Source organism: Pecten maximus, chromosome 10 (genome assembly GCF_902652985.1).
Source record: "Pecten maximus chromosome 10, xPecMax1.1, whole genome shotgun sequence".
Taxonomy (NCBI): Eukaryota; Metazoa; Mollusca; class Bivalvia; order Pectinida; family Pectinidae; genus Pecten; species Pecten maximus.
Genome location: NC_047024.1, coordinates 8,531,487 through 8,819,844, shown reverse-complemented (window position 1 = coordinate 8,819,844; position 288,358 = coordinate 8,531,487). Strand labels below are relative to the sequence as shown.

Sequence of the window (288,358 nt, the reverse complement as noted above, 5' to 3'; positions counted from 1 at the left end):
GGGGGGGGGGTTGAGGATAAACGGTATGTATTACTAAGGGGGGGTTGAGGATAAACGGTATGTTTTACTAAGGGGGGGGGGGAGGAAAAACGGTATGTATTACTACGGTGAGGATAAACGGTATGTATTACTAAGGGGGGGTTGAGGATAAACGGTATGTTTTACTAAGGGGGGGGTTGAGGATTATAAAACGGGGGGGTTTTAATAAGGGGGGGGGGGGGGGGGGGGAAAAGGTTTTAAACGGGAAAGGTATGTTTTACAAGGGGGGGGGTTTTGAGGTAAACAGTTTGTTTTCTAGGGGGGGGGGTTTGGGATAAAACGGTTTTTTCCTAAGGGGGGGGTTGGGGGAAAAAAAGGGTATTTTTTATTTAAGGGGGGGGGGAAAAAGGGGGGTTTGGGGTTTAAACGGTTTATTTTTTTACAAAGGGGGAAAAAGGGGGAAAAACGGTATGTTTAATAAGGGGGGGGGGGGATTGGGAGGAAAACGGTAGGGTTTTAAAAAGGGGGGGGTTTGGGGGAAAACAGTGTTTTACTAAGGGAGAAGGGGGGGATAAACGGTATGTATTACTTTTGTTTTACTGGGTTTGGGGAAAAAAACGGTATATTTTACAAAGGGGGGGGGGGGTGGGGATAAAGGGGATGTTTTACTAAGGGGGGGGGGGGGGAAAAAAGGGGTATGTTTTACTAAGGGGGGGTTGAGGAATAACCGGTATGTTTTACTAAGGGGGGGGTTGAGGATAAACGGTATGTTTTACTAAGGGGGGGGGGGGGTTGAGGATAAACGGTATGTTTTACTAAGGGGGGGGGGGGGTTGAGGATAAACGGTATGTTTTACTAAGGGAGAAGGGGGGGATAAACGGTATGTATTACTATGTATTACTACGGTGAGGATAAACGGTATGTTTTACTTAGGAGGGGGGGTTGAGGATAAACGGTATGTTTTACTAAGGGGGTGAGGATAAACGGTATGTTTTACTAAGGGGGGGGGGGGTTGAGGATAAACGGTATGTTTTACTAAGGGGGGGTTGAGGATAAACGGTATGTTTTACTAAGGGAGGAGGGGGGGATAAACGGTGTGTATTACTAAGAGGGGGGGTTGAGGATAAACGGTATGTTTTACTAAGGGGGGGGGGGGGTTGAGGATAACGGTATGTTTTACTAAGGGGGGGAGTTGAGGATAAACGGTATGTTTTACTAAGGGGGGGGGGTTGAGGATAAACGGTATGTATTACTAAATTACTAAGGGGGGGGGGTTGAGGATAAACGGTATGTTTTACTAAGGGGGGGGTGAGGATAAACGGTATGTTTTACTAAGGGGGGGGGGGGGTTGAGGATAAACGGTATGTTTTACTAAGGGGGGGGGGGGGGGTTGAGGATAAACGGTATGTTTTACTAAGGGGGGGTTGAGGATAAACGGTATGTTTTACTAAGGGAGGAAGGGGGGGATAAACGGTATGTATTACTATGTATTACTACGGTGAGGATAAACGGTATGTTTTACTTAGGAAGGGGGGTTGAGGATAAACGGTATGTTTTACTAAGGGGGGGGGTTGAGGATAAACGGTATGTATTACTAAGGGGGGGGGTGAGGATAAACGGTATGTTTTACTAAGGGGGGGGGGGGTTGAGGATAAACGGTATGTTTTACTAAGGGGGGGGGGTGAGGATAAACGGTATGTTTTACTAAGGGGGGGGGGGGAGGAAAAACGGTATGTATTACTACGGTGAGGATAAACGGTATGTATTACTATGTATTACTACGGTGAGGATAAACGGGTGAGGATAAACGGTATGTATTACTAAGGGTGGGGAGGAATAACGGTATGTATTACTACGGTGAGGATAAACGGTATGTTTTACTATGTATTACTACGGTGAGGATGAACGGTATGTTTTACTAAGGGGGGTGAGGATAAACAGTAGTATTACTAAGGGAGGAAGGGGGGGGGCAAGGTCACAAAGAAATAGCTCCATTGTACACTAAGTATTCTGTAGTTTCAGCACCTTGTTTATTATACGTCGGGGGAATTCTAAAATCCGGTGTCCAATTTTTATGCAACTGTGGCCTTTGCTGTTACATGAACCATACAAATAAATTAGGATGGAAATGTTATAACCATACAGTAATATAGAACGAGGGACTATTGACTTCATGTCCTTGTTTTATATTGGCTGCATTTTACTACAGGCGTCTGCTTCTGGTTAGTATTAATAGAAAAAAGCATTAGCTCTAATTCTTTTATAGATTATATAACAGCTCTCATTTTTCCGTAACATTTAGACTTTATTTTTTATGAGTTCTCACTTTTCCGTAATTTGATATCTTTATATAAGCTATTCCGCCTCGTTTTTGGGAGTTTTTACTTTTCCGTAAGTTTCAATTTGCAAGTAACCTGATAACATCTTTATATGTTTACATCCACTTTTTCGTAAGTCTCCTTTCCCTCATGGTTAAGGTCAAAGCTATTATAAATAGTTATTATAAAGTTAAATATAGACACTATCTTACTAGAGGTTTCAGTTATATTACATGGCTCAGAAACATCAATGTTTGTGAAATCTCTGCTAACAGTATTACCTGTCGTGTAGGACTAGCACACATCATCGGTAAGAAAACCAAAGGTGTGGTGAAAGCTTGTTTAGTGGAAGACGGGGAAAGTTTACAAATAACTGGTTTGCTTCAATCGGATAGCCTACAGTTTATGTTCTAGGTGATGTTGGTCCATCTACCAAGAACGAGTGTACTTATATAGAGCGCCTCTTTATTTTTGCGGATGGGTGAATAAATTTCCAATTCAAACAACATTTTGAAGTTGTCACCAGTTATTTGTAAACGTGTTCCACCTTAACACACATGAAACTCTCAAAAAAGTGAGAACTCACAAAAAATAAGGCTGAATAGCTTATATAAAGATATAAGGTTACACAACTCATGGAAAATGGAGAACTCACAAAAAATGAGATCAAATAGCGGCATGTTACATCTACTCAGAGGCCACAATGTAAATGTCTTAAGTAATATGTACGGACACCTCTAAGTAAGGATTTATGGGAACAAACTACGAGTTTTAGAGGAAAAACTATTAGCAAATAAATATCGTTTTAACTTAACATAGATCAATTTTCCACCTGCTGAATCTCTTTTCCCTGTTACAGATGAAAACGATTTCGTACATGTCCGCAGTAAGCATGGCTGTCGTGCTTCTAATGGCGTTCATGGTTGGATATAAAATGCTACCCTCATCAACATGGCTGCCATCTAGCACATCCCAATACCAGGAAAACAATGAAATAAGTACGACTTTGTTCCTCGAGTCACCTGTAACAACAGAAATACCTCCGTTAAAAGGTTACATTATCTATGACTGTGATGACCAACATACGGGACCTTGTGGTGGCTGGTCAGAGCGCATGGCTGGCATTTTCAGTTCCTACGTCATATCCGTTTTACTTCGTAAACATTTTCTCATTAGGTACACGCGATCCTTTAATTTGACAGATTATCTAATACCAAGTACATTTGACTGGAAATATAACTCATCTATTCTTCCAGGCAGGTCTTGGGACTATCAAGATTTTTTTTCCAAGACTCCAAATGCTCTCAAGAAAAATAGCATAAAGAGTCTCGGAGACCTGTTCCCTTATGATGTCAATTTCGTTCGTATGAGCTGGGATTATACGGAGTACTTCAGACATTTTCAAATTTTACCAAATGTAATTCCGTGGGTATTGGAGTTACATTTTGCTGATATTTATCTCAAATTTTTCAACACACTTTTTCAACCTACAAAATTTATTTCTCAAACTGTAAATAGGGTTGTTAGAAATGTAACAAAACTCGCATGTGCGCACATCAGTTTGGGAGGAAGAAGAACGATCTCTGAAGACGATGCCTTCATATATAAGGAGCAACTCGACCCTATCTGGAATCTACTAAGAGCGATGGAGAAGAGGAATTACAGCCTGTTTATAGCCACAGATTCTCAGTTCGTGCGGAATACGGCAAAGACTCGATTCAAACACCTCCTTGAAGTCGAAGGACGGATTCTACAGATGGACAGGCCTATTGGTGGAGATGGCGTTGCTGGTGGTTATAAAAAAGTAGTTGCAGATTTTTTAGTTCTGACGAAGTGTGATGTTTTGATATTAACGAAGAGTGGGTTTGGAATTCTGGCAGCCTATATGAACAACAAGACAAAAGAAATGTACTGCCTTAATTCAGATGAGGTCTTGCCCTGCTCTCGGTACACCATCCACAGTTTCTACCCCGAAAAAATATTCTACCCGTTACAGTGAAACTGGTATAGATTGTGAATCTGTGTCTTAAGATAGACAGATGATTGAACCTCCCAAACTGTTTACAATAAATACAAATGCACTGAACAATCGTCGAAAGCAATGAACAACTGTCAGAAGACTGTAGAACTCCTAAATACCTTGTGGTCCTCATGCTGTTGAACGTCCGTGTTGTGAACACGTGAACGTCTGAAGGATGTACAGAGCAGTTTAACTTCCGGTTTGCCTATCGCTTTATATTTCTCAAAAATAGGACCATCATTAAATCAAACACGTACATGTATTTAGTTAATTCTTTTAAAACATAATTGTCTGCTGTATTCAATTAATTATAATTATGGCTGACATGCTATTCCGTGGAAGTCATTATATAACTTAACATATCACCATCCTCTTGTATTCATTCTGATCAACGTATTAGTTTTAACAAGAGGAAACCATTTTGAGTTTATCCCGACTATGTAGATATATTTTTATCTCGAATGCCCGTATCAACATAACATTGTTCATAGCGTTAAGATAGCTACGTCGTGTATCAGCAGACATACTATGGTATTACTGAAGATATGCGTTCCCCTTCACAGAAAGCTTAAAATCTCCGGTTTCGATAATCGCGTGTGTGTATTTCAAAGTTTAGGAGGAAAAATTGTCTGTTTTATCATTTTTCTGAGTAGGATTATATAAAACACAAGATATAATCCCTAAGATCATGAAATTATATTTCTTTTTCTCTGCATTGTTAATATATAACCTTACCAAACAAAATAGTTATCAGATCATTCTCACAATGGTGTAGTGGTATGGTGTATGTGGCGTCATCACTAAATAACGTCATTTTATTTGACGTCAATATAGTGTATGTTTGACGTCACGAAAATTCGTGTTATCGGATTAAAATACCCGATGGATCAATGTAACTCGCAACAATATAATAGTTACGTTGTATAAAAGATTCTTCATGATGTAATATACTTATGAAAGTGCTGAAATAAGAATTATGATTTTTACTTTGGAATCCAATAACACTGTTACATGTTGAATATAAAACAAGAGATCCCAGAGGGATCTTGGCGCCCACCATTGAATGATCTTTATAGGTTCCATGTCAGATTGATCTTTTCTCTACTTTTCCCTTCCTCTAAGTCTTACTAATCTGTGTAAATTCAGAAACAGCCCTCTAGTACTTTTCAAACAAGGGGAACCTGTATATAAAATTCAAGATTTAGCGATAATGGCTGTCTGTCGGCCATGTTGTTTTCGGATTGGTCCAAAAATGCAACACCAGGGACCAAGGGGACCTACATATGAAATTTGAGAAAGATCCCTTCAGCACTTTCTTAGAAATAGCGACAACAAGTTTCAATTGTCAAAATCCGGTTTTCCGATTAGTCTCAAAATGCAATATGCATAACTAGGCACTAAGGGGAACCTACATATGAAATTTGAGAAAGATCCCTTCTTTACTTTCCGAGAAATAGCGATAACAAACTTCATTGTCAAAATCCAAGATGGCTGCCTGTCGGCAATGTTGTTTTCCGATTGGTCTCAAAATGCAATATGCATAACTAGGCACCAAGGGGAACCTATATATGAAATTTGAGAAAGATCCCTTCAGTACTTTCTGAGAAATAGCGATAACAAACTTCAATTGTCAAAATCCAAGATGGCTTCCTGTCAGCCATCTTGTTTTGCGATTGGTCTCAAAATGCACTATGCATAACTAGACACCAAGGGAAACATACATATGAAATTTGAAAAAGATCTCTTCAGTACCTTCCGAGAAATAGCAATAACAAACTTCAATTGTCAAAATCCAAGATGGCTGCCTGTCGGCCATGTTGTTTTCCGATTGGTCTAAAAATGCAATGTTCATAACTAGGCACCAAGGGGAATCTACATATGAAATTTGAAAAAGATCTCTTTAGTACCTTCCGAGAAATAGCAATAACAAACTTCAATTGTCAAAATCCAAGATGGCTGCCTGTCGGCCATGTTGTTTTCCAATTGGTCTCCAAATACAATGTTCATAACTAGGCACCAAGGGAAACCTACATATGAAATTTGAGAAAGATCTCTTCGGTACCTTCTGAGAAATAGCAATAACAAACTTCAATTGTCAAAATCCAAGATGGCTGCCTGTTGGCCATGTTGTTTTGCGATTGGTCTAAAAATGCGATAGGCATAACTAGGCACCAAGGGAAACCTACATATGAAATTTGAGAAAGATTTCTTCAGTACATTCTGAGAAATAGCGATAACAAACTTCAATTCTCAAAATCCAAGATAGCTGCCTGTCGGCCATGTTGTTTTCCGACTGGTCTAAAAATGCAATGTTCATAACTAGGCACCAAGGGGAACCTACATATGAAATTTGAGAAAGATCTCTTCAGTACCTTCTGAGAAATAGCAATAAAAAACTTCAATTGTCAAAATCTAAGATGGCTGCCTGTCGGCCATGTTCTTCAGTAATTTCTGAGAAATAGCGATAACAAACTTCTATTGTCAGAATCCAAGATGGCTGCCTGTCGGCCATGTTGTTTTGCGATTTGTCTAAAAATGCGATAGGCATAACTAGGCACCAAGGGGAACCTACATCTGAAATTTAAGAAAGATCCCTTCAGTACTTTCTGAGAAATAGGGATAACAAGAATTGTTTACGGACGGACGGACGGACCACGGATCACGGACGCAGGGCGATTTGAATAGCCCACCATCTGATGATGGTGGGCTAATAAAATATTACAAGTTTAATGTTTAAATATGAAGACCAACAAAAAACTGATTGATGCGAGTATTTATTCTGTATTTATCTAAAAATGGAAACAATGTTTAAAGTAAATACTGCACTACTGTTGTGAAGGTCAGCGGCTTCTTTTACTTCAATACAAATATATCAATGTATCTAAAATAATTAAGAACAGACTGGCAGTCATTCATATATGTATAAAATGTACATAAAATCGAGTGATAAAAAGCTCTACGTTTAGTCTATTGGTGCAATTCTGTTTCCAACAAGTCTTCCAGGACCTCTTCCACCAATGACTTGATCTCCGCCTGGTTACCTAGGTAACAGAAATATTTTGTTAACCGTTATAACTATTATCACTTCTATCACCGCTATCACAACAAACAACTACTAATACCAACAATGTCCTGACCACCATAAAACAAAAACACCGATTTTTACCAGTTTTAATACAATATGTATAACGATAACGTGGTTTTCGGTATTAAATAATAAATATTCTACTTATCTTAATCTTTATTTTGATATCTATTATCTTTTTAATATCGCACGATATATTTCTGACTAAGGGGTTTGACATGAAAAAACCACCTCTAACCAAAACCTTGTTTATCCGACCAAAACCTTGTTTATCTGATCAAAACCTTTTTTATATGTCCTCTTTTAAAACTGATCACATTTTTTATCTGAGCCGAGTTGTAAGAATATGAAATTAATATATGGTTGGTATTCAAACCCTACAAATTCCTACAGACGGTTGTTTCTTCCAAGTTTGTCAGTAAAATAGCTTTGCTGGTATTAGTTAAACGTACTCGACATACTTAATGGGTTTTTTGTTCAAAATAATAATTGTGCGATTTATGACAAAAATAACTCAATACTATGGTACGTTTATCCTGTACTTAACCAAAATATATATCAGATATGTATTTATAAGTAGCGTATATGTTTATAAGTATCTTATCTAAAGTTTGAGAAATATCTTAACAAGACAAGCATGCTGGGCATTGCTTATTGCTATGTTCCCTGACCGAGGGAAGTGAGTGGGGACAGGACAGAAACTTACGGCTGCATGTCTTACAACACTCTTTGTCGTAATGTTGACAGAAGGAGGCGCGGTCATTGTAGAGGGTCACCCAATCTTTACATGTCTGAAATCCCAAGTAAATATCCTTACACTCGCCAGCATTGCCTGTAACACGTGATCAGAAAAACAAAGTATCAATTAACATCAATTTATCCTTACACTCGCCTTCTCTATCCTTACACCCGCCTTCTCTCTCAGTAATAGATTATCATTAATATATCCTTACACCCGCCTTCTCTATCCTTACACCCGCCTTCTCTATCCTTACACTCGCCTTCTCTATCCTTACACCCGCCTTCTCTACCATTACACTCGCCTTCTCTATCATTACACTCGCCTTCTCTATCCTTACACTCGCCTTCTCTATCATTACACTCGCCTTCTCTATCCTTACACCCGCCTTCTCTATCATTACACTCGCCTTCTCTATCCTTACACTCGCCTTCTCTATCCTTACACTCGCCTTCTCTATCCTTACACTCGCCTTCTCTATCCTTACACTCGCCTTCTCTATCCTTACACTCGCCTTTTCTATCCTCACACTCGCCTTCTCTATCCTTACACCCGCCTTCTCTATCCTTACACTCGCCTTCTCTATCCTTACACTAATACACTCGCCTTCTCTATCCTACACCCGCCTTCTCTCTCTGTAACAGATGGTCATCAATATATCCTTACACCCGCCTTCTCTCTCAGTAACAGATGATCATCAATATATCCTTACACTCGCCTTCTCTATCCTTACACTCGCCTTCTCTATCCTTACACCCGCCTTCTCTCTCAGTAACAGATGATCATCAATATATCCTTACACTCGCCTTCTCTTTCCTTACACCTGCCTTCTCCCTCAGTAACAGTTGATCATTAATATATCCTTACACTCGCCTTATCTCCCTGTAACAGTTTACCATCAATCTATCATTACACTCGCCTTCTCTATCATTACACTCGCCTTCTCTATCCTTACACCCGCCTTCTCTATCCTTACACCCGCCGTCTCTATCCTTACACCCGCCTTCTCTATCCTTACACCCGCCTTCTCTACCATTACACTCGCCTTCTCTACCATTACACTCGCCTTCTCTACCATTACACTCGCCTTCTCTATCATTACACCCGCCATCTCTATCCTTACACCCGCCTTCTCTATCCTTACACTCGCCTTCTCTATCCTTACACTCGCCTTCTCTATCATTACACTCGCCTTCTCTATCCTTACACTCGCCTTCTCTATCCTTACACTCGCCTTCTCTATCCTTACACTCGCCTTCTCTCCCTGTAACAGATGATCATCAATATATCCTTACACCCGACTTCTCTATCCTTACACTCGCCTTCTCTATCATTACACCCGCCTTCTCTATCATTACACTCGCCTTCTCTACCATTACACTCGCCTTCTCTATCCTTACACTCGCCATCTCTATCATTACACTCGCCTTCTCTCTCTGTAACAGTTGATCACCAATATATCCTCACACCCGCCTTCTCTATCCTTACACCCGCCTTCTCTCTCTGTAACAGATGATCATCAATATATCCTTACACCCGCCTTCTCTATCCTTACACCCGCCTTCTCTATCCTTACACCCGCCTTCTCTATCATTACACCCGCCTTCTCTATCCTTACACCCGCCATCTCTATCCTTACACCCGCCTTCTCTCTCTGTAACAGATGATCATCAATATATCCTTACACCCGCCTTCTCTATCCTTACACTCGCCTTCTCTATCAATACACCCGCCTTCTCTCTCTGTAACAGATGATCATCAATATATCCTTACACCCGCCTTCTTTATCCTTACACCCTCCTTCTCTCCCTGTAACAGATGATCATCAATATATCCTTACACCCGTCTTCTCTATCCTTACACTCGCCTTCTCTATCCTTACACCCGCCTTCTCTATCATTACACTCGCCTTCTCTACCATTACAACTGCCTTCTCTATCATTACAACCGCCTTCTCTATCATTACACTCGCCTTCTCTATCCTAACACTCGCCATCTCTATCATTACACTCGCCTTCTCTACCATTACAACTGCCTTCTCTATCATTACACTCGCCTTCTCTACCATTACACTCGCCTTCTCTATCCTTACACTCGCCATCTCTATCATTACACTCGCCTTCTCTACCATTACAACTGCCTTCTCTATCATTACACTCGCCTTCTCTACCATTACACTCGCCTTCTCTATCCTTACACTCGCCATCTCTATCATTACACTCGCCTTCTCTCTCTGTAACAGATGATCATCAATATATCCTTACACACACCTTCTCTATCCTTACACTCGCCTTCTCTATCCTTACACCCGCCTTCTCTATCATTACACTCGCCTTCTCTACCATTACAACTGCCTTCTCTATCATTACAACCGCCTTCTCTATCATTACAACTGCCTTCTCTATCATTACACCCGCCTTCTCTCCCTGTAACAGATGATCATCAATATATCCTTACACACGCCTTCTCTACCATTACAACTGCCTTCTCTATCATTACAACCGCCTTCTCTATCATTACAACTGCCTTCTCTATCATTACACACGCCTTCTCTACCATTACAACTGCCTTCTCTATCATTACAACTGCCTTCTCTATCCTTACACCCGCCTTCTCTATCCCTACACCCGCCTTCTCTCTTTGTAACAGATGATCATCAATATATCCTTACACCCGCCTTTTCTATCATTACACCCGCCTTCTCTATTATTACACTCGCCTTCTCTATCATTACACTCGCCTTCTCTATCCTTACACTCGCCTTCTCTCCCTGTAACATATGATCATCAATATATCATTACAACCGCCTTCTCTCTCTATAACAGTTGATCACCAATATATCCTTACACTCGCCTTCTGTATCCTTACACCCGCCTTCTCTTTTAGTAACAGTTGATCACCAATATATCCTTACACTCGCCTTCTCTATCATTACACCCGCCTTCTCTATCCTTACACTCGCCTTCTCTATCCTTACACCCGCCTTCTCTCTCTGTAAAAGTTGATCACCAATATATCCTTACAACCGCCTTCTCTCTCTGTAACAGTTGATCACCAATATATCCTTACACCCGCCTTCTCTATCCTTACACCCGCCTTCTCTATCCTTACACCCGCCATCTCTATCCTTACACTCACCTTCTCTATCCTTACACCCGCCTTCTCTATCCTTACAACCGCCTTCTCTATCCTTACACCCGCCTTCTCTATCCTTACACCCGCCTTCTCTATCCTTACACCCGTCATCTCTATCCTTACACTCGCCTTCTCTATCATTACACCCGCCTTCTCTATCCTTACACCCGCCATCTCTATCCTTACACCCGCCTTCTCTATCCTTACACCCGCCTTCTCTATCCTTACAACCGCCTTCTCTATCCTTAAACCCGCCTTCTCTATCCTTACACTCGCCTTCTCTATCCTACACCCGCCTTCTCTATCCTTACACTCGCCTTCTCTACCATTACACTCGCCTTCTCTATCCTTACAACCGCCTTCTCTATCCTTACACCCGCCTTCTCTATCCTTACACTCACCATCTCTATTCCTACACCCGCCTTCTCTCTCTGTAACAGATGATCACCAATATATCCTTACATCCGCCTTCTCTATCCTTACACTCGCCTTCTCTATCATTACACTCGCCTTCTCTCTCTGTAACAGTTGATCACCAATATATCCTTACAACCGCCTTCTCTCTCTGTAACAGTTGATCACCAATATATCCTTACACCCGCCTTCTCTATCCTTACACCCGCAATCTCTATCCTTACACTCGCCTTCTCTATCCTTACACCCGCCTTCTCTATCTTTACACCCGCCTTCTCTCTCTGTAACAGTTGATCACCAATATATCCTTACAACCGCCTTCTCTATCATTACACCCGCCTTCTCTATCCTTACACCCGCCTTCTCTATCCTTACACTCGCCTTCTCTATCCTTACACTCGCCTTCTCTCTCTGTAACAGATGATCATTAATATATCCTTACACCCGCCATCTCTATCCTTACACCCGCCATCTCTATCCTTACACCCGCCTTCTCTATCATTACACCCGCCTTCTCTATCCTTACACTCGCCTTCTCTCTCTGTAACAGTTGATCACCAATATATCCTTACACCCGCCTTCTCTATCCTTACACCCGCCTTCTCTATCATTACACCCGCCTTCTCTATCCTTACACCCGCCTTCTCTATCCTTACACTCGCCTTCTCTATCCTTACACTCGCCTTCTCTCTCTGTAACAGATGATCATTAATATATCCTTACACCCGCCATCTCTATCCTTACACCCGCCATCTCTATCCTTACACTCGCCTTCTCTATCCTTACACCCGCCATCTCTATCCTTACACCCGCCATCTCTATCCTTACACTCGCCTTCTCTCTCTGTAACAGATGATCATTAATATATCCTTACACCCGCCTTCTCGATCCTTACACCCGCAATCTCTATCCTTACAACCGCCTTCTCTATTCTTACACCCGCCTTCTCTCTCTGTAACAGTTGATCACCAATATATCCTTACACCCGCCTTCTCTATCATTACACCCGCCTTCTCTATCCTTACACCCGCCTTCACTATCCTTACACTCGTCTTCTCTATCCTTACACCCGCCTTCTCTCTCAGTAACAGTTGATCACCAATATATCCTTACACTCGCCTTCTCTCTCTGTAACAGTTGATCACCAATATATCCTTACACCCGCCTTCTCTATCATTACACCCGCCTTCTCTATCATTACACCCGCCTTCTCTATCCTTACACCCGCCTTCTCTATCATTACACCCGCCTTCTCTATCCTTACACCCGCCTTCTCTATCCTTACACTCGCCTTCTCTCTCTGTAACAGTTGATCACCAATATATCCTTACAACCGCCTTCTCTCTCTGTATTAGATGATCATTGATATATCCTTACACTAGCCTTCTCTATCCTTACACTCGCCATCTCTATCATTACACTCGCCTTCTCTCTCTGTAACAGTTGATCACCAATATATCCTTACACCCGCCTTCTCTATCCTTACACTCGCCTTCTCTATCCTTACACCCGCCTTCTCTCTCTGTAACAGATGATCATTAATATATCCTTACACCCGCCATCTCTATCCTTACACCCGCCATCTCTATCCTTACACTCGCCTTCTCTCTCTGTAACAGATGATCATCAATATATCATTACAACCGCCTTCTCTCTTTATAACAGTTGATCACCAATATATCCTTACACCCGCCTTCTCTATCCTTACACTCGCCTTCTCTATCCTTACACTCGCCTTCTCTATCCTTACACTAATACACTCGCCTTCTCTCTCTATAACAGTTGATCACCAATATATCCTTACACTCGCCTTCTCTATCCTTACACTCGTCTTCTCTCTCTATAACAGTTGATCACCAATATATCCTTACACCCGCCTTCTCTATCCTTACACTCGCCTTCTCTATCATTACACCCGCCTTCTCTCTCTGTAACAGATGATCATCAATATATCCTTACACCCGCCTTCTCTATCCTTACACCCGCCATCTCTATCCTTACACCCGCCATCTCTATCCTTACACTCGCCTTCTCTCTCTGTAACAGATGATCATCAATATATCCTTACATCCGCCTTCTCTATCATTACACCCGCCTTCTCTATCATTACACTCGCCATCTCTATCCTTACACTCGCCTTCTCTATCCTACACCCGCCTTCTCTATCCTTACACTCGCCTTCTCTCCCTGTAACAGATTATCATCAATATATCCTTACACCCGCCTTCTCTATCCTTACACTCGCCTTCTCTATCATTACACGCGCCTTCTCTATCATTACACTCGCCTTCTCTACCATTACACTCGCCTTCTCTATCCTTACACCCGCCTTCTCTATCATTACACTCGCCTTCTCTACCATTACACCCGCCTTCTCTCTCTGTAACAGATGATCATCAATCTCTTTCATATCTCGCCATGTTGGATAGAGTTTGCCAATGTAAGAGAGCTATGTAAGATAAATCTTTCTCTCATATCTCGCCATGTTGGATAGAGTTTGCCCATGTTAGCTTACATATCATTTCACGCGCGCGGAGTAATCTGCGTTCAAGGGGGAGAACTCTTACAACGTCGTCTGCTGGTGTTTACATCCGACAGTCCTTATCGTCGATGTCGGTTTTGAAACGTTGGACTTTACTATAAAAATACATACTTTCTGAGATAAGTTAACTATATATCATATCAGCAATAAACCAATAGGGCTACACGGTTAAACGATTATTCATCTGAGCGAACATATAACTCCGATACTGTAGACTATGCCTACAGGCCTGTTATAACAGTTACAGCACAGTGCAGACTGGCCCACCCGACAGGTTTGTCATTTGTCATTAAAAAAGTGTAAACACACACAATCACCTGGCAATGACAGGAAGTAAAATAAAAGCCACACATAAATCAAAGTACTGAAAGTACTGCAGGAGGCGTTAGTTATATGTAAAAGGTGATATTTGAAATAAAGCAAGAATAGAAATTAAACTTATATCAACATGAAACATTTCCACTTAAGTGTGTCAAACCAACTGGACAAAATGGTTTTCACAGTCCTGATGAATGTAATGGTTTAGACTGTTTTGATGTACATAATGGTTTTAACCATCTTCAAGTTTCAAACCAACTTCTACTTAAGTAGTTAAACATTTCTAATTTCAAACAAACCTTTACTTAAGAAGTTAAACATTTTAATATTTTTCAAACCAACTTCTACTTAGGTACATATCGTTAACATTCATACTTTAAACCAACTTTTATACTTAAGTAGATCAAAATTTGCATTTGTGTGTTTAAAACGGACATACCTAATAGGCCTGGGTATTAGAAAGGTTGAAACGATATGATAAACATTTAGATACGCTATAACAATACACGAAATGTATTGAAAATACAGGAGTGTCTGCTACTTTTTTGTTGAAAGTGTGCAATGTCTTTCAATATCTTGTAAAAAAATTGCTTATTCCTTTCTGTTTTGATCTTAGAATAATATCAAAATTTAGATTACGACTTTAAAAAATTATTACTTTCTTATTCAACAAAGACATCATTTTTTTAAGGACAACTATTTCAAAATTGGGTATTAATTCCGTCTATTTCAATAGATCCAATATTAATATTAACAATAAACTGTAATTTGTAATTTGTTGTTTTTCAATTTACCACCAAGATGTAGACACTAGCCTATTAGGTACTGTATAAACATAGTGTTTTACGTGTGAAATATTGGTCAGACCCACCATTTGTATATTTTCTAGTCCCAACCCCATAATGATCCTACAAGTCAAATTTTCTTCAATTCCCATCAGCAGTTCCTTTGGACCTTGTGTGTTAACAATTGAATTGCAATTTATGGATACTTTTGAATTTTGGCAGGAAAACATTTTTCAAAGGGCCATATCTGCATCATTTTTGATAACTTGCCCTTGAAACTTTGCACACACCTTCATAAGAGCAGGTTCTTCAAAATATGAATGAAGGTTAAGGTCAAAGATAAACATACTATTTGTAGTCAGTCACACATGCCACATGTATCTGTATGCCAAAAACCCAGCCTTCATGTGTATGTGCAGTTTTGGACGATTTCTGAATTTTGGTCATTTAACCTTGATACATTGCACACACTTTTAAAAAAAGCAGGTTCTTTAAAATGAGACCCAAATTAATCATTTTGAAAAAATTTCGATTTCCCCCCCATCATTTGACCCCTGTGTCCTTGAATGAAGGTCAAGGTCAAACATAAGCATAACATTTGTAGCCAGCTATACATGTTACGATGTGCCAAACATTAAGCCTTCATGTATATATAGTTAAAAGAGCATAAATCTTTTATCTGCAATTTTGGATTATTTTTTTAATTTTGGCTGGAAAAAATAGCTTTATATTTTTCCTTTCCAAGTGCCATATCTCTGTCATTTTTCATCTGATGACAATAAAATATGCACATTCTGTTTCAGTGGACTATGTTCTTTCATATGAAATGAAAAAAAATACTCAATTTGATATTTTTATTTTTGACCTTCTTTCGACCCCATCACAAGTCATTGACCTTGACATTCTCTGATAATATATCATTGAGAAAAGTTAGCCCTGAGCACATGCTAACCAATTTCCAATGAAAATGAAACAAATTATGCTAAAATATCTGGGGTGAGTTTCCAATATAAACTATAGTAAAAACACACAGGGGCCATGAAATTAACAATTTTGATAAAACAGCTTAAGAACCTTTTGTACACCATTTTGCGATATCTGGGTCTTGAAAAGAAGACCGACGCACGACGACAGATCAAATTATAATGATGATGTGTATATTATGAGCTGAATGTCAAAGGATAGTAAATTCTGTACATACTGTATTATAATTATATTATCAGGCAGTCAGCATAAATGTATGTTTCATATCTATAATTTTAGAAGTTTGACGTTTTTGTACGATATATATTTATACTTTATTTTGACACAAACATTAAAGGAGTTAGTTACTTTCATAAATTCAGATGTTTTTTCTAGAGTTGACTAAAATATATTTGTCAATTATTAACAACGCTATATCTTTTCAGTCTAGGTGCCGATGACATTGTTAATATCAGTTGATATCTCCAAGACAATGAAACACAATGTTCATACGAACCATCATTTTTTATCACCAGGCCGGGACAATGAAATATGATAATGAGCAATCTGAATAGTCAATATGAGATTTGATAGGATGCCTCTCGTCGGTCAACCACTCGCTTAGCTTCTTTTAGTAGGAGTCAATAATATATGTATGTGAATTAAACTCTCGCGATGTCTGTTGCACATAAGTGCAAAGAAATACATTGTCACTTAAGCCGAAAAAAATCACACTTAAGGTAGACCGACCCTTCGAGTTTCCTCTGATAGATCTCCTTAATTTTATTTTTATTTCAATGTGAATTATGCTCTTATCACAAAAAGCACATAAAAAACATATGTCACCACGTTCGTTTTACTACCAGGGCCACATAAAGATACGTATTAATTAATAGCTGAACCATATTTTTAAGGATTTTGGTAGATTTTATCTTTCCCCGATAATATTCACCTCAAGCATAAAAAGTAGTTTATATCCTATTTATATCATCAGTATGAGCAATATCATTCATAATTATGGAAAAAAAAGAGAAGATTCTGTGGGTGGTTAACAAAATATGGCTATTTTTATACGAAAAACCTGTTATTTTTAGTGAAAAATTGATTTTAAAAAATACACGTTTATTTTTTTCCTGAAAAAATGACCCCCTTTTTGTTGCTTAATCAAAAATTTCACATGTATGCTTTAAGAAAAAAAAAGAAAAAAAACACCTCACCATATTACTTTTCACACTATGGCCGTTTACTTTGCTGGTACCCCAACACTTTTGCTTAAAGTATGGCTCAAATTACCAAATTAGAGCAGTTATTTTGGAATCTGAGATTGATGATTTTTTTTGTTAAATCTTTACCATTTTCTTTCATATATTATATTGTAATCTATGTTACTGGTGCTTTCTTTTTTTCTAAAAGAATTTTATTTGTTTGATTTCCCAAACGCAATTAACATTTTCCGGATATTTTCCTCTTTTCCGGATGAAAATTAGAACATTACACTAACGGTCCTTCAGACGCTTGCTTCTAATACGCCATGACAAACGAAGCGTATCGGTGATACAGAATGCCAGAACATGTACTGAACAATGTTGCTCGAGTGTCGAGCGTTCCAACCTATGCGATAATGTAATATAAATGAAGGCAAAGCCTTAGAAGAGCGCAGCTATGACAGTAATCACTCACCGTAACATGTATATACTAGAACATCTACCACATTTTCAGATTTAAGACTTATTTTTTGGGGGGGGGGGGGGGGGGGGGGGGTTAATTTAAAAGAATGACACACAAAAAATGCTACAAACTAGGCCAAAATATAATAGGTGATTATACCACAGGCGTCTGAAGTTCTGACTGTAAACTGAGATATAATACCATATAAAAAACAAGAGGCCCAATGGGCCTGTATCGCTCACCTGGCTCTACAGCAACTTTGAAGTTGATTGAGGTCATTTCTACAGATGCTATGTTGATTACCTCTTTATTCAAATATCATAGTAAGCTAGTTTTATTCGTATTAATAAATTTTCTAGTCCTTTATTCCAGCATTCTATTGGCCTAATAGCAGGTCTTGCAGGCTCGTGTCTATTGCAAATTTATTGTTAACAGATTATAGCCGATTTCACCCTTGTGACCTTGAATGTAGGTCAAGGTCATTTATTTGAACAAAATTGGTAGCCCTTCACCAAAGCATGCTAAAAGCCTAATATCAAGTCCCTGGGCCTCTTGGTTATTGAGAAGAAGTCGTTTGAAGATTATAGCCTATTTGACCCATGTGACCTTAAATGAAGGTCAAGGTCATTTATTTGAACAAACTTTGTAGCCCTTCATCCGAGCATGCTACATGCCCAATATCAAGTCCCTGGGCCTCTTGGTTATTGAGAAGAAGTTGTTTGAAGTTTATAGCCTATTTGACCCATGTGACCTTGAATGAAGGTCAAGGTCATTTATTTGAACAAACTTTGTAGCCGTTCAATCCAGCATGCTACAGCCCCAATATCAAGTCCCTGGGCCTCTTGGTTATTGAGAAGAAGTCGTTTGAAGATTATAACCTATTTGACCCATGTGACCTTGAATGAATGTCAAGGTCATTTATTTGAACAAACTTTGTAGCCGTTCAACCCAGCATGCTACAGGCCCAATTTCAAGTCCCTGGGCCTCTTGGTTATTGAGAAGAAGTCATTTGAAGATTATAGCCTATTTGACCCATGTGACATTAAATGAAGGTCAAGGTCATTTATTTAAACAAACTTTGTAGCCCTTCACCAAAGCATGCTACAGGCCCAATACCTAGTCCCTGGGCGTCTTGGTTATTGAGAAGAAGTCGTTTGAAGATTATAGCCTATTTGACCCATGTGACATTAAATGAAGGTCAAGGTCATTTATTTAAACAAACTTTGTAGCCCTTCACCCCAGCATGCTACAGGCCCAATATCAAGTCCCTGGGCCTCTTGGTTATTGAGAAGTCGTTGAAGATTATAGCCTATTTGACCCATGTGACCTTGAATGAAGGTCAAGGTCATTTATTTGAACAAACTTTGTAGCCCTTCACCCCAGCATGCTACAGGCCCAATATCAAGTCCCTGGGCCTCTTGGTTATTGAGAAGAAGTCGTTTGAATGAAAAAGTTGACGCCGGACGGCCGGACGGACGGACGGACGGACGACGGACGCCGCACAACGGCATAAGCTCACTTGCCCTTCGGGCAGGTGAGCTAATTAGAGTATCTACTATAAAAAAAAAAGAACAGGTATGCAACGCCTCCGATGACAACAATCACTTAAATCTCTGCAAACGGGAAAAATATACGATTTACAATATAATTATTGGTATACACAGATGCCGCTAACAATATTCTATTTCAGCTAAAAACTTTCTGAGATGGTCTGTCACGTCAACCATGTCGTGAAAATGGCGGTCATTGTTATGCAGGTCCGCAGTGAATATCGAGGTAATACTTTTTAATTCATGAAAAATTAAGAGTTATCTGTCCTTTATTTTCAATCGTTTTAAAAACAGCGAAACATGTTACACCAGCAGTATTAAAAATGTTTCAACGACACAGAATATAAATATAAATTGAAAGAATCCATGTGCTTCTAGAGTTCTTTTTTTATTGTCAATATCATGAATTAAAAAGTATTACCTCGATATTCACTGCGGACCTGCATAACAATGGCCGCCATTTTCACGACATGGTTGACGTGACAGACCATCTCAGAAAGTTTTTAGCTGAAATAGAACTTGTTAAACGCAGTGAGTAATGGTTTATGTTTGTCGAGTGTTAAATAATGTTAGCGGCATCTGTGTATACCAATAATCATATTGTAAATCGTATATTTTTCCCGTTTGCAGAGATTTAAGTGATTGTTGTCATCGGAGGCGTTGCATACCTGTTCTTTTTTTATAGTAGATACTCTTATTTTTTATATGGTATTATATCTCAGTTTACTGTCAAAACTTCAGACGCCTGTGATTATATCCCCCTTTTTAAATAATCTAAATCTAAACATGTAAACACATTGTAACATAAACTATGTATTGCATCTAAACATCTATACATGAAAGTATATATGAAAATTCCTTAGACAATATGTCTACAGAAAATTGAAATCCCATAGCCCAAGTCATTTTACCATAGACCCATTTTGTAAACATGTTGCTGAAAAGTAGCATTACTGTCACGCAAACGCTTGCATCATCCAGTAATAACACGCTATTATGGGTTAAAAAAAACAATATTTTAAGCTCTGATTTCATATCATCATTTGTCAGAAAATATTGGAATGTTGTTTACATCAATTGTAATGTATGTCAGGACTCAAACTTTTCATAGCCATTGGGGCCAACACTAAAAAATTTTACATAGACCGACCAGGTTTTCTATAGCCTCTGGCCATCGGACGACCTTTACTTTCGAACACCTTCTTTATTGTTAGTCCTGATGTGAATTTCATTGTCTTTACTTTGCATTGTTGGATTCCAAATGATCGTGCACTTAATAATGGCATCAGTATTCTACTGCCGTATTTCTTTGCTACTAACAACGTAAAAGGGAAGACGATACAACAATATTTTCATGATATATATAACAGGAAAGCGAATTTAGTGCCTCCACAAGGGGTTAAACCCGCGACCCTCTGCTTACTGCTCCGTCGCTCTACCGACTGACTTAATGGAAATTCACCCACCTGAAATCACTATGTACACTATTTACAATTTAAACCTGCCTCACTATTCCTCACTTTTCAAACGTGTTCGCCCCGAACACACATAAACCCAGGTTTTATCCCCAACGAAGCCTCTCATTTTCAAATTCATATAGCTTGCACTTGGAATGGTCAACCGATGTAACAGAAAAGCAAGTAGTGTGCTTCCACCGTCATCGAACCGCGTTCAATCATACTGACCGGGCGCCGGTGCTTACACCTGGGCATCGATGAATTTTACACCCGGGCAACGATAATTTCTATAGAAAATGAACGCCGAAGACGGGATCGGAAAAACGGTTGGGAGTAGTACAAAAGTGAGGATACGAGCGCAGGGTCACCCGGTGCATTCCCTATATAATCCTTACCACCTCCCTGGCACCTCCCTAGTGGCACCCCCCTTGACAGGGGGGTACCGATGACGTCACAAATGGAGGGTTATCCAGTGCATAAAAATGACCCTCAGGGGGTACCGATGATGTAACGGAGGGTCACGCCTCCTCCCCGTCAGGGGGGTACCGCGACCACCGATGTTGTCATGTAATGACGTGTTTGGATTTTCCAATCTATTTCGACCGATTGCATCACGGTATGAAATAGACAAAACATGAATGGACATGTCATACAATTGTCGTAACCAGGTCACATAATCCGTGTAATACGGCGAGACATTTTAGTACATAACATTGTCTTGTTGTTATTCATCACCCTACATATATATTCAATTGTAAGTGTTATATATATAACTTTTTTATTTTATATATATTATATAGTATTAGTACTCGAGCTTCGATGGGAACACCCGTTTATATATCAACATGATTTAGGGCACATTGTGTTTAAACGTCGGTCACACCACAATAAATACGATATCTTTAAGTCAAAATCATTACAAAAATCTGAGTTTCAAATCTTCACGACAAATGGTTATAACGAGATTTAAAATTTACCCAATGCTTTAAACCAGATCACAGTCGAATATTTGCCGAGTACAAAGTTATCTATTACAGCTGTGTGAATGTTTACATACAAACGTTGTGTATACGATTCAATGACGCGTACAATCGGGAAACAGTGTTCACTAGTATACTTGTAAACTATATATGTACGATTCGAGACAAACATTCGGAAAGTAATCAAGAAACACATTATCAATGTCTTTATTTAGTATTACAAACCTGTAAAACCCTATACGTATTCCTTTTAACACTGATAAATCCGTGGAAGCATAGGATATGTCGGTTACAAATGGCGAACAGGTTAACTATTTAAAGCGCCCCCTACAGTATACTGCGTACGTGTGTATACATTTAATACACCTATCTACTACATGGGCCTATACAGTCGAGCGGTCTAGGTCAAGATTTCCAACCAAAACATCCCGAGTTCGACTCTCGCACAAAACAGTCAGAAATTTAATGCTAAAAGTTAACAATTTTTCAGTGTCTAACATACTCGAGAGACGTTAAAAATACGTCCGGTCGCTTCAAAAACAAATGAAAAATGAAATAAAATGAAAAAATTAATCTGCAAAAATTCGATTAACCAATCAAATTACCCGATTACAATTGAAGGTGTCAGAGGGTATAAATACAAGTGCGAAAGAACCAAAAAGTCATTCTTAGGCTGCCACTTGGAGGAGTAAGTCAGAAGAAAGTAATAGACACTTGAAACAGTACGGACGGAACGAAAAGGTAAGTTTCAGTCCAATTATACAATTTGTAAGTTTATGAACGTCTGAGGTGTTTGTCACACATGAATTGAGTGTACTGGATTAGGGCGGTGTCACAAGTCCACAACGGAAAGAGGGCGTTTTAAAGTGACATGTCCCCGCGATTTCCAGGAATATCTTTCCGGCCAATAATTCATGTGGACCCATCGGGTGATGCTCCGTTTCTGGTGACAGAATCGTTGATGTTCTTCGTACGAACGCCATAGGAGCTCGGTCCTTTAATCAGACACACTAACAAAACAACAACTTATAGCTAATAAAATATCTTATTAACTTCTATTTATATCTTTAAAAAGTGTGCAACATTTAAAAATTAAATTGCAAGGCTGAGGTGTTTGTCACACATGAATTGAGTGTACTGGATTAGGGCGATGTCACAAGTCCACAACGGAAAGAGGGCGTTTTAAAGTGACATGTCCCCGCGATATCCAGGAACATCTTTCCGACCAATAATTCATGTGGGCCCATAGGGTGATGCTCCGTTTCTGGTGACAGAAGCGTTGATGTTCTTCGTACGAACACCATAGGACTTCGGTCCTTTAGTCAGTTCATAGCTACTTAAAAACGTCTGCTCGCTTCAAAATCTATGATACATCTGATGCAAAAATTGCAAAACATATCTCAAAAAAAAAAAAAAAAAATTGTATCAACCAATCATAAGAAGGGAATTACGTCATTGAAAGAAAGGTTATAAATATAGACGTGAAACCGATCAAACTTCATTCTGCAGTAAAAACTAGAGGAGAACAAATCGGTAAATTTTACTCTGTTATTTTGTAGAAACCATGGAAAAACGACAAGCTATCGATCAAAGTGCTACTCCGGCTAAGAAGGGAAAGTTTTCTTGTCCAAAGTGTGATAAATCTTTTGAACACAAGAAGACTCTCACGAGACATGTTACACAACATGGAGATATCAAATGGAAATGTGGAGTTTGTAACAAAGAGTTTGCGAGAAAAGATCGGATGACGAGACATGAGAAGGTTCACGGAAAACCACTACATTTATGTTGCGGAAAATCGTTCTGGAGGGCTGATAAATACCATGAACATTTAAAAGCGCATAACAAAAGCCAACACGGAGGAGCATTGGAAATAGCCGAACACGAAAACAAAGAAAATGCCCAGCCTTCAAAAGATCAACCAATTAACACTGACAGATTAATTACAGAGATGGAAAACAACTCGGCAAACCCGACTATACAAGTTAATCAGCCAACGGAGAATGACGAATGCCCTGAGGAAGCACTCGGTGGATCCTTTAAAGTGGTCACTATTCCGGCAGAGGGTAAAGCCAAATTAGACGTCACAACATCCCTTCACCAACACTACGACACCATAAAGAAGAAAATAGAGAGCGCAGTTATTCAGGGGGGTGTCAAATGGTACCTATCGATCCAAGTCCAATTTTCGAAGCCAAAAGGAGAAACAGTGGAACGCGTTACACCTCATTTTCGCGGGAAGTGCCAAATTGCTCTGAAATCTAATGACATTGACGAAAACATGCGTGAATCGATACGAAAAATTCAGAATTCATTCACAGAGTATCAGCGCAAGGGTAGTAATTGGACATTAGACAAAGTGATCCAAATACAGATACATTTTGCCCGATACAAACCTCTCAAAGGGTCCAGTTACATACCACTACCAATCAAACTGAGATCTAAGCAGGCTGTCATTAACATTCAAAACAAGGACAACAAATGCTTCATGTGGTCGGTTCTAGCTGCTTTGTATCCAGTCAAGAGAGATTCTCAGCGTGTTACAAAATACACAGATCATCAAGGTGAACTCGATTTTTCAGGTATTTCCTTCCCCGTCAAAGTAGCAGACGTCAGCAAGTTCGAGGCAGGGAACAAGATCAGCATCAACGTCTTAGGATATGAAAAAGGTTCACTATTCCCAATCCACGTGACAAAGCAAAGGTTTAATCAACACGTAGATTTACTACTCATATCTGATGGACGGAGGTCTCACTACTGTTGGATCAAGAACGTGGACCGGCTTCTGAGTGATCAACACACACATAAAAACCGCTATTTCCACTGCATGTACTGCCTGCAAGGGTTTACCAAGGAACGAATTCTCAATGACCATATCTCGTACTGTCGTGAGCACGGGACCCAGAAAGTGAAGCTACCTTCAGAAGAGGATAAATGGTTGTTCTACAAGGAATTCAGAAAACAATTAAAGGTGCCATACATAATATATGCAGACTTCGAGTCATTTCAAGTGCCTATACATAGATGTGAGGTTGACCCGAAAAAATCACATACTGAGAAGACGACATACCATGTTCCTTCTAGTTTCGCTTACAAAGTTGTAGGTCTCACAAAAGAGACTTCTAATGATCCAGTGATTTATAGAGGACCAGATGTGGCGGAAACGTTTGTAAAATGTATGCTGAGAGAGCAGGAAGAAATAGAACAAAAATTTAAAACCGTGAAGCAGATGGTTATGACGGGTAGTGATTGGCAAGCTTTCAACCATGCAGTAAACTGTCACATTTGTGGAAAAGAGATGGGCGATGATAGAGTGCGGGATCATTGCCACGTGACGGGAGCATTCAGGGGAGCAGCTCACAACGAATGTAACATAAACTACAAGTTTACAGGACGCATTCCGGTCGTCTTCCACAATCTGAGGGGTTATGATTCCCATCTCATCATGCAAGCAATAGGAAAGATGTCTGAAAAAGAAATCAAATGTATACCAAATAACATGGAGAAGTACATTTCTTTTTCCATGGGCTGTATGGAATTTATCGACAGTTTCCAGTTTATGGGAACGTCACTGGAGAAACTAATAGCAAATTTATCTGTGGAAGGTAAGGACAAGTTCTCACACATGACGCAACATTTTGGTGACGAGAAAATTGAACTCCTGCTTAAAAAGCAAGTGTACCCCTACGACTACTTCGATGGCCCCCATAAATTTCAGGAGACTTGTCTCCCTCCAAAGGAAGCGTTCCGCAGCAGTTTGACGGGAGAGGATGTATCGGAAGAAAAGTACCAACACGCTTGCAAAGTGTGGAACGAATTAGGTATACACAATCTTGGTGAATATTCGGACATATACGTCTTGACAGATGTTCTAGGTCTCGCCGATGTTTTCGAAAACTTCCGAAATCTATGTCTGGATTCCTATGGCCTCGACGCAGCTCATTTTTACACCGCCCCTGGATTGGCATGGCAAGCAGCATTAAAAATGACAAATGTCAGACTCGAACTGCTTACCGACATCGACCAGCACTTATTCATTGAGGAAGGCTTAAGAGGAGGCATATCTATGATAAGTCACCGATTTGCTGAAGCTAACAATCCATACGTCCCAGGTTATGACCAAATGAAACCAAGAGAATATATCACTTACTTGGACGCAAACAATTTGTATGGCTGGGCCATGTCACAATACCTGCCGACTCATGACTTTGCTTGGCTTACCGAAACAGCAAAAGACATGCTTGATATCACATCAGTCCCTGATGATGCAACAGAGGGATACATATTGGAAGTGGATCTAGAGTACCCACCCGACCTCCACGACCTACACAACGAATACCCATTAGCTCCCGAACGGGTGACTGTGGGTAAAGACGAACTGTCCGACTACAGCAAAGTCTTATTTCGGAAGCTGGCAGACTGTGGAAATCCACATGATTGTTTGGACCATTACACCTCAGCACAGAAACTCGTTCCAAACCTTAGAAACAAGGAAAAATATGTGGTACACTATAGGAACTTAAAACAATATCTTTCTCTTGGAATGAAACTAACAAAAGTCCATAGAGTGTTGACCTTCGAGCAGACGCCATGGTTGAAAATTTATATAGATTACAACACGGAGAAAAGGAAACAATCCCGAAATACTTTCGAAAAAGATTTCTACAAGTTAATGAACAACAGCGTGTTTGGCAAGACCATGGAGAACTTACGAAAGAGAATGGACGTCAAACTTGTAAACAGTGAGAAGAAAGCAATTAAATTAACATGCAAGCCGACATTCCACGAGTTCAGAATATTCTCTGACGATTTAGTCGGTGTTCACATGCTCAAGTCGAAGTTGTATCTAAATCGACCAATCTACGTTGGATTCAGCATTCTGGACATCTCAAAAACCTTGATGTATGATTTTCATTACAATTACATCAAGCGGAAATTTGGATCTCATGCCCGCCTTCTCTTTACCGATACCGACAGTCTGGCATATACCATTCAGACGGATGACTTCTACCAACATATGTTAGAGGATAGTGATTTATTCGATACATCAGAGTTTAGAAAAGACAATCCCCTGTACAGTACAAAAAATAAGAAAGTTTTGGGCAAAATGAAGGATGAAACACACGGTGACGCGATACATGCATTTGTTGGACTTAAATCTAAGATGTATGCGTATACATACAATACCATGGAAGATATTGATGGTACAGAAGTGATGACACACGTTGAATCGAAGAAGGCGAAAGGTATCAAGAAATATGTTATCGAAAACCACACTCGTTTCGAGCAATACAAGGAATGTCTTCTTCAAAACAGAATTATTTTGTCTCAAATGAATCAAATCAGAAGTTTCAAGCACCAACTCTATAACATATCGATGACTAAAATAGGTCTGTCACCTTTTGACGACAAACGATATCTGCTAGACGATGGGATCACTAGCTATGCATACGGCCACTGGAGGCTACAAAGTAAGGAGAGTGAACTATCCTAGAAAGGTCTTATTTCAGGACCCCGTTGCATGGGAACAGGTGTACAATCGACACAGATCACCCAAGTACCATGGATCGGGTGGTAGACGGCTCTCAGTAGCGTAAATATATCATTGTCCATTATAGAGTAGGGATTTGTATGTACAGACGGGCACGAGATGGGTCTCTGACTTGTGTTCTGTCTCATTGACAGAGACGATAAAATATTGAATGTTACAAATTGTCTATTTATCTTTACCCATAATGCATTGCAACATAGAGTATAAATAGACCTGAAATCTAAAACTTTGTCATTTCATACCTGGACACCGACGAGAACACATCAACATGAAGCACCAGTGCCGTATTTGCTTTAGTGAATATATCTGGCCACATGATTTAAAACGTCACCTAAGACATAAGCATTCGGACGGAGAGGGATTTGTTAATACCAATCAGCAGCAGCAGCAGCAGCACGAACTATCCAATAAAGATGGTTTTGTACAGTTAGCACACCATACATTTATCCAGCAGCAGCAGCAGCAGCAGCAGCAGCACGAACTGTCCAATAAAGATGGTTTTGTACAGTTAGCACACCATACATTTATCCAGCAGCAGCAGCAGCAGCAGCAGCAGCACGAACTGTCCAATAAAGATGGTTTTGTACAGTTAGCACACCATACACGTACCCAGCAGCAGCAGCAGCAGCAGCAAGAGTTGGTATTTAAACATCCATTTACTGCAACTGTTTCGGGACCGACCTCGTGTGGAAAGACTTATTTTGTCAAAACACTGCTTCAAAATTGTATGGTAAAAGTATCACCACCGCCACAACGTATTTTATGGCTGTACAAACGATGGCAACCACTTTATGACGTCATCAAAGCAACAGTCTACCCTTCAGTAGAATTCATCCAAGGGATTCCTATGGATTTAGATCAAGATTCTTTCATAAATCCCAGTGTTAAAAACTTGGTAATATTGGATGATCTCATGTCGTCAGCGAGTAAGGACCCTCGCATAAACGAATTATTTACGGAAGGGAGCCACCACAGAAATTTGTCAGTCATAGCCATCAATCAAAACCTTTACTACAACAAAGATCCAACACAGAGGAGGAATTGCCACTATTTGGTATTGTTCAACAATCCTATCGATAAACAGCAGGTCATGACTCTTGCAAGACAGATGTATCCCGAAAATGTACAACATCTGATGACGCATTTCAAACAGGCTACCAGTAAACCGTACGGATATCTTCTCGTCGATTTGAAGCCATCCACTCCAGAATCGATACGCATGCGCAGTGACATATTTTCTGTACAGCCTATAAAAGGACAGAAAGATCAAGCTAATGCTCATTTTGAGGCTGATACTCCAACCGAGCAGACGTATTCCAAGCAGCAGCAGCAGCAGCAGCAGCAGCAGCAGCAGCAACAACAGCAAACTGTAGACGAAACACATCTACTACAAGAAGAGATGTCCGCCTGTGATGATTGTGGTATCATGTTCCAAGACATACACGATTTACAGAGACACTTGAAAACCTGGTGTCCAGAAAACGATTCCCGTAAAAGGAAACGAGAATCAATAGACGAAGAGGAACCAGAACAAAAAAGGTGGATCTCATACAAGTCTGACGAGGAAAGTGATGAAAGTGAAGAAAATGAGGTTTTCAAATCCTTGATGAATGAAGCAGAGTCTTCGAACGAGGTTAAATGGAATAAAAAGTATGAGAAATACGTAAACGAGGGCATGTCTGATGACGAAGCACAGACGAAAGCGAACGAGAAAATGGAATCTGAAGATATGAAGCAATTTTACCAAAATTATAAAGCCATTATCCAGTACATTCTTCAGCTAAGAAATGGCAAGATTCACAAAAAGATTATGGATGATGTAACAGACTTCATAGAAGATGGTTATGGAGATAATAAAGCGATCAAGATGGCACTTAAAAAGAATCGTCATGTTTTAGAAGAGTTGTGGGACGATGACTCCGAAGATGATGGATCAGACGACGACTCCGAAGTTGATAAATCGGATGATGACTCCGATATAGATGAAAACTGATATAAATATAGTGTATCATGTCTAAAAGTTTCATTTCAACGTCTAGCACTCGACGAGGAAAGATGCCTTCCTGGGAGGGTTATTTAAGAGATATTTATTATAACCCTGCAAAGGCGGGGAGTTTCTCCGGACCCGACAAATTGTTTAGATATGTACGAAAAGAGGGAAAATACGTCATCAGCAAATATAAAATAAGAAAATGGTTGCAACGTCAAGAGCCGTACAGCCTTCAGAGATCCATCCGACGTCCATTCAAGCGAAACAAAATCATTGTGACGGGTATCGACGACCAATGGTCGGCTGATCTCATGGACATGGTCAAGTTCAAGAGTGAAAACGATGGTTATGCTTATGTACTTGTTGTCATTGACGTGTTCTCAAAGTATCTGTGGATGAGAGCCGTCAAAGACAAGAAAGGTGTATCTGTTGTGAAAGCACTACAAGACATTTTATCCAAAGGGAGACAGCCTGGTCGGATACGTACCGATAAAGGTCAGGAATTTAGATCGAAAGAGGTGAATGCACTCCTGAATAGATACGACATACAACATCTCTATGCGCAAAACGAATCCAAAGCAGCAGTATCTGAGCGTGTCATCAAGACCATAAAATCCAGATTGTACAGGTATTTCACACACAGAAGAAACTATGAATATGTTAAGCAATTACAAACGTTTGCTGACAGCTATAATCAAACATATCACCGGACGATTGGTATGTCCCCAGTGAATGTGTCTAAAGATAATGAGACGTCTATCTGGTGGAGAATGTATTGGCCGAGAAAACAACCAGTCTTACCGAAAACGAAGAAGGTTCGTAAACCTTTTAAGTTTAAAGTTGGAGATAAAGTAAGGCTGTCCCATTTGAGAAACCTTTTCTCCCGAGAATATGACCAAAAATGGACGGGGGAGATATTCACCATTTCTCAAAAGATACTTCGCGGAGGCTTAGCAGTGTATAGAGTCAAAGACTATGATGGAGACGAGATCAAAGGAACATTCTACCAGTCCGAGCTACAGAAAATAGATGTCAGGGACGATGATATGTGGAAAGTGGAGACCACTCTGAAAACCAGAGGAAAGGGTCGAAACAAACAATACTATGTGAAATGGCTTCACTGGCCGAAGAAATTTAACTCCTGGATCAATGCGTCCGATATAACCGATTTGTAGGAGAGTGAACTATCCTAGAAAGGTCCAATGTCAGGACCCCGTAATATGGGAAAGGACGTTCACAGATCGCTCAAGTACTATAGCATGGGTGATAGATGGCTCTCGTGTAGTTGTAAATATTAATTTGTCCATGATAGATTAGGTATTCTTTGTAAGGATGGATGTAGGATGGCTCTCCGACCTACATTCATTCAATCGCGACGGGGAAAATAAAATATTGTACATAAGAAATGCTTTGTTATTTTATATAATGTTGTAGAAATTTGACCGCGATGCAATCGGTCGAAATAGATTGGAAAATCCAAACACGTCATTACATGACAACATCGGTGGTCGCGGTACCCCCCTGACGGGGAGGAGGCGTGACCCTCCGTTACATCATCGGTACCCCCTGAGGGTCATTTTTATGCACTGGATAACCCTCCATTTGTGACGTCATCGGTACCCCCCTGTCAAGGGGGGTGCCACTAGGGAGGTGCCAGGGAGGTGGTAAGGATTATATAGGGAATGCACCGGGTGACCCTGCGCTCGTATCCTCACTTTTGTACTACTGTTGGGATATTTTTTTCTCTTTTTTGATGTGATAATGATGTCCTTCAAGGAAATTAACCCGACCACGGAACAAAATGATAAATTGGCTATAACTTGCAAGGATAACTGACAGGAAAAACACCTCTCATTTTTTGCTAATTCGCCCACATTGTAGGCAGGTATGACCAAATTATGCCGCAATCCACGAATTATGCAACATATACAGCAAACTCCGCGATCGAAATGACTGTAAATCTCGCAGTTTATCGGAATTATATATTTTGACATTGTCAAGTCTTATTGGATTGATTGGTAATAGTTAAATAGGAAAATTAAACATTTTCGTATTTTACACCTGTGACAACGAAGACGCTCTTGAGCTTTACACCCGGGCCCCGCAATTTGCTGACATAGTAGTGATGTAGAAATTACCAGAGTTGGCCTTTTGATGGTTTTTGTTTATGTATTTTTTGCATTTATGCAACTCGTTACAATTCATTCACGGACATGCCTCTTTAAAAGGTCCGAATTTGTGCTTGTCAATCCGTCATCCGTTTTTGTTATGATCTATTTATAAAACTGCTCGAACCTGGTAGAGAGCTCCCCATGGAGTGAAATCTGCAGCCTAGACCGATCACAAGAAACGTGTTTTATAGGCCTACAGTTAATTAAATACAATATTTATAATATATCCAGAATATGAGTAAAAAGGCTCTTAACATCTACATCAATTTCACGGGTTTTAGGTTTTTGAAAAATTGTTGGATGTCAACGTAAATTTCGTGAGAGTTTATATAGATCTTTTATACCATCAATGCATGTTGCAAGTTTTGTGTTTACGTCCCATGCGTTTCCTCCTTTTTCTGATCTGTGTCTACCCGCGGTTGGAATATGGTTGACTACCTCGCTTTCTGAATAACAATATATCACATGTAAAGTGCGCAAGGCCGAACTTACATTCCCCTAACAATATACAATCTGACAGATGGAGTACATACTGAAGTAATTGTTGGTTGTCGCAAAGTGCACACGTATGCTTTTTAGAGCATCGGCCAAAGTCCCTAACTCCACTATGCGTCGGCCCGTGCGCCATGAAGTGTCCTCTTGTTCTACATTGCCATAAATTGGAGATGTGCTAACCTCTTCCTGACTTGATATAAATTGTCTCCGCCGAGACTGTAACTAACGTTATATGGTCGTCATTTACTGCACACATTGGCACATTATGTGATACATCGGCGCTGTCCTTGTTTTCAATGGACCATCTTTAATTTATGTTCTCACTTCATTGAAAGCATCAGCCTTAGGCCTACCTAGTCTTTTAGTTTTACAAAACTGACCCCCTTTACCTCTTGACCGCATCCTGTTGTAGGCCTAAACATTTGTCTCCCAGCTGACTTGAAAATTAAACCAGATGTACAATGTAACTATTCGTGAATATAATCAAGGGCCCGGATTGCCGGACGCCGGATCGCCGGATCGCCGGACTCATGTCTGTGACGTCACAGAAGGGTCGGTCTACCTTAAGTAGCAATAACACATTATAGTCAAAAACCCTATTATATGTGATCAGTGATAAGAAACAGTACTTATAAGCATTTGTGGTAATTTATCCTGAAACTGTCTTCCATATTTGGCATCCCGCAGATTTTTGCTTGTATATATAGTTTTAACAGATTTGAAGGTCAATATTTGAAAATACACAAATGGTTATACATTTATTCATAACAAATGAAATTATTGACAAAAAGAATTTCATTTTTAAGGGATTTGTAATGTTCGCGACATAAAAATCCAACATGAGTATTGATATTTGAAAAAGTCTTATATTATATGGATTTGATATTGATTGCCAACAGATATATTAATCATATAACATGAAAACAACAAAAAGTTGTATTACTATGGTAAATCTACAATTACTTTGTATTGTTTAAATAGCCTATGTAATACAAACATTTAACAGCTTTGTGCATATTACATGAAAACATTTGAAAAGGTTGAATAGCTGAATATTATATAAATAAAACAAGCTGGTTTGTATTTTCATATTTATTCCGAGTGCGAATGTAGCTACTGCAGTAAATCTTACAGTATTACAAAAATCCAGATTCTATCAGAGACATATATAGGTCTCCGATTCTATATTGTCTCTTTTGGGGAAGGTACAGTACAAATGACCACCACGACAGTTGTCTTAGTTTTAAAAACTAAACGATCGAATTCCATCACGCCATCACGTACTGATTCATGGATTTGAAACACATGAACTTCGATCAGTTATCGCAGTAGATATTGTGATTTTGTGGTCTGGCCTATGGCAAGCCGTTTGGGTTTTTACCTATTAAATACAGATATCTGTATTAAAAATAAAGATATCATTATTAATATAAAAATTAAAGATATCTTTAATTCAAATAGAGATATCTTTAATTTAAATAGAGATATCTTTAATTGAATTAGAGATATCTGTATTTGAAATAGAGATATCTCTATTTGAAATACAGATATCTCTAATTAAACACGAAATAGAGATATCTCTTATTCAAATAAAGATATCTCTAATTCAAATAAAGATATATCTAATTCAATTAAAGATATCTTTATTTCAATTAGAGATATCTGCATTTCATGGTAAATAAAGATATCTGTATTTAAAATAAAGATATCTTTAATTAAAATACAGATATATCTAATTCAAATACAGATATCTCTAATTCAATTAAAGATATCTCTATTTCAAATACAGATATCTCTAATTGTTGTAGAAATACAGATATGTTTATTTTAAATACAGATATCTCTATTTGAATTAAAGATATCTTTATTTGACATGAAATAGAGATATCTGTATTTAACCATCAAATAGGAAAAACGACTGCTCCCTTGATTCTCCCTTTTGCGCATGACTGAAGTAAAGCAGTAGTGACGCAAAATGGCGGGAAATGCAGACAGTGTGCTGCTTTCAATGGTACTGCGTATAGCCGCAACAGTTCGCTCTATTTCCCGTAGAACAGTTGCCATGTTCTGTTCTTTAGAAATCCCCTCCAGGTAGCAACTTTATCGGTTTAGACCTACATCTCTCATGCATGCATATGGGATCCGGATAGTCCAATTTAATTACAAGCGTTTCGTTAACACTGATCAGGATTAGGGAGTAATCATTATGTTCTTTGTGTTTCAATATTAATCTTCGCGCTGAGCAACCACGTGTAAATACAGATATCTTTAATTCAAATAGAGATATCTGTATTTGAAATAGAGATATCTGTATTGCAAAGTAATTGCAGATATCTCTAATTCAATTAAAGATATCTTTATTTAAAATAGAGATATCTTTAATTGAATTAGAGATATCTGTATTTGAATTAGAGATATCTGTCTTTAAAATGAAGACATCTCTATTTAAACAAAATTAAAGATATCTATTTAAAATAGGGATATCTTTAATTCAAATAGAGATATCTCTATTTTAAATAAAGATATCTTAAATTGGACAAGAATTAAAGATATCTCTATTTAAAATAAAAATCTCAATTACAATTAAAGATATTTGTAATTCAAATAGAGATATCTGAATTTGAAATAGAGATATCTGTTATTTAAAAGAGGATATCTCTATTTTCAGTAGAAATAGAGATATCTGTATTTAAATTAGACATATCTTTATTTAAATAGAGATATCTTTATTTAAATTACAGATATCTCTAATTAAATAGAGATATCTTCATTTTAAATAGAGATATCTTTAATTAAATAGAGATATCTTCATTTCAATAGGTAAAAACCCAAACGGCTTGCCATACTGGCCAGGCTTGACTAACTTATCGTAAACAGTTTCGTCCTAAACAGAGACTTGTATATCAGGGTATATATACGTCTCTGTCCTAAATAAAAAAAAAACACTTATTTCAGTGGGTCAACAAACAGATTTAAACTTTGTAAGTAACTTGCCTTTAATTCATGTTGATAGATATCAATTTTGAGCGACAAACATCACACTTTGATGCTTCGTGTGAAGCCCGTATCCAAAAGGTGCCATTTTGACCGAGTGCTCGCTCACTAAATAGAAATCAGGCAACTATAGTCGATAAATGCAGGTTTGGAGTGGATAACACTTCGGTCCATAGCACTCCAACAGTTGCCATTTTGACAGAGTGCTCGCTCACTACATAGAAATCAGGCCACTATAGTCGATAAATGCAGGTTTGGAGTGGATAACACTTCGGTCCATAGACAGACGGAGCAGGTGATCGCTAAATGTCGGACCAAATCTCATAAAATCTCGTGGAAAACTACCAAGTTGTAAACAAAGAAAATGTTTCTAGCCGAAACCCTGGAGTGGATTCTGAAAACGGGAATTTGTTTGCGCTTGGTTGTTGTGCCATCTTTACTTCTAGTAGTTAAACTAGTGTCCCCTGTAAGGTAACGCCAGAATCTCGCAGTTATCTCCCTTCCAACAGTATTTTCAATATAAATTTGCAAAAATCGATGCAGGTGTAGATATTTACATGACATTATTCTTATTGTTTATTCAAAATAGTTCCTGAAATGTTCACAATATTATCAGCATAGTTAATACATTTCTGTGACATCTACTTTGAATGACGGACTACAATGACGTGCCTCATACTTGGAACTAAGCGAATCATTACCCCTAGTTACAGAAGTTACCACCAGAGGTCTCAAATTCCGTACTTCCGCCGAAGAGAAATGTATACTGAATATACCTTTTTTCATGTAGTAGAACTTTATTTGTAGTCTTGATAGTTTTCATAATTGCATATATAGTTCAACTACATAATATATGAACCGAAAGAAACTGCAAAATGAACGGTGAAAGGAAATATAACGAAACTGAAAGTGAGAGATTGTGACGTCACAACTCGTAGGTGATCTTAATATGGCAGGCGTAAACGCCTCCATAAAAAATTCTAAAAAAGAAAATGTCAAACATCACAACCGATGAAATGGTTCCGTTTGCGTCAGCACGGGGGCCTGGAATTTGTTTACTCTACTGTACTGTCAGTAACTGTTAGGCCTACTCAGTAACCTGTGTATTTGGAAGTTGGGAATTGGCTCTTAAATGAACGAACATTCGGTAAAAATGATACCCCTCGATGTTCATTTAAAAATATTTATTTTAATTGTATCTCAGAGTCTATATTTTTATAGAGTAACCAGGAAAACTGTCATCCTAGCCTTTCAATATGATCATCGTTATCGACTGACCTACCTTCGTCATTCCATCAAGAAAACCGGTTAAACCAGAGACATATATAGAGAGATACATGTAAGTAACATCGCTATTTCCCCGTACAAGTGATGGCTCCCTTTATTCGTGACCACTCAAGCATATCCTTTATCGAGAGCGCCATGTCCCCTATCAAACACACGCGAGCACAGGTAAATCGGGCTTTGCGCATGTGTGTATCGATGTACTGGAACTTATTCGACATGTTCTGGTTAATCCGCCATTACGTCAGACCAAAACATCGTCATTTTAAACACACATAAAAAAGCACATCGTTTTATTTTGGCCACTACAAATGTTACCACATTAACCAAACACTATCATACTTATGGAATGTGGTCTTGTTTATCATGCACATTGTTGTCATTTATCAGTATTCTCGAAAACCCCATAGGGACTTTTCGAAAATTGGAGATTCCCGCCGATCTTTCCTGCGGTGTGCTTGACTTTCATACTCAAAATACAAACACTTGGACAGCAAATTGTGATATATTTCATATTGATGACACTTCTGCACTTTGGTATTAATAAAATTAAAGCACATAATTGAATCTTGGTGATGATTTCAAATAGAAATTATCGATAATTATGTGTCTGGTTTTCAAGTTTTCTCCAATATGGCGTCTAGTGAAGACTGAACCGAGCGACCGCAAAGGATTGTGGGAAGGTCAGGGGCCACCACGTTGATATAAGGGCAAATAGAGAGCTGCGAATCTCTCTATATATGTCTCTAGTTAAACACATAATCCTTTGTCACAGAAAAGATCGAATACTCGTATCGAGTCACTATTCGCTGGTTCACACATGAAGTTGCCAAAATCACAATGAATTTAAAATTACCAGCCACGAAACATCGCCGCGTCATGGCCATCGAGATCGACATCACTCTCAATAGCCTTGAACTATGAATGGAATTCCAATGACAGTCGTGACGTCATGCAGTGACGTAGTATTTTATGGGAAAAAAATGTGAATTGGCATTAAAAGAACAGTGTGTTCTGTGAAATGATTAAATATGTCGAGATGCAAATCAAATTATATGTAAAATTAGAAAACTCATTTCAGCGTTGGATTTGAGTATTGTTGATAGAATTCCTTTTTCTCGGATGTTGACAATTTGATCACGGCCACGTAAAAGTCGGTCACGTTACGGCAATTTTTATCGGCGAATTGTTCATTCGTTCATCACTTAACCACAAAATGAATGACATTTGTGTGCAAACTTAGTTAGCCTTAATCGGGTATGATCTTTCAGAATATCACAAGTATTTTTAGTAAAAACGTCAAATAAAGAAATTAAAAAATTGAAGAAAATGAATAGCTGAGGGACACTTTCGCCAGAAATTTGGTCATGATATGAGAGAAAAAGACTCTTTCATTATGGGTGTATATAGGATAGGGATATTCCACCATCGGGATCACAGAATGTGGTAAAACCCTCGGCAAGCCTCGAGTTTCACCACATTGTGTGACCCCTCGGGTGGAATATCCCTATCCTACATACACACATATGAAAGAGTCTTATAATATCCTTACACCCGCCTTCTCTATCCTTACACTCGCCTTCTCTACCATTACACTCGCCTTCTCTACCATTACACTCGCCTTCTCTACCATTACACTCGCCTTCTCTACCATTACACTCGCCTTCTCTACCATTACACTCGCCTTCTCTATCCTTACACCCGCCTCCTCTATCATTACACCCGCCTTCTCTATCATTACACCCGCCTTCTCTACCATTACACCCGCCTTCTCTATCCTTACACTCGCCTTCTCTACCATAACACTCGCCTTCTCTATCATTACACCCGCCATCTCTATCCTTACACTCGCCTTCTCTACCATTACACTCGCCTTCTCTATCATTACACCCGCCATCTCTATCCTTACACTCGCCTTCTCTATCCTACACCCGCCTTCTCTATCCTTACACCCGCCATCTCTATCCTTATACACCCGCCTTCTCTACCATTATACTCGCCTTCTCTATCATTACACTCGCCTTCTCTATCCTTACACTCGCCTTCTCTATCATTACACCCGCCTTCTCTCTCTATAACAGTTGATCACCAATATATCCTTACACCCGCCTTCTCTATCCTTACACCCGCCTTCTCCCTCAGTAACAAATGGTCATCAATATATCCTTACACCCGCCTTCTCTATCATTACACCCGCCTTCTCTATCCTACACCCGCCATCTCTATCCTTACACCCGCCTTCTCTCTCTGTAACAGATGGTCATCAATATATCCTTACACCCGCCTTCTCTATCATTACACTCGCCTTCTCTATCCTTACACCCGCCTTCTCTATCCTTACACCCGCCATCTCTATCCTTACAACCGCCTTCTCTATCCTTACACCCGCCATCTCTATCCTTACACCCGCCATCTCTATCCTTACACTCGCCTTCTCTATCCTTACACCCGCCATCTCTATCCTTACACCCGCCATCTCTATCATTACACCCGCCATCTCTATCCTTACACCCGCCATCTCTATCCTTACACTCGCCTTCTCTATCATTACACCCGCCTTCTCTATCATTACACTCGCCTTCTCTATCATTACACTCGCCTTCTCTATCATTACACCCGCCTTCTCTATCATTACATCCGCCTTCTCTATCATTACACCCGCCTTCTCTATCATTACACCCGCCTTCTCTATCATTACACCCGCCATCTCTATCCTTACACCCGCCTTCTCTCTCTGTAACAGATGGTCATCAATATATCATTACACCCGCCATCTCTATCCTTACACCCGCCATCTCTATCCTTACACTCGCCTTCTCTATCATTACACCCGCCTTCTCTATCATTACACCCGCCTTCTCTATCATTACACCCGCCTTCTCTATCATTACACCCGCCTTCTCTATCATTACACCCGCCTTCTCTCTCCTTACACTCGCCTTCTCTATCCTTACACTCGCCTTCTCTATCCTTACACCCGCCATCTCTATCATTACACCCGCCTTCTCTATCCTTACATCCGCCTTCTCTATCATTACACCCGCCTTCTCTATCATTACACCCGCCTTCTCTATCATTACACCCGCCTTCTCTATCATTACACCCGCCTTCTCTATCATTACACCCGCCTTCTCTATCATTACACTCGCCTTCTCTATCCTTACACTCGCTTTCTCTCTCTGTAACAGATGAGCATCAATCTATCGCTCCTCTCTCTGTAACACGTTAACAATCACTCTATATCTCATAACACGTATTTATCCTTACGTCCGTCTGTATCACGTGATGATGTACATTCTATCGAATACCGTGTATATGTCCTTATACTTTTGCGGGGAAAATATACAAATATCATGCGAAATAGACATTTCCTATTTTTCCCCCGACACGGACCACTGTTAAATAACACTATTACTGACTTCGAAGTAAGGGTTGTCTCGAAACGAAATGCATCACTTAAAAGAAGAAGAAAAAAGTTACTGAAGCAAACAACAAACATCGTTCCATTCTCTCATTTGTATTATCATATTCGAAAAGATGTACTCAAACCATCCGACACGGAAGGAGAAAGAAAAACGAACAAACTTTGAGTATAAGGTTATCGTTTGTTTATGTACGTACATAGAGTTTGTGTATTGATATTTTACGTGTTACACGTATAACTTGGTACGAGATACACGGTACTTGGTACGGGATACACGGTACTTGGTACGGGATACACGGTACTTGGTACGGGATGCACGGTACTTGGTACGGGATACACGGTACTTGGTACGGGATGCACGGTACTTGGTACGGGATACACGGTACTCGGTACGGGATACACGGTACTGGGTACGGGATACACGGTACTGGGTACGGGATACACGGTACTTGGTACGGGATACACGGTACTCGGTACGGGATACACGGTACTCGGCACGGGATACACGGTACTCGGTACGGGATACACGGTACTGGGTACGGGATACACGGTACTTGGTACGGGATATACGATACAGTAAACACGATACACCATACGAGATATACGATACATAGTAGATGATATCCGGTACGGGGTACACGATACGCGGTACAGTATACAACTTGGTACGTGATACGAGGTACATGGTTATGGTATGAGATACATGATACACGGTACAGGATACACGATAGATGGAACGGAATACACAATACACGGTATGGGATACACGGTACTTGGTACGGGATAGACGATACACGGTACGTGATACACGATACACCGTATGGGATACACGATACACGGTATGAGATACACGATACACGATATGAATTAAAACGATACACGATATGAGATACACGATACACGGTATGAGATACACGGTACTTGGTACGGGATACACGATACACGGTACGTGATACACGATACACGGTACAGGATACACGATAGATGGTATGAGATAAGATACGTCAAATGGGTTACACGATACATGACACGGGATAACATCCTATTTTTCACCTTTTTAGAACACTTTTACGTGAAAGTTACAGAATACAAATCGGTTTTTAATTCCTTCTTAAGACATACTAAGTATTTTTGTGATCATTGTACACTATATAAATTCAAATTAAACTTAGTTGTAATCAACCCAAGGGTTAAAAAGGAGAAGTTTTAAAACAAAATTTCAGCAAAGTTCCCCTTTTTGGAGCACCGCCCCCTCTGACCCCTGGGGTCGTAGCAGCCTCATTTATATCAAGCATAATCGCTCTCTCCCAATGATGTTTCACACCAAATTTGGTAGTAATCCGCTTTGGGGTTAAGGAGGAGATGCGTTTTGAAAGAAAAAGTTTAACGGCAGACGACGACGGACGGATAGGTCATCCTGACCAGTCAGAGGAACTAAAAATAGTAATTGGTTTCTTTGGTATTTTCGTAAAACTGCATTCATATGGACGTCGATTCCGAATCTCTTCAGAACCATGAGATATTATCTGTACTCCAGAACAAAGTGTATTCTGGTCCTACAGACAATCTGACAGTAGAGGCAGAGGCTAATGTATAGGAAATTATATATAAAATATTGTGTATTCCCTTCAAACAAATAGCCTAAAATTGACATGGATTTGTTTTACATATTTTGAGTAATTGTAGTTAATTGTGTTTGTGAGGTTGCATATTGGTACGAGGTATATTTAATGAAAAAACATCCCACTCATGTCCAATAGTGCATGCGGATCGCACGCGTAATGCATGTGCTACTCCGTGTATACACGTGTTTAGGACGACAAGTCAGAAGACACAGTCTACTCAGGTATCTAAATGATGTTTGATTATATACAGATGTCACATGGATGCGATTACATTTACACCTTGTAAGTTTATTCTATTATAATAGTACATGTACATATATTTCGATGAACTCGTTTTCTATAATGTATATCTGTAGCGAAGGGCAGCATGCGAAAATCGTGTAAAGCACACAGCACACGTATGACGGTGTTTACCTGATCAGCACACCCTTGAGGCTCGAGTTATATATTTATTATATACACACCGTATATATGGATTGTGTACCAAGTCCCTGTGCTATCATACATGCACACCACATTTACGAACATCAAAACATGTATATGAAAATAATTTATTTATAATAGAAATTTGTTTAGTTTATATCTCGAGATATCCTCCAAACTTCGCAGTCCCGAGTCCGTGTCGGGCAAAATGGGAAATGTCTAATAAAAGATAAAAGTCGTGCAGGTGCGAGATCTATTCATAGCACAATACTAGCACTGTATACTAACTATTGTTGGAAATAATCAGCCGAAAATACATTTTAAATGATGTTTTCAAACACATTTTTCTCTTGCCCATTGTAAGCGTTCCTCAAACTTCCTGTACGCTAAAATTTACGGAAAATATTTCTCTAGAAACACTTATACTTTGACGAGGAGAAACCTGAACCGAAGCAGTCCACGTGTTGCCTTATCGAACGTGACGTAATAATAATAATTAATAAAAGACAAATTGGAGATACAGTGATATACAAACTTAAACACTGTATGTGTTAGTACAAATTGTAGAGCCATACCTTTTTTTTCACGGAGCACGCCGCCCTGGACCAATTCACAAGCTATAAAAGCTACACACACTGTGACGAGAAAGAGATTCATGTTGCTGTGTATTCACTCACTGTCTGTTGGGTAGACCAGCTTACACGACCTTAAATAGGACTGAGACCACAATTAAGTACTTCCGGGTTGAGGCCCCACGAATGAAGTCCCCTCAAAAATGTATGTATTTCAGGAAAACAAATCAAATGCCTCTTTGAACTTGATTTCTGTTGATGAATTTAATGTGGATTTATAGTAGAGATGTCAATCTAGGTTTTGTGATGTAAAATAGTTATATTGATCATTTATTATGTGCTCCAGGACACTGTGTGATGAGTCCTGATTTGACCTCTACCCCTGACCCGGACGTATATAATCCACGTTGGCGACACATTTTGACAGCTATCTCCAGAAAATGCCCAACATGCTGGGTTGAAACTTTTATATTTTGCTTCTCAGATGTTGGTCTTGGGCAGGTGAGATGGAAAGTTGCATATGAGATTTTGGGAATTTATTATGAATTTTAATGTTACAATGAAACATATAGCGAAGCTAATTGTGGTCTCGGTCCTAAATAGGCACCGAACACTACACGCTGATCCGGAGGCGGATCCGGACAATAGACTCAGACACAGTTAACACAGCGATACATTATATAAACCAGCTGGACATGTGGTCTCGGATTATTATAAATGTTCAAGCATATATCTAGTTAAAAGTGAAAGACGTAATTACATTTTCAGCTATTATCTTCATTTTATCGAGACCTTGATAGTTGATAAATGTCATTTTATTTACAGATTTTAATGAAAGGATGGCCAATAAATCGGTGGCCTTATTACTGACGAAACTCGATGTTGAACTTTGATATATTATCGGCTTATGTCACATCGGCAATTCCCCAGGGAACTGTTCTCGGACCTTTGCTGTTCGTTATATTTGTAAGTGATCTCCCAAACTCGGTCCAGTCAGAGATGTATCTATTTGCAGATGACACCCAAGTTTAAAAAAAAAAAAAGTCAGATGCTGCTGAGCTCCAGAAATATTTAGATACATTGTGTAAGTTGAACTTGAAATGCATCCCGACAAGTGCAAACACATGATATTGGGTAATGAGACAACCCAAGGTCAGAATACCCCCGCCCATCTCCTCCATGGGGAAAACATTGTAGACAATCACACAGGAAAACGATATCGGGGTTATAATGGACTCCAATCTAACCTCTGATAACCACGTAAGTGAAAACTCCATGTTTGGACTCCTCAGGATAACAATCCAATTTATGGACCAAAGATCCGTTATACAAATGTTTAATGCGCTCATAATTAGAATATGCGAACCCTTTTCGGGCACCATACCTGAAAAAGCACCTCGATAAGAGAGAGGGAGTACAAAAAAGGGTTGCCTAATGTCTTCCACGCGTGAAAACCTCAGCTACAGCGACACCCTTTTATTCCGAATGCCTTTTAGTCCGAAGGTCTTATAGTCCAAAGGCCCAATAGTCCGAAGGTCCAATAGTCCGAAGGCCCAATAGTCCGAAGGCCCGATAATCCGAAGGCCCGATAGTCCGAAGGTCCGATAGTCCAAAGGCCCAATAGTCCGAAGGTCCGATAGTCCGAAGGTCCAATAGTCCGAAGGCCCGATAGTCCGAAGGCCTGGCAGTCCGAAGGTCCAATAGTCTAGAGGCCCAATAGTACGAAGGCCCGATAGTCTGAAAATAGGTAAATATCAATACATGTCGTATATTGAAAAACAGTCTTGTGTCAGCATTACTCGAAATTATCACCTTAATTATTTCAAAAACAAAGTGTTATTTTCAAAAATCAGTATTTACATGTAGTTTATTACAGATTCAATGTCAAATGCTTTAAAGGAAACTTGTATAGATAAAGACTTGGCACGAAAAAGTCAACAGAAATGGTGCGAACAAAAAGAGCAAAGTCATGCGTGGTATCTTATACAATGCTCACTTAAAGGCATTTTTTTTTGAAACCGCCAAAATTGCATTGCTAACACGCGTGCGAACATCAGGTTACACACTTGTATGTTACGAAGCATTTGTACAGATTTGAAACGAATCTGACAGAAATGTATTTAAATACATACTGAAATTAAAGTGTACGAAATGATGTACCCCCACTCTAACGTTGCAAGGACACGACATCAAAGATTATACTTCTATTTTTTTTTCTTTCGGTTTTTGATTTCATTATATATATTTACATTCCTAATGTGGTTTGCTGATATGAACATACCAAGTGAAAACAACAAACATATGACCATGAATACACTATGAAAACCGTATGAAAACATTGTCTCTCGTGCAAATCACCTGATTAATCGGGTCATATTTAATACGCCATCGACAGTAAGACAGGAAGAGTAGCTTCCCTTGGATCGATAACGTTGGTACGAGATAAGTGTTAAAAATATTGAATGATTGTATTTAATATTATTTTTACTTTAATACTTCTTTCTTTTTGTTTTATACAAAATTAAACAAAAAAGACCGGAAAATGCGGAACAACATTAAAACCATGGCGTGGTGCATAGGCGGGATCTCCCGGCTGTTCTAATAATTTAGCGTTTCGTCGTATACATGACAAATTTTTCTTTTTAATAAAATTTCTCGTTTTCTCGATATAAATTTTTTAAATCAAGGTAATGTAAATATATGAATTGAATAGATTTTTAAATTTTCATTGCGGCTATGAATACCAGTAGCTAGCTACATATCCTCCGAGGGGCGCTACCGCGCGCCACGGGATATGTAGCTAGCTACTGGTATTCATAGCCGCAATGCAAATTTAAAAAATCTATTCAATACATATATATATATATATTCTGTCATACCCGTGAAACACATGGGAAATAATTCATACAAATATTTAAACATTTATCACCGTTAAAATATTATCTGTTTTCGGACTATCGGGCCTTCGGGCTATCGGGCCTTCGAACTATTGGGCCTTAGGACCAATGGTCATTCGGAATATAAGGCGGTAACCTCTCAGCTAGAGACTGGAGAAACTACATCTATCAACACAAGTCTTCAGAAGAGTAAGTGGAGACATTATATAATCATATCAAATTATTAATGAAATATATGACTAGAAATGCTGCAATGCAGAAGGGTAATGGTAAGACGCCACTCAACGATACAGTCGTCGAGTAAACTCAAAAACGATATACCAAAAACGTCTCTTTAAAGTGGCGGACATGCTGTTCTTGTTCATCTATTACAACGTATACTATGGGCTGTAAGGCCCTTGGAATAAAATTGAATTGAATTATATTGAATCGATTTGAATTATCTCGTTTTACCTGTGCGGAAAGTTGTTGGTCCTTTGAACGTATACTACTTTGATATCACCGTGCGAGTCTGAAACAGCGTATACCTATTGTTTTCAGCTTGGGAAATTCCCAGGATGTCATGTCCTTGCCATAATAATCATTTGTTGTTAGTTTTGTGTATTAGAGCAGACCCTATGGCCGTCATTATTACTACCACTGCTCAGTCTGTGGTGACATCTGCTGAACAATTTCGGACGAGGTCAGCCATCACAAAGATCGACTACAATGGTTAGATAGTGTATCCAATTATTGATAAAATCGCCCGTGGGAGAGTTATAATAGAGGTCGTGGAATGCCACCTGGTACGTACTCGTAACAAAAGGGTACCCTCAATAGCCCTGGTAGTTACCTGCTAAGTACGTACCTTATAAACCAGTATTACCATTGTAGATCATGTTTACAAATTAGTATATAGTTGTGGGTATGGTGGATTGAGGTAACGTAAGGGTAAAAAGGGCCACCTCTCGGCCATTTTGTTTTTTATCAGTCTCAAAATGGGATATGCACACCTAGCCAAGGACCAAAGGAACCCTACATGTGGAATTTGAGAAAGATCCAGCAAAACCTTTCTGAGTAATAGCTATAACAAACCTCAAATGTCAAAGTTGAAATTGGTCGAGAAAGATCCATCTACACCTGAGTTGATGACAACAGTGATAACATTTGAAACAAGGGCCCAATGGGCCCAAATCGCTCACCTGCAATGCAGTGATCTTTTCATATATGGATCCTGCAGTTATTTGAAAGCATGCTTCAAGATTTTAGCCTTTTTGACTCCTGTGACCTTGAATGAAGGTCAAGGTCATTCATTTCAACAAAATTGGTAGCCCTTTCCCCCAGCATGCTACAGACTTAATATCAACTCCCTGGGACTCTTGGTTATTGAGAAGAAGTCGTTTAAAGATTTTAGCCTTTTTGACTCCTGTGACCTTGAATGAAGATCAAGGTCATTCATTTGAACAAACTTGGTAGCCCTTTACCCCAGCATGCTACAGGCCAAATATTAGGTCTCTGGGACTGTTGGTTATTGAGAAGAAGTCGTTTAAAGATTTTAGCCTTTTTGACTCCTGTGACCTTGAATGAAGGTCAAGGTCATTCATTTCAACAAATTTGGTAGCCCTTTACCGCAGCATGCTACAAACCCAATATCAACTCCCTGGGACTCTTGGTTATTGAGAAGAAGTCGTTTAAAGATTTTAGCCTGTTTGGTCCCTGTGACATTGAATGAAGGTCAAGGTCATTCATTTGAACAAACTAGGTAGACCTTCACCCCAGCATGCTACAGACCCAATATCAACTCCCTGGGACTGTTGGTTAGTGAAAAGAAGTCGTTTAAAGATTTTAGCCTTTTTGACTCCTGTGACCTTGAATAAAGATCAAGGTCAATCATTTGAACAAACTTGGTAGCCCTTTACCGCAGCATGCTACAGACCCAATATCAACTCCCTGGGACTCTTGGTTATTGAGAAGAAGTCGTTTAAAGATTTCAGCCTTTTTGACTCCTGTGACCTTGAATGAAGATCAAGGTCATTCATTTGAACAAACTTGGGAGCCCTTCACCCCAGCATGCTACAGGCCAAATATTAGGTCTCTGGGACTCTTGGTTATTGAGAAGCAGTTGTTTAAAGATTTTAGCCTTTTTGACTCCTGTGACCTTGAATGAAGGTCAAGGTCATTCATTTCAACAAACCTGGTAGCCCTTTACCCCAGCATGCTACAGACCCAATATCAACTCCCTGGGCCTCTTGGTTATTGAGAAGAAGTCATTTAAAGATTTTAGCCTTTTTGACTCCTGTGACCTTGAATGAAGGTCAAGGTCATTCATTTGAACAAACTTGGTAGCCCTTCACCCCAGCATGCTACAGGCCAAATATCAACTCCCTGGGCCTCTTGGTTATTGAGAAGAAGTCGTTCAAAGATTTTAGCCTTTTTGACTCCTGTGACCTTGAATGAAGGTCAAGGTCATTCATTTGAACAAACTTGGGAGCCCTTCACCCTAGCATGCTGCAGGCCAAATATTAGGTCTCTGGATCTGTTGGTTATTGAGAAGAAGTCGTTTAAAGATTTTAGCCTTTTTGACTCCTGTGACCTTGAATGAAGGTCAAGGTCATTCATTTGAACAAACTTGGTAGCCCTTCACCCCAGCATGCTACAGACCCAATATCAAGTCCCTGGGTCTTTTGGCTATTTAGAAGAAGTCGTTTAATTTTTTTTAGCATATTTGACCCCTGTGACCTTGAATGAAAGTCAAGGTCATTCATTTGAACAAACTTGGTAGCCCTTTACCCCAGCATGCTACAGACCTAATATCAACTCCCTGGAACTCTTGGTTATTGAGAAGAAGTTGTTTAAAGATTTTAGCCTTTTTGACCCCTGTGACCTTGAATGAAGGTCAACGTTATTCATTTGAACAAACTTGGTAGCCCTTCACCCCAGCATGCTACAGGCCCAATATTAGGTCTCTGGGCCTTTTGGTTATTGAGAAGAAGTTGCTTGAATGGAAAAGTTGACGCCGGACGGACGGACGGACGACGGACGGACGACGGACGCCGCGCCACGGCATAAGCTCACTTGCCCTTCGGGCAGGTGAGCTAACAATTTAAGTTATATACAACAAGTGATATACACAGGCAAAATCCCTTCACCTGAAATGCACGTGACATTTTTTCACATGAAATTCACGTGAAAAGTTCCATATGAATTTCCCTTTTTTGCCCTTTTCACGTGAAATTGACGTGAAAATGTTCATGTGAATTTCACGTGAAGGAGTATAGCGATAACATATTCAAATGTCAAAATTAAAAGTGGTCGTCCTGTTGGTCATTTGATTTTCAAATAAGTCGCAAAATGACCAATGTACATATCAGACATGGGGATCCTTTCATATGAAATATACGAAGATCCATCAAGAGGGTTTATTTAAGAAATAGCGGTAACAAGGATTGTGACGATGGTAGACTAAACATACACCTGTAAAAATGTAAACATGTCTACATGGTGAATAATGGCCTCAAAAAAGTGTCCAGTTTTAGTCCCTATCATAGGTTCGGTAAGAAAACGACCTCAGTGGAGGTAAACGGTGTCCATCCAGGTATGAAATATTCCCAGAGAAAGTTCAACAGCGCGCTAAACACAAAACTTTGTACAATTAATGAACGGATGCTCATATACATAGAGGATATATGGTCAGTGTCTTAAGTTATAAGTAGTATGTTAGCGAGGGTTAAGAAAGACAAAAGTGGCGAGCTTTAATAATTGTTTGATAGTCAACAAGTCCAATTAACCGTCAAGTGAAGACAAACACAATATGCTCTTCCTTATATTGTAATCAATTGTTGTCGACGTCGTCAGTGGGTTCCTTCTCACGCGAGACAGTGAGCCACAAACAAGGTCAAGTAATGTGACCTAGTAACTATTGTATTGTATTGTAATTGTATTGTATTGTATTGTATTGTATTGTATTGTATTGTATTTGTATTGTATTGTATTGTATTGTTATTGTTATTGTATTGTATTGTATTGTATTGTATTGTATTGTATTGTAATTGTATTGTATTGTATTTGTATTGTATTGTATTGTATTGCTATTGTATAGTATTGTATTGTATTGTATTGTAATTGTATTGTATTGTATTTGTATTCGTATTGTATTGTATTGTATTGTATTGTATTGTCCAAATGAAAACGGCAACAAACCAAAGAGAACTTGTCTGCCTCTATGGCCAGTTAATTATCAATATATATTTTTGAATCATAAAGGACTGGTACGTGTTTCATAACATAGTTGTGCCATTCTTTACCTAACCAAGAGCATACATATCTAACCAGTTAAATACACATGTAAATATGTTAATACGGTTCTTTAACCTGGAAATATACATATATGGTCTCGGCATTAACATCGTACGGTATTCTTGTAGACAAAAGAAAATCTTTGATGCATCATGATAAACGTTTACCTCTCTCAATGGTAAAATAATTCTACTGAACAGGCCATCGTGTTCACGTGTTCACAAACTAGTGGATATATTATAAGAAGAAAAACATACCAGTTTGTAGGCATATTGATACAATAATAAAAAGCCAGAAAGGTCATCATTCAAATCATGCAATTGTATTCATAATGTGTAATGAACGTATCGATCCAATGTTATCGAGTACGTGTGTGCCTTTATATTCCAGTGGTGTGTCCTAATTACAGGTACATAAGTACACCTGAGGTAGTTAATTCACAGGTACTGTGTGTGTATACACGTGTACCTTTAAATAACATTCGGCCTTTATCCTCGATAATTTATCATAGTCGGTTTATTGAATCGTAGACCTGAATATCTAATAAACATCGAGGTTACCATTGACGTGTCTGTGGTTCATCTACACTTATATTGAAATATCTGATAACCTGAATGGGGTACGAGTGTTGTATACCCTATCACGAACTTCCGACAGGCCTCGGACGGCGTACACCTAACATATACCAATGGGCTGATTTTCGTGCAGAAGAACTATGGCTTGTTTGTACATCGTCATCAATAAGAAACGCAAACAACATTCATTTTACTTTATGACATGATAAGTGCAGTCTGTATTTGCTTTGGCAACACGTTATACAGTTAAGTCATCTCCAATAGGGATATGCCTTAAAGCTATATGTTTGAATCAGTACGTGTAATACTTTGCTTGTCGTGACGAGAGGATGGTACTAGAGGAAATGTGGTTCCATCTGTTGTAATACCAGTGCTAATCAATAGAATCAATACTCATTTTCAACAGAACTTTTATTGGCGCAATACTCCGTTAACCATTTTGACAGGAGTGGAGTTGTCTGACAGCGGTACAGCACTACACAGACAGGAAATGGAGACATATTGAGGGCTTGTCTGACAGCGGTACAGCACTACACAGACAGAACATGGAGACAGATTGAGGGCTTGTCTGACAGCGGTACAGCACTACACAGACAGAACATGGAGACATATTGAGGGCTTGTCTGACAGCGGTACAGCACTACACAGACAGAGCATGGAGACAGATTGAGGGTGGAACAGACTATACTGGACGACGGACGGAGGCTCAGCACTACACAGAGTATGGAGGAAGAATTACAGGAAGTGCGTCTATTTTACCACAACACGTGGGACAAGTCTGCGATAGAAACTTCCGGTGTACTAGAAAGGAGTAAACAGAACACCAAAGGATGGTATACCATCGCGGACACGGGTGAAGCCACGCCGCCCGGGGTATGGCTATCCTTGACGCTATTGGACGGACAGCTACCGTCATTTTCACCGGCGGAATATGGACCCGATCGTGTTATCATCAACAGTCTTCGTGTGTTTGATCTGGTACAAGGTCCTGTTTTATACATTGGGAAGGAGAGGTACTCTAAACAGGGATTTAAACTGATACGACTATTCCTAGCGAGGTCTAGTGATCTACAGTCTATGCAGTGGTGTTCTAGGAACCATCTGGAGAAGATACCCGCTACAGACAACTCGCACTTATGTTGGAACCCCGTGTTAAACAAATGGTACACTCAGCCACAACCCAACACCATGGTGGAGGTGTTCGTGCCTTACGATATAGACCTGACCAACTGTCGCTGGCAGAAAGTCGACTGTGTGTAATGGTTTATCTATCAGCAAATTAAAATTGATACACAAGTTTGGGACGTCGAGAGGCTAAGTCTTTGCTCCCGTTTCGACGTCGTTACAGCGTTTATCGGGAAGAATGTCGCCATATCATATCCATATGGTGTTCGACATGCGATTGAAGAAGACTGCCTTCAGACGACCCAGCCCGCCTTAGATGCCGCGCCCGTGTCCGTCCGCGGAGCTGGCCGACCTTGTGAACGGACAGAATGGACGGGGTACCAGACCTATCTGAGGGGATACAGGTCCTCACGTCGCCTGCACGCAGCCCACGGCAGCAATTATAGGAGACGAAAAGCTGTCTTATCACCCAAGGACGTATATAGATTTATTTATAACCATGAACCGCCATATTATTTTATATATTATTTATTAAGATATCACATGAGCTTCCATTAGATACAAATTCCATAAAAACGCGTCGGTGATTAATAAATCTCAAATGAACGTCAAAGCCGACCATTAATACTTTTCACTACATGTTTTATCAAATATTGCCAAAAACAAGCTTGATGTTGTCAAAATGTAAGCAGATGACATTGCGATTCTTTAAAGGAACAGGTACTTCATAACAAACGACAGAGTTTGGACGGGATGTCTTTTATCCAACGCTTGTTATACATTTAAACTGTTTAAATGTATGTCAATTGATAAACAGGAAAACCAAGAGCATATTGCATTTCAACTTGCAAAATAACACGTGTGTTTGAAATGGAGAATTGTACTTATTGTATGTCATATACATGTTCACTGCATTCATCAAACTGATATAAACAAGTGTTATCAAATACCGATATGTTTGTAATATTTTTTGCTTGAAATGATTAAACAAGTGCAGCCAAGTAAACTTGTATGAAGATCGTAACAGAATAAGGTCAGACGTTCAAGAAGTGCGAGCGTCTTCTGATGAATTGACAAACCCACCATGTAAAGCATTGTCCGATCTTAGTTATCCTGGTTATGTCATGTCCTCAAAGTGAGATTTAGGATGGGTTTTTATCCTTCAATGAAATAGTCTCGCTGCTTCATATCACTTTTGGCGACTTTTTAGGTAAAAGCACGATCGATTTCAAATTCAGAAAGTATACATAGGATCAAGTGTAGAATTGTGGGTAGCACGATTGATTTTAAGTTCACGGAGTATACTTAAGATCAAGTCTATAATTGTAAGTAGCACGATCGATTCCAAATACATAAGTATACTTAAGATCAAATCTGTAATTGTTTGTAGCACGATAGATTTCAAGTTCAGGGGGTCTACACATAGGACCAAGTTTAGAATTGTACGTAGCACGATTGATTTTAAGTTGACGGAGTATACTAAGGAGCAAGTCTATAATTAAAACTGTAAGTAGCACAATTGTTTATAAATTCAGAAAGTATTCTAAGGATCAAGTCTATATAATTGTAGGTAGTATGATTGATTTCAAGTTCAGAGAATATACATAGGGTCAAGTGTAGAATTGTAAGTAGCACGATTGATTTCAAGTTCAGGGAGTATAGATAGGATCAAGAGTCATTAATATCCATAGTTCAATAATAATAATCTTCTTAGTCAAAAAGACACGCACATGGATGAAAAAGAAAATTGAAGGAATTCGTCTTTGATTTTCATTACATCAATTATTGTATGAAAACAAAAAACAGGTCGGCTATAAGACATCAATTATTGTATGAAAACAAAAACAGGTCGGCCATAAGACATCAATTATTGTATGAAAACAAAAACAGGTCGGCCATAAGACATCAATTGTTGTATGAAAACAGGTCGGCTATAAGACATCAATTATTGTATGAAAACAAAACAACAGGTCGGCCATAAGACCAAGTATGCTCCTATAGTGTACCCGACTCCCAGTCTTCCTCTCTTTGTACTGTTGAAGGTTTGCCGTGTAGGTATTTCGTTCGCATTCGTTCCACCAGCTCTCGGTAATAATTCCAAGTTTTTGATTTGTAAATAGCTTTTCATCAAACATATCAACATGCAATCATATCTGGTATTATATTTTAATGTTAAGCTGCTATGACAATTTATATTTTATATTCACTAGCAACGACATAACTGATAAATCTGTTACACCCATTCACCACCACTTACCACTGTCGTGTTAATTCTACCAATGTAATGTCATTATGGTTGGTATTCATACAACTAAATATAGCTTGGTCCATATGATTAATTTTTTAATATTTTCCCAATTTTTTTTATTTAAATACCCTGACCTCCCTGGTAGATTTCAATATTTTGAGTTTCTAGCATCACTAACAAAATGCAGCTTTTACGGCCCGTCATCGTCATCATCAAATAGTGGGCTAATCAAATCGCTCTACATCCGCTTTCGATATTTCTTTAGAATACCAGGATATTTCTGAAACTTGATATTTTTGCAGGTTCCTTTGGTCGCTAGTTGTGCCCATTTGATATCGAGTCTGATCTTGGATTTAGATTTTTACAGTTGAAGTTTGTTATCGCTACCCCTTAAGAAGTACTGGAAGGATATTTCTGAATTTTGAGCCTACTAGCTAGACATCATGATTAAAGGCCTTTTGGTTTGTTAGAAGAAGTCATTAGAGTGGTTTAACAAATTTGACCCCATGACCTTGAATATGGGTCAAGTTAATTTCTTTTCACAAACTTAGTGAGACTCTATTCCAGGAAAACTACCAGGCAGATATCTGGCTTCTTAGCCTTCTGGAAAGATGAGCTCAAAATAATGTATATTCCTGATAAAATATACATTTATATATGTCGTTGGAAATACAGTAGGGCTTTAGTATCACTATAAATAAGCTAATCCTCCAAAGCCAATTGTTATACATTAATGTTTTAATACATAAACGTTTCTTAAATAAACATGACAATGTTTCAGATCAAAGCAACACAATTTATTTCATACAACAAATCTCTTAACTGTTTTTCAAAACATTCAGACATCCATTTTCGAATCTCAATTAGCAGTCGTTCACATTCTAGGGACAATAAATATACACTTATATCAATTTCAGCGAAACATTTGACACAGAACATTTGTATATAGACATTGTCAACATTGTTCATGGTGTATTTACTCCCGCAAAAAATGGTTTGCCTGTCAGAACAGAGGCATGTCACTCGAAATCTAATTTGGGAAATGAAGTGATCGGAGTTTGGTTGCTTCATTGAGGCAGAGCAATGTTGAAATATAAATATGTTAGTTTGTAGTTACGAAATCTTCCCCAGTTCTCATTATGAGATTATGACATAACGGGGATATTACATAGAGTTATCTTACAAGTGTCATGGAGGAAGTTGAAAATACTCTCCTGGAACAACCGATCCAATACTCTTCGCACTTTCTCAATGTATTCTGCATCTTTCTTTCTTTTATTTATATTTTAGCTTGAAGTTTCATTGATTTTGATGTGCATTGATTTTTCTTTGAAATTAAATGAAATTTTACTAACTTTGCTGTTTACTTTTTTATTTATCTGATCACAATATCATACAGAATCAAATATGTGTGAACCTCACCAACAAACTACATACGAAATGGGGTGTTTTAAAGCATCTGAAAAAAATATAGTATTGGTAGGCTGGGTTCAACAACTTCTGTCAAAATAGCACTGGGTCTTCATTTGAATCACCAGACTGAATACAGATGACCCTTGGCTAAATAAAGCATTACATTTCCTCACATATCTATGACATAAATAATAATTATACAAAAAGTCTAAAAAAAACCTTAATGTAAAATTTCTTTAAAAACTATTCTGTATACTAAAGCCTCTACATAGCATTATTTTTCTGAGCTAATGTGTGATGCTACCCCCACACTTTGACCATACTTCCAGTAAACAATCATACAAAAAATGCATCTTTCTCAGTACACAAGGGTATCAATTTGTCAGTATGACATCTTTAGATTGACAGACATCTATAACACCCATCTGTTGAAATGTTTTGTTCATGATTGGTGGCCAATCATAATTTACTCCTAAAATGGCAGTATATAATATAATAACAATGTTATCATGATGTATCCAAAACGTCCAGATCTAAAACAGTACCAGGGTACACCCAAGTTGAAAAAATCCTCTTTACAAAATAGAGAGATTGCTTCATTCTTAAAGAATTTGCATGTTTCTCATAATTACATGCAAATAAAAGATAGCCATCAATTCTGTTGATCATATTTATCCAGACCTGCCAACCTTTCAAATTCAAAAATAGTAATTTGGCCCATTTTTTAGCAAAAAAAGAGTAATTCTTAACAATTCTTGCCAAATCTATTGCATCAAAAAGAGTAATTTGCTACTATTTCGAGAGAAAAAAGAGTAACGACCACCACAAAATAGTAAAGATTCCTATAAAATAGTAGGAGTTGGCAGGTCTGTTTATCTTTTAAGTTTCAATCACTGCAAAGTCATATTTCCCTCCAGACATCATACTTTTCTCATACACAACCTCCACATCATTAAATTGAACTAAAACAATAAACTGATTATCTAGGAACTTGCTGAATACTTCTGCTAATGTCATTGTACTTAACATTTTACAGTATGTCAGAAGTGTAAAATCCATGACTTTTACAGTATGTCAGAAGTGTCAAATCCATGACTGCCTTGTATGTGTCTAAATTATGACTGATGTAATGTAGAAGGATTATCACAACATGAATGCAAATTTAGCAGACACGCTATTTTGGAATATTGTTATTTTTCATGAATAGCTTTTGATACCAGAAAGAAATCCTCTGGGGGTATATGTACAGATATCCTCTGTGGGTATATGTACAGATATCCCCTGTTGGTATATGTACAGATATCCTCTGTGGGTATATGTACAGATATCCCCTGTTGTTATATGTACAGTACAGATATCCCCTGTTGGTATATGTACAGATATCCCCTGTGGGTATATGTACAGATATCCCCTGTTGGTATATGTACAGATATCCTCCGTGGGTATATGTACAGATATCCTCTGTAGGGTATATGTACAGATATCCCCTGTTGTTATATGTACAGATATCCTCTGTGGGTATATGTACAGATATCCCCTGTTGGTATATGTACAGATATCCTCTGTGGGTATATGTACAGATATCCCCTGTTGTTATATGTACAGATATCCTCTGTGGGTATATGTATAGATATCCCCTGTTGTTATATGTACAGATATCCCCTGTTGTTATATGTACAGATATCCCTTGTAGGTATATGTACAGATATTCCCTGTGGGTATATGTACAGATGTCCTCTGTGGGTATATGTACAGATATCCCCTGTTGGTATATGTACAGATATCCTCTGTGGGTATATGTACAGATATCCTCTGTGTGTATATGTATAGATATCCTCCGTGGGAATATGTACAGATATCCTCTGTGGGTATATGTACAGATATACCATGGTGTTATATGTATAGATATCCTCCGTAGTGATATGTACAGATATCCTCTGTGGGTATATGTACAGATATCCTCTGTGGGTAGTGTACAGGTATCCCCTGTGGGTATATGCACAGATATCCTCTGTGGGTATTTGTACAGATATCATCTGTTGTTATATGTACAGATATCCCTTGTGGGTATATGTACAGATATCCTCTGTCGGTATATGTACAGATATCCCCGTGGGTATATGTACAGACATCCCCTGGGGGTATATGTACAGATATCCCCTGTGGGTATATGTACAGATATCCCCTGTGGGTACATGTACAGATATCCCCTGTGGTTATTGTACAGATATCCCCTGTGGGTATATGTACAGATATCCCCTGAGGGTATATGTATAGATATCCTCTGTGGGTACATGTTCAGACATCCCCTGTGGGTATATGTACAGATATCCCCTGTGGTTATTGTACAGATATCCCCTGTTGTAACTGTACAGACATCCCCTGTGGTAACTGTACAGATGTATGTACATAATATCCCTGGCACTTTCTGTATATGTTAGGCTAACACTTGCTCACAAAACTCTCCATCACTTTAATCTTTGTACTATCACAGCGTTTAACAGTTTCCCCTGCTCCAGTGTCTGAGTTTCATCTGTTAATTCCTTATTTGGGAAGGTTGTCATAAGAATAAAATTTGCACCAGCATACCGTGGATTATTTCTGACAGTTGTTAAGGAATAAGAGATATTGTATCTGTAATAAAAGTTATTAAATTATTTCTAAAATCTTTTGCAATTAATTTAGATATCCTTAATGAAATACCAGTTGAAAGAAACAAAGCAGAAGCATGTTTTTTTTCACATCCTCAGTAATGTAATGAACTATTTCTATATGTGTTTCGTCATACAACAGGAAGGTCACAAGCAGTTTAAATGAAAAACTATTAAATTACCTCCCCTTATCAAATTACTATTCTTTCTGAATCGGTATTAAAATATATCATTTCATTGTGGAGATTTAACAAGGGAAGGAACTGATAAGTAAATTCCTAATCAGGACCTGGAATATTTCCAAAGATGTATATTCATTACTAGGCATGTTTGCCTCAAAGCAGTAAAACTTCAAATTTCAAGATTTAAAATCCTTTTTTCCAATGAAAGATTAATATTTCTTATACACATTTTGAAGTTGAAAAATAGAAAATGCATTCCAACACTTTAATCAAAGCATTGCCAACAATTACCATGAGCCAACAAGACCAGAGGATTGAGAGTAAAAAGGATACGCTACAATATGCTGTCTTATGTCACTGATTTTGTGCGTGTGGTTGAATTTAGCAACCATTCTGAAAAAGTAAAAAACAAAAAATTCTGACATTATATAGATGATTGGGTCTCAATATTTCCCATAAATCATTTCTCAGACTTTCCTTTTATCAAATTTCGAATTCAAATTTCAAAAAACAGACATCATATTCTAAATTCAAACTGATCAATTGTCTATCATATTTTTCACATTGCAAGTTCCTACGAAGTATTATCAGAATGTTTAATTTTCAACATAAAAATCTATTTTACATTTTATTTTACATTTTTAGGCCAATGATTCAACAGGAAACAATCATCTGGTAATACCCCTATAAAACAACATTCATATTCCATCATAATGTAATTTAGATTTATCATCACAGTTTTCCTATCTATGAATGTTCTCTCACCTTGACCCATCTGCTAGTCTGATCTGGAGACTTGTGGTAGGGCGAGACTGATCTACATTTACACTATGTGAGGCTGCGGTGGCTGACCCTGCTGCAGCCGGGGTTACAGCTACATTTGGTGCGGGGCTGTAAAGGACAACAGATCAATACATATCAATAATTAACAAACATATAATCAAATATTTGTCTCATGTTGTACAAAGTGACTTTTTGCTAAGAAAGCCTAACGGCCTCCCTTACATTAGATCCACAATGACTCTTACCATCTTAAGCCTGATATGGGCTGACCTACCTGCTGGGCATATTTCCCTGTCCAAACAAGCTTTGATTCCCTCCCTTAGAACTGGCCCATGCTCACATACCTGCCCAGCATGTTACCCGGTCCAGAGAAAGCTCTGATTACCTCCCTTAGACCTGACACAGACTGACTTCCTGACACAGACTGACTTACCTACCCAGCATGTTACACGGTTAAGAGAAAACTTGAATTATCTCCCTTAGACCTGACCCAGGCTGACTTACCTACCCAGCATGTTACCTGAGCCCCGTTCGAATTGCACTCTTCTCATTCTAGAAAATATCTTCCGGTCACTCGATTTGAAGCTCTTCTGCTTCTGGAAGATCTTCTACCTCTTCCGTCTCGAAGCTGGAAGATTTATCTTCCAAGATGGCGGCGACCATGTTTTAAGTGTGCGAGTGATGAGTTTCACTAGAGAAGGATTTATAACACATACATGCACATGTTTGTGTCATCGTGTTTGAGAAAACTTAAAAACTTATTTTTTGTTTTATTCTCCCGGTTTACTCGATTTACATATAACGGAATACGATCTTCTTAGAAGGCTTCTCTTCTTTGAAGAGTGCAAATCGAACGGGGCTCGGGTTTACCCGGTCCAGAGAAAGCTTTGATTACCTCCCCTAGACCTGACCCAGGCTGACATGTTACCCTGCCCAGAGAAAGCTGTGATTATCTCCCCTAGACCTGACACAGACTGACTTACCTGCCCAGCATATTACCCTGTCCAGAGAAAGCTCTGATAACTTCCTTTGGTTTGACATAATTTTCTTGTCGATGGTCTTCCATGTTGAGGTTGACTTCCCCTCCCCTGGCCAGCCTTATCAACTCCTGGGGAACTTCTCTACCAAAACAATATCAGGGTGTTTTTAATTCATTACCAATCATACATACATATACTATATATCTTTTATAATAAAGATTCCATTAATGTCTATTTTTAGAGTGGATTAAACACATTTCCTGTGACAGGAGTATAGCCACTATTTTGCAATTGCTAATTACAGCTTGATCTTCTAAAAATCATTAGATCATATAACAGAAATTTTAGAAATTTACATTTAACATATAATGATAACTGTAACATGAATTAGACAGAAATCCATAGACGGATTGGACATCAGTTTTTACCCTTTTGCAACGGAGTCTAGGAATTCTTTGTTAGCAGCATTTTGGAAGTCTCTCAATTCTCCATTGTCCACACTAAATCCGTCCTTCCATAACTTAAGTACCATGTCAACCTAGTAATGATAAACAAATCAACACATCAGCTTGTGATTAGCCTTCATAGGCGATCACCAAAACATAAATAGATATAGATCAAGTTTAAGTGTAAATTTAATGGCCTATTGAACTTGCCTAGTTTCTCATTATAATTTCAAACACTATTGTTTAATTGTATATAAGAGTTTACTATAAACTTAATAGATGTCTAATTTGAACCCTGGAATGTTTGATAGTAAAACATAGCTCCATTTTAAACTTATAAACACAAGTGTTTGTCACCTGTCTGGGACCTGACCGTAAAGGTGTGCCCTTTAAACTTATAAACACAAGTGTTTGTCACCTGTCTGGGACCTGACCGTAAAGGTACTTTATTATAAACTTATAAACACAAGTGTTTTGTCACCTGTCTGGGACCTGACTGTAAAGGTGTGCCCTTTAAACTTATAAACACAAGTGTTTTGTCACCTGTCTGGGACCTGACTGTAAAGGTGTGCCCTTTAAACTTATAAACACAAGTGATTTGTCACCTGTCTGGGACCTGACTGTTAAGGTGTGCCCTTTAAACTTATAAACACAAGTGTTTTGTCACCTGTCTGGGACCTGACTGTAAAGGTGTGCCCTTTTAAACTTATAAACACAAGTGTTTGTCACCTGTCTGGGACCTGACTGTAAAGGTGTGCCCTTTTAAACTTAAACACAAGTGTTTGTCACCTGTCTGGGTCCTGACTGTAAAGGTGTGCCCTTTAAACTTATAAACACAAGTGATTTGTCACCTGTCTGGGTCCTGACCGTAAAGGTACTTTATTTTAAACTTAAACACAAGTGTTTGTCACCTGTCTGGGACCTGACTGTAAAGGTGTGCCCTTTTAAACTTAAACACAAGTGTTTGTCACCTGTCTGGGACCTGACTGTAAAGGTGTGCCCTTTTAAACTTACACACAAGTGTTTGTCACCTGTCTGGGACCTGACTGTAAAGGTGTGCCCTTTAAACTTATAAACACAAGTGTTTGTCACCTGTCTGGGACCTGACCGTAAAGGTACTTTATTATAAACTTATAAACACAAGTGTTTTGTCACCTGTCTGGGACCTGACTGTAAAGGTGTGCCCTTTTAAACTTATAAACACAAGTGTTTTGTCACCTGTCTGGGACCTGACCGTAAAGGTGCTCCCTGTACTATATCCGCTGGTCCATCCTCTGTTTCACCGAGTCTGTAACCTGATCCTTTAAATGCCATACTCTTTGTTGGTTTCTTTTCTGATCGATCCACCTCTTCTGCACCATGTCTATCAAACAAAACACGGATAAAGTCAGCCAAGATTTCTGTCTGTATCATATCTTATCAGGGCTGCAGCAAGACACCTTTTATTAAAACACTTTTTGCTCTTTCCAACTGCCAATATTATCTACTTTGGGTGGTATGGTTTGTGTAACAGTGACACTAGTAGTAAGATGTTGGAAATATTATGTAATGTAGATATACTTATTCTGGTGGACTAAACTTGAAGTGCATAACCAAAATTAAAATGATTAGCATAATGATGAATCGGACCACCCAAAATGTTTTCTGTAGAAACTGCCATTACTGTAATAATTACCAGAATAATTTCAGTACAAAACCACTACAATAAGAAAACCACAAAAATATGTTTTTATAGTGTAACATGCAGACTGGGTACATGTTACACGTGCTAGACACTTATTTCCTGATTGTAGATAGAAGACTGTAGGTTAGTAGTCCTAAGAAGTACTTGTAGATTGTGATCTACACAAATGTTTAAAAATATAAATACCACATTTATCACATAACAGACTCGTTCTGCCATGTCATACGAATTGTAACACACATGTGTAATAACACTATTGTGACATCATAATAAATATGTTACGTCATATGATTAACTGGGTAGACGGAAACATATTATCTAAGCCCAATTTTGCCTGTATTATATAGAAATGAAAATCAAAGTTTTTTGCTTAAATATATTTTCATAGATAGCAGTTTTGTGATAAATAGAATGTTACACTAGTGGCTATGTCATATGAAGTTTATCAAACTTGGTTAATAAATTCCATACGACATAGCCACTCATGTAAGATCCTTTACTTGGTTAATAAATTCCATATGACATAGCCACTCATGTAAGATATCCTTTACTTGGTTAATAAATTCCATACGACATAGCCACTCATGTAAGATATCCTTTACTTGGTTAATAAATTCCATACGACATAGCCACTCATGTAAGATATCCTTTACTTGGTTAATAAATTCCATACGACATAGCCACTCATGTAAGATATCCTTTACTTGGTTAATAAATTCCATACGACATAGCCACTCATGTAAGATATCCTTTACTTGGTTAATAAATTCCATACGACATAGCCACTCATGTAAGATATCCTTTACTTGGTTAATAAATTCCATACGACATAGCCACTCATGTAAGATATCCTTTACTTGGTTAATAAATTCCATACGACATAGCCACTCATGTAAGATATCCTTTACTTGGTTAATAAATTCCATACGACATAGCCACTCATGTAAGATATCCTTTACTTGGTTAATAAATTTCATATGACATAGCCACTCTTGTAAGATCCTTTACTTGTTGTGCTGCCAATACTTACTCCCTGGCCGATTGAAACAGATTATCCACCACTTTTTTCCCGTCACGTTTCTTTGGACCAATAATCTGTTGACCACTGAAATACAAATTGTCATAATTTAACTTCATGTCAAAACAAAGATTGTGTAAAGTGATATTAATGAAATCAACAAAAGATACATACACATGTAATATACAAATTGTTTGTGTGCAATACCAAATAAAAATAATCATGTACCTCCTACATATAAACATGTATAAAATGGCATGGTATTGAAAACCCATCACAAGAGCACAAAATCAAAATTGTATTCCTGAGAACTGATCTACAACATTTCACCTGGTTTCAGAGCCTCCAGCATAAAATGCTTGTCCTTCATCTTCTGATGATGATGAACTATCTTGAGTCTGGTAATTTCCTATTGTGGCAAACCTGAAAGCAAATTTACATATGAATTTTATTACTACGATATTATATATGTCTAAAATCAAATTATAATTCTATCTGATGTTGATCCCTGATTCCCTATCATCTATAACCATCAATCTTAACAACTACAAAGTTTAAGTTTCTATGAACTATGACATCAGATTTCACGACAAGCATGGCCAACTACCAATTAGCAAGTTTTATTGTTTTGGGTTGTATTTCTTTTTGTCGTTATAAACATAAAATAATTCAACTGGCCAACAACTTTTCTCTTTTGTGTGATGCTAAATCCAAGCTAAAAAAAAACACAAAAAAACAAGAAAAGATACTGCAAGGGACCCAACTCCTCCATCTTTATCTTTACATGTATAGACTACTGAATGAAGGGACATAACACTGTATACATTGTGGTTTATAAGATTTGATTTAAATTTGTACACCACATTACCAACTCTTACAACTTGTTAATTATAGTATGACTTAGTGATTGTATTGTATTCTTTTATGGCCATGCATCAACACTTGGAGTCATTTAAGGCAACACAAATGTAGTAATACTAACATCATGTTTATTGTGATAATACCCGAAAAGAAATAACAATTACACCAGGAGATATCCATTGTTTACCTTGATGGCCGTGAACTTGGAGGTGGAAATGCTGCTGATGATGATTGCCCTGTGGGCTGTGAAGGCTTAGGAGGCAGTGATTCAGGCTGTGCTGAAGGAGCTTCATACAGACCTTCATCTCCATCATCATTGTCGAAAAAACTGGCTACAGCAACCTATCAATAAAAAATAAAGTCCAAATTGTAATTCTTCATATGACAGTACATTATATAAAGTTCAGTCAAGAAATATTATCTCTTAGTTTAATAAAAGTGACTTAAAGGGAAATAGTACCCATTTAGTAGAAATTCATTGATGGGCGCATTAACTGTAGTCATCAGTTAACATATGAATTTAGAGAGGAAGTGGATTTTATACCAATACAGTATACCAAGTGAATATTGTTTGTAATATGAGTATCCTATGTCTCTAAAACGGAGTGGCAAAAACAATAATACTGTAGTCGGTTACTTAAAAACACCTCCACCGTTATATTTGCCAATATTTGTTTGTTCTGTTATAAATATTATATTATGTTCTGAATTAAGTGGTTCGTTTCACTGTGTGTCACAAAATGGTGGGTTAAGTGTACACATTTGGACAGGTCAACATGGGAGACTATACAGATAGAATAAAACATCAATACTGGACAAAAATGAGAGTCCGCATATGTAAGAGAGACATCCTGTCATGCCAGATTAATTTTTCTCTGTGCTAAAATGTTAGCAACATCAAACAGTGTCAGAGAGTGTTGTTCTGATTGATCAATCTTACGGATTAGACATTTTACCTCTGACCATTACCAATCAACAAGACTTTTTATGTTAAAACATTGTTAATGGAAATTTTCAGGAGTCAATGAGATTTACAGCAGGCTTGAAATGTGAATCAATGAAGAAAATCCCTGATCAAATGCATTAAAAAAATATTTTCTCTCATTTTCATGAACAATTTACATTATGTACAATTGTACATGCTTCTTTTCCGGTTCATGATCAATCAATAATAGATCTATGATCATTTAAGAAAAAGTGACGATAGGTCATGAATTTTGAAGTGATTCCAGAACCCTAGTGTCCGACATTACTTGTTTTCATAAAGTCTGTCTGTCAGAATCTCCAAGTCTGGTGTTAAGGCATAAACATGGTTTAACTAAACAACCCTTGAATTTTAATACATGAATATCATAACATACAATGTAGAGCATGATAAAGGCAAACAGATTCAGCCTATTTAAATGTATATACAGTATACCATTTTTGGCTCCACTGTGGGGGTTAACGTTGTTCGATGCTTGTATAGGCATTTGGGAGGATATATTATCAGTCTTCAGACAAAGTGTGTAATTCTTGTTTGATTTGTAAGGATGTATATAGGCAAGAATGAATGAATTACAGAATGACTGAAAAGTGGATGAATGAATTATGAAATTAATGAATTACAAATTTACAGAATGAATGAATTACAGAATGAATGAAGAGTGGGTGAATGAATTATGAAATTAATGAATTACAGATTTACAGAATGAATGAAGAGTGGATAAATGAATTATTAAATTAATGAATGTATTTCATGTACAGAATGAATGAATTACAGAATAAATGAAGAGTGGATGAATGAATATGAAATTAATGAATTACAGAATGAATGAAGTGTGGTGAATGAGAGCCCTCTTGCAAGAGACACTTATTTGTACGGATACTGAATCCAGGGCCCCCAACCTTGGCAGTAGACTATACATGTATGATAATGTTCTGGGAAATAAAATTATTTGTACCTGGAAAAAAAAAATTAGCCTATTTAATCTATTTGACTTTTAGAGTCTTGTGTTTTTTTCTGTATACCCTTGTTAAAAGTAAGTGAGTCTACTTCCAATGAGTGACCATCTGACTAATAGGCAAAGAATCAAATGTGTCTGGCATAGGGTATGTTTCAACTTGCCAAATTTTACATAAAACATTGTTAGGTATTTTAAACTGAGTGATAAATGCAATGTCTTTCGAATGTCTCTGGCTTTTTGACCAGATTGACAGATATTTTGGATAGAATGGTTTGGCCTACACCCAGCAACTACCTACGTGTATCTGAAATCTGTGGGAGGTGTATACAGTGATGATAATACATGTAATTGCAGTCATTTTGAACTTGCATTGGCATCCATGGAAATGGTAGTCCTTAACACTTGTGTACCTATAAATGCAGGTCTAATGTTCAGAACACTCTACTGATCGACATATGTTATGATATATACACTGTCCACACATGCGCCCAGGAAAGATCTACTTTGTTATTACATTCTTTCCTAAGAGTTTATTACCTTAACGGAGGAAGAAGAAGAAGAGTGTGAATGTACATACATTTACAACTGCTATGCTGACCTAACCCAACATATTCTTTACCTGCATTTCATATGAGATTTTCAAAAGTTGTATTTCAATGTAACCCTGCTAAATACTAGTCGCAATATAACGCCTAGAAAGAGAGATCTTCCAATGTGGGGCCTCAGGAATTATACTCATCAACCCTGCAAAAGTTGAGGACTAGTTCTTTCCTGGAAAGGGGGAGTATGTAACCCTGGTAAATACTAGCCGCAATATACTGATCGGCTAGAGAGATCTTCTCTTTAGCTTAATCGGTTGAGCATAACACTATATACCCAAACATTCAATTACATTATGGTAGAAGTAAATGAATAAATATGAATTATATTACTTTTATTTACACGTACATAAGCTTTTTATAAGCTGCTCTAGTTAAAATTTAAATTCGTGTTATAAATATAATATGAACAATTTTCAGCAACTTTTCTTACTTTGTTATATCTTTTTAATTTAGAATTATTATCAAAATCTTCAGAAAAATATAACATCTCAGTCTTATGAACCTATAATAATATTGGAAGGATTGTTCATAAAAATGTCTTTTTTCGTTTGGTATTTTTCAAATATCTTGAGAGTTGGTTTTTCTCAAAATCGTCAGAAAAATAACATTGAATGTTTTTTCGTTACAACAGTAAAATAACTGGTTATATATGCACGAGTTGCACGTTATCATACAGTACTACGCTGCAAAACAAAGATTGCAGGAACTGTATGCTTATGCCAAGTGACTGTACACGAGTATAGCTTTCATTTACCTCATAGTTCCAGTTTGAAGACTCTAAATAAAACTTAGCTCTACCGCTGTCGGTGCCCGTTAGCTGTATAAATTTACTTATTTGTTCTTTTTGAACGTTGTCGGCCATGATGAAGCACTAATGAATTTTATCATTTCTTTGTGTGAAGAGTTCCATTTCCGCCAAGTCTACTTTCATTTTCGATTTTAAGGCTTCTTGTTCACCAGTCAGTTGATTTTGGTTAAAGCAATCTTTCCTGCAAAGAACTGGATCCAGCTTTCTCTAAATAATGATAAATAGATATTAAATATGCAAATGAAGTACAGACGTCACACCTCAATGTTTTACTCATTAATCAACATTGTTACATACCTGTGACTTGAGATTGAAATGAGCCTCTTTACCGCGAAAATCTAAAATGCGGCCATGATGTGTTTTATAAACCACAAAACCATTGCACCATAGAAAATGCCTCTTGCTATTTGATTTCGCATCTTTCTCTAATTTTGAAATTAAATCACAATGACTGAAGGAGATTGATACAATTTTATTTACAACTATACCACTAAAATTATTAATAATATTTATGTTAACGGAAGTATGAAAAGGACCTGTATAGGCTAAGCCTGTTGTCCAATCCAATTTGTATATATATCTCTATTATGAAATATTGTATTTAAATTAATTCAAATGATTTATTGAATAAAATATTTTGAAATGAAATGCAATCTTTGGCGGGTCTGTTTCGTGGACAGGTATTTTCTCCCATTCTCAGATTTGTCTCCCATTTTACATTGTCCAAGATTCCTTTCACCTCTTATGGTGTGATCGCACGTTCTTGCAAATATTCAATATGACTTCACGGCAACAATGTGTTGCATTGCAATATCTTTTTCAAATATTAGAACAGCTAGCTGGGCCTGTGTAATATTAAAATAGTCTGCTCAGAGACAAGTACTGGAGAAACAATGAAGTTTTTTATATCAATTTATCAAAATCTAAGGTTTTTAACACAGAAATACAGCAAATAACTTAAAATTCATGTAGCATTTAAGATGTGTTTAGATTCCCATACTACAATGCAACTATATTCCCGGTTTGGTTGAATAACATTGATATCTTTTTTTTTTTCTTCTTGTTTATTGAATGAAAAACTGTGCTTTAACAAACAACTTTTAAGTCCAGATTCCCAGGATCAAATGCACAACATAACATAGATAAATATCTATATATATATATATATCCGCAAAACTTCGCCACCGGAAAAGTTAACCAATACTTTGGCAAGCCAAGTTGTCATTTATTCGCGGAGCAATGTTGACCCAGTATTTTACCAAATGATATAAGATATCACATAAAGTATATGATATATCTCATGTATGATATCTCTTTTAAAGTTTTAAAGATATCCTAATCTTATAAGATATCTTAAATAATTTGGTAAAATCCTGGATCAACGTTGCTCCGTGAATAAATGGCAATTTGGCTTGCCATACAATAGACCCGCTTTGCGACTTCACAAGACAAAAAAAGTTAATGATAGAATTAGATTCGCACCATGGGTTGGTTGTATATAGGTCATAAGTTTTGCAATATAAATCACAAGATTTGGAATGTAATTCAGCACAGGTTTTACACTTGAATGTCAAATCCAGAATACAATGTATTAATTGGAATGTATACAATAAGTAATAATTTATTCACGAACTTGAACATGAACAATATTCAAATGATTGACACGGCCCATATTTATCAGATAAGCCTATGGCAGCACTACTATAAACTTTCAGATTAATTTTCCCGAGGGATTTTGTGTGAAAATCAATTCATTACTCTATTAATTGATTAAATCATATTAGAGGCTTAGTCAATTAATGCATATCACAGACATCTATGGATTCATGATTTATTCAGGCGGTCCAGACTTCATGTGTACGTCAACATGTTTCAATAATACGGAATTGATTGAAAACGTTTCAATATTTAATCCGCTTATTTGTTATTGTACACGTATATGTCAATAGATTGCTTGTTCTGACGATGGCCGAAGAACTCATCATTTCTACAAAACCGTTTGCAACACATTCTCCGTAAAAAAAAACCATATACCACGTCCAAATGTCCGGTCCTTTCTTTCCTAAACGTCACAATTCCAGCAAGAACAATTGTGACGCGAACTATTCCCTCCTTAAGAAATCCATATATACCTTATTGCTGCGGAAGGTGCCTTCGGTATTCTCATGAAAGTAAATTCAACGACTATTACAAAAGGCCATTTAAAACTATTTGCCACGTCCATTTGCTTCGCGTTCAGATGTAACGGTATTGCTTTATAACTGAAAGTACAGTCTTCTGAAAACTATTTAGTCTCGAAACCTCGAAACGAAAGCTACCAGAGAACACCTTTCCAAAGCTTGTTATTTAGATACGCTGCACTATAACACAACAAAACATTTTAGAGGGCTAGAGTGACATTAGGTTAATTTTTTCCGTGTATTTTGGACGAAATTTGACGTTGTATTTAACGACTCTTTTCTGTTTTTTGAACGGTATTAAATACATACCTTCATATATTATTTATAAGTCATAATCATCAATTGTATTTCATTTTGGTTCTGGGTTCAAATTTCTAGTAATTTTCCTTTAGCATCTTTGATAGCGCTAGAAATAGAAGCTTTTAATGCGTGAACGATGGTATGGATATGTTTGTAACCGAGGCTGGTAAACGGAAGGATGAGGTCAGTGATATAGACCCAACTTTATAACAGTTATTAAGTTTCATTGCAGTGCGTCACTGTAGAATAACAAGCCCGAGGAAATCAAATCGATGAGATCATTCTGATTAACACGGACATATCGATTTCAAATTGAGTGGGAAGCCGTGTTTATACTCTATTAGATGTTCATGACCTTCGTCTACATTCGCTGTCTACCATTCCACAGAGAAACAAGCAAATGTGAGTATTGAAACTTTTTAATGTTGTAAATTAAACGATTGATTCATCTCGACAGACTTTAATCTTTTACAAGTACAAGGTAAATAGGTAATGTGAATAAGATAATGAAAAAAAAAAGTTTCATTTTCCATAATCACTTTAAATAATATTCAAAGGTAACATATTATCTATTAAACGTGTATATATTTCGGGTGGGGTCATGGTTCCAAATCTATTTAGCCCGGTAAGATTAGGGCCTATATACATAATGTATCTGGAACCAAATTTCTAATATGTTTATGTATGTTATGATGTCAAATGGAAATGATAAACTGTTGTTTTTTCTATCAATAAAAACGACCATTTTCAATCTAATGAATGTGTTTGTTCACTTTGGCGCTTTTTTAACTATCATTGATCTTACTGGCTCATTCCCCGAACACCAACTCTGGTAAAGACAAAGGAAGATGTTATTGTAGGAAGTTCTTTGAAGTTTAGTTATAGTCTGTTTCAATATGAAATACTCAGGTAAAAAAAAATAGGGTCAGCTCAGGTATATGAATCAGATAAAGTTGTCTAAATTCAAAGCACTCTCATCTAGATTATTTTACTCGTAAAAATGAAATGACAATATTATCTCAATATATCTATATAAAATATATATAAAAAAAAAATTCAAAGCACTATGCCTAACTATATATTTTACTATTGATAATGACAATATCATATTAAGATATATAAATAGAAAATAAATAAAATTGTTTTCTAAATTCAAAGCTCTAATTATAGATGCTACTATTAATAATGGCAATATCTGTTAATGATGAAATTAACGTTGACTTGTGCGTTCGCTATTCTGTGTATGATGAACAAAAAATATTTCTACTAACTAAACCTGAAACAGATACACACATGAATATTGCTCTACAAGAGCTGATCTATAATGTAATTACATGTATATGGTAATCTTATCAAATCTGGAAAAAGGCATTATAGCGAGTTGAAGAAAACTTTTGTACTGATCAAACCTGGAACAGATACAACTTTACAAAAATATTACAATAGTTTTGCAGTAGGCCTAACTGATCTATATTGTGTTATATAATAGTTAGGGTTAATATTGCTTTCCAGTAAAAAGTATGAATTTAAGATTCCGTAATTATGCCAATTTAAATGCTAATTTAAATGTTGATAATCAGATATATATAATATTTGCATCATAAATGAAAAATGATACAAGGTTGAATTTGCTGAAATAATATAAAAGAATGTAAATTAAACAATCACATTAAAGTACTTTTTTTCTAAATATTTACATTAAATCTGAAAACAAGCACAAATTAAATCAATAAGACGCTAAATTTAATAAAATTAAAATCCAACGATACAATTGATTTACAATTCAAGATTCAGTAAATACATGTGTATGCCAAGATGTTGATAATTCAAATATCGAAGCACAATATGATGATTTTCCAAAGCGTGCTTCAGTTTTATACACTATTTTTTGAAACAGTTTGGCAATCATTAACAGTGAATGCTTTTCTGATCAGCTAAGTTGATTTACCTGTGCTCTGATTTACATGTGTTCTGATTTACCTGTGTTCTTACATTGAGGATATTTCTGTAACAGACTATAACTCCCTATCAATACACCTTAACCCCTATGTAAACACCCCACCCTCACCAGAGTTGGTGTTCGGGGAAGACCCCATCTTACTAGCTCGCTCTTGCCAAGATCATGTATAAATGAAAATTAAGATATCATCTTGATTAATTTTATGCAGGTGAATGCAAAGTTATATATTTTGTTGTAAAAAATTATGGACTATGTTTTTAATTAATAAGAGTTTGTTTACAAACATTGCGCGGAAGGGTCAGCTGGGAGCTGGAGGTGATCAGGCTTCGCGGAATGATACACCGAGAAAATTTTATCAAACAAAAACAAAAGGTTATTTGACTGGAAAATTTTGGATCTTAAGTCGCCAACCTCCATCCCTTTGCTCCAACCTGTATTGAGATGATTACATACACACCTCTAAATTATTTCAAATTATATCTTATCCTGTCTCGGGAAGAGTCCAAAGTCTTCATTGTAATGGTTGTATATGTAGTAATATCTGTTAATCATGTATATATCTATGTATGTATAATTTCCAGTTATACACTGAACATATCCTGCCATTTCGCCTATATTTTTGAGTAAATCGATTTACATTTTATGATTTTATCTTAACGTTCGTTTGATATTAGTATCCGTTTTTCATATGTAATATGAGGTATGATGATTATATGGTGTTTTTCAATAGGTAAGGATGCAAGTTCTGTTTTTCTCACGGTTTAACATTAATCAATATACTTATGTATGAACGTGTTATATGTGAAAGCGACGAATTATCCATGTTTATTGAAGCTTGCATTATTTAATTTGCTTATATTTAAACAATACTTTTGTCATCTTTTTATTAGTACTGAAATTATATCTCTTTTCAGGAACATTACTGCTATGTCAGACATATCCATCCAATGTCTTCCTTGTGTTTACAGTATTCTGTATATGATAATAAATAACAATAGGATGAATTTATCAGATTATGATATTCACTGATTGCCCATCATTGATTTGCGTCTGTTTATAGATTTGACCAAGATGACCAGTCCCCTTGTGTACGCCACGTGCCTGTCCGTTCTGCTGGGTTTGTCGCTGGCCATATGTCGGACAGAGTAAGTGTGTAATTATATAAATTACGCAGGATTGTTTGTTGTTGAGTAGTTTCCTCCTACGCATTTGTTTTGTTGAATAAGAAAATAATTACTGACATTTATAGCCATTTTAGGATAATAGGAATAGGACGTAATTATGTCTCGTCTGTTTCGTTTTGTCATTATAAGTTTAAGCAAACTAGAAAAATATAATCTTTGGACTTCTTTCTTTTCATCCAACAACAAAATTTCAAAGTAAATCAATCAACAACAAGTAGTGTTAATGTAGAGGTTTATATTGTCTTTTCATATTTGTGAAGCTTTATAAGAATGAATTACTTGTTCTAGAGAAACACAACTGAACGTCAAACCTTAATGCTTAATAATACTGACTGATCATCGTTTTCCCAGCAGTAACGCAATTGAACAGTTTGTTTTACGTTTCAAAATTGACGGAGCAACTTGCTTTCAACACTAATGAACACAATTTCTTTCCGTTTATGAGTAATTGTGAATTTTCAGAGTAACACCAACAACGAACAGCTAAATTTATCTGTAACATTGATAGAGTATTTTGCCCAACAACAGCCTTAATGTGCAGCGTATCTTTATATATACACTTGTTATGTATTATATAAAATTGTATTAGAAGTAAAGGTGTACTGCTAGATATATTTTGAAGTAGCTAATCACATGTACACTGTATATCATATTTGACTGTATTTTCTCTCATATCTCGCCAAGTTGGATAGAGTTTGCCCATGTAAGATAGCTACATTTGTATGTAAGATTAATATAGAGTCCATCATAGGTAGGTATGCGGGATAGGGAAATTCTACCCGAGGTACCTTCATATGATGGACTCTATCAATCTTTCATTACATTTCGCGCGCGCGGAGTAATCTCTGTTCAAGTGGGACAACTCTCACAACGTCGACCTCTGCTTGTGTTTATACATATATAAAAGTGTCTTATAGTAATATATATCATCATATTGTTAGTAATTATATCATGCCATGGTAATATCTACTGTCCGATGTGTGTTTTAACACAAGGCAAAAGTACACGGAGAACAAAACCAGGTGCTCCGGCAAGTGTATAAGGAACTATAATAATTCCAAATGTGATCATGATGTCTACCATACATTTCCACCATTGTCTTCATCAACCGGCATCTCTCCAAACCTTGTCTTGTTAATTTCTCCATCAGTAGTCGACAATAAACCCTTTCTATGGCCTCCAACATCTCTCCAAACCTTGTCTTGTTAATTTCTCCATCAGTAGCCGACAATAAACCCTTTCTGTGGCCTCCAACATCTCTCCAAACATTGTCTTGTTAATTTCTCCATCAGTAGCCGACAATAAACCCTTTCTATGGCCTCCAACATCTCTCCAAACCTTGTCTTGTTAATTTCTCCATCAGTAGTCGACAATAAACCTTTTCTATGGCCTCCAACATGTCTCCAAACCTTGTCTTGTTAATTTCTCCATCAGTAGTCGACAATAAACCCTTTCTGTGGCCTCCAACATCTCTCCAAACTTTGTCTTGTTAATTTCTCCATCAGTAGTCGACAATAAACCCTTTCTGTGGCCTCCAACATCTCTCCAAACCTTGTCTTGTTAATTTCTCCATCAGTAGCCGACAATAAACCCTTTCTATGGTCTCCAACATCTCTCCAAACCTTGTCTTGTTAATTTCTCCATCAGTAGCCGACAATAAACCCTTTCTATGGCCTCCAACATCTCTCCAAACCTTGTCTTGTTAATTTCTCCATCAGTAGTCGACAATAAACCCTTTCTATGGCCTCCAACATCTCTCCAAACCTTGTCTTGTTAATTTCTCCATCAGTAGTCGACAATAAACCCTTTCTATGGCCTCCAACATCTCTCCAAACCTTGTCTTGTTAATTTCTCCATCAGTAGCCGACAATAAACCCTTTCTGTGGCCTCCAACATCTCTCCAAACATTGTCTTGTTAATTTCTCCATCAGTAGCCGACAATAAACCCTTTCTATGGCCTCCAACATCTCTCCAAACCTTGTCTTGTTAATTTCTCCATCAGTAGTCGACAATAAACCTTTTCTATGGCCTCCAACATGTCTCCAAACCTTGTCTTGTTAATTTCTCCATCAGTAGTCGACAATAAACCCTTTCTGTGGCCTCCAACATCTCTCCAAACCTTGTCTTGTTAATTTCTCCATCAGTAGTCGACAATAAACCCTTTCTGTGGCCTCCAACATCTCTCCAAACCTTGTCTTGTTAATTTCTCCATCAGTAGCCGACAATAAACCCTTTCTATGGTCTCCAACATCTCTCCAAACCTTGTCTTGTTAATTTCTCCATCAGTAGCCGACAATAAACCCTTTCTATGGCCTCCAACATCTCTCCAAACCTTGTCTTGTTAATTTCTCCATCAGTAGTCGACAATAAACCCTTTCTATGGCCTCCAACATCTCTCCAAACCTTGTCTTGTTAATTTCTCCATCAGTAGCCGACAATATACCCTTTCTATGGCCTCCAACATCTCTCCAAACCTTGTCTTGTTAATTTCTCCATCAGTAGTCGACAATAAACCCTTTCTATGGCCTCCAACATCTCTCCAAACCTTGTCTTGTTAATTTCTCCATCAGTAGCCGACAATAAACCCTTTCTATGGCCTCCAACATCTCTCCAAACCTTGTCTTGTTAATTTCTCCATCAGTAGTCGACAATAAACCTTTTCTATGGTCTCCAACATCTCTCCAAACCTTGTCTTGTTAATTTCTCCATCAGTAGTCGACAATAAACCCTTTCTGTGGTCTCCAACATCTCTCCAAACCTTGTCTTGTTAATTTCTCCATCAGTAGTCGACAATAAACCTTTTCTGTGGCCTCCAACATCTCTCCAAACTTTGTCTTGTTAATTTCTCCATCAGTAGCCGACAATAAACCCTTTCTGTGGCCTCCAACATCTCTCCAAACCTTGTCTTGTTAATTTCTCCATCAGTAGCCGACAATAAACCCTTTCTATGGCCTCCAACATCTCTCCAAACCTTGTCTTGTTAATTTCTCCATCAGTAGCCGACAATAAACCCTTTCTGTGGCCTCCAACATCTCTCCAAACCTTGTCTTGTTAATTTCTCCATCAGTAGCCGACAATAAACCCTTTCTGTGGCCTCCAACATCTCTCCAAACCTTGTCTTGTTAATTTCTCCATCAATAGCCGACAATAACCCTTTCTATGGCCTCCAACATCTCTCCAAACCTTGTCTTGTTAATTTCTCCATCAGTAGTCGACAATAAACCTTTTCTATGGCCTCCAACATCTCTCCAAACCTTGTCTTGTTAATTTCTCCATCAGTAGCCGACACTTAACCTTTTCTATGGCCTCCAACATCTCTCCAAACCTTGTCTTGTTAATTTCTCCATCAGTAGTCGACAATAAACCCTTTCTGTGGCCTCCAACATCTCTCCACCAAACCTTGTCTTGGTTAATTTCTCCATCAGTAGTCGACAATAACCCTTTCTGTGGCCTCCAACATCTCTCCAAACCTTGTCTTGTTAATTTCTCCATCAGTAGCCGACAATAAACCCTTTCTGTGGCCTCCAACATCTCTCCAAACCTTGTCTTGTTAATTTCTCCATCAGTAGCCGACAATAAACCCTTTCTGTGGCCTCCAACATCTCTCCAAACCTTGTCTTGTTAATTTCTCCATCAGTAGTCGACAATAAACCCTTTCTGTGGCCTCCAACATCTCTCCAAACCTTGTCTTGTTAATTTCTCCATCAGTAGCCGACAATAAACCCTTTCTGTGGCCTCCAACATCTCTCCAAAACCTTGTCTTGTTATTTCTCCATCAGTAGCCGACAATAAACCCTTTCTGTGGCCTCCAACATCTCTCCAAACCTTGTCTTGTTAATTTCTCCATCAGTAGCCGACAATAAACCCTTTCTGTGGCCTCCAACATCTCTCCAAACCTTGTCTTGTTAATTTCTCCATCAGTAGCCGACAATAAACCCTTTCTGTGGCCTCCAACATCTCTCCAAACCTTGTCTTGTTAATTTCTCCATCAGTAGCCGACAATAAACCCTTTCTGTGGCCTCCAACATCTCTCCAAACCTTGTCTTGTTAATTTCTCCATCAGTAGTCCGACAATAAACCCTTTCTGTGGCCTCCAACATCTCTCCAAACCTTGTCTTGTTAATTTCTCCATCAGTAGCCGACAATAAACCCTTTCTGTGGCCTCCAACATCTCTCCAAACCTTGTCTTGTTAATTTCTCCATCAGTAGTCGACAATAAACCCTTTCTATGGCCTCCAACATCTCTCCAAACCTTGTCTTGTTAATTTCTCCATCAGTAGTCGACAATAAACCCTTTCTGTGGCCTCCAACATCTCTCCAAACCTTGTCTTGTTAATTTCTCCATCAGTAGCCGACAATAAACCCTTTCTGTGGCCTCCAACATCTCTCCAAACCTTGTCTTGTTAATTTCTCCATCAGTAGTCCACAATAAACCCTTTCTGTGGCCTCCAACATCTCTCCAAACCTTGTCTTGTTAATTTCTCCATCAGTAGTCGACAATAAACCCTTTCTGTGGCCTCCAACATCTCTCCAAACCTTGTCTTGTTAATTTCTCCATCAGTAGCCGACAATAAACCCTTTCTGTGGCCTCCAACATCTCTCCAAACCTTGTCTTGTTAATTTCTCCATCAGTAGCCGACAATAAACCCTTTCTATGGCCTCCAACATCTCTCCAAACCTTGTCTTGTTAATTTCTCCATCAGTAGTCGACAATAAACCCTTTCTGTGGCCTCCAACATCTCTCCAAACCTTGTCTTGTTAATTTCTCCATCAGTAGTCGACAATAAACCCTTTCTGTGGCCTCCAACATCTCTCCAAACCTTGTCTTGTTAATTTCTCCATCAGTAGCCGACAATAAACCCTTTCTGTGGCCTCCAACATCTCTCCAAACCTTGTCTTGTTAATTTCTCCATCAGTAGTCGACAATAAACCCTTTCTGTGGCCTCCAACATCTCTCCAAACCTTGTCTTGTTAATTTCTCCATCAGTAGCCGACAATAAACCCTTTCTGTGGCCTCCAACATCTCTCCAAACCTTGTCTTGTTAATTTCTCCATCAGTAGCCGACAATAAACCCTTTCTGTGGCCTCCAACATCTCTCCAAACCTTGTCTTGTTAATTTCTCCATCAGTAGTCGACAATAAACCCTTTCTGTGGCCTCCAACATCTCTCCAAACCTTGTCTTGTTAATTTCTCCATCAGTAGTCCGACAATAAACCCTTTCTGTGGCCTCCAACATCTCTCCAAACCTTGTCTTGTTTAATTTCTCCATCAGTAGCCGACAATAAACCCTTTCTGTGGCCTCCAACATCTCTCCAAACCTTGTCTTGTTAATTTCTCCATCAGTAGTCGACAATAAACCCTTTCTGTGGCCTCCAACATCTCTCCAAACCTTGTCTTGTTAATTTCTCCATCAGTAGTCGACAATAAACCCTTTCTGTGGCCTCCAACATCTCTCCAAACCTTGTCTTGTTAATTTCTCCATCAGTAGCCGACAATAAACCCTTTCTGTGGCCTCCAACATCTCTCCAAACCTTGTCTTGTTAATTTCTCCATCAGTAGCCGACAATAAACCCTTTCTATGGCCTCCAACATCTCTCCAAACCTTGTCTTGTTAATTTCTCCATCAGTAGTCGACAATAAACCCTTTCTGTGGCCTCCAACATCTCTCCAAACCTTGTCTTGTTAATTTCTCCATCAGTAGCCGACAATAAACCCTTTCTGTGGCCTCCAACATCTCTCCAAACCTTGTCTTGTTTATTTCTCCATCAGTAGCCGACAATAAACCCTTTCTGTGGCCTCCAACATCTCTCCAAACCTTGTCTTGTTAATTTCTCCATCAGTAGTCGACATCTGTCACTGAACCCGTGATAATGGAAACAAGTCATCGAATACCGGATAAACTGGGACATGTAACATCGTAGGTGGGGGAAGCAGGGATGTTACCACAGGGGCTTGGCACGATTTTCCAAATGATGGTCCATATATATATGGACCATCATTTGGAAATTCGTGCCAAGCCCCTGTGGATGTTACTATCGGAACATGGAATATGAAAAAATCATCACGTTTTTCATACAGCTTAGCTGTAAGCTGTCCCTGTTGGGTAGGTTGTAAGTAGAGATCGAGGTTAGCGGTTGATGTTGAAGAGTCTGTAATGCCCCTTATTTCAAATTCTACAGGGTATATTGACATGATCAATAAAGTTATTGTAATTTAAAGATAATGTTTCGTCAAAATAACTATAAGTGAAATTGAAGGACTCTGTAAGTTCTCCGTTACATATTCTGATAGGCTCGTGAACATAATCAGTTTCGTGTGAAAACAAAAACATTTCAGCCATTAGAGTGGCATAGTCTGTTCCCACGGGCGTACTAATAGTCTGTTTGAAGATCTGGTAACCAAGTTCTGCGAAGATGTTGTCAGTCAGTTATACAATCATTCTCAAGGCTTCTTCGAAGAGCCCTAGTCGTATGTTTTACGAAATATACTATCGTATAGTTCACGTATATGTACTTTATCAATTTTCTTAATTGGAAAAGAAACATTTTACTACAAGAGAACAAAAGTGTTCCTTTATATTGAAATGGCAAATGGTGGTGATATATATTTTAAATACCATTTATATGTATCATGCTATGTTCACAGGAAGATTTCTTCACTTTTCCCCTTCTTTCCTTACTGCTATGTCTATGTCTGTTTTGTTTTCTTACTTTAGGTGTCTCCTTGACACCCGTCTTCATATGGCCATGACTGCTGCGAGAACGTTGAACACCTAAAATAAAAACTAATATGTAATATTAATTTATAAACTGGTATCTTTGGTTAAAGATAGAGGATATGAATATTGGATATGTAGTCATGGATCGACACATTTTGTGTAAATGTCTCGGTTGGTCATACTTACATGTAAACAAGAAATATCTTTTAAAAAGATAAACGGCATAGTTTTAATGATGGTGGTTATAATGTAAAACTGCAGGTGAAATAAATTAACGAACTAACTAATAAATTCGTCGCAGCACGAAAAACAAAATTACATGTACATGTATATCAGTTTGAATAATTTTTGGTGATTATAACACTGCATTTGAATCAGGAATATATATTTTTTTAATGTGTCATTTGAAAAGATACATCCACTTATTCAGCTTGCATCCAATCTTAATTTTGTTTCGTCTTTAACTGCATATCTGCATTTTGCATTTAGCGCTACATTGACCAATCACATACTTCATCTTGACCAGTAACGCCACCTTTCGCGTCATATCCGGAGCCAAAAGAAAATTATACGGCTATGCCGAAAAAGAGTGTGAACTTGTTACTGGTCATGATCGATTGAATACTACATATTGCTACAGTTAAGACATCTATAATGTAAATATGACTTATATACACAGTGATGACGAAGGTTATCAAGGTGTTTAAATTCATTTGCGTATGATTAACCGGCAGTATATACCACTATTAATACTGCATAGATTGATTTACGTGTGATTTACCGGCGGTATATACCACTATTTCTGTTTCAGTAATGACTGCTGGGACAATGAGCTTAACAATGGTCAGAAGTGTGTCCACTACAACGTACTCCAAAATAATTGGAAGCATTGTAACGCAGGACAGTTGTGCTTCTGTGAGACAGGTAAGGGGAACAGTTGTGCTTCTGTGAGACAGGTAAGGGGAACAGTTGTGCTTCTGTGAGACAGGTAAGGGAACAGTTGTGTTTCTGTGAGACAGGTAAGGGGAACAGTTGTGTTTCTGCGAGACAGGTAAGGGGAACAGTTGTGCTTCTGTGAGACAGGTAAGGGGAACAGTTGTGTTTCTGTGAGACAGGTAAGGGGAACAGTTGTGTTTCTGTGAGACAGGTAAGGGGAACAGTTGTGTTTCTGTGAGACAGGTAAGGGGAACAGTTGTGTTTCTGTGAGACAGGTAGGGGAACAGTTGTGTTTCTGTGAGACAGGTAAGGGGAACAGTTGTGTTTCTGTGAGACGGGTAAGGGGAACAGTTGTGCTTCTGTGAGACAGGTAAGGGGAACAGTTGCGCTTCTGTGAGACAGGTAAGGGGAACAGTTGTGCTTCTGTGAGACAGGTAATGGGAACAGTTGTGCTTCTGTGAGACTGGAGGGGGGAACAGTCGTACTTTTGTATGGCAGGTAAGGGGAACAGTTGCGCTTCTGTGAGACAGGTAAGGGGAACAGTTGTGTTTCTGTGAGACAGGTAAGGGGAACAGTTGTGCTTCTGTGAGACAGGTAAGGGGAACAGTTGCGCTTCTGTGAGACAGGTAATGGGAACAGTTGTGCTTCTGTGAGACTGGAGGGGGGAACAGTCGTACTTTTGTATGGCAGGTAAGGGGAACAGTTGCGCTTCTGTGAGACAGGTAAGGGGAACAGTTGTGTTTCTGTGAGACAGGTAAGGGGAACAGTTGTGTTTCTGTGAGACAGGTAAGGGGAACAGTTGTGTTTCTGTGAGACAGGTAAGGGGAACAGTTGTGCTTCTGTGAGACAGGTAAGGGGAACAGTTGTGTTTCTGTGAGACAGGTAAGGGGAACAGTTGTATTTCTGTGAGACAGGTAAGGGGAACAGTTGTGCTTCTGTGAGACAGGTAAGGGGAACAGTTGTGCTTCTGTGAGACAGGTAAGGGGGACAGTTGTGTTTCTGTGAGACAGGTAAGGGGAACAGTTGTGTTTCTGTGAGACAGGTAAGGGGAACAGTTGTGCTTCTGTGAGACAGGTAAGGGGAACAGTTGTGTTTCTGTGAGACTGGAGGGGGGAACAGTCGTACGTTTGTATGGCAGGTAAGGGGAACAGTTGTGTTTCTGTGAGACAGGTAAGGGCCGGGAACAGTTGTGTTTCTGTGAGACTGGAGGGGGAAACAGTCGTACTTTTGTATGGCAGGTAAGGGGAACAGTTGCGCTTCTGTGAGACCGGTAAAGGAAACAGTTGTGCTTCTGTGAGACAGGAAAGGGGACAGATGTGTTTATGTAAGACAGGTGAGGGGGGACAGCTATGCTGCTGTGAGACAGGTAAGGAAGAACAGATGTGTTTCTGTGAGACATGTTCAGCAGAACAGACGTACGTCCGTAAAACAGTGCCGGTAGAAAAGGCCCGCTTCTGTCAGACAATTGAAATTGCTTGTTCATCCTCAATTATGACACTACTCATTGGTAAAGCTAAACAAAAGTACCTCCTTAATCAAACTTTAATATGGCCAAGGTAGAGGTTACCATTCTACAGAGGACACTGGAAAGTCACGATTCACTTTAATATGGCCAAGGTAGAGGTTAACATTCTACAGGGGACACTGGAAAGTCACAATTCACTTTAATATGGCCAAGGTAGAGGTTAACATTCTACAGAGGACACTGGAAAGTCACAATTCACTTTAATATGGCCAAGGTAGAGGTTAACATTCTACAGAGGACACTGGAAAGTCACAATTCACTTTAATATGGCAAAGGTAGAGGTTAACATTCTACAGAGGACACTGGAAAGTCACGATTCACTTTAATATGGCAAAGGTAGAGGTTAACATTCTACAGAGGACACTGGAAAGTCGTGATAAACTTTAATATGGCCAAGGTAGAGGTTAACATTCTACAGGGGACGCTGGAAAGTCACGATTCACTTTAATATGGCCAAGGTAGAGGTTAACATTCTACAGAGGACACTGGAAAGTCACGATTCACTTTAATATGGCCAAGGTAGAGGTTAACATTCTACAGAGGACACTGGAAAGTCACAATTCACTTTAATATGGCAAAGGTAGAGGTTAACATTCTACAGAGGACACTGGAAAGTCACGATTCACTTTAATATGGCAAAGGTAGAGGTTAACATTCTACAGAGGACACTGGAAAGTCGTGATAAACTTTAATATGGCCAAGGTAGAGGTTAACATTCTACAGGGGACGCTGGAAAGTCACGATTCACTTTAATATGGCCAAGGTAGAGGTTACCATTCTACAGAGGACACTGGAAAGTCACAATTCACTTTAATATGGCCAAGGTAGAGGTTAACATTCTACAGGGGACACTGGGAAGTCGTGATTCACTTTAATATGGCAAAGGTAGAGGTTAACATTCTACAGGGGACACCGGAAAGTCGTGATTCACTTTAATATGGCAAAGGTAGAGGTTAACATTCTACAGGGGACACCGGAAAGTCACAATTCACTTTAATATGGCCAAGGTAGAGGTTACCATTCTACAGAGGACACTGAAAAGTCATGATTCACCATCAAAATACCACTAAAGTACTCCAGAAATGGCTCAATTAAATATACATGTAGATCTATATTTCATTTAATACCTTTCACATGATATGATTTTTCGTTGTGACACACGTGAAAATACAGATTGCTGTGAGATTTTAGTTGACGCAATCATGAAGAAATATGTAGAATCTAACAAATAAAAAAAATCACAGTCACTACTAGTTCTTGGAATCTATAGCAACAATGTCAGTTGAAGTATGTCTGTGAGTAGATGTTCTGGACCATATCAAGGTCAACAGTATAATAAAAAAAACTACTATATGTTATAATCACTGTGTAACAGATAATTAATATATCTAACAATATAATGGTCTCTATGATACCTTATACCTCATACCCAACAATACCTACATTATATCTAACAATATAATGGTCTCTATGATACCAGAAATATACCTCATACCTCATACCCAACAATACCTACATTATATCTAACAATATAATGGTCTCTACGATACCAGAAATATACCTCGTACCCAACAATACCTTCATTATATCTAACAATAAAATGATCACTACGATACAACAAAATATATCTTATTCCTCATGGTCAATAATACCTACGTTATATGTATCTAACAATATAATATACCTCATACCTCATACCCAACAATACCTTCATTATATCTAACAATAAAATGGTCACTACGATACAACAAAATATATCTTATTCCTCATGGTCAATAATACCTGCATTATATCTATCTAACGATATAATGGTCTCTATAATACCACAAATCCAATGGTAAGGCGAGGAAAACATCCTGTGTTAGGTGGTAATATAATTGACTCTCTTACATAGACTTCTGTTTTTCTATTTCAGGGTGTAAGGCAGGTGATGACGTTTGGATGGACCTACGCGGACCTGATTCAATATGTGCCTGTAATAACCCCATCACAAATGAGGCATGTATACAAATTTATTTCTATCGTCCAGAAAATGAGTTTATCCGTATCTGTGTTTATATCTTTATTACCATCAGTAAAAAATATATCGCTCAGAAAAAATGTGATAAATCTAAATAAAAAAAATATATTACTGATTAGAAACTTTGCGAATGTTGTCAGTGGAATCCTGTTTGTTGATACTAGATGATAAATCTATCCAGGTATTGATAGTGGTTTTGTTTACTATTACAGATGATTTGTATTGATATTTAGAACAATACAAATGGAGATGCGGGCCGATATTTAAAGAAGGTTAATGGAGAAAGATATCTGGATGATCTGTACTGTTCCTGTTAATCAAGTCGTTTTTACTTTTTATGTATATGTATTAATTTACAAACAAAAAATAAACGTGTTGTCATATATTGCATTGTTATTTCTAAAACATTTGTGAAAAGCTAAATCAAGTAAGTGTCAGCAGAATTTATATTGGGTGAAACAACAATTCCATCAATCATGTTAACAGATTTTGTCACAATCAGATGCACCATGGTAGAGGAAATAGTATCGTTAACTGGGGGAAATAATCTAGATTTAGCATATATATTCATATATATATTGACTTTTGAAAATGACTGATATTAACTTCGTATAACCTGCGATATTTCAAATTCATGACGTTATTTCCGGCGATGGTTGAAATGATATCCAAGACTTGTATTTACAAGTTTAATTACAACTTACATACTGTGTCTGGTCATTAGCACTGTCCACAATCTGTTTAAGATACAGATCATCAATAAACTACGTTATGACATGTTGAAGATTGTAAAAAAGACAAAAGATATTAGCACCATTCGATGTTATTGGGGTCAGATATAGTAGAATAAAAATTAATCGAACAGCATCATACAACTGTTTCGTCCTCCTAGGTGTCGTCAGTGATAGTAGGGACATCATAAACATGTTTCGTCCTTCTAGGTGTCGTCGGTGATACTAGGGACATCATACAACTGTTTCGTCCTTCTAAGTGTCGTCAGTGATACTAGAGACATCACACAACTGTTTCGTCCGTCTAGGTGTCGTCAGTGATGGTAGGGATATCATACAACTGTTTCGTCCTTCTAAGTGTCGTCAGTGATAGTAGGGACATCATACAACTATTTCGTCCTTCTAAGTGTCGTCAGTGATACTAGGGACATCTTACAACTGTTTCGTCCTTCTAGGTGTCTTCACTGATAGTAGGGACATCATACACATGTTTCGTCCTTCTAATTGTCGTCAGTGATAGTAGGGACATCATACAACTGTTTTGTCCTTCTAAGTGTCGTCAGTGATACTAGGGTAGCACACTACAGTAGGACAGCCTGGCCATGGGCAATTTTTTTGTTAAGCAAATAACTCCTGTATTATGATATGCATAAAAAAATAAAAAAAAATAAATGTACACTATAATTGGTATATTCAGTATGAAGAAGTACATACAGGCTTCACATTTGTTAAAACAAAAATTAATAAATTGGTTCCGGATTTTAAATTTCCGGATTTTCCGCAAGTGTGTTTACACAGGAAATTTAGTTTTGCCTACAGCGAAAAATGGATGGCCACAGTACAATCTCTAAAGGTGAGATAGCGGAAAAACTTAATTTACAACATATGTCAAAACAAGATTAATCCTGTCTTTGGGATAGAGATATTTAATTTTAAATAGGTTTCAGAAAAAAAATTGTGTAGAGAATTGTGGTATTTTGGGTCAAATATCATAATATTTTGCAATTTTTGAGCATTTTTTAAGCTGTTACCATGGTATTCACAGCTCTAAAAATCACAGAAAATATCAGTTAACTTATCCTTCAGAGCTGTATTAAAATTGCAAATGTTGTACAGATTACAAATATATATACTTTATTAGAGTTTATATGTAGGGTTAACTGGCAATGTTTACATATCTAAGACATGTGTCATATTTTTCAAAATTGGGCATTTTTACTGTACACTGCTACCTAGGGACATCACACAACTGTTTCGTCCTTCTAAGTGTCGTCAGTGATTTTAGGGACATCATACACATGTTTCGTCCTTCTAGGTGTCGTCAGTGATAGTAGGGACATCATACACATGTTTCGTCCTTCTAAGTGTCGCCAGTGATAGTAGGGACATCATACACCTGTCTCGTCCTTCTAGGTGTCGCCAGTGATAGTAGGGACATCATACACATGTTGCGTCCTTCTAGGTTTCGTCAGTGATAGTAGGGACATCATACAACTGTTTCGTCCTTCTAGGTGTCGTCAGTGATAGTAGGGACATCATACAACTGTTTCGTCCTTCTAGGACTCATCAGTGATATTAGGGACATCATACAACTGTTTGGTCCTTCTAGGACTCATCAGTGATATTAGGGACATCATACACATGTTTCGTCCTTCTAGGTGTCGGGTCGTCACTGATAGTAGGGAAAAAAGCTTAATTACGATTGTGTCAGGAGCGTAATCTCTCGGTTTACGATTAGGCCTATATGTAGGGCTGGTAACTAAGAGCCGTACGCCAACAGGAAAACAAAGAAAGCGACGTCATCAACGCCTAAAGGATTGGCTATCGTGACCAAAAACAGCTGACGGTTGGAAACACGATATAAAGAAAACATATTAAAACTGGTATAAGGAATATAGCTTCCAATCATCGGATTTCATTACTGAGGACGAGATCACTACAAACCAGTATAACAACATACATGTACACATTTGTATCAATAAAATAGAATTTTATGTACATACGAACGATAATAAAATATCATATTGGATCAAATATCTCCAGTTTCCATTCATTGTTTTATTTATAGTAGAAACCGGGAATGAAAGAAATACACCATCCGGTAAAATTAGTTAATAACGCCCACCTTTATCTATTGTCAATGTTAGAGGAGACCTTCCAAACAATAGTTGTAATACATTTTACTTGGAATGAAAGTCGGAGGAATAGCAATCAGTGCTATACTGCCATCTTAACTGAACTGAATTTGGAGAGCTAATGAAAGTAGTTATAAACGTATTTCATTGAATACATGTAACAAAGCGCATTATGTTAAACCCACACCAGATTATATATATATTTTAGTCTGTAGATATCCGTGATTAGAATTTAAAGGTCATCTTTATATTAAGAGAATAATATTGAATTTCAAACACGAATAAAAATACGTTGCACAAAAATAGTCATATAATATACCAAAATGTTTGTTCGGATATGTACTTTCCTAAAATCACCACTAATTTCTTGTAAATGTTTTTCTATAGAGTTACTTTGTGGTAAGATGTAGCATGGAATAATTCTAGTCACACAAATAACCAAACCTGGAAAATAGCCAAGCTGTTATGCTAACAAGTGTCTATAGCACAGGGTAGGAGCATTTGTTTGACCAAATTTTACTTTATGTACGTATAAATGCTTATTTTGTTTTGACCTTTAAATGCAAATGGCGGGTGTAAATGTATTGCACAAATATGACATAAAGGGAGGCATTGTAAACAATAAAACTTCTCCTATACTACATAGGATATATACATTATAAGATCATAGTAAGAAGACAAATTATTAAACTGGTGAGTTTGGGTTTTTTCAGAGATGTGCATATTTTACCCCAAACTCAACGGTTGAACTTCCCCCCCACCCCCCTAAAAGCATTCTTCTTGCCTTGTATAGTGTCAAATAAGAGATTTCTGATGTTTAAAATACCTCCTTTTATGCCATATTTGAGTGATATCACTCACAACTGCCATTTGCATTTCAAATATTATAAAGTAAAATCTGGCCAAACCAATGCTCCTATTTTGTGCTTTAGACTTTTGTGATCAAAACGACATGGCTACTTTGTGCAATATGCATGTTTTGTTGAAACTTACAAACAGCTTAACAAATACATAACATGTCAAAGGCAAGTCCCATGGGTTTGTCCATGATATAAACTAAAAATTCATCATGTTACTTCTGTTAAATTGCACTATAGTAGGAATTAATAGGCTTGTAAAATATCACTGTTTGGACTGGATTTGCTCTTTAGATGCCCTTTAATTGTTAAGGGACATTATTTTTAAAAAAATTATTTATTATCATTATATTAAAATTTGATTACATATGTACATAAAATGGTCTGACAAATGTCACCAGAAGCGATAGCCCCTTACATCCATTTTTTGAGGAAATATTCCAATAAGACAGCTTTCTGATTACAACGTATTCCCCATGTTTCCTAGATATCGACAAAAGACATATAGGGTTTATAATTAAGTAAAATCAAACATATCATATCGAACTGAAAACCAAAAAAAAGATAATAAAATATGAAATACTAATGTGTTTATCGTGTCGTAGATAAAGGTATGGACTTTACTGGATTTGACGGGAACCTGGACGCCTACATGATCTGTAGGAAGCACGTGTCCGACACACCTGGTATTTGTTTACAGTTTAATTGACTAGTTTCCTATGCTCGATCTTATTATCGACTTGCCATTCCATCCCCGATTTCTCATTTGGTTTAGTTATCACCTTCTCGTTCTATCTTATTATCGACTGAGCTACCCATCCTAGATTTTGCTGTCTTTCCGTTTGTTTTGATTATTACCCCGATTCCTGTGCTTCTACCGTATTTTCGACTTCGAAAAAACTGCCATCGATTTTGTTGTTGTTCCGTTTGGTTTTGATTACTCCTCGATTCCTATCATCAGATGGTGGGCTATTCAAATCGCCCTTCATCCTTGGTGCGTCGTCTGTCCATAAACAAACAATTATGGATGGTCGAGTGGCACAGTGGTAACAAGCCTGTTTTTCACCTAGGCGTCCTCGGTTCCATTCCCCGATTGGACGTGAAGAGGTATTGGGTCACCTGCCCAACAACGTGAGTTTTCTCCGGGTATTCCGACGATTTCTTCCAACACTAAGACCCCTTGCGTGCTTTCATCCTGTCGAGCAATAGTTGTAAAAAATAAAATTCACATTACATTTATATAACAATCCTTGTTACCGCTATTTCTCACAAAAGTACTAAATGGATATGTCTCAAATTTCATATGTAGCTTTTTTATGCTTTAAAGAGATTCCTATCGCTATTTTTTGAGGACTCCTTTCAGGATGTTTCTCAAACTTCGTATGTAGGTTCCCTTTGGTCCCCAGCTTTGCACGTCCCATGTTGAGACTGCATGTTCGGTATACAAAATGGCCGACAGGTGGCCATTTTGAATTTCCATAGTTGAAGTGTGTTACCGCTGTTTTTCCAGAAAACTACTGAAGGCATATTTTCCATGTGTAGGTTTATCTTGGTCCTTAGTTGTGCATGTTAAATATCGAGACAGGTCGTAAAACAAAATGGCCGATATCGAGTTAACGTCCATTTGCTACCCCCGGATCCGATAAAAACGTGATCATATCACTACTATTTATAGAAAGTTGTGTAGTTTTTCGTATTGTCGGTATCTTTCTAAGTCTATCGATCCATTTGTTATGTCGTTCTAATGAGGGGACGTGTAGCGGATAATTGGCGATAGACATAAATCATGCTCAAATTGATCTGAGACGTAGGAGGAAGACTACACAAATTTGATATTTTCAGTTCGGTATGCGGTAATAGTGAAAACATTTTTACATCGTTCATCAGGATATGGTGATCAAATATGTCGCCTTTTACTCTCGCTGTCCTCAGTTTACCCCATTTGATCCCTAAGACTACTGGCGGTTTGTGCTTCTTATAGAAGCTGAATTTATATAGAACTTCCTGTGCTGGTGTTGTTATGTTCTTGGATATGACACTTTACCCTAATATGCTCTGGGTGGCAAACAAATAATAATTCTGTCAATGTAAATAGTATTTTAAATGTGCATGTCAATATATTTATAGAGAAAGATCGTCGATAAGTTTGTTTTGTAAACACTTGGCCAAACCCTTTGCTATTTATGGCAATAAGATGTTCTAACAAAATACTGATCGATGTCGTTTAGTGGGCGTTCGGAAGAAGGTGTCCTATAACTCCACGCTGACCAGTCTTATCTCGACAATGACAAATGCCATGCTGGCCTCGGATATGTCGGTGCACTAATTATTACCTTAACGTATTGTTTACGACTCTGTCCTCTCCTGGTGACTCGGGTTTTGGAGTTATGTATCATGGTTTACTATCCTTGAATCCGCTGGAAGTCTACTGGAAATATCACAACTACAGTGTAATTATGACGATAACGACAGAATCACAAGAATGAAAACCGAACCAGGTCTGTCCTGTAAAGCCTATATAGTAACACTGTCGCTGTGTTGTTTTGCTCCTTCCACTGACGCTAAAACTTTACTTCATAATGTAACTTTTTGCAATTTTGTTTCAAGATAGGGGTATTTCTTCAATTAGTAAAGCTCTGGTAGAGCAATATTTTAACGCTTCGATAATTAATTATAATCAGATAAGAAATGCACCCTGATTAAAGTTGGTATAATTTCAATGTGTTATTTATACAATGCAATAAAAAGCCAAAAAGGCATCAAATTTGTAAACTACATTTCAAATAAAAAGAAAAAATACATTTTTCATAATATGAATTTATCAGTTATAATTATACTGGACGGTTAATATAGATAGATCGTTGTACATGTTATCATTAAACATTCCCCTTTAATAACGTACCACATACCACATTTAGATATAAATACATGTATGTAAATGTTTCGGACCTTTTATGATCTACCTGAGAAAAACACACTGCTTAGAGTTTGAAACGAGTTCTTTCATGAATACGCATCACCTACGATTATCAATTCATTGTGAAATTGTTTCTTTACCATCTTTTCTAAAATTCCCCAGATATGATATTAATGAGAAAGGAAGTAATAAACGTTGTCAAAGTACATATATTTAAAAGAACTTTACCCTTTCTAGATCAGGCGAATTATCAGTTACAATTATACTGGTGGTAATATAGATAGATCGTTGTACATGTCATTAATTATTCCCCTTTAGAAACGTACAACTTACGTTATATAAATATGTAAATGTTTCGGACCTTTTATGATCTACCTGTCAGAACAATCCTATATAATGCGGGCTGTAACACTCTCTAGTTGTACTCACGTACACATATTAAAATTGGAACGATACAGAGAAGATTAGCAAGCCCCTGCGTAAGGATGACGTGCTTAATCGTGAAGCGTTCCATATTTTTTTCTTTCTAAAACTTATGGAATCTAATTGTAATAACAAGACAAACTGGTATCCAATCAATTTTCATGTACAAAATTAACTTGCCCGTTTATCAAAATAATGCATTGGATATTTAAAACCTAACAATGTCGCGGGAGCCTGAAGTTGGTTCCGAGTTCCTCTTAAGAAAAACTGAACTACTATGAATAAAATTTACGGGCCTTGGTCCAAGTTCCGAGTTCCGTTTAAGAAAAAATGAACTACTATGTATAAACTTTACGGGACTTGGTCCCAGTCCCGAGTTCCGTTTAAGATAAACGAAACTAGGAACCAGTTCCGTTTTCCTTAAACGGAACTCGGAACTGGTTCCTTGTTCCGTTTTTCTGAAACGGAACTGAGACCAAGTACAGTAAAGCTTATACATGACTGATAACTGCCTTTGCACCTATGGACACACACACATATATATACACACACATATATATAGTTTTTCTTTTTCAAATTCGGGTCTGATATTGAGATAAAATACATAGAATATTTTCTTTAACGGAACTCGGAACTAGTTCCTTGTTCCGTTTTACCAAAACGGAGCTGGTTTCTAGTTCCGGTTATCTTAAACAGAACTGGGAACTAGGACCAAGTCTCGTAAAATGTATACGTGACTGATAACTACCTTTGCACACACTGACATATAGTTTGTCTCCTTCAGATTAAGGCCTCATTGAGATATACTACACAGAATATTTTCTTAAACGGAACTCGGAACTGGGACCAAGTCCCGTAAAACTTATACATAGTACATGTAGTTCTGTTTTCCTTAAACGGAACTCGGAACTGGGACCAAACCCGTAAAGCTTATGCATAGTAGTTCCGTTTTTCTTACGGAACTCGGAACTGGTTCCTAGTTTTGTTTTTTGTTTTGTTTTTTTTGCTGTGGTTGTTAACTCTCAACACTGACCCTCAAAGTTTATTTCATAATCTAAATTTTTACATTTTGTTTCATGGTTAAAGCGATTTCATATTTTTTTTAACACTGGTAATTTAACCCTTCAACCAATATTAAAACGATTCGACAATTAACTATAATCAACTGAGAACAAATGCATACTGCTTAAGAATTTGGAATAGTTCTTTCATAAATACGTATCACCTACGATTATCAATTCATTGTGTAATTGTTTCTTTACTGTTTTCTTTTTTAATTGAAAAGCTATGATTAACAACGAAAGGAAGTAATAAACGTTTTCAAGTACATAAATTAAAAAGATAATTACGCTTTCTAGATCAGGCGAATTACCAGTTATAATTATACTGGACGGGTAATATAGACAGATCGTTGTACGTGTTATCATTTATTATTCCCCTTTAGAAACGTACAACTTACGTTATATAAATATGTAAATGTTTCAGACCTTTTATGATCTACCTGTCAGAACAATCCTATATAATGTGGGCTGTAACACTCTCTAGTTGTACTCACGTACACACATTGAAATTGGAACGATACAGAGAAGATTAGCAAGCCCCTGCGTAAGGATGACGTGCTTAATCGTGAAGCGTTCCATATTTTTTCCTTAACCTTACGGAATCTAATTTTGATAACAAGACAAAGTACTAACAGATGTGTCCAATCAATTTTCATGTCCAGTTAATATATAACGCAATGCTATTTAAAACCCAACATTGTCGTTTTAGCTGTTTACTCCCAACACTGGCCTTTAAAGTTTATTTCATAATCTAAATTTTTACATTCTGTTTCATGGTTAAAGCGATTTCATACTTTTTAACACTCTGATAGTTTATCCCGTTCAACAAATATTACAAAGATTCGACAATTTATTAAAATCAACTGAGAAGAAATACACATACTGCTTAAGAGTTGGGGACAATTCTTTCATAAATACGTATCACCTACGATTATCAATTCATTGTTTCTTTGCTGTCTTTTCTTAAATTCACCAGCTATGATAAACATAAGAAAGGAAGTAATAAACGTTTTCAAGTACATATATTTTAAAGACAATTACACTTTCTAGATCAGGCGGATTACAAGTTACAATTATACTTGACGGTAATACAGATAGATCATTGTACAAGTTATCATTAATTATTCCCCTTTAGAAACGTACAACTTACGTTATATAAATATGTAAATGTTTCGGACCTTTTATGATCTACCTGTCAGAACAATCCTATATAATGTGGGCTGTAACACTCTCTAGTTGTACTCACGTACACACATTAAAATTGGAACGATACAGAGAAGATTAGCAAGCCCCTGCGTAAGGATGACGTGCTTAATCGTGAAGCGTTCCATATTTTTTTCTTAACCTTACGGAATCTAATTTTGATAACAAGACAAAGTACTAACAGATGTTGTGTCCAATCAATTTTCATGTCCAGTTATTATATAACGCAATGCTATTTAAAACCCACAATTGTCGTTTTAGCTGTTTACTCCCAACACTGGCCTTTAAAGTTTATTTCATAATCTAAATTTTTACATTCTGTTTCATGGTTAAAGCGATTTCATACTTTTTAACACTCTGATAGTTTAACCCGTTCAACCAATGCTATATAATAACGATTCGACAATTAATTATGACAACCCGAAAAGAAAAACACACTGCTTAAAGTTTGAAACGAATTCTGTCATAAATACGTATAACTTACGAATAACAATTCATTGTGTAATTGTTTCCTTACTTTCTTTTCTTAAATTCACCAGCTATGATAAACATGAGAAAGGTAGTAATAAACGTTTTCAAGTACATATATTTAAAAGATAATTACACTTTCTAGATTAGGCGAATTACCAGTTACAATTAGACTGGACGGGTAGTATAATGCAGATAGATCGATGTACTTGTTATCATTAATTATTCCCCTTAACAAACGTACAACATACGTTATATAAATATGTAAATGTTTCAGACCTTTTATGATCTACCCGTCAGAACAATCCTATATAATGTGGGCTGTAACACTCTCTAGTTGTACTCACGTACACACATTAAAATTGGAACGATACAGAGAAGATTAGCAAGCCCCTGCGTAAGGATGACGTGCTTAATCGTGAAGCGTTCCATATTTTTTCTTCTTCTAAACCTTACGCAATCTAATTTTGATAACAAGACAAATTAGTATCCAATCCATTTTCATGTCCTATTATTATTACCAACACTGGCCCTAAAAGTTTATTTCATTATATAATGTTTCATGGTTAAAGCGACTTCATACTTTTTAAACACTCTGGTAGTTTAACCCGTTCAACTTATATTACAAATATTCGACAATTTATTAAAATCAACTGAGAAGAAATACACACTGCTTAAGAGTTGGGAACAATTCTTTCACAAATACGCATCACCTACGATTATCAATTCAATGTATTATTTTATCGTTAGTGTCTTTCTTAAAGTAATAAACGTTTTCAAGTACATATAATTAAAAGATAATTACACTTTCTAGATCAGGCAATTACCAGTTACAATTATACTGGACAGTAATACAGATAGATCGTTGTACAGATCATTAATTATTCCCCTTTAGAAACGTACAACTTACGTTATATAAATATGTAAATGTTTCGGACCTTTTATGATCTACCTGTCAGAACAATCCTATATAATGCGGGCTGTAACACTCTCTAGTTGTACTCACGTACACATATTAAAATTGGAACGATACAGAGAAGATTAGCAAGCCCCTGCGTAAGGATGACGTGCTTAATCGTGAAGCGTTCCATATTTTTTCCTAAAACTTACGGAATCTAATTTTGATAAAAAGACAAACTAGTATCCAATTAATTTTCATGTCCAGTTAGTATGTAACGCATTGGTTATTTAAAACCTAATATTGTCGTTGAAGTTGTTTACTCCCAACAATAGCAATAAAAGTTTATTTCATAATCCAACTTTTTACATTCTATGTTTCATGGTTAAAGCGATTTCATACTTTTTAACACGTTGGTAGTTAACCCGTTCAACAAATATAAAGATTCGACAATTAATTATAATCAACCGAGAAGAAATACACACTGCTTAAGAGTTGGGAATAATTCTTTCATAAATAGGTATCACCTACGATTATCAATTCAATATATTATTGTTTCGTGTGTGTCTTTTTTAAAGCAATAAGCGTTGTCAAGTACATATATATAAAAGACAATTACACTTTCTAGATCAGACGGATTACCAGTTACAATTATACTGGACGGTAATATAGATAGATCGATGTACTTGTTATCATTAATTATTCCCCTTAACAAACGTACAACATACGTTATATCAATATGTAAATGTTTCGGACCTTTTATGATCTACCTGTCAGAACAATCCTATATAATGTGGGCTGTAACACTCTCTAGTTGTACTCACGTACACATATTAAAATTGGAACGATACAGAGAAGATTAGCAAGCCCCTGCGTAAGGATGACGTGCTTAATCGTGAAGCGTTCCATATTTTTTTCTTAACCTTACGGAATCTATTTTTGATAACAAGACAAAGTACTAACAGATGTTGTGTCCAATCAATTTTCATGTCCAGTTATTATATAACGCAATGCTATTTAAAACCCACCATTGTCGTTTTAGCTGTTTACTCCCAACACTGGCCTTTAAAGTTTATTTCATAATATAAATTTTTACATTCTGTTTCATGGTTAAAGCGATTTCATACTTTTTAACACTCTGATAGTTTAACCCGTTCAACCAATGCTATATAATAACGATTCGACAATTAATTATCACAACCCGAGAAGAAAAACACACTGCTTAAAGTTTGAAACGAATTCTGTCATAAATACGTATCACTTACGAATTAACAATTCATTGTGCAATTGTTTCTTTACTTTCTTTTCTTAAATTCACCAGCTATGATAAACATGAGAAAGGTAGTAATAAACGTTTTCAAGTACATATATTTAAAAGATAATTACACTTTCTAGATTAGGCGAATTACCAGTTACAATTAGACTGGACGGGTAGTATAATGCAGATAGATCGATGTACTTGTTATCATTAATTATTCCCCTTAACAAACGTACAACATACGTTATATAAATATGTAAATGTTTCAGACCTTTTATGATCTACCTGTCAGAACAATCCTATATAATGTGGGCTGTAACACTCTCTAGTTGTACTCATGTACACACATTAAAATTCGAACGATACAGAGAAGATTAGCAAGCCCCTGCGTAAGGATGACGTGCTTAATCGTGAAGCGTTCCATATTTTTTCCTAAACCTTACGGAATCTAATTTTGATAAAAAGACAAACTAGTATCCAATTAATTTTCATGTCCAGTTAGTATGTAACGCATTGGTTATTTAAAACCTAATATTGTCGTTGAAGTTGTTTACTCCCAACAATAGCAATAAAAGTTTATTTCATAATCCAACTTTTTACATTCTATGTTTCATGGTTAAAGCGATTTCATACTTTTTAACACTTTGGTAGTTAACCCGTTCAACAAATATAAAGATTCGACAATTAATTATAATCAACCGAGAAGAAATACACACTGCTTAAGAGTTGGGAATAATTCTTTCATAAATAGGTATCACCTACGATTAACAATTCAATATATTATTGTTTCGTGTGTGTCTTTTTTAAAGCAATAAGCGTTGTCAAGTACATATATATAAAAGACAATTACACTTTCTAGATCAGACGGATTACCAGTTACAATTATACTGGACGGTAATATAGATAGATCGATGTACTTGTTATCATTAATTATTCCCCTTAACAAACGTACAACATACGTTATATAAATATGTAAATGTTTCGGACCTTTTATGATCTACCTGTCAGAACAATCCTATATAATGTGGGCTGTAACACTCTCTAGTTGTACTCACGTACACATATTAAAATTGGAACGATACAGAGAAGATTAGCAAGCCCCTGCGTAAGGATGACGTGCTTAATCGTGAAGCGTTCCATATTTTTTTCTTAACCTTACGGAATCCAATTTTGATAACAAGACAAAGTACTAACAGATGTTGTGTCCAATCAATTTTCATGTCCAGTTATTATATAACGCAATGCTATTTAAAACCCACAATTGTCGTTTTAGCTGTTTACTCCCAACACTGGCCTTTAAAGTTTATTTCATAATCTAAATTTTTACATTCTGTTTCATGGTTAAAGCGATTTCATACTTTTTAACACTCTGATAGTTTAACCCGTTCAACCAATGCTATATAATAACGATTCGACAATTAATTATGACAACCCGAAAAGAAAAACACACTGCTTAAAGTTTGAAACGAATTCTGTCATAAATACGTATAACTTACGAATAACAATTCATTGTGTAATTGTTTCCTTACTTTCTTTTCTTAAATTCACCAGCTATGATAAACATGAGAAAGGTAGTAATAAACGTTTTCAAGTACATATATTTAAAAGATAATTACACTTTCTAGATTAGGCGAATTACCAGTTACAATTAGACTGGACGGGTAGTATAATGCAGATAGATCGATGTACTTGTTATCATTAATTATTCCCCTTAACAAACGTACAACATACGTTATATAAATATGTAAATGTTTCAGACCTTTTATGATCTACCCGTCAGAACAATCCTATATAATGTGGGCTGTAACACTCTCTAGTTGTACTCACGTACACACATTAAAATTGGAACGATACAGAGAAGATTAGCAAGCCCCTGCGTAAGGATGACGTGCTTAATCGTGAAGCGTTCCATATTTTTTCTTCTTCTAAACCTTACGCAATCTAATTTTGATAACAAGACAAATTAGTATCCAATCCATTTTCATGTCCTATTATTATTACCAACACTGGCCCTAAAAGTTTATTTCATTATATAATGTTTCATGGTTAAAGCGACTTCATACTTTTTAAACACTCTGGTAGTTTAACCCGTTCAACTTATATTACAAATATTCGACAATTTATTAAAATCAACTGAGAAGAAATACACACTGCTTAAGAGTTGGGAACAATTCTTTCACAAATACGCATCACCTACGATTATCAATTCAATGTATTATTTTATCGTTAGTGTCTTTCTTAAAGTAATAAACGTTTTCAAGTACATATAATTAAAAGATAATTACACTTTCTAGATCAGGCAATTACCAGTTACAATTATACTGGACAGTAATACAGATAGATCGTTGTACAGATCATTAATTATTCCCCTTTAGAAACGTACAACTTACGTTATATAAATATGTAAATGTTTCGGACCTTTTATGATCTACCTGTCAGAACAATCCTATATAATGCGGGCTGTAACACTCTCTAGTTGTACTCACGTACACATATTAAAATTGGAACGATACAGAGAAGATTAGCAAGCCCCTGCGTAAGGATGACGTGCTTAATCGTGAAGCGTTCCATATTTTTTCCTAAAACTTACGGAATCTAATTTTGATAAAAAGACAAACTAGTATCCAATTAATTTTCATGTCCAGTTAGTATGTAACGCATTGGTTATTTAAAACCTAATATTGTCGTTGAAGTTGTTTACTCCCAACAATAGCAATAAAAGTTTATTTCATAATCCAACTTTTTACATTCTATGTTTCATGGTTAAAGCGATTTCATACTTTTTAACACGTTGGTAGTTAACCCGTTCAACAAATATAAAGATTCGACAATTAATTATAATCAACCGAGAAGAAATACACACTGCTTAAGAGTTGGGAATAATTCTTTCATAAATAGGTATCACCTACGATTATCAATTCAATATATTATTGTTTCGTGTGTGTCTTTTTTAAAGCAATAAGCGTTGTCAAGTACATATATATAAAAGACAATTACACTTTCTAGATCAGACGGATTACCAGTTACAATTATACTGGACGGTAATATAGATAGATCGATGTACTTGTTATCATTAATTATTCCCCTTAACAAACGTACAACATACGTTATATCAATATGTAAATGTTTCGGACCTTTTATGATCTACCTGTCAGAACAATCCTATATAATGTGGGCTGTAACACTCTCTAGTTGTACTCACGTACACATATTAAAATTGGAACGATACAGAGAAGATTAGCAAGCCCCTGCGTAAGGATGACGTGCTTAATCGTGAAGCGTTCCATATTTTTTTCTTAACCTTACGGAATCTATTTTTGATAACAAGACAAAGTACTAACAGATGTTGTGTCCAATCAATTTTCATGTCCAGTTATTATATAACGCAATGCTATTTAAAACCCACCATTGTCGTTTTAGCTGTTTACTCCCAACACTGGCCTTTAAAGTTTATTTCATAATATAAATTTTTACATTCTGTTTCATGGTTAAAGCGATTTCATACTTTTTAACACTCTGATAGTTTAACCCGTTCAACCAATGCTATATAATAACGATTCGACAATTAATTATCACAACCCGAGAAGAAAAACACACTGCTTAAAGTTTGAAACGAATTCTGTCATAAATACGTATCACTTACGAATAACAATTCATTGTGCAATTGTTTCTTTACTTTCTTTTCTTAAATTCACCAGCTATGATAAACATGAGAAAGGTAGTAATAAACGTTTTCAAGTACATATATTTAAAAGATAATTACACTTTCTAGATTAGGCGAATTACCAGTTACAATTAGACTGGACGGGTAGTATAATGCAGATAGATCGATGTACTTGTTATCATTAATTATTCCCCTTAACAAACGTACAACATACGTTATATAAATATGTAAATGTTTCAGACCTTTTATGATCTACCTGTCAGAACAATCCTATATAATGTGGGCTGTAACACTCTCTAGTTGTACTCATGTACACACATTAAAATTCGAACGATACAGAGAAGATTAGCAAGCCCCTGCGTAAGGATGACGTGCTTAATCGTGAAGCGTTCCATATTTTTTCCTAAACCTTACGGAATCTAATTTTGATAAAAAGACAAACTAGTATCCAATTAATTTTCATGTCCAGTTAGTATGTAACGCATTGGTTATTTAAAACCTAATATTGTCGTTGAAGTTGTTTACTCCCAACAATAGCAATAAAAGTTTATTTCATAATCCAACTTTTTACATTCTATGTTTCATGGTTAAAGCGATTTCATACTTTTTAACACTTTGGTAGTTAACCCGTTCAACAAATATAAAGATTCGACAATTAATTATAATCAACCGAGAAGAAATACACACTGCTTAAGAGTTGGGAATAATTCTTTCATAAATAGGTATCACCTACGATTAACAATTCAATATATTATTGTTTCGTGTGTGTCTTTTTTAAAGCAATAAGCGTTGTCAAGTACATATATATAAAAGACAATTACACTTTCTAGATCAGACGGATTACCAGTTACAATTATACTGGACGGTAATATAGATAGATCGATGTACTTGTTATCATTAATTATTCCCCTTAACAAACGTACAACATACGTTATATAAATATGTAAATGTTTCGGACCTTTTATGATCTACCTGTCAGAACAATCCTATATAATGTGGGCTGTAACACTCTCTAGTTGTACTCACGTACACATATTAAAATTGGAACGATACAGAGAAGATTAGCAAGCCCCTGCGTAAGGATGACGTGCTTAATCGTGAAGCGTTCCATATTTTTTTCTTAACCTTACGGAATCTAATTTTGATAACAAGACAAAGTACTAACAGATGTTGTGTCCAATCAATTTTCATGTCCAGTTATTATATAACGCAATGCTATTTAAAACCCACCATTGTCGTTTTAGCTGTTTACTCCCAACACTGGCCTTTAAAGTTTATTTCATAATATAAATTTTTACATTCTGTTTCATGGTTAAAGCGATTTCATACTTTTTAACACTCTGATAGTTTAACCCGTTCAACCAATGCTATATAATAACGATTCGACAATTAATTATGACAACCCGAAAAGAAAAACACACTGCTTAAAGTTTGAAACGAATTCTGTCATAAATACGTATAACTTACGAATAACAATTCATTGTGTAATTGTTTCCTTACTTTCTTTTCTTAAATTCACCAGCTATGATAAACATGAGAAAGGTAGTAATAAACGTTTTCAAGTACATATATTTAAAAGATAATTACACTTTCTAGATTAGGCGAATTACCAGTTACAATTAGACTGGACGGGTAGTATAATGCAGATAGATCGATGTACTTGTTATCATTAATTATTCCCCTTAACAAACGTACAACATACGTTATATAAATATGTAAATGTTTCAGACCTTTTATGATCTACCCGTCAGAACAATCCTATATAATGTGGGCTGTAACACTCTCTAGTTGTACTCACGTACACACATTAAAATTGGAACGATACAGAGAAGATTAGCAAGCCCCTGCGTAAGGATGACGTGCTTAATCGTGAAGCGTTCCATATTTTTTCTTCTTCTAAACCTTACGCAATCTAATTTTGATAACAAGACAAATTAGTATCCAATCCATTTTCATGTCCTATTATTATTACCAACACTGGCCCTAAAAGTTTATTTCATTATATAATGTTTCATGGTTAAAGCGACTTCATACTTTTTAAACACTCTGGTAGTTTAACCCGTTCAACTTATATTACAAATATTCGACAATTTATTAAAATCAACTGAGAAGAAATACACACTGCTTAAGAGTTGGGAACAATTCTTTCACAAATACGCATCACCTACGATTATCAATTCAATGTATTATTTTATCGTTAGTGTTTTCTTAAAGTAATAAACGTTTTCAAGTACATATAATTAAAAGATAATTACACTTTCTAGATCAGGCAATTACCAGTTACAATTATACTGGACAGTAATACAGATAGATCGATGTACTTGTTATCATTAATTATTCCCCTTTAGAAACGTACAACTTACGTTATATAAATATGTAAATGTTTCAGACCTTTTATGATCTACCTGTCAGAACAATCCTATATAATGCGGGCTGTAACACTCTCTAGTTGTACTCACGTACACACATTAAAATTGGAACGATACAGAGAAGATTAGCAAGCCCCTGCGTAAGGATGACGTGCTTAATCGTGAAGCGTTCCATATTTTTTCCGAAACCTTACGGAATCTAATTTTGATAACAAGACAAACTAGCATCCAATCAATTTTCATGTCCAGATATTATATAACGCATTGGTTATTTAAAACCTAATATTGTCGTTTACTCCTAACACTGGCCTTAAAAAGTTTATTTCATAATTTAACTTTTTACATTCTATATTTCATGGTTGAAGCGATTTCATACTTTTTAAACACTCTGGTAGTTAACCCGTTAACTGCTTAAGTGCTTAATCGTGAAGCGTTCCATACTTTTAAAAAATAATTCAGAGCGTTTCCAAAGTATTTGGATATTGAATATAGTATCTAGGAATATATTTATTTATTTCAATACGGAAAAAATCACATTAAAAAACATCAGTGGTACTCATCAATGATTGATAAAACAAGAAACCAGGTAATTTCCTCCTCCTTCCATGGTTCTTGTTCAGAAAGAAATAAAAACGTCTCGCAACATTTAAAGATAACGTTTATTTTAATTTCAACAGTAATGAAAATAATTTTAAAAAAACAAGGGACCAGCTTGCTTGTCTGCAGCAAGTCAAATAACTTATCTGATATTTGTATGTGAAATTAAATAAATTCAAGACAAAATCACAAATACCACTAAAGTCAATAGCTTTTATAAAGGAAAAAACAAAACAAAAAAACTAAAGGATCTAGGACTACACTATATATTCCCAATTCTTTAATTTGACAGGATTACCACCCATGTGGAATATGCAACAGAAAGACATGTTGTTTTAATTAAGACGTCACTTTGCATCAAATGTCTCACCAAGGTACCAAGAAAAATCTAGCACTCGTTAGCGCAGAAGATTTCTCGGTAATGTACCAGAAACCCAAGTACAGGATGAGACATAAGTATTAAAATACATAAATACTGTGTCATATCCTCGATACCAACATGTCTTTCAAACTCTGGCATATCAATTTTAAGTATTCTACTAGCATTTTTGTCACACAGAAAGTAGACATATCAAGTTTGAGTAATCTACTAGCAATCTTAGGAAAAGAGAAAAGTAAACATAGTGCAGATGACAATAATGCCACAATACAAATATGGAAAATTATAAACAAATTATCGTAATCTAAACATTTCAAAAAATTTGGCACTTCAATTTACAATGTGTACATGTGTTCAATATTTGATACAATAGCATTTGTAACATCTTTAACATAAAAAAGTCATTTTTTAATCAGAAAGTGGGAAAGTATTGACCTGTCACTGATATTCTGTTGAAGCCTCCTTCAATTTCAGCTGTCCATAATCTTTGGCTATTCACTAATTTTCTGTAGAAACTTGTCCATCAATATTCAGTTATTTTGCTGAAGCCTCCGTCAATAGTCAGATGTCTGTAGCTGGTAAACTTTGGCTCCTTTCTTCAATAGATATCCTTGATTGTTTAGTGAGCTTATAAAACCTTCGAAATCCATAATGTTGAGGCCAATATCCTAAGGAAAAATAATATGCAAAAGTAGGATTCCGACACCACCTTTTACATAGGTTATATACAGTGCAACTTCTGAAAACCGAACCTTCTAAAAACCGAACACCTCTGAATACCGAACGAATTGTCATTGTACGGAATTGGTCCTTCTTTATTATAGTATTAAAAAACTTCCAAATACCGATCCCTCTGAATTCCGAACACCGGACTGATTTTGTGTCCGGTTCCTGTTAAAATATACCAAAAATTACTTCTGAAAACCGGCCTTACCTGGGCGATTATGACACGAGGTCAGGCCAGTCAACCGTGAAACAACAACTGTGACGGGTATTGTGTGAAGCCTTATTGTCTCGGGACCTACGTAGGTGATTTGTACAGGTATCCAATATATACCCCAAGGGGGCATTATGACGGAAGGCCTAGTGTATAATCAACACGACAATTATGAAACAATGCCACACTTCATTGAAGCGCGTCGGTTCGTTTATCTTCTCAATGCAAGTAGAGCTAGAAGCCTGAGTTTCGCATTTAATTTAAATGAGGCCCAAAAGGGGTTGTTTTCGTAAAGAAGCCCGTGATGTTTTTTTTAAACAAAGCGATGTCGGAAATACGACCAGAATCATCTGATCAATTGTAATTGATATTGAAACAAAACATCTTCACACCCTTTAATATTATTTGATGTGTAAAATAATCTGTATCGGACTATTGGCCCCATCCACATGACGATTCACCGGATGTAACAAAATGTAGGCCGATCGTAAAGTGTAGTTGTACATGTGAAAATACTGTTTAAAACTATTGTTATAGTCATTTGCCTTTCTTATATATTCTGCAATATATACATTGATTAACTTTCATAATATGCATATTATTCAGACAATCCAAATTGTCTAAGTATGTACGTGGCGTTTTGTAATCGGGTGCATTCTAATAAAACATCGTCCAACCAATTATATCCGGAATTTGACCGGTCATTTTTCGATCAACTTCTCCAAACCGAACCCTCTATAAACCGAACAAATAGTCATGTCCCATGCATGTTCGGTTTATAGAGGTTCCACTGTATATGGCTTTTTCCTGATGACAAACTCTATTTCTGTAAGCCCAGACTATTATCATAAACTTATACTTCCTCAGTGGGTCAACAAAACAAGATATCCCGGGATCTTGGTGCACACAATTGAATAATCTACATTGGTTCTTAAAACAGATATTTTCTCTACCTTCCATTCTTTCCCTTTTTCCTTTTAATCATTTGAAATACATATGAAATGTTAGATTCTGTGAGTAAGAAATATCGATAACAATCCTTAACTGTCAAAATCCAAGATGGCCACCTGTTAGCCATTTTATTTTCCCAATTCAGACCCAAAACTGAATGTGAACAACTAAGGACCAAGAGGAACCTACATATTAAGTTGGAGAAATATCTTTAAAGTATTTTTTACGAAATAGTGATGATGGTGAACTAAAAAGTCATAAAAACTGAGTAATCCGAGAATGTTTACATATTCCTCAAAAGTCTAAACAAAACTAAGGTTACAAACGTCCACAAAACTTTACTTCTCCAGTATCGTCTTTAGAGGATTTGTTAATGTTACCCAATAGAGAATAAAATATACCTTAATATTCCAAACATCTTGGGTAAATACAAGTGTTTTCAAACAGTTGCAACTCTGTGGCCACATAAATTAGAAGGGAAGCCAGTCAAGCTTATCATAGTCTGTACTATACTGATTTAAGTCACCTAGGAATTTATTTCATGTAAATATATTTTAAAGTATACTCTGCCATATGAATACCTTTGAAATTTGTCTTAGTTGTGGTATTGTAAAAATCGAGTTGTAGGTCTGTTCAGCAATTTTCTGCAAAGCTGCCACAAACTTCTTTGGCTGAAAACAGGATTTTTAATCAATTATGATATAGGTTACTGTATTTAAAGCTGTATTTATAGCATATTCATGATTAAAAGGTTAGGAACCCTTCAAGAAAGTATGTGGATGCTTTTTCCTGCTTACTGTCAAATATATATTGCTCTGGTTCATGTTATGAGCAGTCCTTTTACTGAAACAACATTGAGTCTAAAAGCAACATCAAGGAAATAGATTCAAATTCAATCTCAATGGAAAAGAGGGGGAAATAGGATTTAGGACCAAATACAGATTTATATGGAGATCCTTGAAAAAGTTAAACAATATATATGTATTCAGGAGTGACCAGACCTTTAAAGTATAAAATAATGCATGATGCAAAACACCTGATGCTGGAAATTGGATGCTATTCCATGACATAACCCCATTCACAAATCTTAACTTTTGCCCTTTAAAGTACAGTCTGATATATACCTGTGAACGTCCACTCATACCCGAACCATGCTGTGACCGGCGGAAATCCAGCCCCCCATACTGGTCAGAGTAAGTGTCCACCATACTATATTTCATAATCTCTATCACATCATTGGCATCCTCCTTTGTCGCCTCCTCACGCAGTTCCAGACGTGCCCGGGCCTCCGTCAGGCGTATCAGTGACTCGAGTTGTCGGGTGGTAATGGGTGTGCTGTCTTGAGTTTGGTGCTGTTTACGAAGCTCCAGGTAAAATTCCTGTAGTGTAAGCAATAGTTAACAGTAATATAACATAGGCCGAGTTACTTTATATTACATTTACACATTTATGTACAACAGAGAGCATGAGTTCTTTTGTGACATATCCAGATAAATGATACTACACCACCAGGTAGCCTAAAGACGGAAAACATGTGAACAAACTATTTTATCTACTTTTGTCACTTTTTAGGAAGCTTCTTCACATAATCTCACCTGTAGAACAGTTGCAGCTTCTTTCCCTATCTTTGGGTGGACATACTTTCTGGCATACCCCACATACTACAAACACAAGGACACGATTGTCATACATGAGTGGCCATACATAATTTATAGTTAAGAGTGCAAAATTGTCACATTTTTTTTACTGAACATGTGAAGACAATATTCTAATGAACTGAATTTTGTCAATTGGTGACCGAATTATATTTCATATTGCCTAAGTAAATCTCTGATGTCAACCTTCCAATGTACTGTAACTCCAGTATAGAGTTGTGTTCTCAGTATTCCATGCATTACCCTATATAAAGACATTACTAATAATTACTATATCAGTTAATTTAAACATACAGTACCAACAAGCTTACTCACAATAAAGGTCTATCATTAATACATTGCAATTGACATAGTTCTTTAATGTGTCATTTTGTTTAACAGATAGAATATTTGTGATGCCATGCTAATTTTCAAAATTATCATTCATCACGAAAATTACTGGCTATACACAACACTTCAGTACAGACTGGAAATGAATTCACATGAAGATATCAATGTTATAAATTCAGAAAGATGATTTTGAAAATTTGACATCAGTAGAGATTGTTTTTGTAAATGAAAACATGTCTTCCCTTCTCCCTAACCTGGCATTTTTCTTACACTCAATTAACTTTTGACATTAAAGTCTGGACAAGAAATTAATTTGCAATTATTTGACCTGACCTTGAGGTCAAGATAATGGGTTACAGCACATCTATTGTACAGGTAGAATATCTCAAGATAACAAAGTGGATTTAACATTGGTATGGTTGAAATTATACAGCTACTAATTGCAGGTATAAATGTATTACATTGTAGACCTACCTTTCTGAGGAGTTGGGCTGGAATAGGGTCAAAGGCCTCTCCTCGGGGAACCTTTAGTCTGTCACTCAGAGGTTTGTCTGTCTCCATCAGCAGAATAGAGTCATCTGCCTTTTAAAAAAAGTTAGGAGATAACTAACATATTTACTGATAATTTGATTTCATTACATTCCCACAGCAATCCATCGTTTTAAACTCCACCATGCCAGTAAAATTACTTTCTTTTAACCTCAAACTTATACCACATCAGAAGTGGAAGATCTTTGGTGGCCATTGCTCCATATAAAACTTCTGGTGTTAAATTATCTTAACCATATTTCAATATATCACTCACACATTACCAAATGAAAACATGTGCTAAACAACATCCAGTGGAAATGTTAAACTTTGCCAATACAAAGAAAATAAACAAAATTTCTTATTACAGTTTTGCACACATTGGGTTATTCAGAAACCATTTCTTTAAATATACCATCATTTAAATTCATAAAAGTAATATTCACCCCGGATCTTCTTGCTGTAACTCTTGTCATAGATCTGAAAATATGTAATGTTAGAATATTGTCAATATTGCATCATCTAAACAGACATCGCAAAATATTTAATTTGCTTAAAGAGGAAAATATTATATCTCCTTGACTTCAATAACACAGCCATCATAAAGACCTACAATAATTACTATATGGCTTTCAGTAAGACTAATCAAAAAGACAAAACATTACATGTGATATCAACAGCAGAAATTTGTACGTCTAGTCAAATCATTATTATCTTCATTTCTTCAAGTTTTCTAGTGTGTAAACTTTAAGCCTCTAAATTTGTGAGTTCAAACTTTGATTACTGAATAATGAAATCACAACATAAAGAAGGATTGGTATTTTACCTATTTTTACCCGCATGAAGGGCCATGACATGTTCAGATAACATGCTGTCCATTTCCTGTAAAATATTAAAAACAATCCTGCAGTCACTTCTCAGCTTACAGCATCACAGGGTTTCATACAAACAAATTTAATGAACTGTAATGGGGATTTATAGCTACTCATAACTAACACATTATTAATTACATTTTCAATCAACAATGCAACATTCACATGTCGACAATTTCAAAGAATTAATAGATCATATCATCTCCTTAAAAAGGCACCAACTTCTACAATCATATACAGATTCCAATATCGTGTGACATTACTATTGCTGTTTGACATCAGACTAGAAATTTGCTCTGCCAACTTACCTCGTCAGGTTTGTCAAGGAGGATAAAAACAAGATCGAATCTGGACAACAGGGCACTTCCCATCCTTATAAACATAAAATCAAAAGTAGCTGTGTTAAGTCAAACAAGAAGGCCACATGATTTTGTAACACTACAGCCTCCTATAGTACTGGTCTAAATTTGTAAAAGCTTTCCAAACACTCATTGTACTTAAATGTTTTATACATGTATAGTGACTTCTTTTTACACTGAAATTTTTTTCATCTTAGGATAAATATATAAGAATATATATTTTTGATGGTTGAAATACATGTATACTCTTTTATGGAGATAAGAAATTGATTTCAATTAGAGTATTAATGCCAACTCATAGAAACATCTAATCACAAAACATAGACTCCAACAAGAAACTATCTTGGTAGTACAGAAAGATAACAGTAAAACCACTTTAAATCGTTTCAAAAATTCCATGAGCTAGATCTCAAAATTATAATAGAATACAAATCATTACATTTATTTCAACAGGAAATATATAAAAAGCAAATATATAAATGGCTGTAGATGTAAAAGGTTACATCAATCACAAAAAAAAAAAAACCAAGACTTTGCATCTAAAGTTATGAAGTTGGTTTTATAAATGCCAACTGTAATCCACAAAGAGCCAAACTGAATATAATTATCTGATATTGGGACTTGCTACTTACTTGAGATTTTCTGACACAGTTTTCGATTTATTGTAGTGACCTCCTACAGGGTTAGCAGCAGCTATGATTGACGTCCGTGCAGGCAAACTACAACAACAAATAAAAAGAAATGCTGGCATTGTCAAGATTTTGAATTTGGGTCTATAATCTTTATATATTAACTTTTATTGCAAGATCCTTTATAAAATCTTTCCAAATAAATTAAATATAAACATACATCATTATATGTCAGATATTTTAAAAATTCATGCAGTTATTGATTGGAAAGCAAATTAGTTAAACCTTAAATGAAATGGCAGATAAGAGATACGTACCTGCAGACAATTCCTGCTTTGGCTATACTGATACTCTGTTGCTCCTGTTGATATTAATTTATCACTGTGATTTAACTTTAGTAGGCAGTAAACGTTACAAGTAGATACAGATATTATTGAATATTTGATTTGGTTAAGACTATATCAAATCACGTTCTTTGCAAATTGATGGCCAGTATTATCTTTTTCTGTTTTAACTGCGAAGACATATAACACTGAGCTGTTATGTGAAGCCTACTAGTAATGATACAGAGGGAACTGAATGAGGATCGGCTAAATTCCTACACAGAAGGTCTGGTTGAGGAGAGGAGTTTGAACAGGTGGTCTGGTTGAGGAGAGGAATTCAAACGGCTGGTTGAGGAGAGGAATTCGAACAGGTGGTCTGGTTGAGGAGAGGAGTTTGAACAGGTGGTCTGGTTGAGGAGAGGAATTCGAACAGGTGGTCTGGTTCAGGAGAGGAATTCGAACAGGTGGTCTGGTTCAGGAGAGGAATTTAAACAAGTGGTCTGGTTCAGGATGTGCAGACATAGTGAAACAGGAGGTCTAACTTAAAAGCATCAGTTTCCTGTCCATAAATCTACTCAAGTGCAAAATTTGGCTATTGAAAATGACGGAGCAGAAGTTTAATTCTGAAAACTTTAACACAGTGAATGAAGGGACATAACTCCAAATATAGTGCCGACAAGACCCAATTTCAATGTGACACTCAATGCAAATATTGGCAGTTGTAAATGACCGTAGTATATAAGATATGCCCCTAAATAAGCAATTTACAGAGAGAGATTAATCGGTGGTGTATAAACCTATAGTACTCTCCAGTAGTACAGGTGTCAAAGAGACTATCACAAATTCAAAATGACCATAGAAATATCACAGGTATTACATCAATATGCTCCACTTTAAACTGACCATAGCTTCCAACAATGCCTGGTGTTGGTTTCCCATCTTGTCAAATTCATCAATACAGCAGCATCCTTGGTCAGCAAGTACAAGGGCACCTGCCTCCAGAGCAAAATCTCCAGACCCACCGTCCCTCGACAAAGTCACCTGTTAACAAGAAGAATTCCGAAACATGTACATGTATATTCATATGAAAAGTATATTTAGTCAAGTTAAATGAACAAAGAACAATTCAAATGAAAGCAGGGACTGAATTGAAGAAAATATTGTTGATTAACTTCTATAACTATGTAAGCAAAATCTTTAACTGGATCCTAAATGGTATGTTATTAATGGAGAGAGAACATCTGACAATGGTAAGACAATTGTGAGGACTTATAGCTGAAATATTGTCAAATGTTACTTAATGGTAAAGTAATGACTCAAACCTCGCCAATTTAAAAATTCTATCAATCTGAGCTCTAAATATGGGAGAAAAAATAGCATGAAAATAATCTATATTCATTGGAAAGGCTTATTCATTAACAGTAAATACCATTATTCATATGTGGAAGAAGCTATTGAAGAAAGTAGAATATACCTTACAAAACCTGGCTTCAACAGTTGCTCTTCCTTTCTATTTATTTGTTAACTATGTTTAAGAGAGCTTTGTGTCCACTAGAGAACCTCCTGGACGCTAGTAGATAAATTACAACACACATATAAAAACTTAGCAGGTCGTTGGTACTTCGGAGAATTTCTCCAACTTCAAAATTTTCCCATATGTTAATTTATGTGTCCGTTTTTTCTGTGAATTGAGATTACTATATGAGTAAATACTACTGTTTGTGTAAAACCATCATCATACCGTTAAACCTGAGGTAGTGGTCGTGTTTCCACACACATAAACACTTCTTGGAGCTATGTTGGAAGTTGACTGTAACATCTGAGAAAAAGCAAACATTAATATTTCAATGCTAGTATTTATAGTTTACTTCAGGCAGGCATAAGTATTGGTACATTTGTATAATGAAAGATTTTTTCTTTAATGTTTTTTTTTCCACAAAGTGTAACAAATAATTTTCTAATCTAGCAGAAGTATTCATTTTAAATGCTATAGATTATAAGGGATTCCTGACGAGTTAAACTAAACATTGAGTGTGATTTACTTGTAATTTTCTAATCTAGCAGAATAATTTTAACTGCTATAGATTATATAGTATAAGGGATTCCTGAGTAGTTAAACTAAACATCGAGTGTGATTTATTTGTATATAATACTGACCTGACTCTTGCCCAGACCTGGATCACCTACCACTAAGATGTGTGGGTCTCCACGAACGGGGATACGGTTCTAAACAAACAAATGTAAAGTTAATTAAACACAGGTAGTGCTTCAGACATATCTTTATTGTCATCAATGAAATGTTCTATATTAGCAGCAGGATAGAATCAATCGACCATGTTTATATAAATGTTTGAATGAAAACAAAATCAAAGACTACGCATCAAGATTCAAAATTTTCCTTAGATTAGTATGCCTTCCAAAAGTAATGTATCTGCATTGCGTTTTTTTGGGGGGTCTAATGAATGTTAAAATGGGAGCACTTTCACTTTGCCAGTCCCCTGATAAATGGTACTAAATGAATGCAAAAATTTCAGGGGTCAAAGGTCAGAAAAATGAAACTTGCATTTTACACCCTTTGACTTTTGACTCCTGAAATTTCTATGAGCCCAGAAAAAATCTGATGTTTTGAATAGCATACCATATCAGCCGACCTTAAAGTATCTTCCTGCAAAACATTAGCCTTATCACTGATTGGCCGCAGAAAGGCCATAATTGACACCCATCCTTTCCTTCTGTTGACAAGTAACCATGTGCAGCAAATGTACAGATATTATGTTTATATTTGAGTCGGTTTATATAAACACTTTTGTTTACAATTTCATTTTGATTAAGATATGTAAGTACAAAATGTATGTAGTTTGGAGCTGCCCACTTTTAAAAACACATGTACTACTAGAGGAAAATATCATGAATCTCTATCTGTGCTAAGACCAAAGTTGTTAAGATTCCTGCCATTGATAAACTCATTGCCACTGTTTGAAAAGAAACCTAGGCTTCCCTTCACAGAATATCATCAATTAAGAATTATCTTAGTAACTTATTAAGTGGATGACTTGTTTCAATGGGTAAGGTGTTTGTTTTTTAGGGCTGCCACCCCAAAAAACCTGCTTTAAAATGTCTTCTCTATCACATCTGCTCTTTAGTGAGGATCAAAAGGGCAGATAGTCTGCTTACTCTGCTTAATAACCAACCTTTGGGTCACGTCAGATAAACTGTCATATGCATTTGAGAAACGTCCAGGGAGTGAGAAAAAGTAAAATCTACCCTTAAAATGGGCTAAACATTGAGGACAAGACATTTGACGGTTATGGCCGATTTAATGTCATGTGTTAAATAGTTAAATACTTTATCATTTGTGTATTTCTGTGTTCCTCCAAAAAGGCCCAGGATAAGTCCAGCCTTCACCAACTGTAACAGTACAAGGAGATAAATAAGTATTAATAGTTCTTCCTTTTATATATATTCAACACTGTACAATAACGACAGGAAATTCAAATCTTTACCCATCGGACAGATATATAATGCATATGATACATTGTGTTGATTTATAGAGGATATCTGTGTCTTCAGTAATACCAAATTGGGTCCAGCCACATGAGGGAAATATATTTGGTATTACTGAAGATACTGTTAGATATTCTGTTTATTACATTTCATAACAAAATATACCGAGGCAGCTTAATCTCTCCCAGAATTCATTGCAGTCACCTGTCAATGGCTCACAAATGTACGCCAAATCGTGACGTTTTGTATTCTATCTTGCATTATGACATCATAAAACATGACAGAGAGCTATATGCAAATCTTAATTTTCCCCATTGTTGTCTTAAAGCAGTGCTCTGATTGGTTAAATCAGAAAAAGTGATATTTTTCACTAGAGAAAAATATCACTTTTATAGAATGAATAGTTTTCAATATTTCATTGTTAAAAGTGGAATAATTAAATATATACCACGGTAACACAAATGATGGAGATTATTTAATGACTTGTGTCCTGACTGGGTCTAAAACTCATGACATACAGCACTTAATTACCCAGTCAGAAATAGTTACATATTGCACCCAATAGTAGCTAATGTTAATAAACTAGTTAGCTTTGTTTGAAAATATGACAGGTGAGGGAATCCAGCATCAGATAAATTAGTTATCAAACTTTCCTTATCTATACATATCTATTATGTACAGCACTTGTTACTTACCTCGTGTCCATATATAGAAGGGCACACAGATCTGAAACAAACAAAGAGGAGGATTAATATATAATACACCATTTAATTAAATAAAAAGAAATTCGATCAGAAAAGAATTGAATTTTACTTGTAATTGTGTTAAAAATTCAGTGTTTTTATAGTGACTAAGTGAATAAGAAATGATTTTTTGCCTTTCTCCAAAAAGACCTATGCGACTTTGCCAAGACCATTTGTGGCATTTTGAAATAGACACTGTTTATAAAACATATATCATAATCTCAAAAGCAGGTATCTAAAAAAAAATAAACCTATTAAACTCAAACCGAAAAAACCTGTCAGCCTTCTGAATTCTGCACCCCCTACCCACTTTCAAGACATTAACTTCAAAACATATATGAAATATGCAAAAATAAAAAAGTAATTAAATAATACATGACCTACCCAACGAGGAGCCTGAATGTGTTAGGTTCACTCTGTATCTCCTCGATGGCATACAGTTCTTTGATGGAGAAGTCAATGGCCAGGCCAGCTGTGTCACCCGACTTGTTACCCTTGGTGTTGTGGACAGAGTTGGCCTGTAGGTACAACAGGAACATACACTTGTCTTTGTTACGCCCGCGACCTGTAACAGTTACAAACTCTCAGTTAATCTGATACAAATAAGAGGCCCAGAGGGCCTGCAGGTACAACAGGAACATACACTTGTCTTTGTTACGCCCACGGCCTGTAACAGTTACAAACTCTCATTTAATCTGATACAAATAAGAGGCCCAGATGGCCTGCAGGTACAACAGGAACATACACTTGTCTTTGTTACGCCTGCGACCTGTAACAGTTACGAACTCTCAGTTAATCTGATACAAATAAGAGGCCCAGATGGCCTGCAGGTACAACAGGAACATACACTTGTCTTTGTTACGCCTGCGACCTGTAACAGTTACAAACTCTCAGTCAATCAGATACAAATAAGAGGCCCAGATGGCCTGTAGGTACAACAGGAACATGCACTTGTCTTTGTTACGCCCACGACCTGTAACAGTTACAAACTCTCAGTCAATCTGATACAAATAAGAGGCCCAGATGGCCTGTAGGTACAACAGGAACATGCACTTGTCTTTGTTATGCCCGCGACCTGTAATGGTTACACATTCTCAGTTAATCTGAGACAAATAAGAGGCCCAGATGGCCTGTAGGTACAACACTTGTCTTTGTAATGCATGTGATCTGTAGCGTTTAATACAAACTTAGTTTATCCGATATAAAAAAAAGTAAACCGCCTATATTGGGAAATTGGTTTTAATATAAAATAATTTCAGTATATCGGGAATGTGGTGCATTAACGGCCCCAAAAAGCCCTGTATTCATAAAAAGTTTAAATCACAACCCCTTTTCATCGATATTCAATAAATCACTAACAGGATATTATTGTCTGGATGGAACAAGGACATTGCCCATTGATACAAGATATGCCTGTCCTAAAGGTACTACTATAACAGGTCTTTTTGGACCTCTCTTATGTTGGTATAAATCCAAATATACAGATTTGTATACATGCATGTAGTACTAGAAAAAAGAAAATACTTCTAGAATTTTTTTTTACACGAAAAGAATTATTTATGAATATATTGTTTTCAAATAAATAGTTTGGTTTTAAATATATTTTATGATCAAAACTTAATATACAGTGTAATTTGAAAATCACTCAAGAATTATTTACTAATTACTTACCCTCATCCACGCTGTTCACCTTGACTACTCCAGACACTGTCACTATGTCACCAGGAACAGCACTGTCCACTAATCAGAAGAAAATCATATTAAGTAAAATAACCACATTAACATTGTACATGATTTATTTAGCTTTATCCACCAGTCCCCACATGTACATATCACCATTTGCCAGCAAAATGTGTACCCAAACGATATCATTTTGCCAACCATATGACATCAGTGATACGTTTATAATCCACCTGTATTAGTATATAGCGTATGACTGATGCCCAACAATTATATAATCCTCCTCCATATTATATTCAAACATGGCGGCCAAAATTTTCCCTTTGACATTTGGTCTTATCCAGGATAAGCCCACTCCCTAATTTTGCCCGTTTTCAGTACACTAGCCCCCCGGTGTTATTCCCAGTAAATACAGTACAAAGTATACAGCATCTGCATTTGGATTTGAAAAAAAAAAAATCTTGTGTAGGTGTATAGTGGGTTTTTTTTTTCCAGGTGTATTGTATGTGTTTGTCCAATTTACAGAAATCTCATTTGTTACACCACCAAAATCGGCAAGGGACAAAAGATGACAGTATTACAGGGAAGTCTTGAGGTACAGAAGATGACAGTATTACAGGGAAGTATTGTGGTACAAAAGATGGCGGTATTACAGGGAAGTATTGTGGTACAAATGATGGCAGTATTACAGGGAAGTATTGTGGTACAAAAGATGGCGGTATTACAGGGAAGTATTGTGGTACAAGAGATGGCGGTATTACAGGGAAGTATTGTGGTACAAGAGATGGCGGTATTACAGGGAAGTATTGTGGTACAAATGATGGCAGTATTACAGGGAAGTATTGTGGTACAAAGGATGGCAGTATTACAGGGAAGTATTGTGGTACAAGAGATGGCGGTATTACAGGGAAGTATTGTGTGTAATATCAAGTAATCAATTTGCCAGATCTTTAGTGGTTTTTACCTAGATCTTGTGTCAATTCACAGTCGATAGTCCTTGGTATACGTCCAGTCTCCTTCTGTCCATCTCCCATGATTTCTTGCACTCTTAAAAAGATAGCAAATACAGTAGACATTCACACATTAGTGATAACATCAAAATGACTCTTTTTACCAAACTTTAAATGCCAATTCCCCAAATACAAACATAACAATAACACAATTGCAATTCAATGCTTTAATAGTGATATACGTAGTATGACATGGTCTGTGTAATGTTAATGTACCGGATAGTCTGCCAGTCTACGGTCTGTGTAATGTTATTGTACCCGATAGTCTGCCAGTCTACCGTCTGTGTAATGTTATCATACCCGACAGTCTGCCAGTCTACTGCCTGTGTAATGTTATTGTACCCGACAGTCTGCCAGTCTACGGTCTGTGTAATGTTATTGTACCCGATAGTCTGCCAGTCAATGGTCTGTGTAATGTTATTGTACCTGATAGTCTGCCAGTCAATGGTCTGTGTAATGTTACTGTACCTGATAGTCTGCCAGTCAATGGTCTGTGTAATGTTATCGTACCTGACAGTCTGCCAGTCTACGGTCTGTGTAATGTTATCGTACCCGATAGTCTGCCAGTCAATGGTCTGTGTAATGTTATTGTACCTGATAGTCTACCAGTCAATGGTCTGTGTAATGTTATTGTACCTGATAGTCTGCCAGTCAATGGTCTGTGTAATGTTATTGTACCCGATAGTCTGCCAGTCAATGGTCTGTGTAATGTTATTGTACCCGATAGTCTACCAGTCAATGGTCTGTGTAATGTTATTGTACCTGATAGTCTGCCAGTCAATGGTCTGTGTAATGTTATTGTACCCGATAGTCTACCAGTCAATGGTCTGTGTAATGTTATTGTACCCAATAGTCTGCCAGTCTATGGTCTGTGTAATGTTACTGTACCCGACAGTCTGCCAGTCAATGGTCTGTGTAATGTTACTGTACCTGATAGTCTACCAGTCAATGGTCTGTGTAATGTTACTGTACCTGATAGTCTGCCAGTCAATGGTCTGTGTAATGTTACTGTACCTGATAGTCTGCCAGTCTACCGTCTGTGTAATGTTACTGTACCTGATAGTCTGCCAGTCAATGGTCTGTGTAATGTTACTGTACCTGATAGTCTACCAGTCTACCGTCTGTGTAATGTTACTGTACCTGATAGTCTGCCAGTCTACCGTCTGTGTAATGTTACTGTACCTGATAGTCTGCCAGTCTACCGTCTGTGTAATGTTACTGTACCTGATAGTCTGCCAGTCTATGGTCTGTGTAATGTTACTGTACCTGATAGTCTACCAGTCAATGGTCTGTGTAATGTTATTGTACCCGATAGTCTGCCAGTCTATGGTCTGTGTAATGTTACTGTACCCGACAGTCTGCCAGTCAATGGTCTGTGTAATGTTACTGTACCTGATAGTCTACCAGTCAATGGTCTGTGTAATGTTACTGTACCTGATAGTCTGCCAGTCTACCGTCTGTGTAATGTTACTGTACCTGATAGTCTGCCAGTCAATGGTCTGTGTAATGTTACTGTACCTGATAGTCTGCCAGTCTACGGTCTGTGTAATGTTACTGTACCTGATAGTCTGCCAGTCTACGGTCTGTGTAATGTTACTGTACCTGATAGTCTGCCAGTCAATGGTCTGTGTAATGTTACTGTACCTGATAGTCTGCCAGTCTACCGTCTGTGTAATGTTACTGTACCTGATAGTCTACCAGTCAATGGTCTGTGTAATGTTACTGTACCTGATAGTCTGCCAGTCTACCGTCTGTGTAATGTTACTGTACCTGATAGTCTGCCAGTCTACCGTCTGTGTAATGTTACTGTACCTGATAGTCTGCCAGTCAATGGTCTGTGTAATGTTACTGTACCTGATAGTCTACCAGTCAATGGTCTGTGTAATGTTACTGTACCTGATAGTCTGCCAGTCAATGGTCTGTGTAATGTTACTGTACCTGATAGTCTGCCAGTCTACCGTCTGTGTAATGTTACTGTACCTGATAGTCTGCCAGTCTACCGTCTGTGTAATGTTACTGTACCTGATAGTCTGCCAGTCAATGGTCTGTGTAATGTTACTGTACCTGATAGTCTGCCAGTCAATGGTCTGTGTAATGTTATTGTACCTGATAGTCTACCAGTCAATGGTCTGTGTAATGTTATTGTACCTGATAGTCTACCAGTCAATGGTCTGTGTAATGTTACTGTACCTGATAGTCTGCCAATCTATAGTCTGTGTAAGATCTGAACTCCTCCTTGGTACAAACGTTTTACTTCTACACTCATGGGCAGGACACTGTTAATCACATAAACAGTTTAATATTAAATATTGCATCTTCACATAAAGACCAAGGTTTTTTCATCAATTTTTTAAGGGGTCTTTTTGTCTGATTTTTGCTTTTTTGTGGTTATTTTATTTTGAGAGAAGAACTTACCAATTATGAATCAAATATCAGGATAAAAGTGCCACTTTTGGTAATTACGTACATTGTACATATCTTGGTTTATTTTGTTTAACGTCCTATTAACAGCCAGGGTCATTTAAGGATGTGCCAGGTTTTGGAGGGGGAGGAAAGCCAGAGAAAAACCACCTGCCTACAGTCAGTACCAGGCAACTGACCCATGTGGGTTTTAGAATTCGCGGCCCAGAGGGGGAGGGGGACTTTAACCACTCGGCCACTGAGGCCCATGTTGAACCATATTAATTAAGAACGTGCACCAAAATGTTGCCAGAATTGTGACATAGACTGACTACCCATACTACAACACACACAACAGTGACTTGTTTACTTTATCATCATTTAACAATCCATGAGAAAACTGTCAAATATGGAAAAGCATTCTATGGAAGTAGTCGGAGAGTAAACAGTTACAGCTGTACAAGTACCTATTCAATAATAGAAACTTCCTTGAGCATTTAGACTACAGACTGTCAGCCTTGACAAATAAATGAAATCTTTTTCAAGGAATTAACATGATAATTGCCTTGGGATCACAATTGCGGATAAATCAAATCTTTTTCAAGGAATTAACATGATGGTTGCCTTGGACCACAATTGCGTTGAAAAAATAGACAAAGTTTAATTCATGGACATACAATTACATATTTTAATTGCAGGGGAAATATGAGTCTGACATGGGAGAGAAACACTCACCCTCGTTGGTAGAATATATTTTCCGTCTGGTAATGATACACTCTGAAAAAACCAAGAGATAATAGTTAAGTAACATAAAACACAAACTAAGTTGAATGAGATGTTACAGTCGTTATAACAGTATTTAACAAACAAGAGATCCCAGAGAGATATTGGCGCACACCATTAAATGATCTTTATCAGTCATATGAAAGACTGATCTTTTCTCTACTTTTTCCTTTCACTTCTTTCCCCTTTTCCTTTTAATCACTTGATAACATGAATAACCTACATAATTTATGAAATCCAAGAAAATTTTCTGAAGAACTTTTTGAAACGTATCAATAACAAATTTCAACTGTCAAATTTCAAGATGACTGCCCTCAGCCATTTCGTTTTCCAAATCTGACAAAAAATTGCATAGGCACAATAAAGGACCAAGTAAAAACCACCTGTGAAATTTGAGAAATATCCCTGAAGTACTTTTCAGGAAGAATAAAAAGGATGTTTACTGACGGCTAATGCATCATGGACGTAGGGCGCTTTGAATAGCCCGCCATCTAATGATGATGGGCTAAAAATCGAAATTTGTTAAAATAGAATATCTTGGGAGAATTATGAGCAAGCATTAGGTATTGGCCAAAACTGAATCACACCAGAGTCTTCGTCAGTTGCTGGGTTTGGACTGGTATTTTATGAATATCGAATAGAGTTCTGTTCAGATTAAATATATCCTCTGAATATAACTGTGATCCTTTTCAATTTTCTATGCTTCAAACAGCTATCAGAAATCCTGCATCAGGAGTAGAATATCTGTATATATACCTACATCTCCAACTTTTTAAATAGGATTTTAAAAAATTCAATACTCATGGAACAAACAAAAATAAACATTCTTTTTTATTGTAGATTTTCTCTATGCATACCTGTACAGTTCCACAGCTGTTACATTCAAATGCCAGGCGGGTACACAATGGTTTGATATTACCAACCCTTACAACTGTCCCCTTAATGGAAACAAATTTTCCTGTAATTCAAAATGTTGAAATAAAATTAAAACAGGTACAGAGGACCCGAAAAGGACAGAATATTTGTGAAATGTACATCCACCAACCTCTAAATTTGGGCTAAAAAGTGTTTAAAACATATGAGAAATTTGAGTTTTTTTTATAACATCTCTAAGTTAAATTAATAACAGAGGCAAAAAGAACCTTCACACAAAACTAGGAAATCAACTAAACCAAGGCCTATGTAAGGAATGATGGAACATTATTATCATAACTGGTTTATAGGCAATATCTACAGATTTTCATTGTCATCATTTGGCACTTTAAATAAAATCAAAATTTGCTTATTATGATTTTACTTGATTATGGACAATGTTCACTGAAGAACTTAGTGAGAATCAAAATTAATTTATTATATAATACTGGTTTATAAACAATATGTATTAGTAAGAATCAAAATCAATTCATTATACAATACTGGTTTAAACAATATTTAAACAAAACCTGTAATCCCACTGTCTAAACAATGTATGATGTTCTTGAACAGTACCATAATAATTGGCCTTGAGGTTTTTCAGTGGTATAGGTGATCCAAAGTTAGTAACCCTAGCCTGGATCATGGGGACACCGTAGCTAGTGTCGAGCTGGTCTGTACCATCCTCTGCTGCCTCCCTCCTCCTCAGGTTAGTTACTAACTGTAACAGATAAGATTATTATGAGTCACTTTCAAAGTTTTTTTGTATTATTGAAAAGGAAATATTGTTAAATACTTTGCTTTAATAAATTAATTCCACAAATGAAAAGTTTGACAGATTGAACGATGCTTAACATTGATAAAGTTTTTCTAAGTGAATTTACTTTGCAAGCATATGTATGTAATTCCTTATAATTCATTATAAAAAAATCTGTCACTATCTTTCTTTTCTCAGTGATTTTAAGTAGATAGAGGATTTTTTGTACAGGAGAAATTTTACCAAAACATGATTGTATCTAAAAGAGGTTAAGAATTTGGCCTCGTTTATATCAAGGACCAATAACACCTGTATTACAACCAGATATACCTGGTGTGCAGCAATTCCAAGACAGGACAGGATATTTTCTGGCATGTCCTTCAAATCAGTCGCTAATTCTGGTAGCTTCTGTTGGATTACTGAAGGTAAGTCAGAACTTATGTGTCATTTACAGCTCTCATATTACATATAATTCACATAAATATCTGATACACAAATAAAGAAAACCTCCCTTGAGATAATACATTCTCCTACACAAGACAAAGAAATTGTGTGTCATTTACTGCTCTCATACATTGTATTACATATAATTCACATAAATATCTGATACACAAATAAAGAAAACCTCCCTTGAGATAATATATTCTCCTACACAAGACAAAGAAACTGTGTGTGCTACACAGCTGCTCATTCTTTGATCTGTCTGGTACCTTGTCACAATCTATTGTCCTCGTGATACAATAGCCCACAAGGGAGGTTATTCAGTTGAATGGAGGAATTTGGGAATAATCACTTCAATTGTTTCTATATAATTTATGTATGTACAATAATCATTACCTGTATATTAAAGATTAATTTGCCAGTTTCTGGCTGATGTTCTCTTCTAATGAGATTTTGTTGCAGAATATCATACCTTGAGTTTGACAAATCAGTCTTCAACACATATACAGGTCACATTGTTTATTAGGCTTGCAGAGAAGAATTATATTCATGTTTTTGTATAGAAAACATTGTACTTTTCAATTCAGTAATTTATCTGATATTTTACAGAGTTTTAAGTTCTTGTTGATTTTAGTGTCCTCAAATATATATGTTAAAATAAAATACATACTTTCATCAGAGATGAGATCTTTATACTCCATAGTAAAACTTCCTTTCTCTTCAACATCATTCTGAAATTAAAAGGAAGGCAATTTAATTACTCAGAAACATTCATCCAGTTAAACATTTGCCAAATAAAATCCATTTTTACATGCACTTATAGGTTATTGTTATGTAGTGCCGATCATTTACTAGTATATAACAGTGAAGGTCTGTTGTATTGATCAGAATTTTTCTTTTTTAAGTTATATATATGTATTTTTTCTCTCTCTTTAATTTCAACAATACAAACTAACCATATTACACAATCTGTACTTAAATTTGTGATCATCAAATAATATCTGTTATCCTGACCACTTTCGTTCAGTCATTCAAAAGTTCCATTTTTCTTCCTTTTTTTTTTTTAAGATTGGCATATCATCCACACTAACTTTTCGAAATTTACATGTTGATAACCTGATTGTCAAGCTTACCAGTGTAAATTCTAGCTGTATAAATGATGACAAACCAATTTTGACCACTGACTGTCCTTTTTTCTGACCTATTTTGTGTGATAAAAGCCATTATCTTTTTTCTGTGTTTTTTGGAAGTTTTAATCTATGACTACAACAGGAATTTTTAATTTCTTTTTGAGCAAATAAGGCTAAAATTAATTGGAAATGGGGTCGTTTTACAAAATCAGTTATATTGACAGGAAAACAGTGATAAATCAAACGAAAATGTATTGTAACATAGTTAATGTCTTACCCATTTATAGGAGTGGGACCAACTGATCAAATATTTCTCAAACACCTGGATTCTGGTGACAGTCGGAGAATGCTCACAATAAACTGACAAAGAGAAAAAAGGCATGTACACCTTCATCAGGTTCTCAAGATAAAAGGGCTGTCAAAGGAACGGAGTCGTTTTTACCCATGTTTCAACAATTTAAAATCTAGCCTCTTTCCACTTTAATTGGTGCATGTGACTCACAATACACAAGTCAAAACTGGTTCACATTAAAAAGAAGGTGTGGTTCTGAAAGAACACTAATTTCATAGTTTCTGATCTATATCCTGGAGAAGAAATAAAAAAGACTTTAATACATTTCTGAATTAAGTACACATGAAGCACTGCAATTCTCTGGCAAGCTGCGCACGGTAACCTGGCTAGACCTTTCAGTACCAAACCCAGTAAAGCAGGGTACTGTAATATGATTCTATAAAACTCGCTGTTACGTTTATACCCATCAAATATATAGTAATGATAGATCTGAAGAAGATTGGCTAATTCTCTTGTTACACATTGACAATAGGGAGTGTTTCATTCTAGATCTATACTTAAATGATTATAAACCACACTCTGTAATAAATTACGTATACATTACCTACGGCCTGTAGATAGATATGGATCCTGTAATAGACAGACATTAAGTTTAACTACTGCAGACATGCTCTTGAATAAGTATACCTTCCTCTGGAAAGTACATCCTCCATCCTTTATACGGAGACTGGACTTCTATTCTTGTCTGTACCATAGGTGGACGGTGGGCACCTTGTGGAACATCCATGAGGCCAATTCCATTTTGACTGTCTTCAAATAGCAAACATTGTTTCATCAGTTTTTTTTATCAAAAGCTTTGATAGACTTATATGAGGATGGCCCTTTGTGGCACTACAGCACTTTACACCACATAATGTGTTTTCTTAACATATCCATTCAACAATAACTTAGATATTAACCAACCAAATCCTATACAGAGCCAAGAATTGTATCAGTAAATAAATAGAAAATTATTTCATTTCTTTGGCATCAAGTAAAGTATTAAAAGTCAAGTAGTACATGTACAAAACATGCATAGTACATGTGTAACCTCAAAGAAACTCATATCTTACTTGCACCTCTTCCTCCTCTGTTTCCATGGTGACTGAAGTATCTTCCACCCCGCCCTCTCCCTCTCCACCTGCCCCGCCAGTTTCCTCCTCCCCGCCAATTTCCTCTGCCTCCTCCACCCCTTCCCTGGCTCCCTCGACTGTAGTTGCCATTGTTACTGCCTTGACTTTGGTGGCTGTAGTTACTGCCTTGACTACTCATTGTAATGTAGCGGAAAACCAGGTTACAGTAACATTCTAAGGAGTCTGTTTTGAACTACTTCAGGAATCCTTCTGTCATCTTTATGCAACCCTACAGCCTGTATTCCACAATTTCAACAAATCCACATGAAATATATAAATCAAATGTTAACCTAAATTCAACATGTATGGCATTCATTGTAAAATATATCAACTTGCAATAGGGGGATGAAGGAAGAGGCAAATATGTGCAAAATCCAATTTCATAAAAAGTAAAAAGTTACTTTATAGTTACTTTATAATAAAGCATGAATTTTGCTTTAGCCTAGTGGTATTAATATTTGCTGTGACAGCGAGAAGCTTCTTATTGGAGGAAGATACAAATAGAGGGTATTTCATTACTTCCTATTACAAATTATGTGCCACTGATCATGACCAGCCCAAGAATGAGGCTTCCATGGAGCAAAAGGATCTGCCGGGTTACCAACTTATGTATAATACACAAACTTGCCTATTATATGCCAATGTTGAGGTATATCATTGTTACAGAAGCTACTAAAAATAGCCCAAGTCGCTTTAAACTTTTTAGAAAACATTAATAAAAAATATTACATCCAAATTATTTATTTAGTCATTATACATCACTAATTACGTAATTCATATATGCACACTGCAAATTACCAAAAATTGATGCAATATGTCCGACAGAAAAACATCCCAAAAGTTTCTAAGTAGACAACGCTTTCAGTAAACATCTTTTAGCAACATATTATTTACCTTGCCGTAAATTAATGGGCATTTTATTATTAATATAATGTATTGTAACAGAACTGGACTGGGATGAACGCCGACGACCAGGCATTTTCCCTCTCCTATTGCAATATTGTAAAATTGACTGTTTAAGCGATTTTGGCTATTTTTAGTAACAAATCCATACTCCAACTGTCGTATATACGCCACAGTTGGTGGTTTTCCCTAACCTGATAATATAAATCTGTGGTTAGTACATGTCAGGCTATGTATCTGCTATTATATTGGGTGTTCCTTTGATTTTAAATTCTGTTTAATTTAGTGTTATGATTTGAATGGCTGTGATATAAGAAGATACCAAAATATGCTTTTGTATATGAAAGAATGCATATTGATGAGTAATTGTATATATGTATGTAGTTTAATGTTGTACAACTTGTTGTGTCTGTGTTGTGTTTAGCTATGGCCGAGTTTCCTCTGACATCATGTCTGGCCCACAGGTCCTAGCCTCGTCTGTCAATACAGACGAGGCTAAGACCTGTGGTCTTGCCTATACCAGATATAAGCATGGTGTCAGGGCCAGATGAAACTCTGACTATGTTGTGTTCTAGGATCATGGAGCGATCGCGAGGATGGTTGTGCCAAAATCGGAATCTATGACGAACTAGATCTCCAATTAGTACCGTGAGTTGCTACATCTATTCCACAGGGGCTAACAATGATATAGGCCTATGTAGAATAAGAATATTAATAATAAAGGAAAATAATGAAGCACATGCATAATACGAACAAATATTATTCCTGGTTTCGTTATTCATGTCATTTTTTTTTCATTTACCTCCCCCTCCCCCCCCCCCCCCCCCCCCCCCCCCCCCGAGGTTTAGGTACTCTGTGAGCAGGTGAGAGATCCGAGTTGCTAAACAGTACACAGAAGGTTAAGGTTCTATCGACCGACTTCATACCAATTTTGACATGAAATGATAACTTACGATAATTAAAAAAACAGGTTCGGACTCTGTTTCAGTCTCGGCCCTGTCTGCATCTAAACATCGTCTATTTGTTTACATTTCCCGCTCAATCTCATTTCCGGTTCTTATTGTGCGGTGTCAACAGGAATAGTTACCCACATTGAAGTTCCGCCTCTTTATGCTGAGGACAGAACGGAAACCAGAGACGTATATTCAAGTCTCTGCGGGAACCCATTGTGATTCGTTATAGGCGATTGATAAATGCTTCGTTCCGACAGAGACGTATACATCTGATATACAAGTCTCTGGTTCCGAATTCAATATATGTAAAACAAATATTTTGTCATATACATCTTAAAACTTGTTTAGCCCTATTTTGACTGTCGCTTTTAGCATTGTTGACGAGTGTGCCCGTTTTATTCAGTTTGACTTCATTATTCGACATTTAAGCTAGAGTAGTTTTTACGTATTTAATGCTAAATTTATGATTAAATGTGCTGTTTACTTGTATTTATTTGTTTTGTTGTTTTTCCACTTCTGTTTATTCATTAACATGCATAGCAAGAATGAATTGCAGCTCTGATTCAGAATACGACACGGATTTCATATTTGTTATTTTTTTTATCGTCGATAAGATTAGATGGTAAGTGCGTTCCCTTTTGTGTTACTAACTTTTCATGCCGCCCATTTTTATTTTCTAGATTTTCGGCATCTGGTCCAGTTTCACCATTATACCTAGACTAACTTAAAACTGTCTATTTATACATGAAAAGTATTTTACGAGTTAACGCAAAATCTTAGTTAAGAAGCTTTCTTTCTTTTTTGAGATTAAACAATTTAAGGAATGCTGATGGAAACAGGGAGATGGATTTTCGAACTTTTGACCCGAAGCATCACTTGCCGGAGAATGACGAAGTAGCTTTTATGGCATGCGTGACAAGTTTTTGAAAATTTCACGGAAAAGATTACACGTGTTCAAAGTTTAAGAAAAGTACATTTTATAGATCTCCTTTCAACAACCTTAAAGATACAGATTGAGTTGCTCGTTCTTCTGGACTAATTCGTCAATTTTCAACTGCAGCATTTCAGGCAAAAACACTGACGGACTTGTAGATTATACCAAACGCAGACTCTGAAAGCCTTTGTAAAGGATATTCTGAAAGTAACATAAAATCATTAATTTGTCCGTCCTTATTTCATAAACGAACAACTCATGCAGGTCCAACTAGTCGCGTTAAACCAAAACGGATGTAGTTATTATATATAATAAACAACTTTTCCCAGTTCTTCAACGTCTAAAAGAGGGTTAAACCACCACGGGAATGTCTTTCCAGAAAATGGGCACCTTGTTTCGTTAAGGACAAAAAAAAGCAGACGGGTTTTTTCGAATGTTAATTCAAACTAGACTCCATTGGCCTCGGGTGATTCTCAGGGATCCATGTATTGGTCCTCTCTTCTAAATTATCTAGCAGACAATATAATTTACAATGTCTACCTTTTGCTGAATACGACAAATTGTATAGTAATACAGGGACCGAATCTGATATCCATGGACAAGCTCTCCGAGCGGAAGAACTTGTGTGTGTGTGTGTGTGTTTTTTTTAATATAAGATTCAATTCAGGATGTGCAGTTCTATGCATATCGGTTGGATATTGGGGGGGGGAAATAGTATTTTCTTAAGAATGAATAATTAGGAAAACTATTAACTGATTATAGATCAAAGATCACAGTTAGACATTGATAAAAAGTAAAACTATATATAATCGACTATCCTAAGAAATATTCAGTATTTGAATGACAAAACATTTTGTGTTGCTATGCAAGTCTCTATGTGCGAATGTCGTATGACATCAACATAAAGTCAGCATATCGAAATGCTGAAACGGGTACAACTGAGGGCAACCAAACAACTTAACCGATGTCGAAATGCTGAAACGGGTACAACTGAGGGCAACCAAACAACTTAACCGATGTCGAAATGCTGAAACGGGTACAACTTAGGGCAACCAAACAACTAACCGGGGTCGAAATGCTGGAACGGGTTCAAAAGAAGGCCTACCCGGTGTCGGAGATCTCTCAAACCAGACGGACCATAAAGACTAAATTACCAAGTTGTGCCGTTTATGAGTAGGGGAGACCGGGGCTAGTCCGGCCTCGGGGCATGTTCGGCTAATTGCTATATCTCGCGCGTAATTAAGAATAAAGAGACGTCATTTATACTATGACGTCACTTATGACGACGCTGTTTACGTCAGTACAACGATGGCCGCAGTGTGAAGTTTTTGGGCGTTTTGGTGGCGAATGTTTATTTTTAAGCCTGGTGAGTAAATTTTCAACATTCTTTTCAGTTTTTATTTTCACCGAGAACCGTAAGAAATTCGGACGAACTTAAATATACTATATGAAATATGAAGGTAAGATACTGGGCTTTGCTATTACACTATGTTTACTTCATCCCATGTAGGGGAGACCGGGGCTAGTTCGGCCCCGTTTTAGAAAAATCGCAAATAACAACTTACAAATTAAGATAGACATCTGAAAATGTATATTTATGTCAATAATATTTGGGCCTATTAAGTCCCATGATTCCTTAATTATTTTCTCTGCCGACAAATGGTTAATATCTGCCCAAAGTGAGTTGGCCAAGATGACCGAACTTGCCCCGCACTGGGGCTAGTTCGGCATCCACCGGGGCAAGTACGGCCCCTGCTCGAGAAGAAGGCTGTATACTAAACGTTAGTATACTTGTATTGCCAAATAGTTGTTTTAATTGACATGTCAGAGTCTAAGGGAGGGTAATGGGTCATCCCAAGCTCAATGCCTATGCTGTCGCGGGATAGCTAGATTCTGCCAGACGGCAGTATGCGTCTTTTGTGCCCTGTCCCTGCGGTTTGATTGTGGTTTATGAATTGGAAACTCGATATATCGCTTTATACCAAGTTGATCGACAATACACCAACCATTATTAAAATCGGCATATGAGGGTGTGGTTTGGTTGGGAATATAACCTCCCGGTCCTTTTGCATCCTCAGTATTAGCCCAATACCAAATTATCTCCTCCCCCGGTTCCCTCATTCCTCTCTCCGGATTCCGGCCCCTCCCCATGACTCCCGACAATCCTGTCCCGACCCTTTTATTCTCGACTCCCGCCCATCAAGTCCAGGCATCCGCCCCTTTATCATATTAAGTTTTGCAGTCGCGTTCTAATTAATTATTCATTATACATCCTGATTTTTCGGGCTGTTTTGGAAACTACTATTGCTCAATATTTCATTTTGTGGAACCTAGTTGTAGATTGAATGACCTCAACACATGTATGTATAACTCTATAATAATAATTTAATTCAAAATACAATTCATAAATTCATTCTAATCTATATCAGAATCACAGTTATGGCATGTGTAAAATAGCATGCCCCTTGTGTCCGCACATTCCTCATGTGACCACATTTTACAAATCGTGCACTCGATCCATTTCTCATTTGGCCTACTGTTGGCCCATGTCTCTAGACAAACTAAACAAAAACATTCATCTTCACTTTCGGATTGTTCGTCTCGGATTGCTGGAGATTTCCTTTTTGAAGTTTTTCTGGTTTTGTTTAACTGTTGTATTGGTTTGTGGGATGTTTTGCGTGATTTGGTTTTTGTATTACTTGTCTTCTGTTTCGATTTACGGTTGTTTTGCTCCTGTCGTAAAGCTTCTTTTTCTGGTGTATCGGTAAGTATACATGTCTTTCTACGCTTTTTGATTCCCAATGTCTTGCGAGAGGGTGCCTTTGGGTGGGGTTTTACTAGATCAGGGGAAAACTTCTTTTTCTTTGAAATGGGCGAACAGGTATACATCAACTTACGACGTGAGCTGCTTGCTATACTTTCTTCCTGTGTATTACAACTAAAACCACTGGCGTTGATGGATGTCGAGTTATCTTCTATTGGATCGTGGAAGCTGTTGCTGATTTGTGATACCATTTCACAATCAGTTGAGGTTTCCGATACTTTGTAAACAGCACCACTGTAATGCGCGTTAGAGCCAGAGCCTTGCAGTATCAAATGTATAGTGCGTTGAGGTTCTACTCCAAGCCTGCAAGGGAGCAACTCCAGTTTACTTATCACACCATTCATCTCTCGAATAACAATTACTTTCATGATCATTGCATTGCATAGAGCACTAAGGAAAAGGTCACAAATGTTATTGTTATATTGTTTTTCTTGTATGTACCTCTGGATTGCAACCAATATGTCCACGTCGCCCGTTACTGCGAATTCTCTATAGAATGACTGGTGCGTGTGAATTTCAGCTGATAGACTCTTTTTCAAATCCTCATCTGTAAAAATCTCATCTCCAGCAGCATACAAGGATGAACTAACGGCATAAAGGAGGCAATGTCCGTCACCGCTTACGGATATGGATGAAATATTCTGTTCTTGAAGATAGCAATTCATGTTAGTATCTCTGTCAATTTGGGTGTCATCTACTAGTACTTGTTCCGAATCTATATCTCTGTTACTGGTAGTGGACGTGTCAAAAACTTGTTCTACTGGGGCAACCGCGGGCTTTACTGGTCCCGATTCTAATGGTCTGTCCGTCACGGCTGATGGCATGAAGTCTTCTTCTGTGAAAACTTCTGTGTTTAATGGGAAAATCCCAGCCTTTTGGAAACCACTACAAATGTTGGACATAGTTAGTGCCTCCTTCCATGGGTTACATAAAATGCCTGCAATATCATATATAGATATTGGCTTCCCTGGATTGTTACGAAGCCAGTTACTTTGCGACACCGACAGTTTTCTTTTCAGTGGTCCGAAGACCGACAGGTCCAGTGGCTGCAAGCGATGCGAACAGTGCGGTGGAAATGATAACATAACAATCCCGTTCTCCTTGGCGTAATCAAGAGCGTCTATGGAGAGATGAGAGACATGATTATCAAGCAAAATGAGAACTGGATTATTCACGGTTGGTTTGACATGTTGAACAAAGTGCTGCAGAAAGAGAAGAAAGTTATCAGCTGTCATCCAACCAGATGGATGGGCCGTTCCCTTGGAACCCGCTGGTGCTCCAATTAGAAAATGGTCTCTGTAGTTAACACGAGGATAAATAAGGAACGGTGGAATTGCTTTCCCGCCTGCGGATACACCAGCACACAGCGTGACTAGTTGTCCCCTCTCAGCTGATGTTAGAGATCCTATTTGCTTAACACCAGTACCTGCTACAACCTTTTTTGGTTTTACCACTGTCACCACTCAAGTTTCATCGACATTCCAAATGTCACATGCCTCAAACATATGTCTCTCCGTCACTTCCGTCAGTTTGGTAAAGTATTCAGATACATTTGTTTTGTTAAAGGCTGTCGCTCTAGCGATGCTTGTTGCTTCTGGGGTCCTGAGTGAAAGTTCCGAATGACGTTTTAGAAACGAAGAGAACCAATCGGCACCCGCTATTTCCTTTTCCGACCACGATGCTGGCATTTTGATGTTAAATTGCTTGCCGCATTCATATGCTAAAAGTCTTACTTCACGTGGACACAGTCCAAAGTAAATGGTCGACGCATGCTTTAAGTACACAACAAGTGCAGTTTCATCTCCATCTGAGAAAACTTGTCTAGGCCTTTGGTATCCGAAACGCATATTCGAAATTGATCTTTCTGATTCGGGCATCTTGTTTAGTTTTTTCACATTATCTTGTAGCGTTGAACGAGGTACGCCAAACAACTGACTTGTTTTCTTGTATCCATCGATAGTATTCTTGTAATGAGCTAGCGCTCTTTGCAACACATCTGTTGATACTCTGTCCCCTCTTTTCTTTTTGTACGTACGTACCATGTTGTAATTCTAAAATAAACATGAAAAAACTTGCATAAGGTTTGGAAAGTATCAAATTATGGTGACTGATATCGGACATTTCGCAATGTCGATAAATCGCTCAGAAGAGTGCGACATAACGCACGACAGATATTGCGACAGTATGAGAAAACGGGCGACAATGCGAAAGAAATTTATTGTTGCTATCTCGCCCGTTTTGTCGCACTGTCGCTCTCACTCTCAGTCTGTCATGCGTTTTGTCGCACTATATATCGTGCATTTTGTCGCCGATTTTGTCGTTATCTCGCCCATGAAAGTGCGCCAAAACCGGCGAGATAGCGACAGTGACACTCTCGCCCGTTTTGTCGTACTGTCTGACGTGCGTAGGCCTATAATGTCGCACTGTGACGTGTCGCTCTGTCGTGCGTTTGTTTTAGCAATGTCTTGGACGAGATAGCGACCGTTCAAACTGTCCGATATCAGCCATGCAACATATCAAATAAACAAACAATTCTGCCATATACCTCACAACGGCATTTTCCGTCCAGAATGCCCCGATAAAAATAATTGCAGCTAATTATTGTTCGTTGTCCGCAAGTTACAGCTGTGTGGGGCACGTTCGGCCTTGTATGGGGCAAGTTCGGCCCAGGCCGAACGTGCCCCTACTCTCAGGGCCGGACATGCCCCCAGCAGTTTTTCCGAACACTTCGCTTTGCACCTTATTTAATGGTAGGCCTAGATAGATGCTGGTGGTGTTTAAGATAGACAACATAAAAATATGATATCAGAGCAACGAATGTATCCTAACATGCATCATGAGGAGAATTCGAGAACGAAACATTACTTTGGTTTACCGTGTGGTTATGGACAACCGTATGGCAAGCCGTTCGGGTTTTTACCTATTAAATACAGATATCTGAATTCAAAATAAAGATATCATTATTAATATAAAAATTAAAGATATCTTTAATTCAAATAGAGATATCTTTAATTTAAATAGATATCTTTAATTGAATTAGAGATATCTGTATTTAAATTAGAGATATCTCTATTTAAAATACAGATATCTCTAATTAAAAACGAAATAGAGATATCTCTAATTCAAATACAGATATCTCTAATTCAATTAAAGATATCTTTATTTCAATAAGAGATATCTGCATTTCATTGTAAATAAAGATATCTGTATTTAAAATAAAGATATCTTTAATTCAAATACAGATATCTCTAATTCAAATACAGATATCTCTAATTCAATTAAAGATATCTCTATTTCAAATACAGATATCTCTAATTGTTGTAGAAATACAGATATCTTTATTTTAAATACAGATATCTCTATTTGAATTAAAGATATCTTTATTTGACATGAAATAGAGATATCTGTATTTATCAAATAGGAAAAACGACTGCTCCCTTGATGCTCCCTTTTGCGCATGACGGAAGTAAAGCAGTAGTGACGCAAAATGGCGGGAAATGCAGACCGTGTGCTGCTTTCAATGGTACTGCGTATAGCCTCAACAGTTCGCTCTATTTCCCATAGAACAGTTGCCATGTTCTGTTCTTTAGAAATCCCCTCCAAGTAGCAAGTTTATCGGTTTAGACCTACATCTCTCATGCATGCATATGGGACCCGGATAGTCCAATTTAATTACAAGCGTTTCGTTAACACTGATCAGGATTAGGGAGTAATCATTATTTTCTTTGTGTTTCAATATTAATCTTCGCACTGAGCAAACACGTGTAAATACAGATATCTTTAATTCAAATAGAGATATCTGTATTGCAAAGTAATTGCAGATATCTCTAATTCAATTAAAGATATCTCTATTTAAAATAGAGATATCTGTATTTGAATTAGAGATATCTGTATTTAAAATGAAGACATCTCTATTTAAACAAAATTAAAGATATCTCTATTTAAAATAAGGATATCTTTATTTCAAATAGAGATATCTCTATTTTAAATAAAGATATCTTTAATTGGACAAGAATTAAAGATATCTCTATTTAAAATAAAGATATCTCAATGACAATTAAAGATATCTGTAATTTAAATAGAGATATCTGAATTTGAAATAGAGATATCTGTAATTTAAAAGAAGATATCTCTATTTTCAGTAGAAATAGAGATATCTGTATTTAAATTAGACATATTATTTCTTTATTTAAATTACAGATATCTCTAATTAAATAGAGATATCTTCATTTCAAATAGATATCTTTAATTAAATAGAGATATCTTCATTTCAATAGGTAAAAACCCAAACGGCTTGCCATACAACCGTGGTATCGGCGCAGTCAATGAACATGTGATATGAATGTAGTCGATTATATATCTTGTGTACTTTGTATCCACGTAACGAAAACGAATTCGGGAGCTTCATGCATTTGTATACATTCTTTTCTATATGAATTTGATTTTCAGTTATTAGCTCGTAGACCCGATGATCCCAAACATCACTAACGTGTCCTAGAAGGACGTAATAACTGTCGGGTACATATTGATGTTCCCCAACATCACTGACGTGTCCTAGAAGGACGTAATAACTGTCGGATACAGATTGATGGACCCTAACATCACTGACGTGTCCTAGAAGGACGTAATAACTGTCGGATACATATTGATGGTCCCTAACATCACTGACGTGTCCTAGAAGGACGTAATAACTGTCGGATACATATTGATGGTCCCTAACATCACCGACGTGTCCTAGAAGGACGTAATAACTGTCGGATACAGATATATAGTCCCTAACATCACTGACGTGTCCTAGAAGGACGTAATAACTGTCGGATACATATTGATGGTCCCTAACATCACCGACGTGTCCTAGAAGGACGTAATAACTGTCGGATACAGATATATAGTCCTAACATCACTGACGTGTCCTAGAAGGACGTAATAACTGTCGGGTATAGATTTATGTCCCTAACATCACTGACGTGTCCTAGAAGGACGTAATAACTGTCAGGTACAGATTTATGGTCCCTAACATCACTGACGTGTCCTAGAAGGACGTAATAACTGTCGGGTACAGATTTATGTCCCCAACATCACAGACGTGTCCTAGAAGGACGTAATAACTGTCGGATACATATTGATGGTCCCTAACATCACTGACGTGTCCTAGAAGGACGTAATAACTGTCGGATACAGATTTATGGCTCCTAACATCACTGACGTGTCCTAGAAGGACGTAATAACTGTCGGATACAGATTTATGGACCCTAACATCACTGGTGTGTCCTAGAAGGACGTAATAACTGTCGGATACATATTGATGGTCCCTAACATCACTGACGTGTCCTAGAAGGACGTAATAACTGTCGGATACAGATTTACGGTCCCTAACATCACTGACGTGTCCTAGAAGGATGTAATAACTGTCGGATACAGATTTATGGACCCTAACATCACTGGTGTGTCCTAGAAGGACGTAATAACTGTCGGATACATATTGATGGTCCCTAACATCACTGACGTGTCCTAGGACGTAATAACTGTCGGATACAGATTTACGGTCGCCAACATCACTGACGTGTCCTAGAAGGACGTAATAACTGTCGGATATAGATTTATGGACCCTAACATCACTGGTGTGTCCTAGAAGGACGTAAAAACTGTCGGATACATATTGATGGTCCCTAACATCACTGACGTGTCCTAGAAGGACGTAATAACTGTTGCCCTGTTGCAAGGAAGCGCATGTAGACTATCAATTACTCCGGAAAAATGAGTTGATCCAATGATGGACAGACAAACAATTTTGTAGAAATTAGTTTTTATCCTTTCGCAGCTATCAAATGAAAACCTAACCTATTTAGGGCCAAAATTCTATGTCAGGGTTCATATGGATTTTGTCAAACCAAATTCAAGGCTTTTTCAAGGCTTTTTCAAGGCTTTTTCAATGTCTTAATTAAATATTCAAGGCCCATTTTACCTGTCATCTAAGTCATCTTGAGAGGGAACGAGAACAAAAAGGCAACTTATAACTATTTCACTTGATCAAAATACAACTTGACATGGTAATTATTAACATCTGTAGGGGAGGCGACATGGACGAAGTGGAATCCAAATGATCAGTGGCCAGGGTTTCACTTATCCTAATGAAACCTTAATATTCAAGGCTTTTTCAAGGCTGTAAACCAATTTTCAAGGCTTTTCATGGCCCAAGGTGAAATTCAAGGCTTTTCAAGGCCCAAGGTGAAATTCAAGACTTTCTCAAGGCCCGTGCTAACCCTGTATGTGGAACACCAAAGCGTGTCATTCAAATACAGCCTTTATATTCAATTTATTCTAAGAAGACGTCCCCACACAGCAAATATATCATAGTCACTGGAGGATGTGGTCTAATTAACCCTCACACCAAGACTTGGATAGTAAACTGGACTTTGGGATCAATCACATTGTAGAATTTCCTTCTTTGCCACCAGTGTGATGTTATAAAATGTGTAAAAGACAAGAAGACCCAGTTGTTAGAAATGATTTCCCATTTTAATGACATTTTAACCAGTACAATGGGTCTCAGCTGGCAGACTGATATAATATGGTAGTAAAATCCATTGAATTTCACATGCTATTCCAATACAAAATTAACTATATAACATAAAACTTCCCTGTGGGGTAACCCTGACGGTTGTCATGTAACCCAGACAGTTGTCATGATTACGTCAAAAATCTATACAACTTTAATATATATAATAGTTGGAAAGGCTGACCACAAAATTTTAAACTGACAAGGATGTTTGACTTCCAAACCCGCGGAGTAACCAGGGATGTTTCACATTATACAGCTGCTGATGGTGACAATACTGGCCAGAGTATTGCTCCATCTCGTGCTTCCTCGGTCAGCAGTCATAAATATATAAAATATATCAAAAATAGAATTTCACCATTTTATCTGCCTTCTGAGAATAGTATGGCCTTTTACTACCAGGAATAAAAAATGAAAAATATTCCATGAAATGAGAAATGAATTGATGCTGCTCATTTAGAAATCCTGGCAGAAAGAGGCTATGCACTGAACTTGTCTAGAAGTCCTACCGATATCTACAGGCTGTACTAAGTATACACATATCATACAATATACACATTTTTTTTCTTCTTTTAATTAAAGAAAAAAAGTACATGGTACAACCTTTAGTTTTAATTAAAATTGACACTTGAATTTGTTTTAAAAAGAAGAGAAAATGTAATCATAATATTTCCTATATAGTGTATATATATATATTTATATATCTTTCATTCATGTGATAATTGAATCAAATTCAATATTTAAGCCACATAGTTTTGTCATTTTGAAAATATAGTCACTCATACATTTCAACATATACATTTATTCAGTCATTCGGTCAGGCATACAAATCACCATATACAATTTTACCTAAATATTATTCTCGGCACATTTTCTCTGAGCAGCTTTGATCTTCAAAGTTCAAAGGTCATGTTTTCTTCCCATACATCCTTAAAACATTTTGACAAAATATAATGGGGGGAAAGACAGAAAAAAGCAAACATCGGTTGTATGTCTTTGATATGAAAAGTTGTGAAAATATTCTTAAAAAAAAAAAAAAAAAAAAAAACGATCACACTGAGGGTAATTAAAACTAAAATGTATAAATTAAAACTTTCTTTCTCCAAAACACTTACAAAAATCAGCGGTAAAAATTAATTTGGTAAAATGTAAGGATGGGGTGTAGACTTACTTGTACAAAGGATGTACATGTATATCCATTTATCTAAAGAGACCCACTTTCTCTATCCCCTGTCCTTATATCAATGACTAAAGCTTTTTATACTGTACAAGTGGTCCTCAATACATAAATATAATTAAACCTGAAAACCTGTATAGTCTTTGCCTAATTTCTGATTAAATCATCTTGTCTACTTTTAATTTAGGTTTCATAACGGTTAACTTCAACTTACCGGTATGTGAAATATATAGTTCAGACTGGCCCAGAACCAGGTCAAAGTCTACATTCATAAATCTTTGGAAAAGCTTAACTGTGGTAATGCTGGGAAATGTTCAAAGTATCGAAGAATTTAACTCTTTGAATTCTAAGGAATTAATTGATAAGAAAAAACTCTAATACCTAACTACTACCGTCCACACTGTTCGATATAAAATGTTCAACAGACAATGTTTAAGATAGCATTTTTATAATTGATCAATCAGAACGATACTTTTATTCATTGCATTCAACTAAGATTATTTGTTCAGATACATATGAAGAGACAGAATTATTAAGATGTACCACTTTAAAGTTGTTTAAATATTTTACCCTTTTATACTCATCCTCGTATTGCACGACTTGTGTCCTACTGAACTACTAAACGTGACACAGTATTACTGGTTTCCTAATTGTTAAAACAATATCACTTGCTGGATATTATTACATTTACTTTATTAGTCTAAGAGAGGATTGAAGTGGAGTTGGGCTATATTGAATCATGATAATTAATGTTCTGTTATCAGTAATCATGATAATTAATATTTTATTATCAGTAATCATGATAATTAATATTTTATTATCAGTAATCATGATAATTAATGACCTATTATCAGTAATCATGATAATTAATATTTTATTTTCAGTAATCATGATAATTAATATTTTATTATCAGTAATCTATATGTAATTTCATGTGTATTTCTCATTGAAATCTACAAAATAAAACATTAACATCTATTGTCAATCTACGAAGGAGTGCAACAAAATTTTAAGAGGTTACAGCCGCGTTACTTGGGTTAGTTGCTACACATTATGGCCAAAATCCACAGGTCTAAAACACGTCAAAAAAAATGTTCATAACATTTTGGAGGAAACTACCGTAACCCAAATTTTAGACATGAATAATCATTGCATATAATTTATCTTTCAATTAGTTTCAAAATGACAATTAGTTACCAGAAAAAAAAAATAAAAAAAACCCAGCTGTTTAAGGCATTAATTCATCAATGTTTATATTTTATGCATTGCAATGAGAAATACACATGTACAAATGTACTTTTCTTAGGTTTGAAATTATCAATCTCCTTAATGGACATTCCAAGAACTTGGCAAGTATAATAGAAAAGTTTAAACTAATTTGATATTGAGGAAAAACCCCAAAAACCCTGAATAACCGACAATATTGTATACATGTACTATATTTGATAATTTCTAATCAATGAAATATTCCCGAAGATCAATGTGAACCTAACTTCTAATTTGGAATGGTTGTGTAATCAGTGGGATGGTAACCTTTAGCTAGCCTGCAATTCGAAGACATTAGGGGGAAAAAAGGTTTTAAGATTACTATGTCTATGGCACAGGCACTCGCCTCTTCAGTCAATACACCCAATGTATACAACTGTATATTGGGAGTATTTAGACTGTATTTAGACCGGTGCCTGTCATCTATGGTAAGTCCAGTAAAATGTTTACAAGAGTTACTCCCCTTATACTGAGATATCTAAGTCATGGTTTCTCATGCATGTATTACTTCACTGTGAAAGGGAAGATCTCACTTTGATTTAAACTCCAAGTCAGAAAGCACATTTTGAAAAAGTTAATGGTTGGGAAAGAAATAAAATAAAATAAATTTGATCAAGGCAGACTCTATTGCACTCTTATACATATAGAAACCACTTTTCAATTTTAATCATTTTTAACTTTATTTCTGAGAAGATATTCAAAATAAATGCTTTGTACATATTCTCTCAAAGAGAAGGACTAAAATATCCTTTGAATTTACAAGAAGGAAAAAACTTTAAAAACATGGCATATTCAAAAGATAATGACAATATAAGATTCACACAAAATCTATGAACAAAATGTAAAAATCACACGAATAATTTTAACATACAAAATACTTACGTGTGTATCATATGCACTTTTAGTATAAAGGAAAACTTTGGTTTATGTAAAAAATATCTCATAACCATTCTTTATAGAAAAGATTTAAAATGTAAGTTATAGAGGACATCAATTCACAAAAGTGAGAATTTAAAAAAAAAAAAAGGAAAAGAAAATTTTGTCTTACTTCATATCTCTTACCTAAAAAACATTTGTCCTGCTATGAAGAAAGAACTATATATTCACTAAACCTTGTATGTTGATCCATTCAAGATACTTCTTGCTCTTGCAATGTTTCATAATATACTGTAATTTTCATTTTTAATTTCAACCTTTGATTGTATATTGAGTTTTTTTAGATTGATCTCACACTGAAAAATTCAACATATCATTTAACTTGTCTCTTATTGCAAAATCAGATTTCATCATCAAATGTGTGATATGTTAGCTGTACCCCATAGTACCACCACAATCGCCCTGTAACATATCCAGGTGACCAAAACAATATAGGGAAGGGCAGTTCTGACAAAATGAAATCATCGATTCACTATCATTCCATTCCACTACACACACATAATTATGAAACAATAAACTTTGTTCCGATGCAATAAAATAAAATGTAAATACTAATGAGTTTTACGTTGATGAATTATCACAATGCTTCAGATGAACAGTTTTGCCTATAAGGTCTTGTCCCCCTCACATGTTCATATACTGTTGGCCTGGCCCCCCAGGCATCATCCCCCCCATGGGTGACATCTGACGTGACCGACCTTGAGAATATAACTGTTGCTGAAACTGTTGATATTGTGCACTATAGGCAGGGTTACATGGCCCTGCCCTTGGGTCCATGCCCCCACTCATCCCGGGTCCCGGACCAAGTCCGTGATGAGAGGGCATATTTGGATTTCCTGGGCCTGGCATTCTCATGCCACCTGGATTTTGTTGTCTTGACATATTGGGTCCATAATTGCCCATTTCTGGCATTCGCGATCCTGGTGCCCCTGGCATCATGTCTCCACTGCCGGGTCCCATGCCTATCATAGGTCCATGGCCCCGCTGGGACATGTGTGAAGGTCCTTGCATCATACTATTGCTCATCATTGATTCACGATTTTCCATGAATGGCGGAGAATTTGGGTGTGGCATTCCCATAGAATGTGGCATTCCGTCCATGGGCATCATGCCTTCACCACCCATGCCCATACCACCAGGCATCATTTGAGGCTCCGATGGCATATTTCCTGGCAACACATTACTATTTCCCATGGGTCCCATAGAATTATTCATTGGGCCTCCCATGGGGTCTGGACTTCCCATTCCACTCATAGGTCCCATTTGTCCACCACTCATGTTGGGAGGGAATTCCCCTCGGCTGCCTCCTCTCATTGGCATCATACCCTGTGGCATTCCTCCTGGCCCCATGGGTCCCCCATGGTTACCAAACGGTGAATGTGAATGTCTTTCTCCAGCTATTCCTGGAGGCTGTGGAAAGTATTGCATTTTTGATGTCGGAACTTTATTATCCATATTGCTCATTGGAGCCGCGAAACCTCTGCATGAACTCCAGATCTGGTCGTTTCTGTGATTGCATACTTTGCTGTGTTGATGGCGGATGAGCAGGAAGATACTGAATGGTATTAGGAGCTTTGGCTTGTATTTGTACATTAGCGTTCCCCATAGAACATGGTGCATTAGTAAAACTAGGCGAGGTTGGTCTTGCACCAGGATGTGATTGTTGCTGAGATGGCTGCTGTTGCTGCATCATTGGGGCTCCTGTGTTAGGCCCCCCTGACCCAGCTCTATGTGGACGGCCCCCAGTACCACTGTGTAGTGGGGCACCGGGGCCATTTGCAGGTCCTGAATGAACACTAGCTGGGCCACTACTCATTTGAGATGAGGCGGGACCTCCAGGGAAGGGCTGGGGTGCCTTGCCCATGCCTGAGTGAGAACTGTTTCCTGTCATCATTGACTGTGTCTGTGACATGGAAACAGAAGCTGCCGATGCCATTCCAGGTCCTTGTGGACCCCCAGGCATGTTACCAGGGTTACCACTGGGCATGTTACTAGGGTTACCACTGGGCATGCCACCAAGGTTACCACTGGGCATGTTACCAGGGTTACCACTGGGCATGTTACCAGGGTTACCACCGGGCATGTTACCAGGGTTACCACCGGGCATGTTACCAGGGTTACCGCCGGGCATACCACCTGGGTTACCGCCGGGCATACCACCAGGGTTACCGCCGGGCATGCCACCAGGGTTACCGCCGGGCATGCCACCAGGGTTACCGCCGGGCATGCCACCAGGGTTACCGCCGGGCATGCCACCAGGGTTACCGCCAGGAATGCCACCAGGGTTACCGCCGGGCATGCCACCAGGGTTACCACCGGGCATGCCACCAGGATTACCACCGGGCATGCCACCAGGATTACCACTGGGCATGCCACTTTGCATACCACTTGAGTTAGGGCCTGGTCCGTTGGGCGGACCAGGCATACCCTGCATTTGTTGTTGCTCCATATTCATTTGCTGCACTTGCATGTTCGGGTTGTAGTTGGGCCCAGAATGGGGTCCCACACTCTGAATGTTTAACTGTTGTATGGACATGGTGGCATTCACATAAGTGTTGTTGACACTGGGTGTGGTCTGTGTCTGAGAGCTCATCTCTGTTGAGGTTGACACAGAGGGCTGATTACTAGTCGACTGTGATGACGCACTACACCCTACCTGCTGACCCTGCATCTGAATACTGTGAAATGGTCCTCCTTGCATCATGTTTTGCTGCATTTGGTTTGACAAATGTTCTACTCCCTTGGCCAGATTGGCCAGACTAGCAGATGTGATGTTGGACATGGATGATGCCTTAGATGTGGGTGTTGCTGGCGCACTAGACACACTGTTGTTATTCGATGGCGGGTCAAAATGTGAAAGTCTCATGTTGGCACCGGACATGGGGCTGGGTCCAGGACCATTGACAGGCCCCGGACTGGATAGTGGGCCCCCACTTGAGTTCTGGCTGGAATTGGACATGGGCCCCTTGTTGGAGCTCGGACCATGCATGGGTGAATGGGCAACCTGATTTGAGGGAAATGGGGCGTTGGGATGGGACTGGTCAGAGGGATTATTAGGTTCACGATATGCTGCATTAAGATGTTTAGTTATAGTCAATTCTTGTCCTTCAAACTGATTGAGGTAATTAATTTGTTGAGGAGAAGGTGTTGGTTGAAGATTTTTATACAACTCTTCCATGTCGTCACGTTTCCTTTTCTGCGCTTGTGCATAGCTAGGGGGTGGTTTACTTGAGCCACTTAAAGTTCGTGAAGGAGAACGAGCCGCCATTTCTGGATGAAACTGTTCAGGGTTGCCAGCCCTTTGCACAAATTGTTCAGGGTTTCCAGCACGTTGCATGAATTGTTCTGGATGTCCAGCCCTTTGCACAAAATGTTCTGGGTTTCCAGCACGTTGCATGAACTGTTCAGGGTGGCCTGCCCTTGGTACACCCTGCATATTTTTCTTGTTTTGAATTGGTCCTCCTCCAGGTTGACCTGGGTGCATGTGAGGCGGCGCCCCACCACCGCCTTCCACACCTGCTGGGCCTCCAGGGCCTACAGGGCAACCAGGTCCACCGGGGCCATGCGACATCATGGCCTTATCAAAGTTCATACCTGCCCCAGGGGGCATACTCGGACTCAATATAGGGCTCATCATACCCATCTGTGACTGTTGTTCCATGGAGGAGAGAGATGATCTTCGTTGAGCAGCAGATGGCGGGAACAAGCCCATGTGTTCGGGCATATCCATACCATGAGGGGGCATTATTGGCGGTGATCCTATAGGGCCGTTTGTATTTGGTGAGGTAGACATTCCACCACTTCCTCCTCTCTTTTGAGCCATAGTGCTGTAATAGGAGGGTGGTGCGCCTGGGCTGGCCCCTGGCATCTCCATATTGGGAGGTTGACCCCCCATTCTTTGAGCAATTTGTTGCTGTTGGTGTCGTCGCTTTTCCATGTAATATTCTTGTTGCAGTCGTAGCCATTCACGCTGAGCTGGTGTCATGTTCTGCATATTGTGTGGACCATAACCTGGGTGCCCAGGGGGCCCAGGTCCTCCAGGACCTGAACCTGGACCTGATCCCCCGGGGCCAGAGCCTGGACCAGGGCCCTGACCACCAAACTGACCTGGCCCACCCTGGGACATCATAAACTGTTGTTGTGAGCTGGTCATGCCACCATTGTTTTGTGACCCCATCATCATCTGTTCCTGAGACGTCATCATTGGACCGTGGGGTGATGACATCATACTCTGCTGTTGTTGCATCATTTGTTGATGCATTTCTTCTGGCATCATTTCACCTCCAGGACCTGAATTTGGCATTTGTCCCCCAAACTGTTGCTGTCTTTGCTGTTCAGGGAATAACATCATCTGTATTTTCCGTAAACTTGTTAAATGTTCCTCTCTTCGTTTCAGTTGTTCAGGAGTTAAGTTCTCATTTGGTACCTTCTGCTGCAACAGATTAGGATTGGTAAGGTGTGGATTTCCCATCATAGCCATCATTTCTGGGTCAAAGGGCATGCCATCAGGCATCATGGGATAGTTCATTGGAGATGAGGACTGAGGAGGCCCACCACCCTGTGGCCAAGGCCCCATCATTCCTGGATTTCCAGGATTTCCAGATGGTGGAAAGTTGCCTGCCCTTGGATTCATTCCTGGTACAAAGTTATAGCCTTGTTCCTGTAGGTGGGCGTTCTGTTGGTCCACCCACTGCTGGACACTGCCAGTTGGGTGTGGTGGTCCCGGGCGCATCATGTTACCATACGGCCGCATTGGGGCCATACTTCGATGTCTAGGGCCCATCTGAGGCAGCATGCCAGACCGGCTGAAGGGAGAGATCTTCAATGAATGTTTCTGAAAGTTGAAGTAAAATACACATTAACAAAATATCTCAAATGACAATTACGATTGATTTCTAGGCTATTAAGAAGGTGTTGATAAAATCTTAAGATTATTATAAACTTGCAAATTAATTCTTTAAATGGCTAGGTGTATTTTTATATATATATATCAGATAATGTGGAATCCCAGTTTTTAGATTGTGAATTAAATACAATTTTGACTCCATTTTTTGCCTAAAGAAATAACCATATCCAGTATAAATTATACCTGCAGAAACTTTTTGGTGGCGGGGTAGTCCATATGGAAGGACAGCAGGTCCTTGTACTGTCCTGACATGACATGTTCAGCACCTTCATTGGCTAGCTGTGTAGAGAACACGAAGATTTGACTCTGGTGCTGTATGAAGGGGTTCTCTCCCGTCCCCATTGGCTGAGCAGAATGTTGGGACTGAGGGGGCATTGATGGCACATTCGAGTTCACAGGCTGAGAGGCTGTGGGATGCTTCTGGGGCATCTGGGGGTTTGTTGGGGGTTGAGAGGTTTTAGAAGGGGCTGACTGCTGAGACTGGCCCTTCGTGGGTGGGAGTGGCTTGGAATGTCCGTCACTAGCTTCACCATTAGTCTCCTCTTTCACTGCTGAAAACAAGGATGAATATAGTAAAAGGCACAAAATTTTACAATCCTATCAGACTGATTTCAATTTATACAATCATTTCAATGACTAAGAGAACAGAAATTCAATGTCTTTATTTCTGTTTTTTGTTTATTTTTAAATGTTTCTGCTCTTTCTTTACCCAATTATGCAGAATTGTAAGTTACAAAAATTTCACTACATTATATTAAAAAAAAAGACAAATATTAACAACATCCAATCTATTGTTGAATGCACAGATAAGTATATCAATTGACACCTTTTGTTACCTATATTTATAACTCAAAACTGTATGCTCCTCCACTTACAATAGATATAACAATGTAGCAAGATCAGTGACACAGGATGAATGACAAGGGATTAGTGGCACAGGATTAATGACAAGGATTTAGTGGCACAGGATTAATGAAAATGTATTAGTGGCACAGAATTAATGGAAATGGGTTAGTGGCACAGGATTAATGACAAGGATTTAGTGGCACAGGATTAATGACAAGGATTTAGTGGCACAGGATTAATGAAAATGTCTTAGTGGCACAGAATTAATGGAAATGGGTTAGTGGCACAGGATTAATGGAAATGGGTTAGTGGCACAGGATTAATGACAAGGATTTAGTGGCACAGGATTGGTATTGGTTTAATGGACAGGAATATTACAGGATTATTAGGGACCATTGGACAGGATTGTTTTGGAATTAGAGGACAGGGATTAATAGGGATCAGTGGACAGGAATGGTATGGGATTAGAGGACAGGATTTAGCATGGGATTATTATATGGGATTAGAAGAATCAGAAGAGGAAGTATCAACGTGATAAGGTTAAAGACAGCTGATTGGAAAAGAATAAAAGGTAATTCAGCATCAAAGGGCCACTAGATTAGTGATACATCAGACTCCTGATGATGCGAAAACAGTTTTTCGAAAGAAATAATATCATTTTTTTTATCAATATGAAACAGAAGTGAAAAAATTCTTAGAAAATAAAGTATGAATCCTTGGAAATCAATACAGCATCAAAAAATATTTGGTCACAATATAGATACCAAAACAGAATAAGAATGCTTTGATTTCCCCAGTGGGTGTGTTCCATCACAGCATGGATATTTCTAATGCTAACAGCCTTCTGAAGGAAGACAACATTGTTCTGATGCATGCCTACACAAACAGCTTATCCATGGCATTCCCTCCCTCTATTGATACCCATGGGTCTGTCAGACAACAGACAAACATCCTGGTCTGACACCCATAGGTCTGTCAGTCTACATATACACATCCTAGTCTGACACCCACAGGTATGTCAGTCTATATATACACATCCTAGTCTGACACCCACAGGTATGTCAGTCTATATACACATCCTAGTCTGACACCCACAGGTATGTCAGTCTATATATACACATCCTGGTCTGACACCCACAGGTCTGTCAGTCTACATATACACATCCTAGTCTGACACCCACAGGTCTGTCAGTCTACACATACACATCCTAGTCTGACACCCACAGGACGGTCAGTCAACATATACACATCCTAGTCTGACACCCACAGGTCTGTCAGTCTACATATACACATCCTAATTTGACACCCACATATCTGTCAGTAAACATATACACATCCTGGTCTGACACCCACAGGTCTGTCAGTCAACATATACACATCCTAGTCTGACACCCACAGGTCTGTCAGTCTACATATACACATCCTAGTCTGACACCCACCGGTCTGTCAGTCAACATATACACATCCTAGTCTGACACCTACAGGTCTGTCAGTATACATATACACATCCTAGTCTGACACCCACAGGTCTGTCAGTATACATATACACATCCTGGTCTGACACCCACAGATCTGTCAGTCTATATATACACATCCTGGTCTGACACCCACAGATCTGTCAGTCAACATATACACATCCTGGTCTGACACCCACAGGTCTGTCAGTCTACATATACACATCCTAGTCTGACACCCATAGGTCTGTCAGTCAACATATACACATCCTAGTCTGACACCCACAGATCTGTCAGTCAACATATACACATCCTGGTCTGACACCCACAGATCTGTCAGTAAACATATACACATCCTAGTCTGACACCCACAGGTCTGTCAGTCAACACACACACATCCTAGTCTGACACCCACAGGTCTGTCAGTCAATAGACTCACATCCTAGTTTGACACCCACCGGTCTGTCATTCAACATATACACATCCTAGTCTGACACCCACCGGTCTGTCAGTCTACATATACACATCCTAGTCTGACACCCACCGGTCTGTCATTCAACATATACACATCCTAGTCTGACACCCACCGGTCTGTCAGTCTACATATACACATCCTAGTCTGACACCCACAGATCTGTCAGTCAATAGACTCACATCCTAGTCTGACACCCACCGGTCTGTCAGTCAACATATACACATCCTAGTCTGACACCCAAGGGTCTGCCAGTCTACATGTAGTGCTATTTATTACCACACTGCTGCTTTCATCTGCAGAATGTTAAAATCAGTTAGGTAGTATCCACAAGTAATTAATCCTCAAGTATAGAATCCAGATTCTCTCGTTTTACACGTCTATATAGCAGCAAGGACATCCCACCATCAACTATATAGCTCCATGCAGATGACAATGCCTGAATATATTCAATAGGTTGCACTGTTCTCTTGCTCTTAATAATACATAGCAGGCTAGGAATATTGGTATATTGTATACATTACTGACTATAAAGACAATATTACTTTGGTTTAATGTTTGGTTGCATATTTGATATATATATCAAATGATAATTAATATATTAATATTTATTTTGTCTTCAAGCTGAATTTTTTGCAGAAAAAAAATTTCATTAACAAAATTGTTTCTAACACTTTTATGCATACCGAGACACCTGAATTGATGGGTCAAATAGTTAATCTCAGTCTGACTCATTGAACCATGAGGGAAGGCAAGGTGATATAATTTACATAATGAATTTATTCTGTTGCATTGTGCATTTAAGCTAGTGACAGAAATCATAAGCATATATTACAAACCCTATGTCATTGTCACATTAAGATAAAATGGGTCTTTACTGAATTGTTCCTCTTAAACATTGGATATATAGATTCTTGGTTTTACTAACTGCTACCCTCAAACATAAGATAGTCTTAGTTTTACTAACTGCTACCCTCAAACATAAGATAGTCTTAGTTTTACTAACTGCTACCCTCAAACATTGAATAGAGTCTCTGGCTTACTGAATTGCTCTTCTTAATCTTCTGATAGAGTCTTGTTACCTTCAAACATAAGATAGTCTTGGTTTTACTAACTGCTACCCTCAAAAATTGGATAGAGTCTTGGTTTTACTAACTGCTACCCTCAAACATTGGATAGAGTCTTGGTTTTACTAATTGATCGTCTCTAACTTCAGATAGTCTTGGTTTTAGTGACTTGCTACCTTCAAACATTGGATAGAGTCTTGGTTTTACTAAGTGCTCCTCGTAAACTTCGGATAGAATCTGATCTTAACTAATTGCTAACCTCAAACTTCAGATTTTAATATCCCAATGTCATACATTAAAGACCGTATCTGATATCTTGACTCTTGTAATTTAAACTTCGTCTTGACACTAAAATATTAAAGGAAATTTCCTGGTCATCAATTAAAAATATATGAATCTGAAAGGTTTGGTTTAATTAAAATGTACCTGTGTTAACTCTTTCCGTACTTTGTGTCCTTTCCGGATTCCGTACCGGAAGTAGGTAACAAGCCTCGCCCCCAGAAGTTTAAACAAAATGGCAGACTACATGTGCGTTATTGATGTGTTGTTTTTTTCATATAGAAAAACAAAGGTTAGTGTGATCTTTGTACATAATTAAAAAATATTTAACCAAATTAGATCTAGATGTCAGATTGAACAATCTGAAACGTCCTAGACAATGATATCTAAAATGCAAATGTAGCAAGCCGCCATATTGTTTACATTAACAACATAGAGAAAATATCACCTATTGTTCTAACGGAAAAACACGTAACCCAAACGAAATAAAAAACGAATATATCATCAAAAATGTTTGTTTCCAAAGTTTTGACCACCTTATATTTGTCATTGCATCGGATGATTGTATATGTCAGGTGATAGTTTCAACAAATCAACATTTTAATAACATCAACTTAGCCTGTCGACTATAGTAGACAGCGGGGAAGAGGGAGCTTGAAATTATGTCGACTATAGTCGACAACGGGGAAGGGGGAGCACATTTTTATGTCGACTATAGTCGACAACGGTACTGAAAGAGTTAAGTAATGATTTATAACTCAGATTACAGACATAGGATACATTCAGAAAAGAATGTAAATTCCTATTTATGTATCTACAGAATATCTTCAGTCAGTAGCAGACTGTGTGATGTTCCAGATTAGTGATTCCTTATAATGTAGAGAATGTGGCACAACTAATATATGACTGGGGCATCACATCAGCTAGTCACCGATGTTGAAGCTTAAAGTCCTTTAATGATTAAATTTATGCGTTACTTCAGTTATCGTTATGCCATTATTAATGTCTTAACATAATTTGAGGAGAAGGTTTGGTACAACTTATTTATGACTGGGGCATCACATCAGAATTGCTAGTCACCGATGTTGAAGCTTTAAGTCCTTTAATGATTAAATTTATGCGTTACTTCAGTTATCGTTATGCCATTATTAATATCTTAACATAATTTGAGGAGAAGGTTGACATTTACAGCTAATCTGACCTTGTCCTTAAAACTTTGGATAGTTGATGGCATGTCAAAGCAGACAATATCAGGAATATTTAAAACAAAGCTGATACTGGGATTTCATTAGACAGATGTGTAGACAGACGGACAGACGATAATACCAAAAATGAATAGACAGTCAATGTTCCCGACCAAAAAACCCCAAAATTCTTCAAAGATGTCTTTTTATCTGAAAGTAATAACAAACTTGATCTGGAAAATGTGCTTTTCAGTATTTGATCAAGACAAGCCAGACTGTGTTTAACAGGACAAAATCAATGTCATATCTCATCCCATCACTACCACCATCAGTTATACATGGAGAAAAATTGGTACAATTTGGCTTGAGGAGTGGAAAAGACGTCCAGATAACACCCACATGGGCCAGCCAACAGTGTCATTGACCTTGGAATAGTTTTAACTCTATAAACCTTCAAATGAAATACAAAAATAAGTCTAACAACTGTCTAGTCTTTGATAAACAATAAGCTAGTTGATGCTGTTTTCATATTTTTATCACAAAACTTCTCCCACAAATCTAAAAGAGAACTGCAATGACGTTAGTCTCAGACTAGCTGATATATGTGTGTAGGTAACCATAACTCTATACTGCCTCATTAGATTTCAACATTTATCACACGTCTCTCTGCTATGACACAGGTGACAATATAAACTGGTGCCATGACTCTTCTTATGCAATCGTTAAAGAGAAATATTGAATTTAAACTCTACCCAATAAAATAGGAACAATATGTTTGAGTTGCAATTTTCCTGATACAACCTTGAGAAATCTAAACGAGTGCCATGAAAATAATAAGCCTGCATGAATACCGATCTATCCATTGAAAGCATTTTCAGTGCCTGCAACTAATGCAAAAACCTCTTCTATGAGGATTTATGCAATCTCTTTCTTTTGTTTTCTTTATCTCCTTTCACAAATGTACACATTTGGGTTTAATCAATCTCTTTCTTTTGTTTTCTTTATCTCCTTTCACAAATGTACACATTTGGGTTTAATCAACCTCTGAAGGAAGTTAGAATTACAAGTGTCTGCTTCTAGGCCAATGGTACTTCATAAAGCTTGACAAAGGTGAGGTTAAAATATTAGTAATTTACAATGATTGGGTAGAAGTTGCATATAGAAGCCATACTATTCCAGCTGACACAAGATGATGTCGAGCTTGCATTCTTACTTGTCAGTTGACCTTGACCTACTTTATAACATGAAATGTTCTGGTGTACTTTCTTCCGTGGATTGGACCTTTCAAATTATTTTGTGGGAATAAACTTTCTTGTTTAGTCCGTGCAATAATTATATAATACATACATCAAGATTTGTTCCATAGTTCCATAGCAACCATGAAAATAAAAAAGATTATACACAACGAGTTTCATTTTATACAATAGGTCAAAGTCAACAGAGCTAGAACATGAGACTGAAGTTTACCTGCTAGATCAGAACCTTTTTTCGTGTGAGTATCTTGTAACTGGTTATTGTTATCTGAAACAGAGAAATATTACAACAATTACAAAATATATTAATTTCAATCAGTATATTAATACTTCTCATTTTACTGGAGGGTTTGGTTTGTATATACGTTTAACATCTGATCAACAGCTATGGTCATTTAAGTATGGCCTCCCTTGTGAAGGTGGGAGATGCATGCATTTAATGAGTGTATGTATTCTGGAAGGCTGCGGTACTTTGGAACTGATAATGATGTTATAGTGCTACCTCACTGAAGTATGTATACTGCAGGGTATACCATCTGGTCACATTATACAGACACCAGGCAAATCAGAACTCCAACAATGGTGAGCACTAGGCAGGAATCATGGATAGAAGGATCCAGGTAGTGTTAATGTGGAAGATAACTGGAATACCCACAGATAAAGCCATGTGATCAGGCTGGTGACCCAGCACTTGTCGGGGAATCGAACCTCTGTCCTCTTAATGAATGGTGAGTGTACACACTACAACAGTCTCAGTACATGATAACTGGTTAATACAGAAATCATTGCAGTCACTTGTAAGATAAGGATTTTAATCTCAATGCCCCTTCAACTCAATCGCCCTTCTACAATATGTAACCGTTCTGTAATTTGCTGCCAGGCTGAATATTTATTACAGAGCTTAATCCTAGGGATCAACACCACAGATACCTTTATGATCAATACTTGATAATATTTGTAAAAATAAAAACTCTTTTTCTTTTTGTTTTAGACACTGACAATTTGGTGCTAGCTTCACTTCACTTGAGCAGAAGTTGTTTGGTATGGCTGAACTCTAACTTGGTATTAACATGTAAATAATTCACATCACTTCACTCATCTCCTAATTACATGTATTATCAGCTGTGTAATAAACAATGGGAGATCAGCTCTGCTGACATAGAGTTTGGGACGAGTTATCATCACACTCACGCACTACCAGTTATAATAATTGATTTCCAGAAGGACATATGAAAACTAGCAATTAAGATATGGTAATTAAGATTTATAACACAAAACAGTTATATTGCACTTCAAGACATTTTCTTGCATATCAATTCAAATCAAAATTGAAATTAAAACGGCACACATTTGACAAGGTGTCATAAGTCAAATCCATAGGAAATTCTGTTATCTTTTCTTTGTTAACTTCACATTCCTAGCCATAATGGTATCCTTCACATCTTTGTAATACATGTGTCTTTGATCCAAGTCTTCAGAGGTACAGTGTACGGAAAATATTTCACAGAAAACTCAAATTGAAGGAAAAGCATTTATTATATCATTTATTTAATTTCGCTCCAGAAATATATTATCCTCTTTAAATAAAGTCATATTTATTACATAATCTACAGTCCCTCCTCTTTAAATAAGGTAATGTTTATTTTTTTTAATTATTACATAATCTACAATCCGTCCTCTTTAAATAAGGCCATGTTTATTACATAATCTACAATTCGTCCTCTTTAAGTAAGGCCATGTTTATTACATAATCTACAATTCGTCCTCTTTAAATAAGGTCATGTTTATTACATAATCTACAATTCGTCCTCTTTAAGTAAGGCCATGTTTATTACATAATCTACAATATCTCATCTTTAAATAAGGCCATGTTTATTACATAATCTACAATATTCGTCCTCTTTAAATAAGGTCATGTTTATTACATAATCTACAGTCCCTCCTCTTTAAATACGGCCATGTTTATTACATAATCTACAATATCTCATCTTTAAATAAGGCCAATATGTTTATTACATAATCTACAATTCGTCCTCTTTAAATAAGGCCATGTTTATTACATAATCTACAATACCTCATCTTTAAATAAGGCCAATATGTTTATTACATAATCTACAGTCCCTCCTCTTTAAATAAGGTCATGTTTATTACATAATCTACAGTCCCTCACCTTTAAATAAGGTCATGTTTATTACATAATCTACAGTCCCTCCTCTTTAAATAAGGTCATGTTTATTACATAATCTACAGTCCCTCCTCTTTAAATAAGGTCATGTTTATTACATAATCTACAGTCCCTCCTCTTTAAATAAGGTCACGTTTATTACATAATCTACAATCTCTCATCTTTAAATAAGGCCATGTTTATTACATAATCTACAATCTCTCATCTTTAAATAAGGCCATGTCTATTACATAATCTACAGTCCCTCCTCTTTAAATAAGGCCATGTTTATTACATAATCTACAATCCGTCGTCTTTAAATAAGGTCACGTTTATTACATAATCTACAATCCGTCGTCTTTAAATAAGGCCATGTTTATTACATAATCTGCAATAGTTTTGGCTTCAGTATTTGATCATGAACAACATTGTTAAGCCATTAATCATATATCTACATACAATGAATACATACTATTTCATGATAATTAAATTTTGTGCCTAGTGTACTTTGTTATATTTATATTTAGTCTATTTTGTTGTCAAATCACCACCATGTCACACATGCATCTTAATTTCACTTTCAATTTCTGCCAGAAATTACGTTAAATTGGAATTTCCCATAGATGTGGGTAACATTTTCCCCACAAGACGTTCATCAGCTAACAGTCACATCATGACCTGCAATCATGCAAAGTCAGCTTCTTTAATCAGAGCAAAAATTCACATATCAGTGAATAGATAGGCATATTTTGATATTAGTAAATAAAATTTAAGTATCATTTATTGAAAATAAATTGATCCAACAGCTAAGCATATTTACCACAATAGTGTATGCTCTCAGATGTCGTTTTTTCATTGATAAATCAAAGTGCCAAGGCCACTCATAGGTGCTCTGCACAAGGGATTGAAATAAAGGAGTAAAGCAGGAGGTATATGAATATACAAGAATTCCAAGGAAGTGGATCTGTCGCCTGTGCAGCAAGCTAGGAGATGAATTTTGAACAAGCAAAAACGTCCTGTAAGTTGACCTTTGACCTTCAAACCTGAAAAGCAATCCCAAGCAACCAGTTTTGATAAGGAAGCACTATACAAAGTTTGAGTTTGATTGGCCCAAGGGAACGAGTTATTGCATGGAAACCAATTTTCTATTAATAGTAACAGTGACCTTGACCTTTGAACATGAAAAGCAATCCCAAGCAAGCACTTTTGGTAAAGGAAGCACTGTATGAAGTTTGAGTTTGATTGGCCCAAGGGAACTCAAGGTATCGCACAGAAACCATTGTGCGGACGATGATGCCGCCAACACTGCCTACATATCACCTTTTTCAGGCGACACAAAAATGGCAGGAAATAGGAAGTTTCATTTATCATGTAATTTTGCATTCCTGGAAGTTTAATCATGTTATTTCAGGAATGTTAGTGACTTTGAAAGGCTGTGGTAACATTTGGCGTACTAGCGATGATTAACTTCGCGGACAGGTGGGGATTCATCGATACTAGGTGAACTTTGGTGAAATTTATGAAAATGTGTCTTGTAGTGTTTAATTCTTATATTGACACTGTTTTAAATGTCCATCACATTTCTTCATCAACTGCATCATGAATTTTTCCCTGCAACATGCCTTACAATTACATGTCTCACAAACTTTTACCCCAATGTTTTCAAAGTGGTCCATTCAATTTACTGTGTTTTCTAAATATTAATTGATCAGGATCATGATTAGATATTTCCTATTTACATTAATAGTGGTTGCATATGAACCATTTCTGGCACTATGCTGTCAGACAGCCTGTTTCACGGCACTATGCTGTCAGACAGCCTGTTTCAGTGATTTATGAGTTTGCATTGCACATTCATGTCACATTTAAACATATCACTAGCAAATGCTTTAATCCATGAAAACTCTTTATTGCCATCAGAATCTCCGTTGCAGTAACAGAAGCTAGGTTTCATCTCATAATCAACCAGTTGAGCCAGCACTGTCATTTCTTCTCTTGTCTTTATCAGGGTAAAATTCCAACAGCATTGAAAGAAATGATGCCAGAACCCATCAGAAGTATATAAACAATCAGATATTTCACTTCCTGATTGCCAAATGAAAACTATGAGCCTAAAAGCAGTATTTGAAGAGTGAGAGGCCATTTTCATCAACTCACGAAAGGTAGCTCATATTGGTGACTTTTCCAATGTCGCAACGAAAATGAAAGAATAGTTGAGTTACTTCCCCTCATTCATCACATTGAGGTGTTTTGCATAAAGCGTAACGATTTGTGCTGAAAACAGTTCGGAATACTCAATGATAAAACAGGTCATAGTCTACGATTTTAATGTTTTTTTACCTGTAATTTATTTATCTTAAACAGATGTATTCAATCATATAACAGCAGGAATCATACCATGGAATAACAATATCTTTGCGGAAGGAGAAATGTGTGGTGTTTCTTTCTCTTTTTTGAAGAAATAATTAAGTCCCATGCTGAAATCATTGGTATTGTCGTAGAAATATGCTATGGTAGATTCCCACAGGAGTTCTGAATGATTTGATCTTTGATGATGACAGCTATAGATGCTGAATAACATCACCTTAAAAACAAAACATTTACCTAAAAGGAGTGTTTTTGGTTGGAATTGAAAGGATTTCTCTCCTAATGGGTCATCATATGACGAATATTCACAAAATATACAGCCATCAATGTACCATGTGGTCCTAAAAAACCTTGGTAGTCTTAACTGCCAAGATATGATATCAGATTGTTGATCTGAATTAAACTGAGTCTGTATTCTAACTGGATCAATGAGTCTGATCTACTAGCTATCTACTAGCTGTCTGCTAAGATCCCAGCCATGAACAGCAAAGGAAAGGTGGCTTCATCTTAATTGTTTTCTGTTGGACAGGTGTGAAATCTTGGGCTGGAGCCCTGGCATTCACCCTGGCATGAAAGCCTCTGGTAATAATTAGGGACACTAAGGACTTGTCCACTAGTGTCAAATTTGGCTTCTCTCCTGGGGTTACCGCTTACAATAATTCAGGACAGAAAAAAATCTTTTAATTACCAGAATTCGTGTTAACCATATCAAATTCAAAAGGATATTTTTACTTAATTTGTACCGAAAAAAATATATTCAGTACATGGAAAAATATTCTAAGTATTATTGACTGTAGGTATGATTGTTTCTGTCATGTCATGTCCAGCAATTATGGTTTTTGGGTTGAGATCTCAATCAGTTCTATGTTTTGCCCCTAACATATCTACATTCACCAAATTTGAAGATATCAAAATCATTTCCCGAATTATGAATTTTCAGCACCTGAAGATATTTCAAGTCAAATTGAGCAGACTTATTTTAAGTAAGTTTGAAATAATGGAGGCAATTATTTACCTGTTTCACCATTGGTTAACTTGTTGCTAGGGGGCCCTGAGTGGTTGTTAGGGTGATTATTTGGCTCAGATGCTGGTTGGTTCTTTGGCTCCTCCTTCACCTCCTCCTTGATGTCCATGTTCTCCGTCTTCATGTTGGTTCCGTTCAAGTCCGAATTCATTTTGTCTGTTTCCGTTATCATCTCGTACATACTAAGTGCTGCCTGGAATGGTATCCCAAGGTCAGCACCTCCTCCCGTAAGGAGGTTAGAGGTCAACTGTTACTGTAAGTAGGTAGATGGGTTCAAGATTTGCTGAAAAATATAACAAATATCATACAGGTTACACAAACATCTAATTACAAGGGATTATCCAACAATAACTGTGTCCCTACCTATGTACAAAAAACCCGCATTGTAGCCATCATGTAATATTAGTACATTGTGAAATGTCAGTTATTATAAAATTCATTAGTTACAATAATCGAAGGAATAACTATGACAACAGCTTAAGCTACAGTTTCTGTTAATATTTTTTATGGGGGTTAAATTTTTACAATTTTGGTAGGTGACCTATATGCAGGGGAGTTATTTCTGTGATTATTTCTTTTCCACCTGCTCGATAAATACCACAAACATCACAAATCATACGGGGGAAATCTTTGCGGCTGATCATGAATGGTCTTCCCATATAAAGCAAGTTTCCCCTCGCATTTAAAGCTTACTTTCCTTGCTAGCATTTGACACTGGTCAATTCATTTGGAAATCATTCTGAAGTAAAAGACAGAGGAGGGGTATCAACACAGCCTTTTGACCACCTACTCAACAAGTCATAAACATCGCCAGAAAATAGTCCATAGTAACAACAGAGAATAACCCACCAACAAAGCTAGGAAAAAGGTAATAAACATCGCTAAAAAATAGTCCATATCAAGGAAATAGGCCACAAACATTGGCAGAAAATAGTCCATAGCAACGACAGAGAATAACGAACCCACCAACAAAACCAGGAAATAGCATAAACATCTCCACAAAATAGTCCATATATAGCAACAACAAAAATAGCCCACCAACAAAATCAGCAAATAGCCCCTAGCAACAATACCAGGAAACTGTGTATCTATGATAACACAACTAGGAAATATTGAATAGCAGTATTTTCCAAAGATATTTAGAGTAAATAGAATCGCTTAAGAGATATTTTCAAACATCCCTAGAGATTTTTTATTGCAGTTACATCAGGAAATGTTCCAAGAACCACCTGGAATATACAATATAATAAAAAATGTGTGTCAAAAAGATTCAATTTTTTTTTTATTGTAAGGGAAAGACTGTACTTGGCGTGAGTAGGATTATTGTTTGTTTTGGCAGAGATGCTGGGCTCCATTAGATGTACAGTAAGTGAACACTTTTAGGTATTTATTTCTGAGTATAAACCTGCAGCAGCGTGTTCTGGTCAGCCAGCGAAGGCCAGTGACGGATTCCCAGCTGCCCCTATCTACTATTGATTTACATGACAAAACTTGTCTCTCACAAGACTTTTTATGTAAGACATTATAAGACAGAGGTTATTTTTTCACCTAACTACCAGATACAGTGACACCAGCCAAGTATACATATACATGCCTACAGTAAACTCATTCAACAAAAGATAGGGAAAGGTCTTCAAAGAGAGTATACCAAGGAACAGGGGATTGGTTGGGTCAAACAAAATTATTTTACTTGTAAAGCTTTGGTAAAAGTCATCCTTTGTATCATCAAAAATCATTTCCTGTATATCATGTCCTTATAGAAAGGTGTCAGGAATGTCAAGTGTCACGGAACAAATGTTTGCCGTCTTTATAGGCTCCAGCTTCATCAACATTCCTGAACATTTGTTTGCCCTGATCTAATTTATTCAAGTATTCAAGCAAGGCCAAGTTCATTTTCATTCAACAAGCAAGGCGCGTTCATTCTCGCTCAAGCAAGGCCAAGTTCATTCTCATTCAAGCAAGGCCGCGTTCATTCTCATTCAACAAGCAAGGCCAGGTTCGTTCTCCTTCAAGCAAGGCCAGGTTTATTCTCCTTCAAGCAAGGCCAAGTTCATTCTCGCTCAAGGTGAAGGCCAAGTTTATTCTACCTCAAGCAAGGCCGTGCTCATTCTCCTTCTAGCAATGCCAAGTTCATTCTACCTCAAGCAAGGCCGTGCTCATTCTCCTTCTAGCAATGCCAAGTTCATTCTACCTCAAGCAAGGCCGTGCTCATTCTCCTTCAAGCAAGGCCAAGTTCATTCTCGCTCAAGGTGAAGGCCAAGTTTATTCTACCTCAAGCAAGGCCGTGCTCATTCTCCTTCTAGCAATGCCAAGTTCATTCTACCTCAAGCAAGGCCGTGCTCATTCTCCTTCAAGCAAGGCCAAGTTCATTCTCATTCAAGCAAGGCCGCGTTCATTCTCATTCAACAAGCAAGGTCAGGTTCATTCTCCTTCAAGCAAGGCCAGGTTTATTCTCCTTCAAGCAAGGCCAAGTTCATTCTCGCTCAAGGTGAAGGCCAAGTTTATTCTACCTCAAGCAAGGCCGTGCTCATTCTCCTTCTAGCAATGCCAAGTTCATTCTACCTCAAGCAAGGCCGTGCTCATTCTCCTTCAAGCAAGGCCAAGTTCATTCTCGCTCAAGGTGAAGGCCAAGTTTATTCTACCTCAAGCAAGGCCGTGCTCATTCTCCTTCTAGCAATGCCAAGTTCATTCTACCTCAAGCAAGGCCGTGCTCATTCTCCTTCAAGCAAGGCCAAGTTCATTCTCATTCAAGCAAGGCCGCGTTCATTCTCATTCAACAAGCAAGGCCAGGTTTATTCTCCTTCAAGCAAGGCCAAGTTCATTCTCGCTCAAGGTGAAGGCCAAGTTTATTCTACCTCAAGCAAGGCCGTGCTCATTCTCCTTCTAGCAATGCCAAGTTCATTCTACCTCAAGCAAGGCCGTGCTCATTCTCCTTCTAGCAATGCCAAGTTCATTCTACCTCAAGCAAGGCCGTGCTCATTCTCCTTCTAGCAATGCCAAGTTCATTCTACCTCAAGCAAGGCCAGGTTCATTCTCCTTCAAGCAAGGCCAGGTTCATTCTCGCTCAAGGTGAAGGCCAAGTTTATTCTACCTCAAGCAAGGCCGAATTCATTCTCCTTCTAAATTCATTCTCCTTCTAAATTCATTCTCCTTCTAGCAAGGCCAAGTTCATTCTCGCTCAAGCAAGGCCAAGTTCATTCTACCTCAAGCAAGGCCAAGTTCATTCTCCCTAAAGCAAGGTCAAGTTCATTCTCCTTCAAGCAAGGCTGAATTCATGCTCCTTCAAACAAGGCCTAGTTCATTCTCCCTCAAGCAAGGCCGATTCATGCTCCTCCAAGCAAGGCCTAGTTCATTCTCCTTCAAGCAAGGCTGAATTAATGCTCCTTCAAGCAAGGCCTAGTTCATTCTCCTTCAAGCAAGGCTGAATTAATGCTCCTTCAAGCAAGGCCTAGTTCATTCTCCTTCAAGCAAGGCCGATTCATGCTCCTCCAAGCAAGGCCTAGTTCATTCTCCTTCAAGCAAGGCTGAATTCATGCTCCTTCAAGCAAGGCCTAGTTCATTCTCCTTCAAGCAAGGCCGAATTCATTCTACCTCAAGCAAGGCCAAGTTCATTCTCCCTCAAGCAAGACCAAGTTCATTCTAGTGCTCAAGCAAGGCCAAGTTCATTCTCCCTCAAACAAGGTCAACTTCATTCTACCTCAAGTAAGGCCATATAAAACAAATATCTCAAACACAACAAGAGGCCCATGGGCCTTAACGGTCACCAGAGATTTGAAATATTTCAGTTAATCTAATTGACCCTTTTTGGCCCCACCCATCAGTCCAAGGAGTCTGTCAGGGCCAACATGTGCATATAATCATGCTGTCATCCCATGCTGATAATGTTAAGAATTCCAATAGAAATCAAACAAATGATTGTCAAAAATGTGATTTACCAATATAAACTATAGTAAAGTTTACCCCCTCCCAAGAGGCAAATGTGCAACCCCAGGTTCATGAAATTCACAATTTTGGTAAAGTACCATAAGACCCTTCCTTCCATCTATTCAGAGTGTTTGATTCCACCATATCTGAGAGTAGAAAAGAAGATTTTTGAAGTTTCAGTCAATTTGACCCTTTTTGGTCCCATCCCTCAGGCCCCTGGGGGGTGGGGACCATATAATTCACAATTTTGGTTGACCATCAGCCATAGAAGCTTTCTGCCCAATTTGATTGAATTTGGTGTAGCGGTTTTGGAAAAGAAGACGAAAATGTAAATTGTTTACGGACGCACGACGGACGAAGATGGACAAAAGGCGATTTGAATAGGTCACTTGAGACTTTGTCTCAGGTGACCTAAAAGTTGGAAAGCATTCAAACCAATCGGATTAGGAAGCATAGCTCTAGTTTGAAAAACACATGTACATCAACCAATCCGAACTAAAGAAGCATAATGTAACTGAATATGCACAAATTCCAAACCAATCCAAACTAAAGAAGCATAATGTAACTGAATATGCACAAATTCCAGTCATCTTTAGATGTGATATGAATATTGATGTTACAAGAATTCTGACTAACTTTACTGGAATTTAAACTGTACCATATCAGGAAATTGACATCTTTATAAGAGTTTACCTTTAACATCAAATACTCTCCAACTAATCGGCATTTTGTATTTTATATGCAGGTAGCGTTAACGCATGTGGCTTCAGCAGAAAAAACCGTTAACGTAAGTATACATTGTAGGCCTACTTCTTTTTCTTTATCTATTAAACGTGATATAAGTGTTTTGTAACCGATACATCATAATTATAAGTTTGTTTATTTAATAAAATGCTGAGGTATAATTGATGAAAAGTATTTTTATTTGTTGGGTTTGAACTTAATTAACTAAACTGTTCGATGTGAGCCTGACAGGTGGCGATCAACACGAAGACACAGGACATGTAATGTTAACAGATATGGTCATTATCAAGAAAACATCGATCTTTTGTCAACCAGGGATAATTCGAAGTCCCGCTGTTTCGAAGTTTTTCTATAAGTCCCTTGAACTTCAAAACATCAAAGTTTGACTGTATGTATACATTGTGTCTTATGATCATCAGTGAATCTGACCTAAAATATTCACCCATACATAACATTAGAATCATTGTACAGGAAACTGGCAACCTAATCCGAATTGAGGAAGTGATTGTACCATTAAATATTTATATACATGTATATCTAATTTAAATGCACATATACGGTATTCTGATCATCTATGAATTTGTCCTTATCATATAAGTTATTATATCAGGAGGTTAGCAGTCTAATTATGACCAAGGAACTACCTAAACTGACATTATAAGAAAACTCAACCAACAGTTTTTTAAGATACCACCAGCTGTCTTTGCAAAAGCTAAAAATTATTTCAAAATCTCTTGTCTTAGTCTCTCGCTATAAAACTTCCATGGAATCCGCTTTAAATGTCTCTTGCTGCCACTACTAATTATTGGTGATCGTTTAATTCCGATTAGGCACACATGATCTGGTTTGAAAAGTTGCATGTATGCAAAAGACAGTTAGATGTCTGTTGCTCCTGGTGTTCTCTGTGGACACACTCAGCTCATCTTCAATATACCAGCGTTTTGTACCATTCCAAAAGATTGGTTTCAGTGGAGGTTGCTAGAATTTAATATTTCTTGTTATATACTAATATATCAGGATATTTGTAAACAGGCTGTATGATGCAACCAGAAAATTGCCAATGATACAAATTTTCAATGAATAGTGAAGTTTGATCTGAAGTTAGTTCTGTTAGGTGATGAGGGTGTCATAATACAATGGTTTAAACATCAACCACTGAAGTCACCTCAGTCAATCTATCTCAGGTCGGTCGACATCAATCTTCCACCCTAAATTAAAAATATTGAAGTTTACTGTCGTGAATGCCTACCCAACAGAATTTAATCAGACAAACCAGAGTCAAGTTATTGAATGACTTTTCAATTTAATGGATGGATCATTTCTTTATCTTTAAACTCAAAATTGACCCGATGCTCTCGTCGGTAAAATCAATAGGACGATGTGGGATTACCTACCATAGTAACCTTTCCATCAGCTGAAGGTCAGTCAAATGTCTTTGTTACTAGTCAAATGTTGTCAGTTTACAATACTATCTGGGCACCAAACCATGTTAGGCACACAAAAGTTGGTTATTTTGTCATCTGTTCAAGTCAGTCCTAAACTGTCATTAGACTGTTCTCTACAACTCACTTGGGGTGACCTGTAGGATGTAGTCCTTTCACCACAAACTGGCAAAGACACAGCAAATAAATATTCCAACACAAGAGTTTGTCACATGATCAAATATATACATATATCAGATAATCTGGTCTAGTTAAGGTCTAGCATTATCAAATATACAGAAATCAGATTGATCAAATATACAGAAATGCGATAATCTGGTCAAGGTAAGGTCAAACATGATCAAATATATATACAGAAATCAGATAATATATCTGGTCACGGTAAGATCTGGTATGATCAAATATACAGAAATCATATAATCTTGTTACACTGAAATTAACCTTGATCACATGACCAGTGTCACATGTAAAGAGATAAAGAAACCATTTCTCATATAGCCTAACAACTGATTGTTTTGTATTAGAAGAAAATCACATTACAAAATGCTGTTGATTAACAACAACCAAATAGACTATAATTAAGCTGTGAGTGAAGAAATCTACCTTTTTAACCTATCACTAAACATGTGTTATACCAATATTTGTTACCTGTTTTATACTTGAAGTGAGCAGCATGCTGGTGTGATAATCACTAGACACTTTACACAAAATTTTCTCTGCATGATAGAAATGTGAATGAGAAGTGTTTCCATGGTAACAGAATAGTACCGAGCCTGCTAGTGTTTGATGACAACACTCAATATTATATGCCATGAGAAAATACATTGACATCACCAGGAGTGAATTATTGTCCTGTAGTATTATCTAGCACAGTTCTGTGTAATCAACCTTCTAATGTACTTCTTACAATTAGCTCTCATGTAAACCACACATGCATGCATACCATTTTATGTCTAATTACATGAAACATACCCTCATGTTGAAACCAATGTACCACATACCCTCATGTTGAAACCAATGTATCATACATACCCTCATGTTCATACCAATGTACCATACAAACCCTCATGTTAAAACCAATGTACCATAAATACCCTCATGTTGAAGCCAAAGTACCATACATACCCTCATGTTAAAACCTATGTACCATAAATATCCTCATGTCCAAACCAATGTACCATACATACTCTCATGTTGAAACCAAAGTACCATACATACCCTCATGTCCAAACCAATGTACCATACATACCCTCATGTTGAAGCCAAAGTACCATACATACCCTCATGTTGAAGCCAATGTACCATACATACCCTCATGTTAAAACCAATGTACCATACATACCCTCATGTTCAAACCAATGTACCATATGTACCTAATGTTCAAACCAATTTACTATACTAACCCTCATGTTGAAACCAAAGTACCATACATACCCTCATGTTCAAACCAATGTACCATACAAACCCTCATGTTCAAACCAATGTACCATACATACCCTCATGTTGAAACCAAAGTACCATACATACCCTCATGTTGAAACCAAAGTACCATACATACCCTCATGTTGAAACCAATGTACCATACATACCCTCATGTTGAAACCAATGTACCATAAATACCCTCATGTTCAAACCAATGTACCATACATACCCTCATGTTAAAACCAAAGTACCATACATACCCTCATGTTGAAACCAATGTACCATACATACCCTCATGTTAAAACCAAAGTACCATACAAACCCTCATGTTCAAACCAAAGTACCATACAAACCCTCATGTTCAAACCAAAGTACCATACATACCCTCATGTTAAAACCAAAGTACCATACATACCCTCATGTCCAAACCAATGTACCATACATACCCTCATGTTGAAGCCAAAGTACCATACATACCCTCATGTTGAAGCCAATGTACCATACATACCCTAATGTCCAAACCAATGTACCATACATACCCTCATGTTGAAACCAAAGTACCATACATACCCTCATGTTAAAACCAAAGTACCATACATACCCTCATGTCCAAACCAATGTACCATACATACCCTCATGTTGAAACCAAAGTACCATACATACCCTCATGTTAAAACCAAAGTACCATACATACCCTCATGTCCAAACCAATGTACCATACATACCCTCATGTTAAAACCAAAGTACCATACATACCCTAATGCTCAAACCAATGTACCATACATACCCTCATGTCCAAACCAAAGTACCATACATACCCTCATGTTAAAACCAATGTACCATACATACCCTCATGTCCAAACCAATGTACCATACATACCCTCATGTTCATACCAATGTACCATACAAACTCTTTTTACATATTCCTAGCATTATTTATCATTTTCATATCTGTATAGCTAATTTTATCAATTAACCAGCTACAAGATATATATTCATTGATTTACTACTAGCACCAAATTGTTGAAAAATTGGACTTCAGGGACAAGTCAAGTTTCCAACTCTAACAGTTCATAAATGATGTATTTTTTCATTACATTAATAATGTATTACACGACAAGTTTCTCTATACAACTATAATGATGGAACATATCAACACATTTAACAGATTGGCAGGATGTTATTAATCTTAAGAAATAAATTAAAATGCCTATATATATATATATATATGTAATTTAATACACATTAGATGCTTACAATAATGAATTGTAAACAGTTGGAACACAAACATATCGTTTCGGTGACCTCCGTATTTCTCTGTACCGACTCTATGTTAACCTACAAAGGTTATATACTGTTGATATACTTGTTGTGTTTAATTAGCCTAACATTACTCAGTATTTTTGGGTTTCTTTACTTTCCCTTATTTGTACAATTGTACCAAATGTTCTCAAATGTTAACAGCACTATATTGCTGTATTACAATTCCTCACCAAGAGTTAAGGATAGGAAGGTACAGTTATAATGATTTTAGAAATTAACATGTATCAACTGTCTATATTTACTGCCTACTTTAAATGTAACCTTTTAGTTCCCTGCTGGAGTACATCACAATAGGTCTAGACAGCATAGCTGTTCCCATCTCTTCAACAAACATTGGTCCAGTCATCAACGGATGATAATTCCTAAATTTTCCATGAAACAGAAGATACCCTTCCCGAACGCCTGGTATTCCTTGTCCTTTCACCCTTGTTTTTATCGATTTTGAATCAGGATAATTAATATATTAATGTTGGTATTTTCTGTAGTTTTTATGACTTCGTTGAAGAATCTGATGACAGTGATTACTTATAAAGAGTATTCATTTTCTGACAAAACAATTTTAATGATGTCATGATTAGTGCTCCATATGCATTGACTAACTAAATGCCTTTACACCATCTCAATGACAAAGGGTGTCCAGTTCAGAAAAGGAGGCAGGGCAGAAATCATGTAGACTGATTTAAGGTTTTACTGTTTATGGTGAAGCCCATAAATACAATAGATGATTGACATAGGGTATATAAACCCAGAGGTCATACCACCTAACATGTCTCACCAGTATATAGGTCTTACCAGTGAGTCTCTGTAATCATTTCTCTTGGAAGCCATCTTGATATGGTTCTTGTCCTGAAAACATACAAAAATAAAATTGTTAAATTTGCCAAAAAGTCAATATTGTATTATATTTTTCCACAACCTTGATCTAAGACTAGTTAGGTGACCTGGTTTTACATATATACCTAAATACCAAGCTCATGACCAACACTGGAATATGAAATTAATTTTGTCTGGATATACCAATGGCCATGTCTGCTGATACACTTCAGGCAGCTCAGGAATCATTTCTAAAATCCAGGGGATCTGAACTGAAAATCAAAATGTGTTAATTTGTGAATGATAGAAATGTGATGGCAGGCACAGAGATTATCACCAATATCAATCCAATCCCCCTTTTTTAAATTTTACAGACCCTTTTATCCTGATAACAATGATTTTATCTATCCTAGAAGTACCGTGCTGATAATGACGATAGCCATCTGGGAGTGTTTTTCCAGTCACAATTCTTGTATCTGCCTCTATCATAACCTGGCTTCATTAACACATCTTCAACTGAATATCTCCACCATCTTGGAGCCAGAGATCACTTAATCACACAACCAACACCATGTTATAAACAATATATTTCAATTGCCTGCAGCAACTGAGCCAGCAATAGCTAAACACTATGTAAGATTTAACTCCGATTCCCCCCTCCCTTGACAAATCATTCAAAAATCAATTCTCTCCTTTTTAATAACCGTTTTCTCCAATAAATTCGTTATTTTTGTTTCTCTAAGTTTGAGAGTGAAACAATAACTGGGAAATAAAAGGCATGGGCACAAATGATAGCCTTGGGCTTGGTGTCTTGTGCAGGGACACACATGCATGCTCCCTCCCTGGGGATGGTCCCCAATATCAGCCCCATAAAGTCTACTGGGTTACAGGAACTTGTATGCCCCTGCATGACAAAACAGTTCCCTCGGGCATATAATCAAATATGGCCCAAGCTATAGATTCCTAAGGAATAATTCTGTTCATTTTGAATTTAGATTAAAATGTCCACAAACATATAGGTTGAAAGGGAAAGCTGTGTGCTGTAGTGATTAGCTTGGTGATTTGACCGGATCCCTGACCTGTATAGAAACAATAAGTAATTGATACTGGAATTAACATCCCCATATCAAAATAAACAGTAGCCATACTTGTTGTACTCACAGGATATTGACCTTTTTTCTCTAATTTTCTCATTTGAAAGAATTTTAGAGGATTTCACAGAGTTTTTTTTAAAAGTTGTTTTAGAAATAATTGTTAATACAGATTTAAACAAGATTTGTCAGAAGACCACAAAGCTTGCAGAGTGGGTTGAAATTCAGAATTGTTTTTCAAAAGTAGGTCAAAGGACAAGGTTATATAGGGTCAGCAGGTCTGCAACTGTAGCACCAATGTAAAGTTCTTAATTGTCACAAGGAACACACATGTCTGTAGCACCAATGTAAAGTTCTTAATTGTCACAAGGAACACACATGTCAAGTATGAAAACTCTACCTCATACAGTGAAGATACTGTGACAAAGTAAAATTTTTAAAAGTAGGTCATAGGACATGGTAAAGGTCAGAAGGTCAACAAATATAGTACCAACAGAAAAGTCTTGTCACAAGGAACACACGTGTGAAATAAGCTAAGCTGTATCCTCATTAGTAATGACACCTGATACATAAACTTTTTGAGGAACTAATTTGACAACAAACATTTTAACATTGATTTGGATGCTGACATTGACCTTATATAACAAGGGGTAGTCTAGCTTACATTTCTCTGTAATGATGAACAATAAAGAGACTTGTGTCCAGGCTCTGTATCCCATAAAAAATGTATTAGTAAATATAACTATGGGAGATTCTTTTTCCTTGCTTCCTGACCCACAATTCACAGAATATTGAGTTTCTGTAGCCATCAACATTATCTGGTGATAAAAAGAATTGAGACTGGAAAGTCAACAGAGAAGACATGTTAGTTTGACAGGATTAGCCACAGCTCCACAGTCTTCTCTCACCAGTCAACTACACACTGCCACTTAATGCTAATACAATTACTATTTCAGCTAAATGTTTACAAAGTAATTTCCCCAAGCATGGCGTATTTAAACAGATCTCTGTACATCAAAGCTCAAGAGTTCTTGATCTTATTCTAAGTCCTAAACAAAGTAAGTGATCAGATGATTTAAGTAGTCCAATGAGTTTGAAATCAGTATTGCTGATTTTTTTTCTCTACTGCTTTTCAGATTCCTTCACTAGGATTCTTATTAGCATGAGGAACTCGTAGACATGTCACCAAGCGACAAGACATTTATCTCCATACTTGAGTGAGTGGAGTAGATTCTCTCATCCTGTCACTACTTCCACTATTGAGGGGTGAGAAGGGAGGGACGCTATTGATCCATTTGAAAATATTCTGATAAATTATTTTGTGAGCATAATTTTAATCATCTTATATCTCACAGCGACAGCGTATCACCGAGTAATACTCTACAAAACATGCCCCAGGTTAGCAAAGTCAGTGAATTTTATAGTTTAAGATTTACCTATATATCATAAGATGATATAGCTTCTTCTGCATATAAAGGTGTGATGACATTAGGATAATTCCATGTATAGCGTGTTATGTTTTTAGGTGTTACAGCTCAAATCATATGAAGAGGCCAAGTTTATGGGTCAAGGTGACCTACATATATATAGCTACATTTTACATTGTCATGAGGATGACCATCTGTATAAAGTATTATACTAGAAAAATGGAGCTTAACACAAAGTTTAAGATTTCATATATGGATGGAGTATGGACAGACAGGGTAATTTTGAGATGGAAACTCATTGTAGTAGCTGGTGGCTACCTTACAGGAACAATATTGAAGGCCTAGCTTTCACATGTATGCAGAGCAATGTCTTTTGTAAGGATCAAAGATGACAGCAAAGGACGGTCAAAATTCTCTGGATGCAAACTTAATATCACCTGTTTGTGAAACTAATTATCACCTGTCTGACAAATTCATATCACCTGTCTGAGAATTGCAATCAGCTTATAAACAAACTTAGTTGGTTGGTACAACTATTTTTTGCAAACAATGAAATGACCGTCGCTGCTCATTGTGATGATATTGGTGATACGCCATAGGATTTGGAGAGTGATTTAATGTTTCATTCATAAATTGCCATAGACAAATGTTTTTGCATCCATGTAACAATGTGGAATAACGGGTGAATGGTACCTAATGTAACATTCATGACACAATACATTGACTGATACACACTGTTTAAATACTAAATACTTTTGTACATACCATTAATGCTAATTGAAATAGCATTGAACAAACAATTGTCATTTTATTTTTAGAGCCGTAAGTTCGGGACACCAGCAGAATATTCTTCTGCCATAGCTTGTTACAACTCCTTATTGGTGTCAGTTATTCAGATAGTACGCAGTGTTCCCAATCAAACAAACACTCAACATGTATGCCTAATCACAGAGTTTGAACACAAGAGTAGAATGACATCGTAATTATTGTAATGTAAGGAGTGCAATTAAAGAAAGGGGAATATCTTTGCAGTTCATATTGTTTCTTTGCTTAAGAACAGTTTCTTCAAAGTTGCTAAAAAATGCTTCACTCAATACTGTGAAACAGATCTAGAGATGGCTAGAGGTTCATAGATAAACCTACATGTAGACACTAGAGGTTCACAGATAAACATACATGTAGACACTAGAGGTTCATAGATAAACATAATAAAGACACTAGAGGTTCATAGATAAACATACATGTAGACACTAGATGTTCATAGATAAACCTACATGTAGACACTAGAGGTTCACAGATAAACCTACATGTAGACACTAGAGGTTCATAGATAAACCTACAAGTAGACACTAGAGGTTCATAGAATAAAGATTAACATATAGGTGTACACTTTAGAGGTTTATAGTTAAATATACATGTAGACACTAGAGGTTTATAGATAAACATACATGTAGACACTAGAGGTTCATAGATAAACATAAACTAGAGGTTTATAGATAAACATACATGTAGACATTAGAGGTTCATAGATAAACATACATGTAGACACTAGAGGCTCATAGATAAACAGACACTAGAGGTTTATAGATAAACCTACATGTAGGCACTAGAGGTTCACAGATAAACATACATGTAGACACTAGAGGTTCATACACAAACAGACATGTAGACACTAGAGGTTCACAGATAAACCTACATGTAGACACTAGAGGTTTATAGATAAACATACATGTATACGTAGACATTAGAGGTTCATAGATAAACATACATGTAGACACTAGAGGTTCACAGATAAACCTACATGTAGACACTAGAGGTTCATAGATAAACAGACACTAGCATTTATAGATAAACCTACATGTAGACACAAGAGGTTTACAGATAAACCTACATGTAGACACTAGAGGTTCATACACAAACAGACACTAGAGGTTTATAGATAAACATACATGTAGACACTAGAGGTTCACAGATAAACCTACATGTAGACACCAGAGGCTCACAGATAAACCTACATGTTGACACTAGAGGTTCATAGATAAACATAAATGTAGACACTAGAGGTTTATAGATAAATATACATGTAGACACTAGATGTTTATAGATAAACATACATGTAGACACTAGAGGTTCACAGATAAACATACATGTAGACACTAGAGGTTCATAGATAAACATAAACTAGAGATAATCACAGATAAACCTACATGTAGACACTAGAGGTTCATAGATAATCATAAATGTAGACACTAGAGGTTACTACACAAACAGACACTAGAGGTTTATAGATAAACATACATGTAGACACTAGAGGTTCACAGATAAGCATACATGTATACACTTGAGATTCATAGATAATTCATAGGTTCCATGTCAGATTGATCTTTTCTCTACTTTTCCCTTCATTTTACTAATCTGTGCAAATTGAGACATCCCTCCAGTACTTTTCAAACAAGGGAATCCTAGCTATATAAGAAATTTGAGATTTAACGATAATGGCTGTTTGTTTGCCAGGTTGTTTTCAGGACAGACTGGTCCAAAACTGCAATACAAGGGACCAAGGGGAACCTACTTATGAAATTTGAGAAAGATCCATTCAGTACTTTGAGAAATAGAGATAACAAACTTCAATTGACAAAATCCAAGATGGCGGTCTGTCGGCCATATTGTTTTCCAATTGATCTCAAAATGCAATTAGCATAACGAGGCACCAAGGGGAACCTCCATATGAAATTTGAGAAAGATCCATTCAGTACTTTCTCAGAAATAGCGATAACAAACTTCAATTGTCAAAATCCAAGATGGCTGCCTGTCGGCCATGTTGTTTTCGGATTGGTCTCAAAACGCAATATGCATAACTAGGCACCAAGGGAAACCTACATGTGAAATTTCAGAAAGATCCATTCAGTACTTTCTCAGAAATAGTGATAACAAACTTAAATTGTCAAAATCCAAGATGGCTGCCTGTCGGCCATGTTGTTATCGGATCGGTCTCAAAACGCAATATGCATAACTAGGCACCAAGGGAAACCTTCATATGAAATTTGAGAAAGATCCCTTCAGTACTTTCTCAGAAATAGCGATAACAAACTTCAATTGTCAAAATCCAAGATGGCTGCCTGTCGGCCATGTTGTTATCCGATTGGTCTTAAAACGCAATATGCATAACTAGGCACCAAGGGGAACCTTCATATGACAGACATGTAGACACTAGAGGTTTATAGATAAACATGCATGTAGACACTAGAGGTTCATAGATAAACCTACATGTAGACAATAGAGGTTCATAGATAAACATAATATAGACACTAGAGGTTCACACATAAACATACATGTAGACACTAGAGGTTCACAGATAAACATAAATGTAGACACTAGAGGTTTATAGATAAACCTACATGTAGACACTAGAGGCTCACAGATAAACCTACATGTTGACACTAGAGGTTCATAGATAAACATAAATGTAGACACTAGAGGTTTATAGATAAATATACATGTAGACACTAGAGGTTCATACACAAACAGACACTAGAGGTTCACAGATAAACATACATGTAGACACTAGAGGTTCATAGATAAACATAAACTAGAGCTAATCACAGATAAACCTACATGTAGACACTAGAGGTTCACAGATAAACCTACATGTAGACACTAGAGGTTCATAGATAAACATAAATGTAGACACTAGAGGTTCATACACAAACAGACACTAGAGGTTTATAGATAACCATACATGTAGACACTAGAGGTTCACAGATAAACATACATGTAGACACTTGAGGTTCATAGATAAACATACATGTAGACACTAAAGGTTCACAGATAAATATACATGTAGACACTAGAGGTTCATAGATTAACAGACACTAGAGGTTCATAGATAAACATACATGTAGACACTAGAGGTTCACAGATAAACATACATGAAGACACTAGAGGTTCATAAATTAACATAGACAGACACTAGGTTAAGACACACTTATAGGTAGACTACAGATGTAGGTGTAATGCCAGTGGATGGCTTAACAGGTATGACACATGTATAAATTACATGGTGAACATATATCTCTGTTGATTGATCACAATCAACACCTGTATGTTAGGAACAATCTCTTGTTAACTATGTATAAGGAATTTCACTGATAACTACTTGTAACTGTTGACCATTTAACAGTGGTGATAGATGATATATCTACTAGTTTGACTGGAGAAGTCTGTATTAAGCTATCCAAGGCGAAACCTTTGTAATCCTTTAATTACGACATGAGCAATGGCAATTGACTGATGCCACTTGACTGTAGGAATGGGTTAAACAAGCAGTCCTCCTGGCAGCATACCACTGGTACCAACACCATGCACAATAGAAGGAGGAAGGATAAGCGGATTATCCATCAATATTAACCCTGAATCAAGTATATCATGGTATAAAAAAACAAGTATCAGCCAATGTAATGTGACTGTTACAATTTAACCAATCAGTCGATATGATTGTGATGGGGTAAATAAATCGAGATAGGTTTGGCCTACCTGCAGTGTGGGGGGTGTCCAAGGACATGCCCTGTCCCCGTTGCCATCCGAACACGCGCCTACATCGGTCATGAATGAGCGGGGCCTGTGTGAAATCTGTGACATATATCACTACTCGCCATCGAGTCCTATTACTACTGCGACCGTGGATGATGAGGAAATGTAGAGAATATTTGAAGGAAAGTGATCAGTGTAGAGGCACACTCAGCCACAATGTAGCATGTCATACGGTTTGCCAGCTCGCGTGGTAGACTTGCTGCCTGCCCAATCCTAATGGCCTGATCAATACCGCTATAATGCACTATCTTTTTCTGTGTTTGTTGATCTGTCTACTGTACACTCCACCACCCCTGTACCAGGTTAGCCAGCCTAGGGGAGGCAACTCTTACTGTCTTAAACTTATACTGCTAGCCAAATCAACCTGGCTTACACAGTATACGTAACTAACCCTGATATACTGTAAACAAATCATACAGTAAAGAGGCATTATCAGAACAATAAAACCAAGTTCAATAAACATCCAGTAGACTTGTATTTGTTTTTAATGTGAAGTTCAATGAAGTGAGATCTAGAATATATTAATATCTTTAAGCCAGCAGTATCAGTAACAGATGGCCATCCATTATGTGGGACAGTCCTCCCTCAACTATGGCCTGACATCATTACCAGCCTACAGTACTGGATGTTCAGTATTAATTTGACACATTATTATCATGTTATTCAGTAATACACCATGTCATATATATTTTGTATAACGAGCTCCAACACAACCTGTTATCATCCCCACACAACAAAGTCATATAAACAGGGTCCCCATCCATGTATCTGTAGGAAGTACTGTGCTGTCCGGATCCATGCCTGGGTAAATCATCGCCATGGTGTAGTACAGCTGTTTAGGAGGAACTCTACATGGTCTGGTCATGTCTGGGTAAATCTATACCAAATTTTATATATAACATGTTCTGGTCATGTCTGGGTAAATCTATACTATATAACATGTTCTGGTCATGTCTGGGTAAACCTATACTAAATATACAACATGTTCTGGCCATGTCTTGGTAAATCTATACTAAATATATAACATGTTCTGGTCATGTCTGGGTAAATCTATACTAAATATATAACATGTTCTGGTCATGTCTGGGTAAATCTATACTAAATATATAACATGTTCTGGTCATGTCTTGGTAAATCTATACTAAATATATAACATGTTCTGGTCATGTCTGGGTAAATCTATACTAAATATACAACATGTTCTGGTCGTGTCTGTGCAAATCTATACTAAATATACAACATGTTCTGGTCATGTCTGGGTAAAACTATACCAAATATATAACATGTTCTGGTCATGTCTGTGTAAATCTATACTAAATATATAACATGTTCTGGTCATGTCTTGGTAAATCTATACTAAATATATAACATGTTCTGGTCATGTCTGGGTAAATCTATACCAAATTTTATATATAACATGTTCTGGTCGTGTCTGGGTAAATCTATACTAAATATACAACATGTTCTGGTCATGTCTGGGTAAATCTATACCAAATTTTATATATAACATGTTCTGGTCATGTCTGGGTAAATCTATACCAAATATACAACATGTTCTGGCCATGTCTGGGTAAATCTATGCTAAATATATAACATGTTCTGGTCGTGTCTGGGTAAATCTATGCTAAATATATAACATGTTCTGGTCATGTCTGGGTAAATCTATACTAAATATATAACATGTTCTGGTCGTGTCTGGGTAAATCTATACTAAATATACAACATGTTCTGTCCATGTCTGGGTAAATCTATACTAAATATACAACATGTTCTGGTCGTGTCTGGGTAAATCTGTACTAAATATATAACATGTTCTGGCCATGTCTGGGTAAATCTATACTAAATATACAACATGTTCAGGCCATGTCTGTGTAAATCTATACCAAATATATAACATGTTCTGGTCATGTCTGGGTAAATCTGTACTAAATATATAACATGTTCTGGTCATGTCTGGGTAAATCTATACTAAATATACAACATGTTCTGGCCATGTCTGGGTAAATCTATACTAAATATACAACATGTTCTGGTCATGTCTTGGTAAATCTATACTAAATATATAACATGTTCTGGTCATGTCTGGGTAAATCTATACTAAATATATAACATGTTCTGGCTGGGTAAATCTATACTAAATATATAACATGTTCTGGCCATGTCTGGGTAAATCTATACTAAATATATAACATGTTCTGGCCATGTCTGGGTAAATCTATACTAAATATATAACATGTTCTGGTCATGTCTGGGTAAATCTATACTAAATATACAACATGTTCTGTCCATGTCTGGGTAAATCTGTACTAAATATATAACATGTTCTGGCCATGTCTGGGTAAATCTATACTAAATATATAACATGTTCTGGTCGTGTCTGGGTAAATCTATACTAAATATATAACATGTTCTGTCCATGTCTGGGTAAATCTGTACTAAATATATAACATGTTCTGGTCATGTCTGGGTAAATCTATACTAAATATACAACATGTTCTGTCCGTGTCTGGGTAAATCTATACTAAATATACAACATGTTCTGTCCATGTCTGGGTAAATCTATGCTATATAACATGTTCTGTCCATGTCTGGGTAAATCTATGCTAAATATATAACATGTTCTGGTCATGTCTTGGTAAATCTATACTAAATATATAACATGTTCTGTCCATGTCTGTGTAAATCTATACTAAATATACAACATGTTCTGGTCGTGTCTGGGTAAATCTATGCTATATAACATGTTCTGTCCATGTCTGGGTAAATCTATACTAAATATATAACATGTTCTGGTCATGTCTGGGTAAATCTATACTAAATATATAACATGTTCTGGTCATGTCTGGGTAAATCTATGCTAAATATATAACATGTTCTGGTCATGTCTGGGTAAATCTGTACTAAATAAATAACATGTTCTGGTCATGTCTGGGTAAATCTGTACTAAATAAATAACATGTTCTGGTCGTGTCTGGGTAAATCTATGCTAAATATATAACATGTTCTGGTCATGTCTGGGTAAATCTATACTAAATATATAACATGTTCTGGTCGTGTCTGGGTAAATCTATACCAAATTTTATATATAACATGTTCTGGTCATGTCTGGGTAAATCTATACTAAATATATAACATGTTCTGGTCATGTCTGGGTAAATCTATACTAAATATATAACATGTTCTGGTCATGTCTGGGTAAATCTGTACTAAATAAATAACATGTTCTGGTCATGTCTGGGTAAATCTATGCTAAATATATAACATGTTCTGGTCGTGTCTGGGTAAATCTATGCTAAATATATAACATGTTCTGGTCATGTCTGGGTAAATCTATACTAAATATATAACATGTTCTGGTCGTGTCTGGGTAAATCTATACCAAATTTTATATATAACATGTTCTGGTCATGTCTGGGTAAATCTATACTAAATATATAACATGTTCTGGTCGTGTCTGGGTAAATCTATACCAAATTTTATATATAACATGTTCTGGTCATGTCTTGGTAAATCTATGCTAAATATATAACATGTTCTGGTCATGTCTTGGTAAATCTATACTAAATATATAACATGTTCTGTCCATGTCTGGGTAAATCTATACTAAATTTATAACATGTTCTGGTCATGTCTTGGTAAATCTATACTAAATAAATAACATGTTCTGGTCATGTCTGGGTAAATCTATACTAAATATACAACATGTTCTGTCCATGTCTGGGTAAATCTGTACTAAATATATAACATGTTCTGTCCATGTCTGGGTAAATCTATACTAAATATACAACATATTCTGTCCATGTCTGGGTAAATCTAAGTATCATTATACTTGCACCAATGTTAGGTTAGTGTTGCTGAATCATGATAATCTATAAATCATGATTCAGCTATAACAGAATGCTGAATTTGACATTTTCAGTGACTGGATAAGACTAGAGTTTGCTTCATTAATGTTTCAAATTAGGAATAGTTTGGTCCCTATTTAATTGTATAACTATTGTTTCATCATTTCTAGATTACCATATTGGAGAAGTCAGGGTGAAGCTGTGTATTTTTCAGAGCAAATATCAAAGTAAAAGACAATTGTAACAACACAATTCAGTAAATTACCATCTCCCAACCGATGTGAAATTATATGCCAAGAATGCAACAATTATAAATTCACATAGAAACTAATTCTACACACTGAATGTTAGACAGACCTATTATATTCAGTTATTCAATAATTGCACTTGGTGGTATCAATGTAAATACATTCAAGAATATCACTTACTTCAGCAGGTGAAATATTAATCAATGCAAGTGAACCCATGCCCCAGGTAAGATGATCCCATGCTTAAAATAAGAATCTCCATTGCATGACTAAGTAATACAGGAAATAAAGCCCAACATTTTTTTTATGTAGGTCAAAAGTAAAAATGTAGGTCAGTGTGACCTACTTTTGGTGCATGACACATCACCTAAGCTAGGTGAACCAACGTCTCAGGTATTAAGTTCCAGTGACAAATAGTGTAGAAGATAGAGCCTGGACAAACTTTTTCTTTGATGTAGATCAAAGGTCAACATAAGGGTCAGAGTGACCTACTTTGTTACATGACGCCACTATACACCTAGATAGGTGACCCAGTCCCATCCCAGCGATGAAGAAAGTAGGAGACAGCCCGGACAAACTTTTCCTTGATGTAGTTGAAAGGTCAAATAGAAGGTCAGAGTGACCTACATTTGGTTTATGACACATGACCTCATCCAAGTGAACCCATGTCCCAAGTACGAAGTTCTAGTGATAAATTGTGCAGGGGATACAGAATGGAAAAGCTTATTTAATGTATGTCAAAATGTAGGTCATAGTGACCTACTTTCATAGCACAGAGTCTCACCAATTTGATCCAATACATATACCCCAAGTATGAAGTTCCAGTGGCTCAGGTACCGGTAGAGTAGGAGATATAGCCTGGACAAGATATAGCAGCAGGACATAAAGACGAGGGTAAAACTATAGTCACCTCACTCTCCGGTTCCAGGTGGGCGACTAATAATTTAGATGTCGCTGCTGACTAACTGTATTTGTTGGCAATCATCAATTTAATAATGCACTATATGCTATTACAATATATCTGTACCTGTTCTTACCTGTATATCATCAATCACCTATGTTACTGACATAGATTCCAAGTTCATGGGTGGTTGGGCGACACAGTGGGTCATAACACCTTTCACCAGTGTTAAGTCACAAGACACAATCTACATGATCTGGTGGTTGTTCTCCAGATATAACCTCTATCATATGGTACCAGACAACAAATCCAAGGGGCGAATATGGCACTGACTGATAACATCTTCAATCTAATCTGGTTTTTTTTATACTTGATAAACATAAATACCTTATATTATATTCTTTAGAACTTCCAACGAACTGAAATGATACCTTAGATATCTGTGACTGGAATAAATAAAGTACTGCAATGTAAGTAAAATTGAACCCTGAAGATCTATACAAGGTCATAGCTCCCTCTGTCACCAGTAAATTCTGTAAGTATTGAACCCTGACGATCCATACAAGGTCATAGCTCCTATTGAACCCTGACGATCTATACAAGGTCATAGCTCCCTGTCACCAGTAAAACGTGTAAATATTGAACCCTGACGATCTATACAAGGTCAAAGCTCCCTGTCACCAGTAAATCCAGTAAGTATTGAACACTGATGATCTTTACAAGGTCAAAGCTCCCTCTGTCATCCTAAGATTTAGATGAAATTTGATTATCCTCAGATATTGTAGAGCTGATTTAATTAACACACCTTGCATAAGGTCACTGCCTATATTTGGCTGAAGTCACAAAATGTCGTTTGCATCTGTGCATGTCGTAGGTTACACAGTATTATGCCTATAGCTATATGCACTCCTGATCAGTGACATGAAATATATATATCACGGTTTCATACAGTCATAACTGAAATTAAGATATGATCTATAAACACCAATAAAATCGACTTGTCTAGAGCAGTTGAAAATTTCGTTGATAATGTCCCAAAACTATTTTGTCAACAGCCTTGAACAGGATATTTCTTTAATGTATTATTGAGTAAATGAGATAACTTGTTTATTGTTTAATTTCCTGGTAGAACATATAGGTTGTTGTACTCTGTACCTGTGTCATATCTACATTCTACTCTCAGACAGGAAAAACACCAATGGAAAAGTAACCGCCGATTTATACACATTGAAAGTACTAAATACTACCACAACTTGTGACTGACATGGAAGTGTTTTTTCTTTGAGAGAGGGATTTTAAAAATTATAGCCATTCCACATTGAGCCAATCTGATAAAAATTTTAAAAGATTGCTACATTATGTGGGCAGGGTGACAGTCTGTCATGTGACCTTAGCTCCAGGTTTTAATTGGATGGTTATGAAAGAGTGATATAGTTCTGTAACTATAACCTGGTAAAATAAGCTATGTCACTTGAGCGTAGCATCTAATGATGTATAACAAGTAGCATTTACTAGATTGTGAATATATTAATGAAAAATATAATACAATACTTACTATTAAGTAGATCATGAATGTGTAATGAGAAAAATTCCAACAGAATAACATCCACAGGAATCACATAGCACACTTTGAACCACGCTTCAACAAAATAATTTTCCAAATGATAAATCCAACTAAGGACTAATTTTCGTTGTTTGCGGTAACTATTCCAGTGGTACTGTTGTTAGGGATGATTCTACCGGTACATTGTCTTCAATCCTGTCATTCACTAGTCTGTTAAACCAAATCCCTGCAAGACATAAATTAAACAGAGATGAATAAAATATTGCCATTAAACCCACATTGTAGTAGAATGAACCCATCAAGCTAAATCCACAGAATTCTGGGGACAACTAAGGATGCCTACATGTCATATTTTAAGAATCTCAGCCAGACAGCCAAGCCATGAAATAATCTGCATTTGGATTGAAATGTCAATCAAGGCAGAGGTAATGTTACCACAGTTCCTGAAGGACACTTCACTGATATGAGCATGTTATTTGTTGATAAGATAATGCCACAGACTAGCTAGTGTTTTGATAACTACTTCAGTAGACATTGTTGTTGTTATAACAGAATAATTCAGGTGTCCCCATTTCAACTTACAAGTAACAGTTTTATTTTTAAATTATACTTACATTTTCACTCATTTCAAATGTGAATCCCATATGTGAAGTTGTCCTTTTTATTTTAATCAAGTTATCCCCCCTGTTGTCCCTGTAACTACTGTTAAGGCACGGTACAATACAGTATTGTTGCTATACTATTCACTTGAGACACATCTTACAGATCTTGTTTCTCCTGATATTGCTCAAGCACTTTTAGATATTTATCAATTGAATATGAAATTGCTGCTGGCAATTTATGGAGAGTCAAAGGTGATAATGTTGTATAATTTGTATTCATTCAGGTTCAAATAATAGCTTATAATGATATTTAGGAAATGATAATAATAACATTTGGAAAATGATAATGATAAAATAATATCATCAAGAAATGGTCATGCGATATTCATGTTCAACACAGTGATATCTATAAGTATCCACTCATGTACAATCAAGTTATACATGTTTTTCTGGTGTGCTGGGACTTGAAGATAAACTAATTTGATAAACCAACATGGTAATTAATCACCTAGTCGTCTAAACTACAGCAATTTTCAATAATTAATTACGATAAAGTAAACAGATATCTTGAAAGTTGATACGCTATATACAGTAATATTAACAGTTGCTGTTCCTAATATGGCTCCTGGTCGGTCATCACACCGGTCATCACACCGGTCATCACACAGCTGTAAGTACCGTCATCAACACCGTCATCAACACCGTCATCAACACCGTCAACGATCTGGACAAGTAATTAATGGAATATTGATTCTGTAGCCTTCAGCTGATACATGCCATCACCATTTCCTATATTGCTATTTGGTGGAAAACATTTTGCCTATCTCCATCAGGATATCATCATTACACAATCCAAGAACTCTTTTACTGTAACACAAGCTTTTCAACCAGTGTTACGAGAAAGTTAGGTCCCTCATCAATTAGCGGTTGCCTTAACCAATATAAATTTCTGATAGGTAGTTATACTGAATCAATACCAACATTCCACTGTCAATACACACATGATTATCTGTCTTTGTCTTTTGTCGTGTGACAACTGAATCTTACGTTGATAAGGGACATCACAATTAACCCCAGCAATGTTTTGGTATCCTGAGGAGACATACCTTCATCAGAAATGCTTAATTCACCTGCTCTTGACTTTCATGAAATGATTTCTCACCATTTCCTTTTTAACCTTCCATTTATGGGCCCAAACCGAGTTAAACAAGGCATCGCAAACGATACAAATCCCCTCGCGTGCTAACACATGAACTCTGACGCATGCTGGACCCATATATGAAGTTTGGTCAGAACCCGTTTAAAAATGAAGTCGCAAGAGCGGTGACGCGTTCGAGGTATTGCCATGCTGGACTAATATAATATGAAGTTTGGTCAGGATCCATTCAAAAATGAAGTCGCATTACAGCGCTGACAAAGATTTTCTATAAATAGTAACGGTGACATTGGCCTTGACCTTGGCGCCCTAAAACACGAACTCGTTCGAGGTATTCCCATGCTGGACCCATATATGAAGTTTGGTCAGGATCCGTCCAGAAATGAAGTTGCAAGAGTGCTGACAAAGATTTTCTATAAATAGTAACGGTGACCTTGACCTTGACCTTTGCACCCTGAAACACGAACTCATTCGAGGTATTCCCATGCTGGACCCATATATGAAGTTTGGTCAGAATCCGTTCAAAAATGAAGTCGCAAGAGCGCTGACAAAAAGTGAACATACGTATGTACGTACTTACGTACGAACGGAACGCTATATCTCATATAATAACTCATCTTTCAGTAAAATAATGATTATCGACCAATAAATCATGTTTTATTGAAGGCATCTTTTCATCTCAACTTTTTATTTGTCATCAGTCATGATACAGCTTTATTACAACAGAAATCTTCCCACATATCAGATACTGATTATAAAGAACTGCTTCCAAGGATGAAGATTTTGAGTTTGGTTTAGATTAACATCCAATTTTAACAGAATAAGGTCATTTCTGCAATGATGAAGAATGTATCGAGTTATTGGAACATCATTTACATGTAGTAGTAACAACACATGAGTTAAATTGTCCCTATAAATTTGTGTACATACATCATCTACTGATCATGGTAAAACAAATCTTATTTTACAAGACAAATTCATATTTATAAGCCATTCTAGCTAAAACATAACCATTTACCAGACACACAGTTGAGTGTACACAGCAGTGCCGAGAATCAGCTTCAAAATTTGGGTTTAGTCAACAATTCTGTGATATACTATTGTTGTACTGGTGATATGTATACAGTAAATATTGTGTACATCATAGACTGAGAGATACAGATCAATAGAGGCGAGGTGGGGTGAGGGTGGTGACCTGGAGGAGATTGGTCCAGTCTCCCAAGTAATGACAAGATGGCAGTCTGGCAGGCCATGTCTGAGTGTAACTACTGCTGGCCATCTAGGACATCACAGACCAAGTATAGTCAACTTGATATCACACATAAGGGTGTCACAGACCAAGTATTGTCAACTTGATATCATACACAAAGGTGTCATAGACCAAGTATAGTCAACTTGATATCATACACAAAGGTGTCATAGACCAAGTATAGTCAACTTGATATCACACACAAGGGTGTCACAGACCAAGTATAGTCAACTTGATATCACACACAAAGGTGTCATAGACCAAGTATAGTCAACTTGATATCACACACAAAGGTGTCACAGACCAAGTATTGGCAACTTGATATCATACACAAAGGTGTCATAGACCAAGTATAGTCAACTTGATATCACACACAAGGGTGTCACAGACCAAGTATAGTCAACTTGATATCATACACAAAGGTGTCACAGACCAAGTATTGTCAACTTGATATCATACACAAAGGTGTCATAGACCAAGTATAGTCAACTTGATATCAAACACAAGGGTGTTACATACCAAGAGTAGCCAACTTGATATCACACACAAGGGTGTCACATACCAAGTATTGTCAACCCAATATCATACACAAGGGTGTCACATACCAAGTATTGCCAACTTGATATCACACACAAGGGTGTCACATACCAAGTATAGTCAACTTGATATCACACACAAGGGTGTCACATACCAAGTATTGTAAACTTGATATCACACACAAGGGTGTCACATACCAAGTATAGTCAACTTGATATCACACACAAGGGTGTCACATACCAAGTATTGTCAACTTGATATCACACACAAGGGTGTCACATACCAAGTATAGTCAGCTTGATATCACATACAAGGGTGTCACATACCAAGTATTGTCAACTTGATATCACACACAAGGGTGTCACAAACCAAGTATTGTCAATTCAATATCATACAAAAGGCTGTCATCACACAAGCATTGTCAACCTTTGCTTGATATATCATACACATTGTGTTACAGACCACGTAAAACTTGTACATATATACCACATTACAGCCGAGCCACAGTCTCCTACTGACTGGTAGTATTACTCAACACAACTTTTGCTGCAGTGTATACTAATATCTAACAATCATTAAGAGATTTCTAGTAGTTTAAGGTGTTATCTTATAGTGAGTTAGACTGCAAATACATTCAATGCCAAGCCCCTGTGATGGATAGTGAACTCAAACCCTCCTTTGTAACATGATCAACTGTGGTGGTCAGACTTATCAGGAAATCTCATCTAAGTCAAAAGATATTTATACTCACAAATTTTGGAAAATCTGGACAGACATGTTACATAAAAAGTTTTTATTTCAATTTTATAACTGTATTCTACAGTAGGAGTTATGGTATTGTGTATCATTGAAGCATGGAGGAAGAAAGCAACACAGAATTTGAGAGAAAAGCAATTTCTATCAAATAGCACAAAGGATTCCTGACAATAGTATGGGAGTTCTGAGACTGAAGACATCTTCTCCCATGTTGTCTGATGTCTTGGTCGGCTCCACAAGCCTACTTCTTCATTACAAAGGCTATATTTCTAAAGCAATTTCAGACAATAGAAACTTTAAACTTGTTTTAATACAGCCTATTTTACATTGACATTTCAGGAAATCTTTCCAGTACTTGGTAATAGGTGCTAGTTTCTACAGACAATTTACATGTTGAACAACCAATGAATCTCCTTTTTATCTGGAAACATAACAGAATCTTCTACACAATACATGGTGATTGTGTAACAGCACCGTTAAAGATGTACGATGATACAAACTCTAACCGTACAATCTCATTTGGAGACATATGCCATTACCTAGGATTGGTAGACAATGTGGGAGGAACTAGCCCAGTACAAGTGGACACAGTGAGATTAGTTTTTCCTCAGTGACATATTATCATAGTGTTGTTTGATGGTACAGGGAATTGAAGGATTCACCAACACAAGTAGGCTCTAAAGGTGTCAGAGGAAGGAAGGAAGATGGAAATGATACATTTGGATATAGAGAAAGAAGGAGAAGAAAACTGTTACAAGTTCTGATGGAAGAGTCTACACAATGTGGCCATGCAAATATTTAGAATAAGATACATCCAGGCTTGGACAACATATGGGTAACTAGAGATGAGGGATATCGGCTCCAACCATTGAATGATCTTTATTGGCTCTATGTAAGCCTGATCTTTTCTATGATTTTTCCTGATTTCTTCTTTTCCTCTTAATAATTTGATAACAAGGAAAACCTTGATATGAAATCTAGTATAAAGAATTTTCTGAGAAATAGAGACAGCAAACTGAAAATCTAAAACTGGTGGGCTAAAACTTCCCTTCCAAGGACATATAAACAGGAAGAAAATTGTATAAATACTTATAGGGAAGAGCCTGTGGAAAGATATGAGGCAGAGCCTGTGGAAAGATATGAGGCAGAGCCTGTGGAAAGATATGAGGCAAGACAAATGGGCAGGTTTAATAGGAATTTATAATTGGTGAAGGGAGACAGGATTAAGGCAGCTAGAGACAGGAACACAACAAACCACATTTATCATGAAGTTTTGTATAAAATATACCACCTTGAATAATAAGGTTGAATTTTGGTCGTAACAGTTCAAGGTCCTATCAACTTTTATGTCATTTAAGGACAGCAGGTTGAACATGTATGTTCCTATTTCAAACTATAAATCTTCCTGAAAAATTCACATAAACTTAATTATAGATAACATATATAAGTAGTCAGCCACACAATACTTGTATACCTATGTAGTAAAATTACTAAGTAACAGGGCAAGTCTACAAAAATAAACCAGCTAATATAATGTTGAATTGTCCAAGAAATGCATGCTGGTGGCCTGTAGTGTATTAGTAACACCTCTTAGACTCCAGACAGGTAACAAGTCTGTCTTGTTTTTAATCAAATTTGACAATAACAGGTCCATTCATACAGTTTTTGCCAGCTTGCAATAAATAAGATTTTGCGCAAAACATTTTTTACCGATTTGAATTAATTTTTAATTCACTAACAAATTACAGGAGAAGATTGAACGACCAAAATTTTTACTGAAATTTTTATTTTTTTGTCACAAAACAAATATTCCATAAAACAAAGTCTAGACCCCAACCAATCCAAGCTTATATCTTTATCTTTCTCACCCCGTGTCGTAGCTATCCGCAGATTTCGGAAAACCTTTGTTGCGGATTTCGGAAAACCTTTGTTGCGTGTAGATAGTTTATAGATCTATTGCACGGTGAACTGCCTTCTATATGATTTACATCCTCCAAACATGTGTTAGTGGAGAAATTAATGTGGATTTAATTTAATTATCCATTTCAAATTCTATCTATTGTTAGCCATAGGTATACAATGTATATGCAGTTTGTAATAAACAGTGAAATATTAACATCAAACCAGACAACAAAGATTTTGAATGCTTGATAGGTCTCTGGATGTATGAGGATTTAGATTTGGATCAAATATGGATAGAATGTTTAACAAAACCTTGTTGAGATTGTCAGAAATTATCTACGTACTGCAATATTAGAGTGCCAAAAAGAAATGATAAAATAAAAAACATCAACACACACAGAACTATTACTTCCATTATTCTACGAATTTGAGGAAGTACTGTAGATTGATCTTTATATCAACTTACCTACCATTAAAACCACACTGATGAGCTGAAGATTATCTTACTTATGTTTATTATTTCAATATTAGAGACTGGGGCTTACAAAAGTTAAAACACTTTAAGGATATCTGCAGCAGTGTAACAACAAACGCTGTGTTGGCTCACAACATCCGTAGCCATATATATATTCCCAGCAGGACAGCTCATTCACAGCAGAACCAACACAACAAGAAGGCCTGTATGTTATTTCTCCATTTACAACTACAACCAACATCAGTTAGGGGGAACTGCAGGTGCATCAGCCAGTCATCAAAATTGTGTCAAAACCGTCCAAACAGTTCCACAATTAATTGAACAGTTTCTCTTCAAAGGGCCAAACACATTGCTGACAATTAGCACAAGCAGGCCTGTTTCGAGTAGTGCCTACTGACAAACAGGGATTAGAAGTCAATTTACATATCTTCTACACAATTGTGTCCCATGACAAATCACTAGTGTAAATGCACCTTGCTGTCAAGTTGGAGAGCAAGTTATCACAAACATATTAACCTCATTCAAACGATCCTCACGTTTCTCTGATAATAACTTCTTACATTTCTAGCCTTTTTAACAATCATAACTTAGACACCATTAAAACGCTGAAATCAGATTTATATTCTCAGTAAATAATGGGAGATACTTTTCAGAACTACCCCAGTAAAAATAATTTAATTCAATAAACAACAGTTTCTTCACTATTTAATCAGTTCAGGATAACTAATTCTAATATAATAACGTTCATCAACAACAAACTTCTTGGCAGGTGGCCCTTGCTGTTCGTGTAACTGGGGATACTAGAGCAATCCAAACAGACAATCTAACGCCAATATAACCTCATTTCTTTCACCATCTCTTGTGAAACTCTGACAGGGAAGTACATCCTTGATACAATTCATTTCTCATCCGTTCAATTACCGGTAGCACTCCGATCCTCCGCTGCAACAAGGCTGTGCATGAATGAAGCAAAAGTGTTTTAAGCAAAAATCAATACTAATAACCTTGAGTCCTTAGGAGGCAATCATGATGAGTCGTTTCACTGGGGACGTCTTTTTTCTATCGTTTTGCCACTCATTGTTTCTGAAATGATATACAGGCTACTGGTGTTTTGTTCCACAGGATGGACTGAGCTACTGCTATGTTAACATAATATTGAATTAGAGGCATAACAGAATTGACTATCTCTAAAATACTGAATCTGACATAGCAATATAATTTCCAGTTTGCTAGAAATTATTCTGGTAGCTTAATTCCTGAGGACTTAAATCTCAAACGATGAAAATAAAACTGCAAGCCTAGGATGTTAAGTGAATTATTATGAAATCATAGGAAGCTAAGTATAAAATGTAACAACACATTGAATTAGTAATCGAAAGTCCAATGGTTTTTCATAAATCTAACTGTTCTATCTTCCAGCATTAGTTAACAATGCATACTATTGAGATTTATTGTAAAACAGGGGACAAGGGAATAACTGAAATTTAATGAGTGACTTCTGAAACAGTCCTTAGTTTAACTTATTGCCTGACTTCTAAAACAGTCTTTAGTTTAACTTAATGCCCGACTTCTGAAACAGTCCTTAGTTTAACTTATTGCCCGACTTCTAAAACAGTCTTTAGTTTAACTTATTGCCCGACTTCTGAAACAGTCCTTAGTTTAACTTATTGCCCGACTTCTAAAACAGTCTTTAGTTTAACTTATTGCCCGACTTCTGAAACAGTCCTTAGTTTAACTTATTGCCCGACTTCTAAAACAGTCTTTAGTTTAACTTAATGCCCGACTTCTGAAACAGTCTTTAGTTTAAATTAGTGCCTGACCTCTGAAACAGTCTTTAGTCCTGACTTCTGAAATATACTTTAGTTTAACTTAGCACTTCTGAAACAGTCTTTAGTCTAACTTAGTGCCCAACTTCTGAAACAGTCTTTAGTCTAACTTAGTGCCTGACTTCTAAAACAGTCTTTAGTTTAACTTAGTGCCTGACTTCTAAGATAGCCTTTACTTTTGCTTAGTGCCTCTTTATTGACTAACTTCTAAAACAGTCCTTAGTTTAAGTAACCGTGCCACTGCGGACTTCAGAAAGTCTTAAGTTAAACTTAGTACATCTTTTCTGAAACAGACCTTAGTTTAACTTAAACAGTCAGCAATTTGGTTACACATGTATGTTAAAGAATCTGCTAGAAAGTAAATTATTAAATGATAGAGAGAACAGGGAGAAGTGACCTATCAGGAGATGATAAGGGTGATAGAAACCATGGTAACAATATTATAATATGAAAATATTTCAGTGAAAATACACAAATTTTACAATTATTACAAATCTCCTGTACCGTGAATGAATAATTAAAACTAGTGATTAATACAAATGATATGATGCTTAGATAGTCATAACCATTCAACTGCTTTAGATTACTATTGTTTACAAGTGGGAAAATAAAATATATCATATATAGCTAAAAAGGAGGAGTCCCAAACTGATGAATGCATTCTAGGAAGTGTTTACAGATGAGAATACTAATCATACATACTAGCTAATGTTTACAGGTGAGAATACTAAACATACATACAAGATTGTGTTTACAGGTGAGAATACTAAACCTACATACAAGATTGTGTTTACAGGTGAGAATACTAACCATACACATTAGTTAAAGTTTACAGGTGAGAATACTAATCTTACATACTACATGTAGTTGGTGTTTACAGGTGAGAATACTAATCTTACATACTAGTTGGTGTTAACAGGTAAGAATACTAAACATGTACTAGCTAATGTTTACAGTTGAGAATCATACAAGATGGTATTTACAGGTGAGAATAATAAAAATACATACTAGTTGGAGTTTACAGGCGAGAATCATACTAGTTGGAGTTTACAGGCGAGAATCATACTAGTTGGTGTTTACAGGCGAGAATCATACTAGTTGGTGTTTACAGGTGAGAATCATACTAGTTGGTGTTTACAGGCGAGAATCATACTAGTTGGTGTTTACAGGCGAGAATCATACTAGTTGGAGTTTACAGGCGAGAATCATACTAGTTGGAGTTTACAGGCGAGAATCATACTAGTTGGTGTTTACAGGCGAGAATCATACTAGTTGGTGTTTACAGGCGAGAATCATACTAGTTGGTGTTTACAGGCGAGAATCATACTAGTTGGTGTTTACAGGCGAGAATCATACTAGTTGGAGTTTACAGGCGAGAATCATACTAGTTGGAGTTTACAGGCGAGAATCATACTAGTTGGTGTTTACAGGCGAGAATCATACTAGTTGGAGTTTACAGGCGAGAATCATACTAGTTGGTGTTTACAGGCGAGAATCATACTAGTTGGAGTTTACAGGCGAGAATCATACTAGTTGGTGTTTACAGGTGAGAATAATAAAAATACATACTAGTTGGAGTTTACAGGCGAGAATCATACTAGTTGGTGTTTACAGGTGAGAATCATACTAGTTGGTGTTTACAGGCGAGAATCATACTAGTTGGAGTTTACAGGCGAGAATCATACTAGTTGGTGTTTACAGGCGAGAATCATACTAGTTGGAGTTTACAGGCGAGAATCATACTAGTTGGTGTTTACAGGTGAGAATAATAAAAATACATACTAGTTGGAGTTTACAGGTGAGAATCATACTAGTTGGTGTTTACAGGTGAGAATCATACTAGTTGGTGTTTACAGGCGAGAATACTAACCACAACCAGTCACAAACTTTAGATGTACTGTCTTACTCTCAATCACAAACCTTGACCAAATCAATACCATAACAAAAGTGTGATCTGCACACAACTTGTCTTTTGTATACATCATGTGTCTAATATTGAAGATATTTTACATCTATTGTCCAAATATTGATCATCTGACAGACTGTTACCCGACCATCCTCACACAACGACAAAACAGCCACCTTCACAACACAGGAATCTAGATTGAAATTTAACTGTTTTCCATGGGAGATGTTGAGGTATTCTGTGCTGTTTACATACAATTATAATTCATTGGTAATTAATAAGTGTACGGGACCCACAGGTAAATCAGACAGTGTCTAGCTAGTCTATTAAACATAGCTAAGTCACTAGAGTGTTTTATCTTCCTCAAAACAACTGACCTAGTTAATTCACAGGTAATATTCACCACCTAGTACACAACTGTGAAGAACATTCTAGCGATTATATACCTGTTGTTAACACATTTTTTATTTCCTTTATAATTTTCAATTGTGCCTCATAATCCACATCCTTGGCAGTCAAGTTCTGTCAATCAAATTCTACCTGTGTAATGTACCTGTACATTTTACCTGTAGAGGAGGAACTTGTGTGATGTTGGGATGACCTAAATACATATATCTGTCTGACACTTTCAACTACACTTATAACATCATCAACAGAGGATAAATAATAACAGCAGCTCACACAAGTCTTCCCTAATGTCACCTTACACTTGGCTAAACTGTGTCACATTAATATCTCGGACCTTGTCTGTAAAGTCATTTTGTCAGATTCTGTTGTGTTTTAGTGCACATTTTCTCAGAACAGACAAATAGACATATGGTGTTGACGAGGTTGAATAGTTTGTGTAAAATGTATTATTTAATTAACTCTTTATAATTCACAAAAACTTTATTTAAGAGATCTGTACACAGGGATGTTCAGGTACAGTATAACTTTTATACCCGACAATTGCAGTTGTACAAGTCACCTACAGTTACATCTATCAACTACAGGTGTACATATCACCTACAGTTACACCTATCAACTACAGGTGTACAAATCACCTAGAGTTATTCCTATCAACTACAGGTGTACAAATCACCTAGAGTTACTCCTATTAACTACAGGTGTACAAATCACCTAGAGTTACTCATATCAACTACAGGTGTACATATCACCCACAATTACACCTATCAACTACAGGTGTACAAATCACCTACAGTTACTCCTATCAACTACAGGTGTACAAATCACCTACAGTTACTCCTATCAACTACAGGTGTACATATCACCTACAGTTACACCTTTCACCTACAGTTACACCTATCAACTACAGGTGTACATATCACCTACAGTTACACCTATCAACTACAGGTGTACATATCACCTACAGTTACACCTATCAACTACAGGTGTACATATCACCTACAGTTACACCTATCAACTATACAGGTGTACAGATCACCTACAGTCACTTAAGAATCTGGTGCAGCCTCAAAGAATCATCAAACAATCTTTCTATGAAGCTTTTGCACACTGCCAAAATAAATCTTTTATTGATTACACTTTTTATGATGTCGTTATCTTGAAAATCTACTGCTGGTATTATATAATATATTGTTGCTTTTGCAATGTCATTGCTGATTTGGCCAGGTAAGAATGTGAGGAAGTCAATCATTAGTAAGTAGGGGAAATTCTACCCTCAGGTGTAGAATCTAGGCTCAGAACACCTAGGTAAATAATAAACATACATATATCTGTAATTGCAAATGTAAACTCTATCATTTGTTTACAATAATTGCAAAACAAGTTATATCAACATATATTTATCACTCAATCTTGTTGGCCCGGATGGAAGCTTACGAGTGGTCTCAATGTGATAGGAAACAAGAGTGTCCAGTAATTTGGCAGGTGACCCCCCATACCTTTTCATGTTGATTGGGGAATCAAACCCAAGCCGCCTAGGTAAGTGTGTTACCACTGTGCCACCCGATCATCCCAAGTATATCACAACAACAAACACCACAGGAAAGTTGGCTAGTGTTGATAGTGAAAGTGCATAAATGAATCTAAATAACTCAAAGACAAGAAAAAAACGCAGAAAATAAACATACAATATAAACAGTATGAAACATTGGCTGGCAGGTAACAGACCATAACCAGAAACAAAAAGTCACTCTACATCTATCATAGAATACATGTATATTATATCAGGTTTACATTGAGTACAATGTAATGATCAAACTCAACACCTACTTAAATTGCATTAATTATATTCCTCAAATAATAGACAAGCATTCCAACGTACAGTCCACAAACTTACTATACTATTACAATAAAATGGATGAGTAAACAGGCATTACATCGGTGTATTTTGAATAACAAACAACTGCCCCCCTGGGTACCCCCCCATGATCAGCCGCTATGATGAGGTTGAACAGCATACCATGTGTAGCCAAGGTGTACAATGCAAACATAAATGGGACACCTCACGATCAAACAAAGCGCTCTTCAAATACTTCACACAATACCAGGTATGGTGAGTACACCGGCTGTGGGGACAGACGCCTGATAGATGTGTGTATACCACCCTGACACACCCCGGCTCTAGCACCACCACCCAGTCATACACCAACACTAGAACCGCCACCCAGTCATACACCAACACTAGCATCACCACCCTGTCATACACCAACACTAGAACCGCCACCCAGTCATACACCAACACTAGAACCGCCACCCAGTCATACACCAACACTAGAACCGCCACCCAGTCACACACCAACACTAGCACCACACCCAGTCATACACCAACACTAGAACCGCCAGCCAGTCATACACCAACACTAGCACCACACCCAGTCATACACCAACACTAGAACCGCCAGCCAGTCATACACCAACACTAGAACCGCCACCCAGTCATACACCAACACTAGAACCGCCACCCTGTCATACACCAACACTAGAACCGCCACCCAGTCATACACCAACACTAGAACCGCCACCCAGTCATACACCAACACTAGCACCACCACCCAGTCATACACCAACACTAGCACCACCACCCTGTCATACACCAACACTAGCACCACCACCCAGTCATACACCAACACTAGCACCACCACCCTGTCATACACCAACACTAGCACCACCACCCAGTCATACACCAACATTAGCATCACCAGCCAGTCATACACCAACACTAGAACCGCCAGCCAGTCATACACCAACACTAGCACCACCACTCAGTCATACACCAACACTAGAACCGCCACCAAGTCATACACCAACACAAGAACCGCCAGCCAGTCATACACCAACACTAGCACCACCACTCAGTCATACACCAACACTAGAACCGCCAGCCAGTCATACACCAACACTAGCACCACCACTCAGTCATACACCAACACTAGAACCGCCAGCCAGTCATACATCAACACTAGCACCACCACTCAGTCATACACCAACACTAGAACCGCCACCCAGTCATACACCAACACTAGCACCACCACTCAGTCATACACCAACACTAGAACCGCCACCCAATCATACAGCAACACTAGAACCACCACCCAGTCATACACCAACACTAGAACCGCCAGCCAGTCATACACCAACACTAGCACCACCACTCAGTCATACACCAACACTAGAACCGCCAGCCAGTCATACACCAACACTAGCACCACCACTCAGTCATACACCAACACTAGAACCGCCACCCAATCATACAGCAACACTAGAACCACCACTCAGTCATACACCAACACTAGCACCGCCACCCAGTCATACACCAACACTAGCACCACCACCCAGTCATACACCAACACTAGAACCGCCACCCTGTCATACACCAACACTAGAACCGCCAGCCAGTCATACACCAACACTAGAACCGCCACCCAGTCATACACCAACACTAGCACCACCACCCAGTCATACACCAACACTAGCACCACCACCCAGTCATACACCAACACTAGCACCACCACTCAGTCATACACCAACACTAGAACCGCCAGCCAGTCATACACTAACACTAGCACCACCACTCAGTCATACACCAACACTAGAACCGCCACCCAGTCATACACCAACACTAGAACCGCCACCCAGTCATACACCAACACTAGCACCACCACCCAGTCATACACCAACACTAGCACCACCACCCAGTCATACACCAACACTAGCACCACCACCCTGTCATACACCAACACTAGAACCGCCACCCAGTCATAGACCAACACTAGAACCGCCACCCAGTCATACACCAACACTAGCACCACACCCAGTCATACACCAACACTAGAACCGCCACCCAGTCATACACCAACACTAGCACCACCCCCTAGTCATACTCCAACACTAGAACCGCCACCCAGTCATACACCAACACTAACACCACCACTCAGTCATACACCAACACTAGCACTGCCACCCAGTCATACACCAACACTAGCACCACCACCCAGTCATACATCAACACTAGCACCACCATCCTGTCATACACCAACACTAGAACCGCCACCCAGTCATAGACCAACACTAGAACCGCCACCCAGTCATACACCAACACTAGCACCACACCCAGTCATACACCAACACTAGAACCGCCACCCAGTCATACACCAACACTAGCACCACCCCCTAGTCATACTCCAACACTAGAACCGCCACCCAGTCATACACCAACACTAACACCACCACTCAGTCATACACCAACACTAGCACTGCCACCCAGTCATACACCAACACTAGCACCACCACCCAGTCATACATCAACACTAGCACCACCACCCTGTCATACACCAACACTAGAACCGCCACCCAGTCATAGACCAACACTAGAACCGCCACCCAGTCATAGACCAACACTAGAACCGCCACCCAGTCATACACCAACACTAGCACCACACCCAGTCATACACCAACACTAGAACCGCAACCCAGTCATACACCAACACTAGCACCACCACCCAGTCACACACCAACACTAGCACCACCACCCAGTCATACACCAACACTAGCACCACTGTCTAGTCATACACCAACACTAGCACTGCCACCCAGTCATACACCAACACTAGCACCGCCACCCAGTCATACACCAACACTAGCACCACACCCAGTCATACACCAACACTAGAACCGCCACCCAGTCATACACCAACACTAGCACTGCCACCCAGTCATACACCAACACTAGCACCACCACCCAGTCATACACCAACACTAGCACCACTGTCTAGTCATACACCAACACTAGCACCACCACCCAGTCATACACAAACACTACCACCACCACCAAGTCCCACCCAAGCATTACCACCACCACTCAGTCAAACCCCAACACTAAGGCACCAGTACCCTATTTTGTTCCAATATTCCAGGTATTGGTCTCTGTATTTGTTAAGCCAGCCAAACACACACTTATACATAATGATTTCTTCATTGTGTCACACAAAACAGAGATATTTAATTCGATCTTGATACAGTGGTATGGAAATCGCCTTGTGTGTAGTATAAATAACTTTTACATCTGATCATTATTAAAAGTGTGATTCATGGTCACCACAAATATGTGTGTAAAGGACACAAGTAGCACCTATTACACATCTAATACACAGCAAACATACCAAATTTACATGTACAGTTATTTATGAGAACATTACCTCTTGGAGTTACCTCCCTTGGAACTTAAAAACTGTTGGGTGCTGCCTTCACATTTTGCTGGTTATAAATCCCAGTAATGGTGATAGAATATTCACAGTATAGAGTGGGCCACTTGAACCCTCCAGGGGGGTATGGACATGTCCCTAGTCCACAATATTAAACACCCCAAACACTTGGCCATTCAGATCAAACCATTCAGCTTCATACCAGGCTTTACCTGTAGGGTGACCTCTTGACCTCTCCATAATTTATCAATTTTGACTGAAGCTTACTTCCTGTGATCTCAGAGGAGCAGAAGACACATCCAAAGGTTATCAGACGCCCTAGAAATCCTGTCCTCCATTCTCAGCAAGAGTAGGTCTATCAGTCGATTTACTATAATATTGAAGAAACCCAAACAAAGAAAGTACATGTGTATAGGCTAAGTATAGATACTGTGACAGGCCATTGTGTATCCAGCCTAAGGTGACGGACTCTATACTAAAACCTCAGGTGAAAGATTTCACCTACTACTGGGGCTGTACATTCCTAGGGGAAATAACTGCGGTTTTTAAACAGCAAAGGAAGGTCTTTCCTTGCACCAAGTCACATGGTTAGGTGAAGACTAAATAAAAATGGTAGTTCATTACATCACAAAAACAAACCTGTTGACCTTTTATCTCCATGTGTCTATTCATACTGAGATTAAAAATAGGGAAGGCCTGGTGGGGTCTGATTCAATACAGGGTGTAAATGTACGGAGAAAGGCGGGGAGGGGGCACTTTGGGTTTGATGACTTGTAAGTGTGTGTATGATACACATGTATACCAACATGTAGCTAAGTGTGAAATACAATCCCACATATACACATCACTCCATGAGAAATCAGTCAAGTTGGAAGTAAAGCTCCAAACCCTACCAGTTGAAAAAAAAAAAAAAAAACTGAGTGAGAAATTTGACCCGTCTGCAATAGAAACTCCTCACTGGCAAACTGGAGGACCACAAAGGGTTTAAGATGCATGGCAAATTTAACCACTTAAATCAGCAAATTTGTTCAGTAAATAACCAAATTATAGAAATCTAATCCATCAGCTGTCCGATGGTATAGACTTTAATTCAAGAACAAAAAACTGTTCAGAGGCACAATTTACCGGATCTGAAAATTAAGTGAAAATTGATTATTTGATTATTTTGAAAACAGTTGATCAGTACCAGCAAGGTTTTTTAAGGTAAGCCCTAGCTATAGGTGGGCACTAATGTTAGAGTCAGACCACAAAGGGTCTGTATGCTTGGCAAATTGAAACTGGATAAACAGGCTATAAATCTCTGGGCCCCTACAATAGATGTGTACAGGTGAGCCCTGCATGTCTCTCTTATATCTACTTAGCCCCCTTTTCAGGTCACAGCAATTCCAACTACTACAAACAATTTACTTCTTTGACATTTTGAGTCTCTATCTCTTCAAAGGCAGCACAGTCCTGGTGGCTCAGGAAAGGCGAGATATGGGCAGTGGGGGCAGCTCCCTATCACTGATATCCTATCCCGGACACAAATTGATTTACCTTGCATCCCCAATAATTACTCTGAGGAGAGCTTTTGTTTGTGACCATCCGACCTATGGGGATCCAAGGGCTTCAGTGACACAATCGGCACAGGTGCTGAGACACTCCACACAAACAACATTCTACGACCAAGGAGACATCCCCTCCTTCTCCACCTCCCAGATAGTCATCAAAGGACATGATAATCAAAAGACAATGAATAATTCAATCAACCCTTTAAAGCTTCTTCCAAATTCAAATAAATCGCTAATTTAATCTTTACAGTACACACAATTAATGAATTAGTGTTAAAACAAACAGTTTCAAACAATCTCCTTTCATTTTATATACAGAGATGTACATATACTTATAGAAATATAATTTTGAATGATTGATTAAACAAGTTCTTATTTTAAGGGTGACTTTTTAATTACCAATTAATATCCATCTATAAATGTACCCATATCTAATGTTAACAGGAGTTTAGAGGTAGAGTTTGCTGTGGCATAACACCAAAATAATAAAATTTATTAAAGTTTGTGCAATCTTATACTATCTCAGGGATACAGTGGCAGAAAAAGATCTCCATTCTTTCTCTGATGTATGTTTTCCCTATGGAATATTGGCCCATAATCATGACATTCTGTAAGTGTGACCAATGGCTAGAACTCTCTATACAGCAGTGTTGTTAATCTTGATTTGCCATACTGCCATCCATTGCAGTGGTTATACATTCAGCAGCTTGAAAAAAGGTCCTGGTCAATGAGAAGCATGATAAGATAGATGGACAGATACAGACTGACTGTCAGGACACATGGACTGACAGATGGATGGACACATGGACAGATACACAGACTGAATGTCAGGAAACATGGACAGATACACAGACTGACTGTCAGGGCACATGGACTGACAGATGGATGGTCACATGGACAGATACACAGACTGACTGTCAGGACACATGGACAGATACCCAGACTGACTGTCAGGACACACGGACAGATACACAGACTGACTGTCAGGACACATGGACTGACAGATGGATGGACACATGGACAGATACACAGACTGACTGTCAGGAAACATGGACAAATACACAGACTGACTGTCAGGACACATGGACTGACAGATGGATGGACAGATGGATGGACACATGGACAGATACACAGACTGACTGTCAGGACACATGGACAGATACACAGACTGACTGTCAGGACACATGGACAGATACACAGACTGACTGTCAGGGTACATGGACTGACAGATGGATGGACACATGGACAGATACACAGACTGACTGTCAGGACATATGGACTGACAGATGGATGGACACATGGATGGACACATGGACTGACAGATGGGTGGACACATGGACCAACAGTGTGCAAACCCACAAATTCCCTCCTGTACTAACACCACTAAACACCTTATCATAATTATAACCTGTACACTTCCTGGTAGATCAAGCGTAATTTTTTAGCATGTTTAGTAGATTTTCTTTTGCAAATCTCTATATATAGCCACAAGACCTACATCCCACTATACACCATACTAGCCCTCAGCCTCTGGACCCATCTGTCAGCATGCACACTGTGCACCCGATGTGTAATGCACATTGACAAAATACAGATACTGAACGTAGCTAGCACAAGCATTGTGCCAGTTGCTATTAAATGTCGGTACATGGTGAGGTGGTCTGTTCATATTAATGGAATTAAAGCACTACTTTGAATTAATTAGCAGTTAACATGTGTAATCTAGACACATGCATCTGTGCTGCATCACTGCTAATTCCTGATCAGTGTAATATATTAAGTCAGTGATTTAAAACAGAATGTGAGATCAGTGGCTGCTCACACCAAGTTCTCCACCAACTATCACTGTATCATAGATTTACTGTTATCATCAAACAATAACCTATTCTCTTCTCAGTTCACCTTGTTAATGAACATGTCTGTTGAGCTCAGATTATCACCTTAGCCTGGTGAACAAAATAGCCAGACTATAACTTTAATTCTAATTACTTATAGAGGAGGTGTCCAACAAATCAAGCCCAACCTTCTTAACAATGAACTGGTAAACACAGGTCTTAAAAGTGAGACAGTATCAGATTGGTATCATCTGACACTGATAGTATATCTTTAATGTAATCATTCGCAAATATAGTAATTATATTGATTGATAGACAAAAATCAGTTAATATTGAAAGACATATCAAATCAGTTGATATGACAAATCATTGAAATTGGTTTACATTCACAAACTTGAAATCAGTAGCTATGAATAGTCATTGAAATCACCCAATGAATAAATCAGTTGATAAGTATGGTTAATCATTGCAATCAGTTGATAATTATGATTAATCATTGCAATCAGTTGATAAATATGATTAATCATTGAAATCAGTTGATAAATATGATTAATCATTGAAATCAGTTGACATGATATGGACAAAATAAAATCAGTTGATATATGGCCAATCATCAAAATCTGTTTACATAGACAGACTTGAAATCAGCTGATTGGACAGACATCAAAGTCAGTATGGTAATTGATTGAAATGGACATGACATGTACATGAAAAAGCTAAATTAAAAAGAGGCTCCATTCTGTCAAGATTTTCATGTGGATTTGACAAAAATCAATAGATGGCTCTCTTTAAGCCTACACCAAGGATGTGTGGCTCATTGTGACCCACTCATGTCTATAGTCACAGATCAGGCCCTGCAGCACACAATATATTGCTCACACTGACAGCTACCATAACAACCCAACTTTACACACACCCAAACTTTACATCAGACTTGCCCCAGTAATTACCAGAATATCAATATTAATGTTACTAATCTTGAAGGTATCAGAAAGCTTTATAACAGGACTTGTCCCAGATACTGAAGTGTTGTATACCCTATAAATGTTATACGCAAACAGAAAACAGAATCAATGTTTGTGTTTATTATAACAGTAACCAAAGACAAGATTGTGGCAACAGTATATCATAACTGGATAGAAGTGGCAAGCCATAATGAGTGTTTAGGTATGGGACAGACAACCACTACAACAATCAATATCACACAAGTGTTTGCATTATTGGTACTCACAAATATGAATCTCAAGAGTATAAGTGATCTTGAATATAATCTTTACAGAGTAAATATTACACAATCAAATGAAAATACTGTCAATGGATAGAGCCATACACTGGTAACTAATGAAAATAGAAATATAATTCTGGTACTTATCAACAAATAAATTCACATTCCTGATCAATGGTTGACAAATATCGTTCTCATCATTGTTAATATTAAATATACATCAAGCCCATTGTCCCCTGGGTTGATCAAAAGTTACAGAAGTCAAAATATCTTCCATCCAACATATCCCACACCATATGTCCTATGAGATTGTCACAGGTAAATGCCTATGATTCTATAATATATCAATAATATATTTATTACATGTATATATAGGACTTATTAATATATCCACTCCATTACCTAAGAACTAAAAGTTTTGATTTCCTGGTGCAATTATACTATAGTACATATAATTAGAAAGATAGGCTGTATAAGTCCTGAGCAAATCCAGTAGATGTTGATGAAGGAAAAAGCACATGATCCCACGACTGTACATGAATACTGTAGATCTGAAGAGATGTTGTGATTAGTATTTTTTTAGTGGAATATTCCTGGCCCTGCCCGCTATCATCAACACTAGAACCAACCAACAAGTTGGCAGCCGTAAGCACCCCCATCAGACCCCTGGTGTAGAGCTTTCCATTATATCCAGACTTTGATGCAAATGACTGTGCTGAAAGGCCAACACACTTGTCTATTTAATTAATTACATACTGATGTAGATCTACCTACAGTCCCTGGTTAACTGACGTAATATTTACACATCATCCCTTGTCCATAACTGACAATGAATATCACTTCCATCACTCACATCACATGTGGTCCCAATATATCCATACTAACACCCCCCCCCCCCCCCCCCCTGCCATCAAACTAACAAATATGATATTAGCTTACAAGTTCATAACAATTCCGTCTAAACTGTTCCTCTTTTCTTCACATTACAAACCCAATTACCTCCCCTTTCCTCCATTTCCGAGTGGATGTTGATACATTGTATACCAGATTTATAGATGTACCACACATTTTATATATCAATTTTAACATGGTTAACTATAAATGTTCATCAGTAAGAACGAAAATTCTTTGTAATGATATTACTACGTGTAACAACATATATTTCAAGAAAACTCAATAAAATTTATGAAATAAACCCTGTGAAAAACATGTATCAAGACGTTTAAGAAATAATTGGTGGAACAATACACAACAGTATCAATAGAATCCAATAACCACACCAATAAAATTGTGGCTGACAATGCATGGACCAACATCAATGGAAACTGGTCTGACACTGGACCAACACCAATGAAATCTGGTCTGACAACAGACCAACAGAATGGAATCTGGTCTGACAACAGACCAACATCAATGGAATCTGGTCTGACAATGGACCAACACCAATGAAATCTGGTCTGACAACCGACCAACACCAATGGAATCTGGTCTGACAATAGACCAACACCTATGGAATCTGGTCTGACAACAGACCAACACCAATGAAATCTGGTCTGACAACAGACCAACACCAATGAAATCTAGTCTGACAACCGACCAACATCAATGGAATCTGGTCTGACAATGGACCAACATCAATGGAATCTGGTCTGAAAATGGACCAACAATGGAATCTGGCCTGACAATAGACCAACACCTATGGAATCTGGTCTGACAATAGACCAACACCAATGGAATCTGGTCTGACAATGGACCAACACCTATGGAATCTGGTCTGACAATGGACCAACACCAATGGAATCTGGTCTGACAACAGACCAACACCAATGAAATCTAGTCTGACAACAGACCAACATTAATGGAATCTGGTCTGACAATGGACCAACACCAATGGAATCTGGTCTGACAACAGACCAACAGAATGGAATCTGGTCTGACAACAGACCAACACCAATGGAATCTGGTCTGACAATGGACCAACACCAATGGAATCTGGTCTGACAATGGACCAACACCAATGGAATCTGGTCTGAAAATGGACCAACAATGGAATCTGGTCTGACAATAGACCAACACCAATGAAATCTAGTCTGACAACAGACCAACACCAATGGAATCTGGTCTCATGTTTCAATGACTATACTGCTTGATCACCAGGATGGTTCAATATCATGATGACTATACATATGCACGTTGGGTCATCCGGGTGGACTCAGAAGGATTAATTTATGATGCAACCATGTTTTAACCTCACGGATCAGACACACACCATCACACAAAGTTCTATAAATATACCTATAACATCCCTAGCAACAATACCATACAAATCTTATTGGAGTTCCTTGGAAAAAATTAGAATAACAATAGAATTTTTGCGATTTTTTTTTTTTTTTTTGCTGCTATGGATATATGCACCTACAAAAACACGCAAAAATTCACCCGCAAAAACAACCGAATTATACAGTATATTGTGTTAAGGTGAGGGCATCAGTAAACACCAACATACTGATAAAGGTGTGTCCTGTCCCAGAAGTTGCATATAAATATATATAGTTATCAACGTGTCTACGAACCCTGGCATTTCAGTCCTAGGGAGCAAAGATACAGACAAAAAGGATTTTCACTTTCAACAATAACTACAGCACATTGGAACCCCTCAACAGCAAGCATTGGCAAACACTTCCCCCATGTGATAAGCTCTCCACTAAATCATTAAGTACACTACTCCAGCCAGCAGTCTGCTTCAGGGGCCCCCAATGGGGATTCACCATTGTTACCAACAAAGTAATGTCACTATTTCATATTTTGTGAAAAATAAACAAAACAAGTCAACCGGTACCTCCCATGATGGTTTTTCTTTTCTTTACCACATGTATCACAATTATTCTTTGTTTGTTTCTAATTTTGTGTTAAGGTTTTGATTATTTTCAGTGTGAAGTTAATACAACCAGTGTTTACTATGACAGTTTGTAATAGAGCCATTTTCATCTGACCACTGCCTCTGGTATGTCCCACTTGTTGGCCTGATAGTGACCCCAGGTGTTATTCTCACTATATCCAATTGTACATCTCAATAGTATATAGTAGGCGGGCATCTAAATATACCACAGAGGGTACAGCAGTGCTTGTTTGTTTATGTTGTGTAACTGGTAAGATCAACATCTCTGCTACCAACAGGGAAGTAAGTGGAGAGCAGGCAATGCATATAGGGGAGCTAATGAGGAGGAGGAATAAGGAGACACAATGAGGGGAGAAGAAGTTATATTGGAAGGGGAGGCATTGAGGATAGGAAAGACAATGAAGAGGGGAAGAGGTTAGGAGAAAAGGATAGAGAATGAGGGGAGGGGAGACAAGGAGGTAATAGGAGGATATGTAGGGGAAGAGGTAAGGAGAAAAGGATAGAGAATGAGGGGAGGGGAGACAAGGAGGTAATAGGAGGATATGTAGGGGAAGAGGTAAGGAGAAAAGGATAGAGAATGAGGGGAGGGGAGACAAGGAGGTAATAGGAGGATATGTAGGGAAAGAGGTTAGGAGAAAAGGATAGAGAATGAGGGGAGGGGAAACAATGGGGTAATAGGAGGATATGTAGGGGAAGAGGTAAGGAGAAAAGGATAGAGAATGAGGGGAGGGGAGACAAGGGGGTAATAGGAGGATATGTAGGGGAAGAGGTAAGGAGAAAAGGATAGAGAATGAGGGGAGGGGAGACAAGGAGGTAATAGGAGGATATGTAGGGGAAGAGGTAAGGAGAAAAGGATAGAGAATGAGGGGAGGGGAGACAAGGGGGTAATAGAAGGATATGTAGGGGAAGAGGTAAGGAGAAAAGGATAGAGAATGAGGGGAGGGGAGACAAGGGGGTAATAGAAGGATATGTAGGGGAAGAGGTAAGGAAAAAAGGATAGAGAATGAGGGGAGGGGAAACAATGGGGTAATAGGAGGATATGTAGGGGAAGAGGTAAGGAGAAAAGGATAGAGAATGAGGGGAGGGGAAACAAGGGGGTAATAGGAGGATATGTAGGGGAAGAGGTAAGGAGAAAAGGATAGAGAATGAGGGGAGGGGAGACAAGGAGGTAATAGGAGGATATGTAGGGGAAGAGGTAAGGAGAAAAGGATAGAGAATGAGGGGAGGGGAGACAAGGGGGTAATAGAAGGATATGTAGGGGAAGAGGTAAGGAGAAAAGGATAGAGAATGAGGGGAGGGGAGACAAGGGGGGTAATAGGAGGATATGTAGGGGAAGAGGTAAGGAAAAAAGGATAGAGAATGAGGGGAGGGGAGACAAGGGGGTAATAGGAGGATATGTAGGGGAAGAGGTAAGGAAAAAAGGATAGAGAATGAGGGGAGGGGAAACAAGGGGTAATAGGAGGATATGTAGGGGAAGAGGTAAGGAGAAAAGGAAAGAGAATGAGGGGAGGGGAAACAAGGGGGTAATAGAAGGATATGTAGGGGAAGAGGTAAGGAGAAAAGGATAGAGAATGAGGGGAGGGGAGACAAGGGGGTAATAGGAGGATATGTAGGGGAAGAGGTAAGGAGAAAAGGATAGAGAATGAGGGGAGGGGAGACACGGAGGTAATAGGAGGATATGTAGGGGACGAGGTTAGGAGAAAAGGATAGACAATGAGGGGATGACAGAAGGCATAAAGGAGAGGAGACATCATTGAGGGCAGGAAAGACAATGATGAGGAGGAAGGGGCTGAAGGAGATCTAAGTACAATACCTGTCTACCCAAACACAAGTACTCTTCATCTTAATCTTCACTATAACCATAATACAGGGACCTGTTGTATAGTAACACTTACATCCCTAACATACAGACACAATTGTAGTCAGCACCTTCCATGGTTGAATTTTATCTTTTAATTTGTAAGAAAGCTTTCTCTGCTGTAGTTGACTTTTGTTACAGCTGTCATATCAGGTAACGACCACAAACACCTGTACAGGTATATATTTATCCTAGGATGATGTCGATCTCTACATGCTATATAGAGTACAGCTACTGTTCTACGTAGCACATTATCAAAATCCTTACCCTAGCCTGTGAGTCAATAATTATTAGCCCTAACATTCAGATCCTCTGACTCAAAAAATGGACAAAAGGACAGACATCTTCAACATGTGATCCTGTACGAGAAGCTTGATTAAATCTTGTTTTTTATTTTGACAGTAGATTTGAGTAGCTATCACTGATTGTATTCAACTTCTTATATATTTGAGTTACACTAAAATGGGGATAATTTAAAATGAATGCTTAAAATTTGGTAAATCATGTGCAGATCTTTTTTTATCTTCTGTGATGAATGTAATTATTGGAGATCTTTTAATGTCTTGTTGCCTAAACTGTCGTTTTACAAAGATGACAATAATGCTGATACAGACAGTAGTATTTGAAGGAAAAGAGGACATAAATATATGGATCTGTACAAATATTTACTGTAATAGTTGAATCGAAAAGCCATTAAGGGAAACACAACTACATATCATGATTATATAATGCATACGAAGATTCAAATGAATTGGTCAAAAATGGTAGAAACTCTCTGGACAAGATTTAAAGTAATATTTTTAAATAACCTTGTGGAAGTATAAATTTGAAAAATCTATATGAAGAATTTTTCATTTTCTTGTTGTAGAGAGTGGGTCGTGACTCCTATGAAGTAGATGGTTTGTATACAAGACATATGATCAACCAACATGTCACTATTATACATGATATCCATAGACAGTGCAGCATACTGTATATGGCTTGAGCTATTAGTTATGGACAAGATATAGATGTATGCATGAAAAATGTTTTTAATATATCATATAAACTCACAGACCAGGAAGAATATAGCAGTAACATATCTCAAGACAACAATCTTTCATGACTGTCTGATGACATATAAGCAACCAAGTCCAACCCAGGAAACCTAATCATTGGAGAAAATAATCCCCTTTTAACGAAAACAGGAAGCCTTGAGATGAGGAAAGGTAAAAGAAAAAGAATCAGTGGATTAGGTTGGGGGTTTATATATGTCATTTATCAAGACAGTCATTTCATGATTTTTTTTTCAATTGTGATAATGTAGTTGGCCATGCTGCTGTACTTACAATTATTGTAGTCAAGATCCGGTCTCTCACCTAAGACTTAAGGTCAACAGGTACCAGCTGTTCACCTGAAATACAACCATAAACAATTTCAAACAATGACATAAATACCATATCATATTTCATAAATACAACAAGACATCCCAGAGGAATCTCTGCACCCACCATTGAAATTTCTTTATTGGTTCTATATGTAAGACTGATCTTCTCTACTTTTCTCTCCCTTCTTCTTTTCCTCTTTATAATCTGATAACAACAAATGGAACCTACATGTGAAATTTGAGAAACATCCCTCCATAACTGTTCATCAAAATCCAAGATGGTCACCTGTTGGTCATTTTGTTTTTCTGATCAAAAATCTAAATTGAATTGCAAAACAAGTGACCAAGGGGAATCTACACACGATGCTCGAGAAATATCGCTGCAGCTTCAAGTCTCAAAATTCAAGATGGCCGTCTGTTGTCCATATTGTTTTTCTGATCAAATATCTAAATTGAATTGGCACAACAAGAGACCAAGTTGAACGTACACATGAAAATTAAGAAATATTCCTGCAGTACTTTTCAAGAAATAGCAATAACAAGGATTGTTTATGGACGGACGGACGGATTGATGACAGCCAGACGACAGACTGATGATGGACCATGGATGCAAGGCGATTTTCTCAGTCATAAACATACTGCATAAAACAGATACCATCTTCTGTTAGGTGAAGCTGTTTCTTATGCATGTACAATTTGAATGTTTTGCCGCTGGAAACTGTTGAAATATTACGATATACTGGTTAATTTTAATCTGCCATTATACTGCTATTACCAATATTGTTGATCACAAACGGAAAACAAAACAGTTTATTGGCAAGCTGCAAAGGTGTTTTCTGCAACACAAATCTACCAGAATCCATTCGGAAAAAAAATTTATTACTGAAAATTTAAAAAGGCGTCTTTTGTATTTGCAGAGCTGATGAATGGCAGCATAGCATTGTTTGAAGTGTGTACTGCCATGCCAGGAGAGTCCCTACAGTAACATGAATGTAGTATGGCCTTGCTGCAACATCTTATCACCCAATATACTTGAAATATGTTCCAAATTAAATCACAATTTCATTGGTAATCAATGCTCTCCTGCTTTTATTGGTGTTCTCCGATGCCTCCTTCCGCCCTTCACCAAGTGCTCCCAGTCCTCCTGACAACGAACAAAGGCCACCTATCTGTCGTAATTCAATTTTCATTTCGAACATCATCAAGATGTGTGTAGTAGATTTTTCTATACTTTAATCCATTTGCATTTACACTTTACTACATAATTCTAGAGGGAAGACTAGAGGTATACATACCGAAAATTAGGTTTGACACTTTGATCTATAAATTCTTCAACCTATCACCTGGTATTCAAATCCTGAAATTTGTGCTTAGATATATACAGCTAACTGTACATTACTTTGAGGTAAATGATTTTGGTGTCCTTCCCATGTGATCAAACTTTACACTGGAATGGAAAGGGTCTTTATAATGTCACTAGTATATAGGAGGTATCACTACTGTACTAAGGTTACTGAAGATCTAAAAGCATTCAGTCTTCTGGTAAACATATTACAATAACTAAATGTAATATTATATATTACATTAAGCGAAGTTTAGAGCATATGTATGATAATTACAAAATTATTATCATCATTAAAAATTATTTATCTTTTTTTTTATGACTGGTGAGAATTCAGTAATATCAATAATGTGGTCATTCAATGATGACCTAGCTTAATATGACATGTGAGAATTCAATGAAGACCTTATTATGTCAGGTGAGAATTCAATGATGACCTTATTATGACAGGTGATAATTCAATGATGACCTTATAATGACAGGTGATAATTCATTGATGACCTTATAATGACAGGTGATAATTCAATGATGATCTTATTATGACAGGTGATAATTCAATGATGGCCTTATTATGACAGGGGAGAATTCAATGATGGCCTTATTATGACGTGAGAATTCAATGAAGACCTTATTATGTCAGGTGAGAATTCAATGATGACCTTATTATGACAGGTGAGAATTTAATGATGACCTTATTATGACAGGTGAGAATTCAATGATGACCTTATTATGACAGGTGAGAATTCAATGATGACCTTATTATGACAGGTCATGGTGATAATTCAATGATGACCTTATAATGACAGGTGATAATTCAATGATGACCTTATTATGACAGGTGAGAATTCAATGATGGCCTTATTATGACAGGGGAGAATTCAATGATGACCTTATTATGACAGGGGAGAATTCAATGATGGCCTTATTATGACAGGGAGAATTCAATGATGACCTTATTATGACAGGGGAGAATTCAATGATGGCCTTATTATGACAGGGGAGAATTCAATGATGGCCTTATTATGACAGGGGAGAATTCAATGATGGCCTTATTATGACAGGTGAGAATTCAATGATGACCTTATTATGACAGGTGAGAATTCAATGATGACCTTATTATGACAGGTGAGAATTTAATGATGACTTTATCATGACAGGTGAGAATTCAATGATGGCCTTATTATGACGGGGAGAATTCAATGATGGCCTTATTGTGACAGGGGAGAATTCAATGATGGCCTTATTATGACGGGGAGAATTCAATGATGGCCTTATTATGACGTGAGAATTCAATGATGACCTTATTATGACGGGGAGAATTCAATGATGACCTTATTATGACATGAGAATTCAATGATGACCTTATTATGACAGGGGAGAATTCAATGATGGCCTTATTATGACGGGGAGAATTCAATGATGGCCTTATTATGACAGGTGAGAATTCAAAGATGACCTTATTATGACAGGTGAGAATTTAATGATGACTTTATTATGACAGGTGAGAATTCAATGATGACCTTATTATGACAGGTCATGGTGATAATTCAATGATGACCTTATAATGACAGGTGATAATTCAATGATGACGTTATAATGACAGGTGATAATTCAATGATGGCCTTATTATGACAGGTGATAATTCAATGATGGCCTTATTATGACAGGGAGAATTCAATGATGGCCTTATTATGACGTGAGAATTCAATGATGACCTTATTATGACAGGGGAGAATTCAATGATGACCTTATTATGACGTGAGAATTCAATGATGGCCTTATTATGACAGGGGAGAATTCAATGATGACCTTATTATGACGTGAGAATTCAATGATGACTGGTGAGAATTCAACATCCTTTATTATGACATGTAAGAGTTCAACACCCTTTATTACAACAGTATAGAATTAGCATGAACATAAAAAAATAAATGCAAATTAAGAAAATATCTATGGAATGCTATGCTCAATGTTGATCAGAAAAGCGATGGGTGAGAAGTGTTAATTTAGGTGTTTTTCTCCTGAAAAATTCATTAGCTTCGAAAAAATTCAAAGGTCTTTCTTGACAGACATATTTCACTTGTAGAAAATGTTGAATTTCAGGTAAATACTATTTCCACAAACTTGAAAGCATTATAGATTAGTTTATAGTACCTGCATTGTTGTTTAAGAAGAAGGGTTCCATCATGATTCAATTTCCTTTTTTAATTTTCATCAATTGTAATTAATTTTCTTCTCTGTAACTAAGCAATTTTATCCTTATCTACAAAACTCTGACAAAATATCAGGAATCACTTCCTTTCCTTTTTCATTAGATTTTATTTGATCAAAAAGGTTACAATGACAAATTACTGAAGCGGAGCCTCTGTCACAAAGACTGGATTCAAACTTCACATACTACATATGTACACTGTGTACGTTATAGATTAGGTTTATCAAAAGACTTCATTATTGATTCAACAGAAATAACCTGGACAAGTGCCAGAGGTACTTATATATAAATTAGTATCCAGGATCTATCTCCCTTCCTCAACGTCGTATGACAAGTGTCAGAGGTACTTACTACCCAGGATCTATCTCCCTTCCTTAACGTCATATGACAAGTGTCAGAGGTACTTACTACCCAGGATCTATCTCCCTTCCTCAACGTCGTATGACAAGTGTCAGAGGTACTTACTACCCAGGATCTATCTCCCTTCCTCAACGTCATATGACAAGTGTCAGAGGTACTTACTACCCAGGATCTATCTCCCTTCCTCAACGTCATATGACAAGTGTCAGAGGTACTTACTACCCAGGATCTATCTCCCTTCCTCAACGTCGTATGACAAGTGTCAGAGGTACTTACTACCCAGGATCTATCTCCCTTCCTCAACACTATTGTGTAGAGTCCTATCTTTAAACTATACTTCTAAGTGATATTTTCTGATCACTTTCCTGTATTTGACACCTTGTCAGGTTTTATATATGCCATTGTAGTGACATGCACCTGATGTGGTGATGGGAGACGAGACTGGTACTACATGTAGTGTCATCTCATGGTGTCTGTATTCTCTAATGAATCGTTAAATGATGACCTTCTGTTTTAGTGTCCCTTCAGTTCCTGTTGTTTCAGATCATGATTGATGATACACCTGGTATTCCAATAGTATATAACTGCTTATATTGAATATGTTGAGAATATTTGTGCATATCTTATGCAGATTTCAGGCAAATGACATACCTCTTAACAGGTCTAATCATTAGCTAAACACAGTTAGCTAAAGCTTTCAGTTTCACAGTGGATTATTATATTTATCAGTTATTCAGAAATGTGATATTCAGTGGGTGTCACAAAATATGACTCTCATGCATGTGATTCATTGTGCTGTGAACACCACCCGTCTAACACTACATTCACTTTACATGTACATGATACCAGCATATTGTTACTAGCTTACTGCACAAAACTCAACTCAAGGTTGACCAGCAGATCTTCCATACAATGCACAAGATCTGATCTGTAACAAGATTTAAAAGAGCACTGGCACATTTGATTGCAGTGTCTAGATTAATTGCGTAATCATTGCCAGGTATAGCTATAGTATAGTCTCTCTGTTAAACTCTACAGATTAGGTACTGATGACAGGTGTATAGATTACAGGTAGTGGTACGTATATGTTTTTATGAATCTTAATTTCCTGGTGATATTAAAGGAGATTGATCGCTACCTGATAGATTTTAATTTGGTATGGTTTGAGATAATTAGTGTAGTATATATTGGTAACGTAATGTATGTTGTACAGTGGTTCATCACCTGTAATGAATTAAAATCTAGGGTCTCTAGCACTAATTTAAAATTTAAATATTACAATTTAAATTCAGTACTATGTATTACTGTATCATTTATCAATTAATAGCGATCAATGTGTTCAAAGAAGTGTCAGTTATTTCTGCCATAAGTTTTACAATTGAATGTTTTGGACACACCATCTGACCTAATTATAATTGTTCATGTAGGATTAAAAGTTAATTGGGTTTAAAGCATATTTGATATATATTATTCACCAATGAGAGAGGTACCCCCGGTTTAAGGTTTAATTTTCTATGGCACTATATATATATACACACAGGCAGTTATCAACAGACTGTTTCAGGGTAAATAACTCTTGGGCTCTCATCAGCCATCGCTGAACTTAACAGTAATGCCTCTGTGATTGATGAAGGCTTTTTACATTATGTCTACTGCAGCCACTGTTACAACATGATATATACCTACATATATACATGAATGTTGAGTTTTTATACTCTATTTTGTTAAAGTTTTCATTTTATCACAAACATCAGCAGTTCTACCCCTGGCGGCTAGCAGACCCATCACTAGGTGAGGTAGTGTTCTGGCCTCCCTAATATAAAAGATTTTATCAGTGAGTGAATTAGAGCTGTTATATGATCCTTCCACAGTCACTGTAACCCAGCCCATCTAGACCTGTAGCTAAGTCAGACCGAGGTGGCTCCCCTATCTAACACCTTGGGGAGTGGAGGGGATAGGCTATATTGTGGTTCCCCATCTAGCATTACAGGAAGTGGAGGAAAGGGGCAATGGTGGTTCCCCATCTAATATTACAGGAAGTGGAGGATAGGGACGTCTGTGGTGGCTCCCCTAACACCTTGAGGAGTGAGGAAAGGGGCTTTGGCAGGTTCCATATCTACCATTTCAGAGTGGAAGAGTGAGGCTGTTGTGGTTCTCCATCTAACATTACAGGAAGTTGAGGGGTGGGGCTTTGGTAGGTTTCACATCTACCATTACATAGTGGAGGAGTGAGGCTGTTGTGGTTCCCCTAACACCTTGAGGAGTGAGGAAAGGGGCTTTTGTAGGTTTCACATCTACCATTACAGAGTGGAAGAGTGAGGCTGTTGTGGTTCCCTATCTAACATTACAGGAAGTTGAGGAGTGGGGCTATGGTTGATTTGATCCCATTCCTATTTCCATTATCATCTTGTTTATTGTATGTATGTATATTGAATATACTTGAAATGAAAAATAAAATAAAGTTTAAACTAACATAACAGGAAGTGGAGGAGAGATGGCCTACGCTTAGTATGGTGGTTCCCCATCTGACATTTCAGAAAGTGGAGGAGATGGACTATGGTGGTTCCCATCTGACATTACAGGAAGAAGAGGAGAGGGGCCGCGATAGTTTCCAATATCTAGCGTCACAGCAAGTGGAGGAGAGGGGCTCTGGCTGTTCCCCATCTCCCCATCTACAGGGCTTTTTCTCATTGATTTGGGAAGGGACCTTTTTGTCTCATTTTGGGAAGAAAATTGATGAATTGGGAAAGATTTTTTCAGGAGTAAACTACAAATTTTGGGAATTTGGCTTAAATATGAAATAATTTCAATTGGGAATGGGGCCCATTAACGGCCCCAAAAAGCCCCCAGAAAAAGCCCTGATCTAACATTACAGAAAGAAGAGGAGAAGCTTAAGGCTGTGGTGGTACCCCAGAGGGACTGTTGTGGTTCCCCATCTAAAATTAAAGGAAGAAGAGGAGAGGGACTGCGGTGGTACCCCAGAGGGACTGTTGTGGTTCCCCATCTAGCATAACAGGAACTTGAGGAGGTGGAAGAGAGTGGCTGTTGTGTTTCCCATCTAACATTACAGGAAGAAGAGGAGAAGGCTGTGGTGGTACCCCAGAAGGATTGTTGTGGTTCCCCATCTAAAATTAAAGGAAGAAGAGGTGAGGGACTGCGGTGGTACCCCGGAGGGACTTGTGGTTTCCCATCTAACATGACAGGAAGAAGAGGAGAGGGCTGTGATGGTTTCCTTGTTTAACACCACGTACTACTGCTATTTTTGTTTGTTTTACTGGTATTGTAACAGTGGCCATTAGCTAGTACATTAATTAATCTGTGACAGGAACAGACTCCATTCTGTAGATAGATTTTTGTTTGGCTAACAACCAGTGTATTCTACTAATATTTCAGTCCAAATAGTTACTGGAATAAGGTCAGAAATCAACGCATTAAATTATATGCATTACTAAACTTCAAAAAAGTTCATGATTTGTTTTTAAATTTTGAATGACAAGATATCAACAACTTCATGATTTGGCAAAACATTTATATCTAAACCATAACTAGAAGCTGCTAGCATTTAGTGACAACCTAAATATTTGACTCAGCTGGAGATAGATTGACAAGCGGGGTCTCCCAGTAAACATATACAATAGGTGTTAGTTACATTGTGTACAGGTATGGTCACACCTGGCAGTAAACAGAATGCTGTGTCCAGAAAATCAAACCTCAAATCACACTCTACACAAACAGCTTGCTGACCTCTGTGTCATCTAGCCAGATCTCATGTTGGTTTTCACTCAACCTACATATGTTACAAAACTGGAAGTTGATTTTAATTTTAAAACCTTTTTTTTTTTTTTTAGATTTCTACAGATAAGTTTTTCCTTGAGATGTATGTATATACAATATACAAGGCCCTAAATTATGATTACCTGAGATGACCTTTATAAGTCTGATCCAGGGCCTATGTATACAGTTTACTTATACAGAAAGCTATGATAAAATATTTAATTATATGTCCATAAAATAGAAAATCATGGAAAATTCATCAAGTTTTTGTTTGAAAATATGAAGTCCTTCAAAATTTCACAAGGTACGTACATACTCACAAAATATATATAATCTATCTTGATTATAGATCCCAACAGATGGGCGGTTATATAATTGACAATCAAGAAATCTGAAGGTGCATACATTGAACATTCAAATAGTGATTGACAGTGGATCAGTATAACAATATTTTGTCTGTAGGTATATCTGTAAACCTGTGTGTTGTTGTAACACTACCTAGTGTATTTATACCTGTACAATAAGTGTGTATATATCTCACAGAAAACACTGTACACTGTCTACCTGAGCACACTCTAAAAAGCATTGTCATCTTTAACAAAATTCCATTTCATTAAAAAATTAATTTTTTGATCATTTAATAAACTTGATCATTTTAAAATTTGATCTGTACTTAAAAATATTTTGGACACAATTCTAGAAATTGTAAAGAAAATTTTGCATGGTAAATGGTTTACAGAGTTGAAATTCTCTCAAGCTAATAAGACATTTATAATGTGTGTCGTATATTACAGGTATATTGTGTGTACAGGTAGGTAGGTCTGTTTTGGTAGGTATATCTGTATTAATCAAATTGCCTTGCCTCTAGCCTCCATTTGCTAGATTTTGATCTCTTAATACAAGTAGCAGTGAGGCTAGGGTTTGTATCTAGGTCATTAGTAAAATAGCCGACCTGGTCTAGTGTGATTATCTTTAAATGTCAGCTGATAAAATTGAATTTTGTTGATACATCAATCTAGACAAACAACTGTTTAAGATATGGGACTGACAGCAGTTTTCACTACATGTAGTGTCACAGTAGAACCATCACTTCATACCTTAACGAGCAGATTTATCAATCCTGTAATAAATCCAAACTTATATCTTTAACTTTCTCACAAGTTACAAATTTAACCCCTTGTTAAGAAACATACCTGTTTGCAATAAATGTTAATGGGGGCTTATAGCAGGGCAGATAATGTCATAGGGTGACTGGGTCTATGATATTCATCTCCAGTTTTCAGGGAAACCGCTATAAAGTTGAATTAATGAAATATAATTCCTTCTGTTGGTTTGTTAATTTTCACCTCATAATAGTAATTACGAGATATTGATGACTGTTTTCTCGGTCACCAAGGCCCATATGACTTTGGAAACTGTGGTGATAACAGTATACGACTATATAAGTTTGGAGACAGCAGTGATGACAGTATGTGACTATATAAGTTTGGAGACTACAGTGATGACAGTATGTGACCATATAAGTTTGGAGACTACAGTGATGACAGTATGTGACTATATAAGTTTGGAGACAGCAGTGATGACAGTATGTGACTATATAAGTTTGGAGACTACAGTGATGGCAGTATGTGACCATATAAGTTTGTAGACTATACAGTGATGACAGTATGTGACTATATAAGTTTGGAGACTACAGTGATGACAGTATGTGACTATATAAGTTTGGAGACTACAGTGATGACAGTATGTGACTATATAAGTTTGTAGACTATACAGTGATGACAGTATGTGACTATATAAGTTTGGAGACTACAGTGATGACAGTATGTGACTATATAAGTTTGGAGACAGCAGTGATGACAGTATGTGACTATATAAGTTTGTAGACTACAGTGATGACAGTATGTGACTATATAAGTTTGGAGACTACAGTGATGACAGTATGTGACTATATAAGTTTGTAGACTACAGTGATGACAGTATGTGACTATATAAGTTTGGAGACTACAGTGATGACAGTATGTGACTATATAAGTTTGGAGACTACAGTGATGACAGTATGTGACTATATAAGTTTGGAGACTACAGTGATGACAGTATGTAACTATATAAGTTTGGAGACAACAGTGATGACAGTATGTGACTATATAAGTTTGGAGACTACAGTGATGACAGTATGTAACTATATAAGTTTGGAGACTACAGTGATGACAGTATGTGACTATATAAGTTTGTAGACTACAGTGATGACAGTATGTGACTATATAAGTTTGGAGACTACAGTGATGACAGTATGTGACTATATAAGTTTGGAGACAACAGTGATGACAGTATGTGACTATATAAGTTTGGAGACAACAGTGATGACAGTATGTGACTATATAAGTTTGGAGACTACAGTGATGACAGTATGTAACTATATAAGTTTGGAGACTACAGTGATGACAGTATGTGACTATATAAGTTTGGAGACTACAGTGATGACAGTATGTGACTATATAAGTTTGGAGACTACAGTGATGACAGTATGTGACTATATAAGTTTGGAGACTACAGTGATGACAGTATGTGACTATATAAGTTTGGAGACTACAGTGATGACAGTATGTGACTATATAAGTTTGGAGACTACAGTGATGACAGTATGTGACTATATAAGTTTGGAGACTACAGTGATGACAGTATGTGACTATATAAGTTTGGAGACTACAGTGATGACAGTATGTGACTATATAAGTTTGGAGACTACAGTGATGACAGTATGTGACTATATAAGTTTGGAGACTACAGTGATGACAGTATGTGACTATATAAGTTTGGAGACTACAGTGATGACAGTATGTGACTATATAAGTTTGGAGACAACAGTGATGACAGTATGTGACTATATAAGTTTGGAGACTAACAGTGATGACAGTATGTGACTATATAAGTTTGGAGACAACAGTGATGACAGTATGTGACTATATAAGTTTGGAGACTACAGTGATGACAGTATGTGACTATATAAGTTTGGAGACTACAGTGATGACAGTATGTGACTATATAAGTTTGGAGACTACAGTGATGACAGTATGTGACTATATAAGTTTGGAGACTACAGTGATGACAGTATGTGACTATATAAGTTTGGAGACTACAGTGATGACAGTATGTGACTATATAAGTTTGGAGACTACAGTGATGACAGTATGTGACTATATAAGTTTGGAGACTACAGTGATGACAGTATGTGACTATATAAGTTTGTAGACTACAGTGATGACAGTATGTGACTATATAAGTTTGGAGACTACAGTGATGACAGTATGTGACTATATAAGTTTGTAGACTACAGTGATGACAGTATGTGACTATATAAGTTTGGAGACTACAGTGATGACAGTATGTGACTATATAAGTTTGGAGACTACAGTGATGACAGTATGTGACCATATAAGTTTGGAGACTACAGTGATGACAGTATGTGACTATATAAGTTTGGAGACTACAGTGATGACAGTATGTGACTATATAAGTTTGTAGACTACAGTGATGACAGTATGTGACTATATAAGTTTGTAGACAGCAGTGATGACAGTATGTGACTATATAAGTTTGTAGACTATACAGTGATCACAGTATGTGACTATATAAGTTTGTAGACTATACAGTGATGACAGTATGTGACTATATAAGTTTGTAGACTACAGTGATGACAGTATGTGACTATATAAGTTTGGAGACTACAGTGATGACAGTATGTGACTATATAAGTTTGGAGACTACAGTGATGACAGTATGTGACTATATAAGTTTGGAGACTACAGTGATGACAGTATGTGACTATATAAGTTTGTAGACTACAGTGATGACAGTAGGTGACTATATAAGTTTGGAGACAGCAGTGATGACAGTATGTGACTATATAAGTTTGTAGACTACAGTGATGACAGTATGTGACTATATAAGTTTGGAGACTACAGTCATGACAATTAAGTTTGAGACAACATGATACAGTAAAGTTGACTATATAATTTTAGACTACAGTGAGACAGTTGTGACTATATAAGTTTGGAACAGCATGATTGACAGTATTGACTATATAAGTTTTGGACAGCTGATTACATATGTGACTATATAATTTTGGGCTACGTGATACATATTGCTATATAAGTTTGTAGACTATACAGTGATGACAGTAATGTGACTATAATTTTGTAGCACATATGACTTTGTGACTATATAATTGTAGACTCAGTCTGAATAAAAAGTTTGGAGACTACGTGAAAAGTAGTACTATTAAGTTGTAACTACTGATGACATAGGTACTATATAGTTTGGAGACACAGTATGACAGTATTGACTATTAGTTGGAGACTAAAAGTCACATTAAGTTTGGAGACTACGTTGACAGTATTGACTATAAGTTTGTGCTACAGTGACAGTAGGTCTATTAGTTGGAGACACAGTGATGACAGTATGTGACTATATAAGTTTGGAGACTACAGTGATGGCAGTATGTGACTATATAAGTTTGTAGACTACAGTGATGACAGTAGGTGACTATATAAGTTTGGAGACAACAGTGATGACAGTAGGTGACTATATAAGTTTGGAGACTACAGTGATGACAGTATGTGACTATATAAGTTTGGAGACTACAGTGATGACAGTATGTGACTATATAAGTTTGGAGACTACAGTGCTGACAGTATGTGACTATATAAGTTTGGAGATGAGTGATGACAGTATGTGACTATATAAGTTTGGAGACTACAGTGATGACAGTATGTGACTATATAAGTTTGGAGATGAGTGATGACAGTATGTGACTATATAAGTTTGGAGACTACAGTCATGACAGTATAAGTTTGGAGACAACAGTGATGACAGTATGTGACTATATAAGTTTGTAGACTACAGTGATGACAGTATGTGACTATATAAGTTTGGAGACTACAGTGATGACAGTATGTGACTATATAAGTTTGGAGACTACAGTGCTGACAGTAGGTGACTATATAAGTTTGTAGACAGCAGTGATCACAGTATGTGACTATATAAGTTTGGAGATGAGTGATGGCAGCTGTCGATACTGCCCACTGTCACATGCATAGTTACTGATATGAAATAGATGACAATAATTAACCGACCAGTCTCAAACTGCAGAACTTATATTACTAAAAGCATATTTTCATGGCTTCATTTTTTTTCTAAGTAACCAAATAAAGTCTTACTAGGTAACTAGTACTAACTACATGTACAGCATATTGTACAGGTTACAGCATTGCCAACAGAAAAGCAAGATGTCTTTTTAACTTTGAAGAATGAGGAAGACAAATACCCAGTATTAGAATTCTACCAACAACACAATCTTTGGATAGAGTTGAGATTTGTTTGTGTGGTTTTGTCTTGAGATCTACTTCCTCTACAGCATCCCTTGTCTTGCATTGGTGCTGGGCCAGATTAATATGTAATCAAATGAAATTTTGGCATGAAATATAAACAATATTCTAAAAATTTAAGCTTGCAATCATGCCAGAATTGTGTAACTGATTGAAAATTTATGTAGAGCTAAAGAATGTCAGCTCAGGATTGGAACTTCTCAGCAACCCATCTTGGAAATACAAGGCCAGCTTTGCATTTTAGTATTGGAACCCTTGGATTGTGAATGTGTGGTAGTTGGGCATGTGGAAGAACTATTAACCTTTCCCTATGCTGAGGGTGTGACAGAGAAACCTCTAACCTCGGGGTGATATTCTTGGTTGTCTGTCCCAAGGCTCGCTGTCACAATCTCAACATAGCTATATATATATAGGGATGACTATTTTCTTCCATCATATTATTTTGTTGATGCACTAGGTTCCAGTGTTGTTAAAATATTAACAATTTATAATATATTGTCATCATCACTGTCCCAATTTGTGACATGGTTATGCTACATGTACTGTAGCAGTGTGTACAGTACCTTAACCCTATTGTAAGCTGAGTTTTCACACATAACCAAACTTAATGGACCACTTCAGGAGATAACCAGGGTATGGTGAATATAACTTGATGAATGCCAAAGAAACTATTTTCAATTTAATTCTTAAAGGCTAATTAAGATCTAGAATATTTCCTCACAATAACAGGATTTATATAATGTGTATTAAAAAAACAATATGAAACTTTCTTTTACCTTTTACGAAAATGATTTTTTATTTCAATTGTGCAAATAATATAGTAAATTGGTAGGTAATTATTTTGGCTACAACAATAATGAGTTGGCAGCGAACAATCATAAATATCTTATTATGATTTTAATTTTCTTTAATTTATTTCCCTAAACCTTGACAGTAACTGGACATATTTTTCACATGAATATCACAGATCCTATAGCTTCGTCAATATCACAGATCCTATAGCTTCGTCAATATCACAGATCCTATATGGCTTTATGGATATATCACAGATACTATATGGCTTTATGAATATCACAGATCCTATGGGTTTATGAATATATCACAGATCCTATGTCTTTATGAATATATCACAGATCCTACGGCTTATGTCAATATCACAGATCCTATATGGCTTTATGGATATATCAAAGATCCTATGGCTTTATGGATATATCACAGATCCTACAGCTTAATGAGTACAGATCCTATGACTTTATGAATATATCACAGCTAGATCATATGACTTCATGGATATATCACAGATCCTATGGCTTTATGAATATCACAGATCCTACGGGTTTATGGATATATCACAGATACTATGGCTTTATGGATATATCACAGATCCTATGGCTTTATGGATATATCACAGATCCTATATGGCTTTATGGATATATCACAGATCCTATGGCTTTATGGATATATCACAGATCCTATATGGCTTTATGGATATATCAATCAATATATGCACAGATCCTACGGGTTTATGGATATATCACAGATCCTATATGGCTTTATGGATATATCACAGATCCTACGGGTTTATGGATATATCACAGATCCTACAGCTTTATGGATATATCACAGATCCTATATGGCTTTATGGATATATCACAGATCCTACAGCTTTATGGATATATCACAGATCCTATATGGCTTTATGGATATATCACAGATCCTATGGCTTGATGGATATATCACAGATCCTATATGGCTTTATGGATATATCACAGATCCTATATGGCTTTATGGATATATCACAGATCCTACGGGTTTATGGATATATCACAGATACTATGGCTTTATGGATATATCACAGATCCTACAGCTTTATGGATATATCACAGATACTATGGCTTTATGGATATCACAGATACTATGGCTTTATGGATATATCACAGATCCTACAGCTTTACGGAAATATCACAGATCCTATGGCTTTATGGATATATCACAGATCCTATGGCTTTATGAATATCACAGATCCTATGGCTTTATGGATATATCACAGATACTATGGCTTTATGGATATATCACAGATCCTACGGCTTTATGGATATATCACAGCTAGATCATATGACTTTATGGATATCACAGATCCTATGGCTTTATGGATATATCACAGATCCTGTGGCTTTATGAATATCACAGATCCTATATGACTTTATGAATATCACAGATCCTATGGCTTTATGAATATCACAGATCCTATATGGCTTTATGGATATATCACAGATCCTATGGGTTTATGAATATATCACAGATCCTTTGTCTTTATGGATATATCACAGATCCTATGGCTTTATGGATATATCACAGATCCTATGGCTTTATGGATATATCACAGATGCTATATGGCTTTATGGATATATCACAGATCCTATGGCTTTATGGATATATCACAGATCCTACGGCTTTATGGATATATCACAGATCCTATGGCTTTATGGATATATCACAGATCCTATGGCTTTATGGATATCACAGATACTATGGCTTTATGGATATATCACAGATACTATGGCTTTATGGATATATCACAGATCCTATGGCTTTATGGATATATCACAGATCCTACAGCTTTATGGATATATCACAGATCCTATATGGCTTTATGGATATATCACAGATACTATGGCTTTATGGATATATCACAGATCCTACGGGTTTATGGATATATCACAGATCCTATGGCTTTATGGATATATCACAGATACTATGGCTTTATGGATATATCACAGATCCTATGGCTTTATGAATATATCAAAGATCCTATGGCTTTATGGATATATCAAAGATCCTATGGCTTTATGGATATATCACAGATCCTATGGCTTTATGAGTACAGATCCTATGACTTTATGGATATATCACAGATCATATGGGTTTATGAATATATCACAGATCCTATGGCTTTATGGATATATCACAGATACTATGGCTTTATGGATATATCACAGATCCTATGGCTTTATGGATATCACGTACAGATACTATGGCTTTATGGATATATCACAGATCCTACGGCTTTATGGATATATCACAGATCCTACAGCTTAATGAGTACAGATCCTATGACTTTATGGATATCACAGATACTATGGCTTTATGGATATCACATGTACAGATCCTACAGGTTTATGGATATATCAAAGATCCTATGGCTTTATGGATATATCACAGATCCTACAGCTTAATGAGTACAGATCCTATGACTTTATGAATATATCACAGATCCTATGGCTTTATGAATATCACAGATCCTATGGCTTTATGAATATCACAGATCCTATATATGGCTTATGAATATCACAGATCCTACAGGTTTATGAATATCACAGATCCTATGGCTTTATGAATATCACAGATCCTACGGCTTTATGAACATCACAGATCCGATGGTTATATGAATATCACAGATCCGATGGCTATATGCATGAATATCACAGATCCTATGACTTTATGAATATCACAAATCCTATGGCTTTGAGTTAAAAGTAAAACGTTGAACAAGTTATTTAAAATACAGAAACAGAATGTATCAACAGAGATACTGAATAGTTCATCAGGAGCATGGATAACAATTAATTTACTTTTAAGTTCAGCCAATAAATCATGTATGTGCTTTAAACATTCATTGCAAAATTAACACTACAAAACTTTTAAGCATAAAATATTCTCAAACATATGTTTTATGTGCTGTATCTTTATAGATCTATATAATTTATAATTGAATTATGGCAAAACAAAATTTTGAATTGCACCACGTGGCTACAGGTAGATTTATATAATCTAGGCTGTACATGTGTATAGGATATATATGGGGACGATTAAGAGTGGTACGCATAGTTAGACAGTGTATACCCCTGATCAAGTCAGTATAACCAGGTACAGTTATTATATATAGGATGAATAGCCAGGCATGTGTAGTCAAAATTGACAACGTTAATGTCGGAATGCAGGACAATGCAAGTTATTGTTGGGGGGATGTGCCTTAAAAAATCTCCCGCGTCGCCTCGTCTGAAAAATCTCAAATTGAGGCCTGAATCAGAGTCAAGTCAGGTAAATTGCCCATGATTTAATATATTGCCAGCAAGGTATGAAATAGGGGAACAGTTAATTGATCGTACAGGTAGCACAGGTAATAAACACACAGGTAGGCTTTTGAAGTAACTTAGTCATGAAAGACCATTGTGTGCAGCCCGTTTCAGCAGTCCCAACCTGCTATAGTGATCTGGGGACATTTCTCTTTCCCTGTATAATCAACTCTCCCTATTACTTTGTTCATCCCAGCTTTGGATGACAGCATCTATAATGTATCTACAACATTTCACCTTGTGGTAAAATCACCTTAAATAGGCCCAGGTATCAAAATATATAAAACATGGCCTATCAATACTTGCACAACAAAGACAGATGTCAGGAAACAGGAGTTACACAGATTAATCCTCTTCACTGAACATTTTAAGTCGTCTCAAAGGTAGAATATTTTGAAATATTGCAGTTATTGAATTCTCAATAATATTTGTTCAATATTCAATACTTTGTGTGTCTCTTTTTACAATAATTCAAGAGCACTTTTTTTAGCCCTTTAATGCTGATAATTGGTTGGAGTGGGTGAGGCAAGTTATGGTTTCTTTATCAATAATTGAATTTATTCATCATACTCTATAACAATAATAATACTAAAAAGATACAAACGTATTTGAATAAAGATAAACAAGCATGCTGAGTATTGCTAAAGCAAATACATGTCCCCTACTGACCCCCATTTAAAAAAAGTAAGTGACCTTGACCTTGACCCAAAAACCTTGAAATTTGAACTTGATCTGTAGCTTGAATTTACATACCAACTTTCACCAAAAAAACCTTGAAGCATGGCTGAGATAATTGCAGAAAACTGAGTGGACGGACTGACAGACAGATAGTGAAAGTTGGTATGTAAACTTCAGAAGCTTCAGCAATATGTACCAGCATGCTTGTTTAACTCTTTCCGTACTTTGTGTTCTTTCCGGATTCCGTACCGGAAGTAGTTATTAGGCTCACCCCCGGAAGTTTAAACAAAATGGCAGACTACATGTGCATTTTTGGTGCGTTGTTATTTTCATATAGAAACAGAAAGGTTAGTGTTATCTTTGTACATGATTAAGAAATATTTAACAAAATAAGATCTAGATCAGATTTATCACTCTGAAACGTCCTTGACTCTGATATCTAAAATGCAAATGTAGCAAGCCGCCATATTGTTTACATTAAGAACATATTGAGAAAATATCAACTATTATACTGTACCGAAAAAAACACGTAAAACAAACGAAATAAAAATTATTTAACAACCGAAGTGTTTGTTTCAAAAGCTTTGAACACATTATATAAATCACTGCATTTGGTAATTGTATTTATCGATTGATGCTGTCAACAAATCAACACTTTAAAAACGTCAACTTAGTCTGTCGACTATAGTCGACAGCGGGGAAGACGGAGCACATTTTTATGTCGACTATAGTCGACAACGGGGAAGAGAGAGCACATTTTTATGTCGACTATAGTCGACAACGGTACTGAAAGAGTTAACAGGACATTGTACATTACACCTCCCAAATGGAGTTTAAAATTTCCAAGCATGATCATGAAGTCAACCTATAAATCATACAAATTAATTTGTAAGGAAAAAATTTAAGGGTAACAACAACACTGAATAAATGAGATTGATGGATGTTTAGTGTAAACAGACAATGCAATATCATAACGATAAATCCCATCACCTGACTTGTATATTCTCATAAAAATAACTATTTTAGATATGGAATATAGAAATCGTTGAGTGTTGTGTAACTGATGGATGTGCTGCGAACTTGGCCCGGAGTTACGTCATTTATGTCTAGCATATAAATAATGTAATTTCAGGTGTCGTCGAGGACAATGACAATGTATACCGCTATCAGTATATCATTTTAATGTGTTAAGTCGCTGTCTTCTTATCAAAAACCTACCATGTCAAACAAGGTTGAAGAGGTAAAATAAATCTATAGCTTATCACTTTAGGTCATCATGACCTTCAAATATAATATCATACAGAAAATTTTATTTGCCCTGGTTAGAATTGAAAACACCTTATACCATTCAAGTCAACAGATAAGAAATAATAAAATAAAAAGCATGGTTTCTTCAGAATAACTTTTCATTCATTTTGAATACATTTTCAAGGAGATTTATTGATATAAATATGCATATATATACAGAGTGTATAAATATATATCTAAATATTTTGTAAGCAAGAATTTGACTTTGTGTTTATGACTCATCGTTTAAGTGTTCTGGGACTTGATAAAGCTTTTATGTTACTTTACATTAGGATTCAGTGAGTAAATTTAAGTTTAACACTGTATTCAAGAAAATGTAGCTGTATGAAGAGACCTCAGGAAGTGAAATGGTTATGGATAATTTCTGTGATCATTTACCATTTTGAAAACAGAATAAAATCGCCAATAACAGATACCTTATTCTCTAAGGGCAACTCTCCAAAAACAGATACCTTGTTCTCTAAGGGCAACTCTCCTAAAACAGATACCTTATTATCCAAGGGCAACTCTCCTAAAACAGATACCTTATTCTCTAAGGGCAACTTTCCAAAAACAGAAACCTTATTCTCTAAGGGCAACTCTCCTAAAACAGATACCTTATTCTCCAAGGGCAACTCTCCTAAAACAGATACCTTATTCTCTTAGGGCAACACTCCAAAAACAGATACCTTATTCTCTAAGGGCAACTCTCCAAAAACAGATATCTTATTCTCTAAGGGCAACTCTCCTAAAACAGATACCTTATTCTCTAAGGGCAACTTTCCAAAAACAGAAACCTTATTCTCTAAGGGCAACTCTCCTAAAACAGATACCTTATTCTCCAAGGGCAACTCTCCTAAAACAAATACCTTATTCTCTAAGGACAACTCTCCTAAAACAAATACCTTATTCTCTAAGGACAACTCTCCTAAAACAGATACCTTGTTCTCTAAGGACAACTCTCCTAAAACAGAAACCTTATTCTCTAAGGACAACTCTCCAAAAACAAATACCTTATTCTCTAAGGACAACTCTCCTCAAACAGAAACCTTATTCTCTAAGGACAACTCTCCTAAAACAGATACCTTATTCTCTAAGGACAACTCTCCTAAAACAAATACCTTATTCTCTAAGGACAACTCTCCTAAAACAAATACCTTATTCTCTAAGGACAACTCTCCTAAAACAGATACCTTGTTCTCTAAGGGCAACTCTCCTAAAACAAATACCTTATTCTCTAAGGGCAACTCTCCTAAAACAGAAACCTTATTCTCTAAGGGCAACTCTCCTAAAACAGATACCTTATTCTCTAAGGGCAACTCTCCTAAAACAGATACCTTATTCTCTATGTACCTTATTCTCTAAGGACAACTCTCCTAAAACAGATACCTTATTCTCTAAGGACAACTCTCCTAAAACAGATACCTTATTCTCTAAGGACAACTCTCCTAAAACAAATACCTTATTCTCTAAGGACAACTCTCCTAAAACAAATACCTTATTCTCTAAGGACAACTCTCCTAAAACAAATACCTTATTCTCTAAGGACAACTCTCCTAAAACAGATACCTTATTCTCTAAGGGCAACTCTCCTAAAACAGAAACCTTATTCTCTAAGGGCAACTCTCCTAAAACAGAAACCTTATTCTCTTAGGGCAACTTTCCAAAAACAGAAACCTTATTCTCTATGTACCTTATTCTCTAAGGACAACTCTCCAAAAACAGATACCTTATTCTCTATGTACCTTATTCTCTAAGGGCAACTCTCCTAAAACAGATACCTTATTCTCCAAGGGCAACTCTCCTAAAACAGATACCTTATTCTCCAAGGACAACTCTCCTAAAACAGAAACCTTATTCTCTAAGGGCAACTCTCCTAAAACAGATACCTTGTTCTCTAAGGGCAACTCTCCAAAAACAGAAACCTTATTCTCTAAGGACAACTCTCCTAAAACAGATACCTTATTCTCTAAGGGCAACTCTCCTAAAACAAATACCTTATTCTCTAAGGACAACTCTCCTAAAACAGATACCTTATTCTCTAAGGGCAACACTCCAAAAACAGATACCTTATTCTCCAAGGACAACTCTCCAAAAACAGAAACCTTATTCTCTATGTACCTTATTCTCTAAGGGCAACTCTCCTAAAACAGAAACCTTATTCTCTTAGGGCAACTTTCCAAAAACAGAAACCTTATTCTCTATGTACCTTATTCTCTAAGGACAACTCTCCAAAAACAGATACCTTATTCTCTATGTACCTTATTCTCTAAGGACAACTCTCCAAAAACAGAAACCTTATTCTCTAAGGGCAACTCTCCTAAAACAGAAACCTTATTCTCTTAGGGCAACTTTCCAAAAACAGAAACCTTATTCTCTATGTACCTTATTCTCTAAGGACAACTCTCCAAAAACAGATACCTTATTCTCTATGTACCTTATTCTCTAAGGGCAACTCTCCTAAAACAGATACCTTATTCTCCAAGGGCAACTCTCCTAAAACAGATACCTTATTCTCCAAGGACAACTCTCCTAAAACAGAAACCTTATTCTCTAAGGGCAACTCTCCTAAAACAGATACCTTGTTCTCTAAGGGCAACTCTCCAAAAACAGAAACCTTATTCTCTAAGGACAACACTCCAAAAACAGATACCTTATTCTCCAAGGACAACTCTCCTAAAACAGATACCTTATTCTCTAAGGGCAACTCTCCAAAAACAGATATCTTATTCTCTAAGGGCAACTCTCCAAAAACAGAAACCTTATTCTCTAAGGGCAACTCTCCAAAAACAGAAACCTTATTCTCTAAGGACAACACTCCAAAAACAGAAACCTTATTCTCTAAGGACAACTCTCCTAAAACAGATACCTTATTCTCTAAGGACAACTCTCCAAAAACAGATATCTTATTCTCTAAGGGCAACTCTCCAAAAACAGATACCTTGTTCTCTAAGGGCAACTCTCCTAAAACAAATACCTTGTTCTCTAAGGGCAACTCTCCAAAAACAGATACCTTATTCTCTAAGGGCAACTCTCCAAAAACAGATACCTTATTCTCTAAGGGCAACTCTCCAAAAACAGAAACCTTATTCTCTAAGGGCAACTCTCCTAAAACAGATACCTTATTCTCTATGGAAAAAAATAAGAAAAAACGTAGATGATAATTCCTTCAAAAGAAGAATATCATTTGGAATATCCTTACATTTCTGATAAGTACATTACAGCATTGATGACCGACAGAAAACAGCACAAGCAGTATTGTTAACAGAATGTAATCTGATACAGCCATAAAGCAAACACCAAGATTTCATAGCAATCAAAAATACAAAACTGCATGCCTTTTTATACAAAAGAAAACACTCTCATTGCAACCAACCATCATTATGATAAATTCATTAAAACTCTAAAGTGTCTGACAGCAGTGGAGGATGAAAAGGTATTCTGCTTCCAGGTGGAAAAAGTAACGAGCTGTGATATGATAACATCAGGACTATGATGCAGGTGAGAGTTGGAGCAATACTATCAGCACATCACTACCGTTGTATGATGCTTCCTATCAATATCTGAATAAGTGATATAAACATCACTGTTGTCAGCTGTGTCTGACTGTCTCTATATTCTTTTTATTTCTAAAATCCATCTCTACCTTTTTTGCCATGGGTGGATGGAAGTTTAAGGTCTTTGTTCCAAGCATTTTTGGAGGCAAAATTTTTGATAAAATTCTTTCAGCATTCTTTAAGAGCACTAAGCCCCATATTGGGACATCTTATATATTGTCTACTGTCAAATGTTGATCTTTGCACAATTGTCCACCTGGTAGAGTTGTACAAAATTTCCACCTGGTTTTCTACTTATTATCTAGCTACCAAGGATATCCTCTTTTCCTTATTGTCAACATCTCATTTATTTGGAAAATTTTGGAATGTCATGATAATTCTTATATTTGCTACAACTGTAACTTGTGGATGCTAAAGTTCCATGCTACTGCAATACTGGTGATTAAAACACTTAATACTGTACTACAATGCTAAACATTTACCTGGAATCCATTTAATTCTGGTCATATCTTTTCCTATCTCAACACATACCAATAAACCCTAAATCTAAGTTTTGCTGTCATTACGCTATCGTTGGATCTATTCTACAGTGAGAACACAGGGATACCAGAACTGGCAACATATATATATATATATATACTATACATCCTCACCTTATTATGTCTATTTTAAGTACCAGAGAACCAAAAACTTGGACCTGATTCCAAAAATAATCTGATACCTAAGTTTTCAACATGGGGAGTATAAATCAAGTGGCTGTGCCTCGCAGGCAGGTTATTACACAAACAAATAAGCTGCTTGATGATGATATCACAGGCTAGTAGTGTTGCAGTACCCAACACATGCCCATTGCATGTAACACACAAAACCCATTACAACATACGGGTTGGATCGCCCAGACCTGCCCTGGGTAGAGCTCCGTTAGATTAAGAACTAACGTTACACAACAACTTTTGTCAGTTACTTGATCTTGTTTCCATGGTTAATCCTACAATCATATGCACGTTTTGAAATTTAAATGTTAACATCATGACAATTTTGAAGTCTGACCTTGTGAGAATGCGGATCAATAGATAGATTAACAGGCCATGATGGACAACTAACAAGGCTCAGAACCTAGAAGTGCTGGCATACATATATTTGGTAGCTATCACCTTTGTACATATATATGCTTGCTTAGATTATCTGCTAGAGGGATCAGTTAGACAAAAAAAAATATTATGATATTTTGGATAAAGACAATAACACATTTAGAAATAAACAGACCACCCTGGGTTTAACAGGGAAATACAATGTTAAAGGCCAACTATAACCTTATATATGTCCCCTTCATCATGTAGCAGGGAAAGATAGCATGATTATCTAATTAGGAGCCAATTGTTGATTCCTTCATCATATTCTATCATCATAACCACCACACACTGACACAAGGTTAGAAACCTACTATCAAGACTATTAGCTCTAACAGAGAAGGTGACACAAGGTTAGGGACCGACTGTCAGGACTATCAACAGTTAACAGGGCCTGACACAAGGTTAGGGACCAACTGTCAGGACTATCAACAGTTAACAGGAGGTGACACAAGGTTAGGGACCGACTGTCAGGACTATCAACAGTTAACAGGAGGTGACACAAGGTTAGGGACCGACTGTCAGGACTATCAACAGTTAACAGGAGGTGACATAAGGTTAGGGACCGACTGTCAGGACTATCAACAGTTAACAGGAGGTGACACAAGGTTAGGGACCAACTGTCAGGACTATCAACAGTTAACAGGAGGTGACAAAAGGTTAGGGACCGACTGTCAGTACTATCAACAGTTAACAGGAGGTGACACAAGGTTAGGGACCGACTGTCAGGACTATCAACAGTTAACAGGAGGTGACACAAGGTTAGGGACCGACTGTCAGGACTATCAACAGTTAACAGGAGGTGACACAAGGTTAGGGACCTACTGTCAGGACTATCAACAGTTAACAGAAGGTGACACAAGGTTAGGGACCGACTGTCAGGACTATCAACAGTTAACAGGAGGTGACACAAGGTTAGGGACCGACTGTCAGGACTATCAACAGTTAACAGGAGGTGACAAAAGGTTAGGGACCAACTGTCAGGACTATCAACAGCAGGAGGTGACACAAGGTTAGGGACCGACTGTCAGGACTATCAACAGTTAACAGGAGGTGACACAAGGTTAGGGACCGACTGTCAGGTCTATCAACAGTTAACAGAAGGTGACACAAGGTTAGGGACCGACTGTCAGGACTATCAACAGTTAACAGGAGGTGACACAAGGTTAGGGACCGACTGTCAGGTCTATCAACAGTTAACAGGAGGTGACACAAGGTTAGGGACCGACTGTCAGGACTATCAACAGTTAACAGGAGGTGACACAAGGTAAGGGACCGACTGTCAGGACTATCAACAGTTAACAGGAGGTGACAAAAGGTTAGGGACCAACTGTCAGGACTATCAACAGTTAACAGGAGGTGACACAAGGTTAGGGACCTACTTGGAAAAAAAGAATATTTAAAAAGATCGAAAAAATAACAAATACCACATCTTTGGAGACATGTTGGCCAAGACATCCATGGTAATAAAACTGGATATCAATATAAAAATATTTGTTGTGATCTCAAATGGAACCAAAATTGGATGAAGTCGCAAAAGGTGTTCATCTGGGAGATGAATCTACAAATTTGCCATTAGATTTGATGTTATTGTTAAATCTCTTCAGGATTGGATCTCTTTTTACAGACGACTCCATGGATTCTACCACACATAACTCATTCTTTTACTTTTACAACTCGTAAAGACACATCAGTTTCAAGGCTAAAATAATTATGAAATGATTCCATGGCAGAGAACACCCACCAAGGAACGGACAGCTCTGGGCTCACTAACAAATCTACAGCTCCTCGCCTAATCTATTCACTACACTTCTCTTTAAATCTCAATTTTATCTGAAACTCTCAAGGATGTTTGTGGGTTCAGTTTTTGTTTAATTTTTTTTTTCAGTTGTGAATCAATGTAACATCACTGGTTTCCATTATCCAGTTAAAATAATCAATCAATGTGTAATGGTACATGACACAAATTTTAAATGCTTGTTATATACCGTATATCGTTTTTTTTTAGCGAGTGTCTAATTTTCGCTATTTTCACGACCAGACTCGGTCGCGAATTATAAGATATTGCTAAAATTGATCACATTTTACAGTAAGAGTTAGCTCCCTTGTAGGGGTGTTGTCATGAACCGATCACTTGTTTATACATGCCGTATACAGGTGTGCTTAATTGGCCTTAACTCGACTGAACTGTTTTATTCAATAAAAATGTACTCACAGTTGACCATATGTTTTGTCCTTTGTATAGATCTATTTGAAATCATAACGAGAGTCACATTGCCATGTGAAACATGGCCATGCTACGATTTGTAACCGTTACACGGAAGGACAAAGAAAATCCGGTCAGGGACAGACCTGAGTTTGCTGAAGCAAACAAACGTGTAGATAAATTATTATTACTGTACTTCTTCATTTTTGTTGTATATGAAACATATGTACGCTAAAATTTGAATTACACGTGGTGAAAACGCTAAAAATGAAATATGCTAAAAATAAAACGTGTCATTTTGTACAGAAAACGCGAAATTTGGCATACGCTAAAAAAAACCGATATACAGTATTACAGTTGAGATGATATTGTTTACTTTTTTTGCAATTTCTTTTGTCAGGGAACTTCTAAATGATCAATTTTATGTTTAATTTCTGTTCTATTAATCTCTGATTGAACCGGTACCTATATAATTTTGGTAACAAAGCTATACCTGATTAAAAAAGAAATTGGTATGGTTTGGTATTTTTTAATCTCCTATCAATAGATGGCCATTTAAGGGTATACAAGATGCATGCGTGTGGTGGTGATCATGAGTGTGCGTGTTTTGGGAGACTGCGTTATGTTCATGTTTTTCTTGTGATATAACGAAAATTATGCCAACTTTATAGTGCTACCTCACTGAGACATGCTGCTGAAGACACCAAGCAGGACACCCCATCCAGTCAATATAATGACAACAGGCGAAAAATGCTGATTGCTAATCAGGGGTCATAACTATCATTGTTATAGACTCGGGTATGTCTTGGCCAGGGGGCAGAACCTACTAAGGCCATCCTCACAGGGGCAATCGCTCAAAATGCAGTGTCAACCAAGGGGGACAATAGGAGGAAGTAAGTTGTTTTGGAAGAAGAGAAATGATAATTAACTTTAAGATCCAAAATTCTGTCCCCTTCTACGATCATGTACAGTAAAACACGGTTATGATAATAGTGAATCCCAGGGGACCAACTGAATCAGTTCGTTATATTGATAGTTCGTATTACGTGTATTACGATTTTTTTTTTTTTTCTAAAAACTTCGCTGTATGAAAATATTCAAATAAAATTCAAACAAGTACAATTTAAAAGCGATGCAATTATTTTAAGTCAGTTATAACCTTCTGATGAAACTTTTCGCGTAAGGCAAGTGTGTACAAATACGGTCGTGATCACCGGGGCATGACTTTCTGACTTCGGAAGATGGGTTCGTACTAAAAGTGTTGAAATAACAAAGAATTTCAGTCGACGGGTCCTCTAAATTGGTTCGTAATAGACAATATTTCACTTTGTGAAATTCGCAATATAATTATAGAATTACATATAGAAGTAATAGGGAGAATAGCCAGGGAATCAGAATTAGTTCGTAATATCCATAAAATCGCTATAAGCGTGTTCGTACTAAACTTGTTTTACTGTAATAGGGGAAGCAGGAACAGTTCTTATGCCTACACGCAGGCCAGATATACAAGGGAAATTTCTGGGAATACAATATCACAATTTTCACTGCGAAAATGATTTCTCTCATTCAGGCAGTGATCAATCATGAATGGCTATATATATAGCTACACGCCATTTTACACATGTGTACAAATCCATATTTCTAATGACAATTAGATAAACAAACAAATTGTGCAGTTCTAATACAATTAAATTTTTGAAAAATATGATGCCAAAATGTAAGACATGAAATTGATTTTAAAAACCTGTGTAATAGTTGCATTGATGTACACCATTTCAAAGATGATGACTTAAGCAAGTCTATCGGCTATAAGGACAAACGGACAAGGACTCTCCATAAAAAATATAGCAGTGTCATAGAGTACTTAAGCACAGACAGGAGTAAATAGGTACTTGATGGCACGATAGTCACCTTACTCATCGTTCCAGTGTGGTTCCTACCAGTCAGCTATTGTTCCCATTTAAAGGATATCCAACACGGTTCTTTGTATTTCTTTACCTGCGGGATCCACTTCGGCTTTTTAAACCGCAGAGATCTATAACTGTGATCAATAGTCAAAATGGCAGGTCCGTTGGGTACTTAATAGTAACCGCTAATACTTTGTTATCTGATCTAGTATGTGAATTTTATTTTTCATCATTATTTACCTGGTAATTTTTTTTTATCTCTACCTTGAAAGGGTTGCAGCAAATGTTTATAAATTTCTGTATATGGTTTGAGACAGACTAAATACCTACGAATCCTGTATCGTATACTATAGTGAACAAATTAAGCAATGTTACACCTACATCTCATGTACAATAATAACCTGTCACTATAACAGGGTATAAACATTTTACCACAATAACAAAGTGATTCAAGTAGTTTGATCTGTCGAGGTTGAAAACAACCGATATAAAGTTTTAATCTGAACAAAAATTCTCCTGTCTACCATGCATAGCATTCAAGATCTTATAAACTGATGCATGCATTGAAGAATTTTGGTATTAAAATAAACTTCAAGGAAAAATGGATTTCATTATACAGAAACATATCGATACCAGTAAACAGCATCCATTACAGCATCTATCATCACCAAAGTATTTCAAACAACAACGATCTGTTTTTTAAGAAAGACACAGCTGTGACATAATCATGGTAATCAATTTAGTACAGTATATAATAAAAAAATCAGTTGTATAGATCATCTGATCAAGAATAAACTCAAATGATGAATTACATCATCACTGCTTCAGTCTGCCAATCACAATATTGCTGACAGTGAGCTTCCTATATGGATACACACATTATGACAGCAGTGATTTGTAAAGTTTACATTTCATTACAGATTGTTTCCACATAAAATATAAAATTATAAATGTACAGAATATATACAGAAAGTAGAACTTGTAAACATTATTTGAATTTTACGAAAACAAAAGATCTGGGTCTTCCGGGAGCAACTTGTACACATCAAGCAAATATTGAATTGGCATCTATTCATGAAGTATGAATATTTTCATATTCCAATTTGTAACAACACATATGTCTGAATGTAAATAAAGTGATCTACATAAAGTATATCATAATAAACAATTTCAGATGGTGAGTATATTTGGGGGAATTTCTAAGGTATTTTCCCAACAAATTTCATAAAATTTGAAAAAATTTTGATATCAATTAAAGTTTTGAAAATAATTAAAATGATTTCAGTACTAGTATGAAGGCATGAGTTCCATTTTGCTACAATAAAAACAATTTGATTTTTGTAATGTATATTCTAGTAAATACGTAATATAAATAAATAGATAGGTTATTTCTTCAAAAAATTTAACCAATAGATACTAATTCTAATATGGATAAAACAACTCTTATATGCGTGCTCGACTTTATGACGGATAATTGAATATAGTTTATTCAAACATATTATTTAACATCTATCTTTCAATGATGATCTGTTGAACATCATTTACATTTTAATTCTGTGATACTTCGTTATGATGTTATGTAATTGTGCTCATTTATAATGAAACGTACCTGCTGAGAATCGTAATATATATATATGAGTCTAGTTTTCTGTTATTTTTATTTTACTTTTTGTACAAGGTTTGACCTGCTGTGTCCCATTAAATGATCATATTGATCAGCATCCCGGTCAAATAATAACTTATCTATCAAATTCAAAATTGGAATAAAAAGCATGTCAATCTTTCCTATACATACGGTTTTTTTCTGTGTTACGTATACTGTTAGCATTATATATATCTAGCATGCTTCAGTCTGGTTAGCTTGTTTTTACATGATGTGACTGCGGGTAGACTGTTGACAACCCTAAATGCCATCATCTCCCTGTACTCCCTGATATGATCAATCATGATCCTAAATGAGATTGTACTTGTTGAAATTTACAGTGTAACACATGATCAGTGCATATAACTTCTGTTTTCATATGGTTTGGGGATGTAAACTGTTACAAAGCTCTGAACAAAATCTTAAAAAATCATGGATTTTCTATTTACCATTTCTACAGATATAACATATCATAAATCCTAACAAATCTGTGGACATTTATCTGTATCTACCCAACAATTTGACAGTTGAAGGATCTCACAATAGGAGAATCAATGATTAACTATTTAACTACTGTCTTAATATGCATTAATACTAATAATAGCATTTATTTTAAATCATTAGTAACCTTTGCAACATTAACTGTGGAGTATCATAAGAAAGCAACATAACTTAATGGAACTAAAATCAAAAGCAATTTTTAAAACAAGTAATTATATATAAAGCTTATCAACTAGGCCTAGTAGCTAGCTTACTGTTACATGTGTCTAGTGCTTTCACTGTAATTTACAGAACAATAAAATGTTCTGCGATAAGCTAAAACTGGTGGATTAATACAAATAACTTTGAGAATTAAAAGTTGGTCTAAAGAATGCCAAGAGTTTGTTTTGTTTAGGTCAGTACGTCCGCATTCCAATCACATTCCCTTCTACCCCCATGGAGAGCCCCTGTGTATTTCCCCAATACACACAGAATGTAGGCACTGATTTCCCTTCGTAGCCTTTTCTAAATATAAATTCTTCAATATCGTTGCATAAGTTGAACTCATACAAACTTAAATCAAGTTAATTGTAACGCCAGTAGTGTAGCTTTTAGGCGTTGAATTTCACTTGAAAATGTCCCTTACTTTCTTCATAATGAACAAGCATGAAACATTGGAGGGACCGGGTCAACGCGATCGGATACGCTTGAGGGTCCCATAAAAAGTATGCCATCGGCTTGAAAAAGACTATGTGTAATAACATCTTAACAAACAAGTATAAATTATAAATACAAACCTTCATTGTTCATATCATGCCGCATTTCACGATGAACAGTTATATTCATGGTTTCAATATCCAAACACAATATATCTTGACCTCCATATTGGAATATAGTTTACAATCACGTGATTAAAATAGATCGATTTGATTGGATTTGTCTGGAAATCGAATTTCGCGCAAAAATAGAGGTGATAGGCTAGACAAATAAACACATATTTGTTTCTAGCCGAAAATATATTTAGATTGCTTTTGAAAAATTGAGTAAAGACAATATAATATTAGATAAACAATAGCCAGACAAATAGTTAAGGGCTACGATAAATAAACACAATAAAAGTGCTCGAACAAACATATTTTAATCCAAGTTTGTGTCATTTAGACTCGATGCAGCATTATGTACCATGTAAGGCCTATATCGAAAGAAGAAAATCGAAGGTGTTTCAAAAAGCAACATTATTACCCGAAGCTCACATGAACCAAACAAAATTCAGTGACTATATACCCAGATAGGCCCTACTTCACTGCAAAATCATTTGTATTTATATTCATCAAAAGCCACAATATATCTCTGATGGATTAAAAAAAACTCATTTAAAAGTGCTGTTCTGGCAAAGAAAAACGTTAGCAAGGTAGACTTATAATTAGAATTAGAAAATATTTGTAGTTGTAAAGAAAATAACTTTATTAGATCTAGAATCTATGTAATTTTTTTAACATATACAGGATATATGTAGGGATATATATTATAATAAATATGTTTCTCTCCAGAGGAATATAGTAATTAAGAGATCAATATATAATTCGTTACGTTACACATAATTGAGGTTAAGAGTCTTTTGGCATACAAAAGTGTCAAATAATAATAAAACACTCATTAACCGGGCAAAAATCTGTTTGCCATAATTTATTTTTTATCTAACATCAAATGATTTTTTTCCATTTGTGACTAATTTCATTTTCATACATAAGGATAAAAGATTTGACAATTATGTGCAATTACTTTGTCCTTATGTAAGACGGCATCTTAATTGCCACTTGAGGTCAATGATTAGGCATATCATTTACACAAAAATCAAAATAATAAAATCACGTGTGTGAGATCATGATACGTAGTAGGGGAGGCAACCCTATATCATTGACATTGGTTTTTCTCCATTGACTTTTTGTGTGAAGAGGTTTTATCATTTTTTTAATTATTTTTTTTCTTCACAATATGGATGTCTATATTTCATCCATTAAACCAGGGATCACATGATGTTTTGTATTATAACTGAACTATATATATATATATTTACACACACGATGCTATCTAGATTCAAAGCAGGTGTGAAATTCCCTACACACCCTTAAATCTGTGTTCTTTTAACACTTGTTTATACTTCAGACATCGTGCGTATCAAGCGTTCACAAGAACGCGTTAGAACCTGTCACTTCCTGTTTACCTCCTATCCGAGAAGATCGTAGGCAATATTTGTTGGATAATGTAGTATTTTGCGAGTTGTGAATGGCTAACCTTATTTCTAAGTAGTCATTCATGGTTTCAAGATGATTCCGTGGTATATAGTCAAGTACTATCTGCACAAACATTCCAAATTTTGCTCCTGTCTAGGGGTGTTGCTACTCTTTACAGTATGCTTCTACAGGTAAACATTCAATTTTTGACAGCACTTATGGTTTGCATTGTTGACGAGTTTTCCATTCACCATGGAATTTATAAAGGGGTTGTGAGGTCTCTTGATTCAGAATTTTCTTAATTTTAGACCTCTATTAAACTCTTAAACTGCACGGAATACAAGGAAATATTTATATATATATATACTTGATTGCAAAAGCATTATTGTTTTCTGACCATCTATTTAAATGTAAATATTTTCGACCGAATTGGAAACTTGAGGATGAGATCTTCCCTGGAGGGAAGTTTGTATCCCTGGTAAATACTGACTGCCATATACCGCTCAGCTAGAGAGAACTTCTATTCCCTCGATCACTTGAGTTTGAGACTAGTTATACAGATGTCCAGGGTACGATCCTTAGCAGAGGCAGTGATTCAAATGTTTGTATTAGAGACTGAATCTGGCAGTCTTCCATGTCTTATTATCATAGATACTTTTTTGTCCAAATCAAGTTTTACATTGCTCAACATTATGTTTACTGATCCATGTTTGAATTTCAACTTTTGCTATTTCTTACAGCTATCTACAGCTGTTTTTGGCAGTATGGTCATTCCTATTAGGCATAGCTGGGGCATATAGCTTCATCAGGTTTGTATATTTTAGGGGCAACTTAGTAACTTACTGTGATTTTAAGTAATAATTTGGTAAAGTATTGCATAATTTCACACATATATTTTTACCTCATCAACCTAGAATTCAAGCAGTGAATTAATTTCTTCTTTACTAAATAATTAGGAACTGCAACACTCCCATTTGGTTCTACTGTAGGATATCCGTATTTATCTATGTGACTTAGCTTTAGATTATGTAAATACATGTACATGTATATTTATTATATATTGATATATGCAGTCCTGATTTTGATCCATAGTAAATTGGGATTGAAAAATAAGGGTCTCTATATCTAGAGAGTTATATATAGCTAGATTATTATATAGACAGGTGTTTCATTTGTAATAGAAATAAATGAAAACTGCATTCATTTTACAACAATTGCAAAATAAGTGGGAGGTCAAAGGATAACAAGATTATCAGTGTTTTGATGAATTTGTTTTGATTGATATAAAGTGCAAATTAGACCTTTGGTTTGAGTACAGAAAATAATGAGTGTTCTTGATAGATTTATTTATATATTTGCAGCTCTGATTCAATATTACCAAATCTTCTGTTCATGTTCAAGAGAAGCAAAAAGGTAAGGCATCAATGCTTAAGGAAGTTTCGGTTACTAATCTCCATATTGAAAGTCACAGGGGTTAATTTATTAGAGCATTCATTCAAACAACAAACAAACAAAAATACCTATGATGTTTGGCTGCTAGAGCCCTGGGATGGAGCCCCTCAGTTTGTGAAAAGAAATGACCTTGACCCAGTGTTTGGTAGACTATGATATTAGGGATACTACATCCTGTTTTGTAGACTATGTAGACCATATACAGGTCTACTACATCCTGTTTTGTAGACTATATACAGGTCTACTACATCCTGTTTTGTAGACTATATACAGGTCTACTACATCCTGTTTTGTAGACTATATACAGGTCTACTACATCCTGTTTTGTAGACTATATACAGGTCTACTACATCCTGTTTTGTAGACTATATACAGGTCTACTACATCCTGTTTTGTAGACTATATACAGGTCTACTACATCCTGTTTTGTAGACTATATACAGGTCTACTACATCCTGTTTTGTAGACTATATACAGGTCTACTACATCCTGTTTTGTAGACTATATACAGGTCTACTACATCCTGTTTTGTAGACTATATACAGGTATACTACATCCTGTTTTGTAGACTATATACAGGTCTACTACATCCTGTTTTGTAGACTATATACAGGTCTACTACATCCTGTTTTGTAGACTATATACAGGTCTACTACATCCTGTTTTGTAGACTATATACAGGTCTACTACATCCTGTTTTGTAGACTATATACAGATCTACTACATCCTGTTTTGTAGACTATATACAGGTCTACTACATCCTGTTTTGTAGACTATATACAGGTACACTACATCCTGTTTGTAGACTATATACAGGTCTACTACATCCTGTTTTGTAGACTATATACAGGTACACTACATCCTGTTTTGTAGACTATATACAGGTATACTACATCCTGTTTGTAGACTATATACAGGTATACTACATCCTGTTTTGTAGACTATATACAGGTCTACTACATCCTGTTTTGTAGACTATATACAGGTCTACTACATCCTGTTTTGTAGACTATATACAGGTATACTACATCCTGTTTTGTAGACTATATACAGGTATACTACATCCTGTTTGTAGACTATATACAGGTATACTACATCCTGTTTTGTAGACTATATACAGGTATACTACATCCTGTTTGTAGACTATATACAGGTACACTACATCCTGTTTGTAGACTATATACAGGTATACTACATCCTGTTTGTAGACTATATACAGGTCTACTACATCCTGTTTTGTAGACTATATACAGGTACACTACATCCTGTTTGTAGACTATATACAGATCTACTACATCCTGTTTTGTAGACTATATACAGGTACACTACATCCTGTTTGTAGACTATATACAGGTCTACTACATCCTGTTTTGTAGACTATATACAGGTCTACTACATCCTGTTTTGTAGACTATATACAGGTCTACTACATCCTGTTTTGTAGACTATATACAGGTACACTACATCCTGTTTGTAGACTATATACAGGTCTACTACATCCTGTTTTGTAGACTATATACAGGTCTACTACATCCTGTTTTGTAGACTATATAGACTATAGTACTGTAGATATACAGTTGGGGGCCACCCTTGAAAATATCTTGGTTTGCTGCATGTAACCCGACCTGGGGCTCTTACATATGGGTAGGTAGGGCTGAATTTTTCTATTCAGTTCTGAAAACAGATTTTCAACCTTTAATACGAAAACAAACCAGAATATGGAAATAATTATTTATTTTGTGTTCTTAAACAAAAGAAACACACAATCTTATTTGGGTTTGGGAGACGTAGTTTTAAACCTGCACAGCAACTTCCGGACATAAATGTATGGAAAGGCCAAATCATTAAAAAACAATGTTTTATTTTTCACAATAAACTTTTTTGAGCCTGCACATTTTTTCTGGGTCGAGCTGGTTACGCCAAACCAACTATATTTTCATTTTGGCCTGGTCGCTATACAGAGGGTTGTTAAAAGTAAAATCTTATTGAGAATCTTAAAATTGATTGTTATAGACAGGTGGTCGTTATAGACAGGTGGTCGTTATAGACATGCAGTCATTATAGATAGGTGGTCGCTATAGACAAGTGGTCGTTATATACATGCGGTCGTTAGATCAGGTTTGGCTGTACTACATACTGTTTTGTTAATTATTTATAGACCAGAATTACAGTAAAACATTGATATTTACAGGAGGGTAACATAGGAGATGATGAGTTGACCTTAATGAAGACCATGTGTACTGTTTGTGGTCAGAGGAAGTGTCCACGACACAGGTAATAACAACAACAGGTGTTATAAAACACAGAATAAACATATGTCAGATACTGAACATGAATAGTAATAATGCTATTTTTATGATATTTTTACATCATGTACAATTTTATTATTTATTCTATTTAATTTACATGCTTTGCACTGGTATTTTTAGCACTCCCGAACATACATATAACATTAAATATCTTGTTTCACAGGTAGTTGAAAATAAATATATTAAAAATTGAAGACAACTTTACGAAAATTCATTTATTTATGAGAAGAATAGCTTTGGAAATAGTTAAATTAATTTCAGATTTCAGATATGGAAGATGTAGATTGTAAACTTTGATGGTATTAAGCTGTCTATTACAAACCAGTAACAAAACCAACAGGTATATTACAAACCAATACTGTAGTCACACAGTTAAAATAGAGGGTCCATGGAAACCAATATGTCACAGCATGCCCCTTTTTTCTGTTCCATTGTTATAAACAATGGTTTGTAGATTTAATATCACAACTATTCTAAAATGATATTTCTACAGACCAGAGCTGAATATCCTTGCCTTCCAACCATGGACCAACCTGGAGTTACAAGGGAAGGTAGACGAGTCTGTGGAAGAGGTTTGTTTCGGAGGATGAATATAGTGTAGTGGGAGGGAGTTAAAGTCATATGAATTAAAATGTTATTGTATTACATTTTGTACAAGAAAAATATCACAAATCATTGTTTGATTACATCTTGTCAGTTAAGAATGATAAAAGAAATTTTGATTCCTCCATTTTATTTTTGCGATGAATTTCCAATATTGTTTCCGCAGCCTCTGACAAATGGAAGTTTAAATATCGCTCTGTTTCCTTCCATTACAATTATAACCTGTTGAGTATAACAATTAATTATTAGGTTGTTTTCCTTCTGTTTACAGTTCCTGTCTATAGTTGTAAAAGAATATGTGTATACCTGGTACAGGTATGTATGATTGTTACAGGTATTTTGTGTAAAAGGAAATTTTCATACTCTCTGATTTAAATCACATTATTTGTTACTGTTTAAAGACGTTGTTCAATAGAACATTAGAATTTTCAATACCATTAACTATTAATATAACAGCATACAGATGAGTTGGAATTTGGTTATATTCTGGTGAGAAATTTCATCTTTTGTCCAGTTTAAGGATATTTTCTACATATAGTAATTTTTTGGCATTTTAAGTTAACTGATAATATTTCAAAGCTTTCAGCTGCTAATGAAACATTATTTTTGTTATATACAGAGATGTGAGTGTTGATGAAGGCTTCGTGGATGAACTGAGAACAAACTTACGTTTCCTGGCATCAGTATTGTTGAGACGGGCTAAAAAAGTAGGTATCATACCGGTGTTTAGGTGGGATATCATACCGGTGTTTAGGTGGGGTATCATACTGGTGTTTAGGTGGGATATCATACTGGTGTTTAGGTGGGATATCATACTGGTGTTCAGGTGGGATATCATACTGGTGTCCAGGCGGTATATCATACTGGTGTCCAGGCGGTATATCATACTGGTGTTCAGGTGGGATATCATACTGGTGTTCAGGTGGGATATCATACTGGTAATCAGGTGGGGTATCATACTGGTGTCCAGGTGGGATATCATACTGGTATTCAGGTGGGATATCATACTGGTGTCCAGGCCGGGTATCATACTGGTGTTCAGGTGGGATATCATACTGGTGTTCAGGTGGGATATCATACTGGTGTTTAGGTGGGGTATCATACTGGTGTCCAGGTGGGGTATCATACTGGTGTCCAGGCCGGGTATCATACTGGTGTTTAGGTGGGATATCATACTGGTGTTTAGGTGGGGTATCATACTGGTGTTTAGGTGGGATATCATACTGGTGTTCAGGTGGGATATCATACTGGTGTTCAGGCGGGATATCATACTGGTGTTCAGGTGGGATATCATACCGGTGTTTAGGTGGGATATCATACCGGTGTTAAGGTAGCAGTGTACAGTAAAAATGCCAAATTCTGAAAAATATGGCACATGTTTTAGATATGTAAACATTGCCAGTTAACCTTACATATAACCTCTAATAAAGTATATATATTTGAAATCTGTACAACATTTGCAATTTTAATAGAGCTCTGAAGGATAAGTAAACTGATATTTTCTGTGATTTTTAGAGCTGTGAATACCATGGTAACAGCTTAAAAAATTCTCAAAAATTGCAAAATATTATGATATTTGACCCAAAATGGCACAATTCTCTACACAATTTTTTTTCTGAAACCTATTTAAAATTAAATATCTCTATCCCAAAGACAGAATTAATCTTGTTTGGACATATGTTGTAAATTAAGTTTTTCCGCTATCTTACCTTTTCTGTGGGCTGCCATTTTGCGCTGTAGGCAAAACTAAATTTCCTGTGTAAACACACGTTCGGAAAATCCGGATATTTAAAATCCGGAACCAATTTATTGATTTTCGTTTTAATAAATGTGAAGCCTGTATGTACTACTTCATACTGAATATACCAATTATAGTGTACATTTATTTTTTCATTTTTTATGCATATCATAATACAGGAGTTATTTGCTTAACAAAAAAATTGCCCATGGCCAGGCTGTCTTACTGTGGTGTGCTACCTTATACATCACTTTTTTCAATTCTAATTTTACTAAAAACCCCATGAATGTCTAGAACATGTTCCGACGAACAAAATGACATATCCGGTTACTGTGTATCTTTAATAGTCACCGAGTATTGCTGATTTCCCTGAGAGGTGTATTTTGACAACTTTTTCTCCCAATCCAGTAATAAGGGGAGGTAATTTTAAAGATGAAAACTCCCATAATTCTGTATATCTCTTGAATAAAGTTGTATTTTGAGTTGAATGTGGTACTTTGAGTCTCTGTGCATGTAATCAAGCAAAAAATACTATACAACTATCAAATTTAGCCTTGTAATATGACGTCATAGTTACCATGACGTCATCAGTAACTATGACGTCATCAGATGGTATCTATGACGTCATAAATACTCAATGGTGTCATAATAAATAACCAAATTCCTTTCCAAACCTCAGCTTAGCAACACATGCAATATTCTAACTGATAAATGATGGCATGACATCCAAGATTTCAAAATGTCATGCCTATGACATCACAATCATCTGTTTCCACCCCGGTTATTCAGATATGAACCAATGATCATATGAAAGTGTCCGCTGATCCCATTTTATGCGGAAAATGCTATTTTTTCTGCTTTACCTAAGTGAATGACCATAATTGACAATATTGCATCAACCGTACACTCAAGCCATTGAAATTACATGCTTACCATTGTATAAATAAACTGAAAATAATGGTTTCACCAAATATTTCAAAAAATAACACTTACTGTAATAGTTTCCATGGATACGGGGTAATAAATCAGGTAAAACTAACCAGAATTCAGTCTATATGGTTTGTAAGATACCCAATAAGTTATATTGGGTTTGTTATAAAACATAGAATATCTTTTCAATTTACACTAACTCATTAACATTATGCTTAATTAACCCACCCTTAAAATGGGTGGATATGCGAGTTACCTCCCTTGATTCCTCTAATATGACAAGCCAGATAATAAACAAGTTTTAGATTGTTTTTATGCATTTTTGAGCAATAATGAATTAAAATGAAGCTTAATCAAGCATAATTAAGCACAATTTCCAAAAAATAACATTTTTCAGCCCTTATAAGGTAGCAGTGTACAGTAAAAATGCCAAATTCTGAAAAATATGGCACATGTTTTAGATATGTAAACATTGCCAGTTAACCTTACATATAACCTCTAATAAAGTATATATATTTGAAATCTGTACAACATTTGCAATTTTAATAGAGCTCTGAAGGATAAGTAAACTGATATTTTCTGTGATTTTTAGAGCTGTGAATACCATGGTAACAGCTTAAAAAATTCTCAAAAATTGCAAAATATTATGATATTTGACCCAAAATGGCACAATTCTCTACACAATTTTTTTTCTGAAACCTATTTAAAATTAAATATCTCTATCCCAAAGACAGAATTAATCTTGTTTGGACATATGTTGTAAATTAAGTTTTTCCGCTATCTTACCTTTTCTGTGGGCTGCCATTTTGCGCTGTAGGCAAAACTAAATTTCCTGTGTAAACACACGTTCGGAAAATCCGGATATTTAAAATCCGGAACCAATTTATTGATTTTCGTTTTAATAAATGTGAAGCCTGTATGTACTACTTCATACTGAATATACCAATTATAGTGTACATTTATTTTTTCATTTTTTATGCATATCATAATACAGGAGTTATTTGCTTAACAAAAAAATTGCCCATGGCCAGGCTGTCTTACTGTGGTGTGCTACCTTAGGTGGGGTATCATACTGGTGTTTAGGTGGGATATCATACTGGTATTCAGGTGGGATATCATACTGGTATTCAGGTGGGGTATCATACTGGTGTTTAGGTGGGATATCATACTAGTATTCAGGTGGGATATCATACTGGTATTCAGGTGGGGAATCATACTGGTGTTCAGGTGGGATATCATACTGGTGTCCAGGCCGGGTATCATACTGGTGTTCAGGTGGGATATCATACTGGTATTCAGGTGGGGTATCATACTGGTGTCCAGGTGGGATATCATACTGGTATTCAGGTGGGATATCATACTGGTATTCAGGTGGGGTATCATACTGGTGTCCAGGTGGGATATCATACTGGTGTTCAGGTAGGATATCATACTGGTGTTCAGGCCGGGTATCATACTGGTGTTCAGGCCGGGTATCATACTGGTGTTCAGGCGGATATCATACTGGTGTCCAGGCGGGGTATCATAATGGTGTTCAGGCGGGGTGTCATACTGGTGTTCAGGTGGGATATCATACTGGTGTCCAGGCGGTATATCATACTGGTTCTGTAACCCGTAGGTTTCTGATGTTTTGTCGGCCTTTAAAAATCTGACTAACACGCCCTTGTATGTTTTCAACTCTGGAGTTTCCAACATTTTGTGGTAATCAAAAATATGACTTGACGGGATCTTGTGTGACACAGGACAATCCTCATGCTTAAAATATGTTAGGAATATGGCTGTGAAATGTTTGGAAACTTGTAGTAGGATTAAACATAATTGGACTGATATGTTTAATGTATGGTGACATGTATGAATATATGATCAGGTATGTGGGAAAATGGTCGATATTTCAGTTTAAATGTGTTTTCTATTGATGGTATTGAATGGTTGAAAAACTTATGATGAAGTGCTAGCTGACTCGAAGACAGGTTGGTTTTTCCCCTCTTTTCAGTATGCCAGAGGTTCTGATGTTAGTCAACACACAACAGATTTTTAAAGCTCCGATAAAGCATGAGAAACTTTCAGATTAACAGGTTCTGGTGATGTCACTCTCAAAATATGTTGTAGGTGTTGTTTCATACTTATCCAGCTTGTTTGAGTCTGTGTAAATGATTTTATTACATGTATATAAAACCAGGGTAATTTTAATTTGACAATTCTTCATTTTCATATGTCACAAATACAGACTAAATATTAAAGTGTTGTTGTAAAGTTATGAATAATTCCTAGTCTACAATGGAACTAATAGTGATATGAACAGCATCACTAAACCATGTTGGAGCCATCATTGAGTTGGGATACATCATTAACACATTTTGGAATATCCAAATTTTGAATTTGTTCTATATATACTTTAATATTTTCGGATTATAATCTGTACTTTAATATTTCAGATTGGTATTCTTCTGTACTTTAATGTTTTCAGATTGATATTCCACTGTTGGTGAGTGAGAAACTGATAAAGGCAGCCCTCCAACATCTCCACGTTTATCTTGAGGCAAAGAAAGAAGGTATTAGCCAGATACATTATGATTAGGTTACTTAATTTCAGGACATTAAGCATTCATTCAAAATGCTGAATTAAAGAATAAGTGGGTGGTTAGATGGCACAGAGGTAGCACACTTACCTTTTACAGAGGAGGCCAAGATTTGATTCCCCATGTGATTATCCTTATAACTGAACTTGCCCTAGTTTCTGTGATTTTCAAATTTCAAAAATGTAAAGAAAGCACATAATATGCTACTTCTACTTACACATACAGAATATTGTCCCTACACCCCCAGGCACTGACCTTTTGACCCTAATGTCTACTTACATCAGTATATCATTGTCCTTACAGCACCCCCAGGTAATGACCTTTTGACCCTAATGTCTACTTACATCAGTATATCATTGTCCTTACAGCACCCCCAGGTAATGACCTTTTGACCCTAATGTCTACTTACATCAGTATATCATTGTCCTTACAGCACCCCCGGGTACTGACCTTTTGACCCTAATGTCTATTTACATCAGTAAATCATTGTTCTTACAGCACCCCCCCGGGTACTGACCTTTTGACCCTAATGTCTATTTACATCACTATAACATGTCCTTACAGCACCCACAGGTACTGACCTTTTGACCCTAATGTCTACTTACATCAGTATATCATTGTCCTTACAACACCCCCAGGTACTGACCTTTTGACCCTAATGTCTACTTACATCAGTATATCATTGTCCTTACAGCACCCCCAGGTACTGACCTTTTGACCCTAATGTCTACTTACATCAGTATATCATTGTCCTTACAGCACCCCCGGGTACTGACCTTCAGCAGTTGACACTAGACAAGCTTGGACCACACCTTCACTGTGCCATGCAGAGTCGTAAGGCAGAGCTGGAGTATCTCAGGAGAATGGTCGAGTCTCTCTTTCCTTTCATCTTAAATCCCCAGGGCCTAAACTCAAAGTAAGTTCCGTTACATGGTGGTGGGATCATATCGCTGTTCATGTGAATCTCAAGGGCTGATGGCTCCATTTACGTCAAAACACATTGTATTAGCTGTAGAGGTTCATATTTCTATTCATATTAAGTTTCTAATTTTCGAGTCTAAGAAATTAAATCACATTTGTTGTACAGTACATTCAGTGTATCATCACTTCCTGTTTGTGATTTACAGCACTTGGTCATTGGTCAAGATTAAAAGGCTAAAGGTCACACTTGTTAGCAGCTCATCAATCCCTTAACAGATTTTCATTCACAACATAGTATCATATCGTCATTTCACACCTTTTGTTGGTCATTATTCAATGTTAAACGGCCGAAGGTCTTATTTGACCATTTTAAGAGTATCGGTATACCGTATTTGACCTAATAAGGGCGCCCCTACCTTTTTTCAAGGAAATAAATCTTTGACTGAGTGTCAAAATGGTGTTCAAAAGTAATAATTCTTGTGAAATGTTCTGCTACTTTATGTGTACAATTTTCTTCAGCAAATTAAGTAGCTGGAACACAAGTTTTCGCCACTTTTTGTCTATTCCTACAGATGACATGTCAGTGCAAAGAGCACCCGAAACTAAACACACCTACAAATAATAACTTACCATCTTTATTTGAAGATAAAGTAAAAGACTTCATTCTTGTTGATAAATTACTTTTGTTCAGAACAGAAAGCTAGTAAAATACATTGTAAATCAATTATTAGGTAAAAAAAAACGATGTCTGGTATGATCTGGGAAATCACCTGTGTCTATAAATAGAACACAAAAGAGTTCCATTTGAACATAAATGGTGGAACACACGTTCTCTGGTCTAAAGATCAGCTGACATTGTTTACAAGTTTACAGGAACATTCAAGTGATATTTAAGCTTAATATATAATAATGAATAGATATCTTCATCTGGAATATGTTGATTGACTGAATATTTTACTGTTTCCACAGCCTTGGGTATTCTGCTATAAGGTATAGTCTGTTTCATAAAACTTCAGAATAACTAATCTTAATAAGGGCGCCCCCACTGTCAATTACCCAGGTCTGCGCCCTTATTAGGTCAAATACAGTATTTTAGTAACATTACAAGTATCTATATAACTATATACTTTCATCAGTTAATTGGGCTGTTATGTATTGAATTTGCCCGTTTATATATTTAATATTTTTGCATATTTCACTTGTTCCACTAATTTACCCTTGAGTGTTTTTTCATTGGCTGTGCCAGTAAGAATAATAAATTATTTGTTCTGAATGGTGCATCAAAATGACGGTCTTGTGTTCTCCACTTTTTGACTTTAACATCTGTCAGAATTTAAGTTTTCTGAGTTATGACTATTTTAAAAAATCTTTTCTTTTTTTTTCAATCATACAAGACTTTACGAAACTCATCTGAAAGTTTAAGCTTTGCTCACCAAGGCTCACAAAAATAAAAAAAACTTCTGAGACTCATTTCATAAAATCTCATATGAAATTACATTTAAATCCTATATATGTACATATGTATATCTGTTTTTATGTTTGGTCAGTGAATCCTTAAAAATAGGACTAAGTGATCAAACTTCTTCACCTATGATTTAATTGTACGACATTGCAACAGTCTCATACACTAACCCCACAAAGAGAAAAAGAATTTGGTGTTTATATATTTTGAGCTTTATTGAAGTTGTGATAATTTTTATACAAATTCTAAAGGAAATTTGCATTTCATAAATATTGAAAAGAAAAATATCACTATAACAGAAAACTACAAATTAGAATTCATTTCTTAAAGCAAAGTTAAGATACTAAAGAATAGCTTAAAGCAGTTGATTAAAGATAATCGTTGCTTTTATCAGATGTACCTGTTCCTTGGCCAGAGAAATACTGTCAGGGATCTATACTACTACCAGCACTGGACGCCATAGCTAATCCAGTAAGTGTCATACCATTACTGGTTTTTATTTATCACTCTCTAAGATGTTAGACTGATTCAATTAATGCTATTCTTTTATAAAATTTAATCTGGTCATGCGATTTTGCTTTTTAGCAGACGTTTAGAGATTAAGATAAAAAACAATATTGCTGATGTTACTGTTACTGTTTCGTTGTTTTTTTTGTTTGTAAATTCTGTTATTTTAAAAGTTTTCTTTATTTTCAGGATATGGTGAATAATATATTATTGATATTTCTGGATGATACACCAGTAAGTATATCAATGTCATCACATGATGTTCTCTTCTCTATTTCTATCATATGGCCTATACCACCTTTGGAATAAACTCCATAAATATTTATCTTTTTTATAATTTTCTTTGTAATCAGAAAATCCCTAGAGGTGTCCTAAATTAATTAGAAAAACATATTGATAATAAGTGATAAATGATATATACTTGTGTCCTCATTAACACTATCCTACAAAGTACATATGGACAAATTTGACTTTATAGTTTTGTAATGTCTGAGTTTTGATTGGATGATCTATTCACAGCCACCCTTAGCAACAGAGCCTCCTAGTCCCAAGGTCACCTTCCTGGAGAAGTTTTCTCTTACATCCGTCAGAAATAATTCAGTAAGTTTGTCTCAAGCCTATTTAATTTTCTTTATTTTTTAAACGTTTTATTTTTGGCAAATGACTTTCATATGCTATCACATCAAATTTAATTGTGATCAACGTCCGACATGCTGATTTAGATGCGTTTTTTCTACTTTAATTTTGTATATATGATGTGAACTCCCAACTGATAGGTAATTATAATGTGTAAATTAGTAATACCGCGGTCTGATAGGTAATTACACTGTGTAAATTAGTAATACTGCGGTCTGATAGGTAATTATAATGTGTAAATTTGTAATACTGCGGTCTGATAGGTAATTATAATGTGTAAATTAGTAATACTGTGGTCTGATAGGTAATTATAATGTGTAAATTAGTAATACTGCGGTCTGATAGGTAATTATAATGTGTAAATTTGTAATACTGCGGTCTGATAGGTAATTATAATGTGTAAATTAGTAATACTGCGGTCTGATAGGTAATTACACTGTGTAAATTAGTAATACTGCGGTCTGATAGGTAATTACAATGTGTAAATTAGTAATACTGCGGTCTGATAGGTAATTATAATGTGTAAATTAGTAATACTGCGGTCTGATAGGTAATTATATTGTGTAAATTAGTAATACTGCGGTCTGATAGGTAATTATAATGTGTAAATTAGTAATACTGCGGTCTGATAGGTAATTATAATGTGTAAATTTGTAATACTGCGGTCTGATAGGTAATTATAATGTGTAAATTAGTAATACTGCGGTCTGATAGGTAATTATAATGTGTAAATTAGTAATATGTACTGCGATCTGATAGGTAATTATATTGTGTAAATTAGTAATACTGTGGTCTGATAGGTTATTATAATGTGTAAATTAGTAATACTGCGGTCTGATAGGTAATTATAATGTGTAAATTAGTAATACTGCGGTCTGATAGGTAATTACACTGTGTAATTTTGTAATACTGCGGTCTGATAAGTAATAACACTGTGTAAATTTGTAATACTGCGGTCTGATAGGTAATTATAATGTGTAAATTAGTAATACTGCGGTCTGATAGGTAATTACACTGTGTAAATTTGTAATACTGCGGTCTGATAAGTAATAACACTGTGTAAATTTGTAATACTGCGGTCTGATAGGTTATTATAATGTGTAAATTAGTAATACTGCGGTCTGATAGGTAATTACACTGTGTAAATTTGTAATACTGCGGTCTGATAAGTAATTATAATGTGTTAATTAGTAATACCGCGGTCTGATAGGTAATTATAATGTGTAAATTAGTAATACTGCGGTCTGATAGGTAATTATAATGTGTAAATTTGTAATACTGCGGTCTGATAGGTAATTATAATGTGTTAATTAGTAATACTGCGGTCTAGTGTACTACGTTTATAGGGAAATAAAGTTCTCTCCTCACAAGCTATTGGTATATTTAAATTGCAGTGCCTCCATCATGAGCTGAACGATATCATTGGTGGTAACTACCCTAATCTGCTGTACACATTCATGCAGTTCCTGAAACGTGAAGCTGCTGTTAATGTCCTTCAATTCTGCCTGGCTTGTGGTATGTTTTATGCTCTATATCTACCAGGAGACATAAAATAAACTATGTATAGTTAAAATCTTGTAATATTGTAATAGTCTCTTAATTTGGTAAGTAATTTAAGTTGGTCAGTCAATCTGACTGAGTTACGCTCTAATCGACCTGGAATCATCCATTTCTAAGGGATACCCCTTTATTCTCTCTGATTGATACATCACAAAAACCTTAAGTCCAAAATGAGAAATATTTGCAATATCATTTCTAATGAAAACATTTACCCAACATTACTCAATTATCCAGATTAGTAATGCAGGCCCTCTGGGCCACTTGATGTCATATTACAAAGTTTGATAAAAGAAATTACTACTAGTAACAATGCAATTCATATTCTGAAAAAATAACTACATGTATCTCTAGTCATGCAATTATTTATTTGTTTATAATAATCATAGTCTAATTCTGGATCTAAAACTAGATTGTTGAATCACTACTGTAACTTAAGTCCTCCACAGTTTCAGTAATAATATTGAACAAAAAATGATGTTAAATGATTTGCGGATCATGGCAGTCAGTGCCCCATTACAAACATGTTTAATCCATGTATAAACACAAATTGTGCTTGTTTTTTTTCAGATGACTTTAATAAACAAGTACTCAATCCTGAACTGTCCCAGAGTGCACTTGTAGAACTCCATAACAAAGCTAAAGATCTGTACCGCTCTTACTGTGCCAAAAATGCTCCTGATAAGATCAAATTTGATGAGGAAATTGTCTCAGAATTAAAAGAAAGTAAGTTATTGACAAATAATCAAGATTTCAGTTTGAATTGGTTTTCTGTGCAATTGTTTATTTATCTCAGTATGCTTAGAATTGAATAAGTGATATATCATTGTCTTATTTCAGTATTGGAAGGCCCACCTGATCAAGTAATACGCCTCAGAACTTCAACACCATTGTTTAAGTAAGAATGCATTTCCTTTTGAATTGTCGAACTTCAGTTTCACTCAGATTGTAGTTTTGTTGAAAAATGTTTGTAGATGTTTATTTTTAATAGTTTGGAAACTTAACTGAAGAAGTGAGCTAGTGTAGTGTTTTGAATTACCAGGATAACCAGTAGGGGAGCCTACATTTAATGATATATGAACATTTATAAAACATGTTGTATGACCGGTGATCATTACAGTTGTGTAACTCTATGTTTTAGAGCATATGAACATGCCTATAACCTGCTGGAGAAAACCTTTATCCCCTTGTTCCATCAGAGTGAGGAGGTAAGGACTCATACCTTCTGTAACTTATATATTAGTTTAAACACATTTCTATAACCTGCTGGAGAAAACCTTTATCCCCTTGTTCCATCAGAGTGAGGAGGTAAGGACTCATACCTTCTGTAACTTATATATTAGTTTACTTAACAAAACATTACAAGGCTGTAAAGTTTACAGTACTGTAACTTATATATTAATTTACTTAACAAAACATTAAGGTGGTAAAGTTACAGTACTGTAACTTATATATCAATTTACTTAACAAAACATTACAAGGCGGCAAAGTTTACAGTACTTTATATTACAAGGCTGTAAAGTTTACAGTACTTTATATTACATGTACAAGGCTGTAAAGTTTACAGTACTTTATATTACAAGGCTGTAAAGTTTACAATACTTTATATTACAAGGCTGTAAAGTTTACAATACTTTATATTACATGTACAAGGCTGTAGTTACATATTTATATTAAGGCGGTAAAGTTTACAATACTTTATATTACATGTACAAGGCTGTAAAGTTTACAATACTTTATATTACAAGGCGGTAAAGTTTACAATACTTTATATTACATGTACAAGGATGTAAAGTTTACAATACTTTATATTACAAGGCTGTAAAGTTTACAATACTTTATATTACAAGGCGGTAAAGTTTACAGTACTTTATATTACAAGGCTGTAAAGTTTACAATACTTTATATTACAAGGCTGTAAAGTTTACAGTACTTTATATTACATGTACAAGGCTGTAAAGTTTACAATACTTTATATAACATGTACAAGGCTGTAAAGTTTACAATACTGTAACTTAAACAATACCTTATATTACAGTACTGTAAGTAATACAGTATACAAAATGGACTTTGTATTACATCATTGAAGCTTATACAATACTTTTTATTACAGTGTTGTAACTTAAACAATACTTTGTATTACATCATTGTAATTATACATGTACTTTGTATTACATCATTGGAACTTATACCATACTTTGTATTACAGTTTTGTTACTTAAACAATACTTTGTATTACATCATTATAACTTATTACATCATTGGAACTTAAACAATACTTTGTATTACATCATTCTAACTTATTACATCATTGTAACTTAAACAATACTTTGCTTTACATCATTGTGACATATGAAACTTTGTATTACATCATTGTAATACTAATTATAGTGTTGTGACTTATACAATAATTTGTTAGTATTACAGCATTGTACCTGAAAGAATATTTATTACATTGCTGTTATTTATGCAGTACTAACTACAGGGATGTAACAGAATATTTTACTTTTGCAGTATTATGAAATGTTGTGTGGTAGCCGTGTCATGTCTCAGATATCAAGAAATACCCCAAAGTAAGTCTGATCTTCTTCATACTAAAATCATACTCCTCCTCTGTATCATCATAACATTAATTGTGTGAAATATTTGAAGTGCAGTGTAAAACATGTGTTTTTTTATATTAATTTGATAAATCTCTTGATATTTTAAAATAATTGTTTTGAATATTTCATTTTAGCGGAAAAAAAGTATCATTTCAAAAAACTAACAAAACATCTTCTGGTTGTTATAATGCTACTGTCTCGGACCTCCTGGTTATTATCATGCCCCTTCCTTAGAAAACTTTTGTTGAAAGGATCATGTTAAACTCAGGGATATTCAATTTTGTTTAAAGAACACAAGTCTGCATAAAGATTTTGACAAATTATTACTGATATTTTCAATGTACATAATTCTAAAAATGTAAATATTTAATAGTCCTCGACTCTGACCAGAAACTTACTTCCCTGAGTTTCCGGGTATGGAATTGTACATCCCTGTTTTAAGAAACATTCACATGGACTTGTCTCTTGTTTAAGCTGATAATGAATTGAGTAAGTTAAAGGTAAAAAAATATTCATCTTAAATGAAAATTGTTGATGATAAATGTAATCACTGTTTTTCCACAGCAATCAGTACGCCCCCCGACAGCCCAATAACTCTAGGTATTTCATTTGTGCTGCCTGTTGTTGTAATCTTTAGTCCTTTTAAATAATCAAACCTTGTTATCTCAGAATTGTCGTTATCATGGCAACATTAAAGGTGGAGATACGGTACAGGTTAACAATATCTACACAATCTGAGAAATAAAGAGATTCCAATGTATACTCAGTATATCAACTACCAATTATTTGAATTATAATATCACATTAAACTCATAATCATGTCAAAGTGATATCAAAAATATTCAAAAATAGTTTTTTTGCTGAAAGATCTTTAAAAACATGACCATTTGACAGAATGTTCAGAGAAGTTCAGAATTTGGTAAACACATGTACTTAGTTTTTTAATCATTTGCTACATTAAGTACTGTGACTTGTCAATATCAAAAATGTGTTGTGCAAAACCAGCATAATCTTGTTATACAGAGTTCATTTTTAAAGGTTACATAAACTTCAGGAAATAAGAAAGATAAAATACTGAGTGTACATTTGTTTAAGAACAGCATGTTGACACCCTAACTATGACTAAAAAGCTACATTTTTAGCTCCATTACGCTAAACATTGCATGGCTTGATAATATTCATGTTATTTTTTGTTTTTTGAAATTTTTCCTCTCTGTTCACTTTAAGAAATATGACCTCAACTATATAGTGTTGATGAGTGAGATGGAGGTTGATGATCACATATTTACACTTGTATGAATAATGCAGGTTTTCTGTCTTAGATAATGGAAGATGACTTAGACTTGTGTTCTGATCTGCAACATCATCCTGAATTTACAGATGTATAAAAAATTACTATTGAATGATACAGCATGCTGCACGTGTTTTTATATTATTTTGTTTATCATTAAAATTTACCTCTATGAACCATAATATGTGATATCTATAAGCTTATCCCTTTCCCCTAGTAAACTAGTGAAATTTCCTTGATATCAATATATATAAATCTTGGTACTATAGCTAGTGGTAAGTTGTTGTTTGCTGGGATGAACCAGTACATGTATATCTGGTACATTCTCGGACCCCAAACAAACTTACGGAGTATAACAAAGGGCAGTAACTGTGGTAGATGTTACTTGGTAGGCTTGTCTTCATTACACAACAACTTATTTATCTGGTGGCTGGTTTTAATTATTGTACATTTAAACCATTATATCTATTATGTGTTGTACATTTGCATTTAAAGATGTTTGCTTGCTTACATTAAGTGTGTTGCTTGTTGTTATATATCATATCTATAATAAATCTATACCATTATGTATTTGGGTAAACAATAGTATATATAATGATTTTAAGGCATCATCTGAGAAGACCATTTGTCATCACAATTCATGTTTTATATTTGTTTTGTCATATATTGAAATTTTATTTCATTATAATGTATTTATTATATTCATAACACAGCCAATTAAAGCCTTACTCGACAAACTCACTTTCATTGCCACAGTACAGTTTTGACAGACTCTGTGACACTTTAGTTAAATCCTGATCTTCAGTGTGGAATGCTACATCTTTCAGATAATGATTGAGGGAGATAACTCTATCACAAATCATTGGTTATATATACAATAAAGGGAGATAACTCTATCACAAATCATTGGTTATATATACAATAAAGGGAGATAACTCTATCACAAATCATGGGTTATATTATACAATAAAGGGGTATAACTCTATCACTAATCATGGGTTATTGACTCAAACATGAATCAGGAAGCTACAATATATATATACAATAAAGGGAGATAACTCTTTCATAAATCATGGGTTATTAACTCAAACAGGAATCATGAAGCTTCAATATATATACAATAAAGGGAGATAACTCCCTATAGATTTATAGATCATGTGAAGGCTGGTATGTGTTTTAAAAGAAGATTTGTAGCATAAGTATTAAAGCATGCTTATATTCCCTAGTCTTCATTCATAAATCACAGGGCTTATATGACTTATTGTGACAGTACATACCATTTATAATTGAGACGGTACATACCATTTATAATTGAGACGGTACATACCATTTATAACTGAGATATAACAAAGGATTCTTGTTTTGTAGAATGCCAAAGAAGAAAGAGTTTGGATTATCAAACATAGGGCACAAGATCAAGGGCGTCTTCAAAAGCAGTAAGTATTCTATGCTGAATATTTTACCCAATATTTTATAGCTTGCCACTTTTGAAGTGATCATCAGACCATCATGTACTTCAAAAGTGTCAGTTATCTGTCCTCAGCCACAGTCTGAAGAATGTTTTCCCCATAACATGATAATTAGAAAACCTGATGTAAGTGGTGTCCTCTGAAGCCTTATTTTACTTATGGCGTATATGTCCTCTGTAGAGGCTGCAATCTCATTCACTTACAAGAGAGAATAAATTCACAAACATGAACTGCTTGACCAGTCAGGCCTTAACATATCATGCTGACTATTGACTAAGGATAACTAGCGAGGGTGTGCAAGTGTTTAACCTGACTGTACAAGTGTTTAACTTGACTGTACAAGTATTTAACCTAGCTGTTCAAATATTTAACCTATTCAGGTAGCTGTACAAATATTTAACCTCGCTGTACAGGTGTTTATCATACCTGTACAAGTGTTTTACCTGACTGTACACATGTTTTACCTGGCTGTGTAAATGTTTAACCTGACTGTACAAATGTTTAACCTGACTGTACAAGTGTTTAACCTGGCTGTACAAGTGTTTAACCTGACTGTACAAGTGTTTAACCTGACTGTACAAGTGTTTAACCTGGCTGTACAAGTGTTTAACCTGACTGTACAAATGTTTAACCTGACTGTACAAGTGTTTAACCTGACTGTACAAATGTTTAACCTGACTGTACAAGTGTTTAACCTGGCTGTACAAGTGTTTAACCTGGCTGTACAAGTGTTTAACCTGACTGTATAAGTGTTTAACCTGACTGTACAAGTGTTTTACCTGGCTGTACTAATGTTTATCATAGCTATACAAGTGTTTAACCTAGCTGTACAAGTGTTTAACCTAGCCGTACAAGTGTTTAACCTGACTGTACAAGTGTCTATCATAGCTGTATAAATGTTTAAACTAGCTGTACAAGTGTTTAACCTGGTTGTACAAGTGTTTAACCTGACTGTACAAGTGTTTAACCTTACTGTACAAGTGTTTAAACTAGCTGTACAAGTGTTTAACCTGACTGTACAAATGTTTAACCTGGTTGTACAAGTGTTTATCATAGCTGTTTGCCTATACATGTAATATGTATAGATATTTACCTGTGGTGTTCACTGATATTGAATTTTAATAATCTGTTAATGCTACTTATTACAGCGGAAATGAAAAGTCTACCAGAGATGGATAACTTTGATGATGCTGACACTGTCACAATTGCTGTAAGTAATGGAAATCAGGAATTTTGTAATGAAGATAGCATTGATGATTACCTTTAGGTCCATAGCATCAAAGTTCTATTAAAATACCAATAAACACTGTACAGTTGTATTTAAAAAATTTGTATGAAAAAAAAAACCCCAAAAAAACAAACAGTTTTAGTTGAAAGGGGTGATTTCTTATAAAAGTGATGACCTGTGTATTGAGATAAGCTTAATTAATCCAGATTATTCCAAGCCAGAATTTTGTTTGATTTGTATCAATTTGTGCTTTGAACAGTCGTGCAGTTCCCTGGATGATGAAGTCCCTGAATGCATTGCTATGGAGGGTTCCTTCCAGGAGTTTACTTTGCCTGACCTTAGCACATGGAGAGTTACCATTCCAAGGATAGGTGCCCGACCAGACCCAGAGAACCCTCGCAAACAGTATTTTGTGTTCATTATCGATGTTCGGAGGGTAGATCTCGCACATAACATTGGAACCAGAGGTAGGAATCTATCATCATTGGTGATGGGTGATGTCAATGTAAACAAGGATTTTACATATATACATAGGCTACGATTCACTGCATTAAACCGGTCAAAAGAGAAATATTTCAGAGCAAAATAAAAAGAGTATTTAATTCTCCCAATGATCTTTTTATGAAGCCAGTTCATCTGTCTAGTATGTATGTAATGTCAAAGTTTGTCAGCACTCTTTTGGTTTCATTTCTTGAGGGATTTTGATCAAACATCACACAATCAAGTGTTCGAGTTTCAGGGTTTTGGGTCAAGGTCAAGGTCACTGTTTTTAGTAGGGGCCAGTAGGGGATGTGCTTTTCTTTAGCAATACCAAGTATGCTTGTTTGCTTAATAGTATACATGTATGTCTTAAAATAAGAAAATTGACATACTAGTCATTAAAGTTTGTCTATTGTACAGGTGTTCCAGAAAAGGAAAGCTGGGTTGTGGCCAGGTAAGATATTCTTTTTAATGTTTTTGTAATGTGAACCTCAACACATATGTATATTATAATATCTTATGAAAGATACTTTATCCAGTTGTCATATCTTCTACATTGTATTTAAAATCAAACACAAAGTAACTGCAATCATTCTTCACACCTTTGACTTTTGAAATGGGAAGTAGTAATGAGACATGTCTTGCCTATACCGGGGATCTGACATCCTACCTCTAGGCTTAAGGGAAACTCCTACCAGTATGTGCTAGTAATGTAACCTGACACTCTCACTTTTAAACTGTATTCTTAATTCATTGCAAATGTTCTCTACTTGAATTGCCTCGTTAAAATGCATTCACGTAATAAATAAAAAAAATCAATTTAAAATTATTAGCCCATATTTGGATTAATACTGATTATCCTAAATCCCTTTACTGTATAGACTACTGAATGATTTAATGTGGCTCAACATTGACAACTGAATCTAATGTAACATGTAATGATATTTTGTTTTTCATTCCCAGGAGATATCCAGAATTTTATGTTTTGGAGAGTAAATTACTGGAATTCCATGGTAAGTGTGAATATAAGACTGTGGTTGATGTCTCTTCCTGAATTGATGTCTGATATAATCATTGGATGTGATAACTGTATGGAAGGGTTGATTGGCAAACTGGAAGTTAGCAAAAATAACAACAATTCTCTGACATAAAGTACATACATAATTGTCTGGCTTTTATATCTAACGTTTTACACAAATTCAAATTCTCTTCTAAATTAGTTATGAAAAATATTGAAAGGAAGAATTATGCATAATATCTGGGTGAGGCATCCTGCTGGATATCTCTGGTGGTATGCTTCACTGAGGTAGCATTATAGATTTGACTTAGTTTCGCTTTATCAGAAGGAGACAAACACAAACATACTGTAGCCTCCCAAAACACCCATTACACACATCATCTCACACATAGGACACACTGTCCTTATTGGGATATGAAACGCTCATAAAATGCTATCTCCTGAGAAAAAGATTTCCAATCGAATGTCGGACCTACGTTTGTGTAAAGTTCATAAGAGTTATCCCCTTGTGAGCACTGATAGATATTAGATGTAGTCAAAGGCAGGATGGACTGTGACACCTGGAAAACAATAGAGCATTATTTCCTGACCATGTCCTGTCCTCTTAAACGACATTAGTTGTTGATAGGATGTTAAACAATAAAAAACCAAACCAGTCCCAATGTTCTGTGATTACATAAAATCAAACATGTATGTTTTGTCAGGCATTAATATAATGTGTATTGTAACAGGCGAACTGCTGGCAGATTGTCCTCTCCCCGCCAAAAGATCATTCGGGACAGGCAAACAGGAGTTTATAGAGAACAGGAGGGAAACATTTGAAGTTTATCTTCAGGTAGGTGGTACAAAAGTAATTAAAAGTTTGAAAAATAATGTAAGTGTCACTTTGATAGCCTCTATTTTAGTTGTTCCTCATATTCAGCAGGACTACTAACAATAGTCATACCTCATATTCAACATGACTACTAACAATAGTCTTACCTCATATTCAACATGACTACTAACAATAGTCATACCTCATATTCAACATGACTACTAACAATAGTCTTACCTCATATTCAACAGGACTACTAACAATAGTCATACCTCATATTCAACAGGACTACTAACAATAGTCATACCTCATATTCAACAGGACTACTAACAATAGTCTTACCTCATATTCAACAGGACTACTAACAATAGTCATACCTCATATTCAACAGGACTGCTAACAATAGTCATACCTCATATTCAACAGGACTACTAACAATAGTCATACCTCATATTCAACAGGACTACTAACAATAGTCATACCTCATATTCAACAGGACTACTAACAATAGTCATATCTCATATTCAACAGGACTACTAACAATAGTCATACCTCATATTCAACATGACTACTAACAATAGTCATACCTCATATTCAACATGACTACTAACAATAGTCATACCTCATATTCAACATGACTACTAACAATAGTCATACCTCATATTCAACATGACTACTAACAATAGTCATACCTCATATTCAACAGGACTACTAACAATAGTCATACCTCATATTCAACAGGACTACTAACAATAGTCATACCTCATATTCAACAGGCCAACAACACAATACAATACATATAACATTTTGTCACAACAACAGTTTTATTTTGCTTCTGAAATTTCATGGATTCTAGATTGTATTTCTTGAATTCTTATCTAAACCTCAGTCTATTAAATTTGTGTTGTCATAGGATAGCTAAGAGAAAGTCATAAAGAGAAACCCTGTAAAGAAAAAACTCTTAATAATCACCAAAAATCAAATAACAAGATGTGTTGACTAGACAAGGAATTTCTGTTAAAACGGCATGTTAGAAGTGGATTTAAGGAATGTATTTTGAGATAATTTGGGTGTTTCAGAAACTGTTGACCAAGCCATTCCTGAAGGGCAGTCAGCTGCTGTACTCATTTCTAACTACAGACCATGAATTTACAACAGGATTCCTACCTGACATTAATCTAGGTAAGTTAGTGACAGGATTCCTACCTGACATAAATCTAGGTAAGTTACAGGATTCCTACCTGACATAAGTCTAGGTAAGTTATTGACAGGATTCCTACCTGACATAAGTCTAGGTAAGTTACAGGATTCCTACCTGACATAAGTCTAGGTAAGTTACAGGATTCCTACCTGACATAAGTCTAGGTAAGTTAGTGACAGGATTCCTACCTGACATAAGTCTAGGTAAGTTAGTGACAGGATTCCTACCTGACATAAGTCTAGGTAAGTTAGTGACAGGATTCCTACCTGACATAAGTCTAGGTAAGTTATTGACAGGATTCCTACCTGACATAAGTCTAGGTAAGTTAATGACAGGATTCCTACCTGACATAAATCTAGGTAAGTTAATGACAGGATTCCTACCTGACATAAGTCTAGGTAAGTAATTGACAGGATTCCTACCTGACATAAGTCTAGGTAAGTTAGTGACAGGATTCCTACCTGACATAAGTCTAGGTAAGTTACAGGATTCCTACCTGACATAAGTCTAGGTAAGTAATTGACAGGATTCCTACCTGACATAAGTCTAGGTAAGTTAGTGACAGGATTCCTACCTGACATAAGTCTAGGTAAGTTAATGACAGGATTCCTACCTGACATAAGTCCAGGTAGGTTAGTGACAGGGTTTGTACATAATATCAATCAAATTAATTTTATGCATCAATTAAATGTATTGTTTGATTGTCTACTAAGCAAGACATTAACAATAAACAGATATCTTTGTTTTACCCAGTACAATGATTTCCAGAAGAATTTGTAACTCATATAATGTAGATAATACATATGAATAGGTTTGTGCTGAAGTTGTTAGTTGGTAACATTGTGCAATCAAATTTAAGTAACTGAATTTAAAACAGATTAGTACAATCATAATGGTGAATTGGTGCACCAACAATGTTTGTCATTGAAAATTTGTACAGAAACTACAATTATCACAATTGTAATCTAATAGAATGCTTTCAGCGTGAAAAGCGTTATAATAAGATTACTGTATCTTTACAGTTTATATTTATACAAATTTTCAGGAAAAATGTTTAAAGCCGGAGCCATGAAGCTTGTTAAAGAGGTAAGTATAAGGCCACACAGTCTCATGTACAATGTAGTTTATTACAATGATAGGCTGTCATTAGTGGTTATCTAGTGGAGCTGTGATTCAGTAGCCATTGTTTGTGAAGTCATAGATCACTTCAGTCTTAATATTACAGATTTTCAAATTGGTTTGTGATATCACCAAATAAAAAAAAATAAAAATGTCAATGTTTTAGGTTTCAAGACAGACTGAGAAAATGTTTTCAAGAATATTCGTGCCAAATGACTCCTAGAGACTAATTTCTTAAATTTTTATATGAAATTGAGATTTCTGTCAATCTTTATATGAAATTGAGATTCCAGTAAATCTTTAAATGAAATTGAGATTCCAGTAAAGACTGCTGTAAATATCTCAACAGTGATTGAATCAGTTTCTAATATTTGCTGAATCGATACTGATTTTAATTAAAGTCTGATTGTAGCATGTAACATAGTTTATCACAAAGCTATAATATTAATATGCTAAAATGAGATTTTCTTGACTAACAACATTTCCTTGTTTGTGACACATAAATCTGTAGAATTGAACAAAATAAAAATGATACATATACTTCAGTTTTAAGATAATAACGTACATGTGCTAGATCACAAACCGTTATATATGTTGTTTTACAGAAAGGACAGCATTTAGACCCCTTCCTGATGTCATTTATACAGTCGACAGAAGTCCCAAAGCCTAAATCATGGTAATTAATAAGTAATGGCTGCCAACTTTTAGAAATGAGCTAGAAAGAACCTCAACCATCATATACAGAATATATATAGTGTACTGATTTAAAAAGTGTGGTACAAGTATACATTTAAACCAGCATAGTACGGCTAGTTTCCGAGTTCAATGTCACACCACCTTAAATTGAGAGGAATTGAAGTAAAGACTTGTGAAGTGTGATTTTCTGTTGGCATCCATTTCTACATCATGATGTTGTGATTAGATAATTTTCTCAGAAAGCATAACTATAACAACAATAATGTTCTATTGTTATATCATAAAGGACAGAAGATAGGGATTTCAAAATTTTGGATCAAGGAAATTTTGTACACTTGCTCAAGCAAAATTAATGTATCAAAAATTCAAAGATTTGGAATATTTAGCTCAATTTTGGGGTAAAATATTATTTGTTTTGGGTCTTAAGTCATTTAGAAAGTCATAGCAGCAAGATATAATAATTCTGTGAAATTCTTATTTTTAAATTATACTTATTCAACCTCTGTGAAATTCTTATTTTTAAATTATACTAATTCAACCTCATTGTATTGACAGTAAATCAGAGCGGCGAGGATCCGACGCATCACTCAAGTCAACGTCCAGCGAGAAACTTTGCTGTAGTCTGTACGAGAACAATGCCAATTACTCATCCGATAGCATCGCGTCTAGTCAAACGTCCAGTCTGGAACTGGACTTCTCTGCAGCTAATGGCCAGCAGGAGACCATGGAAAGGCAGGACCTGGAGGGTGTTTTCGACGCTCTGATCTACCTGGGTAAGTTCTATCTTCAGGTGTTAGTTTCTGTGTATTTTGATACTAAAAGGAGATGGAATTTCTGTATAATTTTCATAATTATAATTAAATATTGAGAACTTTGTTTAATATAATATATGATATAGAATTGCAATGTAAAGTATACCTGACTGGTCCTCCCCTTTAACCCCCGATAATCATCTGATATGTTTCAGCACGGTATGTGTACAGTATACCTGACCTCTAACCCCGATAATCTGTACAGTATACCCGACTGGTCCTCCCCTCTAACCCACGATAATCTGTACAGTATACCTGACTGGTCCTCCCCTCTAACCCCTGATAATCTGTACAGTATACCCGACTGGTCCTCCCCTCTAACCCCCGATAATCTGTACAGTATTCCCGACTGGTCCTCCCCTCTAACCCCCGATAATCTGTACAGTATACCCGACTGGTCCTCCCCTCTAACCCCTGATAATCTGTACAGTATACCTGACTGGTCCTCCCCTCTAACCCCCGATAATCTGTACAGTATACCTGACTGGTCCTCCCCTCTAACCCCCGATAATCTGTACAGTATACCTGACTGGTCCTCCCCTCTAACCCCCGATAATCTGTACAGTATACCTGACTGGTCCTCCCCTCTAACCCCCGATAATCTGTACAGTATACCTGACTGGTCCTCCCCTCTAACACCTGATAATCTGTACAGTATACCTGACTGGTCCTCCCCTCTAACCCCCGATAATCTGTACAGTATACCTGACTGGTCCTCCCCTCTAACCCCCGATAATCTGTACAGTATACCTGACTGGTCCTCCCCTCTAACCCCCGATAATCTGTACAGTATACCTGACTGGTCCTCCCCTCTAACCCCTGATAATCTGTACAGTATACCTGACTGGTCCTCCCCTCTAACCCCCGATAATCTGTACAGTATACCTGACTGGTCCTCCCCTCTAACCCACGATAATCTGTACAGTATACCTGACTGGTCCTCCCCTCTAACACCTGATAATCTGTACAGTATACCCGACTGGTCCTCCCCTCTAACCCCTGATAATCTGTACAGTATACCCTCTAACCCCCGATAATCTGTACAGTATACCCAACTGGTCCTCCCCTCTAACCCCCGATAATCACCTGATATGTTTCAGCACGGTATGTGTACAGTATACCCGACTGGTTCCATCATGTCATGATGACAAGCCGTATCCTGTTCAAGATGACCCTTGAGAACTATCTGGAGTGGTATATAGGGCAGAAGGTTGATCAGGTCACTCAGGAACACCGCATAGTGGGCCTCGTCCATCTTCTCCGAGGTACGTCCCCATCGTCACTGTCATAAACTCTCTGTCAAATGGTGACATATCCTTATACAATGAGGTCAGTCTACTCACCCCTGACTTATTACAATAGATGCAGCTTGAACAATGAAATAATGTTAATTAAAATTGTATTTTTATCCTTTTTTTGAAGCTAGCAATATATCATTAACATGTTTGGCTGAGGTAAATAATGTAGTTAGTAACCTGAAGATTTTAGTATTGACTGACCTCCAGCAGAGGTCAATATCATAGACCAATGACCGTATTAATAGGTTAATTTATATCAGAAATTCACTGTGCCATTACACCTATTGTCTGGAAAATGACATCACACAGAAAGTTTGATATCATGAAAACTATAGGGATTGCTCGTCCAACCACATAGTCATATAATAAATTGATTTAAACTCCTTATAAATAGTACAATGGAAAATCCACATATATTAGACAAATTTCACAAAATTCTTAAATTTATAGTTGAACTAAAACTGGATTTTTTCTATTGTTTTTCAGATGTACTGTTCTTCGACACAGATAGACCAAGGTTGGTAGACAGGAAATGTACATTGATTTCTAATCAAGTCATTTGGATAGTGTGTGTTGAATGCATATTGCATTATATAGCTAGTTTTAGTATAAAATGGGAACATTGACAAAATATGATTTTCATCTTCCAAAGATGACTTTATACCAATAGCAGCGATGTAACGGCAAATTCTAGAAGTGAGGAAGGGTTAGATGTTCATATGTTTAAAGGAAAACCCAGGGTAATATGGTTATGTCCTCGATTTGAGAATTAGAAGCTTGTTTAGAGCTATATCTGTATTTGTAAAAAGTTAAGATATCAGTTATTGATATAGAGGAGGATTTACTCCTGAGTAATGTATAAGTAATGGGATATTTTAGTATATTTTATTATGATGATCTTTTCATAAAAACACTTTCAGAGTGATGTTTTATTGAGAGATTAACTGAGATTAGATAGAAGAGGAATCCAGTGGAATATGTCAGTAGAATGGATTGATTTAGCTTTGAAATTATTCTTAAGAACAACGGATGTATGAACTTTACTATTAGAAAATAAACAAAAAATCAAGGACCTTATTACATGTGTAGTTGATATGCAGCTTATATTCTATATATAGCTTTATAGAATAGGGTTTTGGGAAACACTTCTCATAGACATATTGGCAGTTATCACTTTATTTTAATGTTTTAGGACTGATGAACAGAAAAAGGAAAGATTTGAGCAGACCTTGGCAGGATGCTTGGACTTTATACCAAGTAGGAATTGTTTCATGTTTCAATTGCTACAGAATTCCTAAAAATGGAAAATGGTTTTATGGGGAAAAAAATGCAAAAAAACAATCTTTAAATTTATTGCTTTATTCAGGAAAATAACAACTGTAAGAGACTTTAAAAGAATTGATAGTATCTGAATTAAGATTTAAGAGTGAATTATGAGTTTATGGTGAGTTATCACCTGTGAAATGTTGTTGATCTGGGTATTGCTGTATTGATTTATTGTTTTTAATCTTTCAGAACCTTTTGTGTCAGTAGTTGGAAGATCAAACCATGAAAATGGTACCAAACTGATCTTAGAAGTTCTCCAGCAGCCTAAACTTAATAAACAGGTAAGTCCTCTCAGAACGTCCTCTGATCAGCAGGCAAAACTTAATAAACAGGTAAGTTCTCTCCGAACTTCCTCTGATCAGCAGCCAAAACTTAATAAACAAGTAAGTCCTCTCCGAACTTCCTCTGATCAGCAGGCAAAACTTAATAAACAAGTAAGTCCTCTCCGAACTTCCTCTGATCAGCAGGCAAAACTTAATAAACAGGTAAGTCCCCTCAGAACTTCCTCTGATCAGCAGGCAAAACTTAATAAACAGGTAAGTCCCCTCAGAACTTCCTCTGATCAGCAGCCAAAACTTAATAAACAGGTGAGTCTCCTCCGAACTTCCTCTGATCAGCAGCCAAAACTTAATAAACAGGTGAGTCCCCTCAGAATTTCCTCTGATCAGCAGGCAAAACTTAATAAACAAGTAAGTCCTCTCCGAACTTCCTCTGATCAGCAGCCAAAACTTAATAAACAGGTGAGTCTCCTCCGAACTTCCTCTGATCAGCATCCAAAACTTAATAAACAGGTGAGTCCCCTCAGAATTTCCTCTGATCAGCAGCCAAAACTTAATAAACAGGTAAATTCCCTCGTAAGTTCTTCTGATCAGTAGCTGAAACTTAATAACCAATTATGTCTCCACTAGACACAGTCTTCAAAACACATACTTACTGATGAAAATCATAAGAATCCATTAAAATTTAACATTACCGGTGAAATATTTTTATTGTGGATTTTTGATGTCATATCCAATGAACAAAATAATAATTGTAAAATTCAAGGTGTTCTTCAGCAAGTTTATTTGGCATCAATATTCGCAGTTAATTTTTTTCTCTCATCAGAAGTTCCTCAAAGGTTTGATTTTGTTATTTATGTTTTTTCAGCTTTCGTATGTGTTCCTCGATATCGTGATTCAAGAATTGTTTCCTGAGCTGAGAGGTTAATTTATCATGTCAGATTTGAGATGTTGACATCCTCTTGGAGCTGAGAAGTTTGTCCATCATCACTGATCAGAGAGGATGATCTATTACCAGGGGATGTGTCATTGTGATGAGATAAAGACCTGTCTGATTTAGCAGGATAGTACGCCATGGCTGAGCCGAGTGGACGATTCACTTTCCCGAGATGATTATATTAAGTCCAACACTAGAATTGAAAACATTCCCACAGCATACATTTTGTGTCTCATTAAAACAATGCCATATTGGTCCATTGTAACTCAGAGATTACATCAAAATATATCTTTATTATCGTCCGATTATCTTCTGTTGTAGGGCTGACATTGTCTCCACACTCAAATGTTTTATGTCGTTGGATCATGTCAAAAGAATTACTTTGATAATTTAATGAAATCACCTTCAATCATGATGAGAAACATTCCATGACTTTATCTTAATGCTATAATATCTTTTGTCTGAATCATATTCATACATTTTTAGCAAAAAACAGATAAGACAAAATATCTTAATGCTCTAAAATCTTTTGTCTGAATCATATTCATACATTTTTAACAAAAAACACAGATAAGACAGAACTCGAAACCAACTGACCAGATTCACTAGACAATGAGATTAGTGAGGATTGTCACTGTGGAATTTTCTTTTAATGGAACCTGATACTGAAGGAGGTCAAACATCACATCAGGAATGTTCTTGTCTATTACTCTGACAATATGATCCTGCAGAAGAATGACATTTCTGTTATGTTGGTATGGGTATGGATCATTTTAGTCACCATTTTGTCCCCAAGTCGACTAGAACATCTGTGATCTTTCTTTGTTTTGTGTGTGAGAACATATGTTAATATGTTTAATGTGCTTCTGTTGATGTTAGAAGATAATGTTTTTTCATCTCTGTTGGGACTAGCACCATGGAACTAATTCATTAAGGATTTTTTATTTTTGCGATAAATCCAACCCTTAAATTTGGAGTGAATTCAAAATGTGGGTTCCCTGCCAAGACCTCGATACAGGATAAATATGTTATAAGTAAATATGTTATTATGGCGAGCAGATACTGGATGTAGCTTTCTTCTCCTTTTCTTCTGCTGTCCGTCCAATTTACTGACTTAATTCAAATGGTACCTCTTCAGTCTAAGAAGAGCTAACTTATGTGGGGGGTTTTTCCTGACTTGATAGTTTTCTTTTACGATGTATAGAGTAAAGCAACAAAAATGGTAATCAATTTGCTTTAGAGTTATTTCCCTTGTGATAAAAGTTTCTCTTCCCTTTCACTTTTAGTGTGTTTATTGTTCTTTCTTCCTTTTTTTTTATAGTGTATGTTATTCTTGTATGAAGCTCAGGATCGAATGTGTAAAAGTAGAGAGTATAGGTCACCTTACTAGCTCAGACTAGCGGAAATTTCCCTTTAGCCTAGTGGTAGGATGTTTGCCTTGAGAGTGAAAGTTCGCTGGTTGAGCCCCAGCATGGACAGGTTTTTTCTTTACTCCTTCCTATTACACATGTATCGGTCCTCAGTTTGATTTCTCCAGCTTTCCATTTTCCTCTTTTTTTAAAGTTTATTTTGGTTTTCAGATACTCAAATTTCCGACAACTGTAATTCTATAGATAAGAGCATTGCTAGATGTGATGTATAAGGAAAACTTCTGTAAACAATGAGTTTAAATACCGGTATACAGAATGTAACATCATCAGTGACAAAACATGTATTTTAACCCCTTTATCTGAAGCTGGACTTTCCGGTATGGAGATCAGTAAAAAAGCTAAAGGTATATAAATTAATTCCTGTTTGGCAATCAACAATACATATACAATCACTCTTTATTTATGCCTGTGCCAGCATATGGAACAGTTTGTCACTTGTTTTTAACTTATTTATATATCTACTACTAAGAGTTTTGAACTTTATTGTAAATGTTTTACATGATCATGATGATCATTGATAAGAGATTATGTATATATATTCACGTAATTTTAAAGGACTTTAAAGTTCATAGTCACAAACAACCGCTGACATGATGTTCTCAGATATTTTGAAGGTCAAAGTTCAAGATAAACTCAAACATGTTATCATTTATGAAAAAATTGTAGATTTGTTTTATCTTAGTAAGATAATCACCTCATAGTGCTTTTAACCTGTGATAATAGTTTACTACAACTACGTTTTTAAGGTTTGTGATATGCACAGTAATAAACAAAAATGATAATACAATTTTGTTCACCTAATATTTATAACTGGATACATTTTTGAAGTACATTATGTATCCGTCATCCTTTTACAATTTTAAAATTTCCAAATCATTTTTTGTCAAACCATTTCCATTCAAGGGATCAAACATTAGAAAATTGGATTTTGATTTAAAATTTTGATTTAATATAAAGTGTTAAAGTTAAAAACAACTTATGCTAATTATTTATATATTTCTTCATCCATGTTACAATTGATTTAGAAGTCTTTGATATTTGTGTGATACAAGCTTGGTGTTTGTAATCTGATGTTAGTGACTCTGCCGCCTTTGTGGTTGTGATATATACCTGTCATGTACAAGTGCAATCTACGACAGGGACTTGGCACAAATTATTAACCCACAATTCATATATATATAGATATATAAGGACCATGAGTTTGGAATTTATGTCAAGTCCCTGTGTAATCTACCTAATACTGGGACACTGGCATTAATATTAGCCTACATAACTTACTACATTGTATTGTTACGTTTACCTGTATGACTGAGGCAGGACTGCTTTGTTCTGGTATAGGGACATTGATTTATCACGAGACATTCACTTTTATTTTATTTATTAAAATGTTTCAAATTAACTTGACGTTGTGTTTGTTTTTTATCAGAGTAAGTCTGTATATGTGTGGCAGGTTTTAATTATAAATAGTGCGTTCATAGTGATATGGTCACCTCCTTGCTTCATGCTAGGGGGAATTTCCCTTTAGCTCAGTCGGTAGCGTGGAAGACCAGCAAGGCGAGGGTTCAAACCAGTGTCATTCTTTTTACATATGAAAACCTTATCATTACTGTAAAATAACTAACAGAAGATTAAATTTTATATTTAATTTCGAAAGTCTATACAATTGCACAACCCCATAACTAGATCAAATTAACAGAAGATGGACAGCATTGATATAATTACATTACATATACAGTAGATCTATGCCATGTCTTTATAACTACTGGATTAAGGTTAAAGATGCTATGACAACATTTTTGACCAGCAATATCGAATGAATGCTATATAAGAATATATTGATAAACAAGTGGAATATACAATAGTGTAGCCAAGGGAAAGACGGCTAAGACATTTGTAAACCTAGAAACCGAGTTGAGTGAAACATAATAAGCTAAAGCTGAGATCTAGAACGGCTGTAAAACACAATTTCAAGTACTTCCCTAAATTACAAAGCTCTTGCCTGCTGGGAACAGACAACAGCTGCATGGACATATGAAGATGAGCAGTTCCAGTAAAACATTTTAATGAACTTTTTTTGTTTATCTTTGTAGAATGGACATATTAAAACAAAATGAAAGTCATCCTCTACCAGGTTTTGGTCACAATAACGACAGATTCTATTCACCCTCGGAATATTACGACAGCTACCTTCTACTACACAGAGCTTGTATGTGAGATGAAAATTGTTATTTCGAAATAAGTTTGAGATATATATCTGGAATAGACTTTGTTAAGTAAAATTGTAACGTATAGCAATCAATAAGGACTTTATACTGTATATATAAAGTTTATCAGGAAAGTGGCACCCCTACAGCCCATCAGGTAAAGTGTGTGTTTCATCAAAAGAGAGTTCCAGGTTTGACTTGCACTCAGGAAATGAAAGATATCAAATTTACTTTAAATCCTGTTCCTTTGAAATATTTGTGTTTTAATGGGGGAAAAAAGAAGACGGAATATTCAGGTATTTGTATTTCAAAAAGCTAATTCTAATGTGGATTTGCATGTTTCATATACATATAAAACGTGATCAAAGTAATATATCAAAGTATTCGTGGGATGAACTGTCAATACAACTTCAAAGATAACCTGCGGTAAGCTCACAATTGCAAGAAGTCCGTGAGATGCAATATTATATATATGTATCTCGAGATAACTCTCTTTAGGAAGCTTCATACCAATAATTACTTTTAAGACATTCAATTGTGATGTCATAATGCTCTTGGAGATGCAGAAATTTTATCAGAAATGGTCTCAATTAGTGATTAAGGGAATTATTTTCTGTCTTGTATTGGAGATATTAATGAGATAATCATTGAGACACAGGGGCATGACATGTTGCTTTAACAAATAATTGAATATTTAATCCCTAGATCACTTAAAATTGGCAGTTATAAATCATTATTTCATTCTTGGTCATATGAACGTGTTTAGCCCCTGTGCATCGAGGTGAATAATTCTCCACCTTATTGATAAGCATCTTTCAGATAGTAGGTTGTATAACATTATCTCACCTAGATATAGCACAGCCTCACCTAGAGATAGCACAATCTCACCTAGATATAACACAACCTCACCTAGAAATAGCACAATCTCACCTAGATATAGCACAACCTCACCTAGATATAGTACACCTCACCTAGATATAGCACAACCTCACCTAGAAATAGCACAATCTCACCTAGATATAGCACAACCTCACCTAGAAATAGCACAATCTCACCTAGATATAGCACAACCTCACCTAGAAATAGCACAATCTCACCTAGATATAGCACAATCTCACCTAGAAATAGCACAATCTCACCTAGAAATAGCACAACCTCACCTAGAAATAGCACAATCTCACCTAGATATAGCATACCTTACATAGAAATAGCACAATCTCACCTAGATATAGCACAATCTCACCTAGATATAGCACAACCTCACCTAGAAATAGCACAATCTCACCTAGATATAGCACAACCTCACCTAGATATAGCACAACCTCACCTAGAAATAGCACAATCTCACATAGATATAGCACAACCTCACCTAGAAATAGCACAATGTAAACTAGATATAGCAGACCTCACCTAGATATAGCACATCTCACCTAAATATGATACCATCTCACCTAGATATATCATCATCTCACCTAAATATAGCATCTCACCTAGATATAGCATCATCTTACCTAGATATATCACATCTCACTTAGATATAGCACAACATTACATAGATATAGCATCATCTCACCTAGATATAGCATCATCTCACCTAGATATAGCATCATCTCACCTAGATATAGCATCATCTCACCTAGATATAGCATCATCTCACCTAGATATATACACTTAGATATAGCACATCTCACTATGATATAGCACAACATTACATAGATATAGCATCATCTCGCCAAGATACAGCACAACCTCACCGAGATATAGCACAACCTCACCTAGATATAGCACAACCTCACCTAGATATAGCACAACCTCACCTAGAAATAGCACAATCTCAACTAGATATAACACCATCTCACCTAGATATAGCACAACCTCACCTAGAAATAGCACAATCTCACCTAGATATAGCACAACCTCACCTATATATAGCACAACCTCACCTAGAAATAGCACAATCTCACCTATATATAGCACATCTCACCTAGATATAGCACCATCTCAACTAGATATAGCACCCTATCACCTAGATATAACACCATCTCACCTAGATATAGCACCTCATCTAGATATAGCACAATCTCACCTAGAAATAGCACCATCTCACCTAGATATAGCACAGCCTCACCTAGATATAGCACAATGTAAACTAGATATAGCAGACCTCACCTAGATATAGCACATCTCACCTAAATATGATACCATCTCACCTAGATATAGCACTATCTCACCTATATATAGCACTATCTCACCTATATATAGCACCATCTCACCTAGATATAGCACTATCTCACCTATATATAGCAGACCTCACCTAGATATACCACATCTCACCTAGATATAATACCATCTCACCTAGATATAGCACCCTATCACCTAGATATAGCACATCTCACCTAGATATAGCACCATCTCACCTAGATATAGCACCATCCCACCTAGATATAGCACTATCTCACCTATATATAGCACTATCTCACCTATATATAGCAGACCTCACCTAGATATACCACATCTCACCTAGATATAATACCATCTCACTTAGATATAGCACCCTATCACCTAGATATAGCACATATCACCTAGATATAGTACTATCTCACCTATATATAGCAGACCTCACCTAGATATTGTACTATCTCACCTATATATAGCAGACCTCACCTAGATATAGCACATCTCACCTAGATATAGCACATATCACCTAGATATACCACCATCTCACCTAGATTTAGCACCATATCACCTAGATATAGCACAGACTCACCTAGATATAGCACTATCTCACCTATATATAGCACCATCTCACCTATATATAGCAGACCTCACCTAGATATAGCACCATATCACCTAGATATAGCACCATCTCACCTATATATAGCACTATCTCACCTATATATAGCACCATCTCACCTAGATATAGCAGACCTCACCTAGATATAGCACATCTCACCTAGATATAATACCATCTCACCTAGATATAGCACATATCACCTAGATATAGCACATCCCACTTAGATATAGTACAACCACACCTACACCCAAGAGGTTGAAATGAGTCCCTGCATCCCTGGAAATATTCTTATTTAAGCTGGCAAATGCTCAATAATAGCAAGTCTCATGTTTCATATGCTTACATACAACTTTATATAAATTGCTAAATAGGTCATATCTGACTTGTGCTGAGAATCTCACAGAGCAAAATGTAATTGGGTATTGTTATCATATCAACATACATCAATGTAAACCCAGAAGATATATTGAACTAGTTAAATAGTGCATCACCAGATATCAAACCTTGTGACCAAAGTTCATGGGAATGTTTTATCATTACAAAAGTTACTATCAGTAGTGCAATAGTGCATATAACACTGGTATCCTGTATACAGGACACTTAAATGTCTGTGATAAATGTATGCTTACTGTTGTAATATATAGGAAAAAATGTCTGGCCAATGTTTGGTCTCGAAAAAAGTATTGCCTGCTCTCTGAGTAAACATCCTACCTCAACACTACAGAAACATTCCCAGCAGCCTAATTTATAAGGTGACCTACCAATGTACTCTTCCCTAATTCCCACAAACCTGAGTCAAAAAGGTGACCTATACTACCACTAATTCCCACCAGTCTGAGTAAGGTGACCTATACTCCCCACTAATTCCCACCAGTCTGAGTAAGGTGACCTACACTCCCCACTAATTCCCACGAGTCTGAGTAAGGTGACCTATACTACCCACTAATTCCCACCAGTCTGACCTAGTAAGGTGACCTATACTCCCCACTAATTCCCACCAGTCTGACATAGTAAGGTGACCTATACCCCCCACTAATTCCCACCAGTCTGAGCTAGTAAGGTGACCTATACTCCCCACTAATTCCCACCAGTCTGAGTAAGGTGACCTATACTCCCTACTAATTCCCACCAGTCTGAGCTAGTAAGGTGACCTATACTCCCCACTAATTCCCACCAGTCTGAGTAAGGTGACCTATACTCCTCACTAATTCCCACCAGTCTGAGTAAGGTGACCTATACTCCCCACTAATTCGCACCAGTCTGACCTAGTAAGGTGACCTATACTCCCCACTAATTCCCACCAGTCTGAGTAAGGTGACCTATACTCCCCACTAATTCCCACCAGTCTGAGCTAGTAAGGTGATCTATACTCCCCACTAATTCCCACCAGTCTGAGCTAGTAAGGTGACCTATACTCCCCACTAATTCCCACCAGTCTGTGTAAGGTGATCTATACTCCCCACTAATTCCCACCAGTCTGAGCTAGTAAGGTGACCTACACTCCCCACTAATTCCCATCAGTCTGAGCTAGTAAGGTGATCTATACTCCCCACTAATTCCCACCAGTCTGAGCTAGTAAGGTGACCTATACTCCCCACTAATTCCCACCAGTCTGAGCTAATTAGGTGACCTATACTCCCCACTAATTCCCACCAGTCTGAGCTAGTAAGGTGACCTATACTCCCCACTAATTCCCACCAGTCTGAGCTAGTAAGGTGACCTATACTCCCCACTAATTCCCACCAGTCTGAGTAAGGTGACCTATACTCCTCACTAATTCCCACCAGTCTGAGTAAGGTGACCTATACTCCCCACTAATTCCCACCAGTCTGAGTAAGGTGACCTATACTCCCCACTAATTCCCACCAGTCTGAGTAAGGTGACCTATACTCCCCACTAATTCCCACCAGTCTGAGTAAGGTGACCTATACTCCCCACTAATTCCCACCAGTCTGAGTAAGGTGACCTATACTCTCCACTAATTCCCACCAGTCTGAGCTAGTAAGGTGACCTATACTCCCCACCAGTCTGAGCTAGTAAGGTGACCTATACTCCCCACTAATTCCCATCAGTCTGAGCTAGTAAGGTGACCTATACTCCCCACTAATTCCCACCAGTCTGAGCTAGTAAGGTGACCTATACTCCCCACTAATTCCCACCAATCTGAGTAAGGTGACCTATACTCCCCACTAATTCCCACCAGTCCGAGTAAGGTGACCTATACTCTCCACTAATTCCCACCAGTCTGACCTAGTAAGGTGACCTGTACTCCCCACTAATTCCCACCAGTCTGAGCTAGTAAGGTGACCTATACTCTCCACTAATTCCCACCAGTCTGAGCTAGTAAGGTGACCTATACTCCCCACTAATTCCCACCAGTCTGAGTAAGGTGACCTATACTCCCCACTAATTCCTACCAGTCTGAGCTAGTAAGGTGACCTATACTCCCCACTAATTCCCACCAGTCTGACCTAGTAAGGTGACCTATACTCCCCACTAATTCCCACCAGTCTGAGTAAGGTGACCTATACTCCCCACTAATTCCCACCAGTCTGAGTAAGGTGACCTATACTCCCCACTAATTCCCACCAGTCTGACCTAGTAAGGTGACCTATACTCCCCACTAATTCCCACCAGTCTGACCTAGTAAGGTGACCTATACTCCCCACTAATTCCCACCAGTCTGAGTAAGGTGACCTATACTCCCCACTAATTCCCACCAGTCTGAGCTAGTAAGGTGACCTATACTCCCCACTAATTCCCACCAGTCTGAGTAAGGTGACCTATACTACCCATTAATTCCCACCAGTCTGAGTAAGGTGACCTATACTCCCCACTAATTCCCACCAGTCTGAGCTAGTAAGGTGACCTATACTCCCCACTAATTCCCAGCAGTCTGAGTAAGGTGACCTATACTCCCCACTAATTCCCACCAGTCTGACCTAGTAAGGTGACCTATACTCCCAACTAATTCCCACCAGTCTGAGCTAGTAAGGTGACCTATACTCCCCACTAATTCCCACCAGTCTGAGCTAGTAAGGTGACCTGTACTCCCCACTAATTCCCACCAGTCTGAGCTAGTAACATGACCTGAACTCCCAGCCAATTCCCACCAGTCTGAGCTAGTAAGGTGACCTATACTCCCCACCAATTCCCACCAGTCTGAGCTAGTAAGGTGACCTGTACTCCCCACTAATTCCCACCAGTCTGAGCTAGTAACATGACCTGAACTCCCAGCCAATTCCCACCAGTCTGAGCTAGTAAGGTGACCTATACTCCCCACTAATTCCCACCAGTCTGAGCTAGTAAGGTGACCTATACTCCCCACTAATTCCCACCAGTCTGAGTAAGGTGTCCTATACTCCCCACTAATTCTCACCAGTCTGACCTAGTAAGGTGACCTATACTCCCCACTAATTCCCACCAGTCTGACCTAGTAAGCTGACCTATACTCCCCACTAATTCCCACCAGTCTGAGCTAGTAAAGTGACTTCTACTCCCAACCAATTTCTACCAATCTGAGCTAGTAAGCTGACCTATACTCCCCACTAATTCCCACCAGTCTGAGCTAGTAAGGTGACCTATACTGCCCACTAATTCCCACCAGTCGGACATAGTAAGGTGACCTATACTCCCCACTAATTCCCACCAGTCTGAGCTAGTAAGCTGACCTATACTCCCCACTAATTCCCACCAGTCTGAGCTAGTAAGGTGACCTATACTGCCCACTAATTCCCACCAGTCTGACATAGTAAGGTGACCTATACTGCCCACTAATTCCCACCAGTCTGACATAGTAAGGTGACCTATACTCCCCACTAATTCCCACCAGTCTGAGCTAGTAAGCTGACCTATACTCCCCACTAATTCCCACCAGTCTGAGCTAGTAAGGTGACCTATACTCCCCACTAATTCCCACCAGTCTGACATAGTAAGGTGACCTATACTGCCCACTAATTCCCACCAGTCTGACATAGTAAGGTGACCTATACTCCCAACCAATTTCTACCAATCTGAGCTAGTAAGCTGACCTATACTCTCCACTAATTCCCACCAGTCTGAGCTAGTAAGGTGACCTATACTCCCCACTAATTCCCACCAGTCTGAGCTAGTAAGGTGACCTATACTCCCCACTAATTCCCACCAGTCTGAGCTAGTAAGGTGACCTATACTCCCCACTAATTCCCACCAGTCTGAGTAAGGTGACCTATACTCCCCACTAATTCCCACCAGTCTGAGTAAGGTGACCTATACTCCCCACTAATTCCCACCAGTCTGAGCTAGTAAGGTGACCTATACTCCCCACTAATTCCCACCAGTCTGAGTAAGGTGACCTATACTCCCCACTAATTCCCACCAGTCTGACCTAGTAAGGTGACCTATACTCCCCACTAATTCCCACCAGTCTGAGCTAGTAAGGTGACCTATACTCCCCACTAATTCCCACCAGTCTGAGCTAGTAAGGTGACCTGTACTCCCCACTAATTCCCACCAGTCTGAGCTAGTAACATGACCTGAACTCCCAGCCAACTCCCACCAGTCTGAGCTAGTAAGGTGACCTATACTCCCCACCAATTCCCACCAGTCTGAGCTAGTAAGGTGACCTGTACTCCCCACTAATTCCCACCAGTCTGAGCTAGTAACATGACCTGAACTCCCAGCCAATTCCCACCAGTCTGAGCTAGTAAGGTGACCTATACTCCCCACTAATTCCCACCAGTCTGAGCTAGTAAGGTGACCTATACTCCCCACTAATTCCCACCAGTCTGAGTAAGGTGTCCTATACTCCCCACTAATTCTCACCAGTCTGACCTAGTAAGGTGACCTATACTCCCCACTAATTCCCACCAGTCTGACCTAGTAAGCTGACCTATACTCCCCACTAATTCCCACCAGTCTGAGCTAGTAAAGTGACTTCTACTCCCAACCAATTTCTACCAATCTGAGCTAGTAAGCTGACCTATACTCCCCACTAATTCCCACCAGTCTGAGCTAGTAAGGTGACCTATACTGCCCACTAATTCCCACCAGTCTGACATAGTAAGGTGACCTATACTCCCCACTAATTCCCACCAGTCTGAGCTAGTAAGCTGACCTATACTCCCCACTAATTCCCACCAGTCTGAGCTAGTAAGGTGACCTATACTGCCCACTAATTCCCACCAGTCTGACATAGTAAGGTGACCTATACTGCCCACTAATTCCCACCAGTCTGACATAGTAAGGTGACCTATACTGCCCACTAATTCCCACCAGTCTGACATAGTAAGGTGACCTATACTCCCCACTAATTCCCACCAGTCTGAGTAAGGTGACCTATACTTCCCACTAATTCCCACCAGTCTGAGTAAGGTGACCTATACTACCCACTAATTCCCACCAGTCTGAGTAAGGTGACCTATACTTCCCACTAATTCCCACCAGTCTGAGTAAGGTGACCTATACTTCCCACTAATTCCCACCAGTCTGAGTAAGGTGACCTATACTTCCCACTAATTCCCACCAGTCTGAGTAAGGTGACCTATACTGCCCACTAATTCCCACCAGTCTGACATAGTAAGGTGACCTATACTCCCAACCAATTTCTACCAATCTGAGCTAGTAAGCTGACCTATACTCTCCACTAATTCCCACCAGTCTGAGCTAGTAAGGTGACCTATACTCCCCACTAATTCCCACCAGTCTGAGTAAGGTGACCTATACTCCCCACTAATTCCCACCAGTCTGAGTAAGGTGACCTATACTACCACTAATTCCCACCAGTCTGACCTAGTAAGGTGATCTATACTCCCCACTAATTCCCACCAGTCTGAGTAAGGTGACCTATACTACCACTAATTCCCACCAGTCTGACCTAGTAAGGTGACCTATACTCCCCACTAATTCCCACCAGTCTGAGCTAGTAAGGTGACCTATACTCCCCACTAATTCCCACCAGTCTGAGTAAGGTGACCTATACTCCCCACTAATTCCCACCAGTCTGAGTAAGGTGACCTATACTCCCCACTAATTCCCACCAGTCCGAGTAAGGTGACCTATACTCCCCACTAATTCCCACCAGTCTGAGTAAGGTGACCTATACTCCCCACTAATTCCCACCAGTCTGAGTAAGGTGACCTATACTCCCCACTAATTCCCACCAGTCTGAGTAAGGTGACCTATACTCCCCACTAATTCCCACCAGTCTGAGTAAGGTGACCTATACTCCCCACTAATTCCCACCAGTCTGAGTAAGGTGACCTATACTCTCCACTAATTCCCACCAGTCTGAGCTAGTAAGGTGACCTATACTCCCCACCAGTCTGAGCTAGTAAGGTGACCTATACTCCCCACTAATTCCCACCAGTCTGAGCTAGTAAGGTGACCTATACTCCCCACTAATTCCCACCAGTCTGAGCTAGTAAGGTGACCTATACTCCCCACTAATTCCCACCAATCTGAGTAAGGTGACCTATACTCCCCACTAATTCCCACCAGTCCGAGTAAGGTGACCTATACTCTCCACTAATTCCCACCAGTCTGACCTAGTAAGGTGACCTGTACTCCCCACTAATTCCCACCAGTCTGAGCTAGTAAGGTGACCTATACTCTCCACTAATTCCCACCAGTCTGAGCTAGTAAGGTGACCTATACTCCCCACTAATTCCCACCAATCTGAGTAAGGTGACCTATACTCCCCACTAATTCCTACCAGTCTGAGCTAGTAAGGTGACCTATACTCCCCACTAATTCCCACCAGTCTGACCTAGTAAGGTGACCTATACTCCCCACTAATTCCCACCAGTCTGAGTAAGGTGACCTATACTCCCCACTAATTCCCACCAGTCTGAGTAAGGTGACCTATACTCCCCACTAATTCCCACCAGTCTGACCTAGTAAGGTGACCTATACTCCCCACTAATTCCCACCAGTCTGACCTAGTAAGGTGACCTATACTCCCCACTAATTCCCACCAGTCTGAGTAAGGTGACCTATACTCCCCACTAATTCCCACCAGTCTGAGCTAGTAAGGTGACCTATACTCCCCACTAATTCCCACCAGTCTGAGTAAGGTGACCTATACTACCCATTAATTCCCACCAGTCTGAGTAAGGTGACCTATACTCCCCACTAATTCCCACCAGTCTGAGCTAGTAAGGTGACCTATACTCCCCACTAATTCCCACCAGTCTGAGTAAGGTGACCTATACTCCCCACTAATTCCCACCAGTCTGACCTAGTAAGGTGACCTATACTCCCAACTAATTCCCACCAGTCTGAGCTAGTAAGGTGACCTATACTCCCCACTAATTCCCACCAGTCTGAGCTAGTAAGGTGACCTGTACTCCCCACTAATTCCCACCAGTCTGAGCTAGTAACATGACCTGAACTCCCAGCCAATTCCCACCAGTCTGAGCTAGTAAGGTGACCTATACTCCCCACCAATTCCCACCAGTCTGAGCTAGTAAGGTGACCTGTACTCCCCACTAATTCCCACCAGTCTGAGCTAGTAACATGACCTGAACTCCCAGCCAATTCCCACCAGTCTGAGCTAGTAAGGTGACCTATACTCCCCACTAATTCCCACCAGTCTGAGCTAGTAAGGTGACCTATACTCCCCACTAATTCCCACCAGTCTGAGTAAGGTGTCCTATACTCCCCACTAATTCTCACCAGTCTGACCTAGTAAGGTGACCTATACTCCCCACTAATTCCCACCAGTCTGACCTAGTAAGCTGACCTATACTCCCCACTAATTCCCACCAGTCTGAGCTAGTAAAGTGACTTCTACTCCCAACCAATTTCTACCAATCTGAGCTAGTAAGCTGACCTATACTCCCCACTAATTCCCACCAGTCTGAGCTAGTAAGGTGACCTATACTGCCCACTAATTCCCACCAGTCGGACATAGTAAGGTGACCTATACTCCCCACTAATTCCCACCAGTCTGAGCTAGTAAGCTGACCTATACTCCCCACTAATTCCCACCAGTCTGAGCTAGTAAGGTGACCTATACTGCCCACTAATTCCCACCAGTCTGACATAGTAAGGTGACCTATACTGCCCACTAATTCCCACCAGTCTGACATAGTAAGGTGACCTATACTCCCCACTAATTCCCACCAGTCTGAGCTAGTAAGCTGACCTATACTCCCCACTAATTCCCACCAGTCTGAGCTAGTAAGGTGACCTATACTCCCCACTAATTCCCACCAGTCTGACATAGTAAGGTGACCTATACTGCCCACTAATTCCCACCAGTCTGACATAGTAAGGTGACCTATACTCCCAACCAATTTCTACCAATCTGAGCTAGTAAGCTGACCTATACTCTCCACTAATTCCCACCAGTCTGAGCTAGTAAGGTGACCTATACTCCCCACTAATTCCCACCAGTCTGAGCTAGTAAGGTGACCTATACTCCCCACTAATTCCCACCAGTCTGAGCTAGTAAGGTGACCTATACTCCCCACTAATTCCCACCAGTCTGAGTAAGGTGACCTATACTCCCCACTAATTCCCACCAGTCTGAGTAAGGTGACCTATACTCCCCACTAATTCCCACCAGTCTGAGCTAGTAAGGTGACCTATACTCCCCACTAATTCCCACCAGTCTGAGTAAGGTGACCTATACTCCCCACTAATTCCCACCAGTCTGACCTAGTAAGGTGACCTATACTCCCCACTAATTCCCACCAGTCTGAGCTAGTAAGGTGACCTATACTCCCCACTAATTCCCACCAGTCTGAGCTAGTAAGGTGACCTGTACTCCCCACTAATTCCCACCAGTCTGAGCTAGTAACATGACCTGAACTCCCAGCCAACTCCCACCAGTCTGAGCTAGTAAGGTGACCTATACTCCCCACCAATTCCCACCAGTCTGAGCTAGTAAGGTGACCTGTACTCCCCACTAATTCCCACCAGTCTGAGCTAGTAACATGACCTGAACTCCCAGCCAATTCCCACCAGTCTGAGCTAGTAAGGTGACCTATACTCCCCACTAATTCCCACCAGTCTGAGCTAGTAAGGTGACCTATACTCCCCACTAATTCCCACCAGTCTGAGTAAGGTGACCTATACTCCCCACTAATTCTCACCAGTCTGACCTAGTAAGGTGACCTATACTCCCCACTAATTCCCACCAGTCTGACCTAGTAAGCTGACCTATACTCCCCACTAATTCCCACCAGTCTGAGCTAGTAAAGTGACTTCTACTCCCAACCAATTTCTACCAATCTGAGCTAGTAAGCTGACCTATACTCCCCACTAATTCCCACCAGTCTGAGCTAGTAAGGTGACCTATACTGCCCACTAATTCCCACCAGTCGGACATAGTAAGGTGACCTATACTCCCCACTAATTCCCACCAGTCTGAGCTAGTAAGCTGACCTATACTCCCCACTAATTCCCACCAGTCTGAGCTAGTAAGGTGACCTATACTGCCCACTAATTCCCACCAGTCTGACATAGTAAGGTGACCTATACTGCCCACTAATTCCCACCAGTCTGACATAGTAAGGTGACCTATACTGCCCACTAATTCCCACCAGTCTGACATAGTAAGGTGACCTATACTCCCCACTAATTCCCACCAGTCTGAGTAAGGTGACCTATACTTCCCACTAATTCCCACCAGTCTGAGTAAGGTGACCTATACTACCCACTAATTCCCACCAGTCTGAGTAAGGTGACCTATACTTCCCACTAATTCCCACCAGTCTGAGTAAGGTGACCTATACTTCCCACTAATTCCCACCAGTCTGAGTAAGGTGACCTATACTTCCCACTAATTCCCACCAGTCTGAGTAAGGTGACCTATACTGCCCACTAATTCCCACCAGTCTGACATAGTAAGGTGACCTATACTCCCAACCAATTTCTACCAATCTGAGCTAGTAAGCTGACCTATACTCTCCACTAATTCCCACCAGTCTGAGCTAGTAAGGTGACCTATACTCCCCACTAATTCCCACCAGTCTGAGTAAGGTGACCTATACTCCCCACTAATTCCCACCAGTCTGAGTAAGGTGACCTATACTACCACTAATTCCCACCAGTCTGACCTAGTAAGGTGATCTATACTCCCCACTAATTCCCACCAGTCTGAGTAAGGTGACCTATACTACCACTAATTCCCACCAGTCTGACCTAGTAAGGTGACCTATACTCCCCACTAATTCCCACCAGTCTGAGCTAGTAAGGTGACCTATACTCCCCACTAATTCCCACCAGTCTGAGTAAGGTGACCTATACTCCCCACTAATTCCCACCAGTCTGAGTAAGGTGACCTATACTCCCCACTAATTCCCACCAGTCCGAGTAAGGTGACCTATACTCCCCACTAATTCCCACCAGTCTGAGTAAGGTGACCTATACTCCCCACTAATTCCCACCAGTCTGAGTAAGGTGACCTATACTCCCCACTAATTCCCACCAGTCTGAGTAAGGTGACCTATACTACCCACTAATTCCCACCAGTCTGAGTAAGGTGACCTAAACTGCCCACTAATTCCCACCAGTCTGAGTAAGGTGACCTATACTCCCCACTAATTCCCACCAGTCTGAGCTAGTAAGGTGACCTATACTCCCCACTAATTCCCACCAGTCTGAGTAAGGTGACCTATACTCCCCACTAATTCCCACCAGTCCGAGTAAGGTGACCTATACTACCTACTAATTCCCACCAGTCTGAGTAAGGTGACCTGTACTCCCCACTAATTCCCACCAATCTGAGTAAGGTGACCTATACTCCCCACTAATTCCCACCAGTCTGAGCTAGTAAGGTGACCTATACTCCCCACTAATTCCCACCAGTCTGAGTAAGGTGACCTATACTCCCCACTAATTCCAACCAGTCCGAGTAAGGTGACCTATACTCCCCACTAATTCCCACCAGTCTGAGTAAGGTGACCTATACTCCCCACTAATTCCCACCAGTCTGAGTAAGGTGACCTATACTCCCCACTAATTCCCACCAGTCTGAGTAAGGTGACCTATACTACCCACTAATTCCCACCAGTCTGAGTAAGGTGACCTAAACTGCCCACTAATTCCCACCAGTCTGAGTAAGGTGACCTATACTCCCCACTAATTCCCACCAGTCTGAGCTAGTAAGGTGACCTATACTCCCCACTAATTCCCACCAGTCTGAGTAAGGTGACCTATACCCCCCACTAATTCCCACCAGTCTGAGTAAGGTGACCTATACTCCCCACTAATTCCCACCAGTCTGAGTAAGGTGACCTATACTCCCCACTAATTCCCACCAGTCTGAGCTAGTAAGGTGACCTATACTCCCCACTCATTCCCACCAGTCTGAGTAAGGTGACCTATACTCCCCACCAGTCTGAGCTAGTAAGGTGACCTATACTCCCCACCAGTCTGAGCTAGTAAGGTGACCTATACTCCCCACCAGTCTGAGCTAGTAAGGTGACCTACATGTATACTCCCCACTAATTCCCACCAGTCTGAGCTAG

At 37.1% G+C, this 288,358-nt stretch overlaps 10 protein-coding genes and 15 pseudogenes across 11 annotated transcripts; 22 read left to right on the top strand and 3 right to left on the bottom strand.

The window, feature by feature from the left end:
• The first annotated feature begins 3,169 nt into the window (after positions 1–3,169).
• LOC117336804 lies at positions 3,170–4,567 on the top strand. Its single transcript, XM_033897456.1, has one exon. The coding sequence runs from the start codon at positions 3,175–3,177 to the stop codon at positions 4,294–4,296; it is 1,122 nt and encodes a 373-aa protein (XP_033753347.1). The 5' UTR covers positions 3,170–3,174; the 3' UTR covers positions 4,297–4,567.
• Positions 4,568–54,377: 49,810 nt separating this feature from the next.
• LOC117336803 (NSFL1 cofactor p47-like) lies at positions 54,378–67,064 on the bottom strand. Of its 2 annotated transcripts, XR_004534656.1 has the most exons (11): positions 66,923–67,064; positions 63,808–63,962; positions 63,090–63,182; positions 62,772–62,846; positions 61,276–61,420; positions 60,040–60,149; positions 59,615–59,752; positions 58,614–58,739; positions 58,182–58,241; positions 57,398–57,616; positions 54,378–57,349 (listed from the first exon to the last, which is right to left on the bottom strand). XR_004534656.1 is itself a non-coding variant. In XM_033897455.1 (10 exons), the coding sequence occupies exons 1-10, from the start codon at positions 67,028–67,030 to the stop codon at positions 57,484–57,486; spliced, it is 1,143 nt and encodes a 380-aa protein (XP_033753346.1). In that variant the 5' UTR covers positions 67,031–67,064; the 3' UTR covers positions 54,378–57,483. The 2 variants fall into 2 exon arrangements, 1 of the variants encoding a protein (XP_033753346.1); XM_033897455.1 differs by having other exon boundaries at positions 54,378–57,616.
• On the top strand, positions 56,225–57,464 carry LOC117336802. The gene is made up of 2 exons (XM_033897454.1): positions 56,225–57,354; positions 57,403–57,464. Exons 1-2 carry the CDS (start codon positions 56,257–56,259, stop codon positions 57,454–57,456), a joined length of 1,152 nt encoding a protein of 383 aa, XP_033753345.1. The 5' UTR covers positions 56,225–56,256; the 3' UTR covers positions 57,457–57,464.
• Positions 67,065–69,718: 2,654 nt separating the features above from the next.
• LOC117336801 lies at positions 69,719–84,188 on the top strand. Its single transcript, XM_033897453.1, has 5 exons — positions 69,719–69,858; positions 72,477–72,561; positions 80,131–80,243; positions 83,696–83,778; positions 84,013–84,188. Exons 1-5 carry the CDS (start codon positions 69,801–69,803, stop codon positions 84,031–84,033), a joined length of 360 nt encoding a protein of 119 aa, XP_033753344.1. The 5' UTR covers positions 69,719–69,800; the 3' UTR covers positions 84,034–84,188.
• A 6,673-nt stretch (positions 84,189–90,861) lies between these two features.
• On the top strand, positions 90,862–90,960 carry LOC117336960 (annotated as a pseudogene).
• A 1,450-nt stretch (positions 90,961–92,410) lies between these two features.
• On the top strand, positions 92,411–92,509 carry LOC117336966 (annotated as a pseudogene).
• A 653-nt stretch (positions 92,510–93,162) lies between these two features.
• LOC117336965 lies at positions 93,163–93,261 on the top strand (annotated as a pseudogene).
• A 673-nt stretch (positions 93,262–93,934) lies between these two features.
• Positions 93,935–94,033, top strand: LOC117336964 (annotated as a pseudogene).
• Positions 94,034–94,593: 560 nt separating this feature from the next.
• Positions 94,594–94,692, top strand: LOC117336959 (annotated as a pseudogene).
• A 617-nt stretch (positions 94,693–95,309) lies between these two features.
• LOC117336958 lies at positions 95,310–95,408 on the top strand (annotated as a pseudogene).
• Positions 95,409–96,082: 674 nt separating this feature from the next.
• On the top strand, positions 96,083–96,181 carry LOC117336969 (annotated as a pseudogene).
• Positions 96,182–96,798: 617 nt separating this feature from the next.
• LOC117336957 lies at positions 96,799–96,897 on the top strand (annotated as a pseudogene).
• Positions 96,898–97,570: 673 nt separating this feature from the next.
• On the top strand, positions 97,571–97,669 carry LOC117336963 (annotated as a pseudogene).
• Positions 97,670–98,229: 560 nt separating this feature from the next.
• LOC117336955 lies at positions 98,230–98,328 on the top strand (annotated as a pseudogene).
• A 617-nt stretch (positions 98,329–98,945) lies between these two features.
• On the top strand, positions 98,946–99,044 carry LOC117336954 (annotated as a pseudogene).
• Positions 99,045–99,717: 673 nt separating this feature from the next.
• LOC117336968 lies at positions 99,718–99,816 on the top strand (annotated as a pseudogene).
• Positions 99,817–100,433: 617 nt separating this feature from the next.
• LOC117336953 lies at positions 100,434–100,532 on the top strand (annotated as a pseudogene).
• Positions 100,533–101,205: 673 nt separating this feature from the next.
• LOC117336962 lies at positions 101,206–101,304 on the top strand (annotated as a pseudogene).
• Positions 101,305–101,866: 562 nt separating this feature from the next.
• LOC117336961 lies at positions 101,867–101,965 on the top strand (annotated as a pseudogene).
• Positions 101,966–102,424: 459 nt separating this feature from the next.
• LOC117336800 (DNA helicase MCM8-like) lies at positions 102,425–126,136 on the bottom strand. The gene is made up of 28 exons (XM_033897452.1): positions 126,025–126,136; positions 124,109–124,404; positions 123,684–123,806; positions 122,982–123,064; positions 122,245–122,305; positions 121,464–121,552; positions 120,953–121,097; positions 120,322–120,422; positions 119,417–119,458; positions 118,472–118,557; positions 116,236–116,318; positions 115,263–115,331; positions 113,976–114,156; positions 113,544–113,574; positions 112,690–112,752; positions 111,502–111,570; positions 111,086–111,163; positions 110,248–110,385; positions 109,339–109,382; positions 109,025–109,111; positions 108,342–108,405; positions 107,988–108,043; positions 107,608–107,641; positions 107,108–107,215; positions 106,244–106,309; positions 105,773–106,027; positions 105,230–105,319; positions 102,425–103,428 (listed from the first exon to the last, which is right to left on the bottom strand). The coding sequence occupies exons 2-28, from the start codon at positions 124,305–124,307 to the stop codon at positions 103,315–103,317; spliced, it is 2,559 nt and encodes an 852-aa protein (XP_033753343.1). The 5' UTR covers positions 124,308–124,404; positions 126,025–126,136; the 3' UTR covers positions 102,425–103,314.
• Positions 126,137–136,282: 10,146 nt separating this feature from the next.
• Positions 136,283–237,868, bottom strand: LOC117335458 (collagen alpha-2(I) chain-like). The gene is given in 8 exon segments (XM_033895464.1): positions 136,283–141,196; positions 141,198–144,554; positions 144,810–145,177; positions 151,396–151,449; positions 156,728–157,019; positions 166,384–166,437; positions 206,841–206,905; positions 237,774–237,868. Coding segments are annotated over 5 exon segments (4,821 nt in total). The 5' UTR covers positions 156,918–157,019; positions 166,384–166,437; positions 206,841–206,905; positions 237,774–237,868; the 3' UTR covers positions 136,283–140,344.
• Positions 183,062–194,776, top strand: LOC117335974 (proline-rich extensin-like protein EPR1). The gene is made up of 3 exons (XM_033896271.1): positions 183,062–183,126; positions 185,466–185,555; positions 193,279–194,776. The coding sequence occupies exons 1-3, from the start codon at positions 183,062–183,064 to the stop codon at positions 194,774–194,776; spliced, it is 1,653 nt and encodes a 550-aa protein (XP_033752162.1).
• On the top strand, positions 225,987–229,215 carry LOC117335973 (cell wall adhesin EAP1-like). The gene is made up of 4 exons (XM_033896270.1): positions 225,987–226,007; positions 226,721–227,403; positions 227,761–228,171; positions 228,453–229,215. The coding sequence occupies exons 1-4, from the start codon at positions 225,987–225,989 to the stop codon at positions 229,213–229,215; spliced, it is 1,878 nt and encodes a 625-aa protein (XP_033752161.1).
• Positions 229,389–231,758, top strand: LOC117335972. Its single transcript, XM_033896268.1, has 2 exons — positions 229,389–229,514; positions 231,048–231,758. Exons 1-2 carry the CDS (start codon positions 229,389–229,391, stop codon positions 231,756–231,758), a joined length of 837 nt encoding a protein of 278 aa, XP_033752159.1.
• Positions 237,869–239,193: 1,325 nt separating the features above from the next.
• On the top strand, positions 239,194–273,303 carry LOC117335685 (sorting nexin-14-like). Its single transcript, XM_033895843.1, is given in 34 exon segments — positions 239,194–239,401; positions 239,951–240,019; positions 240,572–240,623; positions 242,854–242,936; positions 243,465–243,543; positions 243,846–243,889; positions 244,194–244,281; positions 248,710–248,794; positions 249,581–249,737; positions 251,599–251,632; positions 251,634–251,675; positions 251,901–251,945; positions 252,231–252,311; positions 253,742–253,862; positions 254,475–254,630; positions 254,745–254,802; positions 255,046–255,112; positions 256,419–256,477; positions 257,072–257,107; positions 259,167–259,234; positions 260,416–260,477; positions 260,755–260,962; positions 261,396–261,429; positions 261,939–261,988; positions 262,725–262,828; positions 263,887–263,989; positions 265,054–265,094; positions 265,733–265,803; positions 266,379–266,596; positions 267,736–267,900; positions 268,420–268,450; positions 269,126–269,190; positions 269,449–269,540; positions 270,406–273,303. Coding segments are annotated over 34 exon segments (2,826 nt in total). The 5' UTR covers positions 239,194–239,303; the 3' UTR covers positions 270,466–273,303.
• The last annotated feature ends 15,055 nt before the right edge of the window (positions 273,304–288,358 follow it).

Bases quoted from the DNA above. Each gene is read 5' to 3' on its own strand.
- LOC117336802 (XM_033897454.1), top strand. From the start codon at position 56,257: ATGTACAGATATCCTCTGTGGGTATATGTACAGATATCCCCTGTTGGT. The intron at 57,355-57,402 runs GTTATTGTACAG...ACATCCCCTGTG, and splicing joins ATGTACAGATATCCCCTGTG to GTAACTGTACAGATGTATGT.
- LOC117336801 (XM_033897453.1), top strand. From the start codon at position 69,801: ATGTTCATGACCTTCGTCTACATTCGCTGTCTACCATTCCACAGAGAA. The intron at 72,562-80,130 runs GTAAGTGTGTAA...TTTCTGTTTCAG, and splicing joins CTGGCCATATGTCGGACAGA to TAATGACTGCTGGGACAATG. The intron at 80,244-83,695 runs GTAAGGGGAACA...TTTCTATTTCAG, and splicing joins GTTGTGCTTCTGTGAGACAG to GGTGTAAGGCAGGTGATGAC.
- LOC117336800 (XM_033897452.1), bottom strand. From the start codon at position 124,307: ATGAGTAGTCAAGGCAGTAACTACAGCCACCAAAGTCAAGGCAGTAAC. The intron at 114,157-115,262 runs GTAAGTAATTAG...TAACTGTTACAG, and splicing joins GGTGAACAGCGTGGATGAGG to GTCGCGGGCGTAACAAAGAC. The intron at 111,164-111,501 runs GTCAGTATTATA...GCTTTTTCTCAG, and splicing joins CAGGTCTGGGCAAGAGTCAG to ATGTTACAGTCAACTTCCAA.
- LOC117336803 (XM_033897455.1), bottom strand. From the start codon at position 67,030: ATGGCCGACAACGTTCAAAAAGAACAAATAAGTAAATTTATACAGCTA. The intron at 63,963-66,922 runs GTAAATGAAAGC...TTTTATTGATAG, and splicing joins CTTCAAACTGGAACTATGAG to GTTGCTGTAGCCAGTTTTTT. The intron at 62,847-63,089 runs GTGAAATGTTGT...TTTGTATTTCAG, and splicing joins GCTGGAGGCTCTGAAACCAG to TGGTCAACAGATTATTGGTC.
- LOC117335973 (XM_033896270.1), top strand. From the start codon at position 225,987: ATGTCAAACAAGGTTGAAGAG. The intron at 227,404-227,760 runs GTACCTTATTCT...TTATTCTCTAAG, and splicing joins ACAGATACCTTATTCTCTAT to GACAACTCTCCAAAAACAGA. The intron at 228,172-228,452 runs GTACCTTATTCT...TTATTCTCTAAG, and splicing joins ACAGAAACCTTATTCTCTAT to GACAACTCTCCAAAAACAGA.
- LOC117335974 (XM_033896271.1), top strand. From the start codon at position 183,062: ATGGCAGTCTGGCAGGCCATGTCTGAGTGTAACTACTGCTGGCCATCT. The intron at 183,127-185,465 runs GTATAGTCAACT...AAATACTTATAG, and splicing joins TCTAGGACATCACAGACCAA to GGAAGAGCCTGTGGAAAGAT. The intron at 185,556-193,278 runs GTTTAATAGGAA...CACCAACACTAG, and splicing joins GAGGCAAGACAAATGGGCAG to AACCGCCAGCCAGTCATACA.
- LOC117336804 (XM_033897456.1), top strand. From the start codon at position 3,175: ATGTCCGCAGTAAGCATGGCTGTCGTGCTTCTAATGGCGTTCATGGTT.
- LOC117335972 (XM_033896268.1), top strand. From the start codon at position 229,389: ATGCCTTTTTATACAAAAGAAAACACTCTCATTGCAACCAACCATCAT. The intron at 229,515-231,047 runs GTAACGAGCTGT...ACACAAGGTTAG, and splicing joins TCTGCTTCCAGGTGGAAAAA to AAACCTACTATCAAGACTAT.